This window comes from Astatotilapia calliptera, chromosome 6 (genome assembly GCF_900246225.1).
Source record: "Astatotilapia calliptera chromosome 6, fAstCal1.2, whole genome shotgun sequence".
NCBI lineage: Eukaryota > Metazoa > Chordata > Actinopteri > Cichliformes > Cichlidae > Astatotilapia > Astatotilapia calliptera.
In genome coordinates this window covers 38,276,033-38,564,390 of record NC_039307.1, presented here as the reverse complement: position 1 = coordinate 38,564,390, position 288,358 = coordinate 38,276,033, and the positions used below count along the sequence as shown (strand labels likewise).

The window sequence follows — 288,358 nt, the reverse complement described above, 5'->3', positions numbered from 1 at the left end:
TTCTTTTGGATAAGCTCACATCATTATGACCGTATCTGCCAATAATGCCTTGAGGAAATGTGTCCATCACAGCACACTTACACAGCCAAAATGGTTGTTGAGGTGTGACTTTTTCTCTCTGCCCCTGAGGACTTCTGCCAATCACACCACTGGCAAAAGACAATGGAAAATGTGTTTCTTTATTTTTATTTATTTCCATTTTCTCCAAAGAAGATAAGTGTCCACTGCCCCTAAGAATGTGTCAGTGGGATCAAGAAATGTCAAAACTAGTGCTGTCTCACATTTATACGACATTTACACACAAACACACACACACACACACACACACACACACACACACACACACACAGCAGCTCACTGGATACCTCTGGTCTTTGTCCAGGGATATTCTGACAGCACCTTGGGAACTAACTTTAGGGATCTGTGTGTGTGTGTGTGTGTGTGTGTGTGTGTGTGTGTGTGTGTGTGTGTGTGTGTGTGTGTGTGTGCACGCGCATCTTTGGATCCATTAGGAACCCATGGGAAAGATGTCAGTCTATGACAAGGGACTGGTCCATTCCCCAGAGGGGACAGCAGGGAAGGGGTAGTAATGGTGCTGACAGGTGAGCTCCACTCTGCTTTTTTCACTTTTTCTGGGCGTGTGTGTGTGTGTGTGTGTTAGATTTAATATTGTCAAGGAGGCCGATGATGTGGAGGACCGATGTTTGGGGGGTTTTACACTTATTTATAGTTAAATAAGAGAACGCTGCAAACAATAAACTTGGCTATGCTTTGATGCTATTTCTAGATTGTTATTTAGCCAAACCAGCATGATTGTGGAAGGCAGTCTGGCATCTGTGTATGCATTTATGGACCCGATCTGCTTTGTGTCAACAGCTAAGGCAACTATTGGCGGTGTCATGATGTGTGAAATATTTTCTTGGCACACACTGGGACCCTTAATAGCAATTTCTCATGGTTTGAATGCCACAGCCAGGCTGAGTAGTGAAAATCTGCATTACTATCACCATCTTCAAATGGTTGCGTTCAGCAGGACAATGCACCACTGTCATAAAGCACAGGTTGGCTAAAGTTGATTTGATGGACAACACAATGAACTTCACTGGCCTCCCCATTTACCAGTAACCAGTAGGATACCTTTACAATGTCGTATAACAGTATAAAGAATCCTATAGAATAGAATATTAAACATTTACATGACCTAAAGAGCAATTTTAGCTGCATTGCTGCATGAGAATTTCACTAAACTGAAATAAATCCCATCTTTTTTTTGCCAGTGGTCAGTGAATTACTTTTGCTTTTCTATTTTAAATGTGCCCCAGTCTACCACCCTGGAAGGCTCCGCTGACAGATGTAATCAGTTTCTGTCTTTTTTTGTAAACAAGGTTGAGTCCATCAGGTCAGCAATAGTACCTCCTACATATAATCCATCCACGTTTAGTTCCTGTTCAGCTGCCTTATACCAGTTTGAACCTATCTCAATTACACTTCTTAACAAGATGGTTAGGCAAATTAAACCTTGTGGTTCTCCTGTGGATGTTATCCCTGCATGGCTATTTAAAGAGGTTTTCCCTTCAATTGGAACCGCAGTCCTTGCTATTATAAATAGCAGTATTACTTCCAGTGTGATTCCTGATGGTATAAAATATGCAACTGTAAACCCTTTATTAAAAAAACCTGACCTTGACCCTTTAGTTTGCTCAAATTTTAGACCCATTTCAAAAGTTCCATTCCTCTCAAAGTTATTGGAAAAAATCGTTTTTACGCAACTGAATACGTTTTTAGATATTAATGGTATCATGGAAGTTTTTCAGTCTGGTTTTAAACATCTACACTCCTCTGAAACAGCAGTTTTATGTGTTTTTAATGATATCTTTTTAGCTAGTGATTGTGGAAGTCTTGTGATCCTTGTGCTTTTAGATCTTACTGCAGCATTTGATACTGTTGACCACAATATTCTTACCTCTTCTTTGGAACACCTAGTTGGCATCAAAGGTGCAGCACTGGATTGGCTTCATTCATATTTGAGTGGCAGAATGTTTAGTGTTGAAGTTGAAAATTTTGCTCAATCCTTGGCCCTTTTCTTTTTTCATTATACCTGCTCCCTTTGAGGTCTATTTTTAGAAAACACAAAATATCCTACGCAGACGACTGACAACTTTATTTGCCTTTAGAACCAAATTGCCCAGGCTCCATCCAAATCCTTTTGAACTACCTTGAAGATGTCAAAGCTGAGATAGCTCTGAACTTTTTGAGTTTCAATGAGAGTAAAATGAAGGTGTTTGTATTTAGACCTAATAATATTTCATGCAACCCGCTTGGGAATTGTGGATGGCTAGGGTCTTATATCAAACAGCATGTGACAAATTTGGAAGTCATTATGGACACAGATTTTAAATTGGACAAACATATTAGTTCTGTGTGGCAAAAAAGTTTTTCTCAGTTGAGGCAAAGAGCAAAGCTGAAGCCAGTTTCGTCAAGACATGACATGGAGAAGGTAATACATGGCTTGACTACTGTAATGCACTTTATGTTGGAGTCAGCCAATGGTCTCTTGCACATCTTCAGCTCATTCAAAATGCTGCTGGCCGCCTCGTAAAAGTCTCGAGACCAGTCCTGGTCTCGAGACTTTTACGTGGTCTTGGTCTTGTCTTGGTCTCGACGGACCTTGGCCTTGGTCTTGTCTTGGTCTCGGATCCCTCGGTCTTGTCTTGGTCTCGCTGTCGTGGTCTTGCTGTCTCAGATCGACATAGTGGTCGGGAGATTTGGAGTCAACAGTATCCGTGACACACAACGTAACGTTCGATAATGTGTCATGCGCAAAAGCATCAGCTCTAAGAGCCGTGCTTAGAGAGTGTTTGTAGTGAATCAGAAGAGTCGACTCCCATTGAGCGAGAGCCGGCTCCTCACTTAATTTCCTTTCGCTGCTCAGCTCTCACACAGTGACTCAGCTATGCCATCGCAAAAGCACATAAATATGCCTGACACCTGTAAACGAAGCAGCATCTGGCTGCAGTTTAAAGACTTTTTTGTCTCTATCTTGGTCTCGTCTCGACTATTTCTTAGTCTTGACTTGGTCTGTCTTGGTCTTGTCTTGGTCTCAATACCCTCTTGTCTTGGTATTGTCTTGGTCTTGGTTTAAGCAGTCTTGACTACAAGTCTAGCATGAACATGTAACACCTGTCCTGTCCTTTCTTCATCGGCTTCCTGTTCATGACAGAATTAACGCTGGTTTATAAATGCCTTAATGGTCTTGCTCCCCCATACCTTTCCGAGCTACTTCAGACTTATATTCCTTCGCATACCCTTAGATCAGCTGACCAGTTGCTGTTGGTTGTCCCAAAATCTGGGCTAAAACGTAGAGGAGAACGAGCCTTTTCAATTATGGCCCCCAAACTTTGGAATACGCTGCCTTTAAATATTAGACAGGCATCTTTGTTCCATTTTTAAGTCACTTTTGAAAACACACCTTTTTTCGATAGCGTTCAGACTGGTGTGAGTTGATATGTTTATTATGTGTATTATTATGTTTTTATGTGAGTGTCAGTGGTTTTATCTTGTGTTTTACTCCTTTGTTTCTGTACAGTACTGGGCAAACTTTCTGTTTTTAAATGTGCTATATAAATAAATTGGATTTGGATTTGGATTTTGGCATCAACCTTCCACTCAACATCCAGCTTCTCCAAATTCCAGGCTATCAGCATCTACTTACAGCTGCTAACAGAGTCAATATTGTCAGGGGATCTCTGAAAATATACTGTAACAATACCAAGTCTCCCTGTCTGTCTATCTGTACGTGTGTGTGTGCATGTGTCTATATGTGTGTGCATGCCTGTATGTGTTTCTGTGGCCCCAAAACAGTGATTGATCATTAATATTTTATTTTTCTGCCTTGGTGGAGTCTCTCATGAGAAAAACACATTATTATTCACAGACATTCACCCGTCTCACATATGCATCCACACACACAAGCAGATGAACACATGTGGCCTAAACCACACTAAACCACATGGAAACATAGACTATAAATAGAGCACAAACACACACACAGTCCAATTTGCCTCCGCAATGGTTGAGTTGTTTTGGACATGCGGTCTCAAGGGAACTACTATGTCCACACTGTGTCTGTGTGTGTGTCTACGTGTGTATATGATGGCCACAACCACACAAGTATAAAGTCAGTAAACCCACATACATGGTACACACTCACCCTGTAGTGAATGCACAAGGAGCAACTTGGGGTTGCATTTTGCCCAAGGCTTCTGCAACATACAGAATTGAAGAACTGGGGATCAAGTTATCAACCTTCTTATTAGCAGGCAACACGCTCTACCCCCTGAGTTACAGCCAATAGAAGTAACTTTGTAAAGTAGCCATTACAGATAACTTTCAACCATTAATGACACTTTCAGTACAGCAAATAAATATGTACCATGTTCACTCAATCGTGGTATTGAGTAGCGATCTGCTCTTCCATGGTTCCAACAGAAATCTTCTCCCTCTTTTCTGTATAACTCTCAGATTTGTTTACCCGTCTTTGTTAATCGCCTGTGAATACAACTAAAATCTTCAGAATTGTGGGGAAAATTGAAATATACCCCCGACATAATAAGTGAAAGCCCACCTTAGGGGGGTCACATTTCGCTGCAGGGCAACTTGCATGTGACAAATAAAGGCTTTCTTGACTTGACTTGACTTGACTTGACTTGGCTTCCTGCTTCTTGCCTTTTACTTGCAGCAGCAGTCTGGGTGGGTCCTCAGAAGTGGCAGTACTTGAGAAGTGGGAGTGGCTAAAGGCACAAAGATTCCTCCTTCAGTCTCTTTCAGTGGGCAGCTTTCATTTCCTCAGAATCACTTGTTAGGTTAGATTCTTAGATTGTTTTTTTCTTGCATCCTTCCCTTTCTTACAATAGTGATTATCAATCCCCTACACATCCATAATCCCTTAGTGTTCAATAAACCAATTGGAACATTGAACTCTGTGTGGAATCTCATTTGTTGTTAGCCTGAGTTGTTAACTAATTGGGGATGATCCCGGATTTAAATTGGTGCATTATTTGCATTCAATAGGTGTTCATTGTTGCTCTGTGTAATTTTTCTTTATTTTGTGGAGTCAGATATTTGTGTGCTTATGTTACTGTGTAGCACTTGTTAGCATAACCACAAAGGATTGTTGTACATCTAAAGAGCTGTATCGTTTTCACCTTAAGCGAAATTTATGGTCCCACAAATGTGTTTGCATGCACATTATTGGTCAGAAAATGACCAGAAACCCATTGCAGACGTGCTCTGGTTCAGTCTTCCAGAGTCCTAATTGCATGTCACAGGAAGTGGATGATATATGCATCTGACAAATGCTAACTGGTTGACAAGTGGTAGATAAGTTTGCATCCTTCAGATTGTCCACAAGGGTTTGGGACCTAGTAGCTTTTAGTTCTTGCTGTTTTGTTCAATTAAAAATGCTTTTAGTATTTTTGCTTGCAACAATTTTTGTTTTATGTAGTCATGCTAAGTAGAGTGAAATAACTCTTTTGGATATGTTCTTTATCTTAAAAATCTAGCCTAAGTTGTCTAAAAAGGATCCAGGCACTTTTTTTTCTGTTTCTTGAAAGGTTAACTAAGAGGGAGACAAAAACCAGACAGACCTTGCTCCTTATCGCGAGCCGTGGGTTTTTTTTTTCTTTCTCTCACCCTCTCTCTCGCACTTTTTTTCCGCTTCACTCCGCATGCGAGCCTTGTGTTTTGCGCTGGGAAGAGGGCGGTAGTTACACTCGCAGTAGCACAGGAACAGAGGGAGAGAGAGAGAGAAAGAGAGCCAGGGACAACAACGTCATATTAGAAAGGTATAGTAATCATCCACAACTATTTTCAGTTGCAGATGATAAAGGATTCAGAAAGTTTATTCATGCAGGTCCATATGACAGAGAATGCATGCATCTTCTTTTTGTTTTCATTTTTTAATTTATATTTAATTGTGTTGTGGTTTGCAGTGTTTTGTGTTGTTTCACTTTAAATTTGTTTAAAAGGTAAAAGCTGAAAATTTAATTAGTTAAAAGTTGAACTGTGAATAGTTGGTTTTTGTATTATATGATGTATTTATTTTTATGTGGAGTGAATGAATAAAAGTATATTTATGGCGGCCCCTACAGACAAAGCATGTACAAACTTCAAAACACATATGAACTCTGAAGCACGTACAAACCCTGAAGCACGTGAAAACTCCAAAACACGTAAAAACTCCAAAGCATGTACAAAACACAACAGAAGTGCTCCAGGATGCTAGGGGGCAGTGTTGAGCTTTTGTTACCCAGTGGCTACACAAGCCAGCAAGAACCAACGACCAGATTTGGTGTGTGGTAGTAACAGGTAAATGAACTTTTTTTTAAAATTATTTGAATATATATGAGTGCCTGTGTATAAATACACAAACCATACACATATGCTTTCAATTGTGTAATTTAAGTGATCTAGGTAGCTCTGTTTTGGAAGTTCAATTAACGCTAGAAATGTGTTTTGGAGTTTGTACGTGCTTTGTCTCTAGGGGCCACCATAAATATTTACATATAAACATATATAAATAAAACCACTTTTTTTTACATTACTAATTCCTTTTGTGCATAATTTTATATTACTGTTAATAATAAATTAATTAAAGCAACAAAAAAACCTGAAGAGCCGGTTCGGAGCCGAAAGAGCCAGCTCTTTTTAGTGAGCCAAGCCGAGAGAGCCGGTTCTCTAAAAAGAGCTGGAAATCCCATCACTATGTGGTTGTGAATTCAGCAGATGTCAGCATGCTTTTATTACAATATGCTGACATCAGCCTGCTTGTATAACAACACACTGATCTCTGATTTTTAACCTACGACCTTGAAGCATTGCATACTAAAATGGTCTATTTTATTATCTTTACCTATACGATTGGAGAAGAATTAGCTGATATCTGAAAACTTGACATTTTATGATATATTTATGTAGTGTGATTTTACAAAACTTTATGGCATCATTATGAAGTTTTAGGCCATTGTATTGACAAAAACAAAAAGTGTGTTGTACAGCTGTCTCTTTGCCCTTTCATATGATAAAATATACTAGATATGATTTCGTGAATTTTTTTTCAATGTCAACTCTGACCTTGGGAACTAACAATTAAGGTCAAGGTAAATGCTTAGCTAACCTATCTCCATGCTCCCTTTTTTTCTTTCTTTCCAAGGCCTGGTATGTTGTGAAGTCTGAGGACGATCCATGGGTAATATAAAGTCTTTACTGATTGTCCAATTTGATGTGACCTTTACCCTATTGTCACCAAAATTATTAGCTCCAGCTGTTATTGGTCACATGATCAGGCAAAATTTGAACATCTTGAAAAGTGTGGATGCTAGACTTATGAACAGACATACTGACAAACAAACAAGTGGAACTGTTTATATACACTTTCTCCTCGGAATGACAATTGCTAAGAATTCAGTGATTGTGATTCTATTATCATTATCATTTATTAACCAGGAGGGCCCCAAAGCCTTCGACAGGCCATCATTACTTTAAAAACAGCTAAGGCTGGCTGTTTTGAAGAATCTAAAATATAAAACATGTTTTGAGTTATTTCACACTTTCTTGTTTACTACATAATTCCATGTGTGTTTATTCATATTTCTGATGCCTTCAGTGAAAATAAAAGAAGAACCGATAAATGAGGCGTGGCCAAACTTATGATGAAGTCATTGGAAAAATAACTGCCCTGTGTTAAAGTCTGTAGTAAAAAGAAAAAGTTAAACAGCAAAAACAGATTTCTCTGCTTGTCCAAATGCAAAAGCTAATGATGCAGGTGCAGTAAAATGTTAGTCTAATCCGTTCCTGCCCGTCATGAATCTCCAAAGCTTCTGATGGAGATGATCCAGGATACAGGCCACATAAAAGTAAAAATATCTAGGAATATGGGTCCTTTAGAATCATTCATCTTGGCATCTGTATTGCTATTTTCCACAAAGATACGGAGCACTGTGCTACAGTACAGGGAAGGAGTGTAAATATGTTGACCTTCCTCTTCATCATCAAATTCAGGGGTGTTGGAGCCCAGCTACCATAGAGCAACAGCCAAGGTACTCCAGGTCACCAGCCTGTCACAGGACTAACCCACATCGTCGTCACGGACGTTAGAATGATTGACTTTTTAATCATTCTAACGTCCCCCCAGTTTACTTTTAAAAACTACAAGCAGTCTGAGAGAAAAATGCTCTAATGATATAGTACTACGAGGTCTTAAAGATCAGATTAGACCTGATTTTTCAAGACCTTGTATGTGAGGAAAAATGTCTTTAAACTTGATTCTGGGGACTAGTCAAAAGAAGCTAATTCAGGAGAAATGTACTCTCTCTTTCTAGTCCCTGTCAGTACTCTTGCTGCAGAATTTTGGATTAACTGAAGGCTTTTCAGGGAGTTTTTTTCTATTGAGAAGTCTTATTGAATTCTTATTTATTTATTTAAAAACTACCAGTTTATTTAATGTTATTGTGTCTTATCATATCTTTTTATTCGCTATTATGGCACCTAGTGCAGACATGAGAGTCACTGTTAGGGGAATATCTGATCATTGGAGTTCTCTCTTTAATTTTACAGGATTCATAACTGACACAATATAAATAAAATGAAAGTGAGATGAAATAAATAATATGTTTCTCAGCTGTGTTGATGGATTAAAATGATGAAAGCAGATACAGACTGTTACAAACTGCATTTTATTAATTTAAACATTTTCAGACTTTTTTTTACATAAATAAGAATAAGAAAGAAAGAAATTGCCAAAGATTTGTGGGGACACTGTGATGTTTGGGGGGGTTTCTCATTTTTTACCTTCTAATCAAAATCAAACCATTAAGCTAATGTGAGACCTAAAACCCTCCAAATGCTTCTATAAAGAAAGAAGCAGAAAGTTTTAGCTTGTACACAGTGTGACTGTAAGATTTATTTAATTTGGAAATAAAGCTTTATATTCTTTCTGCTATAAAGTGAGTAATTTAAGTGTTATACAAGCAATTTTAATTACATTAGCATTTATTAACAAGTTAAAAACATACACATTAAAAAACCAGAATGCAGGTGTGTTCAGCCTCTTAGAGCATGACAGGAAGGGCTCCAACTTTCTCCCTACAACACTGAAGTGGATAAGCAAAGATGAGTGGATGGATGCAGGGGTTAAAAAACAAACAACAGTCTGGACTGTATCAGTTTTGAAAAACAAGCTACTGTGGCGATGTCCTTTCTAGACCTTGAGGTTCCCGTTAGATAACACACCACTACATTCACTGACACTTAGAATCTCACCTCCTCTACTCACTGAATACTGAACAGCCAGTATTGAGTCTATCCAGCCATTTCATTTATACAAATGTTTTTAGCCTTCTGATTTTTTTTGTCAGCTTTTTCATTTTTATCATGTAAATTTTTTATGAAAGGAAAAAATATAACTGCCATCTGTTTAACAATGCAAAACCTCCTCTAGCTCGCATTCTCATTGTCAAAACATCTGGGTTTTAATTGATTCCTGTTTTGTGGTATTCACAGTTACTCAGCTTCCTACTTAGACCACATGCATATATACTCAAAGGTGAAGTCATACTAATGTGTGCGAGCGCAGCACTGTCACACTAATTGCTGGGCTCATATACGTGATAGGGTTACAAGCAGCGTGGAGCCAATTTTTTTTCCTCAGTTAAATAAAAGCTGCAGCCTATCTGCGTCCTTCCTCTGAGGGGCGCTGCTTATTGTTTAAACATCTGTCTTCCTATTGCCCCCGAGTATTCAGCAATTTGGCAGCAAGGCTGTGTGTGAGTATGCATGTGTATGCAGGCAAACTAGACGTGTGTAAATGTGGTTTGAGCAACTAAGTTTCTGAGGAAAAGAGGTTCTTGATATAACTGTTTCAAAAAGTGAAATATAGTTGCGCCTGTGCATGTGCACGAGTTGCCAAACATACATTATGCAATATGAAAGAGAAGAATTTAAGTATATCTATAAAGTGAGCTATTGGTTTTCCATCTTAATCGGAAATTTAATGACTTGACCCTTTTCTAAAAGAAAAAAACTACTTCCACATGTACACACGATTACAGTAAGCTTGCATACAACCAGTAAGTAGATGCACAATGTACGTGCTCACTCATGTTTCCTTTTTGCCTTTGTTTAAAATGCTAAAACACATCCTGGGTAGAAGCATGCTCTCCTCTGCAAAGGCTAATCATTCACAAGCCTAATTTTGCCTGATCAGTGAAGCAAAAAGGAACCCATCACTATTTTCTCCAGTAGTACCTTCTTGACAAGACATACTGCCACATGTAGGATCATAGAGATATGATGCGCTGTTTTCCCATTGTCTACTCGGTAGAAATGAAGACTTTTAAAAATAATAATAATAATAACTGCTTTAATTTGTTTGGTTTACAAAGCTAAGAAATCTCAGTTTGTAACAGAGTTCCTCAAACTTTTCCAGAAATAGTGACCTCTAAGAACAAAAAAGTTTCTGGCTTTGGAAGTAAACAGTGACAATTATTTTCCTGTAATGCTTTGCTTAACATAGTTACAACAGCACTGGCAATCCATGGTTTTCACATGAACTCAAAGCTACTGAACATGCCTACCTATTGATGAACAACATATACATAAATGTTTGGTGGTCAGATTCTGATGGCTCATCCCAGCTGTGAAGGGGATTAGAGCAGGACCCCCGGAGCCTAGACACTGGTGGTGGAGATGAAGCTCACTTGAATAGAGCTTGAGTGATGAGAGGTGTAGATGGGGAGGAAGTGGGTCGCACAAAGGCGTCTGCGAAGGAGAAAGACAGATGTGCAGTGAGATTTAAAGTAATGCTGATTGGCCTGGAGAAGGCCGGAAGCAGGTGATTGGACTAGACCAGTAATGACACAAACAGTTTGACAGCGTGGGAAAGTGGACGTGAAAGCTTTGATTCAGCCGACAGCATCTGGGAGCAGACAGATGTTACGCCATAGATCTTCCTTATTGAACCCATTAGATCAATTTTGTTGTTTTTCACCTCACTATTTTCCCCGTCATTCTGTCCTGTCTCTCTCCATCCTCACTAGAATTGTATTCTCTGGAAAATAACAAAAATATAATCTTATGATAATTATTATAAGAGCAGATCGGGGGATCCACAATTGATATCAGTACAGCACACTGGTTAGTTATGTGAAATTTGGACTACATCTCCACTCTTATTGTTTTGGGGGTTTTTTTGCTCTCTCCCTCTCTGCTTTTGACTTGCTGTCACTTGGATCTTGAACAAGTACAAATAAGCAGAAACTTTATAAGTCACACCAATGTCTCTGCATTATCAGAACAGTTTGAACTTTTGCTATACTTCAGTTAAAGTGTGTTTTAAATCTGCATCATCATCGTTGTGTCATGAAATTACCTCTTTATCATGTTTCTGCTGCAGCCTTATTGAAATAAGCCACACTGTTGAAGCAGCAAGACCTCTGCTAGTATACTGTAACCTGTTTTCATTCTGTCCTGTACTGTTGGCATAGACAAGTTAGGAAAATACAACATTTGAATACGATAAGCAGAAAATAATAATAAAATGCGTTATTATTACTGCTATTAATATTGTTATTTTTAGGGGTGCTCTGATGAAATTTGCTTAAACACTACCAAAAAGGGTCCAAACTCACATATGGCGTAGATTATGAGACTTACATGTGAGCACACACCTGCTAATCCAGGCTATCTGTGGCAGTTCATTTAAACTGAAAGAATGATTTACTTGACACATATACTTGGTCAATTTTACAATGACACAACATTAATGTGACAAATTAATGCTGCCTGAACTTTTTTGGTCCTGCACTGTACAGTTTTTGTCCAATTCAACAAAACGTAAGATCATTTACTTTTATTTGAACTATGAACACCTCCCACACAGCAGCATCATTCACTCATTTCGATTGAAAATACATGTAGCTGTCCTCACTAGCTTTCAGGGATTTACATAAAGCTCTGGGGCAAAATATGGATCACAAGTCCCCAAAATGTGTCGTTTCTCTTCTATCTTTATTTTTCCAGCATGGATAGATGTCCAAGTAGTCTTTGCTCGAGACAGGTGAAAAAATGTATCCTGCAATACTACCGGCTGTCTGCTATTGGCCATCATAATGGATTAATGTTTTTCCCACTGGGATCATACAGTTCATTTCTTGCGTACATTTGTAGGGTTGTATACTGATGAAACTATTTGTCTCACACTGGTGCCACAGTTTCTGACATGGGGGCTGGCTGGAGGGAAATTAAGAAATTACGGTGGCTAAGCTGATACTTTAAGGAGGTGGTGCACTTGACTGACCTAATGATGTGCTGATTACTTGAGTCTGATAAATGAAAGGCCAAGGCAAACTTTCCTTTTTTTTTAGCCAGTCTTATCTGGAAGCTTTTGCAATCACAACTGTGATCTGAATGTGATGTAGTGCACCACATTTGCTTTCCAAGATGAGCTTTATAAATTCTGTCCGTCCACACTTTAGAGGGTGGGGTAATTTTGGACGGATGTGTGTCTCTGTGCAGATTCTGTCTGTGTGTTTTTCCTTTATAAATGAACTGAGTTAGCTGGAACTACACTTCTATTTGAAGCTGTGGTTTTTAATATATTTTTTCTCTTATGAACCACTTTTTGTTGAGTTGTTTTTTTCCTTATTGCATGTTATTTAATAATCTGTCGAAAAACTCAGGGGCCATGTGACTAAGTTATGCATGAATCTATTGCAGGAGTTGATCTGAGTGTCTAACGTGATTTCTAAAGATAGGTCAAACCACTACAAGGTGTTGTATGTCATTTGAGTGTGCTTTGTTACAGGCGCAGCAGTTAAAGACCCAGCATTTTTGTTTTTTTCATCCTCGACTTCCCCCCACCCCCATTCTTTTTCGCTCTCTTTTTCTATTCCTCCACTTTCTTCTTCCATCCTTTGCCTTAACACCCTGTCCACTCCAGCGCAATATTCACACAGACAGTAATGTGAATAATAAAATAAAATAAATAAATAAAATAAAACCATTAACAAGACAAGCCTACAGAGAGTCTATGGTGATCCTCTTGGAAATCAAATATGTTTGGCACAACGAAGCATTCAGACCATTATTCTGCTTACTACAACTGCTGAACAGGGCCCTATTTCAGGAAGCCGGTTTAGTGCAAACTCTGAGTAAGTATACCCTAAGTTAACGGAAACTCTGGGTTTTCGGTTTCACAAAGCGAGTTTAGATTAATTCTGAGTGAGTTACTATGACGACACACTCCGTGAAGCTAACCTGCCCCCTAGCAGGTTTACTTCAACTAACCCTAACTTTCTCCGCCTCTTTGTCGGAAACCTGATTGTAGGAAGTGTCAGACATGGCATGTCCCTTCCTTGAAGAGCCAGTAGATGTTGAAGCCCAAATTCTCCGCAGAGCTCTCCGCTGGGAGAGAGTGATTAGAGCGCGTTTGGACATTTTATCATTTCCTGATGATTTCCTGTGTGAACGTTACCGTTTTTCAGCACAATCTACAATTTATTTGAATAACATCCTCAGGCCTAATATTGCTCATGTGACACATCGCCGACATCCTCTCAGTTCTGTACATATTATTTGTATCGCACTTCGGTTTTTTGCAAACGGGAGCTTTCTGTATAATATTGGTGACGCTGAGCACGTTTCCAAGGCTACCGTCTGTCGGGCAGTCAGGAATGTTACAGTTGCACTGAAACGTCTCCTGCACTCGTCTGTGGTGTTCCCCGGTCATAGACCCACAAGATTTATCAAAGAGGGATGCCACAAAATTGCAGGTAGCAGGATGAACAAAACTTAATTCATGATGTGGTGATACTTGAACTACTACTTAAATTTTACATTTATTTTCACGGTTCCCAGGCGTGATTGGCTGTATAGATGGCACTCACATTCCAATCATTGCTCCTTCAGTAAATGAAGGAGACTATGTGAACAGGAAGTCTTTCCACAGCATTAATGTACAGGTACATAGTTCCCTGTAGCATTTCAAACTAACAAATTATTTCATTATAGTAATGGATGCTAATTTGTGTTCTCTGCACTGTGAAGATCATATGTGATGCTGCCAACATTATCACAAATGTGGAAGCCAACTGCTCAGCCTCTGTGAGTGGTGGTGGTGGACGACCTCCACCTGTTTTTCGGGCCTCCGCTTTTTTTTCTGTTGGCTATAACGGGTCACATTTGAGCATACAGAGTAAGCAAATATGTACTTGTAATGTGCTCAGATAATTTCAATAAGTGCTTACAGAGGGGAAATTAATGTAGCTGTCACGATCTGGTACAGGGATTCAACGCAGAGCGGTAAGGTATCTCCAAGGTGTGGTTTATTTACAGTGCAGTGCAATAAATGTACAGTGAAGGGATCCAAAAACTCCGGGGGGAATCACAGGGTAACTCGCTCACGTCTTCTCCGCTCACACTCACACACTTTCCCGTAGCAGGGAGGTCGCAGGTCCGGGGGGGGGGGGGGGGGAGAGAGATCTGAAGCAGACGAGAAGGCAGGTCACCAACAAATCACAAGTCACGGATATGAAGCACAAGAGCTGTGAGAACACTAACGTTAGGGGTACAATCATCCAGCGACGAGAGGATCTGTGTTCCAGCCTAAAATAGTGCTCCCGGTGATGATGGGTGAGTGTTGTCAGGTGTGTGTGTGGGCCAAGGGCGGGAGCCCACAGTGAGCTCCGCCCAGGCAGAGAGGGAGAAAACAGCAACAGCAATTGTAGCCTTGTGGGGCCGACCGGGCAGGCACGGAGACCATGACAGTACCCCCCCCTCAACGGGACCATGACAGTACCCCCCCCTCAACGGGAGCCTCCCGGTGACCCACCAGGCTTACCTGGATGCCTGCGGTGGAAGTCCCGGAGCATGGCAACATCCAGGACAGCAGCTCGAGGCACCCAGGAGCGTTCCTCTATCCCGTAGCCCTCCCAGTCAACCAGGTACTGAAAACCCCGACCCTGGCGCCGGGAGTCCATGATGCAGGTGATATTGTAGACCAGCTGACCATCCACGAGCCGGGGGGGCGGCGGGGCCCTGGAGGGAGGGCACAACGGGCTGGAGAGCACCGGCTTGACCTGAGACACATGAAAGACATTGTGAATGCGCATGTTGCGCGGCAGCTTGAGGTGGACAGACACAGGGTTCACAATGGCCTCAACGGGAAAAGGGCCAATAAACTGAGGAGACAGCTTCTTCGACTCAGTCCGTAGCGGCACAAAACGGGTAGCCAGCCATACTTGTTGACCGATGGTGTACACGGGGGCCGGTGTCCGGCGACGGTCAGCGAGGGTCTTGTTCCGCTCCTTAGTACGGAGCAGGGCAGCCCGAGTCATCCGCCAGGCACGACGGCACCCGCGGAGGTGAGCCTGTACAGAAGGAACGGAGTGCTCACCTTCGATGGCCGGGAGCAAAGGTGGTTGATAGCCCAGGGACGCTTCGAAGGGAGACTTGCCCATGGCGGAGGATGTGTGGCTGTTGTGGGCGTATTCGATCCATGGAAGCTGTTCACTCCAGGTCGATTGGTTGTGCGAAGTGACACAGCGGAGGGCAGCTTCCAGCTCCTGGTTGGCCCGCTCCGATTGCCCGTTACTCTGTGGATGGAAACCGGAAGACAGACTGACCTTGGCCCCCAGTGCGGAGCAGAACTCCCTCCAAACACGGGACGTGAATTGCGGCCCCCTATCCGAGACGATGTCCTCGGGGATCCCGTGAAGACGGAACACATGGGAGGTGAGGAGCCGGGCCGTCTCCAAGGCCGAGGGGAGCTTCGGGAGGGCGACGAAGTGTGCAGCTTTGGAGAAACGATCGATAATGGTAAGTATGGCGGTGTTACCAGCGGAGGGCGGCAGGCCCGTGACAAAGTCCAAAGAAACATGGGACCATGGTCGAGCTGGTGTAGGGAGAGGCTGCAGAAGACCCGGTGGAGGGCGGTTCGAAAGCTTATTCCGGGCGCAGGTCGAACAGGCGGCTACATACTCCTTGGCATCCCTAGTCATAGCAGGACACCAGAAGTAACGTCGGAGGAACGAGCAGGTGCGGAGGACCCCAGGATGGCATGAAAAGCGGGCGGTGTGAGCCCACTGGAGAACCTGAGAGCGGATGGCTGAAGGAACAAAGAGGTGACCAGGTGGACCAGTGCCAGGATCCGGTTCGGTCTCCAGCGCCTCTTGGATGAGCCCCTCGATCTCCCAGGAGATGGCTCCAATTACGCAGGCGGCCGGGAGGACAGGCTCAGGGTCCGAGTCCTCCCCAGTGATGGAGAATTGCCTGGACAGGGCGTCTGGCTTTACGTTCCGTGTTCCTGGCCTGTAGGTGATAGTGAAGTCAAAACGAGCGAAAAACAGTGCCCACCTGGCTTGCCGGGAATTGAGACGTCTAGCCGAGCGCAGGTACTCCAGATTCTTGTGATCCGTCCAGACGATGAATGGTTGTGCTGCTCCCTCCAACCAATGTCTCCACTCCTCCAGGGCCAGCTTGACGGCCAGAAGCTCCCGGTCCCCGATGTCATAGTTACACTCTGCTGGGGAGAGACGGCGAGAATAAAAGGCACACGGGTGCAGCTTACCGTCCATCTGTTGAGACAGAACTGCCCCAACCCCGGAGTCCGACGCGTCCACTTCCACAACGAACTGCCGTGTAAGGTCCGGTTGCCGGAGTATGGGAGCGGTGGTGAACCTGTCCTTGAGCAGGGCGAAGGCTCGCTGAGCGGCAGAATCCCACTGGAAGGGAACCTTGGGAGAGGTGAGTTTAGTGAGAGGGAGAGCGATTCTGCTGAAATCACGAATGAACCGTCTGTAAAAGTTGGCGAATCCCAAAAAACGTTGCACTTGGCAGCGATCAGGAGGAGTAGGCCATTCCACCACAGCTCGCACTTTCTCCGGATCTGTCCGCAAGTCCCCCTTCTCGATAATGTGGCCCAGAAAACTCACAGACGACACGTGGAAGTCGCACTTCTCCCCCTTCACAAAGAGCCGGTTCTCCAGAAGGCGTAGCAGGACCTGCCAGACATGGAACTTGTGCACCTCGACCGTCTTAGAAAAGACCAAGATGTCATCTAAGTACACAAACACACAACGGTTAACAAAATCACGAAGGACATCATTAACCATCGCCTGAAACACCGCGGGGGCGTTAGTCAGCCCAAACGGCATCACGAGATACTCAAAGTGGCCCCGATGCGTATTGAACGCGGTCTTCCACTCATCCCCCTCCCTGATGCGCACCAGGTGGTAAGCGTTGCGCAGATCCAGCTTGGTAAAGACGGTCATGCCCTGAAGCAGTTCAAAGGCGGAGAAAAGCAACGGCAAAGGGTATTTGTTCTTAACAGTGATCTGATTAAGGCCCCGAAAGTCAATACACGGCCGCAGCGAACCATCCTTCTTATCCACAAAAAAAACCCCAGCCGCGACAGGGGAAGAGGAGGGGCGAATCAACCCCGCCGCCAGCGACTCCGAGATGTAGCGCTCCATAGCATCCCTCTCAGGCCGGGAGAGGCTGTACAGGCGGCTAGATGGCAGCGGAGCTCCAGGAAGAAGATCGACGGCACAATCGTACGGGCAGTGCGGGGGAAGGGACCGCGCCCGATCCTTACAAAAAACATCCCGCAGATCATGATAAACCCGCGGAACCATCGAGAGGTCCGGGGCGTCCGACGGCGAGGCCGTGGGTGGGAGCGAAACGGGGGAAGCCGCAGCCCGGAGGCAGTTCATATGGCAGGCCACACTCCAACCTAGTACGGCACCCGTCTCCCAGTCGATATGCGGGTTGTGGAGGACAAGCCAGGGGTGACCCAGAACCAGCGGAGTGAGAGGAGCCTTAAACGAAAAAAAACAAATCCTTTCCATGTGATAGCCAGAGAGAGATAATGAAAGGAATTCAGAAACATGAGTGATGTCAGGCAGGCGCTGGCCCGACAGTGCGTGAACGCGGAGGGGGCGTGACAGAGGCTCCAAGGCGATGTTCAGTTTGGCAGCGAGTGAGGTGTCAATAAAGTTCTGCTCAGCCCCAGAGTCAATGAGAACGGAGAGAGAATGAGAAACAGTCCGAACACGCAGAGTAGCCGGTAAAAGAAGTCTGGGGAGAGGGCTTTCACTCGACAGATCGCCCACCAGCACCCTCACGATCACTGGTGAGCGCGCCCTTTTGCCAGCGTTGGGCAGGAGGAGACAGAGTGGCCTTTACGGCTGCAGTAAACGCACTCACCGGAGGCAAGGCGGCGCTGGCGCTCCGCGGGCGACAGCCGCGAGCGCCCAAGCTGCATGGGCTCTTCCCCATCCCCGGCGTCGGCGTCACACAACCCATGGGCCGCAGTAGGGGTCCCACAAAAGTCCAGCGGGGCATGCCCCGAACGCGCGCGTGCGCTCCGATGTGCGCGCACCTGATCATCCACCCGCATACACAAAACCAAAAGCGCATCCAGGGAGGAAGGTAGTTCTCGGAGCATAAGTTCATTCCTCATTAATATTAGTGAGCAATGCACTTTTAAGGGCCTCTTCCCCCCATTTCGCCTGTTCAGCCAAGGTAGAAAAGTCAATAGAAAAATCAGCCATGCTGCGTTTACCTTGTTTAAGCGCAAGCAAGCGCTGGCCAGCGGTGGCAGTTGTGGCTTTCCTGTCAAACACACCTTTAAACTTAGTCAGAAAGTCAGAAAAGGTGATGTCCGGCTCCGCCTGAAGCGCAGCTTGAGCCCAGGTTAGAGCACGGTCCTGGAGTAACTGGACGATATAAGCGATTTTAGCACCATCAGTAGAAAAGGCTTGCGGTTGCTGGCGAAACTGAAGGGTACACTGAGTGAGAAAACCAGCACATTTATCAATCTCTCCCGTGAAAGCCCTGGGAGTAGGGAGGAATCTGTCAACGTGAACAGGTGAGGGAACAGGTGGCGCGACACTTACAGCTGGAACTGGCGCCTCCAACGGAGGAGCGGCGACCAGAGGAGCGGCCAGTAGCGGTGTTAGCTGAGCCACGGCCTGTGTGAGGTTCGCGAGCTCTGCTCGAAGGTGAATGAACATCTGCTCGTGGCGTGCCAGCATCGCGGCCAAAGTGGCGAGGTTGGGAGTCGAGACCGCTGGGTCTGCTGAATCCATTTCCGTGGCTGGATGATTCTGTCACGATCTGGTACAGGGATTCAACGCAGAGCTGTAAGGTATCTCCAAGGTGTGGTTTATTTACAGTGCAGTGCAATATATGTACAGTGAAGGGATCCAAAAACTCCGGGGGGAATCACAGGGTAACTCGCTCACGTCTTCTCCGCTCACACTCACACACTTTCCCGTAGCAGGGAGGTCGCAGGTCTGGGAGGGGGGGAGATCTGAAGCAGACGAGAAGGCAGGTCACCAACAAATCACAAGTCACTGATATGAAGCACAAGAGCTGTGAGAACACTAACGTTAGGGGTACAATCATCCAGCGACGAGAGGATCTGTGTTCCAGCCTAAAATAGTGCTCCCGGTGATGATGGGTGAGTGTTGTCAGGTGTGTGTGTGGGCCAAGGGCGGGAGCCCACAGTGAGCTCCGCCCAGGCAGAGAGGGAGAAAACAGCAACAGCAATTGTAGCCTTGTGCGGCCGACCGGGCAGGCACGGAGACCATGACAGTAGCCTCTAACTGCAATTGATTTTCATCGGACAAACAGACCAAGCACTATGGCTCATAATACAATTACACCTTACCTGTTTGGACTATATTTTTATATTTCATTTTTACTTGCTGCCAGGAACGTTTGGGGCCTGTTGGATTGCACCTGCGCTCACATCACAAAATAAAATGTATGAAATAAAAAATAAAATTAAATATAATAAAATAACGTGTTAAATGGGTGGAAATCCCTAGATCAATGTTTAAATTAACACTCACGCATTGACTCTGTCGGCTATGTTTTGCCATGCATGCTCCCTTTCTTTTGCAGCTGAGGCTGTGTTACTTTTTTTCTGCAAAATTTGCATGTTATCGGCATATACTGCCATCAGTATTTCGGCCTCAAGCGCTGTAAAATACATTGACCGCGCCTTCTTTCCCTCCGTCTCCATGGTGACTCGCTTAATCTGTGCTCCACTAATCAGGGCTTTGTGTATCCTCGTGCGTGCGCTTAACTTGGGTTTCAGGAAGCCGGTTTAGAAAACTCAGAGTGAAAAACGATACTCAGGGTTGAGTAACCCCGAACTGTCCAACTCGGAATATTCGGTTTCAGAAAGGCTGATAACAATTAGTTCAATCAACGCGGAGTTGCTTTAACCCCAAGTTAAGCGCACGCACGAGGATACATAAAGCCCTGATAAGCGGAGCACAGATTAAGCGAGTCACCATGGAGACGGAGGGAAAGAAGGCGCGGTCAATGTATTTTACAGCGCTTGAGGCCGAAATACTGATGGCAGTATATGCCGATAACATGCAAATTTTGCAGAAAAAAAGGTAACACAGCCTCAGCTGCAAAAGAAAGGGAGCATGCATGGCAAAACATAGCCGACAGAGTCAATGCGTGAGTGTTAATTTAAACATTGATCTAGGGATTTCCACCCATTTAACACGTTATTTTATCATATGTTATTTTATTTGTTATTTTATACATTTTATGTTGTGATGTGATGTGAGCGCAGGTGCAACCCAACAGGCCCCAAACGTGCCTGGCAGCAAGTAAAAATGAAATATAAAAATATAGTCCAAACAGGTAAGGTGTAATTGTATTATGAGCCATAGTGCTTGGTCTGTTTGTCCCATGTAAATCAATTGCAGTTAGAGGCTACATTAATTTTCTTTCTGTAAGCACTTATTGAAATTATCTGAGCACATTACAAGTACATATTTGCTTACTCTGTATGCTCAAATGTGACCCGTTATAGCCAACAGAAAAAAAGCGGAGGCCCGAAAAACAGGTGGGGGTCCTCCACCACCACCACTCACAGAGGCTGAGCAGTTGGCCCTCAGCCAAAACAGTGGGCGCCCTGTGGCCGAAGGCATCTCTGCGGGGACATCCTCTGAGTCAATAACCCCGCAAGACACAAGTGCCTACATAGGGGGTAAATTCAAAATAATACATGATGTGCATACATCCTTTCTTCACAGTCACCTTTGCAGTGCTGCTCATTCATTTGATAAACTCTTCACCATAATGAATTATTTTTTAGTGAAGTTATTTTCCTACTGATTTTGCCTTCCCTCAGTCTTGGTTGTCTTTGAGAGCATAATGACAATGAAGTGTAAGCTGAGTGCTATATGTTTGTTAATTGCCATTTGGTCCCTTGTAAGTTATAAGTGACCTGTGTAAACCTCATATTCTATCAGTTGATGGTGATGGTGTACTGCATCTGGTGCAGCCTCCTGTTGAGCCAGACCAACATGCAGTTGTGAGTACTCTTAATACTCCACAGATTATATGAGTTTACAGTAGAACAGCAATGTTGTTTATTTCTTTACTACAGGAAAATAATGAAGAAACATTGACAGCTGTTACAGAGGAGGAAGCAACAGAGACACTTTATGAGGTTTACATCTTTTAATACTTTGTGTACAGGAAATACAGGCGACCAATAAAGCCAGTTGAACAGAAAATCTGTTTATTCGTCTTTCAACATGTTGAGGTGATGGGTCAAAAGAAATGATTGTGACATATGGTGTCTCTGACTGCGCTTCCATCTTGTATGTCCGTGGGAGGGTCAGGATGTTCATGGTTTGGATCACTGCTGATGTTTGGTTCAGAAGGACAGTGTTCTCCTCTAATTGTGGCAATGTTGTGAAGAATCACACATGCCACAATAATGTCACATGCCCTTTCTGGGGTGACCCTGAGTCTTTGCAGGCACTGGAACCGGGCCTTAAGCATTCCGATAGTCATTTCAATTCTGGCTCTTGTCCTGCAATTAGCCAGATTATATCGCTGCTGTGGGCCCGGTTCAGGGTCAGGGTAAGGGGTAAGCAAATAGGGTAAACATGGATACCCCCTATCACCAAGCAAGTAGCCAGTGAACTCTCCTAAGACAGAAGGATACACTTCAGTTCAAATGTCCCTGTAGCAATTGGTCTTTATATATTTTAAAGTATTTTCAACTCACCATGTCCAAATTTTGTGCTCAGTGTACATTCACGGAATATTTGTGAGTCATGGACAGAGCCTGGCCACTTGGCTTCCACATTTGTGATAATGTTGGCAGCATCACATATGATCTTCACAGTGCAGAGAACACAAATTAGCATCCATTACTATAATGAAATAATTTGTTAGTTTGAAATGCTACAAGGAACTATGTACCTGTACATTAATGCTGTGGAAAGACTTCCTGTTCACATAGTCTCCTTCATTTACTGAAGGAGCAATGATTGGAATGTGAGTGCCATCTGTACAGCCAATCACGCCTGGGAACCCTGAAAATAAATGTAAAATTTAAGTAGTAGTTCAAGTATCACCACATCATATATTAAGTTTTGGTCATCCTGATACCTGCAATTTTGTGGGATCCCTCTTTGATAAATCTTGTGGGTCTATGACGGGCGTCAGGTGCCCAAGAACTGCCCGGCATCCGGCAGAGAGGGTGAGAGCAGGCGCACTCGCAATTCAAAATATTTCTTTTCATCGTGCACTTTCACTTTATTTCTAAAGCACTGCATAACAGCTGGCCCAAGTACTGTACCAAAATAAAAAAATAAGAGAACAAAAGAATAAATCAGTACAAGTACATACAAAGGGTAATAAGTTAAACACATATGACAACTCACACTGGGTTAGCCAAGGAGAAAAGGTGTGTTTGTGAACTAGTTTTAAAAACAGCGAGGGATGGAGCCTGCCTGACCTCCAGAGGCAGCTTATTCCACATTTTGGGAGCCAAAGGTGAAAAGGCTCAGTCCCCTCGGGATTTATAACATGTCAAAAGCACCTGGTTAGCTGATGTAAGAGCATGTGACAGCATGTAAGGGTGATGCAGCAGCAGTTAATGTTTGGCAGTTACCTCAACAGAAAGAAGGACTTAACAACAGTATTGACATGTTGGTCAAGTTTTAGGCTGGGATCCATTTTCACACCTAAATTAGTAAAGCTAATGTTAGTCCCACACATCATTTGGGAGGGAAATAAGCAGATGGACACAGTCTCAGACCAATAGACCAATTGTTTGAATGGACTTCAGTATCAATGAAGGAAATCCTTCAGCGATGCAAGGTTTTGTTCCCAATCTGAAAAAAATTCCTACAATGAGGCTCCTGGGCTGCAGGCTGCTTAATCATGACACCACAACACGGCTGCACTGAGTTAAGTGATCTATAGCTACAGTAACGCCTGTTTCTTATTTTCTCCTTTCACTCTCATTTTCCACTAATCTAACATACTTCTATACATAGAACAACTAATGTTGTTTAACCCTTTAAGACCTACCATAGAACCAAGTCCGCCGGAGCTTATATTATATTTTTACATGGTGTGGTGCCATTTTTGGGGGCATTTCAAGTTGCTATACATCAATACAACAATTATAGCCCAGATTTTAATAATATGTATTCATTAAGTGCATAGTAATTACATAAATTGCAAAAAAGTGCAATAAACTACAAAAAAATTGAAAATCGTTTTTGCTTTTTTAACATATATTTCTAGTTAGAGAAATTTAAGAGGCTTATCCCTCAAAACTGTAAATACAAAAAAGTTGCACAAAATAGTTTCCTACCACAGGAAATTTATTTTGAGTGTCTTCATAGTTTTATTTTTGAAATACACCAATTTTTACATACTGCAGGAAAAACAAAAATAAATATTATACTGCAAATTTGCAAAAAAGCAGCATATGCATCAAAATAAACTATTTCCAGCAGTGCAATATGAGTCCTAAGCATCCCAGAAAAGACACAGAAAGTCATAAAGTCAAAAATAACTTTTAAAAACACCAGTATAGGCCCTGAGGCCCTGATGGTAAAAAAAAAACTACATTTCCGGGAAAATGACGTCACTTCCAGTTTCGGGCAGGTAATGGCGGACATGCAAAAGTTCGTGCTGACGTCTATTCCAACGTAGGAAGTGTTATGAACAGCTGATCGGATCGGCAAAGCGTGTTTCTGGAATATTATGTTTTTGTTGCTGCAAGTGCTTTTTATGCAGTTTTTGCAAAGCTATATGTGGAAGGAAACTGTGACCTAAGACAAGCTGATGGCATAAGATGTAAGTACAATTCCTCCGGTTTCATATGCAAAAAAAATTATTGCGCTAGCTTACGTGGTTGCAGAGCTACCGGGATTTAAAAATAGTTACGCAAAACAGAGCGTGCCTGCTCCGACCGGCTCTAAAGGGTTAATCTGTTTTTTCCTGTTGATTTTAGGTCACTTCGAAATGGTTCTTGGTCACTGTCTTATTTCCCTTGTCACAATTCTGTTTACATTATACAGAATTGTACATTATACATTATATACCCGGTTACTGCGTTTACCAGATATCAACACGATTCCGATCCACTCCTCACGTGTTAACCTCATCGACATGTCAATGGCTGTGAACAAAGAGGAACTTGTAAATAACTCATGAAAGAATAAAGTTACGTTGAAACCAAGCACACCATTGTTTTTCTTGTGACATTACCAATAAGTTTGATGTGTCACATGGCCCTCTTCCTATTGAAAAAAACCAAAGTTGTATCCAAGATGGCCGACTTCTAAATGGCCACCATGGTCACCACCCATCTTGAGGAGTTTGCCCCCTCACATATACTAATGTGCCACAAACAGGACTTTAATATCACCAACCATTCCCATTTTATTACTGTGTATCCATATAAATGGCCCACCCTGTACATGCTTCCCTTAGGCAGTATCATACGATCCGGCCCCTAGACGGATCCTAGGCCCCTAGTGGACATGAGTGAAGCTCTCGCTCCCCCCCAAGACCCAAGCTGTGACAGGAAACAAATCAGTTCGTTACAATGTCATTTATTTACAATGTGATAAAAAAGGGAGTATCAACACTTCAGGGTGAACGAATCTACACACCCCTTACCAAAACAAAAGTCAAAAATAAAGACATAGTCTGACCTCCTTAACTTACTCAAAACAGGGGAAAATGGGTGATCAAAATAAACGGTAGCTCACCCCTACCCGCTCCACTTCCTCAACTGTCACAAAGTGACGGCAGCCAGTGGCTGTCACAGGCATACTGCTCGGACATGGGGAGAAACGCGAGAACCTCTCTCGCCACGGCACTCCAGCCTCCATTTAACAGGCAGGTCCTTCAGATGGAACCAGTCCCTCCGGAGCTGTGCACCAATCACAATAGGGCCCCGGCACAGCTGTATTAACATAACTAGATGTGTTGATTGCACAAAACAAACACATACAATGCAGAGTCGTAACAGCATAGCATACATTTTCACTGCTATGCAGATGACACCCAACTCTATCTACCCATGAAGTCAGATAACACACACCAAGTTAAACTGCAGGAATGTCTTAAAGACTGTCACGGCTGGGGCAGCAGTCGTGTGGTGAAGTAAAGGAGGACCCAAGTTGCAGACAGTGGCGGTGATGCAAGTGAGTTTATTTACAGTAAACGACAAATAACAAAGGCGAGGGCAGAACTAAACAAACCTAAACTGGGGGAAACTAATAATAAACAAGATCCAAAACCATAACTCACAAAGTCACATACAGGGAAAAACATAAGGAGGTTACGCAGGGGATGAAGAGCTGGGAATGGAGAGCAGAATGTGGAGCAGAGAGACGCGGAGATGAGCAAATAACACAGATGAACCAACCATGAGCACAGGTAGACACGCACTATAAATACACACGGAAGGGAATAAGGAATTGCCCAAACAGGAGGGAGACACAGCTGATGCTAATTGACATCATGAGACACGAGCCTCAGACGTTCAAAGTAAAACAGGAAATTCACAAACTGTTCTACACACTAACTTAGGGACACAAACAGAGCACAGAAGGGAGAACACTAAAACACTAAACACAAGAACCAAACCCTAAGAACTAATACAAAATAAGAATTAACACAAAACACAAGGTGATACCAAAATGAAACACAAAACGCTGGGTCAAACGAACCAGGACCATGACAAAGACATAAGGACCTGGATGGCCTCTAACTTTCTGCTTCTTCATTCAGATCAAACTGAGGTTATTGTACTCTTAGAAAATCTTAGAAATATGGTATCTAACCAGATTCTTACTCTGGATGGCATTATCTTGGCCTCCAGTAACACTGTGAGGAACCTTGGAGTGATTTTTGAACAGGATATACTCAGTGCAGTGACCCACAAGCTAGGCAAGTGTCTCCAGCAGATCTGAGGAACAACATCCAATATCTCTGTCCAGAAGAGTCCAGTCCTGGGAACAACAAAGATACTGGGCAGGACCCATAAGCTCCCAGACCTCTGGTAGAGGATCCGAGCTTGAAGGATAGACCGGCCGCAGGGGCGAGAGGGGAATTTTATGCAGCTTTTTATTGTGGAAAAAAGTTATGAGAAATAACATTTCTGGTTGCACACTGGCACAAAGTTTTACTAATAGCTACACTGTACTTTCACATAATATCTGGACATTTACTTGCAGTATCTTCTTGTGACAATTTAAAAGGAGGTTTGTCCCCTTTGGAAAACCTGTATTAGAAGATGTAGATGGGGGAGTCGCGCTGGTGCGCTGGTGAAACTACGTCGGCGAGGAGTCCGCACGGCACTCCCCTCCATTCACCTCGCGAATCTCCGCTCTCTTCCAAATAAAGTTGACGAATTACTGCTCTTAAACCGGACTAACAAGGACTTTGCACGCTCTGCTGCCCTCTGCTTCACTGAAACTTGGCTCAGTGAGCGAGTCCCAGACGCTGTCTTAAATCTGCCGGGCTTCCAACTTCCCCGTGCGGACCGCGAAACAGAGCTCTCAGGGAAAACAAAGGGTGGTGGAGTCTGCTTCTACATTAATGAAGGTTGGTGTACTGATGTCACAGTGTTACAGAAACACTGCAGCCCACACTCGGAAAGTTTTTTCATCAACTGTAAACGTTTTTATTCACCGCGGGAGTTTTCTTCCTTCATGCTAGTCGGAGTTTACATCCCTCCACAGGCCAACGCGAACAACGCACTATGCGAGCTGGCTGACCAGATTACTACCCTGGAGAGGAAATTCCCGGATTCCTTTACAATTATTCTTGGGGATTTTAACAGAGCAAACCTAAACTACGAACTCCCTAAATACAGACAGCATATAGACTGCCCCACCAGGGACAACATCATACTGGATCACTGCTACACTCTAAAAGATGCCTATCACTCTGTGCCCCGGGCAGCTTTGGGACATTCTGATCAATGCATGGTCCATCTTATTCCAGTTTATAGGCAAAAACTCAAACGTGCCAAGCCTGTAGTCAAAACTGTGAAGAAGTGGACTAACGCAGCAAAGCAGGAACTGCAGGACTGTTTTGACTCCACTGATTGGACTGTTTTTTAAAGCTGCATCTGAGAACCTAGATGAGCTCACGGACACTGTGACATCATACATCAGTTTCTGTGAAGACGTGTGTGTGCCAACAAAGAACTTTTGCACATACAACAACAATAAACCATGGTTCACTCCTAAACTCCAACATCTTCGTAAGGCCAAGGAGGATGCCTACAGAAGTGGTGACAGGGCCCTGTACAAGCAAGCCAGGAACACACTGACCAAGGAGATCAAAGCAGCTAAAAGCATCTACTCCCAGAAGCTGGAAGAACGGCTCTCAGCCAACGACCCTGCGTCAATGTGGAGGGGCCTGCAGGAAATCACCAGCTACAGACGCCCCCCACCCACTATTGAAGCAAACAAAGACCTGGCCAACGAGTTAAACACTTTCTATTGCAGGTTTGAGACGGACAGACTCCCACGCCCCACCCTCCCCTCCCCAGGGACATTGCTTCAGACATTGACCCCCAACACAGCTTCCACCTCTCCTCCCTTCACCCTCCCCCTCCCCAATCCAGTCTCAACGACCACCCCCACCCTCCCCAATCCAGACCTAACGACCACCACCACCCTCCCCAATCAAGACTCAACGACCACCCCCACCCTCCCCAATCCAGACTCAACGACCACTACCACCCTCTCCAATCCAGACTCAACGACCTCCACCACACCTCTCACCCCCCTTTCCTCCTCCCTGAAACTCAAAATACACACTCAGGATGTGAGCCGACTATTCCAGAAACAGAAGCCCAGGAAAGCCCCCGGACCAGACGGCGTCTCACCCTCCTGCCTCAAAACCTGTGCTGAACAGCTGGCTCCCATCTTTACTCGCATCTTCAACAGATCCCTGGAGCTGTGTGAAGTTCCCTCCTGCTTCAAACGCTCCACCATCATCCCTGTTCCCAAGAAACCCACCATCACATGACTGAATGACTACAGACCTGTCGCCTTGACGTCTGTGGTCATGAAATCCTTCGAACGACTGGTGTTAACCCATCTGAAAGACATTACAGGCCACCAGCTGGACCCTCTGCAGTTTGCCTACCGGGCAAACAGGTCGGTGGATGATGCAGTGAACATGGGGCTGCATTACATCCTGCAACACCTTGACCGCCCGGGAACTTATGCCAGGGTCCTGTTTGTGGACTTTAGTTCGGCTTTTAACACCATTGTGCCTGAACTTCTTTCCTCCAAACTCTCCCAGCTCAGCATGTCACCAGCTACCTGTCAGTGGATCACCAGCTTCCTGACGGACAGAAAGCAACAAGTGAGGCTGGGGGAGATCACCTCTGAAACTCGGTCCCTCAGTATTGGTGCCCCTCAAGGATGTGTCCTCTCACCACTACTGTTCTCCCTCTACACTAACGACTGCACCTCCAAGAACTCGGCTGTCAAACTCCTAAAGTTTGCAGATGACACCACTGTCATTGGCCTTATTCAAGATGGTGATGAGTCTACATACCGGCAGGAAGTTGAGCGGCTGGTACTCTGGTGCAGTCAGCACAATCTGGAGCTGAACACTCTTAAAACTGTAGAGATGACAGTGGACTTCAGGAGACATCCCTCAACTCTGCTCCCCCTCACCATATCAGACAGCCCTGTGTCAACTGTGAAGACCTTCAAGTTCCTGGGTACAACCATCTCCCAGGACCTGAAGTGGGAGACCAACATAAACGCCATCCTCAAAAAGACCCAGCAGAGGATGTACTTCCTGAGACAACTGGGGAAGTACAGTCTTCCACAGGAGCTGCTGATCCAGTTCTACACTGCGGTCATTGAGTCTGTCCTGTGCTCCTCCATCACAGTCTGGTATGGAGCAGCCACTAAACAGGACGCGCAGACTGCAGCGGACTGGACGGGCAGCAGAAAGGATCATCCCCCTGCCCTCCATCCAGGATCTGTACCTCTCAAGAACCAGGAAACGGGCAGATAAAATCATCGCAGACCCCTCACACCCTGCACACAGACTCTTTGATCTGCTGCCCTCTGGCAGACGGTACAGAAGCCTGCAGACCAGGACCACCCGACACAGGAACAGTTTCTTTCCCCTCGCCATCTCCCTTCTTAACAGTTGACCTGTCACACTGCTCCCACTGCCAGACTGCAGCTGCACCTTATGTACATTTTGTAGTATTCATTCCACCTCATTCATTTCTGTATTTTATGTATATAAGTTTAGATTCGTTATTTATAGTTGATTTACACAGCTTTGTGTATGTATGTGTATGCATGTGTAATGTATATATATAGACACGTGTGTGTGTGTGTGTGTGTGTGTGTGTGTGTGTGTGTGTGTGTGTGTGTGTGTGTGTGTGTGTGTGTGTGTGTGTGTGATTTACATTGCTGTGCTTGAGAGCCACCATCTACCGGAACCAAATTCCCTGTATGTGTCTGCACATATACTTGGCCAATAAACACGATTCTGATTCTGATTCTGATTCCAATCAGAACCACAGTGGAAATTGATAGCATATCGTGATTAAATACATAGTACTAATATCCTGTGAACAGTATGTCAGAGAATCTGAAAATGAAGTGCAATGGATAATAGCAAAAAGATAAAGATGCTGGGAAAGTGGATTAACTCAGTTTGTCCTTTTGAAGACAGCCTCTTGTTGAGCATTAAAGAAAAACCTTGGTTTGAGATCCTGAATGCTCTCATACATGCTGGGTCTCTGCATAGGAAACAACCGTGGTGTTATATTTTCATGTGACACTGTCAGCTGCCCAGATAAAAGACTAAACTTGTTAAGCATTACTGTGGGGAATTTCACAAGTCTGATTGACTGTGTGTCACTGCAGAAAACTTAACATGAGCTTCAAATGACTGTCTGTTAACTGGCTTTCTGCTTCTAAACTGCTTTTTTTTTTTTTTTTTTTACTCCTTTAAGATCTTATTAGACATCACATCAGAGACTCCAGACTTACTCAGCTGTGTCACTCCCACCAGGATAGCCACTTATCCTGTCAACCCCCCCTGCCCACTGGACATGGCAGGACCCTTATTAACAGGCAAAGCTCCAGTGGGTCATACCAAAACCCCCAAGGGGGGGTGGTGGTCATCAACACTGTGCTGCTGTGCTGGTGAGTGACAACTAAACGGCTTAAAATGTCACTTTGAATACAAAGCAGGCCACACACAAGGGCTCACATGTAGTGCACACAGGAATGCACACACACACACACACACACACACACACACACACACACACACACACACACACAATTTGTTTTGTCTGTCTGCTGTGCGTGGTTCCTGCGGGGTGTGCACTTGTCTTTGTTCAGCCATGGAGTTCATTATTAAGTATGTAAGCAAACCACAAAGTCAATGTAAAACTAAACAGCTCCGATAAAAGTTTAAATCTCACACATAAGAAGCAGCATTTTGCTGTTTCCATTCACATGTTTTGGTTCCATGCGCTTGAGCTCTACTCACCGAACTCCATGAAGTGAGACTTCCTCTGCTGCACATTCTAAAAAGTATCCTTACTTCTCCTTGTGTTATGGCACGGTTAACCAAAAACTGGTCTTCGTTTGTTTAGTGAGTCTTTTTTTTTTTCCTTTTTATGCCTTTTTTTCTCCCAGTATGAGTTCAAAAAGAAAAAGGAATATGAATGTTCCTTTTATTAGACAAAGAAACTGGAATGACAAGCAGATTTGACTGCAGAAGGAGAGGTTGAGGAGAGTAATTCAGGGAGCAGGGACGATTGGTACAGGTTATATGCATTCACTTTTCTGCGTAGTAGCTCTGGATTTTGTATGTATAAGAACAATTTATCAACAACAACACCTCTCTCAGCATGTTTATATTGTTTTAATTTAAGTAATGCAAAATAAAGCAGAAAAATATTTATAAACATGAACATTTATTATCACAAGCAGGATGCTAAATGATGTAAAATGTATTGTAAACAAGTTGCTAAAGTAGAAAAATAAATGCTTCACGGGTATAATTACTTCAATTTAAAAAAGTTGTGCTTGTTAGGATGCCTGGGTCGTTGACCCAGGGTTTTGAGTTTATTGTATTATTTATCATTTCTATTCTTTGGTTTCTTCATTAGAGTTATGTCTTATGGTTTGTCTCTGTGTAATCCTTAGTTGCTGTCTCCCCTGTCTGCTATATCCCCGTGTCCAGTCAGTGTCTGTGTCTGCCCTGGTCCCACGTCTCTGTTCCCTCTGTTGCAGTGCGTGCATGTTAGTCTGTGTCTTTAGTTCAGTCTGTGTCATGTTTCCTGTTTTATTTTGAAGGTCCTTGTCTGATGTTAATGTATCTGGTTTCGCTTCCCCTTGCCTGATTTGCCCCAGCTGTGTTTCCCTCCTGTTACCCATTCCCTGATTGCTCCGTCTGTGTATTTAAGCCCTGTGTTTCTCTGTGTCCGTGTCGTGATCTACTGTTTATCTAGCTGTGTGTTCTGTCAGTCTTCCGGTGTAAGTTTGTTTTGATATATCCAATTATGTTACATTTGAGTTTAGCATTAAAGCTGTTTTGAGTTCAAGTTTTGCCTCCGAGTGTCTGCACCTTGGGTCCTATTCCTGCCTGCACACAGCCGTCCCATAACAGAAGATCGCGACCAGAACATGGACCCAGCAGACGTTGAACTGCACGAGCGCCGGCAGGTAGCTCTCTCCCAGCTAGAGGAGGAGCTCCGGTGGAGGCCATGGCTCACCCCCGACTATGGGCACATTTTTCATGGGACTCGTTTAGCTCTGGGGGGTCCCCGGAGATGCCATGCGGCTTCACCTGCTGCTTCGCCTGCACTTGTGCTACCTACACTACAAGTGGGAGGTCTTCGTTTAACTTCGGACACGCATTCCTTGCTGGAGCCACAGTGTTATGATGATTTCTGATATGAGGTTCAGTTCTACGGTGGTGATCGCAGGGTGTGCACAGGTCAAGTGCCATTATGACCCTCCAGAAAATAACAAGGACAGGGGATGATCGTTCAGCTCTTTAATGGCAGATTTAGCGTGGGTGTGGATATGTGTGTATGTGTGTGGTTCTACAAACAGAATGGAAAAACAGAACACAAATTACAATCAAATTATAGACAACAATAATCACCATATAACATATTACAGCCACATACTTGTCTTATAGGCCCTACTACTAAGCTGGCAAACTTTACTTATAGCCTGAACCATATTTGGCAACAAAGAAAATAAACATCTTTCCATCACTTAACTCTTGTGCCCCACTCACTTATGATGCCAACTAAAGAAGGCAAATACACATAACAAATCACCAACTCAAACCGAACTCAGTATGGCCTAGGTGAACTTAGCTTAGCTTAGCCCGCTTATCTTAGCGATAACTTAGCTTATAGAAAATGTACAAACAGAGGATGTCCAGAGCGATAAAACATACAGGCTATCCTTCTTACACAAGAAATATCCTGTAACTCACCAGTCTTATGGACGCACACTCTCATTGAACCCACATAAACTGCTCCCGAGCATAACTTGTGATTCACACTGCCTTCATGAACACCATTTTCCATCCCAGTCAAAATATTACTCACAAAACGCCCGCGCCCTCTAGTGGCGAGGCAGAAAACTGCATCACAGGCTTGCCTTCAGAACACACAGCGTTGCTCCTCCTGAGGAAAGCGGCGCCAACGCCGCCGTCATATGGACAATTCTGAGCAACTTGTAGTGGTGAGTCGAAATGACAACATTTCCCACACTCCTGAGCCAATACACAGAAAGGTCTATAATCTCACCTCAGACACCTTCGGGATCTCTTTTCTCGATGATGATTTGGATTGGGAGGCCAGTTTTGGTTTAGCTCCTAACAAGCTAGGTAATGACAATATACATTCCTCTGAGATTTTTAGTCCTAATACTGTTCATCGTGGTGGAAATAAGCTAAAACCCACTTTTGCCAAGTCTGTTTTTTCTAAACCTGGCCATGTAAAGTCTGAGACTGTGAAAACTGTTAAATCAAAGACTGTTGAGACTGTTGAGACTGTTAAGACTGTTAGACGTGGTGGTGGTGGTAGGAAGCTAACAAACATTTTAGATGAGTCTGTGTTTGCTGAGCCTGCTCTTTCGCCCCGTTGTGTTCCTGCTCCCAGGGCAGCTCGGGCCCAGCATTACCATGCACCTGTTTCAGTGCTTCCGGTGAGGGAGGCTGAGGTCCAGCTCGTCCCTGCTCCGGTGTCCAGGCCGACTGAGGCTCTGCCTGTCGCTGCACCCGTACTAGCTCCTCGGGTGGGGACAGCAGCGGCCCAGCCGTTGACGGTGCCTTTCCCGGCTCCCAAGGTGAGGATGACCGGGAACCAGTTAGCTCCACCACCCATACCTGCACCTGTTTCTGACCTCGCTGGAGGCTCAGGTGAGCCCGTCCAGCAGTTTTCTTCAGGTTCTGGAGGCTCAGGGGAACTAGCTCAGCTTACTGCTAATCCACCACCTTACCCACCATTACTACCATCTTTACAACAGTCAATACATCTTAAACTTCTCTCCATAGCTCAGACTTTAGCTCACCTATCAGCTCAGTCACCTGCTCAGTTCTCACCTCAGTTGTTTACTCAGCCGCCTGTTCCGGCTGGGGGGTCCGAAGGGCCCGTCCAGCAACCTGCCTCCACTGGGGGGTCCGAGGGGCCCGTCCAGCAACCTGCGGCTCCCACGCCATCGCCGGCAGTGCCACCACCTGCGGCTCCCACGCCGTCGCCGGCAGCACCACCACCCTCGTCTGGTCCAGCCTCCGAGTCTTTACCCTCATCTGGTCCAGCCTCCGAGTCTTTACCCTCGTCTGGTCCAGCCTCCGAGTCTTTACCCTCGTCTGGTCCAGCCTCCGAGTCTTTACCCTCGTCTGGTCCAGCCTCCGAGTCTTCACCCTCGTCTGGTCCAGCCTCCGTGTCTTCAGCTTCGCCTGGTCCAGCCTCCGAGTCTTTACCCTCGTCTGGTCTAGCCTCCGAGTCTTTACCCTCGTATGGTCCAGCCTCCGAGTCTTCACCCTCGTCTGGTCCAGCTTCCGAGTCTTCAGCTTCGCCTGGTCCAGCTTCAGCCTCTGCGTCGCCTGGTCCAGCCTCCGTGTCTTCGCCTTCGGCGTCGCCTGGTCCTCCCTTGCTCCGTCTAGCTTCGTCTGCACCTGAGGTCTCCATGCCGTCTCGTCCTGCCCGTTCTGTCCAGCCTGCTCGTCCTGTCCGGCCTGCTCGTCCTGCACGTCCTGTCCAGCCACTTTCCAGGCCGATGACTGGACGTCATTGCCGTCATGGACGGCCCCCTGAACTACGTCGCCGCCGGTGCCTCCCGCCCGGCCGGCCTCCTGACCTGCTCCGTTGCCGCCGGTTGCTCCCGCCTGCCCGGCCCCCTGACCTGTTTTCTGGGCTCCTGGGCCGTCAGCCTCCGGGCCGGCCCCCTGAACCTTGGGTGAACTGTTTTTCCTGGCCGCCTGCGCCTGTCGTGAGCCTGTTTTTGTTCTGTTGCTTTCCGGGCTCCAGTGTTTGCAACTTTTTTTTGTTTCTGGCTCCTTGTGTTTGGTTTGTTTTGGTTTCGGCACAGATGTTCCTGTACACTATGTCGGCCACTTGGTTATGGCGTTCCATGTATGCCTTGCCTGCTAGCATCTTGCACCCTGCTGTTATGTGCTGGATTGTCTCTGGGGCATCTTTACACAGCCTGCACCTGGGGTCTTGCCTGGTGTGATAGACCTAAGCCTCTATGGATCTTGTACTCAGAGCTTGTTCTTGTGCTGCCATGATTAGTGCCTCTGTGCTGTCTTTCAGTCCGGCTTTGTCCAGCCACTGGTAGGATTTCTGGATATCAGCCACCTCCGCTATCTGCTGGTGGTACACACCGCCCCCTAGGGTGGTGGAGAATGACCGAGCTAAGATCCTGTGAGACTTCCAGATACAGACGGACAAAATGGTGGTGGCTAACCAAGCAGATATAGTGGATGGATAGATAGATAGATAGATAGATAGATAGATAGATAGATAGATAGATAGATAGATAGATAGATAGATAGATAGATAGATAGATAGATAGGATAAGATAAGATAAGATAACCTTTATTAGTCCCACACGTGGGAAATTTGTTTTGTCACAGCAGGAAGTGGACAGTGCAAAAGTTATGAGGCAAAAATTAGAATACAATAAGAATAAATACAGTACACAACTGTACAGATGTGATGGCTGCACTTACAGCCACACAGTGGTAATATCACCATGTTAGTGTAGAGGCTTATAAGTAATATTGCATTCACATTTCTTTCTTTAAATATAGGAATTTATTTACAGAACAATAAATAACTGGTTTTGGTTTAGAATTCATTCACATATCCACATAACGCTGCATTCTAAAATAAGTGCGCACATTTTAGTTTACACTGTTATGTATGATTAATCTTTTGTTTTCTGAGTTACCTTAGTTGCAGCTGTTCCAGTCCCTTGATTAAGGAGCCAAGAGGTGGAAAAGGGGCGGAGCGAGCTTTAAAGGAAGGCTACAAATTGGTTCACGCCATAACTCGGGACCATGGGGGGGAATTGGAGTTCATTATGTTTGGTTTAGTTAGGTTTTGTGTGTTTTACCCCTTTTCCTGTTTTTGTGGGCTGATCAGCCACTATTTAAGTTTCCCCTTTGTCTCATTAAGTTAGGTCAGTTTGTTTGAGTTATCAGTTGTGTTGTTAACTTTGAGTAGAGTTTTGTTAGTTTGACCTCTTTTATGGGCCCAAGATTTTGATTCTTTTTGCATGAGTTAACCAATTATGTTTTTTGGGTTAAATAAAAAAATCATTTTTTGGACTTTAACCTGTGCCTAAGTTTCCTTCACTGCTCGGTCCATCACAAGTGGTGTCAGGAGTGGGATCAGCAGTTGAAGGCACAGGATTTTTTTTTTCTCTTTTTTTCCTCTCTTCACTCATCAAGCCATGCACAGAATGGGAAGGAGTGGCAGAGGAGCAAAAGGAGATTGTCAAAACCAGCCAGTTGGAGTTGTAGAGCAAGTAGAAGGAGGAGAGGAAAATGGAGCCTCTGGAGGGGTGGATAGCACTGAGAGCCAAGGTAAGGAGCCGACAATGTCAGAACTGATTTCCATGCTTCGTTCTCATATGGGTCAGCAGGAGGCCCAGGAAGCAAGAAGAAGGGAGGAGTTTACCCGCCAGGAACATCGCTTTAGAGCACTGCAACATCAGTTTCAGCTGTTGCAGGTAGAAGTGCAAGCTCGTACCTCCCCGGTCCCTGAGCCTCAAATGGAGGTCTCTGAGCCTCAAATGGAGGAACCTGAACAACCAGAGGTAGAGTCCTTTGAAGAGGAGGATCCTCCCTGTGCTGGCTCCAGTAATGAGCAAATACATCCTCAGTCAGGTCAGTCTCGCTTTTATGAACCCAGGCTGGAAAAATTGACAGAGGAGGATGATATTGAACATTTTTTAACAACATTTGAACGCATGGCTGTAGTTTGCCGGTGGCAAAAAATGGACTGGGTTTTTCATCTGATTCCTTTACTCACTGGCAAAGCAAGAGGTGCGTATGTTCATATGGATATGGATGACTCTCTAGACTATGACAAAGTGAAAGCAGCTATCCTTCAAAAATATGACATTAATCCTGAGACATATAGACTGAGATTCCGTTCACTGGAGGTAAAACCTGATGAGAATCCAAAAGAACTATATGCAAGATTGAAAGAGTTATATGAGAAGTGGGTGAAGCCAAAAGGAAAAACGGTGCATGAGGTTAGTGAAATATTAATTTTAGAACAATACTTGAGAATGCTGTCTCCTGAGTTACAGATATGGATTAAAGAACGCAATCCAAACTCTGCAGTGGCGGCTGCAGAGCTAGCTGATGTGTTTGTGGCAGCACGGAGAAAAGGACAGCCATGGAGCCACACAGCATGGAAAATGAGAGATGGTTCAAAATCTGTCCCTCACTACCAGAAAGCAGGGGTGAGTAAACCTCCAAAGAGCCAGTCTGTCAATATGCCGTCAAGACCTCCACCCAAGACTGTGATTTGTTATTTGTGTGGGATGGAGGGCCACACAAAACCTATGTGCCCAAAGAATGCTACAAAAATAACGCAGATGTGTTTTGTGCCCCGACAAAGTGTGGAGCCTAAAGTGGAGTTTGAGAATGGTTTCAAAATGACCTTAGTTGAGGTTGATGGGAAACCATTAAAGGCCCTTGTTGACTCAGGAAGTACTCAGACTCTTGTGCACCGAGACTTTGTACCCTCAAATAAAGTTAATGTGGAGACAATCCCTGTTCGCTGCATTCATGGAGATGAGAGATCATATCCAACAGCAGATCTGTACATCAAGGTACAAGGACAAACGTATATTCTAAATATTGGTGTTGCAGAGAATCTGCCATTTCCAGTAGTGCTGGGTCGAGATCTGCCTGTGTTGTTTGACTTGCTGAATCCTAGTTATACATGCAATGTTGCAGTAACAAGAGCTCAAGCTAAGAAGAAAGAGGAGTCCCTACACCCACTCCGTGCCTTGCCCTTCTATGATGCGGACATAGAGACTGCACCCGGGAAGTCTCGTAAGTCACGTGGACAGAGAAGGCAAGAGAAGTTTCTACATACTGCTGTTCGAGAAGCTCCTAGCACAGAGCCTGAGTTACCTTTGGGTTTCAAAATCCCTGTTAATATTATTGAAATGCAACATGACGATCCATCTCTAACATCTCTGTTCCAGAAAGCTGCAGAGAGGAACCAAGGAACTAAACAAGATTTGAACAGCAGGGGGGAGTTTCTGCTGAAAGATGGCATTCTGTATCGTCAGCAGGGTTCAGCATTGCAGTTGGTGGTTCCTACAGCAGTCCAGAAGGTGGTGCTCTCCTTGGGACACTCCATTCCATGGGCTGGCCACTTGGGAAAGCACAAAACCATGGCCCGCATTAGAAAATATTTTTATTGGCCTGGTGTGCACTCGGATGTAACACTGTTCTCTAAAAGCTGCCCTCAGTGCCAGAAGTCTTCTCTTAAAATCCCCTCCAGAGCTCCTCTCCAGTCTCTACCAATTATCAGCACTCCATTTGAACGGCTAGGAATGGACATTGTTGGTCCTCTAGAAAGGAGCAAGGCAGGCAACCGTTACATGCTGGTTGTGACAGATTACGCTACAAAGTATCCAGAGGTCTTTCCTTTGAGATCAATAAAAGCCAAAGCAGTCGCCCTCTGTCTCATACAGTTCTTCTCAAGGGTTGGTTTTCCTCGTGAGATTCTTACTGACCGTGGCACTAACTTTATGTCCACTTTGTTGAAGCAGGTGTACCAGCTCCTTGGGATTAAGAGCCTGAGGACAACGCCATACCACCCTCAGACAGATGGCCTAACAGAGCGCTTCAATCAGACTCTGAAACAAATGTTACGCAAATTTGTCAATGAAACTGGTACAGACTGGGATCAGTGGCTGCCCTACCTCCTCTTTGCATATAGAGAAGTACCCCAGGCTTCTACAGGTTTTTCACCTTTCGAACTATTATATGGCCATGAGGTACGAGGCCCCTTGTCTCTTCTAAGGGAGACTTGGGAGGGTGACCAAGAAAGATCACAGGCTGTCAATGTTGTCTCTTATGTTGTCCAGATGCGGGAACGGTTGGAGAAGATGACGGAGCTGGCCCAAGCCCACAAAGCGGAAGCACAGCAGCACCAGAAGGCCTGGTACGACCAGTCAGCTCGGCAAAGATCCTTCAGTCCTGGTGAGAAGGTGCTGGTGCTTCTTCCAAGTGATGACAGTAAGCTGTTAGCAAAGTGGCAAGGGCCATATGAGGTCCAAAAGAAACTTGGACAAACAACCTATAAGGTCGCTATTCCAGATCAGCCCCGCTCCAGCAGAGTACTGCACATTAACCTGCTTAAGGAATGGGTGGAGAGACCAAAAGCAGATGTCTTTCTGATCCGGGAGGTTTCGGAGGAGGAGGAAGTGGATGATCAGTATCTGCCAAAACCCACTCCTCAGGACCTGGATCTAAACCATCTTCCTGAGGAAAGACAGGCTCAGGTGAGAAACCTGTGTAAATTAGATGTGTTCAGTGAAAATCCTGGTAGAACGGACATTGTGGAACATGACATTGTGTTGAAAGATGGAGCTTCTGTGAGGAGAATGAGTTACAGGATACCTGAGCGTCTACTGATCCCGTTGAAAGAGGAGATCGACCTGATGTTCTCACTAGGAATCATTGAAGCCTCGAAGAGCGAGTGGTGCCACCCGGTGGTCCTGGTGCCAAAGAAGGATGGCAGTATCCGTTTCTGCATAGACTTCAGGTACCTGAATGCAATATCACAATTTGATTCATATCCAACTCCCCGCATTGATGACATGGTTGAGCGTCTTGGGAAGGCCAGATACCTGACAACAATAGACCTCTGCAAGGGTTATTGGCAGGTACCACTGACTAAGCGCTCAAAAGAGCTGACTGCTTTCCGGACCCCGTGGGGCTTGTTCCAGTTTAAAGTCATGCCCTTTGGACTGCATGGTGCCCCGGCAACATTCCAGAGACTGATGGACCAGATACTGTCTGACATGTCTGATTTTGCTGCAGCCTACCTTGATGACATAGTGATTTTTAGTTCTACCTGGGAAGAACACCTGAAACACCTGGAGAAGGTATTGGGGCGTCTTCAGTCTGCAGGGTTGACTGTTAATCCAGCTAAGTGTGCCATTGCCAAGGCTGAAACTGAGTACCTTGGGTTTGTGATTGGAAATGGAGTAATAAAACCTCAAGTCAATAAGGTCACCGCCATAGAATCCTGTCCTTTGCCAGAGACCAGAAAACAGCTGAGATCATTTTTAGGTATGGCAGGATTCTATCATCGGTTTATCCCTCATTTCTCCGCCAGGGCAGCTCTTCTGACGGATCTGACTGGTGCCCGAAGTCCCAATAAGATCACCTGGACAGAGGAGGCTAAGATGGCTTTTCAGGACCTACGACAATCTCTGAGTAAGAGCCCAGTCTTGCACAGCCCTGATTTTGAGAGAAATTTCATTCTTCAGACTGATGCCTCAGAGAGAGGATTGGGAGCTGTTCTGTTACAGGGACCGCCTGGAGAGCGTCTTCCAGTGGCCTTCATCAGCCGAAAGCTGTTTCCGAGGGAAGTGCGATACTCAACCATCGAGAAGGAGGGACTTGCCATCAAATGGGCCCTGGACTCCTTTAGGTATTATCTTCTCGGACGGGAGTTCATATTGGAAACAGACCACAAGGCTCTTCAATGGATAGAGAGAATGAAGGACACAAATGGAAGGATGACGCGATGGTACCTTGCAATCCAGCCATTCCGGTTCACCATCAACCACATCCCCGGCAAGGATAACTGCACTGCAGACTGTCTCTCTCGCTGTCCCAGGGAGAGATCTGAAGAGGGGGAGTGTGTGATGGCTGCACTTACAGCCACACAGTGGTAATATCACCATGTTAGTGTAGAGGCTTATAAGTAATATTGCATTCACATTTCTTTCTTTAAATATAGGAATTTATTTACAGAACAATAAATAACTGGTTTTGGTTTAGAATTCATTCACATATCCACATAACGCTGCATTCTAAAATAAGTGCGCACATTTTAGTTTACACTGTTATGTATGATTAATCTTTTGTTTTCTGAGTTACCTTAGTTGCAGCTGTTCCAGTCCCTTGATTAAGGAGCCAAGAGGTGGAAAAGGGGCGGAGCGAGCTTTAAAGGAAGGCTACAAATTGGTTCACGCCATAACTCGGGACCATGGGGGGGGGATTGGAGTTCATTATGTTTAGTTAGGTTTTGTGTGTTTTACCCCTTTTCCTGTTTTTGTGGGCTGATCAGCCACTATTTAAGTTTCCCCTTTGTCTCATTAAGTTAGGTCAGTTTGTTTGAGTTATCAGTTGTGTTGTTAACTTTGAGTAGAGTTTTGTTAGTTTGACCTCTTTTATGGGCCCAAGATTTTGATTCTTTTTGCATGAGTTAACCAATTATGTTTTTTGGGTTAAATAAAAAAATCTTTTTTTGGACTTTAACCTGTGCCTAAGTTTCCTTCACTGCTCGGTCCATCACAACAGAATAGAATAAAATAAAATACTATATACAGTAGAATAAAATAAAATAAATATACAATAAGATAAAAATAGAATACAAATACAAATACTATATACAACTGAGTAAAAATACAACGATGACAGAAAGGATTATTGCACTTAGTATTATTGCATATGTATGGATGTGTGTGCTTGATCAGTTAAAGTCTTTATTATGGAGTCTGACAGCAGTGGGGAGGAAAGACCTGCGAAATCTCTCCGTCCCACACCGTGGGTGCCGCAGTCTCCCACTGAAGGAGCTGCTCAGCTGCTCAGATAGATAGATAGATAGATAGATAAACTGAAGAAGACAGCCATAGTGATAGATGTAGCGGTTCCGAATGACGGTATATCATGAAGAAGGAACATGAGAAGCTCGAGAAATACCAAGGGCTCAGAGAAGAGCTTGAGAAGATGTGGAGGGTGAAGGTAACAGTGGTCCCAGTGGTAATAGGAGCATTCGGTGCGGTGACTCCCAAGCTAGGCAAGTGGCTCCAGCAGATCCCAGGAACAACATCGGAGATCTCTGTCCAGAAGAGCGCAGTCCTAGAAACAGCTAAGATACTGCACAGGACCCTCAAGCTCGAGCTTGAAGGATTGACCACCAGCAGGGGAGAGCAGGGAATTTATAGACCTTGAATAAAATCACACATTTCAACAAAGCTTTAACAGAGGTATGCATTTTTAAGTAAATGATGGATTATTTTCATTACTATTTTTAAAAATCTTGGTTAATGGATGTTAAAACAGCTATGCATACACAAGGCTTTAAATAGCAGACCAAAAAATAGTATTTACAAATTTAGCTCACAAGCCAAATCTCACTTTGTTAATCTTCTCTTGATGTATTGGATTGGTGTATAAAAAAGGCCTATACCAACCATAGACTGTTTAATGACAAACATATATTAGCTAATACTTTATTGATGATAATAACAATAATGATAACAATATTAATAATAAAATCGGAAAGTAAGTTGACATTTACAATTTAAAAAGGTGAAGTGAAAAAAAACATTTATGATAACATCATATGACCCCCTATGAGCAAGCACTTTGGCGACAGTGGGAAGGAAAAACTCCCTTTTAACAGGAAGAAACCTCCGGCAGAACCAGGCTCAGGGAGGGGCGGCCATCTGCTGCGACTGGTTGGGGTGAGAGAAGGAAGAAGAAGTGAGTGAGAAAGGTGACTGAAGAAGAAATACTCAATCCATCATGGGAATCCCCCGGCAGCCTACATCTATTGCAGCATAACTAAGGGAGGATTCAGGGTCACCTGGTCCAGCCCTAACTATATGCTTTAGCAAAAAGGAAAGTTTTAAGCCTAATCTTAAAAGTAGAGATAGTGTCTGTCTCCTGAATCCAAACTGGAAGCTGGATCCGCAGAAGGTTCTTTAAAAAAACATTTTAAAGAACCTTTTCTGAGTGGTTCTTTAAAGAACCATTTTAAATCTTTCAAAAGAAAATGTATCAGAAATTGAATTTGAGTAGGGTAAAATAAATACGAGCACAGCATAGACATATATTAATGGTTATTGCCATTTCGTAATATACCAAAAGACAAAAAGGCATTTTAACCCTCAGCACAAATCACTACTAATACATGTCACATATTAGTCATTTAAACAATAATAATTAAATATTTTTACTACACTATAAATAAATATATATATATAAATTCTATATCTATAGATAACACAACAATTAATATATGTATTGTTAATTAATAAAACATCAGAAAGTGATAAAAACACATTAGAAGTATCAATAGCTTCATAACAGACCAATAAATCAACACATTTTCATCTGCAGAGGTTTGCATGTTCAGTAAAAATATTGAACTTCAGCCTTACATTATGTAAGATAAGTTTCATGTTGGACTCATGGTCCTTTGTTTGTCCAGTTTAGGACAATGTCTCTGACATATGTATCATATCAAATATATGTCATATCAAAACAACCCCACACCTGCCATTGTTTCAGTTTTTCACAGGTGTTTCCTGTCAGCTGGTCAACCTCACTCAGGTGGACATCCATATCAGCCAACCAAACGACAAGCTCCTCCATTTGTGCTTCAAACCCCTCCCACTCTGAGACAAGGAGCTGAGAGAGAGAAAAAAGAATCAATTATGAAGAAGAGAGAAAACTGAAACCCTCCTCACAGGGTCTGACTCGCATACCTGCAGTTGACCTGTGATGGACTCCGGTTTGGCGTTTACGTCATCCCAGCGGCGGTTGCACTCCCTCGCCAATGCCAGCAGCCGAGTCTGCAGGGTGCCCTGGAAGAGCCGAGTTAATGTTCGACTCCTCCTGGTCAGGCTCTCCAGCTGGTTGAGCCGAGGTCTCCCCTCTTGCCGCAACCTCTAAACACACAAACACAAATTGCATCTGAAGCAGGAGGTGCAGATTTTTTTTGCTATTCTTTTCTAAATCCAAGCTTGATCTTTTTTTTGGCCAGCGGCCAACTGTTGTCTTGCAGAAAGTCAAATCAAATACATATGATACACCATCAATTCACAAGAACACATAAAGAAAGTTCCGTTTTTGCCTCATTTCAAGTGAATTCTGCATCAAAACAGGGTGACAGAATTAAAAAGAGTATTTGCAGGGGAGTCCTGTGACGTAGGCGGTCAAGATGGCAGCTTGAATGGGGAAGCTCCGTCGCAGTGGCAGCTAATTTGCATTGGACTTAGAGCATTACGCTACACAGCACTTACAAAATATAACCTCAGGACAGTGGGAAGCTTGAAGACTCTTTGTGAAAGCTCAGAAATGCCGAGTCACCAACAAAAACTTATGCTTCGACGGCAAGAAGGTGCTAGCAAGGAAACCTCGGTGAAAGCTAATGTGCACCCGCCCTCACCTCCAATGTCGGATACTATTCAGACTGCTACAACTGAACAAATGGCCAAAGACATTGCAAGTATTTACGTGCTACTTAAGGAAACCTCCGAGACACAAGAGAGCAAGCTGAACGCTATCCAAACTGCTACGAGGGCAGGGGAGGCTAAGCTAGCGGATATGGCTACTCGAATAAGCAACACTGAGTCTCGTTTAGATTTCCATGAGGATGCTAGCAGAGCGCTAAAGGAAAATCCTCCTGCTACTAGTGACGAGGTGAACGCTCTACGACAGAAATTAGACGACATCGAAAACAGAGGACGGAGGAACAACCTGCGCTTCGCCGGCTTTCCAGAAGGCTGCGAGGGATCGGACGCTCTAGCATTCGTGCGCAACGCGATCCCACAACTCCTGAAGGTCGACTTCCCGGGCGGGCTGGAGATTGACCGCGCACACCGCAGCCTGGTGAGACGCAAACCTGACGGTCATCCCCCGAGGGTCATCATCGCCCGATTTCTGCGGTTCCAGGACAGGGAACAGATCATGGAAGCTGCGCGGAGGCTGGGACAGCTGAACTGGAACGGCCACCGCATTATGATCTTCCCTGACTACTCCAAACTTGTCACGGACAAACGAGCGGCATTTAATCCCTGTAACCGGCTGCTGCACGAAAGAAAGATAAAGTTCTCCCTACTGTTCCCAGCAGTGCTGGTGCTGAAAATGACGGAGGGCAGACGTGAGTTTACTGACCCCAAAAAAGCCCAGGACTACATTCTGTCTTTACCTTGAATTATTTACAGTCAGGGCTTGGATTTAAACACTACCCTTTTTTTTTTCTATTTCTTTTCGCCCTAGCGTTAATTAACACGCTATACACGCTATACTTTGCACCTCTTAACTGTTTAGTTTCAATATTATAGAGCTTCGCAGCTTTATTTGATTCATTCAGTTGTGCTACTTTTGAGAGTACAACACAATCTGCTTGGTAGAGAAGCTCACTAAGACTGTTAAATTCCTCTTTTAGTAATTCAGTTGTCATAAAGCCCTTTTCAGTTTGTCAGGGGACAGTTCTAACCAACCTGCATAGAGGTCTGTTCAGTTAGCTAAGTCCCAGAATGACTGTTTTCCTCATATTACGATGACTTAATATGCTGCTGCTGCTGGCGACGGGTCCTGTTTATGACTGTTCGACTGGTTAGAGTCACGGACCATAAAGTTTATGTTTTGCTTTCTGGGGCTCATAGCCCACCTGAGGGTGACTAGTGTTCTCGGTTGCCCCAGACGTATCTGTTTAAATGTTTATCAGTTGTTATTTTTATTTACTTCCAAACCCCCCCAATTTTTTTACAGCCAGCCTTCCAAATATTGTCCACTCGGTACTGAACTCCTGGTTCTAATAATAAGTTTCCCCACTGCTATGCGTCTGATACGTATTGCATGATGGCGAATAAGCAACAAAGGGCCCTTACTTTGATGACCTGGAATGTAAAGGGCCTTAACCATCCAATCAAAAAAAGGAAGATGATGACATTTATCAAATCAAAAAAAGTTGAAATTGTCTTTCTTCAAGAGACTCACTTGTCTCCCCAAGAGTCAGATAAACTTTGCCGTGATTGGGTGGGTCAGGTATTTTTTTCGTGTGGCAGCAGTCAGAGTAGGGGTGTCGCAATTTTAATTCATAAGCAGTTACAGTTTAAATGCTCCCGGATGGTTAAGGATGAAGATGGGCGGACATTGCTACTCTTGGCTGAGATTCAAGGCCATAGGATGATTTTAAGCAATGTCTATGCACCAAGACTACCCAATCCTGATAGCAGGGGACTTCAATTTGGTCATGGATGATATACTGGATCGAAGCACTCCCTCACAGCGACACTCTAGATCAGCTTCGGTCGCTATAAAAATGTGTAGGACCTTGGGTTTGGTGGACGTATGGAGAGTATTCAACCCATCCGCAAGAGATTACACCTTTTATTCTGCCCCCCACAACAGTCTGTCAAGAATAGATTATTTTCTTGTGTCAAATTCTATCATGCCCTCAGCAATGTCCTGCTCTATTGGTAGTATACACGTTTTTGACCACGCCCCGGTGCTCCTACATCTGAGCTCATTTGGTACCCCCCCCCCAAGTCTCCCAGATGGAGGCTAAACTCAAGCCTTTTACATGATCCCAACTTTTTCCACTCCTTGAGAGAGCAGATCAATTCTTATATAGAAATGAACCTCTCTACAGCTCCCAGTGCGGGTGTAGCATGGGAAGCTTTGAAAGCTTTTATTAGAGGGTTCATCATCCAGCATGCCTCATATAAGAAAAGAACTGCTCTGTCCAAGCAGATAGACCTGGAGAGGAAGATTGCTATAGCTGAAGCCGCTTTTAAGGCAGACATGAGCTCGGCAAATCTGACCCACCTAACTAGACTTAAATATGAGTTTAACTCAATTTTGACTCAGAAAATTGAGTTTTGTCTATTTCGGGCTAGGCAGAAATACTTCGAAGATGGAGATAAACCTGGCAAACTGCTTGCAAGATATATTAAACAAAAAGAAGCTCAGACTATCATAGCAGCAATTAGAGCACAGGATGGCACTATGGTGTCAAAACCCTCTGAAGTGAATGCAGCCTTCAGAGATTTCTATATGCAACTCTACTCCTCAGAAATACAAGCAAACTCTCAGGAAATTAACAGTTTTCTCTCCCCCCTCAACCTCCCAACTCTCTCTAGGACACAGGTGGACTCCCTGGACGCCCCAATTTCAAAGGATGAGATCTTAAGGGTAATCAAAAATCTCCCAATTGACAAGGCCCCTGGGTTGGATGGGTTTACAGCAGAGTTTTACAGGAACTTTGCAGAGGAGCTCTCCCCTTTACTCCTGCAAATGTTTGAGGAGGCCCTGGATAAGGGCAGCCTGCCACCAACACTGTCAGAGGCACTTATTTCCCTTGTCTTAAAGAAAAACAAAGACCCGCTTGACTGTAAGAGTTACAGGCCAATAAGCTTGATCAATTGTGATTGCAAAATTTTAGCCAAGTTACTAGCAACCAGATTAGATAAGGTCATGACTTACTTAATACACCCCGACCAAGTTGGTTTTATTCGGACTCGCTGCTCTGCCGATAATATTAGACGCCTAATTGATATTATGTGGGCAACCCAGAATAAATCCCCTACGGGGGACTTTTCTCCAGCTATAGCCCTCTCCCTAGATGCAGAGAAAGCATTCGACAGGGTAGAGTGGTGTTTTCTATTTTGTGTAATGGAAGCATTTGGCTTTGGCCCAAAATTCACAAGGTGGGTCAAACTTCTCTACAACAATCCAAGAGCATCAATACTTACAAACCGTATTATATCACAGTCCTTCGACCTCCACAGGGGTACAAGACAGGGCTGCCCACTGAGTCCTCTGCTTTTTGCTTTAGCTTTAGAGCCTCTGGCAGCGACAATACGTAGAGACCCTGATTTTCCAGGTATCCAGGTCCACAATAATAATCACAAATTGATGCTCTATGCTGATGACGCCCTGGTCCTAATATCACAGCCAGAACGATCTCTACCTGCTCTCTTAAGAATTATTAACCGGTTCTCTAATATATCAGGATATAGAGTAAATTGGTCAAAGTCTGAAGCGCTCCCTCTGACAGCCTTCTGCCCCAAAACCCTGTTTCAGCCAGGGGATTTCAGCTGTCCTCAGACTGGTATTAAATACTTGGGCATTACATTCCCCCGTTTGTTACACAACATAGTCCAGGCTAATTTTGAACCTCTATTGGACAAGTTCAGAACCGACATAATTAGATGGTCCCCTTTGTTCCTCACCCTTTGGGGTAAAGTTAACATCATCAAAATGAATTGTGCTCCAAAATTTAATTACCTACTACAAACACTCCCGCTAAAAATCCCATTAAAATATTTCCATCAATTTGACAGATTATGCAACCAATTCATATGGAATAACAGACGCCCTAGAATAAAGCTTAAAAAGCTACAGCAACCAGTGGAGTCGGGTGGCCTGGGGGTCCCAAATCTACTATTTTACCATTATGCTTTCAGTCTGAGACACATGGTTCACTGGGCTCTCCCTCCAGAATGAGCCCCCCCCCCATGGCTCAGTCTGGAGAGTACTTTGTGCTCACCACTCCCTCCGATGCACACTTTAACCACCAAGCTCCCACCAGATATACAAACCCACCCCATTCTTTCTTTCCTGCAGACGGTCTGGAAGAAGGTGGCCTTGCTACTAAATTTTGACTCCCACCTTCATACTGAGGCTTCCATATGGCTCAATCCCAAACTCTGCATTAATAAGTCGCCGTTTTTCTGGAGACTGTGGGTCCAGAGAGGGATACTTGTTCTCGGAGACCTGTATCAGGGGAGGATTCTCAAGTCCTTCAACGACCTTAAAGCACAGTTTCAGTTGCCACAAAGTCAGTTTTGGAGGTACTTGCAGCTCCGGCACTTTTTGCTCAAAACCTTTGGATCCTCCTTCACACCACCTCCAAATATTGAATATCTCAGCTACATCAAAAAAATCTTTGGGGGGGGGGGGGGTCATGAAGTCTCTAAATATTACTCAATGCTTGTTACGTGCACGAGTAAAGGACTACCCGCCCTCCGGTTAGCTTGGGAATCTGACCTTGGTGTGGCTTTTACAGATCAGGAATGGACTGCAATTTTGCAGAATAGTAAAAAGGTGTCCAGGGAACTTAGAATGAGACTAATCCAATTCAAATTACTACACCGAATTTACTGGTCGCCACACAGACTGTATAGGGCGAACCTCATTCGGTCCCCTGAATGCTGGAGATGTCAGACTGGGGTAGGCACATTGACCCATATGATTTGGAGCTGTCCTAAAACCCAAATCTTTTGGACTGAGATACATGACTTTATCAAATCAACCATACGATGGGATATTCCTTTTTCACCAAGACTATTTGTTTTGGGAGACCCATCACTCCTTAACTATGCTCCACCTAAGGCTGCTGAGTGGGTACAGACTGCATTGATGCTGGGGCGTAAACTCATTATTTCCCAGTGGAAGGCCCCTTCCACCCCACCTGTCTCTGTATGGCATATTCAACTAGGGAGACTTGCTGCACTAGAACAACTCTCATACAGGCTCCTGAATAAAGTGGAGAGTTTCCATCTGAAGTGGGATCCATATCTGTCCAGAATAAAACGAACAGATTAGACCTTAGAGTGGGATAGTCATTGGAATTCTGATGAAGCACTCTCAGGGATGTCAGAGTGTGGCATGCAGTAAGACCCACATAGTCAAAGGCTGGCTGTTTTTGTTTCTTTCGTGTGTTTTTTTTTGTTTGTTTTTTTGTTTGTTTTTTTTTGTTTGTTGTTGTTATTGTTGTGGTTGGTTTTTTTCCATGCTTTTGTTTATCTCTTGCTTTTTTTGCCCCCCCCCCCTCATTTTGGTTTGGTATTCTCTACTGTTCTGCTGCTATGCTGATGTTTTTTTATGTGATGTAATCTGTCTCCGCAGTGGACTGTAGTGTTCTAAAAGTACAATAAAATATTAATCACAAAAAAAAAGAGTATTTGCAGCAAATGTGAGCACAAAGCCTCACTTTGTAGAAGCCTGCTATTAAAGTTCTCCTCTATGCAGACGACTTTCCTGTTGTCAAGGCACAACTTGGCTCTATTGTACAAATCTTATGGATACACACTAAACGAAACAATAGTGTGCACAACTCCAGATTCTGATCCCTCATCCTACCAACATAGCAATAGCAATAAAGCAAATGTTGAGGCTTAAAAATACAAAGTCCATAAAGCAATGGCTGACATGGGTTTTATCATAAGGGTGATAAATGTACAACATATGGTCTTAAGACTAAAAGTATAATACAGATTTTAGTCTAAGAGATTTTATGTTCATTTACCTGCAAATTCACTATACGTGCCTGCTCTGTGATCTTGCACAACATTTTGCAAATCGCTATTTAATACAAGAAGTAGGTGAACTAAAACATGGTCATCTTTCTTTGTGAGAGGACAATATTAATTAAACAAATCTCAGTGACATCATAGAGATTCCTAAAGATTGTCCTGAGGAGGGGTATTAGGCCCCTTATTTCAAACAGAGTGATTTGTGGCCCCAATAACTTATTCGCCCCGCTGCCAATCACATAACAAGTGGGCGGCTCCCCTCGCACCCCGGCTAGCCAATCAGATACAGGTCCGATTTTTATGATCTCCCGCTGAGGTTAAGACTGGCACGGCGCTCCCACAAGACGTCTGACTTCAGCCACATCAACAACTGGCGCCGCTTAGGCTGCTTGTGAGCTCGCATAAGGACCGGCCGGTTTCAACAGCAACTGGCGCCTCTTGCCTCATGTGCATATCAATCGGTAAGTGTTAATCTTCCTTTCTAACTACATTTTGCACTTTCCTTTTTAACCATTCTCTCAAGCCTTTCATCTTAAAAAACCATGTAAATAGGGTTTTTGTCACACTTCGAATACACTTTTTAAAATATATATAAGCTCGAGTTTAACACTCGGAGTTAAAAGTGCTTTAGTATACTATACTGTAGCAGCAAATCATGGCCTCGTCAGGTACCTCATTTCTTACTCTTTGTTCATTTTAATGCTTTTATTTTTTACTGTTTTTCCATGTCTTTAAATACTCGTTAATTCTTTTTTCGACTCTGAAATAAGCGTGCTCAACTCAATTATCGGTGATTCTCTTTTGGCTCTCAGCGAAGGCGGTCGCACTTTTCTCCTCTCCTGCCCTTATCTTCCCTGCTTAGCTTCTTATGTCCTTGTCTTGTCTTGTGTTTTTACTTACTTTTCCCTGGAACACTCTCTCACAGTCTGTTCTCTAAAACCTAAAAGAGGAATTATGGATTTGAACAAATGGTCTCTGAATGCAATTGACACCCCTTCTCAACGAGAAGTCTGGGCTCGGGTGAGCCTGAGTGCTGAAGATATCTACCTATTCGGAACCATGATAACAGGGTTCTTGCTGATTGGAGCTGGCTTGGCCCTGGCTTATCGAAGAATTAAGGAAGCGGAACCGGCTGTTCAAACCCCCACAAGGCTGTCCGCTGGGATTGAAATGATGGGATGAGGCGTGAGTTTCTCAAAATGGGCTCATTGAGTGCAGCACGGAGAAGATCTTGGAGAACGCACGGCTGCCATGAATACTCAGAACAAGTCCTCTGAGTGAAAAACTGGATTACAGTGGGGCAAAAAAGTATTTAGTCAGCCACCGATTGTGCAAGTTCCCCCACCTAAAATGATGACAGAGGTCAGTAATTTGCACCAGAGGTACACTTCAACTGTGAGAGACAGAATGTGAAAAAAAAAATCCATGAATTCACATGGTAGGATTTGTATAGAATTTATTCGTAAATCAGGGTGGAAAATAAGTATTTGGTCAATAACAAAAATACAACTCAATACTTTGTAACATAACCTTTGTTGGCAATAACAGAGGTCAAACGTTTACTATAGGTCTTTACCAGGTTTGCACACAGTAGCTGGTATTTTGGCCCATTCCTCCATGCAGATCTTCTCGAGAGCAGTGATGTTTTGGGGCTGTCGCCGAGCAACACGGACTTTCAACTCCCGCCACAGATTTTCTATGGGGTTGAGGTCTGGAGACTGGCTAGGCCACTCCAGGACTTTCAAATGCTTCTTACGGAGCCACTCCTTTGTTGCCCGGGCGGTGTGTTTTGGATCATTGTCATGTTGGAAGACCCAGCCTCGTCTCATCTTCAAAGTTCTCACTGATGGAAGGAGGTTTTGGCTCAAAATCTCATGATACATGGCCCCATTCATTCTGTCCTTAACACGGATCAGTCGTCCTGTCCCCTTGGCAGAAAAACAGCCCCATAGCATGATGTTTCCACCCCCATGCTTCACAGTAGGTATGGTGTTCTTGGGATGCAACTCAGTATTCTTCTTCCTCCAAACACGACGAGTTGAGTTTATACCAAAAAGTTCTACTTTGGTTTCATCTGACCACATGACATTCTCCCAATCCTCTGCTGTATCATCCATGTGCTCTCTGGCAAACTTCAGACGGGCCTGGACATGCACTGGCTTCAGCAGCGGAACACGTCTGGCACTGCGGGATTTGATTCCCTGCCGTTGTAGTGTGTTACTGATGGTGACCTTTGTTACTCTGGTCCCAGCTCTCTGCAGGTCATTCACCAGGTCCCCCTGTGTGGTTCTGGGATCTTTGCTCACCGTTCTCATGATCATTTTGACCCCACGGGATGAGATCTTGCGTGGAGCCCCAGATCGAGGGAGATTATCAGTGGTCTTGTATGTCTTCCATTTTCTGATGATTGCTCCCACAGTTGATTTTTTCACACCAAGCTGCTTGCCTATTGTAGATTCACTCTTCCCAGTCTGGTGCAGGTCTACAATACTTTTCCTGGTGTCCTTCGAAAGCTCTTTGGTCTTGGCCATGGCGGAGTTTGGAGTCTGACTGTTTGAGGCTGTGGACAGGTGTCTTTTATACAGATGATGAGTTCAAACAGGTGCCATTCATACAGGTAACGAGTGGGGGACAGAAAAGCTTCTTACAGAAGACGTTACAGGTCTGTGAGAGCCAGAGATTTTCCTTGTTTGAGGTGACCAAATACTTATTTTCCACCCTAATTTACGAATAAATCCTTTACAAATCCTACTGTCGCGGGGTCCTCTTTTAACCCTCTCCCGGAAAACAAACACAGGCGTAGTCGGTAAGGTCTTTTAGTGTGGATAATTTATTTAGCCGGCCTCCCCAGTGCACAGAAAATTATTTACAGCAAATAGAATTGACTTGGGTCAGTGTCAACAAAACGTCTGTATACCCGACCCAGCCTGCATGTTACCCTCCTTGTAACAGCTCACTGGACTCTCTCCCAGCCCGTATGACCTGTCTCTTATATCCCGTAGCCCCTCCCCCTAGACGTAACAATCATTTCTTTATTATTACTTTAATCCTCACTGTCCCCCCTCAGCTTCTTTCCCACTGTAGTCTCACAACACACATGTATATACAGACTCTTAGGCAACTTCCAATCAGCCTACAATGTTTCACAAAACATTAAAACAATCCAAACAAAGGATGCAGTTCACGTGACCGTCCAAGCCCACGTGAACCCATTATTTAAATCCCGGAACACCATACCATCGGCTTGCATCATCCCGCATCATTGGAGATCACAGCGCGTCTCCTCGACCGACTTTATTAACAAGGTAAGGGGAAATAAGTTGGCCACCCTCTATGCTGCTCCAAATCCCCCCCCCCCCCCCTTCACCCCTTTTTGTTTATTGGTGTCTGTTAGAACTAATGGTGGCGGTGCGTATATGCGCCCCGATCAGCTGTCTGCGGCTGGGCGATGTAACTCCGTCACATCATCCCCTTCCACCCGGAGGTGGCCGATGTGCGGCAACCTGGAAAGATAATCTGCCACCACATTGAGCTTGCCTGGTCTATGACGGATGGTGAATCTGAAAGGCTGCAGTGACAGGTACCAGCGGGTGAGTCGACTGTTATGATCCACAGGAGCTACTGGTGCATGTTATGGCTTTTGCTAGACAGGTACAACCTGTCTATATAAGGATATTTTTTATTTGTTTTTACCCAGTTGGTCATGTTGGAAGGAAATGGGTTAAAAATGTCCATCTGCCGTGTGTCGGTATCACAGCGAGTGATCCCGATTATTGTCCCCAGTCTTTCTTAATGACAGCAGATGGCTGACAGAGAAATGCGGTGAAGTGCAGAACTGTCTGGGCACTTTGTAACCCTTTATAAGAAGAAATATTTTTAGGCAATAACACAGAATTAAAAACAAAAACTGCACATTTCAACGATGGCAGATTTTCCTTGTTGGGCACTTCTTTTTCATTCTACACGCGTCAATAACAATACACAAGCCTACACAATGGATTGAGGGCAAATTTAAAGGCAACATCAATCAGTTTCTACTACTGTAGGATAATATAGAAAATGAGAATTAAAATGAAAAATAGTTCGGTATGCGACAAAAAAAAAGTGGTTTCAAGACACTGACCTATGAAATCAGGGTGTCACACGTCACATGGAATTAACCACTGGTTGGTTGGTTGGAATCATAATAAATAAGATGGTATGTTTGGTTCGCAGCCATCCCTTCTTCATGTGAACAGTGTTTACACTCCATCATTAAAGAGGCTGTTTGCTTTCAACATAATTCAGTGGCTTCGCCAAGCAGCCGACCTTACACGCAGACAAAGAACTCAAAGATGGAAGAATAGTCTGTGCTAGAGGGGCTCTGAGGGGAAGTGAGATGAAAAACAAAGCACAACAGTAACACATTGATATGTCTTTGAGTTTCATGTCACTGCATTTGACTAGGCCTATGATCCTCTATCCAGCAGGTGCCCCTGTGTTAATCGGTTTTCTTCTCTTCAGGATCCTTCTCTCCAACGTCCTCATCCTCTTCTTCTGGGCCCTCCAGCGCCGCAGCACGTTGCCTCTCCTCCTCCTCCTCTTCCTCCTCCTCGTCAGTCAGGCCCTCTCTCTTCGGCGCATCTATGTCATCCGAACCAGATGCCATAGCACATCAGGCTAATTACGCCCAGCGGTAGGCCAAACAGGAAGCAGCCCAGCAGTGGAGAGACATGTGAATTCATGGATTTTTTCTTCACATTCTGTCTCTCACAGTTGAAGTGTACCTCTGGTGCAAATTACTGACCTCTGTCATCATTTTAAGTGGGGGAACTTGCACAATCGGTGGCTGACTAAATACTTTTTTGCCCCACTGTAGGAATCGTGGGAGCCAGCAGTATCTTTGTGAAACAGACCTGCACTAAATTGAGTTTTCAGACTTTCTTCTAAGTAATTTAAATATGTCTCTATTATAGCCCTATAGGGGTGAGTTGAGCTGGCTTGTGAAATCAGTCTGTCGCCCAATGTGACATCACATTGCAAGAAAATGGTGTTTAAAGGGTAATTTATAATTCCAACATTAGCGTCCGCTTCAATGTTGCTACCATCTAGGTTTGTTTTTTTCAACCTTAAACTCAGCAGTGTGTCATTTAAATCCAGGTAATGCAACCCGTTTCCAGGCACATAAAATTCCAGAGGTCCCCGATCAGTGAGGGCTGTTACTGGTAAAATTTCTGAATAACATTTGTCCTCGATCGAAAACTGAGTAAGTGGTGCTGTAAACAGATCCAATTCGCTTAAGGTGCATTCGCTTGATCTCTCGTGAAGTAAAGACATTGCTGTTTGTTTCTTAGTTGTTGTTTTTTAGAATATATCAGGTTTAGACTTGTGTCCTGTCCATCTGACGGTTTTCCCAGTCCGTCTCTTTTTGACCGTTTTCCTCCATTTTTTAAAGTCTGTCAGCCTCCGACCCGGAGGCGGTTTTAAGGGTCTGCGTGAAATTATGCTCAGCCCCGAGCCCTCTTGCTGTTCTGGTGTGTTCGAACGAGTCAAATTTGAAAGTGAGGAGGTGACAACATCTGAAGCAAAGCCTTTGACAGCTGCTTTCAAGTGAGGTTTTGCGATGCTCACACCCCGCTTTATGAACGGGGTTACAAATCTAAACAATTTTGAGAAAATAGATGCTATTCCTTGTCCGTAAATTACAGGCGCACCTAAAAATCAGCCTGGGTTTCGTAATACCGTATAAATCTATTATTATCCATTTTTTTATGAGTTATGCCAGATCCTTGACAAGCCAGAAATGTAGCTTTACTATTGTTTTACCGTAGGTAAAGTTTACAGGCTCGTTCTGATCGGTTTTGATTTCAATATGGATATTTTCTATGTGTTTGCGAGCCACAGAAATATAGTCTGGTTTGTTAAAGCACAGGGTGACGATATCTTTGTAATTACCCTCTATTTTGACAGTACGCAGCAGGGGCGAGTAGCTATCACCCACGAGCTGTAAGGCAGCTATATCCGAATAAAAGAAATAGTTGATAACACCTCACCTTTATATCTGCAGGATATGGGGCAAATTTGCGCTCGAATCGCTGCCAGACACCTGCTGGTACACCAAGCATATATGCAAGAGGCGGAAAAAACCTGAGTTGATAAATTCCCCCAGCTGTGAATTCAAACTTCTTAACAATTGGGTGATATTTTAGATAAATATCCTTTTTTTTTTTTTTTTTTTTTTTTTTTTTTAAATGACATCAGAAACAGCAGTATGCGACATTACGTGATGGCAGAGCTTCAGTTCATCCTTTGTCATTTTTTTTAACTGTAACCCATATCAACTACTCCCTGTCACATGACCCACGTCAGCTGATTTGAGGTCCCTCTTCTGATTGGCTCCTTCGACGTCGCGGCAACTCTGAAAACCGGCTGTGGAGGGATACTTCCGGGTTCGACTCCTGCTGTGGCTGTGAGCTTATGGCATTTAGAACGGTGTTGGAAAACAAAGCGTTTTCTCCCCTCAATTCATCTATAAACTCATTTCACCTCAGCGGTAAGTGTCCTTAATATCTTTCAACCTTTGATTGTCAGTAACCAGCCGATCGTTTTCGCGATTAAAAAATGACTTTGTGCGGCGGCGTTCCCACCACGAGCAGAACTCCAGTTCAAAAACCACTGTTTTTGAACACCTTTATTTACTTATTTATTTACCGGTAAACTGAATCGAACTTGATGTTCTAATGGACATTTTTCTGACCTACAGGTCAGGTTTTTTTCCCCCCTTTCAATTGATCTTCTTCATATTGAAGTGGTGAGCCGGTAGGACCATTCTTTGTTTTCCCCTCTTTTCCCCCACTTAGCCGTCTTTGGATTACGGACATATTTCCCCATTGCATGAAGCTGGACCCTAAGGAGGAATACCTTGAAAGTGAACTTTAAAAAGAAAAGGACCAAAAAGGACTCTTAGCAAAAGGACTCTTGCACAGAAAAATCACAGCATTGATTTATTATTTAATTGTGGGCATTTATGTGGTGTGTGGTATTAATTATTTTGTTCCATTTCCCCTGTCCCCTATTTATTCAATATATTTTCTCATCATTCACACCATCTAGGCTCTATAAAGGACTATTTCTTCTGCGCGTCAGTCAGTAAACTCATCCATTGAAATAAACTAGTCCTTAAATAACTTAGTGTTACACTAAGGGTTTTTTCAGGAGTTTTTCCCCTGTTTTCGAATATAAGGTTTTGGGTATATTCCCCAAGTTATTCTAGGGGTTTTTTTGTTGTGCGTTTTTGGAGAAAAGACGGAGGGTTTTTCAGAAGTTTTTTGCTGGGAGCCGCGGTGGGATCGCGAGAGTCTTTTGCGACTCGGACTTTGATTCTAAATCTCCTTGTTCGTATTAAACAAATGCATGTAAATTGAAATAAAATTTTGCCCCGAGGCATGCAACCTGTATGTCTCACCATACTGAACGTTACAAAAGCACAAGTTTAACTAAGCACTTTTACTATGGTTTAACACATTTTCACACACACAAGCACGGACCTCCGAGACACAGGCGCGTGCCCTGAGCGGGCACAGACACGCGGGCGCGCGCCCGTGCGCACTCACACGCTGACCCACCACCGGATGGCGTTTTTTAAGCATAAAAAGTAAAAGCTTTTTTAATGGCTTAAAAATAAAATAATGCTATTTGATATATAAAAAACTTTCTAAATAATCAATTAGTTCTTTCTTTGGGGGGGGGGGGGGGGAGCAATGAGCAATGAACTAGGATATTTTGGATGACTATCATATTTTTTGATGAATATCATATTTTTGTTACTGTGGTGGACCACTAGAGGGCTCCACTCACACCTAGTGTATAGGAAGTGTGTTCCTGTGTTTTGTGGCGCGATATGCGCAGTTGATGTTGGAGACAAATAAAGAAGGAGTGAGAACTGAGAGCTCTGTGTCGTTGATGCTTACCTCCACATTGGTGACCCCTGACTCGAGCATGCAACGGGCCGCAGATAACGCAGATTCCGCTATGGATGCATCAGCGGCCGCCGGACCTCCGCCTTCTGTTGCAGCTACGTTCGCTGTGGCGCTGAAACTGCTGGACTTTTGGCTCTATGACCCCCCGTCATGGTTTGTACACGTGGAGGCTCAGTTCGCCCTTCGTGGCATCTCGGCTGACGACACGAAGTATCACCATGTGGTGGCCTTGCTCGAACCGCTGGCCACCCGTCGCGTGATGGTGCTCCTCCAGGACCCACCCGCCCAAGGGAAATACGCCGCCCTCAAAGAGCTGCTTCTTCTGCGCTATGCCCTCTCCGACGCTGAACGAGCCGAAAAGCTCCTCAACCTGTCAGGCTTGGGTGGCGGTACCGCGCTCGAGCTCATGGAGAACATGCTATCGTTGCTCGGGCCGGATGATGGTGGTTTCTTCTTCACCCACCTCTTCTTCTGCCAACTACCGGCCGCCGTGGGAGCTGTCCTCGCAAACTCCCCGCTTCTGCCTGCGAAGGATTATCGCTCCCTGGCTGAAGAAGCGGATCGCATTCTCCTGGCTAGCCGCACTTTCGACATTCACGCCCTGGCTACGGACTCGCCGGCGAAACTGTCTGTCGCTCGGGAAGACTTTGCAGCCATGGAGCGCCTTGGCATTGTACAGCATTCGAACAGTGCATGGGCCTCTCCGCTTCACATGGTGCCCAAATCGGACGGTCGGTGGCGGCCATGCGGAGATTTCCGCCGTTTAAATAATGCCACGGAGAATTACCGTTACCCCATCCCCCACATTCAGGATTTTTCTGCCAATCTCGCCGGAACGTCGATTTTTTTTTCTAAAATTGACTTGGTGCGGGTGTATCACCAGGTTCCCGTGTGCGCCGAAAACGTTCCTAAAACCACTGTCATTTCCCCCTTCAGCTTGTTCGAGTTTTTGCGCATGCCATTTGGCCTGAAAGGTGCCGCCCAGACCTTTCAGGGGCTGATGGACTCCGTTTTGCGTGGGCTGCCGTTCGTTTTTGTTTATCTGGACGATATATTGGTGGCCAGCTGCTCAGCGAGCCAGAACGAGTCCCATCTGCGCCAGGTTTTCCAGCGTTTGGCAGCACACGGCCTGCTCATCAACCCTTCCAAGTGCCAGTTTGGGTTGCCTGTTCTGGATTTCCTCGGGCACCGCATTTCCGCTGAAGGTGTGGTTCCGTTGCTCGAAAGAGTCCAGGCTGTTTTGGCTTTTCCGCGTCCCACATCGGTTAAAGCGTTGCAGGAGTTCTTGGGGATGATAAATTTTTACAACCGCTTTCTCCCCAGAGCTGCCCACCTGCTACAGCCACTCTATGCTGCCTTATAAGGTAAAACTGCCAAAGATCCGGTTGACTGGCTGCCGGAACGCGTCCATGCGTTTTCAGCAGCCAAGTCTGCGCTGGCTGACGCCACCCTGCTGGCCCACGCCGCCCTGCTGGCCCACCTGCTTCCATCGGCGGAGATCGCGTTGACCACCAACGTGTCCGATGTGGCAGTGGGTGGGATGTTGGAACAGCGGGTTTCAGGTCTCTGGCAACCGCTCGCCTTTTTCAGTCGTACGCTCCGGGATGCTGAACGCAAGTACAGTGTTTTTGACAGGGAGTTGCTGGCCCTGCACCTCGCGAAACGACATTTTAGTTTTTTCCTCGAGGGTCGCAACTTTACTGCGTACGCTGACCACAAACCTTTGACGTTTGCGATGTCCAAGGTCTCTGATCCATGGAGCGCACACCAGCAGCACCAGTTGGCGGCCATTTCAGAGTTTACCACAGACATTCAGCATGTGGCTGGTAAGTCCAATCACGTCGCTGACTGTCTCTCACGTGTGTTGGTTTCTCCGATGTATGTCGGCGTCGACTATGCTGCCATGGCCGCTGAGCAACGTCCTTGCCCTTCAGTCAACAAAAACAGGCCTCGTGCTGGAGGACACCCCGGTGTGGGACGGCGGTCCGCACCTTCTTTGCGACGTTTCCACTGGCCGCCCCCACCCAGTGGTTCCCCTTTCGTGGCGTCGTCGTGTTTTTGACTCGGTGCATGCCCTCTCTCATCCTAGCGTCCGGGCCTCGGTCAAGCTGGTCAGTGCCAGGTTTGTTTGCCCGGGCCTTCGGAAGACGGTGAAAGAATGGGCGGCAGTTTGTATCCCATGCCAACGCTCGAAAATCCACCGGCACACACAGGCACCCCTCGAACCTTTCCGTGTCGGGTAGGCGTTTTCGATCACGTTCATGTGGACCTGGTTGGTCCCTTGCCGCAGTCACAGGGTTTCAAGCACCTTTTGACTGTGGTGGACCGCACGACCAGGTGGCCGGAGGCAGTACCCCTGGCGTCCACGACAGCGGTGACGGTGGCCAGGGCATTTTTGTCAACGTTTCACGTTTCAGCCCCCTTGCTGACATTACCTCGGACAGGGGCCCCCAGTTTGTTTCTGAGCTTTGGTCTGCTATGGCTGACGGCCTGGGAGTCAAGGTCCACCGCACCACAGCATACCCGCAAGCTAACGGGATGTGCGAACGGTTTCACCGGTCACTTAAGGCCGCGCTCCAGGCTTCCTTAACAAGTGGCGACTGGGTCAACCGTCTTCCGTGGTTTTTGCTGGGATTGCGTAGCACGGTTAAAGAAGACCTCGGGGTTTCCCCGGCTGAACTGGTCCTCGGCCAGCCTCTCCGGGTCCCCAGGGAATTCGTACCTGAGAGCCCTCCCCCATGTTTCGATACCTCTTTGTTGCCTTTTCGCCCCCCAAGAGACTCATTTCCTGTTCCTGGTCCTGTGCACCACTGCCTGCCTGACACATTTGTTCCGAGTTCGTTGGACTCTGCTCGTTTCGTTTTCGTCACGCACAATGTCCATAGGACTCCGCTGCGTCCACCATATGACAGGCCATACAGGGTTCTTAAACCAGGCAACAAACATTTCATTTTGGACTTTGGCGGTCGGCAGGAGGTTGTCTCTGTTGACAGACCTAAGCCTGCACATGTTATGCAAGAGGATCAGGTGGTCCCGGCCCAGGCCCCTCGCCGCGGCCGCCCACCTGCCACCGGGCTGATGGATTCTGTTTTTTCCCCCAGGAGCGACCCAAAATCAACGGAATCCGAGTTGTCTGCAGCTTTTTCTGACCGCCAGTGCCAGCCTCGCTCCCGGGCTGGGTTGCCCTCTGTCAGTTCCCCACCCCCCCCAGTTCAGCTGTTCCGGCCGTTTGCTTAAGCCCCGGGTCCTGGACTAGTTCTGCTGGGTGTTTGGGGGGGGGGGGGCATGTGTGGTGGACCACTAGAGGGCTCCACTCACACCCAGTGTATAGGAAGTGTGTCCCTGTGTTTTGTGGCGCGATATGCGCAGTTGATGTTGGAGACAAATAAAGAAGGAGTGAGAACTGAGAGCTCTGTGTCGTTGATGCTTACCTCCACATTTCTTCCTTTATTACTTCCTTTACTTCCTGAGCTCATGAATAAGTTCACAAATCACTCTGTTTGACATAAGGGGCTTAATATCTCTCCTGTCCTGCTGCTTCTCTTCCTCCTCATCCTAAGCTTCCTTCTCATCCTCAACTTCCATCCAATTGTAATTCAATCTAATTGTATCTCTCCCTCTCCTCTTCCTTATTTTGTTGGAGCTGTGAACAGAATTAGTGTGAATCTGAATTAATTTGTGCAAACAAGAAAAATCTACAGCTTTTCGGTCAGAGATGGTCTTGTGATTTCAGCCGGGTAGAGTAGATTTATGTGTTGATACCGCCTGCTTCAGCTCTACGACCGGCTGCTTTAACCACGTGCTGAACTTTGGCCCAGCATTGAATGAATGAATGAATGAATGAATGAATGAATGAATGAAGGCTTTATTGGCCACATGCAGGTTGCCCCGCAGTGGAATAGAAACCCAGAACCCCCCGACTTACACACACAACATAGACATCACATGGGAATACAGGTCGGAGAACGGCAGCGTTACAGAAAAACACTGAAAAAGTAAAAAGTACACAACAATGGGAATGTAGAAGAGGAAAACGAGACCTCTACTCATGCTGGGCTCCTATGGGAGGACAGCATGGGGACAGGAAACAAAAAAACTCCTCTGCACAGAGAGCACATAAATGTCCACAACACAACATTATAGAACATGTGACAAGCCACAGGTACGGTGTACATTTTAGGACATCGTCAGATCTCAGGAAAAAAGTTGTCAGGTCTCAGTCTCACACGAAAAAATGTCAGGTCTCAGAATCACATGAAAAAATGTCAGGTCTCAGTCTCACACGAAAAAATGTCAGGTCTCAGAATCACATGAAAAAAATGTCAGGTCTCAGACTCACATGAAAAAATGTCAGATCTCAGAATCACATGAAAAAATGTCAGGTCTCAGACTCACATGAAAAAATGTCAGGGCTCAGAATCACATGAAAAAGATGTCAGGTCTCAGTCACACACGAAAAAATGTCAGGTCTCAGAATCACATGAAAAAATATCAGGTCTCAGAACACGAGTAGTGTGTGTGAGAGGTAAAAGTTCAGTAGTGTTTGAGAGCGTTTCAGTAGTATGTGTGAGAGGTAAAATTTCAGTAGTGTGTGTGAGAGCGTTTCAGTAGTGTGTGTGAGAGCTAAAATTTCAGTAGTGTGTGTGAGAGCGTTTCAGTAGTGTGTGTGAGAGCTAAAATTTCAGTAGTGTGTGTGAGAGCTAAAATTTCAGTAGTGTGTGTGAGAGCGTTTCAGTAATAATGTCCCTTACGGCACCTCATAGTGTTTAAATGAGACACAGAGACAAGAATGTAACTCAAAAGAACCAGCCAACTTTAGTGAAATAAACCATAAGGTTGACAAGCACAGGTTAAAGACACTTTACAATGGTAGAAAGGAAACTTACAAAAATTAAAAGAAAAGTAACACACATAAACTACTAAAGCAATGACTTGGCCAAGTGTTACTTTTGGTTTTCAATGTTCGGGTTTCAATGTTTGGGTGCACCCTAGTAACTTGACTCCTTAACTCTTATAGAAACAGATTACACAAATCCAATGTACATTCAAATGAAAATCTCACACTCTTTTCACATGTGAAGAATGTTCTACACAACAGCTCATTATTTAAAGTCCCAAATAAAAAATGTCCAAGTGGTAAAGTCCAAAAAATTCCCAGGGTGTGAAAGAAAATAGGGGTGAGAGAATGTCAGTCAGTGGTCTTATGTATAACCAGCTGTGCGTGAAAGTGTAAGTGATACAGTCCTACCACACCGCAAGGTGCAGCAGATCATCAAGTGGAAAAGAAGCGACTCTCAGTCTCTCTAAGTCCAGGTGGGAAGGCTCGCCATCTATTTCACCGGAGGAATCCACCTCAGGAACAATTCAGCATACAAAAAAAACCTGACCTGTCAACAGACAGGGTCAGAAGAGCAATTCAAATATGAATTATGTTGTTCTAGCTATAATTCACAACTTGGGATTTTGTTGAAATCACATTCAACATCAATTTGCAATAAAAATACTCAAATTTGCAAAAATAAAACATTTCTCTTACACAAACTATGCATTAAACCAAGTAAAGTCAGTGCATATGCATATATGTCGCATAAGCGACAATTATTAATCAAACAATTGAGATTAATTCAGTTTGAAACAGTGTGAAACAGACGTGAACTAACTGAGACATACAACATGTGCTCACCGATCTCAGTGCATCACGGCTGAAGACAATGGCATGGTGTCTCTCGGTCGGAAAATGAGGGGCTCTAAATAACGTAGCAGGAAGTGTTGTTTTTCTCTTTAATAACCGTAATACGACGTGAAGGAAAATAAACATAAGTTGCGCTTCAAGTGTTACCTTACTTCTGGAAGCAGATTGAGATGAACTTTCAGGCCGGTGATAGCAACCAGAGCTAACAAAGGCTAACAGTTTAGCTCCACGCGGTACTTTCTAAAGTCACCAGAAAACTGCAGCATTTGCCTGTCTACTCACTGCGGCTACTTTTAACATGAAAGGTAGCTGATAACCAGTGAACTTATGTGCAGCACAGTTGGTTGCAACTTATATCTGTATACTTTATACTTTTTCCAGCTAAAAAACTTCAGTCTCTCTTTTCTCCTACCAGCACGTGACTACCTCCACACATAGCAGCGAACACAGAGCACGTGGGTGAGACATACAGCGGCAGGCTGCTCTCCCATTGGTCAAAGCATACTGGGACCTGTGCATTTTAATTGGTTGGGCAGGCTGTCCATCTCTCCTCATATCAGTCCTTAAAGTGGTACCCTCATTGTATGCAGTGTTGCCAACTTAGCGATTTTGTCGCTATATTTAGCGAGTTTTCAGACCCCCTTAGCGACTTTTTTTCTAAAAAGCGACTAGCGACAAACCTGGCGACTTTTTCTGGTGTTATTGGAGACTTATTTATGACGACTTTTTGACGTGAAAGGGCGTGTTGCTCTTACTCTCAGCAAGCAGCGGTTGCTGCCGTGAGCACCTCACCCGTGCTAAAGCGCTCATAGTCCTCCCCCAGCTGCAATCAGGGCAGGAGACGTTCACACCTGTGCGTCCAAACTGCAAATGAATCGCGCATGAGCGAAGCCGCTGCTCCCGCACTGACTGTAACGCAGTCAGTTCTTCTTTTACTGTTATGCTGTTTTGTGGATCACAAGGTTTAAAACTACTTATAAACAGACACACTCACACACAAAGTAACTCCACCGGAGTGCCTATTTCGGGCCACTTTTGCCGTTCGAAGCCCGGATAAAGGAGCAGGGTTGGAATTGTGACATTAAAAAACAATAATTGCTAAGAGAAATTAAATTTGTAGTTCTAAATAAATTCTAAATGTATTTAGGATGTTTTTTGCTGACTTTATGTCTCTTCCACGATGTTATTTCTCTCTCCAACAGCATAGGTTACAATTATATTAGCATGACCAATTATGCAAATTAGGTGATGATGTCATTTAGCGACTTCTAGCGACTTTTAGGACAGCCAATAGCGATTTTGCTTACTGAGGAGTTGGCAACACTGATTGTATGTGGGTTACATTTGTGTCTTGTAGCATCTCATATGCTCCTGCTCAAAATCATGTTCATGTCATTCCTGGTTATTCCCAGTTCAGGTTTTAGTTTTAGTTCTCACCCCCTGTTCACGTTGCTTTGTTTTTGTTTTCATGTTTTTCAGCCAAATAAATGGCTCGCTTTTTGTTAACCTTAGTTTGTTTTCCCCCATGTCTGCTTTTGGTTCCATTCCTTAAACACCAGCTGCGCAGCCGTGACACCCCGAGACTTGGGGCCAATCTGCATGCTCTAAATAACCCTTTACGGTGGGGACAGTGGGGGCTGACCTTGAGCACTTTGGTTCCCCAGGGTTTTGTCACTGGATGGGTTGTAGGAAATGAAGGTCCTTATTGAGAATGTTGGTTAGCTGGCTCAGTAAAAGGAGAAGAGAACTTCTTGGTCTTCTTCATAGGGCAATTCACGTGGCTTTGCTCATGTTGCATGTTGACTCACCTCTCCTTTTTAATTACACTAGTTATTGCAGGTTTTGGGGAGGAGGTGTGGATGAGCACTGTTGAACAGCAGTCTCACCTCACATCTGTTCCTCAGTTATAAAAGGAATCATGATTCACATAGTGATACTCATCAATTTGACCCCTCTGGCTACCTATTTGGTGTGTCCCAGAGATCCCATGGGTTATGTTGTCAGGGTCCTTTTGGCCTCGTGGTAGGGTCTCCCATAACAAATTGGTCCTGGGTCAGAGACCAGACAAAGAGCGATTAAGAAGACCCCTATGGGTACAACATCAAGGGAACAGTTTACCCTGCCCAGGATAGAGTTGTGGGGGCTAAGCATGCTGGAGCCAGGCCTGGGGAGGTTGCAAGTAGGGCAAGTGCCTGGTGGTCAGGCACAGCCCAAAAAAGGGACATGAGACCATCTTCCTGTAGACCCACTATCCGCAGGGGGTGCCATAGGGGTCGGGTGCAGTGTGTGCCGGGCAGGAGCCAAAGTAGACACCATGGTGGACCGATCCCTGGCTACCAAGGCTTACAATAGGGACATAGAACGTCACCTATCTGGTGGGGAAAGAGCTTGAGTTGGCGTGTGAGGTTGAGCAGTACGAGCTATATATATTTTGGGTGGGTATCCTGGTATCCCCCCAGCTTGCTGTGTGTTTTTAGCATTTTTCATGGTGGACAAAAGAGTTTGTTCCCTGCACCTTCAGGTCAGGGAATGGCTCATGACTAGAGTTGGGTATCAATTTTGATTTCTATAACTGATTCGATTCCATTTCACAAGGTCCTCACAAAATTCGATCCAAAATATAATTTAATTTATTTTAAACACTAACAAGAGGAGCCTATAGAGACATGTTAACTCAGAAAGCGGATACAAGAAGAGAATGAAAATGCTCTGTTTCCTGAGGAAGATGAAATCTTTCAACATCTGCAGTAAAATATTTGCTCTGCTACACACTGGATATTTTTGAAAGTGTAATAGAGACAAGTTCACTAAATAAACTGTTGTCTCATTATCTTTTTCTTATTTAGCTGGTCCTTTAGAGGTCACCACAGTAGATAATCTGCTTCTATCTCACCCTATCCCTAGCATCCTCCTCTGTCACACCAAGCCTCTGCATGTCCTCTTTCACCACATCCATGAAATTTCTTTGGGATCTTCCTTTTGTCCTACTGCCTGGGAGCTCCATATTCAACAATCTTTACTCCGTATATTCACTATCCCTTCTCTGCACATCTCCAAACAATTTCAACTTTGCATCTCTAATTTTGTTTCCAAAATGCACAAGCTGAGCTGTCCTTTTGATATGCTCATGTCTAATCCTGTCCATTCTGGTAACTTCCAATGAAATTCTGTGAACATCATAGTCCATGAGACTTCCACCTGATTTCATTTGTCAACCTGTCCATCACCATTGCAAACAAGAAAGGCTCAGAGCTGATGCTAGGTATTATCCAACCCTCCCTTGAACTAATGTGTCACTCTTACTGCACACCAACACCACTGTCCTGCTCTCCTCATTCCTGCATTACTGCCACATACTTCTCTTCCACTCCTGACTCCCTAAGACACACACACAGTTCTTCTTGGCAGCGTATCATCTGCTTTCTCTAGATCCACAAACACAGGGTGCAGGTCCTTCTGACCATTTCTATAGTACTCCATCAAACTGACCAAACTGTTATCAATCATGAATAATTCTGACCACTGTCTGAATGCAGGCAGCAGCACCTTCTCTAAGAGCATGATTCAGCTCCACTGCTCAAGGACAGAAGCAGTAAATATATCATAATACTTTTAATAATTGTCTATAATACAATTTATCTGTCTGGCAGAGCATCATCTGTCAGACAATAATTTATTTGTACTTTGAAAGTAAATATATATAAGCACAGTATACAAAGAAAAAGAAGAAGAAGAAACAGCTGAAGAAACAATAGAGAAATAATACATCATAAATAATCAATAATATTACATTATCATATTTATCCTTTCTTAAAGGTAGGACCTTATCAGGCATCCACAAGATAATCAATTACTAATGGCTTGAAAACACAGAAGTCCTCCTTTCTTTGTTTCTCCTTCTACTGCTTCCTGATAATACTAGTATTTTTGAAATGGTTGAGCTAAGTCCTTTGGCTAAGTGGATTGAATTTAACATCCTTGTCAGATGTGCTCTTTTTGTTTATTCAGGCACAGTCTTAGCTTTTCCATGGATATTTGGTTAGCTGGAAACTGTGTGCTGTCATGTTTTCAGAGGATGATCAGAAGGATGGTGATGAAATTAGAAAAAGCAGAAGAAAAAACTACTTGTGTTCCTGTCAAAAACCTCAAAGATTTACCACATGAGAAAAGAAAGAGACAAGGAGAGAGAGTGAAAAACAGGGCAGATAACTGTGAGCTTGAATGTCTGTGCAAAGAAGTGTGTCTTTGGGTGATTGGTAATGTAGGGGAACTAAATATTCTTGTGGTTATTCTCCCGTAGGAAAAAAGCAAGTCTGTGGAGTGTGTAAATGCTCAGTCTATGTGTGTGTGTGTGTGTGTGTGTGTGTGGTGTTGTGATTGACAGGCCATGACGAGGTGCCTCTCATTCCTATCTGCAAACTGAACCTTGTATCCGACAGTTATTTGGATCAATCAAAAACTTCCAGGATGGGAATGTTGAAGAAGCAGGCAAACATGACTTGCTTCCCTGGTTTTACACAAATCGAGCCAGACAGATTGAGCCAATCTTCTCCCCTCTTCTCCACAACATTAGACAACTGTTATGCCATGCTACCAAATTCTTTTTGCAGACATTCTTCTTGAAGCCCTTCCGAACACGTCATACATATTCAGTCTTTTACTAAATGTACTCTCATGATCCCTATAGAAGCAGTAAGGGTATAGTTAGTTTTACTGTAAAAGAAAGTTATTTTCACATGACTATCATCTTAAATTAAATTAGGGCTCCACCACACTTTAGCTTTCTACAGATTTGTACCACAGAGGTGTACCAAGTCAGTGTAACATCCAGTATGCTAACATTTAAGAAAGAGGATATATGATGGAGAGGCAGAGAAAGCACTGATACTAATGTGGAGGGATAGGTATTGAAGGTAGGTAGTGAACGACCTAAAGATTTGTCGTACAACCACCAGCACCAACTCCCACTAAGAAAGCATTCTCAGTTGCAAGTACGTGAAATGATAAGAGCAAACATTGGGAGGAGCGTTCCACTGGTGGTGATAGCTCACAGAATGCAAATAAATGATAGTAAGTCAGTAAGTAAAGGAATAATGATGCTAAGCTCAAAACTGTTAGCATTAATGTTTACTAATGTACTAAAGTGACACACTTTAGTTGATCTTCATGGGAAAGTGCTGTCAGTTATTCCCCAGGCACCTGGCGTCTGTGCTGTTCACAATTCCATTGCTGAACTTCCTCTCTGCGCCGTCGATTAGAGCTTGGCATGCTCCTTTCATCCTTCAGTTTCTGTTCCGACGCAGCTGAAGAATTAGGGTAGAGCAAGTCTTACACCCTAGTTGCCTTCCTCAACGTCAACGTCGAATCTCTTTCACTCCTTCTGGATGTTTGCTGTTCAAAGTCTCCTCTCGACGATCTTCTGGAAGCCCAGTGGCACAGCTCTCTGCTTTAGCTTCTCTAGATCAAGTGGCACAGTCCTCTGTGGGTTCTCAACTGTGCTGAAGGTGATCTCTGCTCCTCACTGATCCTCTTGAAGCCTCTCTCCTGGCCTCAGGTTCCATCTTGTGCATGATCTCCTGCAGTCGCTCCTTCTCATGGTACCTCACGACACCTGCAAATTAAAACTGAAACTCCTGTTTTGCCACATGGTCCATGCCATGCCAACTTCACATTTGCAAACAACTGCATCTCATAAGAGTAATAAAGTATTCAGCATCACAGAGATAAGTATTATTGCAGTTTTCACAAATCATTGAATGGGAGCTTTTTTGATCAGTCCTGACTTCTGACTTTTGGTGGCGCTGTCACTTGGTGTTCGCTCTCTCTGTGGTAGAGTATCAATTCCTGGTCCTGCTTAAACGCAGTGGTGTTTTTGAGTAGCTTATCTGCTTAGCAATTTAATTAAAAACTTTTAGATACCTTCTTTTTTCATAGTATAATCTTAACGTGCTTCATCCGAAGCACACTGTCTGTGTACTCACTACCTAACGTATAGCCAAAGTATTCACTCACTGTGTTTTTACTGTTTCGCGAGCTTAGCTTAGCTCGTAGTCAACTCGCTAGCAGCATGGCCTCTTCACCTGTCCCTTTTGCACTTTCCTGCTCATTGTGTCAGATGTTTAGTTACTCCTTGGCCTCCTTTAGCAGTAATGATACTTGTAACAAATGTAGTATATTTGGAGCTCTGGAGGCCAGGATTACTGAATTGGAGACTCGGCTTCGCACTCTTCATTCACCCGTAGCTAGCCAGGCCCCTGTAGCTGGTGCAGCCGAAGATAGCGTAGGCCCCGCTAGCTGTTCCCCGGCAGACCCCAAGCAGCTGGGGAAAGAGGGTGGCTGGGTGACAGTGAGGAGGAAGCATAGTGGTGTACCTGGGGCTTCTGTTTAAGACTAACCTGTTCATGTACCTAACCGTTGTTGCCCACTTTGCGACACACCCGCCGGGGGTCAAACTCTGGTAATTGGCGATTCTGTTCTCAGACATGTGAAGCTAGAGACACCGGCAACCATAGTCAATTGTCTTCCAGGGGTCAGAGCAGGCGACATTGAGGGAAATTTAAAACTGCTGGCTAAGGGTAAACGTAAATTCAGTAAAATCATAATTCACATCGGCAGTAATGACACCCTGTTATGCCAATCGGGGGTCACTAAAATCAATATTGAATCGGTGTGCAACTTTGCCAAAACAATGTTTTCTCTGGTCCCCTCCCCAATCAGACCAGGAGTGGCATGTTTAGCCGCATGTTCTCCTTAAATTGCTGGCTGTCTGAGTGGTGTCCAAAAAACGATGTGGGCTTCATAGATATTTGGCAAACCTTCTGGAGGAAACCTGGTCTTGTTAGGAGAGACGGCATCCATCCCACTTTGGATGGAGCAGCTCTCATTTCTAGAAATATGGACAAATTTATTAAACCCCCAAAATATGACTATCCAGAGGTGGGACCAGGAAGCAGAGTTGCAGTCTTACACGCCTCTCTGCAGCTTCTCTCCTCCTGCTACCCCCCCAAAAACCCATCTCCATAGAGACTGTGTTAGCTCCCAAACAGACAAAAAACAAACTAAAAACCAGCAACAAACAACTTAAACATAAAAAAATCACAAAGAAAGAACAATACAATATCCCCATCAGAACCAAAGAGTAAAACAGTGAAATGTGGATTATTAAATATTAGGTCTCTCTCCTCCAAGTCTCTGTTAGTACATGACTTAATAATTGATCAACATATCAATTTACTCTGCCTTACAGAAACCTGGTTACAGCAGGATGATTATGTTACTTTAAATGAATCAACACCCCCGAGTCATTCTAACTACCAGAAATCTCGAAGCATAGGCTGAGGGGGCGGTGTGGCAGCAATTTTTCACACCAGCCTATTAATCAACCAAAGACCCAGACAGACTTTTAATTCATTTCAAAGCCTGATGCTTAGCCTTGTCCATCCCAGCTGTGAAACTGTCACGGTCGGACGGCCCTTTCCGGACGACCCTGCTTGTGTTTAGGTTTTCTGTATGTGTGTTTGCTTCTCCCTCCCTGGCCCTCGGGGTTGTTTACGGAAGTGCGCGCCGTGGGAGAGGCGTGTCCTGGCGACTGTCGTCATTGGGAGTCCCTCTTCGCTGTTGCCGGCCCACCTGCAGCTGATTACCTGACCAGTGGTTGGTAATCATTCCTCCAGGCTAGAAAGGGGTATTTAACCTGGACTCGCGGCGACAGTCGACGTGGGATTATTACTCCGAACTGGTATAGTCTGTGCGAGCAGTGTGAGTATGTTATTCGGCTAGCGTGTGGCTAACGCTGGATTTTCCTTCTTCCTCCAGGAGGGGCGAGCGGAGAAGCGAGTTGGGGAGCACACACACTAAGGGAGTTACTACACGGAACGCACTGGGAGCAAGGGACGAGCACGATTGGAAAATTGCACTTTTGAATGGATTGTTGGACTTGTCTGTTTCACTGTAAAAAAACGCACTGTGTTTCTGTGAGCAAGAACCGCGCCTGGGTCCCTCTTTTCCGTGACAGAAACTCAGAAACCAGTCTTACTTGTTATCATCGATTATCCACCTGGGCCTTACACTGAGTTTCTGTCTGATTTCTCAGACTTTTTATCTGATTTAGTTCTCAGCTCAGATAAAATAATTATTGTGGGTGATTTTAACATTCATGTAGATGCTAAAAATGACACCCTCCACATGTTATTAGACTCAACTGGCTTCTCTCAAACTGTAAAAGAACCCACCCACCACTTTAATCACACTCTAGACCTTGTTTTAACATATGGCATAGAAACTGAACATTTAACAGTGTTTCCTGAAAACCCTCTCCTGTCTGATCATTTTCTGATAACAATTACATTTACAATAATTGATTACACAGCAGTGGGGAGTAGACTTCATCACAGTAGATTTCTTTCTGAAAGCGCTGTAACTAAGTTTAAGAATATATTCCACCCACTATTATCATCTTCAATGCCCTGTACCAACATAGAGCAGAGCAGCTACCTGAACGCTACTCAACAGAGGTCGATTATCTTGTTAATAATTTTACCTCCTCACTACGTACGACTCTGGATAATGTAGCTCCTGTGAAAACTAAGGTCTCTAATCAGAAGTACCTGACTCCGTGGTATAATTCCCAAACACGCAGCCTAAAGCAGATGACTCGTAAGCTGGAGAGGAAATGGCGTCTCACAAAGTTAGAGGATCATCATTTAACCTGGAGAAATAGTTTGTTGCTTTATAAGAAAGCCCTCCGCAAAGCCAGAACATCTTACTATTCATCACTGATTGAAGAAAATAAGAACAACCCCCAGGTTTCTCTTCAGCACAATAGAGCTCTGACAAAAAGTCAGAGCTCTATTGAGCCAATCATCCCTTTAACATTAACTAGTAATGACTTAATGAACGTCTTCACAAATAAAATTGTATTCATTAGAGAAACAAATACCAGTAATCATCCCACAGATGTAATATTATCTACAGCTACTCTTAGTACCATTGATGTTAAGTTAGACTCTTTTTCTCTAATTGATCTTTCTGAGTTAACTTCAATAATTACTTCCTCCAAACCATCAACGTGTCTTTTAGACCCCATTCCTACAAAACTGCTCAAAGAAGTCCTGCCATTAATTAATACTTCAATCTTAAATATGATCAACCTATCTCTAATGATTGGCTATGTACCACAGACCTTCAAGCTGGCTGTAGTTAAACCTTTACTCAAAAAGCATCTCTAGACCCAGCAGTCTTAGCTAATTATAGGCCAATCTCCAACCTTCCTTTCATATCAGAAATCCTTGAAAGAGTAGTTGTCAAACAGCTAACAGATCATCTGCAGAGGAATGGCTTATTTGAAGAGTTTCAGTCAGGTTTCAGAGCTCATCACAGCACAGAAACAGCTTTAGTGAAGGTTACAAATGATCTTCTTATGGCCTCTGACAGTGGACTCATCTCTGTGCTTGTCCTGCTAGACCTTAGTGCAGTGTTTGATACTGTTGACCATAATATTCTATTAGCGCAATTAGAGCACCCTGTAGGTATTACAGGTACTGTGCTGCAGTGGTTTGTATCATATCTATCTAATAGACAACAATTTGTGCATGTAAATGGAGAGTCCTCTTCACACACTAAGGTCAATTATGGTGTTCCACAGGGTTCAGTGTTAGGACCTATTCTATTCTTCCCTTAGGCAGCATCATTAGAAGACATAGCATACATTTTCACTGCTATGCAGATGACACCCTGCTCTATCTATCCATGAAGCCAGATAACACACACCAATTAGTTAAACTGCAGGAATGTCTTAAAGACATAAAGACCCTGATGGCCGCTAACATACATTTTCTCTTTGTGTGTGTTTCTCATTTTGTGATCCTGACTCAATTTTCCCACTTAAAGCAGTCATTTTCCTTTTTCCCAGGATTGCTAACCCAATTTTGATTTCCCACACTAAATAACAGCCATCCTCTGTGTTCTCACCTGCTCCTCTCACTCTGTTCTCCTCTCCGACTTTACAGTCCAATGGCAGTTGGTTCACTTTAGCTCTGTCCTGTGTTTTCCACTGTTACCATTTTACTCCAAACGTGGCACATGTCACTCAGACACTACCCTCAAAAGTCCTCTTCACACACAGTGAAGTTGCAGCTTGCTGGAAACGCATCTCCATTCATTCAATCAAGATGATGGATCTTCTCTTTGTCTTTCTGATGCCGTTTGCCCATAGCGTTGCTGGACCTGTCTGCTCAGGACTCTGCTGTTGTCTCTTGACCTGCTGTCAACAGTTGATGTTCATGCCTGTGCTTCTGGAACTGCACTCCTTGTCTTCAAGGATAGGTTAGCTTCCTTGGAGCTTGCTTTTTTAGGATGAGGAACACAGTGAAGCTGTAAACACAATTCAGCCAAAAACTCGGCCTGAGTGTTTCATAATGATGTTTAACCTATAATTTTCCTCCAACTGCTACATGTGGAAAATTGATCCAGGTCTGCTCTTCACCTGCAAGTGACACACTGAGACATTTTCATCATTCTCATCACTACTGACACAACACACATCTCCCCTCTCTGGTTTTTGAACTCTCCTTTCTTAAAAACAGAAAGTGAGATTGTAGTTGTTTTAGGCTGAGAAACACCAAACACTCTTCATATTATTGTTACTTCTTTCATCAACAACACAACTATTTTATTTATTTTGTGTCCACTGGGGTAGTTGGTGACCTGCAGAATCATCACTGCCCCAGCTGGAGACTGCTTCACACACACACCGTGACGTCAGACACATTCACACTCACTGTTCGATCTGCTTTGTGCACAAATTCTTCAACAATTCACATACTACGTGCTGCCCGGTGAATACTTTTCAGTGTATTCCATCCCCTTTCAATACAGTCTTACTCAGTTTATTCCCCATTACAAGACAACAATCAGCCACACACAAACCACATCTGGTCCACACTCACTAACACGCTCGTTCACACACAAAATAGGCCTATGATCTCCCTTAAAGCAGAGTCACCAGTGAGAGCTCTATCCTCCTTACATATTGGTGGAGAAAACAAACACTCAACGCCCTCAGCGGCAGAGAAAAAAAACGCCTTTCGGTAGCGAAACCATCCTTAATAATCCTTTAAAAAACTGGCGGAGAAACCAGGTAGCTTGCGTCTGCACGCACAGTCATGGTGATGCATAAGACCTTTTCTACTTACTGTTCGTGTTGCTTCTCGTTCACAGGAAGAGTCTCTGGATTCCGTCAATCGCCATCCAACTCGAGGGGAGTTCAGATGCTGTATAACTGGCTCGGCCACAAAATTAAGTACCGGGGCTTTCATCAGGCGTCCCGGACGTCCTGGCTGCTAGGAGACTTCGGTGTCTCGTCTCCCCCTCCTCAGTGGACGCGATGTGTTGGGCTCTGGCTCGGAGGGACAAAATAAATGTTGGGTCTGCACTTCCACAGGCCCTGCTGGTTTAGAAACTTATTCCCGTTAACAAAGCAAGGAAGCAAGACGAACAGCTTTAACCGGTTTTTACTTGCTAGCAAGGGAGGCTGGTCGGAACCAGGCTCTTGGAGCTGAACGCTCCTCACCTGTCTCCTAGCCAACTTCAAATAAACAGCCTTCCTTGAAGCCTTTTTATTGAATACAGTGAATACAAGCACCACCCTTTGTAAAAAAAAAAAACAACCCCTATGGTCACACAGGGTTAAAAAAATGCGTGTGTGTGTGTGTGCATGTATGCATGTGCGAGAATGTGTGTGTGTGTGTATGCATGTGAGTGTGTGTGTTTGTGTTTGGGGGTGCGTTTGTGTGACCTCCTGCCCACAAAAGGGTCATCTCCCCCACCCTGTATATGGCTTAACTTCTCTAACGGTCTCACCAAACACGAACACAGGTGAGATCATAAAGGCGGGAAGTAAAACATCCTCACTAAATAAGAAAACAGAACCCTCACATAGCATGTGCCTATAATAAAACACTGCAGCCTCCCCCACCAACAGGCTGGGGAGGTCAACAGAAACAGAAGAATGTCTTTGATCCTATAGTTTGAACCAAGACTTACAAATTTAAGTAACACAATAACAACATTTAACAATTTGACTCCAACAATAAGACATATTTCGAATTATTAAAAAATTTATTTGATGTCTTCAGTTTGTATCTACAATGTAGAAAATAGTAAAAATAAAGAAGACACATTAAATGAGAAGGTGTGTCTAAAACTTTGACTGGTAGTGTATGACAGAAACAGAGAGAGACATAGAATTATGTCTCTCTCTGTTTCTGTCTGGAGAGTTTATTTTATACTTCCAGCAACAAGTTATGTGAATGCTGGGAGGTGTTCAAGGTTGGAGGCCCTGGTGGTTTGATCCTGGGTTGAGGCTGGCTGTTGACTGCACATTAGGACATGGAATGCAAGTAAAGAGAGATACTGACTAAATATATCGATGCATGGCTTAATTGGTGGTTCGGTGAATACTTAGTTTTTCACCGGAGGGATGGCTCCAGTTATTGGGGGAATCACACTAGTCTCCCTGGGAAAAGACTGGGGAGTCTGTTCATTAGTTGAACCTGGATAGATTAAGTCTCTTGGCTGGCCAGGGTAGGCCTCACTGAAGGGGTGAAGGAGGCGGTTGTGGAGAGGGAGATCTGTGCTTCTTTAATTAGGCTCCTCCTCCTGTAACCCAGCCCTGAATCAGTGGCAAGAAATGGATGAATGGCTGATCATTTTAAAGACCAGAACAGAAAAAGGAATTAAGACAGTTTGGAACATTTCATAAATGTTTGTTGAATGGAAATGAAACTGAAGTGATGTGCGTTATTTGCTGATGCTGATTACATGTGACTGTTTCCATCACCGAACCACGAGAGCATCATAGACTCACCCTGCTGAAATGAGCCTACAGCAGCCACAAAAATAGCATAAAGCATAAATGAAAAGTTAATGCAGTACTTTTGTACATTAAAGCTGAATGTTAGCACTCGAATCGCTTGTTTGATTTAGAATAGACTGAGACTGTGTACTGAGACAGAATTACTACACTTGTGATATTGTCCAAGTGTTTATATAACTATCTGTATGTATAGTCAGTGTTTAATGGCAAGTTTAAAGAATCAAACTATAAGCAGGGTCCAGAGGTGGGAAATAATGAAGTACAAATACTTTATTACTGCACTTAGTAGATTTTTAGAGGGTAGAATTAATAAGTAGAATTTTCAGGTATCTGTACTTGAGGAGTTTTTTCTGACAACTTTTTACTTTTACTCCCTACATTTTTAAACAAATATCTATGCGTTCCTCCTCCTCCTTGTTACTTTCGGTTTAATGCATTTGAGGGGCGTTATTATTTCACGTCACTGCGAGCCTTCACACATCAAACTGATTTAAACCGAAACAGTAACACATGAAAGGCATATTAATCCACAGGAGAGACGAATCACCAAAAAGACATCCTTAAGTTGTGATTTTCATACAAGATGAGCAACCATAAAGGTGTAACATCTTGTGGCAGATAATTTTAAATGCAACCTTTCTATCAAGTTGACAAACATCACTGTTCGTGTGCAGTTTGTTGCACAGTGTGCTGCAGCTAAAGGTCCAGCTGCTGTATTTCACAGGGAGAGAAAAGAAAGAGAGCTAACTTCACTCAGAGATGGAAAGAGATAAGAAAGACAAGACAGGAAAGGAAGAAGAGAGCTTAGCTTTAAAAGGAAGGACTGCTCAGTGGGATTTGACTAACTGTGACTAACTGACTAACTGTGTTATTTAAAGTTATCAGCTGATGTAGATCAGCTGACCACAGCCTGTAAATTAAGAAAATCTATAGGAGCTCTCATTAGAAGTGATTGTGCATTATGATTCTTTTCTGCACGCTGAGCCACTTCATCTGATTTAAGGCGTCCTACAAGTGCTGAATAGCACTTTAACCTCTTGTGTACTCATTTTCTGTTTAAAGGCAAAGTCCCCCTCTACAGCAACAGAAAATAGAGATTTTTTTATTTTCCTTCTTTTTTCTCCTTGTGTTCTGCTTACCTGATTTAAGCTGAGAGTATCTGTTAGAATTAAAATTTAGACTAAAATAATTTTTGCATTCCCATCTGATAGGTGTGTGTGTATGTGTGTGTGTGTGATCTGTGTGAGGTCAAGATGTGACCCTGTGAAGAGTCTAGCGGGTCCATCTGAACAAAAGGCTCTTATACTTAAACAGATATACGTGTGTTTGCTATGCCATATATCAACAAGAGAAGTTACGGATCTATGCCAGAACACTCTGTAGAGGAGTGAACGCACCCCCCTCTTCATGCTGCACAGAGTTGTTACAGACCTCCTAGGATGAGACATTCTTTCAATCTACAAATGATTATACACCTCTAAGCATATATGGTTAAATATTTCTAAGCATAAATGACAATGAACAATACAAAACCTAACACCATCTATTAATATTGATTTATTTTTACATTAATATAGGAAGGTTCCGTTTGCTTTCCATAAAAATAGGAGGTTGAAACATCCCCCAAAGAGCTGTTTCTTACTTTCTTACTTTGAGTATTTCTTTGAATTTCACAGCAGGTACCTTTTCACTTTTACTTAATGATAAAGAAGTTGAATCAGTACTTCAACTTTTACTTGAATATTTTTAGCATTAGTATCTGTACTTCAAACTGAATATCTGAAAAGCAGTCTCTTAGAACTAACAGGGCATGCCTCACAGAAACATGCAGATGTTCAAATAGACTTTTGTGTAGTGAATCGTTCCACAATATGCCAGCTACCTTCTCTTCAAAAAACTCATTTGAGAGGATTGTTGAAGGTGGTTAAGACGACAGAAATGACTCTGACCTCTTAACACTCGATTAGACTGTGTGGAAATGAGAAAAGACATCAGCAATCAGTGATCTGTCAATATAGGAAGTGTTCTATGGTTATTTCCAACAATTCCAACAACTGAAGTACTGAATCTATTTACTTTTGCCACCTCTGGCAGGTCTATGTGTTTTTGTGCTGGTATTTAAAGGTAAAAAAAAAAAAATCAAATAAAGTTTCCTCCAGTCTGGTAAATTCATTGTATTGTCTTCTAGATGAACAGCTAGCCTTGCCATAATAATGCTTACTATCACTCTTTATCTTCTCTCTGCAAAACACTCAGTAGCATCCTCAGAATTAAAGCTTAAGGGATGTTCTGTTGCCATTTTTCTAGGGCCGCACAGGATGGTGTCTAGTAACTTAGATGAAAATTAGAGCTGCTTTTCAGACTAGAAAATGTTTGACTGTTACTTTATTGTACTTGTGTGTCTGCTAATGTAGCCAATATTAAAGGAATTTAGCTGATTCAATGATCCCCTCTCATGTGCCACTCACTCCCCATAGCTTAAAACAAACAGCAACAAATTTGACGCTACTAATTAACCCAGCAGGTCAGATAAAAAACTGCTAGTACAAACATAAAAACTGAGATACCACCTGCTGTTTAACAGAAAATACAGTCGCAGACATCCAGGTTCCCTCGCAGTGTATTAACTTTCATCAGTCAACCATAGAAGAGGTTAATGCTACCAAACAATGGTCTGAATCTAAAAAGCTCTTAGTCAGAAGACTCAGCCTTACAGAGCAGATATGGGCTGAAGGTTTTCCAAAATATTGTTATGACCATTTCTCAAATGTTGTTTTTTTCCTGAACAGCGCACTTTGTTATGGCAACTGTCTTAGCTCTGCATGTTATGGTAATTCAACGGTGCAGGGGCCCAGCTGCAATTGGTCCCCGGATGTACGGGCGCCACCGGGAGGGCCCAGTGGCGCCAGTGTCCGGCAGCCTTGCCTCTGTCAGTGCGCCCCAGGGTGGCTGTGGCTACAATGTAGCTTGCCATCACCAGTGTGTGAATGTGTGAGTGAATGGGTGGATGACTGGATATGTAAAGCGCTTTGGGGTCCTTAGGGACTAGTAAAGCGCTATATAAATACAGGCCATTTACCATTTACGGCTCCTGCATGACTGGTTCAAGCCTGAGGACATGCCTTATATATAAAGCTTGGAAGGCTGCCTGCCAGAGAGGTTCATGTGCTTCCTGTAACGCCTGATCACCCAAGCCTGGAGTAGGTAGGGGGGAGCTGCCATTACCTTTAACACATCCTTTTCTCCTGTTTTTGATTAGGACAAGGAGGTCAGACTCTGTCTTTGTTTTGGTTCTTTTCTCCATGAGGTCATTCGTATGGGCATCGGAGCTTAGCTTTGTTTTGTTTATTATTTTGGCCTCGGCTCACCCTGAAGTGTTAACACTCCTGTTCTGTTGATTTTTCCTCACTGCTTTATAATAAACCACATGTAATGACCAGTGATTGTTTCCTGTGGCTGCTTGGGTCTTGGGGGGGAGCAAGTGCATCATCCATGCTATGACCTGGCCCGTAGATGGGTTATAACAACATATTTAGCCCACAGCTTCCATGACATTATTACAAACTATAAAGAGTTGCTTCCCAATTTTCATTTAACTCATATAGATATCATATTAAACATGAACGCCTTCAGTGTTAAAGCCAGTAAGAATCCTTTTTTTTAAAATTAATATTTAAATGAATAAAACTGATGCTAAAAGTCTATGTTGCACTGAGTTTGATGACGACCACAAGCATGATCCTATCATTTTGTCATTTTTTATTCAGACCACGAGATGGCAGCATTGAGTTTTCCTTACTCAGTAGTTGCTGCACAACTGCTGGGAACAGTGCATCACAATAAAAACCACTGGTGCTCTGTGACAATTCAATTTGTTTCAGCATAAACATATGATATATAAATAAATATATAATATATTTTTGTTTAGCTCTGGCAAGTACTTCTTAACATCAGTAAATAGTAGTGTTAGGCTGGTAGGTGTACGCAATATTGAATGCAAATCAACTAATGTAATATTTGACCTTCAAGTATTAGAGTTAAATGACAGCATTTAGTTGTTTTTATTTTTGACTCCTTAGCTATTCATTTGACAGTGAAACCTGTCTTTCTTTTGGAAAGCCAGTCATTTCTGTTGGCCACAGTTTTGTTTGAGTAAGAGTTGTGATATTGAAGTATCTGGAAGTATTTTAGGCTTTGAGTTGTTCAGCCTTTGTTTTCTTGAGCGACAGTGTGTTGCTAAGCACCCTAAGCTGGGGCAGTTAGTTGTGATTTGGAACCTTTAAGTTATCGAACTCAGGAAATGTAGGGGCCCCACTGAGGGCTGACCAGACATGGAGGAGGTAAACACTGGTCGTGAAAACAAAGAATATTGTAATATGATCAGTTTTTATAGAACGTTTTTCTTTTTGCAGTACTGTATACTTACATTTTGTGAATCATGGGATTTCTTCAGAATGAAAAACAGTCTTGTAAAAAACAAAAAAGTTAGACAGTGGTGAGATAAATGCAGCCTCAACAGAACAACATATTACATATTACATACATATTAATTTTTTAACAAAAACTAAGTTATACAACTGCCAATGAAGGGGACAGTCCAGGAAATATAGCCCATGGTCAGAGAATGCAATGCAAAAAACAAAACAAAAAACCTACAGTCCTCGCCAAGTGTTAAAGTTCATGACAATATAATTAGAAAAAGACTAATTGACCTTTAAGTATTAGACTTAAATGATAGCTTGTTTGGAAGGATTTCCAATGAAGAGCTTCTTTTCTCTTAGAAACACATGGCAGCACAGTTTAGCTTTGCAAAGATGCATCTAAACAAAGTACAAGACTTTTGGCCAAGCCCTCTAGACAGAAAAAACCAAAGCTGACATTGTGGCCTTGACACACAGCACTATATTTGGAGGAAAATAAACACCAGGAATTTCGGATTTGACTTCTTTTATAGCCAGAGGATCTGAACATTTTGCAGCCATTGAGTCAACTGAGTGAACTCCTCTGCATATCAAAGTACTCTGGAGTCAAATATCAAGATAGCTGGAGTTTGGCCAAAACTGGGTTATATAAGTGGAAAATGATCCCTGGCACACCAGCAAATCTACAACAGAATGGCTGAAAAAGAAAAGAAAGTGTCAAGATAGTCCAGTCAAAGACCAGACCTCAACCCAATCGAAATACTATGGTGAGAGAGCTGTTCATCGAGCTGTTCAAACCTATTCAAACCTCACTGTAAAGAAGAGTGGATCAACTGGTACAACGTAAAGAAATTTCACAAATTTCACCACAGAGACTAATGAAGTCAAAGAGAAAATGATTACTTCAAGTTATTGCTTCTAAAGGTGGTTCGACAAGCTACTGAATCATGGGGTATGCATGTTTCTTAACAAGTTGCTTTTGAATTTTGGCGATTATTTTAATTTTGGCAGTTATTGAAAAGTATTATGTCATGTGTTCTTTGTTAAATTGAGGTTAAAAGGTATTTCTTTTTTTCTTGCGTGTCCCATTAGCAACTGTAGCAATCAGAATTTGTTAGGTGTCTCTAATAGGTTGATATAGTAGTATGAGGTGCCGTAAGGGACATTATTACTGAAACGCTCTCACACACACTACTGAAAAACCAAGGCATTTCAGTTGAACAGGAAGGCGTTTCAGTTGAACAGGAAGGCGTTTCAGTTGAACAGGAAGGCGTTTCAGTTAAACAGGAAGGCGTTTCAGTTGAACAGGAAGGCGTTTCAGTTGAACAGGAAGGCATTTCAGTTGAACAGGAAGTTAATTCTTGACAAGGAAACTGAAGGAAAAAGTGGTAGATTTCAAACAAACCACTACACAGATGTCTACTCAGCAACCTGCTAGTAGCCTAAGTGAAACAGCTGCATTACTTAACAATATGTTAGCCTCAGCATAAGTCGAAATTTAGAATAGCAGGAGACGGGCATTATCCTGTTGTTGTTGTTTTGTTTTTTTGCATATGTGCTTTATGTCTTTTTTAGCAAAGAAAAAAATATCTTAAAATCATCAATAAAACCAGGGAGAGAAGGCTCAGAGTTCCTCCATTTAGCACAATGGATATGATATTTACTCAAAAGTATGATAATGTTAATAATGTCTGAGACACCCAATGCTAGATGATCCATATAAAAAAAAATATATATGATGTAATTCAAATAGTGGCACATCATTAATATTTAGGGAAATCCATTTTTTTAAGTTGCACCAAATGCATTGTGTGATAGGGCATAGAAAAAAAAAGATGTTCTAGGGTTTCATTTTCATCAGTACAAAAAGAACACCGATCCACCTCAAAGCCAAATCTCTTTTTTTAGAAATTCTAATTTTTATTTTTTCTATTTTTTAGATATTATCAGCCCTATATATTTAACTTTAGATTCAACTCTAACCAAAGCTATTGAGGAGTCAGAGCTTGTATGAATCGGGAGAAGTTCACATTTTTTGATACTGAGAGATAAATGAGAAGCTTTAGAGAAAATTTAGTTTTCTCTGCCACGTATTTATCTTTCAAAAAAATAGATGTATCATCTGTGAATTGACTTATTTTGAAGTCCATCCATCCATCCATCCATCCATCCATTCGCTTCCGCTTATCCTTCTTTTTTCAGGGTCGCGGGGGGCACTGGAGCATATCCCAGCTGTCATAGGGCGAGAGGCGGGGTACACCCTGGACAGGTCGCCAGTCTGTCGCACGGCCAACACACAGGGACAGACAACCATTCGCACTCACATTCACTCGCACATTCACACCTAGTGGCAATTTGGATTATCCAATTAGCCTATCCCCACATTATTTTGAAGTCTTTATTAAAAATTGATATTCCTTGTATGTCGTTAGAATTTTTGATTAGCACTGTTAACAACTGAGTTGCCAATATAAAAAGCTTAGGGGAAACAGGACATACTTGCCGAATTCCCTGTTGCACCTTGAATCAATTCCTTGATTCAAGGAAGCTAAAATATTGTTAAGTAATGCGGCTGTTTCACTTAGGCTACAAGCACAGCTGTCCCCAACCCCCAGGTGAGTCTGTGGTACCGGGTCGCAAGAATTGAGGCTTGAGTTTGAAATTAATGGATTTCAGGGTATTTATCTTTTCTTTTCTTTTTATATCGTTTACGTGGTGTAAAAAAGGTTGGTGACCGCTGTACTAGCAGGTTGCTGAGTAGACATCCTTGTAGTGTTTTGAAATATACCACTTTTTCCATCAGTTTCCTTGTCAGGAAACGCCTTCCTGTTCAGCGGAAATGCCTCTGTTTTCAGTGGAGTGCGTGAGTGCATTTCAGTAGTGTGTGTGAGAGCGTTTCAGTAGTGTGTGTGAGAGCGTTTCAGTATTAATGTCCCTTATGGCACCTCATACTCACGTGCTCGTGCACATAGACACAGAGTTTGCAGCACACCATGGGGGGTTTATGATGGGGTCACTTCTATAAAGCTGGCTGTAACTAACAAAGAGGTGAAGATTTTGCAGAGGGGCACCGGCCTGGCAAGTCTTCCCTTCTAGAAGAATGCATGCTTAAATGAGGATAAATAAAGATGAGTAAAGATGAATAAAGACGAATAAAGTTTTTGTGAAAATGACCACTGTCTCTGGATGCTCGAGGAATAAAAAAGAACCGGGGTAAAACTGATTTTCCAACAAAACACACACGGGCTCGGGATTGCGGTGACTGCTGTTTTATTTACAGTGATATTTACAAGGTACGGGGCTATGTACAGTGATTGGGTAAACGTGCGAGGAGACGGAGCTTAGGGGATGGAACAGAGCCGAGATATGCGGGGGGATAGGTGGGCCCCGGTGCGACCTGAGGATGAGGGACAAACAGAGTTAGGGGATAGCGCCTAAAGTTGAGAGTTACATTTAGGTAAACGGGGAGAGTTGAAAAGCTTACTTGAAACACAGAAAATACAGGTGTGGGCAGTGTCACAGGCAGGCGTGAGGTAAATCTCTGTCACCGATCCGAAAAGACCAAGTCCAAACAAACAGGCAGGCGAGCAGGCGGTGAGACAGGCTAATGCAGAGGAAAAGCAGGCAGGGAGACGGATCTTGATCATAAAGCTCAGTAGCATTAATCTGGAGACTTGTTCTGCAAATCACGTTACCACTTGTGGAAGCGACAATACTCTGACACCAGACGTCCATCGCACAGCTCTTTAAATGCTCCCTCTGATGATGTCTGATGCACCACAGGTGTGCCGGAACGCCATCAACCACTGCCCCGCCTACCTGTGCCGAAAAGGGGACACAAAACCCAAGAGCACAACACACGTGCCCACCAGCTCCTAATAGTATCACTCTCCAATGAGGGCTACCAAAAGGAGGCCCTCCAAGGTTTGGAGGCCTATCTCCACCCACCACCACTTCCCCTGCCGGTGGCGGACTCCCTCAGGTGTCGGTGTGTTGGTGGTTCTTTGTGTCTGGGGGTGGGCGTCCGGGTACACACCGGCTCACTCCTTGGCGGCCGCTTGTCGGGGCCTGGGGCCTGGGGCTTGCTCGGGCCCCTTTGGAGGTGGGGTGCCCCCGGCCTCTCGGCCTAGGGCTCGGTCACTCAGGCGCAGCTGGGGGCCGGCGGAGCTCACGGGCGCGTCACTGCAACTCCCCCTGACTTCTGCTCCGCGGCTGCTGGGCGAGCCCTCATCTGGGACTCTCCTCAGCTCTTACTGGGACAGTGGCGCGGCTGCCCCTCTGTTGGTCTTCCATGGTCTCTTGTGTTCTGGGGGCCTCTGGATGTCTGGAGTTTTGATCTCCTCCATACCCGCTTCACACCCTGGAGGACGGGGCTGTGGCCCCCCCACACTCCCTAGCAGATCATTACATGGAGAAACCTTTGGAATGCAAGCATGCTGATCCACACAGGTATGCACACATGGGTATTCACAGACGCGGACTAAAGCTTTCTTGGCTGCTGCCTCAAAACACACTGTGCGCTGTCTATCTTGCGTGCTGCACAATATCGTTTATTACTTAGTAAATACTGATATCTATGACTAGCTAGTTTATTGTGATGGTGCTTTGTTTTCTCTATTATTATGTTGCTCTTTGTTGTTTGCTGTCTCCTCTGTTTGTTTTTGTTTGTTTTTTGTTTTTTGTTTTTTTCTCCATACAGGTGACCCAGGAGTTTTTTTTTTTTTTCTCTCTCTCTTCCCCCCCCTTCTCACCGTCTCTTCTCCCCTTTGGTTTTCTTTCTTTCTCTCCCCCTCTCTCTCTCATTCATTCCCCCTGTCCTATTTATAAAAAAAAAAAAAAAAAAAAAAAAAAAAAAAAGACAAAGGATGAACTGAAGCTCTGCCATCACGTAATGTCGCATACTGCTGTTTCTGATGTCATTTAGAAAAAAAAACAAAAAAAACAAAAAAAACAAAAGGAGCGTCTCAACAGGGAAACCGTACGACACACACCAGGGTGACAGGCGAAGCAAGACGTGTGCACCCAGTGCAGGACGTGTGCGCACATGGCAGACGGGGCAAACAGCCTGCCAGGTGGACCGGAACCAGGGTCTGGTTCATTCCATTATGCACGGCACACCAGGCTCTCGATTTCAAATAGACTATTGACTATCAATTATGATTCAATGCAGAGAGGTCTATTAACCAGAGTTGGGACTAACGCGTTATTAGGTAATGCGTTACAGTAACTACGTTATTATTGTGGTAATGAGCACGGTAACTAGTTATTATGCCAAAAACAGGAACGCGTTAATCGTTACTGGGATTTAGATAGGCTCCTTATTCATTACTTGGTGTGGTGGCTATCGCGGAGCTTTCACAGATTCAGTAACATTAGCAGGCGGTTTCATTCAAAGGCTTGGTCAGTCAAAACGCCTGGGCCGTTTTTTATTTTCCCAGTCCAGCCCTGTATGCAGCTCATCTGCAGTCTGGTGTTACCTACATCTTCCTATTCAGAAGGCAGAATTTCCGAGTTCTGAGTACAATCGAAAGCACCACGACTGCAGTTTTTGTGTTGAATGTAATAAGCGCACATGACGCTGTGACGTAGGTAGGCTAGAATCATGGCGGTGGTCAACGATGGTCCAGGCGTGGGATTTCTCTCGTGGAAATGTGCACATTATCTTTTCCTTTCTATTGGTAGGTGGCACAGTGCACTTGTGGCAAGTAAGCAAGCTAGAAGACTGGCAATCTTGCTGGGTATCCAGTTACGGAAGCAACACATTACAAAGAGAATTCAGAGTAAAAGCAAAGTTACTTTCCCCTAGTAACCAGTTACTTTGAAAGTAACGAGTAACTTGAAGTAACGGAGTTACTTTTGATAGAAGTAACTAGTAATGTAACTAAGTTACTATTTTAAAGTAACTTACCCAACACTACTATTAACACATAGTGAGTGAGAAAGGTGACTGGAAAGGAAAAACTCAGTGCATCATGGGAATCCCCCGGCAGCCTACGTCTATTGCAGCATAACTAAGGGAGGATTCAGGGTCACCTGGTCCAGCCCAACTATATGCTTTAGCAAAAAGGAAAGTTTTAAGCCTAATCTTGAAAGTAGAGATAGTCCAGTCCGCGAGATCTTCAACGCACACCTCCGGCAGAGCTTCAACAGCATTCCGAGGGAGACTGGGGACATCGAGTCCGAATGGACCATGTTCAGCGTCTCCATTGCCGAAGCTGCTGCATTGAGCTGCGGCCGCAAGGTGGTTGGTGCCTGCCGTGGTGGTAATCCCCGAACCAAATGGTGGACACCGGAGGTGAAGGGAGCCACCAGGCTGAAGAAGGAGTGGTTAGCCTGTGGGACTCCGGAGGCAGCCAACAGGTATCGACAGGCCAAGCAGAATGCGGCTCGGGCAGTGGCTAAAGCAAAAACTCGGGTGTGGGAGGAGTTCAGAGAGGCCATGGAAAAAGACTTTCGGACTGCCTCGAAGAGATTCTGGCAAACAGTCAGGTGTCTCAGGAGGGGAAAGCGGTGCTCTACCTGCACTGTGTATAGTGCTGGCAGAGCGCTGCTGACGTCGACTGAGAAAATTGTCAGGCGGTGGAAGGAATACTTTGAGGACCTCCTTAATCCCACTGACGCGTCTTCCGAGGAGGAAGCAGAGTCTGGGAATGAGGGGAATGACCCGCCAATTTCCGGGGGCGAGGTCACTGAGGCAGTTAAACAACTCCTTGGTGGCAGAGCCCCTGGTGTTGATGAGGTCCGCCCTGAGTTCCTGAAGGCTCTGGACGTTGTAGGGCTGTCCTGGTTGACACGCCTCTGCAATGTTGCGTGGAGATCAGGGGCAGTACCTGTGGACTGGCAGACCAGGGTGGTGGTCCCCATCTTTAAGAAGGGGGACCGGAGGGTGTGTTCCAACTACAGGGGAATCACACTCCTCAGCCTCCCTGGGAAAGTCTATGCCAGGGTGCTGGAAAGGAGAGTTCGTCCGCTAGTCGAACCTCGGATACAGGAGGAACAATGCGGTTTTTGTCCTGGTCGCGGAACACTGGACCAGCTCTTTATACTCTCGAGGATACTTGAGGGTGCATTGGAGTTTGCCCAACCAGTCTACATGTGTTTTGTGGACTTGGAGAAGGCATTCGACCGTGTCCCTCGGGGTGTCCTGTGGGAGGTGTTGCGGGAGTATGGGGTGTCTGGCCCATTGCTACGGGCCATTCGATCCCTATACAACCGTGCAAGAGCTTGGTTCGCATTACCGGCAATAAGTCGGACTCGTTCCTGGTGGGTGATGGGCTCCGCCAGGGCTGCCCTTTGTCTCCGGTTCTGTTCATAATTTTTATCGACAGGATTTCTAGGCGCAGCCAAGTGGCGGAGGGTTTTCGCTTTGGTGGCCTCAGAATCTCATCTCTGATTTTTGCAGATGATGTGGTTCTGTTGGCTTCATCGGGTGAGGGCCTCCAGCTCGCACTGGAACGGTTCGCAGCCGAGTGTGAAGCAGCAGGAATGAGGATCAGCACCTCCAAATCTGAGGCCATGGTTCTCAGCCGGAAAAGGGTGGAGTGCCCACTCCAGGTCGGGGATGAGTTCCTGCCCCAAGTGGAGGAGTTCAAGTATCTCGGGGTCTTGTTCGCGAGTGATGGGAGAAGGGAGCCAGAGATCGACAGACGGATTGAGGGTGCAGCTGCAGTAATGCAGACGCTGCACCGGTCCGTCGTGGTGAAGAGGGAGCTGAGTGTAAAAGCGAAGCTCTCAATTTACCGGTCGATCTACGTCCCTACCCTCACCTATGACCACGAGCTGTGGGTAGTGACCGAAAGAACGAGATCGCGGATACAAGCGGCAGAAATGAGCTTCCTCCGAAGGGTGGCTGGCCTCTCCCTTAGACATAGGGTGAGAAGTTCGGCCATCCAGGAGGGGCTCAGAGTAGAGCAGCTGCTGCTCCACATCGAAAGGAGCCAGTTGAGGTGGTTCGGGCATCTGACAAGGATGCCCCCTGGGCGCCTCCTGGGTGAGGTATGTGGTTCCTCACAGTGTTACTGAAGGCCAAGGTAATGCCACCCAGAGTAAGAATCTGGTTAGATACCATATTTCTAAGATTTTCAGGGCCGAGTACAATAACCTCAGTTTGATCTGAATTAAGAAGCAGAAAGTTAGCGGCCATCCAGGTCTTTATGTCTTTAAGACATTCCTGCAGTTTAACTAATTGGTGTGTGTTATCTGGCTTCATGGACAGATAGAGCTGGGTGTCATCAACATAGCAGTGAAAATGTATGCTATGTCTTCTAATGATGCTGCCTAAAGGAAGAATAGCATAGATCCTAACACTGAACCCTGTGGAACACCATAATTGACCTTAGTGTGTGAAGAGGACTCTCCATTTACATGAACAAATTGGAGTCTACTAGATAGATATGATACAAACCACTGCAGCGCAGTACCTGTAATACCTACAACGTGCTCTAATAGAATATTATGGTCAACAGTATCGAACGCTGCACTAAGGTCTAGCAGGACAAGCACAGAGATGAGTCCACTGTCAGAGGCCATAAGAAGATCATTTGTAACCTTCATTAAAGCTGTTTCTGTGTTGTGATGAGCTCTGAAACCTGACTGAAACTCTTCAAATAAACCATTCCTCTGCAGATGATCTGTTAGCTGTTTGACAACTACTCTTTCAAGGATTTTTGACATGAAAGGAAGGTTGGAGATTGGCCTATAATTAGCTACGACTGCTGAGTCTAGAGATGCTTTTGAGTAAAGGTTTAACTACAGCCAGCTTGAAGGCCTGTGGTACATAGCCAATTATTAGAGATAAGTTGATCATATTTAAGATTGAAGCATTAATTAATGGCAGGACTTCTTTGAGCAGTTTTGTAGGAATGGGGTCTAAAAGACACGTTGATGGTTTGGAGGAAGTAATTATTGAAGTTAACTCAGAAAGATCAATTGGAGAAAAAGAGTCTAAATGAATATCAATGGTACTAAAAGTAGCTGTAGATAATATTACATCTGTGGGATGATTATTGGTAATTGTTTCTCTAATGAATACAATTTTATTTGTGAAGACGTTCATGAAGTCATTACTAGTTAACGTTAAAGGGATTGTTGGCTCAAAAGAGCTCTGACTTTTTGTCAGCCTGGCTACAGAGCTGAAGAGAAACCTGGGGTTGTTCTTAATTTCTTCAGTCAGTGATGAATAGCAAGATGGTTCTGGCTTTGCGGAGGGCTTTCTTATAAAGCAACAAACTATTTCTCCAGGCTAAATGATGATCGTCTAAATTTGTGACACACCATTTCCTCTCCAGCTTACGAGTCATCTGCTTTAGGCTGTGTGTTTGAGAATTATACTACGGAGTCAGGTACTTCTGATTAGAGACCTTAGTTTTCACAGGAGCTACAGTATCCAGGGTCGTACGTAATGAGGAGGTAAAATTATTAACAAGATAATCAACCTCTGTTGGAGTAGCGTTCAGATAGCTGCTCTGCTCTACGTTGGTACAGGGCATTGAAGATGATAACAGTGGGTGGATTATATTCTTAAACTTAGTTACAGCACTTTCAGAAAGAAATCTACTGTGATGAAGTCTACTCTCCACCGCTGTGTAATCAATTATTGTAAATGTAAATGTTATCAGAAAATGATCAGACAGGAGAAGGTTTTCAGGAAACACTGTTAAATGTTCAGTTTCTATGCCATATGTTAAAACAAGATCTAGAGTGTGATTAAAGTGGTGGGTGGGTTCTTTTACAGTTTGAGAGAAGCCAATTGAGTGCCATGTTAAATGCCATGTTGAGGCTGTCATTTTTAGCATCTACATGGATGTTAAAATCACCCACAATAATTATTTTATCTGAGCTGAGCACTAAATCAGATAAAAAGTCTGAGAAATCAGACAGAAACTCTGGTGGACGATAGATGATAACAAGTAAGACGGGTTTCTGATTTTCACAGCTGGGGTGGACAAGGCTAAGCATCAGGCTTTCTTTTTTTTTTTTTTTTTTTTGTTTGTTTTTTTTGCGTGTCCCGTTTGGCTCTTTTGCCATCAGAATTGTCATCTAAAGACAAAGAAAGATGCCCAACGGATTTACTTTACCAAACTGACCATCCCAGCCTTGCCGTAATGGTCCATTTGATTCACCTTTTATTGTTTATTTTATTTTCACTTACTGAATACGGGACAGACTTGACTGGGGGAAAGAAGGGGAGAAAGAAAGAGGGAAAGAGAAACAGCTGAGAAGAGGGACGGGGGAGAAGGGCAAAAAACAAAAACCAACAGAACGGGCAGAAAAAAAAAAAGAAAAAAAATGCATATATCAATCACCTGGATCACCTGCTGAGAAAGAAAAAAGAAAACAAGCAGAAGAGAACAAGAGTAATAGAATAAACAACATCACAATGATATATGGGAATATGACAGTAAATACTAAATATTAAACATTATTGTGCAGCACATAAGATCAACAGAACACAGTGTGCTTTGAGGTAGGAGCCAAAAAGGGTGTAGTTTGTGGGTGTGATCACCCGTGTGTACACCTGTGAGCATGGACGCGCTTGTTTTTTTTTTAAAAGGTTCCTTCATGTAATGATCTGCTAGAGGGTGTGGGGGGGCCACAGCCCCGTCCTCCAGGGCATGAAGCAGGTATGGAGGAGATCAAAACTCCAGACATCCAGAGGCATCAGGCTTTCAAATGAATTAAAAGTCTGTCTGGGTCTTTGGTTGAGTAATAGGCTGGTGTGAAAAATTGCTGCCACATCCCCCCCTTGGCCTATGCTTCGAGATTTCTGGTAGTTAGAATGACTCGGGGGTTTTGATTCATTTAAAGTAACACAATCATCCTGCTGTAACCAGGTTTCTGTAAGGCAGAGTAAATTGATATGTTGATCAATTATTAAGTCATGTACTAACAGAGACTTGGAGGAGAGAGACCTAATATTTAATAATCCACATTTCACTGTTTTACTCTTTGGTTCAGATGTGGATACTGTATTGTTCTTTCTTTGTGATTTTTTTATATTTAAGTTGTTTATTGCTGGTTTTTAGTTTGTTTTTTGTCTGTTTGGGAGCTAACACAGTCTCTATGGAGATGGGTTTTTTGGGGGGTAACCGGAGGGGAGAAGCTGCAGAGAGGCGTGTAATGAGACTGGCTACCTCTCTCTCTTTCTCCCACTTGTGAAGGCGATTGTCGATATGAATGGCCAGGTTAACAAGGGCCTCAAAACTCTTGGGTGGCAAGCTCATATTTCATGCGCTCATTTAACCTGCTGATGAAAGCTCTGTGCAGTCACTTGGATGAGTGACAAAACGTTTCTCCGACAAATCGTTACGTCCAGATGAATAGAATCAACTTTTGGAGATTTACTTACCTGGATGATTAAGCATGTATCAAGACAACAAGTGACCTGCATTGAGGGGAGCAAGTTGTGGAGCCCACATTTGAAACCTTCGGTGAAGTTTAGTCACGAAACGGTAAGTTCAAACCTACATTGGTTGCATGTCCACTGATAGGTGAAGTAACTAATTTAATTATTGATAAGTTAGCAAGTTAACCAGCTAACATCGCCTGATGCTTTCATAGCTAATGTTAGCTATAAATTCACTGGAAATGTTAGCCAGCTAATTTAGGGCCACAAGTTTTTTGTTTTAAATCCGATTTCACCAGAGCAGCTCTGTAGTACACATGAAAATTGCATTAAAGAGTAATAATACAGTCTGGGATAATGCATAAAAAGATCAAACTATAGTCAGCTTATCTGAACCTGAACATGTTTTGCTTTTACATGTTTTAGGTGTGCCTGAAGTTCAGCAGTGTGGTTGGCAAGACCCTGACACAGAGGTTCTACGAGGCCCTTGACCATCACAGTCCTAGGCTCATGGAAAGGCAAAGAGGGATTTCACTGGGCCAGTGTTGGCTGACATGATGCAAAAAACAAAGGTGAGTTTATTTTCAATTCTATATTATATGACCCTGTTTGAAATGTGTGATCTTCTCTCTCCTCCTTCATTCCACCAGACTTCGGATGTGACCGAGGTCAGAAGCCTTGTCTTCAGGGGGGCTTCTTGTCATTCTCATCAACTTTGATTTTTCTTTACCTCATCTCATCCCCCCATTCCCTTCTTCCACCTGTTTACTGCCTCTCAACTTTTCCCTCGACCTCCCTTCCCCTCTCTCTACCATGCATATTATTTTTAGGTTTGGACATGTTAATAGTTACTTTTTTAATGTTATTGTTGTCATTGACTGTTCTGAGTGATTTTCTGTAGCGTTTGCCACCCTGGGCAGTGGGTGGACACCGGACAGGGAAGACAGTTCAGCTGTGTAAATATAGAGCCTGTTTGTACCACTGTGTTGTCATGTTGATGTGATCATCCTGTGTTCCTTTTTCAGGACATTGATGATGAGGAACATTTGTACAATGATGTGCCAGTGGGGATCCTCTGCCCCGAACAAGAAAACATTTCTTCATGATCGAAAATAAATGAGGCATCTCTGCTTCGTTATTTGATTCGAGCTGTTGAAAAGATGTGGGAATTTGTTTTTTGCGTGAAGTGGATCTGAGGTGGTTATCACCAGCTTGCACGAAAATTTTAAGCACAATATGGAGCCACCAAAAAAGTAAAAAATATCAGCAGTTGGGGAGCATTTTCACATGCTATTGCTCAATAATATCACAAGTCTTAAATCAATCTGAGAGCAAACGGATAATTAGGTGTGTGTGTGTGTGTGTGTGTGTGTGTGTGTGTGTGTGTGTGTGTGTGTGTGTGTGTGTGTGTGTGTGTGTGTGTTTACATTACACAGGACCTCATATGGATATTCTGCAACTGATATTTCATTAACTTTACATATCCATTGGGCATGCAGCCCACATGTATTATCAGAGCAGGGCTGCTCTACATCAGACCAGCAGATGTCAGTACTTCCTAATGAGCTGTTAAACGGGGCTGCATGTAATCTGCCTTTTGGAGAAGCAATCGGACAGAAAGATTCGACACATTCACAGAGCTTCATCACATCATCACTATTTAATACTAAATATGCAGAAAACAGGTAAAGTGAACTAGGCAGACTTTTGGAAGCACTACTACAGGAAGATTCTAAGCAGACAAGACACAAACCTAGAAGGAGCTTGCAACACTGAACAGAAGGAGACATAGACATTATATACACAAGAGGGAATCAGGGCAGAGAGGAAACACCAGGAAACACGGCTGGACATAATCTAACTGACGAGACAGGGAAGCAAAACTGAGCATGATGCACATAGGATGAGAGACAGTCAGAACAAAACAAGAAAGACGAAAAACTTTCTCTGTATGTAGACCGACTACATACAGAGAATGGCGGAGGTAGCGAGGGACACCGAGAGAGGGAGAGAACAGAGGAACCAGATAGACACACAGAGACATGACTGGGAAACAGAAAGGCAAATAAGCATGGAGATGGAGGAACTGAGTCCAGACAGAAAACAAGGAGCAGAATAATCCAGAGGAAACCATTTATAGGTCAGTGGCAGAGACAGAGCCGTTCTGAAGGGCATCTTAGCAGGTGGCCAACGCAGGTGGTGACAGAGACGGAGACCCTCAGACAGGTTGGGCGCAGTCTCAGGCTGCAGTTCAAGACCGGGTGCTAGACGAGGCAGTGGAGCAGTGACCTCTGGCAAAAGGTAAATGAAACTATAAAACCAAGAATCAACATAGAATTTTCAAACAGTATAAAGTCCAGAAATGTAAAACTCCTGGGTCAACAACCCAGGACCATGACAGATCTTAAACAGCTAACTGAAACATAGCAAAGTCTACTCTTTAAATGAAAGTCAATTAAGAACCTGCCCTGTTGTACAAACTGAATCATGAAGCCTTTGAAATAAAATGTCACAAACAACATTTTATTTTATTTGTGTTGTATCAAAAACAGCAATAAGATGAAAGTTAACTGATGACTTCTGTAAGAACTAATTCTGTGCTGTGATTGGATCTGGACCCTGATTTGTACTTGTGAAAACTGTAAGTTGAGAAGTATTCATTCAGTTACTTGTAAAGATTATTTTTCAAATATGTTCCCGAGGAATAAAAGATCACAAATAGGTCTGAAATTATTAATTTATACTGTATCTGTCGTGGTCTCTGAGAGTGTCTGGGAGGTTTTGTTGTTGTTCCTAGAGTATTTAAAAGTAGTATGGGAGGGAGAGCATTCATTTTTCAGGCCCCTCTTCTGTGGAACCAGTTTGGATTCAGGAGACAGACACTATCTCTACTTTCAAGATTAGGCTTAAAACTTTCCTTTTTGCTAAAGCATATAGTTAGGGCTGGACCAGGTGACCCTGAATCTGTCAGGGCTCTGTGTGCGGGCAGGCGGAGAGGAGGATCCAAGCCCACACAGAATTGTAAATCAAAACCTCAGCTTTATTGCTGACATGAAAACCAAACATGAAGTGCCATGAATACAGAACCCAAAAAACACACAGGCATAATCTGAGGGTACGACGCGACACTGGGTTGAGGACAACACAGGACTAATATACACAGGGTGATAATCAGGGAATGGGTAACAGAAGGGAGACACAGCTGGGGGAGATCAGGGCTAACGAGACGGGGGAGTTAAGCTGCACACACTAACATAAGACAAAGACTTTCACAATAAGACAGGAAACAAGAAACCACTAAACAAAGATGCAGACACGACACAGAGACAGACTAGACACTGAACAGAAACTGCAATACACATGAGAACCCAAAACCTAAGAACTGATACCTCACCAAGAATAACAGAAACAGATCTATAATGATAATAATAATAATAATAAACAAAGCACCAGAACATCAGAAAATAATCCATAATGCAAAAATAGACCAAAATATAAGAAACTCAAAATGCTGGGTCAACACTGACCCAGAACAGTGACAGAATCCTCCCTTAGTTATGCTGCAATAGGATGCTGGGGATTCCCATGATGCATTGAGTTTTTCCTTTCCAGTCACCTTTCTCGCTCACTATGTGTTAATAGACCTCTCTGCATTGAATCATATCTGTTATTAATCTCTGTCTCTCTTCCACAGCATGTCTTTCATCCTGTCTTCCTTCTCTCACCTAAACCAATCACAGCAGATGGCCCCGCCCATCCCTGAGGCTGGTTCTGCCGGAGGTTTCTTCCTGTTAAAAGGGAGTTTTTCCTTCCCACTGTCGCCAAAGTGCTTGCTCATAGGGGGTCATATGATTGTTGGGTTTTTCTCTGTACCTATGAAGCGCCTTGAGGCGACTTTTGTTGTGATTTGGCGCTATATAAATAAAGTTGAATTGAATTGAATTTTCCACCAGTGGCAGCTGGCCCTCGCCTTTTTGGGTGGAACCTCCAGCACATCACCTGCACTTCATCTGCAAGCAATCAGCAGGAGAGCTTTTAGACTCTCTGGAAATTCCCACAGACCTCCCCTCCTCAGAGCTTGCAAACCCAGACCTGCAAAGTAAGAAAATCACTCACCAGCAAATGTCTCTCAGGTTGCCTTTTACCCATGCAATAACTCCCTCTCCGTATGTTATAAAATCTCTCCCACACCGTGACCACTTCGGTGACCCAGTTTGCTAGGGTAATCCTTCCCTGCTCCAGTCGTCAATTCCCTGTGGCCCTTGCTATCCTGTATCTCAACCTGCTAAGCATTTTCTGTCACCAAAATAAACTTTCTTATAAATAGTCATTTTACGTGTGTTGGTGTCTTCATTTGGGTCCATTCCTTGGGTGAACCTTCAGTTCATGACAGTATCTGGGTTTTTTGGGGGGGTTTTTTCTTGAGTAGTGTCTATTGAATCTCTGTCGAATGCATTACCCTCTGGGGTCTAAGGTATAATCGTCTGTTTTTGACACTTTTGATTTGATTTCTATATTTCACCTTTAAAAACTGTTTATCTCGCCTTGTTTGGTATCATTATTGTCATCATAACCTCAATTGGAGTTATTTTTTCATTATGACATGTTGTTTTTTTGGAGCAACTGTGACATTTACTAGTATTACTAACACACAAAACAATGACTACACTACACACTAACTATAGCCTCCAAACATACTAAACATCAGTAATCTCTCACATGTGAAAACTTGCTCTCTCTCTTTCTTTCGCTCGCCCACCTTCTCTCACTTGCGTCACTCCTAAAACTTCCCCCTCTTCCCAAACAACCAAATGCCACATGTTGCAATATCATTTTTTGATTGGTTGACATGGCACAATTTAACACAAATAGGGAAGGGGTGTTTTTTCATTTTCTTTTTTCCCTTGCAGCAGAGAGTGTTTGCTAGTGCTGTCCTTAGAAAGTGCTGTTTTTACCATTTCTTCCCGCTGTAAACATCACTGTTTTATTCAGAAAAAAAAAATGCATGTATATTACAACACACAGTGGAGTATTTGTGTAGTGTCTGTATAGCCAGCTTCATTTAAAACATATAAACAATGTGTTATTTCATATTGTAATCTCCACCAATGTTCATGTGTCTAATTGTTTTTCCCCACTCAGATGTTTAGTTACTCTTCAGTCTTCTTTAGCAATAACACTACTTGTAATAAATGTAGCATGTTTGCAGCTCTTTAGGCCAGGATCACTGAACTGGAGACCCGGCTTTGCATCCTTACCTAGCCATGCCCCTGTAGCCAGTGTAGTCGAAGGTAACATTGGCCCTGTTAACTCTCCCCAGCAGCTTGTCCTGAGCAGCCAGGATGACTGGGTGATGAGGAGGAGGAAGCGTAGTCCTAAACAGAAGCAGCCAGTACACCAACAAACCCGTTCATGTGTCTAATCGTTTTTCCCTATTCAGCAAGACACTCACCCGGAGGAGGAAAAAAAAAGCTTGTAAATGGTAATTCTGTTTTGAGATATGTGATGCTAGAGACACTGGCAACCCTAGTCAATTGTCTTCCAATGGCGAGAGCAGGCGACATTGAGGGAAATTTAAAACTGCTAGACTGTCACGGTTCTGGGTCATTTTGACCCAGCATTTTGAGTTTCTTATGTTTTGGTTTATTTTTGAATTATGGATTATTTTCTGATTCTCTTGTTGTGTGTTGTTGATTATTATTATTAATCTATGTTTCAGTTATTCTTGTTAAGAGATTAGTTCTTAGGTTTTGTGTCTCATGTTTAGTGTAGATTTAGTTCAGTGTCTTGTCTGTGTCTTGTGAATTGTCTTTTGTTTCCTGTTTTACTTTGAAGGGTCACGTCTGATGTCAGGGTATTCTGTTTTGCTTCCCCTGTCTCGTCTTGTCTATTACTCCCAGCTGTGTTCCCCACCTGTTTGTAATCTCCCTGTGTTCTTCTGTGTATATTTAAATCGTGTGTACCTGTGTACTAGTTGCTGGTCTGTCTGTGAATCTACCGTGTTTCATCCATGTGTTCTCCCTGCTGTCTATGCCTCAGCTCACCCTTCATCATGTCCGTGTTCATGTTTAGTGGTTTAGTTGTTCTCAGTTTAGATTGTCTTAAGTTCCGTTTGCCGTTTTCACCTTGTCTTTTATTTTTCAATAAACCACCTTTGCATCTCAGCGAGTGCCTGCGCGTGGATCCTCATTTATTTCCTCCTCACGGCAAATGGAGTGAGCCGTGACATAGGCTATCAGCAAACGGAAATTCCGTAAAATTATAATTCACGTCAGCAGTAACACAGCAGTGACATCCAGTGACAACTGTTGACGTCAGTCGGAGGTCACTAAAATAAATACTGCCTCAGTGTGTAACTTTGCCAAAACAATGTTGGACTTTTAGTTTTCGACTGGACCAGAAAAAGAGAAAAGGAACCCAGTCAGACCAGAAGTGACACATTTAGCCGCATATTGTCCTTCATCGGGTGATTGCCTCCGGCTGCTTGGCGGGGCCTGGCACCCGTGGTTGGGCCCCTTCCAGGGGGCAGGGTGCCCTCAGACCTCAGGCCTCTGGGACCGGGGCTCGGTCCACTCTGGCGTGACTGGCTGCCAGCAGGGCCTGCGGGCTCATCACCGCAGCTCCCTGTGGCTTCTGCACTGTGGTTGCTGGGTGACCCCACGTCTGGGGGTTTCCTCAGGTCTTTCCGGGAAGGTGTCGTGGTTGCCTCTCTGGTGGTCCTCCTTAGGCTTTTGCACTCTAGGGGGGCTGTGAATGTCTCGGCCTGGGTCTCCTCCGTGTCTGCTTCATGCTCTGGGTGGCTCCCCACATCCTCTAGCAGATTGTTACATGGATAAACCTTTTGAATCCTCTTGTTGTTTGTTTTCTTTTTTTTTCTTTTAACAGGTGATCCAACGGATTGTCCCAGTGTCTTCTCTTACTGTCCCCCCTTCCCCTTTTTTTTTCTTTCTCCCTTTCTGTCTAATTGTCTGTCCAATTTGTAATAACTTAAAATAAAACAAATAAATAAGCAATACGAGCTGTGGGTAGTGACCGAAAGCACAAGATTGCGGATACAAGCGGCAGAAATTAGCTTCCTCTAAAAGGCGGCTGGCCTCTCCCTATAGAGACAGGGTAAGACAATGAGGACCTAATGCACTTACGCATCAGGAGCTGACATGCTAGAGAAGCAGTCTAGCTACTCTACAAAATATACACAAGTAATTATTAGTTAAGTTGCTGTAAAACTTGCATGCTATAACTACTCCAGTCACTTCCACTCAGGCTCAGGACTCGTGTGACGGTGTGACGTTAAAATGATTATTAATGTCACACCAACGACCTCCTTAACTTAAAAGCATACTAAGCTTTCCAGGGATACTGATTGGCTGTTTAAGCAGGTGTTATCTGCATTCATTCACTGATCCCTCTTAGATGACACAGAGTCTGCTCTGCAATCGCTGCATTGGAGCTTGGCACACTCTTGTTGGAGGAGGGCGCTCTTTTCACCCCTCACTCTCTCGTTCCAACGCAGCTTTATGGTTATTGCTGTGGTTCTGGAATCTTCTCATGATGACTAGTAGGGCTCCAAAACACACGGCCTTTGACCTCAACCACTGCCTAGGCTGTCAGCTATGCCAGGAATGATCCCTACTTCTTGCTGGGTCTCTGAAGACTTCTGATCAGCACCCAGTCTCAATCTCAGTCTGGAGATTCCACCCTTGGGATGATTTCTTCCAGCAATACTCTGGCTGCTGCACCCGTATCTCCTTACTAGAAGGAAAAACTTCTAACTATTTGGAAAACATGTCAACCATCATCAAACCACATTTTCCTTTCAGTTCAGTGAAGTTTACTTATAGGTCATCAGAACCTTATCTGAACATGGATTTACTCCCTGTAGAGGTTTAATACCTGTACATGAACTGTTAATCCCACAAATCACAGTAATAAGCCATGGAAAAAATCATCATGAAAAAACTCATGGAAAACATAGAAAGCATTGTTTCATGTTAAACCTGGAATCCCTCCTTTTGACACATGGTCTCGTCCATGAGTCAACTCAGAACTGGGAGAATAACAAAAGAAAAGGGTAGTTAGATCATTTCTCAGACAACATCAGGGCTTCTCCTCTGGAGTAATTTCGCTGTGTTAGAGAATAAAATCAGCATTAATGTCATGTTAAGTGGGTCTAACTCTTGGCTCTTCCTGGAGCCTGCATCCACACCACAATTACCTAGAAACCAAAATCAGTGAATAAATACACACTTCACATTTGCAAACAACTGTAGGGTCATAGGAGTAATAAGGTGTCAAAAGAAAATTGTACATAGTGTGATCAGCTACATGAAATGTGTCTTTTTATGGATCACTAAGCAATCCACATGTCTACGTGACTTTTCAAATAAACTCTTGTGTGATAAACTTATTTAGCAACTAATAGCTTCCTGTTTTCTAAGAACATACAGATTTAGAAAAGGGGAACCTCAGCTCTAAGTTCTTGGAATAACTTTGTTACCTTTGTACACACACAAGCTTGTATAAATAAAGAACGCAGACAGTGACAGAGCGCGAGTCCGTGAGTGTCTCCTGCGAGTACGAGCGCTCTGTGACCGTCCTCACGAGTAAAGACAACTGCAGTGTTTGTGTTTTCTAACTCAGGTGTCTCAGCTGAAGAATTGTGGGGAAATTCTTAGAAATCCCCTGTCATAAGGCATCCAACACCACAGACACAAGTGTGCCATGCACAGTTTATTTCCCCAAATCATGGATCATCCCATGTGTTTAATCAAAACTACTGTAACCAGTGACTTTTCTTAGGTAATGTCACTCACTTGTTTTCACACTATGAGGTCAACAGTGATGTGATAATGAGCCCAACACTAAGTTATTCTGTGTTCACTGCACATCCTGCTTCATCTTCACTCATGTCTGTATGTCTCTGTGCCGAATCCTCCGCAAAGACCCTCAGAGAAAAAAAAAAAACATTAGCAGTGGAATGTCTGGAAGTCAGGTCTGGATAAACAGATTCCAGAGGTGCTTCTGTAAATCATGTGGTCAAACCTCCTCTGTAAAAGGAGTGATACTGATTTTAACACAGTATGTGTTTCACATTGAATACACATTTCCCCACAGTAACATTTAACATTTTCCCAACAACACAGTGTGTTACTATAACCAACAAGCAGCCAGTAAACAGTTTCCTTCACACAAAATCAGTAACACAGAAAAGTAGCAGCTAAAGGGTTAAGTCTGCAAGGCCCGCCCAGACTCATGTGAACCTGCAGTCGTCTCCCCTCCTCTGATCTCTGTCATCCTCCTGCTCCTGCAAAAACAAGCAAACAAAAAACACATACATCAACTCAAATACAAAACTCCCCCCAAATCAAAAACAGCTCTCCATTGCAGATTCTTTTTCCATTTCTTTCCTCATAGTTCGTTAATTTCCTGCATGTGTGAGTCCCTGAAGGCTTCTCGCGGTTCCCCCTTTTGTGAAAACAAAAGAACGGTGTGACTGGGGCATTTTTCCCCCAGGATCGCCAGTCACCGCGTACCTACGATTCAGTGAAACTCACCTGAGGAATCCTGTTTGTTGTGCCAAATTGTTGTGTAAATTTTAACAATAACCCAGTGAGCTTGATTTGAAGTGGGTTTAATAAACACATTGCAACGTGGAGAGAGCATCCCAGTGAAACACCAGGATCATCTCTGAATTGTGGCCACCGCCCTTACATATTATTTACAGAGACACAGAGAAAGAACCTTCCCTCTCATTGAGGGGGGGGGGGGGTATACCTCCTCCCTCACAGAGAAAATTATGACCTTGTTTTCTGCTTAGCCATCACCTAAGGATTTACATCCCTGATAAGCAGAAGGAGTCCCACTATCTGTTTAACGTCTCCCATTACAATGGCCTCACTGTGTTAACATTCCACATGCATGCAAACTGGTGACAGGAGTGCTCTTACTATAGTAAAGTGAGAAAGTGATATTACTATAACTAATGTGATATGATTACATATGTGATTAATACATGAGAAAATAAATCTGCCTCCACACTCACTACAAACTTTAAGCCTGATTCTGCTAGAGGAAACATGGCTATACATTTTCTGGAAGTACAGGAGAGGTCTTCTCCAAGCACGATATCCCAATGTACTTCAGACCCAGCCACACACTCAGACAAAAACTTTATGGGCTCAAAACGTGGTCATAAATATTTTGTACTTGTAAATCAGTTTTGTATGTGTAAAAAGAATTTGTGTGTGTGTAAAAAAGATTTGTATGTGTAAAAAAGATTTGTATGTGTAAAAAAGATTTGTGTGTGCGTAAAAAAGATTTGTATGTGTAAAAAAGATTTGTGTGTTCAAATCAGTTCAAAAAAGCACCCCTCCGACAGCCAAACCCATCTGTTCTCTGATTGGATTGTTACATTTGTGATTGACATGACATTGACCAATCAGATGAAAGGAAGAAAAATACGGTCAAAATTCGTACTTGTAACTTGCAGGGTTTGTTTTGGCTAAGTCCACACACAAATCTTTTTTACGCACACACAAATCTTTTTTACGCACACTCAAATCTTTTTTACACATACAAATCTTTTTTGTGCACACACAAATTCTTTTTACACATACGAAACTGATTTACAAGTACAAAATATTTATGACCACATTTTGAGCCCATAAAACTTGTTCATCCCAAAGACAAAACTCTTAAACACAAACTTAACAACCTAGTATATGCTGTAGAGTGTAGCGAGGAATGCTCAGACCTCTACATTGGAGAGACCAAACAGGCACTTCATAAGCACATGGCACAGCATAGAGGAGCCACCTCCATGGGACAAGAGTCAGTGGTCCATCCTGTATGTAAAGGACAAAGGTCACTCTTTCGAGGATGCCAATGTTCATATTTTGGACAGAGAAGACAGATGGTTTGAAAGAGCAAAAGAAGCCATTTATGTCGACTGTGAATGACCATCTTTGAACAGAGGCGGTGGCTCAGAACACCAACTATCTGCCATCTATAATCCAGTTCTGTGATCCCTTGCCAGACGCCTTAATCAGAGGTGGGTAGTAACAAGTTACATTTACTCCATTACATTTACTTAAGTAAGTTTTTGAAAAAAATGTACTTTTAAAGTACCTTTTTTGCACAATACTTTTTACTTTTACTTGAGTACATTTGTGAAGAAGAAACGGTACTTTTACTCAGCTACATTTGCAAAATTCGACTCATCACTTTAAAAAAAAATAAAAATTAGCTTAACACATAGATAACATGCCGCCAGTGGAGTTTCCTGTAACTTTTTTACCAATGAGATGTGGCCATGCAGTCACATGACCAGTTTGAAACTGTGGCGGACAGAGCGGCCCAAGCGTTTCAAAGTAGCGGACACAGGGAAAGAAGAAACACGTGAAAACATGGCAGAGCCAGTCATCTACGCTAGAGCTGAAGAGGATGAACACCCTTGGCCTCACATACAAAGAATGTTTTGCTTAAAAGCAGTACAAAAGAGCAGCTATGTCTTCAGTGAGAGCCAAAACAAACCAACTTTTCAGCGTGAAACAACTCAACTTGTGTAACCTGAGGAAACGGTAAGTTTTCTGTAAATATCTTTTTAGCTGTGGTTAGCTGGATGTCAGTCTTATGTTACAGCAGCTGTGTCAAGCTCGAGCTGCGAGTCATATTTTCGACGCTACGCTAAGTTTGTGGGTGTTTTGTGCAGCTTCAGCTGTCCTTTTAACTGTTCGCTAGTTAGCTAGTGTGAGCTATAAGCTAACACCTAGCCTGGTTAATGACACTAGAGTTCCACGCACATGCAAACAGCTCGTCTCTACTGCTTTAACTGTTAAAACAGAACACAATACTGCGGGTGACAGGGTTTAATATGTGAAACAGCAGCTTGTTTAGTTTAAACAGTCTGCATTAAGCTGGGCAAACACTGTGCAATTTTTTTCAGTCACGTTATTCAGCTCCTGCTCAAACTGTACAATTAAATTGCAGAGGTTAGAAGTTCATAGGTCACGATGCAGGGTCTCACACTATACGGCCTGATGCTCTGATGCGACCTGAGTGCTCAAACTATGCATTCATAACATGAAGCTTATCATACAAAATCTGTCTCTTGCTCTCCCTCTTTGTGTCTTTCACTCACTCACACAGACACACACAGACCATCAACTTCGCTAAATTACTAATGAAAAACATTGACCAGGCAGCTGCAATTGAGCACCAATGTCCATCCAACTCTTTTCATGGTTGTTGTAGTCATGATAACTTTGTGAGGCCACATTGAAAAGCCTCGGAAGCCACACTGTCATAACACATGTCTTGGGGGTGGGCACGCTACACGGACTCCAAATTACCATCAGGGTGTACACCTCACCCCTGGCATCATTGCCCACCTCTCAATTTTAAATACATGTAGACATTGAGGGCTATCAGGAGGGGCTATGCACTTACCTGCTGCTCTCTGGCAGGTAGCTCCATGTCCTCCTGGGTTTTAAATGCACCTTAGAGCACACATGCATCAACACTACAATGAGCGGGCGGCGGGAGGTTTGGAGTCTTCTCACACCCCCGTTCTCTGCGGCCTGCTGGAGCGGGGGGGCTAGGAGGAGGAGTTGGCCGTCCGACTGGGGTCTGGAATGTGGGGCCTCCCTGCTGCTACGGAGTCTGGGTGGTCTGCATCTCCCCACCGCAGGGAAAAGGGTAACACCACCTGGGTCTGGGTGCAGTTTCCCCCTCCAGGGGCAAGGGTACCTAGACCCGGGGCTTAGAGTACGCTTGGGGAGTGTGATTGTGTGTACAGTGTCTCTTTATGTCTGTCTCCACGTTGGGTGAGTGTTGAGTAATTGCATATGAGAGCATGAGGGTGGGAATATGTCAGGTCGGGTATCAGACGCCACCTCTCTGGGGACATCTCAGGCCCTCCAAGGTATGGAGGCCTATCTCCCCCCACTACTTCCCCTGCCAGTAGCAGACGCCCTCAGACACCGGTGCGTTGGTGGTTCTTTGTGTCCGGGGATGGGCGTCCAGGTACACACCGGCTCACTCCTTGGTGGCTGCTTATCGGGGCCTGGAGCCTGGGGCTCGCTCGGGCCACTTCGGGGGTGGGGTGCCCTCGGCCTCTCGGCCTGGGGCTCGGTCACTCAGGCGCAGCTGGCTGCCGGCGGAGCTCCCGGGCACGTCACTGCAACTCCCCCTGCCTTATGCTCCGCTACTGCTGAGTGACCCCTCATCTTGGACTCTCTTCAGCTCTTTCTGGGATAGTGGCGCGGCTGCCCCTCTGTTGGTCTTCGTTAGTCTCTTGTGTTCTGAGGGCCTCTGGATGTCTGGAGTTTTGATCTCCTCCATACCTGCTTCATGCCCTGGTGGACGGGGCTGTGGCCCCCCACACCCTCTAACAGATCATTACATGTAGGAACCTTTTAAAAACAAGCGCGTCCATGCTCACAGGTGTACACACGGGTGCTCACACAAGAATTCTGATTGCTACAGTGCCAGACAGGACACAAAAAAAAAAAAAAAAGCCTCGGATATGGAAGCGTAGTACAGAAGCATAGAGCTGCCACCCAGGCAAAAGACAAATAGAGCTATATCACGTTATAACATGAAAAGTATATTATTGTTGTTCTAACAATATACTTTTCATGTTTGTACAATATACTATCATGTTCGTACAATATAACTTTCACGTTTGAACAATATAATATCACGTTATTACAATATACATAATTATCACATTCATACAATATAAATATTATATTGTACGAACGTGATATTATATTGTTCAAATGTGAAAGTTATATTGTACTAACATGATAGTATATTGCACGAACATGAAAAGTATATTGTTATGACAATAAACTTTTCACGTTCTAACATGTTATAGCTCTATTTTTCTTTTGCCTGGGTGGCAGCTCTACGCTTATGTACTCGGATGAGCTTGCCTCATCCTACAAGTTGTGCCTCCATCTCTTGTGTCCTGATCACACGCTGCACTGTCGTGCTGCTCCACCTTTTCACTTTCATTTCTGTGTTTGTGCCTGCGCAGTGTGAGAGGCTGCATTGAGGGGCGACAGGATTTCAAACAGGTTCGATTATCTTGCGACAATACGATTGATGATTGGAAGCTGGTCGTGAGGTGTTAACTGCTTTTCGTTTCCCCATGTATACTACACGACACACAAAACACGGACCGATCCCCAAAACGGTTGCACGACTGAAAAATCGGCTCAAAATGGGCCAAAAATTGCACAGTGTATGCCCAGCTTTTGGAGGCTAGCTCCAAACAAATATCCGCAGCTTGGCAGTGTATACAGCACTATAATAACCAGACCTAATTCTTTTGTAAACCATACATCTTTCCACAGGTCTCAACTTCATCAGACATCACCTAGACACAGAGCTGGATGAAGCCAGCACAAACAGCGGCCTAACCAACTAAGATGATGGATCCATGGGGTCAGGAAAGCCAGAAGCAGGGGAGCTGGAGAGATACCTTTCATGTCCATTCACTGGAGGTGTGGATCTATTGCATGGCGTTCCTCACATCAACAAGCTGTCAATCAAAATCAATACTGCTCTTCCTGCATCTGGAGCTTGTGAAGGACTTCTCAGTCATGCAGGACTCCTGTTCACTGCTGAACAGTTACAGCTTCTGTTGAGAATAGATTCCTTAATGTACATCAAAGTTAAAGAGAATATAGTTTGTGATTGCTTGCAACATTATAATATTGCGGTTAATGAGTGTAAGAATACAAAATAGAAAAAAAGGCCTGGGATGGGAACAAAGAACTGAGGTACAGGGCAGGAGGACAATCAACCCCCACCCCCAGGACAGTAGCAAGAGTTACTGAGGGCGAGGAGCAGACAAAGGGCAAACGGGCACTACCATAAAAGGAGATGGGGGTCAGGGTGTCAGCACCCTTGGACACTGTACTAGTGTATTTCCATTGTGGGGGTGTTTACTGTAGGGGGGAGGAGACCAGAGGTTATAACTGTAACTGTTGTGTGGAGTTCTTTAGATCAGCCTTTAGCATAGGACTGCATAGGAATGCAGTGTGCTGATCTCCAGATGCTTCTTTAAGAATAATGGGTAATAAAAGGATTGTGTAAAACATGGAAACATCTCAGCGTGATCTCTACCAGGACCAAAAGAATTGCAGAGACCGGCGTTCTCTCAACAATTTGGTGCCGTGACCCGGATCTTGGTAGTTGATCTCCATTTGGACCTTGGCTGAAGTTAAATGGGCACTGAGGGTATTGCCGGCAAAAAAAACAAGGTAAGCAGAACCTGTTTAATCGAATCTGCATATTGGAAATTAAGCTAAATTTCACCCAAAAGTGTCCTGAACGCAGAAGTCCGTAAATTTGGATAAGAGATATGTGTAGAAGAGAGCAGCTTTCTCTAAAAGTGAGGGGTTGGAGTCCCGGAAAGCAGGACTTTCTAAATTCCATTGTCCTTGGATGTGGCTGCCGCTCCTATGAGTTGACGAATTCATAGGCCCAGACGGTGTTTCTGGAGCTAGGTTTGAGGCCTGGGAAATTCAGATTGGTTAAATATTCCTCCCTAAATTCTACTTTGTTGTGAGTTTGTGTTGCAAGAAAACTTAGGTTTGCAAAGTGTGATTGTGGACATGTGCAGAGAGTAGCGTGTGGCTGAATCTGAAGAACAAAAGGTGTGTGTGTGGGTGGTGCTCCTTTGAGGACAAAGGAAAGGTCTGTAGGTGTGTGTACACTACCTGATGACCAAAATGGAGGAGGTGTGTGTGTGTTTTCTTTTGAGGGGCAAAAGGGGAGACAGAGCGGATTACAGGGGATTGTTGGTGAAACAATAATAGTAATAAAATAAGAGAAGATGAACTAAAATAAATAAATAAATAAAATAAACAGTGGATTAGTGATAAGTTAATGATAAATAAATAAATAAAATTAACTGAGATTTAAAGGTGATCAAATATGGATGGAGAATTTGATCAAGAACTACAGGGTGGGCCATTTATATGGATACACAGTAATAAAATGGGAATGGTTGGTGATATTAAAGTCCTGTTTGTGGCACATTAGTATAGGTGAGGGGGCAAACTCCTCAAGATGGGTGGTGACCATGGTGGCCATTTAGAAGTCGGCCATCTTGGATACAACTTTTGTTTTTTCAATAGGAAGAGGGCCATGTGACACATCAAACTTGTTGGTAATGTCACAAGAAAAACAGTGGTGTGCTTGGTTTCAACGTAACTTTATTCTTTCATGAGTTATTTACAAGTTTCTTTGTTCACAGCCATTGACATGTCGAAGAGGTTAACGCGTGAGGAGCGGATCAAAATTGTGTTGATATCTAGTGAACGCAGTAACCGGGTCATTGCAGCAGATTTCAATGCAAGACACCCTACGAGACCTCCCATCTCCCATGCTGCAGTTAGCAAACTACTTGCTAAGTTTCGTGATATTAGCTACTCACAAATGGCACCCTTACAAACTCCAGCTACTGCAGCATCTCAACAAGGATGACCCAGATCGGCGCACAGAATTTGCAGAATAGGCAAAACAAAATTTGGTCTGACACTAACCCACAATGGATGGATCCCTCCAAGACTGTTGGAACAACAAAAGTGATGGTTTGGTGTGGTATATGGGGTACAACGATAGTGGGTCCATTCTTCATTATGGAAACCTCAAGGCCACTGGATATTCGAAATTACTACATGATGTGTTTCCCTCTTTATGCACTGAAGCTGGCACGTTCCCTGAGTTCTTCCAGCAAGATGGTGCACCACCACATTATGGGTGCCAGGTCCAAGCATTCCTAGATGAACAGTTTCCTGGAAAGTGGATTGGTTGTCGTGGGCCAGTTGAATGGCCCCCAAGGTCTCCCGATCTGACCCCTTTAGACTTTCATCTTTGGGGTAATCTGAAGGCAATTGTCTATGGTGTGAAGATACGAGATGTGCAGCACCTGAAACTACGGATACTGGATGCCTGTGCTGGCATTTCTCCTGCGGTGTTGCTATAAGTGTGTGAAGAGTGGGAGAAGAGGTTTGCATTGACAATCCAACACAATGGGCAGCACATTGAACACATTTTATAAGTGGTCAGAAACTTGTAAATAACTCATGAAAGAATAAAGTTACGTTGAAACCAACAGGAACACACAGGGTGGGAACACAGACGACGCGACACAGACTAAATGAAACACAGAGGCTGTGTCCCAATTCAGGGTCTGCACGCTTTGAAGTACGCATTTTAAGTGCGATTACGTCACCGCCACGCAACGACGGCTGTCCCAATTCGAAGTGTACTTCAAATGCATACTCCAAATGCGCCGTCGAGTCCTCCAAATATCAAGCGTGGTCCAGTGCACGCTTCGTGGTCCAAAATATCCCACAATTCATAGCGCGGCGGTGGGTGTGGATAATTTTCCCGCAAAATACAGCAGAAGGGAGCGGCCGAAGACTGAACTGTCAAAAGTAAGTACTGAATATGATGTCAGTCATTTACGTCCGAATGTTTAATAATGAAGAACATTAAAACATTGCTGTTGGCCACATGTCGGCAAAGTTATGTGACATTAGTGATGTTTGTACTTTCAGCGTTAACTTGGTTTTAAAGCGTCTACTTCTAAATATATATATAGTCGACCTTAATCTTACAGAGAATGTGATGATTTTATGGATAATTAAAGTCAGTCATATATCCACAAACACAACAGGCTGAAAGTCAGTGATGCTGCTCGGTTTGCAGTCCTGAATATCACAGCACAAGCAGGATTCACTGCACTGTTAATGTTAATGTTAGCTATGTTATATTGCTGCCTCTGTTCGGTGGTGTCGAGCTGTCCTGCACTCTCTCTCTGTTTCTTTCTCTCTGATTGTGGAATAAAAGTATGAACATGTATTTATAAGTTACACTTGTGTTTGAATCCTGCAGCTGATCACACATTTGATTTCCATGTGTGACAACTGCAAGTGTCCAGAGTGAGGACAGACTGAGGGACCCACTGCTGCACATCATCTGTGAGGCTTTGCACCCCTGATGATCCACCAGGACAAACACAGCAGTGTGTGAGGAAGAGGAGGAGGAAGAGCCAGCAGCAGCTGACAGATGGAGAGAATAGACAGACTGTTCCCTGTTTGTGAAGGACTGCTAGAAAAGTTTAACATAACTAATTGTTTGTCCTGAATCAGTCTTATTAGGTAATGTTCAAATAATTTGATCATTCCAGTATTTTCAGTGTGGGAGAAAGTACTCTGGGCCTTCAAGTTACACACTATGAAAGGCAGCAACAAGATTAATATTCAGAAACCTAAAGTATGTATCAGCAGCAGAATGGAGCTAAAAATAAATGTTTGTTCCAGTTCTATGAAGCTTTGAGTATTTTGGATTAGTAGCACTGCTGTGTTTGTTGCATCATATTGCTGTAATTGTTTATATGCTTTATATATTCTGAGCTAAGTTGATCTATAGTGTTACATCATATTCTATAAGGATGTTATGTGTTTGTATACTTTCTGCCCAGTTTGACCCATTTAGCAGAAGTCAGCCTGTTTAAGGCTCTGATATCTATTCTGTATGACTTACAGCAGTTATGACATGGTCTGATTTTCACACCCAATAAAGAAATATTTCATATATCAATCTACTCTTCATTCTATCAGAAACAGTTTTCACAGGTCGTACATTTTGTTTTTACACACATATGTAAGCATTGAGCCAAATGTAATAATGCCAACATATTAAACGAACAAAATTTGTCTCTTCTGTATAATACATATATATACACTTTTGAGTGAAGATTTAAGGTGATAGGAATAATAAATAACTGCAACTTGAATCTTTGACCCAGAGTTCAAGCTCACTGCTGTAATATATATATATATATATATATATATATATATATATATATATATATATATATATATATATATATATATATATATCATGATAATCTGACAATACTATAATATTGTATTGTGTGTATTATATTTACATTACCACAGTGAGATGATTTTAGTCTCATGAACAACATTAGCTAATTGTTATTTACTAACTACTCTTGAAATGACTGTTCAGCACAGAAGTGAAGCCCAACAATCATGTTTTACAGTTCCGTGGTCTCAGCCTCAGATACTCAACTAATCAAAGTGATGTCATGACAAAAAAATTTTCTCCTTCATTTCTATCACACAAAGCTGCATGTAACGTTTCTCGCGGTTAGTATCATGGTTGCTAATCAACCTGAACAGCACGACGAAGGCTAGACCGTCCCATTTCACAAGCATCTCACTTCCGCGCTTCTCGTACTTATAGTACGCACCGTATGTAGTGCGTACATACGGTGCGTACATACGCTTGAAGTACGCAAGCTTGAAGTACGCAAGCTTGAAGTACGCTTGCGTACTTCAAGCGTGCAGACCCTGAATTGGGACACAGCCAACGACTAAATACACATAAGGGATGATCAAGGGAAGTGGAAACACATGAGGGGAACAGCTAATACACATGAACCTAATGACAGGACAGGGAAAGTGAAACTACATACACTGACATTAGACACAGACTTTCAAAGTAAAACAGGAAACATGGGGATTAGACGTGACCTGAACTGAACATAACTACACAGAACATAACTACACACTGCACAGTGTTGGGGAGTAATGGAATACATGTACTGCCGTTACATATTTAAAATACAAAATATGAGTAACTGTATTCCGTTACAGTTACCATTTAAAAAGGTGGTATTTAGAATACAGTTACTTTGTTGAAATAAATGGATTACACGGCAGTATTTTCCTGTTTCATATGGCGGGTAAGGACTGTTTGGGTTTTGTTTGATAGTTATGTTCTGTTGTTCCAGGCAGCAGCGTTACGGTTGCCATGGTGACGCGCTCTCTCTGCGACTGTGTGTTTCCTGGGTGAGAGAGCGCCTTTTTGTTGTTGTTGTTGTTGTGCTAAGCTGAATGCTACAGGCATAGCCCTAAAGAATGTAGCCTCATGGGCAGTGTAGTCCGTGCTGCAGGGAGAATGGACTGCCCCGCTATGTGTCTGTGAGTGCAAGGAGGGAGAAAAATGAAAGTGGAAAAGTACGAGTTGTCACCAAGCAGAAACGGGAGCTGGAAGCATGTAAATATAATAATAACCACTGCAGCCAAGAAGAGTGCCTGACGAGCCCAGTTGTAAGTACGCTATTAAGACTCGACTGTACACTGTGTTCGTGTTTTCCTCCGAAACAATAAGCTCCGTTGGAGCAGCCTTTCAATGCCTCTCTCCGTCTCTCGCTAGCAAAGTTGACCCAGACAACAAAGTAAAGCTAGTTTTCGACTACGAGCCCAACACGGAACCCGACGTATTAGCCAGAGGTCCCTTTACTATGGTTCGGAGCCGCTGACCTTCAGTAATAGTAATAAATCATACAGAAATAGTACATTCATGTAGTTGTAAAAAGCATGATAATATATTAAGTAATCCAAAGTATTCAGAATACGTTACTCTCGATGCAGGAGGAGACGGTAAGTGACGGACGTGACGGGTAAGGTAAGCGACCCATGTTGTAGGTGACGTCAGACGCCGGAGATTTGGCGGAAAAAAAGTGAATGGTAGCATAGAGTTTAACAAAGTTTTTTCAAGCTTCAGTATTACCAAATATACTAATCAATTGTCATATAACTAACAACATCTGTCCTATCATCTCTAACACCCTGGAGGACAACGGGGAGAGTTTAGACGCTCTCCAAGATTACATCGACCGCTGTTTTAGTAATGAAGAAGGCCCAGAGTGCATCTTCCCCGGCCAAAATTGAGACGCCGACATCAAAGAGATGTCGCCCGGCAGACTCCCCCGGTACAACATCGCCTGCCGGCAAAGACATCGCAGACATCCTGGAGTCAATCGACAAGCGATTGTCCAGTTTCGATGCGAGGCTGTCCCTGGTGGAGATTTTACACCGGGAATTTAAATCTCTGAGAGAATCCCTGGAATTCAGCCAGCAGCAGGTGGAAACGCTTGCCGCTGAAAATACCACGCTACGGGAGTCGGTCAAATCTCTCACCGATAACGTGACCCAGCTAAACATTGAAAATAAAAAATAAAAAAGAGTCCGTTATCGATCCACAAGCCCGTAGCATGAGAGATAATCTTGTGTTTTCTGGTATTCCAGAATCTGCCGGAGAGGACGCGGAGGCAACGGTGAAAAGCTTCATTAAAATCCACCTGAAGCTGCCGGAGGATACCTTAGAGAACATTGACTTCGATAGAGTGCATCGCTTGGGGGGCGTGAGGTCGCGGACCGGGAGACCACGGCCTGTTATGGCCAAATTCGGTCAATTCAAACAGAAGGAACAGGTGAAGAGTCGCGGCAGAGAACGGACTTCAGCGTGAACGACCAGTTCCCCAAAGAGACCCTGGAACGACGCAAGGTCCTGTTCCCAGTTCGACGTAGCTTCATCCAGAAAGGCTCCCGTGCTGTCATCGCTGTGGACCGGCTCTACGTGGACGGACAGCTCTACCGCAACCCCGGCACCACACCGTGGTTATATTGACTGCACTCCAGATAAGAACTCGCTACACTCTTTTCTTATTCATTCACACTTTCTCCTTTAACATGGGTTTAACCTGGTAATATCGATATGATGTCATAGCAGATATAACCGTCACCCTCCGTCATTACTTTAATTGGAATGTTTCCGTTTCGTTTCTTTTTTTTTTTTTGTCGCTCACAGTTCATGTGGTTTCTTTCTTTCTCTTGTCTTTCACTGCTGTGATCACCTACTTCCCCACTCACCTACAAACAACACCCTCTATTTCTCCATATTTTCACACCACAATCACGCAAACACATCCGCTCAACGGCAGCACATTCACAACAGCCTCACAGCACGCACAGACTTGCAGGACACATAAGCAAGCCGGCTTGTTCATATTAGTGAATATTCACACACATAATCAGACTTATGGAGCCTCTCACCACACTTTTTTTTCTCTTTCTATTTACAAACAAGTAATGTTTCCACATTCTCTCCACCTGTCTAAACGAAACACCCAGCGTACATCATTAGACATACACACGCAATTATGAGCATGCTGAGGTTTGTCACATGGAATGTAAATGGAGCTGGCTCCAGAGGAAAGAGGTTAAAGATATTTAACCAGCTTAAAAAACTACAGGCAGATGTTGTTTTATTACATGAAACTCACAGACCTGTCACAGGTTTAAATGAACTTAAAACACCTGAGTTTCCTAACGTGTTTGCAGCCTGTTGTAATTCTAGACAAAGGGGAGTAGCAATTTTAATACATAAAAATGTACATTTTACAGTATATGCCGGCTTGTACACATACACGAGAGACACGAGAGTTCTTCTTTACTGATGTTTACTGTGCTTCTCTTAACGTATAGGTACACCGTAGAACACTTTGGCCTGCAAGTAGACAAACCGGTGTAACTGGAACTTAGGGCTTATTTCTTCTTTCTTAGCTTGACTTTTACACGGCTAGACCGTCACCATGCGCAGCTTCTCTGACCTTACTTCCCAAAACAGGAAGTGACCTCTGCCCTTACCTTATACTTACAAAATTAACTAGTTACTTTCCATGTATCAAATTAACTGTACACCAATCCAGTAGGCAAAAAAGGAAAATGTTAACATGCTCAACACAAAAATAAAATGTGTTAGTTACATTATTATTACAAGAGCTCCGCCTAGTGGTCAAATACTAACATTTCACCAACTGTTACACTCCCACCATCACACTATCGCACCAGCATGTGTGATCCTAAAGGAATTTGACCTAACAATGAACTTAGCAAAGGTTAACCAATAAACATTATGTTGAGTCTTTACTCTGCTTCAAGTAAAAGTACAGTCTTATGTATGGGTCTCTCTAAAATCGTCTTAGTTGTGTGCTTCCCCATATTGTCTCTAGTAGAGTCACCGATGAGAAGCTTAACTTTTCTGACTCTGCCGTCAGCTCCTGGAGTGACTTCCACAACTTTGGCGAGTTTCCATTGATTTCTTGGAAGACATTCTTCTTGTAATAACACAATGTCATTTATTTTTGCATTTCTTCTGTTTTTATTCCATTTGCTTCTCTGTTGCAAGTTTAACAGATATTCCTTTCTCCACCTTGTCCAAAATACATTCGCCAAATATTGTACTCGTTTTCATCTTTTCTGGAGGTAGAGATCTTCTTTAGCGAATTCTCCAGGTGGTGGTGAGATCACTGCTGACTTCATCGTCAAAATATGGTTGGGTGTCAATGGCTCCAGTTCTACAGGGTCGTTGATAGACTCTACAGTTAGTGGTCGACTGTTTACTATTGCCATAGCTTCATACATGAACGTTCTCAATGATGAAGTGTCTAATCTTGAAGCTGACTGGTCAAGAATGGATTTCAGAACATTTCTTATTGTCCGAATCTGCCTTTCCCAGACTCCTCCCATGTGGCTAGAAGCAGGTGGGTTGAAAACGAAAGTTATTCCCAGCTCACCCTAGATGGTTCACCCTAGATAACACGGTGAGGAAGTCCTGCAGTTCATCTAAACAAAGAGCACTTAGACTAAAACAAACGTAACTACGTTAATCCTGCCATAAAACAATAAAACCAGGTACAAGCTCTCTCGTGCTCCCAGGACGTGGGGGTGCATTCCTGGGGTGCACCCCAAGCCTGCAGCCTGTTAGTGATCACACACAATTAATTATATGCCTCTAAGTATACATGGTTGAATATTTCCTAATACAAATAACTACATGCAGTATTCTACCATATGCAAACTTATATCACTAAAAGATTATACTGACTACTAAATACAATTTTCCATTGACAGTATCACTCCGCGAGGCTCCACCTACGATAGCCGTAATGCTCCAACAATCCATCAAGCGGTGCGGCTTCGTAGGCGTACTGAAACATCTGACAGATTTTCGAGCACCGTGTACATAAAATCGTTTCGAGGTCAGTAAACACAACCAGAATTCATACATAAGGCACACGGGATTTAAAGGGGCTCTGTCAACTTTCAGAAAAATCAAAGGATTGATTAGTGCTTTGTTGTGTATCTGACGGACGAAAAGCTAAACCAGTTCCACACCACTGAAGTCGCAGCATTTTTACAAACCAATTCTGGTTCATCGTTTCATTCAACGATCCACTTTCGCCCTTCTCGTTCTCCTGCTTTTTCCGCCATGCGCGTATGAAAACAAAGGCACTGCGCATGTGCGTTTTACCCATATTCTATCGCGATATTTCATTTTCTTATCGTTGCCCAACATTATACCAGTATTACTGTGAATGGTATGATATGGCCCAGCCCTACTTGTCGCCCTTACAGGGTGAAGAGAAATCTGCCAAAATCTGGAGGTTGCGTCTAGTAATGAAAACATTATGGCCCACTCAGTTTTGCAGTAATTTCCTCTGCAGTCAGGAGAATGTATCTCTCTTTCTTTACTGCTTTGTTTAAATTCTTCAAATCCACACAGATGCAAATCATTTTTCCGAGGAACCGGCACCATTAGTGCGCACCAGTCTGAAGGATCAATCACAAATTCAATAATACAATTCTCTTCCATTAGCTTTAATTCCTCTTTTACTTTTTGCAAAAGAGGCAAGGGGAACACATGAGCAGTGTGCACTCTGCATGGCTGAGCATTTTTTTTTTTACTAGATTTTAACAGGTTCTGTTTTAAGTGTTCACCAGCCCTGTCTTCATTGTTGTGTTTCTTCTGAGCACATTGTTTGTATTTTGGCCACTTCTGACATATACTAGAAATAACAACTTTTCTTTATATTTTATAAATATAAAGAAAGCCTGAAACTTACCTAAATAGACCAAATGACCACCCGGGCTGCACATTGTAACATTAGGCTTTATTTCCATCTTGGGAGTTAATTTATTAAGTGTCTCTTGTCCCATTATGTTTGCATCGACACCTGTGTCTATTTTGAATTTCACTTGTATTGCTCCAATTGTAAACTGTATTGCCCATTGTTCATCAAGCCCTATTTCTTTTTGTGGCTGCACCCAGGAAATAAGGTGTCTGTGCAGCAGTCTCCCTTGTCACTTCTGTAAATATTTTGCTGTGACGTTTCCGTTCTCAATTACCCACCTTTTAACACTTGTTGCATTTTGAATTCTTAGTGCCCCACTAAGAATTCAAAATGCAACAAGTGTTAAAAGGCACTTTTCTGTGCCTTTGTGCTGTATTTTTTCACATCCTCCACATTTTGAATCTCCATGCTCTTCTCTTTCTTTCCTTTTGGGTTTCCACTTGGCCTTTCCCCTGTTTGTTCTTTTCCTTGTACCCCTTGCACTGCGGTGTATGTCTCCCCCTGCTGGCACACATTGAGCATAACTTCACAGAGTTCACTATAGCTTATTATAAATTATAAATATCCAGAATATTATGATGAAACATATATATATATATATATGGCTTTTTACTTTAGCTTTATTTATGGTAAGAAGATGTGAAAAAGGATGTATAAATCTGAATGTGCTCCTGTGACTGGCCAGCACGTCATGGAGTGGGTGGGAGATATTGTCCAACATTGGCCTTATCTTGGACAACATCTCTCCAACACCACCTCTCTGGCACCACCTTGAGAGGGTGCAGCTCCATCCCCATAACATTACTGGCCTTGCGGATCAGTTAATTGAGTCTGTTGGCATCTGCAACCCTCAACCTGCTGCCCCAGGATGCATGGGTAGGTAGATGATGGTGTCCTCAGCTCCAAGGTGGGGCTGGTAACCTAACTGAAGGGGATCCTGATGTGGCCTTGCAATAGCTCGGAGATAGTCAAGCATGACTTTTTAAGCAGACTTGCCTGAGTGGAGTCTTCTAGTTTGTCTCTGAACCTGGTCATGACTGAGAGTGGTAGGTGGGGGAAGGATGTTAGGACTTTCATAGGTGCAATGTGGAGACAGAGGGAGAGCAGGCTGACTACAGGTGAGAGGTGAGAATTAACTGCAGTGCCAAATCTTTTGAAAATAAAAAAATCAACTCATTGACTCCTCTACTGTTGGATGGCCTGTATCCAGTCTGTATCCAGCACATTCTCTTTTGAGATTGGTGAGTAGTGTTTTAATTGTTCATTGTTTATCTGCACTTTTCATGAGTCCATTGTAGGCAAAGTGTTCTAGTGTTTATTGGGAAATTGTTTACAAACACTTTGTGGAAAACTTTATTCAATCTATTGGGGGAAAAAGCATTTGAAGCTGATGCACAGATTATTGTGTGTTTTACTGTTAATTTTCAATTTGTAACATGGGTAACGTTGCAAATAATACATTTTAGGTGATAGTGAACTGTGATTATATGAGAACTTAATATGTCCTATGACACTGTCGTTGACAGGTCAGGTTTTTTTTGTTTCCCTTTGTGTCTTCCTTTTGATGCATTGCAACAAATCCTGTAATCAATGGCGAGCCAAGCCCGTTGACGGACCAATTGACTTTGTTCTGTGCTGCACAGCAGAGTGTGGTAGGCCAGCTGCAACAAAAAAAAACAAACTTGCTGTTCCCCTTCTTCACACACACCCCCCTGGACTTGCGGACAGTTTATTTTAAGGACTTTTTATGGACTCTACACATCCCACAAACAGGAAGGGAAGTGGGTGTGAGCGGTTGAATCTATTTTTCCAGCTCAATGGTTGTTGCAATTTGTTAACAAAGTCTATAAAGTTGCAAATGAATGTTGCCCTTTGGATTTTGGTAATTGAGATTGTGGTTCATTTTGAACGTGAACTTTGTACATTTAGAAGGGTGCACCCAGGTAAGGTTTTTTTTAAAGTGATTACTGTGATTGAACCACAGAGTTGTCACTGAGGAAAATACTGGTACCAAAAAGAGATACTTTTATTTTATCGGGGCGACCATGGCTCAGGGGGTTGGGAAGCATATCTGTAACCGGAACGTCGCCGGTTCGATCCCCAGGCTCTCTGTCCTGGTCGTTGTGTCCTTGGGCAAGACACTTTACCCTACTACCTACTGGTGTTGGCCAGAGGGGCCGATGGCGCGATATGGCAACCTCGCTTCTGTCAGTCTGCCCCAGGGCAGCTGTGGCTACAACTGTATCTGCCTCCACCAGTGTGTGAATGTGAGAGTGAATGAATAGTGGCATTGTAAAGCGCTTTGGGTGCCTTGAAAAGCGCTATATAAATCCAATCCATTATTATTTGTAAAGTTTTTGTATGTTTGTCATTTTCTTTCTTTTGCTTTCTGGGTGAGTAAAATACAAAAGCCGGCATTTTCAAAAGTCACAGTTGCCTGAGTCTCATTCAGTTTGCCTCTCCTGTACGTAGTCAAACCTACTGGTCCAAAGCAGTAAGCTCTTTCACATCAAAATTGGGTGTAGTGCATTTTTTGCTCACTCAGTTTTAATTGTTGTATCAAATCACTTTCATCAGTGCTATTTGTAGATGACTACTATTACAGCTTTCTAATGGGCAGACAAAGACGGCATATTTCTTTATATTGCCTTATTTGGAAAATGACAAACATCTAGGGAGTTAGCCTTCTTTTTTTGTCTTTGCTGTGTCCCTTACACCTTTTCAGACCTTTTATTTAATCTTTCAGAATATCAGAATAAATAGGTGCACCATGCATCTCTTCATTATGATGTTTAGCATACATTTGGAAATGGTGCTGAAAGCTATATCACTCTATTACACACACAGTACTTTAATAAAGTGAATCAAGATGTCAGATATTTGATATGAAGACCTTTCTGAACCGAGACATTCTCCTGGGCTCCAATAGACCCATCTGAAAACATTCAATGATGTGAGAGGTGATCTGCCATAAATAAAGACCAGTTTTTATTAAATATTTCATGCTCCATGTGATTGACTGTTTCATTTCCATGTTTGGAAGTCAGATTAAATGACCTTATATAGAATAGTGTGGTTTTTTTTGTTTTTTTTTTAAGGATTTAATATTAGCTGGGCCAAGGATCTGCCAGTGCTGGCGGTTGCTGTGTTTTTATAACCAGAAGATTGGACTAGCAGTGCTGCCTCTTTGTTTTTGTCTCTCTGTCATATACACTCACTATACCCAGGAGGGCTTCAAATGTGTTACATAAAAAACATTTTGGCTGATAGGCACCCCATGTGATAAAAGCATGTTCAGGGTTAGTGGAAGGCCAGGTGGTGCAGAGGTTTCAGCGGTGTAACAGATTTAGATACACTTTATACTGAATTTTTACTGAAACTCCAACTGACCAAGCACATACCATACCTCACCTCCCTTTAACTTTGTACAAAAAATTGACTTGAAACGTTCCTTTTAAATATACTGTGGTTATGACTAGATCAGGCTGGATCTTGTTGAGAGGGTGTTTTTACTCCCCACTGTCACCAAGTGCTTGGTGAAAGGGCAAATCTAGTTGTTGGGCGTTTTCTCTGTGTTATTGTAGGATCTGTTAGGCCACATCAGCTACTTGCAGTTACCGGACTAAACCTCTTCACTGTAGAAACATTACATTTCCTGCATATTTAGTGTAAGTAATGTCATGGCTTGTTGTATGGTGCAGACCATTTAAGAAGTTTCTGCTTCTGTATTTGTGAGTTAAATTCTCCATTTCACCGATTCTCCGTCAGCAGTTTGTGCTCTACTTTTTGAAGATCACTAACACTCAGTGGTTAGTTAACAAGTGTTTGTGGACATTTATTCCAACTATGGGCAACTGCAGCAATCTGCTAGCAACCAAAGCAATCATCAGGAGGTTTTTTTGCAAGCAAGCAAAATGTTTAAATATGACAACAGTCATATAGATGGAAACTCCACAACAGTAACTATATTTTTCTTTTCCAGCTACCTAGGTCCGGATCAAATGATAGTAATTCATTTAGAATAGTAATTGTTCACACTTACTTCAAATCCGCTGAGTTATAAATGTGTTATTGACTGTTTAAGTTGTAAAATGTGAAGCGCTATAATATGATTGAGGGGTGTATGGTACTCATTTGGTTCAGTCGGGGAAATATAAGGGATATAAACTGAATTTATTTTATTTGGATTGTGCTATGACATTTGGTCATGCAGAAAATTGCTAAAGAATGTAGTTTGTTTCACTATTTGTGACATGTTGAATGTTAGACACGAATGTAAAGATTTTACAGAGTGACAGTACTTGTGGTAATTGTGGGTAATGCAACACTGACCGGTTGGGAAGGGGGACATAAGAGCTGTGTCCCACAACGTAGGCTGCATCCTTCGGAGGACCAGGCCTTCGTGGTCTACGTGGGCCGGGTCCTTCGAAGACCGAGAAGGCGGGAAGTGCGAGGCTGTGAAATGGGACGGTCTAGTCTTCAGATTTGCGTCACCGCTGTCTCGTGGAGTTAAAAAACTCAGCCGTCTGCTCCTTGCTATCTAAAATATAACAGGACACTGGCGTAAATTCTCGACCGTCTCACACTTCTGTTTAATCAGGGTTTTTTTTGGGGGTTTTTTTGTTTTTTTTTACGTTTATTCAGCTGTGTAAAAATCCTGGAGGAACCCACCCAATGGATTAATAAAGCTTTATTTAATCTAATCTAAACTAATAACTTTGATCTCAGCCAAACCGATTTACTCCGGAACAAATAAAACACCGAAAAAGCCAAACAATTACATTTTTAAGTTATCTGAGTGACTTATATATCATGTTTAACCTGAGTAGCGAAAGACAGCAGGATTCTGAAAACAATGAAGCCGGGAGTCCGCTGCTCTCGGTGGGTCGAGTGACCATTGAAACCCCCAGCTAGCTATCGAGCTGGTGGGTAACAGACGTCTCCGAAAACGTCGTAGCACTTTTGCAAATATGTGATGTCTTAATAAACTAAGGAGATATTTAAAGTTTTCACGGCTACTTTCTCGCCTGAAAATATGTTAAAAGTTTATTTTGTGACCCAGAAAGTTTAATAAGAGTAATATTAAAACTTAGTAGCAGCCGCCATTGTTGGAAACTGGAATTGGCTGGGCCGCGCTATGAATCCTGGGATATGGTGGGCCACGAAGGAAACACCCGACCCATCCTTCAAATTCGGGGAAATGAAGGACGCATTTGTCGGCTGCATTTGAAGGAGTCGATGAATTGGGACAGCCTTCGTCGCCTGGCTGTGACATAATTGGCCTTCAAATGTGCATGGGTGGATGACTGGATATGTAAAGCGCTTTGGGGTCTTTAGGGACTAGTAAAGCGCTATATAAATACAGGCCATTTACCAGGCCATTTACCAAATGTGGCCTCCGGAGGATGAAGCCTACGTTTTGGGACACAGCTTATGATAGTTAATAGTAAATAAGCTACCCACAGGGGGTGCTCAGGAATGAATAAGAATATGGAAGAAGACAGGAGGTCAAGAAAACAAATAGCTAGCACAAGGAGCAATTCTTGATGTTTTATCGTTTGATGAATAAGAACATTACAGTTACTCCATGCGCATCACACCAAAAACATAACAGTTTCTTACTGACGATGACTGGAAATCCTAACATCCATCAGCATGTCAGTAGGAAACAAAAAAAAAATCTTGTTACAGTCTCCTTTACTTTACATTTGCTTTTCCTCACTTCTAACATGAAGTAATCCAGTCAGTGAGATGATGTGAGGAAAAAACAAAAGAAAAGAGCCTTCGCACACATTGACCTACTTTCCCTGCAGATGTGCTGATGGGGTTCCCGTTTGTGCTTTGGTAAGAAACATAGTTATATTTGTTGTGTGATGTGCATCTAGTGGTTTGTTATGTTGTAAACTGTTTGGATTTGCTTGAGAATAATCATTGAATAAAATAGCACTGATTGCATCAACTCATTTCGCCGCTCAGTGCACTCAGCCAGAGGAGGAGAATCTGTTTCTGTCGGTCCAATGAACCACCTGTCACCTAGTTCAAACAGGCTCTCCTCCACACATTCCTCATTTATAAAGTGCCTTGCAAACATGAACATTTTGGCTAACGACTGGACTTTGAGTGCAGCTAGCTAAACAGTGACGAGCCACTTACTGCTAAAGGGACAGACAGTGAAAGTGGGCAGTATATCCTCGGTTCCTTAACATAAAGGTCATTGTTGCAGCACTAAAGTGATCCCATTAAACTGATTTTAAGTGTCGTTATTTTCCTCTGAGTTATCCATTATGTCACTAGTTAGCTGACATAAACTAATGTAAGTTTGTTAGCCACAACCAACCAAGCAAATGATGCCACATTCTGTACTGACAGAAGATGGCGCTAAACATGTTTTTAAAGCTTTAATTTTAAGCACTAATTTCTTAAATCCGGCCTCACAGTCAGTTACATCTCAAATTCAAATTCAAATTTTATTTGTCACACACACCATCATGCACAGTACAACATGTAGTAAAATGCTTATTGCTGTGCAATGTCCAAACATTATACTACAGTAAAGAAATTTACAGACTTTACAAATTTTTAATTTTAGAAGTTTACAATAAAAAATAAATTACAGTTCGAAAAATTAAAGAGAAAGAGGTAATAGTGGGTGGCTGTAGCTCAGGTGGCAGAGCAGGTCAGCCACTAATCAGAAGGTCTGTGGTTCGATCCCAGGCTGCATGCTAAATATCCTTGGGCAAGATACTAACCCCATGTTGCCTACTGGTGGTGGTCAGAGGGCCCGGTGGCGCCAGTGTCCGGCAGCCTCGCCTCTGTCAGTGCACCCCAGGGCAGCTGTGGCTACAATGTAGCTTGCCATTGCCTGTGTGTGAATGGGTGAATGACTGAATGTAGTGTTTGGGGGACCGCTTTGGGGTCCTTAGGGACTGAGTAAAGCGCTATACAAATGCAGGCCATTTACCATTAATAAGAGTTGCTTAATAGAAAAAAAAAAAGTCTAACAGATGTAAAGAATAAATAAAGAATTTAACCTAACAAGTAAAGACTAAACTAAGAGTTACAGGTAAATTATAAGATAAGAAAGTAGAATGTGCAAATAGAAAATTTAAGAAAGAAATCGTAAGAAGTGTGCAAATAAACAGTGTGCATGCGGTGAAGTGATGTATAAGAGTCCAGACTGCCCCTGGTTCAGGGCCCGAATAGCCTGGGGGAAGAAGCTCCTCCTCATTCTCTCTGTTTTTGCCTTAAGGGAGCGGAAGCACTTCCCAGACCTCAACAGTGAGAAGAGTCCATTGCTGGAATGGGAGAAGTCTATCATGATCTTCCTGGCTTCGGTCTTGCACTGTTTAGTGATGATTCAACAGCAGGTCAGGAAGCTCAGAGTGAATGACGCGTTCGGTGGAGTGCACCACTCTTTGAAGGGCAGATGGATGCCCCTAAGTCTTCTGAGGAAGAAGAGACGCTGGCGGGCTTTCTTGACCAGGGTGTTGATGTGACAAGACCATGACAGGTCCTGAGTGATGTGGACACCCAGGTACTGGAAGCTGTCCACTCTCCACTGGTGCATCGCTGATGCTTTGTACTTAAGTCCACGACCAGCTCCTTCGTCTTGCTGACGTTTAGGAAGAGGTTGTTCTTCTGGCACCAGTTCTCCAGGGAGGCCTTCTCGATATTGTCGGCGATTGGGCCCAGAACAACAGTGTCATCGGCAAACTTGACAATGGAGATGGTGTCTGTTGTGGCTACACAGTCATAAGTGTGAGTACAGCAGGGGGCTTAAGTGAGATGGAGGTACTGAGTGAGATGGAGGGAGAGACACGTTTTCCCACCCTCACTGATTGTAGTCTGTCTGTGAGGAAGTTGAGGATCCACTGGCATAGTGATGAGCTGAGTCCTAGATCCTACAACTTGGTGAAAAGCTTTGGAGGAATTATTGTGTTGAATACTGAACTGTAGTCCATGAACAGCATCCTAACATAATTGCCAGTGTCCAGGTGAACCATCGTCTGTGGAACGATTAGTCCGGTATGCAAACTGAAGTGGGTCAATGGTGGCAGGAAGTGAAGAAGTGATGTGGTCTCTCACCGGTCTCTCAAAACACTTTATCACTGTTGAAGTCAGTGCTACTGGGCGGTAATCACTGTCGCAAGCGGGTTGTTGTTTCTTAGGAACAAGAACAATGATGGACTGTTTGAAGCATGTGGGAACTGCTGCTTGGGCCAGGGAGAGGTTGAAGATCTCCGTGAACACTGGTGCTATCTGGTCAGCGCAGGCTCTCAGGACCCAACCAGGGATTGCATCTGTGTCATTTTTTTGAGAGCAGGGCTCAGTGGTTTAAATTAGCCTTTGTATGTGTAGCATTTCATGGCCCCTTTAAGTACATTCTCATGATTACCTACAGCAATCATGATTTAATTAAAGACTTGTGCACTTCAGTTGAGTTTGAGAGCTTACTACTCATGTGATACATAGCTAATAAGGAGAAAATTATTTTTGTTAAATGAATTTGTCACTAAATCACTCAATCACAACAGATGTGATCATGTCAAAGTTAGCATTAACTGCAAGTGGACAGGGTCTCCTCCTACATCACCTTCTTTGAGGAAAACATGATCCCCTCTAAAACTGTCACCATCTTCCCTAATAACAAACCCTGGGTAACAAAGGAGTTAAAGGGGAAAATAAATAATAATAAGAAGCATCTTCTTCTCTGACTCTGAGCTTTAAAAGGAGGTCAACAGAGATTCCAAGAGAGCCATTAAGCTCGCCAAGCTTAACTACAGAAACACCCAGTGGAACCACCAATCAGCTTGACCTCATTACATGCATCACTCCAGCATTTCTTCACCAGGTTTGAGACCAACATATTTACTTAAATAGCCAATCAAGCCTGGCTATTCTCCAATCAGATTCCAAACCAACGTCGTGGTGAGGGCCCTCAAGAGGACCAAAGCTAATAGTGCACCTGGTGCAGACAACATTAGTGGCCAGGTCCTCAGACACTGCACTGACCCAAGACCCTGTGGTCCTCACTTCCCTTGTGATGAAAGCCATAGAGAGAATCATGAAAGAACACATCTTCTCTTTTGCCAACTCACAGCTCAGCTGGCTCCAATTTGCATGTCGGACAGGTAGAGGTATCAATTAAGTCAAAGCCTTCATCATCGACACCTTTACCCTGGATGACTAGCTCATTCTCTGGAGCCTTGACTTTCTTACAGGCATCATAAAGAGAGTCTGGGTCAAACATGAAAATAGACTCTACTTAAAGGAGTTCAAGTACATGGAGACCATCTTCAACACCCACCTGGGGTTCTCCTCCAACGCTGAGGTGATCCTGAGAAAGTGCACCCAGGGGTTGTACCTCCTTAGAAAACTGCTTTCTCTGTCAGTAATAAAATTCTACTGACCTTCCACTACACTTTCATTGACAGTGTCATCACATTTTCTACTGTCTACTGGTGGATAAAAAAAAAAAAAAAAACTTACACAAGAATGTAAAGCTGTGTTCTAAGATTACTGGACTTCCTCCCCGATTCCTGGCATCTATTTAAGAGTAGCAGGTTTGCGGCCTGGCTGTCCCAATTCTCAAGGACTCCTCCCATGCTCCTTTTCCTTCATTTGAGCAGCTGCCATCTGGTTACAGAGTCCACTGTCCAGCCTCCTGGACCAAGAGGAGAAGAGTGACCTTTGTTCCTCTTTCTGAGAACAGAATGAGTTAAAGCTGTTCACAAGGGTCAATAACAATAAATGGGTGGTTTTAGTGTTGTAGCTGGACAAAGTGTGTGACTTTTTTATTACTTGCCACATCTGTCTCTACTTTATGATTTAAAGTTACTTTTGCAGTTTAATTTTGGATTAAATTTCTGTTTAAATGTGTTTGAATCTAGTTGGTATTTTGTAATGTCAAATATGTATTTGTTTCCATGAACTTATAAATCCATTTAAGTGAATGTTGTAAAAGATCAATAGTATAATCTTGTGGTTTTATTTTATGTTTGATCTGCTTTTTGAAATGGAACAACAGCAAAGAGTCCAGGCTCCATTGAAATTTTTGGTATATATGTTATGTAAGCATAAACTATAAGAGGTCATTCACTTTTAAAAGCGCATGTATATCATGGACATACATACTTGAAGTGTTTCATTCTATTGTTTATCTAAGCAACTGACACACCCAGTACCCCCATTTCCCTCTTACATGGTAGCACTCTCTCTCCCTGTCATTAACACACACTGACAAACACACAAATGTCATAAGTCAAAGAGGATTTTCAATGGCAGGAAGGGAGTGGGATTGTTAATACTGGACTTTACAGTAATATATGGTGTGAACAACTTTCTCTTCCACCAAGTACAGAAAGTCTAACTCCCCTCTACACACACACACAATCACAAATGCGCGCACACACACACACACACACACACACACACAAGCACACACACAGACATACACAATCACAAATGCTGTGTGCCAACATCTTATCGCTTCATCAGCAGACCTGGGTAGTTCCATTAGCTTCCTTCCCTATTATGCTATTATGGAGAGTCATGTTTACGTTTGTGTATGAGTTGTGTGCACTGCGCTGTTTGCTGGAGCCTCTACAATTGTCCCACCTTTACTTCCTGGAAACTACAACAAAAGCAAATTTATAAAGCAAAAATACCAGAATCTAATCCCTAAGATATCCAAAAGAAAAACATAACATATAGACCACTTTTCACGTTTTCATTTATTATTTAATTTATTCATTGCCCAGAAGGCACTTTGAGACCTGTTCATAGTTTGGTGGGACAAACGCACACACCTTTTTCACACCAAAATTAGTGGATCTGTGCAGGTGTTTTGAGCACTGGTTACTGCTTTATTTGCTGTTTGATTTGTGATCACTTTAGCTAAGGGCAGGTCATTTACTAATTGGAAGGTTGGTGGTTTAATCCCTGGATGCTCCAGTGTCCAGTCTGGATGCCTAAGTGTCTAAGTGATAGTGACTTCCAAGTTGCTCTCTGATGCTTTCATTAGAGTATAAATGCGTGTGAATGTTAGAAAAACCTTAGGTGTAGAAAAAAGTGCTTATATGAATGGGTGTGGATAAGGTACGTTGTATAAAGCACTTTGGGTACTCAAGTAGAAAAGTGCTATATAAGAAGCAGTCCATTTACCTTTTGATTTCACAAATTATCTGAAAAACAGGGTCTATCAATGAAAAAAAATAGCAGTGAGACCAGAACAATAGTAGTCATTAAGAGATATTTTCAAAATGTATTTTATTTAAATCTTTTCTAACTTGTGATGATGGAAGTAAGTATAATATACATAAACTCCTAATAATATTTGGGTTCTCTGTTTATGTCTGTTTTTTGACTAAGATTTGGCTGTAAATAGAGTTTTTTTTTTATTTTTAATTTATCTAATGTTTTAGTTGCATACAACAATTCTTGTTTGTGCAAGAAATACATCATTAGTACAAATACTTCACTATTGTACTTAAATAGAACTTTCAGGTATCTGTACTTTCCTTTAGTCTTTTTTTGTCTGACAACTTTTTACTTTTACTCCCTACATTTTTAAACAGTGTGTGCCATAGTCAGGGGTTAAAGTGGGCCGGTATTTTTGTTTTGTTTTTGTTTTTTTCTTTGGCACAACACCGGCACTGGACTCCAGGTTAAAGTTGCAGTTGCGGTACTTCAGCCTCTAGCCAGCCATATAGAAGATGAGCAAGCATAAAGGTGTAACATTCAATACAATCCACCCCTCACAACTCATCAGGAAACTGACAGACCTGGGTATCAGTTCCCTCATCTGCAAATGGTTACTGGACTTCCTGACCAACCGCCCCCAACATGTCCGGCTGGATAACCGCTGCTCATCTACCATCACAATGAACACCGGTGTACCACAAGGCTGTGTGATGAGCCCTTTCCTCTACTCCCTCTTCACCCACGACTGCAGACCTGCTGATGGTTCCAACACCATCATTAAGTTTGCAGATGACACCACGGTGATTGGCCTCATCAGTGACAACGATGAGGCCGCCTACAGGGAGGAGGTGGATCGTCTGGCTGAGTGGTGCGACAGAAACAACCTGCTGCTTAACACCGAGAAGACCAAGGAGCTCATCGTGGACTACAGGAGGAATGCTGACCCACATCCACCCATCCACATTAAGGGGACGGCTGTGGAGCGTGTGAGCAGCTTCAAGTTCCTGGGAGTCCACATCTCCGAGGATCTCACCTGGACGACCAACTGCTCCAAGCTGGTCAAGAAGGCTCACCAGCGCCTCTTCTTCTTGAGGACTCTGAGGAAGAACCACCTGTCCTCAGACATCCTGGTGAACTTCTATCGCTGCACCATCGAGAGCATCCTGACCAACTGTATAACAGTCTGGTACGGGAACTGCTCTGCCTCGGACCGGAAGGCGTTGCAGAGGGTCGTGAAAACTGCCCAGCGCATCGCCGGAGCACCACTTCCTGCCATAAAAGACATCTACAGGAAGCGGTGTCTGAAAAGGGCTGGGAAAATCATCAAAGACCCCAGTCACCCATCACATGGACTCTTCACCCTCCTGCCCTCTGGGAGGCGCCACAGGAGCCTCCGGACTAAGACCACCAGGTACCGGAACAGCTTCTTCCCCACAGCTGTCAGACTCCTGAACTCTGCCTCCTGACATCTGACCCACGTTAAACTCATGGACTGAACATACACACACCCACAATGGACAACTGTACCCTCAAACACAATAATAACATGGACTGAACCACCACTCACAACCACTAGCACTTTATATAGCCTCTGTAGAAACTATCTACACCCTCACTTATCTTAACTGCACTACTGTATAGCTCTGTGTAAATAATCATTCTGTACATTCAATAATCTTTAATCCTACAACTGTTTACAACTTGCATAGTTCCCATTTCTGTATAGCTGTATATCTCAGATTCTGTAAAGTTATTTATTTCATATTCTGTATAGTTTTTCATATTTATATCCTGTTCATATGCTGTACATAGCTTGTACTCACTACAGCCTGTACATACTTATAGTTATAGAATATTCACAACATACTTCATACCGTGTACATTATAACATACCATAATAGACCCATTTCTGTAATATACTCACATATCTATATTATTGCTAATATATATTGTAATATATCTATATCACTAAAGCACTTCTGGATGGATGCAAACTGCATTCCGTTGCCCTGTACCTGTGCATGTGCAATGACAATAAAGTTGAATTCTATTCTATTCTATTCTATGTTGTGGCAGATGATTTCAAATTTAAGGTTTTTATCAGGTCAACAAACATCAGCAAACACACAAACTGTCTGTGTGCAGTTTGATATACATTTTATTTAAATTTTATACATTGATTAATGACCTGCAGAATCTCATCATATTAAGTGATTCATAATTGTCACTTTATGCTTTCTCCATCTCTAAAGTGATGACATCCTTGCATTACATACTTTAGGTTCATTTTCTGCAGGCAGGTTTCTGACAGAGAACAGGCAGATTTACACTATAACATGCAGCGTTCTATAGATGGACACATAAAGAAATGAAAAATGACATGTATGTGCTAACTTTCTAAACACTTTGTTACATTTATGATAAAGTAGATTAAACACATTTATGTCGGCCTTGGCTCATAGTTCTTGTCTGTAAATTAACTTTGTCTGTGTGTGTTTCAGGTACTGCACTCTCAAAGACTGAATGAACCAGCATTGCAGCCTTGGGTCATGGTGAGCATCACAGGGAAGGTCGAAGCCGCCCACTGCACCTGTAAGGCCGGAGTCGCGGAGACCTGCATCCATGTCACTGCTCTTCTGTTTAATGTAGAAGCCGTGTAAATAATTTGCATTTACTGAATATGTACTGACTGAGTCCCACTGTTCAAAAGTTGAATAAAGAAACAAACAAATGTGTGCCTCTTTTTTTTTTTTTTTTTTTTTTTTTTTTATTAAAACAATTTTATAGAACATCACATCAGTTACAGTGTAGAATCCATGTCATTTATAGTTTACAAATGACAAAATGTTTACACAAAATCATGACAGTGTTTACATGATATCACCCACTACTAACATTTCATTGGCTGGTTTGCTGCAATAATGCCAAATAATTAGCAACTCTATAAATAGGAGGTAGTTCTGCAAAATCACTCAGTTTGTTCTAATTTGCTATGAGCTCAGAGCGCATCACAAATAAAACTAATAGGCTATAAAGAGTGATATGAACATATTTAGAACTTACCGGAATGAAAATGTCTGGAGCACCAACAGATATTTGGAGATGGAAGAGAACTGCACGTCAGCTCGTCTCACAGCTGCTATCCAGGCTAGACGCCTTCGTTTGGTAACATCGATACACGAGCTGCGTCATGTTGCTTCCAGGTTGGGAAAGAATGAAAAGACAAACCCTTTTCAAGCTTATTCTCTTGCTGGTCGTGCGATCGAACATTGCAGCCGACCACACAGCAAATACAAACCATGGCTGTTGCGTGTCTTCACTCCTTTTTCGCTTGCGCTTTGTTTAGACCCCCAAAATGGCGGATCGGGCCAAAATCCTTTCCACGCCCACCCCCGTGACATCACGCTCCAAAGCCCTATAATGTATGCAAATAGACCCTGTGCACGAGAAATTGCTAACTTCCTGGTTTGAGACCGGATGTGGGGTTGTACAGTTTCGGTAGCTTTACTTTGCGGTCAATCACTACTGCGAAGATATCCTCCAAAATCATGTCCAAAACTCGAAAACGGAAAGATCGCGTTAAGTTGCAAAGAGCAGAAGGTGGGAACACTCACCACTGTTGTGTCAAAAAATCTAATGATCAGTTTTGACGTTTAAAGCGTTTAGATCGATCAGTTGTTTACATCACTCAACACAAGCAGAACTGCATCACTGCAGCAGAAGACACATCGTCCACATTCAGAAGCACATCTCTGTGTAGTGACTGGTCTCATGATTTAAACAGGCAAATGTTCAGCGTTCAAACTACAGGTGAAGAATAGTCAAACCAGATGTTTCCCCCGTTATGTCGAGATCAGCTCGTCAAGTACACACCTACACAGCATGTTAACAAACCCTGAAAAAAAGCCACACAAAAAATGAATGATTGCTGGTAACGGTTTCTATACGTTAGTATTTACGAAGGCTATGTTGTGACTTACCTTCAAAATTACAGCGGTTCACCTTTCACCTCGCTGTTTCGCAGATTTTTTAGTGCAAGTTTGCATGCTTATTTTTTTTTACATCACATTGCGTCCTGCGTCCTGATCGCTGCAGACGATCTCCTCCGTGACGTCTCTCCTGTACAGTACAGAATCGCTGCATCGATCTCTGGCAGTGTGACTCTGAAGTGCAGTACTGTATGTCCACGATGTCCATGAAACGTTTTGCACCGTCAAAAAATAAAATTGGCTACTTGATTTCACCTATCACTGGTTGTTTTTAGGACATAACACCCGCGATACACGAGGGACAGCTGAGAAATATAACATTTGAATCCCTTTTCTCTTTTGCTCTGAGGCGCGGGGGAAAAAATATCGACAAGTCGATGAACATCATTTACAGAGATATTGGATAAATGCCCGAGACATCTATAGAAATGTAAATCACTGCTTGATTCATTCATTTGCTTAATTTGTTTTGGACCGTAAACAGGGCGCGAATAGGACACCGGAAACAAAGCTCCCCACAGGAGTTTCCGCACCGGAAGTAGCATATGCTAACGTGCACATAGTCTATACATGCGGGTCGAAATTCTCTCTCTCGCCATTACCATCAGATAGCTATCTGATGGTAATGGCATCCTCCACCGATTTGCTCTGTAAGCAAACTGTTGTGGGTTAGGGGAGGAGGGTAGATAGTCTCTGATGGTGCTGACACACTATCTGCTCAAGGTACTTCATGACTAAAGACATGAGGGCTATAGGTCTGTAGTCATCAAGGCTGTCTATGCCAGTCTTTTTGGGAATGATGGTGAAGGCCTTCAGAGAGGTGGAGACCGTCTTCTTCCCTGCCAGTTGGTTGCGAGTTTGAGGCTGCTGTTGGGGTTTGGGGGGTTCTATCCTTTGTAGTTAGTGAAAGTTTGGATACCTCTCCACACCTGGCGGGGGGTTGTTGTCAGTGAGGAGTCCCTCTGGCCTCCTTGGCCTGTTTGATGCTCTTACTCAGATTGGCTTTGGCAAAATGTTGTGCAGAGAACTTTTCCTCAGCCTGAAGGCTGAGTTGCGAGTTCTGATCACTGTCTGGACTTCACTCGTCATCCAAGGTTTTCGGTTAGGAAAAACCCAGATGGTTTTTGTCAGTGTTACATTTTCTACACAACACTTAATGTAGAAAAGGACAGACTGAGTGAATGTCTGCAGGTCCTGCTGTTCACAGACGGACCATTCTGTCAGATCGAAACAGTCCTGTAGTTGGAGGAGAGCATCATCTGGCCATCTTTTAATGACCCTGTTTCTTGGAGGATTTTGTTTCCTGAGGGAGATGTAGGCAGGGATGAGGAGCAGTGAGAGGTGGTCAGATTGTCCCAGGTTGGGGAGGAGTGTCTCTCTGAAGCGACCAACATGTCACTTAACATGTTGGTGGAATTTGGGGAGTACAGGTTTTAACCATACCTTAATATATCCCCTGGAACAATATGGATGCCCTCTGGGTGCTCTCTTTGCTGTTTGCTGATGATAAGTTGGAGGTGATTGAGTCAGGTGAGCTTAAGTCAGGTGAGCAGTGACTGTCTATATTTCTTCTATTATGGCACCAGTCCTGAAGCACATAAGCACAGAGCCTACCACCCCTTCCCTTACTGGTTTCTTTGTTGCAGTCCTGGCAGTGTAATGTCCAGCCCAGTAACTCCATTAATGGCCTGCGGATGTTTGGATGGATTTTGAATTTAGTTACAATCAGTAGACTTCGAGACAAAGCACAAAGCGGTTGTACTAAATCTCTAATTGTAGCTCCTCGTTTTGTTTGCGAGGGTTCTGGCGTCGGTGAGGAAGATGGAGGCAGGGATTTGTGCTGTTATTTTTGCAGCTGGATGCAATAGCCAGCTCTGCATCCTCACTTTTGTTTCCTCTTCCTGCACCATCTGCGCTGCTTGCTGTTCCCGACAATAACCCACAGAGCATTAGTTAAGAGTGCTGTGCAGCTGCATACATCCATACAGAACCAAAATATGTGTGCCAAGAGAGCTGAAATCGGGATACTGACAAGATGATGGGACAATATGAAGCATTGCCCTGGTTATTGAAAAGCAGATTGTCCTGGATGATGTCTGTGACTTTCAAACTGTATTTGCCCTTTTGTTTGGACTCATCTATGCACTTAATGTGGACTATCCAGAGGACTTTTGAAGTAATTCAAAGGGTGTTCATTGGTCTTGGTACCCATTGCTCTGCCTGGGTTAAGACGTTAAAGAATCATTTGCTGAAATAGCCTGTCAGCAAAGTGCTCATGATAACAAAGCCTGTTCTCATGCTGGATTTTTTTCTTTTCTTTTTGTTTTACTGACCAAGTGATATGATTTGACTGTGACTTGGTCAATAAAGTAATGATGAATTCTTAGTGCATACACTGCAGTTATTTATTCTATGTTCATTCTAGAATGGAAAAAAAGCAATATCTGACTAATATTTCAGAAATGTCCCATTTTGATATTGTAAAGATAAAACATATTGGTAATGGCATTTTTATTTGGTATCTTAGCAGTTCTTGTTGAGGTAATATCTTTTTAACTTTGTTGCAGAGCTTTTCATGTGCACTACACTGAAGGGTAAAATATTAAAGTTTTATTCAGGAATGGTCAGTCACGCTACCTGTGGTCTTTGAGCAACTTCGTTTTGTTGTCAAATCATCCAGGGTTAGGATACAGTTAGATGCGATAATATATACGACATACGATACCATTTCAATGGAATGTAGTTACTAGAGAACGAGTGTGAAATAAATCAGGAAGTCCAAAATAGTTACTGGGCCTGAATTATTATGTAATAAGTTGTTCATAATTGTCTCTTTCTTCTTAAATGTAATTCCAACACAGAAAAATACAGAAAAGTAACTGCTGACTTTGAAGTTATTATTGAAGTACTTATGAAAGATCCAACAACTAGGAGGAGGTTCCTAATTCATACCCCTTCTTTAGTAGATGTGTATTTGCTTATTGTAACATGCTAGCCGATATGTCTGGTTCTGCGTTCAGGATGTATTAGAATTTAATGTTGGGTTTTTTGTTGTTGTTTTGCTTTCATGTACTATCAAATAGGTGTTCTTAGGTTGTTGGGGTTTTTTTTATTCACTTTACATGGCAGAACTTTAGGGGTGACACAGGACTTTGTATTGCTAGAAAAACTCATTTTAAGGATGTATGTAGACCTAATAGAAATGGTATTTTTGGTTTACAGAAAAGTTTGCAAATTTTGATATTTAAAAGCCCATTGTGGAAAACTTTTCATGGTCCTTTTGTTTCAGCTTGTCCACAGCAAAACTGTATAGTTTCTAACTAAAAAATAAGGGCAACACAGCAAAAGATTTTTGAATATACTTAACTATCGAGCAGTGAAGCTAAACTAACAAAATACTTTAAGTTAAAAGTAATGTTCTCTTAACTAAAAATATGCAGTGCTGTTGTCGCATGTTGTCAATTTCTATACTATATATATATATATATATATATATATATATATATATATATAGTTCAGTCATAATGTTATGCCACATTTTTTATTTTTTAAACTTAAGTCGACACAACATTATAGCCCTTACTGGAGTGAACTCAAAAATCCTTTGTTGCTTTGCTTTTTTAACTTTATTCAAACTTGCTTCTACAGTGTTGTACAGTGTTGCTACAAAAGAATGGATCAGTGTTTAGGTTCGAGAGGTAGGCATTAAAGGTGTGAGATTACAAGGAAATAACTGGAGGCTTTGACAGTGTTTGTAACACTCACTATATTTTGCAATGCAGGAGCACAATAAACAACTTAGAAGACTACATTTACTGGGTAAAAATGAACGGTGATTCCAAACCAAATCAAATGTAAAAAAATTTTTAAATGCCACTACAAAGTAGGTATGGGTAGGATTTATACAAATAAAAACGTAATAACACAAGTTCTTTAAGTCTGTTCTCTCAAGTTCAAATTCGCTTCTTTACACTCAACTCCGGTCCAGTCAATACTTAGTCTGGCAACTTAGAAGAGGCCAGCATTGCGTTATTATCTTCTCCAAGATGCAGAGTATTCAGTATACCCAATGGTATTCGTCGTCAATGATGTGTAGGCTTCGTTTGCGTGGCCGGGGAGAGGGAGGTCTGGGCTTCTCTGCTTAGGGTGCTCCCGGAACCTAGCCCCGGATAAGGGGAAGAAGATGGATGGATGGATGGATGGATGGATGGATAAATAAAATTGAATTGACTTCAACATTTAATATGCTAACTGAGGTCTGCGTTTTTTTTTTTAATGTAACTCTTGGGTTTTTGGAAGTTCCTTTGCTAATAGTAAATAATTTATACTTTATTTTTAATCAAAGATAAAATAAAAGTTAAATGAAAAATGAACTGAGTAATGAAAAGTATCCTTTCTGGATTTCGTGTGCATAGACATGATCCAGCTTTGACCTAGGTAGATTAGTGTATGTGTAATGCTGCAAGAATATGAAAGATAAGACAAGAGAAATGGTATTAAGTGTCGCAATTGTTGAACATAGAACAATACTTCAAATGTGATTTTGCTCATAGTTAATTGATGCTTAGTTGCTTAATCTAGATCAGAGAATAACCAGGTATAGATTTAACAGATATAACAAAAAAGAGAAATACAGTAATGACTCTAGGATAGGCCTCACACTGAGTCTGTGTGAAGACGGCCTTGGAAGGATGGGCGGGGTGATTGAGCGACACCAAAGAGCCACTAATCTAAAACAATGTATGACTTTTTAAATGTATGTATTTTAATAAAAGAAATTGTATTGAGCATATTGTGATCAACAAACTCAGTTTCAAAGACAAGTAAAAGAAAGTATTGTTATATAACTAGATTAAAAGGAGATTATGTAGAAATCGATTTTCATGTGAGAATGAACTGAGGATAGATCTAATTGAAGATAAATTGTATGAGCTTAATGAAACATGAAGTAAAATATAATATTATGTGACTAAATGTTCAGATAACGGAATTTTCTATGTTAAGAAAAACATAGAAAAGAAGAAAATGTGATTATGTGATTTTAAAATGTAAACTTTGTTTTAAATTATGCATGCGGAAAAGTCAGATAGTCAGATTATAAGGTGTGGCTGGAAATCAGGTGATTAGATGTGATTGGATGTCATCATAGGTGAGGTGTCAACTCAGAGGATGTGACATCCAGTTAGAAAGCAGGGAGAAAAGATGACCAGGTATAAAACTTTGTGCAGAAGAGATAAGTGGTTCTTCCCTTCATTTTCTGTAAAATGAGCATTTCAGACGATTGGACCTAATATGTTGACAGTTTGAAATGAAAGCCGAGCCCCAGAGGCAATCCCTGCCCAAACTGTGAACCTGCAAATTGGCTTTTTCTCTGCTCATTTTTTATAGAATCAAGAGGATTTGGATTTCTAAATAACAGAAAAGACAGAGATAAGTGTGATCCTCCTCACAAGATCTACTCAGAGTACGTTGATTAGATACGGGCAGAATAAATGCCATTGCCAGAGTATACAGTTTACATTTCATTTCTGTATAAACGGCTCAAACAACTGCTCTGTAAAATATCTACATAATATCTATCAAACATGCCTTGCATCCTCAGAGTCACTAGCTGCAGCTATTGTAATTGGAAAAACATGGTTCTTGATCATAATGTCTGTGTTTAGACATTGTAACAATAACACAGCGCTGCCACTATGGTTTGCCAGAGAGCTTATTTGTGGAGTTTGAGTGTTCTCACTGGAACAGTGTGGACTTCTTCCGGGTATCCTCCCATAGGACATTCATGCTATGTAATTTAAAATTACCAGTTACTATGAACATTTAAGGCTGTCTGTCTGTTTGTGTTAGCCCAGCAATAAACTGGTGATCTGTTCTGCTGTGAAAGCTGAGATAACAGACTGGATAACAACCTAAATTAACAATATATAACATTCAGTATACTTTATTTCACATATATATTTTATATGATACAAAAATACTGATTGGTGTATTTTTATGAAAAATACAGAAATTGCAAGAAAGTTGAAAAATAACCTTTAATAAATTATATAATCAATATCTGACATAAGAATACTGCGACATAATTGATACAAAAACCCCTCAAATATTTTAAGAGAAATTACTTAGACAGTATCTTAGAAAAAGTGTCTTTCCTTCCAATGTTCATCTCAGATCAGTCTCCCATAAAAATATCTTTATATCAAAATCAGTGCATTTATCACCTTCAACTCATCAGTTTCCCATATCTTCATCCTAATCACTAAGGTTTCGCCACATTTTTTAGGGCCCACACACGTAGCTGCCCCCACATCTAATAGGGATACTTATGACCAGTAGATCTGAGGAGAATGGGTGATAAATAGTTTTTTTGTTTTTTAAGTTTAATATAATCTTGTTAATGTCCCATAGCATGGAGGTTAGTCTATCCTTCTCCAGTGGGATGGAACGCAGCGACATATTTCATCGCTGAAGAAGAAATCTGGTTCACACCTTCGCCTTCTTACTTCACAGGAAGGCCTGACGCAACTGCAATGAAAAAAAAAAAAAAGACAGGACAGGATTAGCTTCAAAACCACTAACAGTCCAGTGTAGGTCAGGATATGTATTGTACAGTTTTAGTTAGCTGTTTACATACACTCATAGGCATATATCATGCCTATATATACAGATACATATATATATAGATATATATATATATAGATAGATATATATATAGATATATGTATATATACACATATATACAACAGGGCTCGCAAAATCGCTAGCCCGACGTCCCGGGGCTAGCGATTTTTCCAGTCAGGCTACCAAAATCTATCTCTGCCCTGCCCGTCGGCCTATCATAGGAAGGAAAAATATATGTCAATGCTTTTGCATTCTTTCGGAAATGTAGCTGGGTAATTATGTCATTGGCATCGGTGAGCCACTGTCAATATGTGACATATTGAAATCGCGTTTGAATTTGCGCTTGTTTTTTGCTTTCACTTTGCAATCGCGCGAACTGTGTATAGAGAGCGACAGCACTGATCTGTGAGTGATGATAATTTGCGCACCAATTCCTCTGACATCGTCTTATCAATCGTTAGCTTACTATGCAAACATGACAAGTGAAATCTCCCGCAGCTTAAACATGTGAGAGGTTGATTGCGCAGAGAATCGCTGAGCATTATGTGAGTGCGTGTGTGTAAAAGCAGCAGCATATATATTTTAGTTCTGCTGAGCCAAATAAGACAGGTCAGGGTGAAGAAGTGACAGCCAAAGAAAAGCTTACCACAAAACGGAGAAGTTATGACAAATCAGACTATAAGGCAAAAAGAAAGTGCAGCTTTATGGTTTCATGGACAAAAGAATTTCTGTGGCTGCGATATGACGAGCTAAATAACCAGGGCTGCACATAAGTGGTCCACAGGTGCGCATTCGCTGTCAAAATAAAAAACGCGCACAAGATAAGAAGTTGCAACGCGTGTTTGCATACATAGGATTTTCTGGAGGAGGACAGACATTTGTTTAGAACTCTTAAAGATGTCGAAGAAGCTCCTTTAAGCAATTACTGTGATGTTCCTCCACCTCCAAAGAAATGTCAGGAGTCCGAACCACAAAAGAAGCGCGTATTCTCGGAAAAGTGGTTGCAGGAGGTGAGCTGGCTTCAAACAAATGATGAACGCACAGAGATTTGGTGCAGAATGTGCCCTGAAAATCCCACTCTAGCGGACAAAAACAGTGCTTTTTATATGGACGCAAACTCGCGTTGCAACTTCTTATCTGGTGCGCGTCTTTTATTTTGACAGCAAATGCGCACACGCGGACCACTTATGTGCACCCGTGTAAATAACATAATGTTCTGCCGAGTGTGTTGTTGGTTTTCCCTCGACTTCTCGATATTTCATTTTCTTATCGTTGCACAAAATTATACCGGTATTACCGTGAACTGTATGATATAGCCCAGCCCTACTGACTACGGATACTGACTACAGAATGGAGCAGTTGTCAGCCAGCTCCTCTACATGAATGACATCGAGCTGTATACCAAGAGTGAACATCGATTCAGTGATATAACCTACTAGGATCTACAGCAATAAAATTGGAATGTCGGACTGAAGAATTGTAGTCAGATGGTAACGAAGAGAGGGAACATAGTCTGAGGGGATTGCACTACCAGACTGAAGGATTGGAAACATCGAGGACAGCTACAAGTACCTGGGAATACCACAGGCAAATGGGAACCACAAAGAGGCTACTAAGAAAGCCACAACCACCAAGTACCTGCAGAGGGTTAGGCAAGTCCTGAGGAGTCAGTTGAATGGGAAGAAAAAGATCTGGGCAATCAACACCTGCGTCCTGCTGGTGATCAGGTACCCTGCTGGGATGATAGCCTGGCCGAAGGAGGAGATAGAAGCCACTGACATCAAGAGAAGGAAGTTCCTTACCACCCATGGAGAGTGTCACCCCATAAGAAATGGAAGGACTAGTGAGTCTCAGAACCACTGTTCAGGATGAGACAACAAACATCCATGAAGATCACCACAATCGGCTCTGTGCTTAGTAAATACCTCAGGCAGCAGAAACCTGAGAAATAAGAGAAGCAAGGAGAAGAACCATCATGGAAGGACAGGCCCTTGCACGGTATGTACCACCAGCTGATATAGGAAATAACTGACATCCAGAAATCCTACCAGTGGCTGAACAAAGCTGGACTGAAAGATAGCGCGTAGGGACTAACTATGGTAGAACAGGAACAAGCTCTGAGCACAAGATCCATCGACACTGGGATCCACCCAGCAGGGCGCAAGATGCTTGCAGGCAGGAAATACATGGAATGCCATAACCAAGTGGCTGGCATAACATCTGTGCCGAATACGGCCTGAAAGTCCCGAGGTCAAAATGGGAGACACCCCAACGGGTGGTTGAGAATGACCGTGCTAAGATCCTATGGGACTTCCAGATACAGATGGACAAAATGGTGATGGTTAACCAATCAGATGGGGAGATATGTGACACACATAGTGGGTAAAATTAAATAACTGTATGGCATGCTCAAAGTAACTAAATGAGCATGTCAACTTTTTTCTATTGACATGACATTTTTTCCTAATGTCAATAACAACCCATCCAATCCGCACATAACAAAATCAAACCATAGATGTCCATAAATTCAGATGCCCATAAATTATGTGTAATAATTAGAAATGACATAGGGAAAAGGTACTGAACACACAAAGAAAGGGAGGTGCAAAAAAGCACAGAAAATCATGGCACCGGCTGAAATTTATTATCAGAACTAAAATCAACTGGTTCTGTCTAATGGCCTCCAAATAATGGCCTATAAAAAGTGCCTCTTTACCAAGACACAAGAAACAGCTCATGATGGGTAAAATCAAGGCCATCTCTCAAGACCTTTTCAACCTTAGTTTTGCAAAGCATACTGATGGCAATGTTTACACAAGAATTTCTCTTTCCATAAAACTATTAAAAGAGCCATAATTCAGAAGTGGTAAGAACATCATTTTACTATAAACCGGCAACAACCAGGTACTCACTGCAAGATTTCAGACAAAGGGTTTAAAAGGAATTATCAGAAGAGTTGTCCAAGAACTAAGGATCACTTGTGGTGAGCAACATAAAATCCTGGAATCAGCAGGTACAATTGTTTCAAAGAAAACAATAAGTAATATGCTAGTTGCTATGGCCTGTATGCACGCTCACTATGCAAGGCTCCATTGCTAAAGAACAAAAGGGATGTGGAAGGGGGTTTAAATTTAGCGGAACAACATTTAGATAGGCCTGTGAAATACTGGGAGAATACAGTCTGGTAGGATGTGACCAAAGCTAAACTCTTTGGATGCCATAATACTCACCATGTTTGGAGTTCACAATATACTGCATATCTACAAATATACTTGGGCTCATACAGTCCCAATCAAAAGTTTAAGACCACTTGAAAAATGGCAAAAAAAATTATCATATTTTGCATGGTTGCATCTTAACAGTGTTTTAAGTAGAGCTTCTACATGCAACAAGAAGAAATGGGAGTGAGACAAAACATTTTTAACAACCCCCCCAAAACAGAAATCAAAGTTCCAAACATGACCTCAGTAATGAGTAGCTCCACCGTTATTGTTGATCTCTTCAAAAATTTGTTGCAGCATGCTTGATGCAAGCGTTTCCATGAGGTGAGTGGGGACATTTCTCCAAGTGGTGAAGACAGTCGCATGAAGGGCATTTACTGTCTGGAACTGTTGTCTATTTTTGCAAACTTCCATTGTCATCCATCCCCTAAGGTTCTCAATTGGATTTACATCAGGGGAACATGCAGAATGGTCCAAAGGAGTGATTATTCTCCTGGAAGAAGTCCCTTGTCCTGCAGGCATTGTGTACTGTAGCGTTGTCTTGTTTAAAAACCCAGTTGTTACCACACAGTCATGACGGATGCTCTCTGCAACATCTGCAACATCAGCAGCTGTTTGATGCTCCTGCACCTCCTGAAGCTCTATTGTTCCACTGAAAGAGAAAACACCTCCACTGTGGTGTGTGGAAAACATCTCAGGTGGGATCTGCATGTCATGCCAGTAACACTGGAAACCATCAGTACCATCAAGGTTACATTTTTTTCTCATCAGAGAATAAAACTTTCTTTCACCTTTCAGTGTCCCATCTTTGGTGCTCTCTTGCAAAGTCCAAACGGTCAGTTCAGTGGCACATTTTTGCACAGATTTGACATTTTAAAGGTATGTGGTCCTAAACTTTTGATCAGCTGTTAATCAGCCTGTTTCAGTTTAAGCGTTGTTTTCAATAAATTGCATGCTCAAAAAAATGTTTTGTCGCACTCCCATTTCTTCTTGTTGCAGGTTAAGATCCAACCATACGATTTTTTTTTTTTTGCCTTTTTTCAAGTGGTCTTAAACTTTTGATTGGGACTGTATATATCCCTGTACATATGTGTAATAAATGTTCTGTGTTCTGTGTCCCAGAAGCCTGCAAGTTCTCACTTCAGCCAACACGGCTTTAAGACAAACACTTTCCTGTATGTTAAAAAGGTCAAAGGTTACAAATAGTAGCCCAAACTACTCCCTTTAGAGTTACCAAATGATTTATAGCCAATGCCAGATTTACCAGAGCTTTCAACACAACAGAACAATGTGAATGTTTAAATTTCTTACTTTCCATCTTGATGCAATTAATCTTCTTTGAAATTATCTGGAGTTTTTCTTTAGCCTAATAAGAAAAAAGTCAAATAACTGACTACTTAGCTATTTTGGAAATAAAAAAAATGTTCATTTCTCAGTCATAATTGGCAACAGAAAAAGAGCTTACATATCTTAAAATGATATGTCCTAGCTCATGTTTGGTTGACTATAACCTAAAACGTAGGCCTCATTGTCCAAACAGACAGACAAGCCTTGTAGCCAAGGAAGTTTAAGGAACAAACAATGATTTAATCCTTTATTATACATACTTTATCATTATAAATTCTGCAATCGCCCATGCTTTTTCAGCTGCACAGGGTCTCACGTGGTGAATGACAGAATATTTAGTTGCTGTTACTTAATACGACCAATAAAGCCCCTTTGAAATACACAGATGAGTTCAAATGGACAAGCATAATTTCTTTTAGACGCATGTTCATAGTTACATATGCATAATGATCAGATCCCAGACACTAGATTCCTACTGTTATGTTCTACTCATAAATCACACTCAGACAGGGTCACAGTGGGTTGAAAGTGGACCAGATGGAAGGATGTGTGTGTATGTGTGCACGTTTCCTCCTGTGCCATAGAGGAAATGGTTAACTGACAGCTAGGAGAAGTCATTAGCACACTAGGGTCTTGTGTTACACACCGTTGTACTGCAACAAACCCCTACATACTGGTGTGGGATCAGTGCCTTACACAGTGCCACTAACATCCTGAAGGTTTGAGTGTGTGCATTTATGTGTAGCTGTAGAGATCTTTTCCATGAAAGTGAAAAAAATGAATTGCAAAGTACATCATTAGTTAAAAAATACTTGGTACATACAGTAAATTTGCTAAAATGTTTATACTAGCATGCTTCACCTACCAAGTCAGTAAGGTAAGGAGTGAGGAGTCACAAAACACTGACCAGAAAATAGAAAAGAAAGCTTTTATTATTGCATGTAGAGGGCTGGCCATACACTGTACAGCATACACTACATTGTTAAGTTTCTAAACACAAACTTAACAATGTAGACATAGAAGAGCCACCTCCACAGGACAAGACTCAGTCCATCTTCATCTAAAGGACAAAGGTCACTCTTTCGAGGATGCCAATATTCACATTTTGGACAGAGAGGACAGATGAGTTTGAAAGAGGAGTGAAAGAAGCCATTTACATCCACTGTGAACGACCATCTTCTCACCACATTCCCAAACCAGAAACCGTGGATGGACAGATCGATCCGCACTGCAGTAAACGCCAGGACCGCCTCCTACAACGCGGGTCTCGCCACTGGCGATATGAGCGCCTACAAAGCGGCCTCATACGGCGTGCGGCGCGCGGTGAGAGATGCCAAACGCCGGTACCGGGAACGTGTGGAGTCCCACTTCCACCAGGGCGACACACGGAGTATGTGGCATGGACTACGCACCATTACGGACTACAAAGCCAGGGACACTGCGCTGATCAACGCTGACTCTGCATTCACCAACGAGCTGAATCAGTTCTACGCCCGTTTCGAGGTTAGCCAGGCAGCTAATGCTATCTACCGCCTGACTACCGAGGACAGTGACGTCATCAGCGAGAGACCGGTGACCAGCATCGCGGAGCATGACGTCCGAGCGGCACTGAGGAGAGTGAACACAAGGAAAGCGGCGGGGCCAGACGGCATCACCGGCCGTCTGCTGCGCTGCTGTGCTGACCAGCTAGCAGGTGTGTTCACTTACATCTTCAACGAGTCCCTGGCGAAGTCTGTGGTCCCCACATGCTTCAAGAGATCCACCATCATCCCTGTGCCCAAGAACAGCAAACCCTCATCCCTGAACGATTACCGGCCAGTTGCACTGACCTCGGTAGTAATGAAGGTGTTTGAGAGGCTGCTGAAGAACATCATCTCCTCCTCCATCCCAGACACCACAGATCCGCTGCAGTTCGCCTACAGATCCAACAGATCCACAGAGGATGCCATCGCCCACGTCCTACACACCACTCTCAGCCATGTGGACAAGAAACAGGGTAACTATGTGCGAATGCTGTTTGTTGACTACAGTTCAGCGTTTAACACAATAGTGCCCTGCAGACTGTTCACAAAGCTGAGGGATCTGGGACTTAACAGCCGTCTGTGTGCATGGGTGTTGGACTTCCTCACTGGCAGAACTCAGGTGGTGAGGGTGGGCAGGTGCTTCTCCAACAGCATCACCATCAACACAGGAGCACCTCAGGGATGTGTCCTCTCGCCACTGCTCTACTCCCTCTACACTTCAGACTGTGTGGCCACCCATGGCTCCAACACCATTGTGAAGTTTGCTGACGACACAGTGGTGTTGGGTGCCATCTCCAACAACGATGAGACGGCCTACATGGATGAAGTGAAGAATCTGGCATCGTGGTGCCAGGACAACCACCTCCAGCTGAACGTCAGCAAGACCAAGGAGCTGGTGGTGGACTTCAGAAGGGGTCAGCACAGAGACTACAAGCCCATTATCATCAATGGAGCTCCAGTGGAGAGGGTGCAGTCCTTCAAGTATCTTGGTGTCCACATCTCCTCAGACCTGACATGGGCTGCCCACATTCAGGTCCAGACCAAAAAGGCTAGGCAGCGCCTGTATCACCTACGACAACTGAGGAAGTTCAGGGTCTCTCCAAAGATCCTCAGGATTTTCTATACAGGCGCTGTGGAGAGCATCCTCACACAGAACATGACATCGTGGTTTGGGAACAGCTGTGTGAAGGACCAAAAAGCTCTCCAGAGAGTGATCCGTACAGCAGAACGCTGCTGCAGGATTGCTCTCCCCCCGTTTCAGGACACCTACACCAGGAGATGCCGGACTAGAGCAGCGCAGATACTGAAGGACCCGTCCCATCCTGGCAACAAACTGTTCCAACTTCTGCAATCTGGTAGAAGGCTCCGCATCTTCCGGGGAAGGACAGAGAGACTCCTATCCCCAAGCCATCCGTGCCCTAAACACACACACCCGCCCTCTCACATCATCTATAATTGACTGAGTCAGGACTCTTCCAGACACTAAACCAAGGCACAATGTACATTTCAATTCCTTTAATTTTAAATATGTTTATATTGTCTATCCTGTAAAATAGTCAGATGTCTATTCATATTAATGTACAGAATTCACCTGCTTGCTGCTACTACTGCACATTCACCCAATGTATATACTACATATATATATATATATATATATATATATATATACTACATATATATACTACATATATATATATATATATATATAACAAAAAAAAAACACCCAGCACGCCCCTGCGGGCGGTTTATCCTTCAAGCTCGGGTCCTCTACCAGAGGCCTGGGAGCTTGAGGGTTCTGCGCAGTATCTTAGCTGTTCCCAGGACTGCGCTCTTCTGGACAGAGATCTCCGATGTTATTCCCGGGATCTGCTGGAGCCACTCGCCTAGCTTGGGAGTCACTGCACCTAGTGCTCCGATTACCACGGGGACCACCGTTACCTTCACCCTCCACATCCTCTCGATCTCTTCTCTGAGCCCTTGGTATTTCTCCAGCTTCTCGTGTTCCTTCTTCCTGATGTTGCTGTCATTCGGAACCGCTACATCGATCACTACGGCCGTCTTCTTCTGTTTGTCTACCACCACTATGTCCGGTTGGTTAGCCACCACCATTTTGTCGGTCTGTATCTGGAAGTCCCACAGGATCTTAGCTCGGTCATTCTCCACCACCCTTGGGGGCATCTCCCATTTTGACCTCGGGACTTCCAGGTTATACTCGGCACAGATGTTCCTGTACACTATGCCGGCCACTTGGTTATGGCGTTCCATGTATGCCTTGCCTGCTAGCATCTTGCACCCTGCTGTTATGTGCTGGATTGTCTCTGGGGCATCTTTACACAGCCTGCACCTGGGGTCTTGCCTGGTGTGATAGACCCCAGCCTCTATGGATCTTGTACTCAGAGCTTGTTCTTGTGCTGCCATGATTAGTGCCTCTGTGCTGTCTTTCAGTCCAGCTTTGTCCAGCCACTGGTAGGATTTCTGGATATCAGCCACCTCCTCTATCTGCCGGTGGTACATACCGTGCAGGGGCCTGTCCTTCCATGATGGTTCCTCGTCTCCCTCCTCTTTCTTGGGTTTCTGCTGCCTGAGGTATTCACTGAGCACTCGGTCAGTTGGGGCCATCTTCCCAATGTATTCTTGGATGTTCATTGTCTCATCCTGGACTGTGGTGCTGACACTCACCAGTCCCCGGCCCCCTTCCTTCCGCTTAGCGTACAGCCTCAGGGTGAAACCCTCCATGCATGGTAAGGAGCTTTCTTGTCTTTATGTCAGTGGCTTCTATCTCCTCCTTTGGCCAGCCTATTAATAATAATAAGAAGAAGAATGGATACTTTATTGATCCCGATGGGGAAATTACTTGTTTTTCTCTGCATTTGACCCATTCACTCAGTGAAGCAGTGGGCAGCCCACTAAGCAGGCGCCCGGGGAGCAGTGTGTAGGGACGGTACCTTGCTCAGGGGTACCTCAGGGTAGCCGTTAAGTGGATTCGAACCGCCGACCTTCCGATGATGGGGCGACCACTTTACCTACTGAGCTATCCCTGCCCAGCAGGGTACCTGATCACGGGCAGGGCGTACGTGTTGATGGCCCGGATCTTGTTCTTACCATTCAGCTGACTCCTCAGGACTTGCCTGACCCTCTGCAGGTACTTGGTGGTTGCAGCCTTTCTAGCGGCCTCTTCATGGTTCCCATTTGCCTGCGGGATCCCCAGGTACTTGTAACTGTCCTCTATGTCTGCAATGTTGCCTTCTGGTAGTTCAATCCCCTCAGTTCTGACTACCTTCCCTCTCTTTGTTACCATCCGACTACACTTCTCCAGTCCGAACGACATTTCAATGTCTGTGGCAACCTGCTTGAGACCAAGAAAATTGCAACTAGGTTTTCACTGCACTACCAGGAATTTCACACTAGTGACTGCCAGCAACCACTTGCCAAACACTTGCCAACCAGTTGGGGAATATAGATTTTTCCCTTGCAAAGTCCTTCTTTGTGAGGTTGAAAGAGCGGCAAAAAAAAAGAAAAAATGTTTGGACTTTCCTCAGAGGAACCTAATATTATTCTTTTTTAAACTTGCTCAGTCAATCCTATCTGAATCCATTATCACCATAGCTGTTATTGTTCCTGCTGTTTTGTTTTTCAGTGTTCCTACTCAAAAACTGTTCACACCTGGCCCTTTTATATATATATATATATATATATATATATATATATATATATATATATATATATATATATATATATATATATATATATATATATATATATACATATATATGGAACGCCATAACCAAGTGGCCGGCATAGTGTACAGGAACATCTGTGCCGAGTATAACCTGGAAGTCCCGAGGTCAAAATGGGAGATGCCCCCAAGGGTGGTGGAGAATGACCGAGCTAAGATCCTGTGGGACTTCCAGATACAGACGGACAAAATGGTGGTGGCTAACCAACCGGACATAGTGGTGGTAGACAAACAGAAGAAGACGGCCGTAGTGATCGATGTAGCGGTTCCGAATGACAGCAATATCAGGAAGAAGGAACACGAGAAGCTGGAGAAATACCAAGGGCTCAGAGAAGAGCTCGAGAGGATGTGGAGGGTGAAGGTAACGGTGGTCCCCGTGGTAATCGGAGCACTAGGTGCGGTGACTCCCAAGCTAGGCGAGTGGCTCCAGCAGATCCCGGGAATAACATCGGAGATCTCTGTCCAGAAGAGCGCAGTCCTGGGAACAGCTAAGATACTGCGCAGGACCCTCAAGCTCCCAGGCCTCTGGTAGAGGACCCGAGCTTGAAGGATAAACCGCCCGCAGGGGCGTGCTGGGTGTTTGTTTTTTGTTTTTTATATATATATATCTATATATATATATATATATATATATATATATATATATATATATATATATATATATATATATAATGTTTTTCCTCTACACCCCCCCAATTTTTTTGCACATGTCGAGGAGCGTGTCAGGCTACATTTCACTGTGTGTTATACTTGTATAACTATGCATGTGACAAATAAAGAACCTTGACCTTGACCTTTGGTGGTTTACAACACCAGCTTTCTGCCATCTATCCAGTTTTGAGATCCTTCTCAGATGCCTTAACGCCCACTCACATCCTGGGCCATCTGACCTCAGGAAATCACATGATAGGGTGGGGCTAGGTTTCACAATGAGCTCACCTGAAACCTTGGCTGACTGTGACCTACACTCGTTTTCACACCTTGGCTCATGTGATTAGGTAGAGGATCATTAGGGGGTCCTTTTGTCCCTCTCAGGGGGATTATCCCACAGGGCTTAAATCTGGGACTCCCCACCATTTGACCCTAGAACTGAAGAAGCTTCTCGGATGAGAGGTGAAACGTCTTCAAGCAACTTAAAGAAGTCCAGACGGTTTTCTTTCCAAGCTCCTCAGACAATAGGGTAACACAGCTGGGCCTAATCTGACATAACAAGACAGGGAAGAAGCAATACACTAACACAGGACACAGCTCTATCAAAATAAAACAGGAAACATGAGACAGAGGCTAAGACGCAAACTTTACACTGTGATCAGTGAAGAACAGACATGAGAACACAACTAACTTGACATGACACATGGAACACAGGGGAGGCACAGTAACAAAACTAACAAATATAACCGGGGCATAACTAAGGAACCTCGAAATACAAATGACCGTACCAAAAATGATACCAAATCAAAGATAATTCAAAATCAGAAACTGTCATAAACACTGGGTCCCCAGACTCAGGACCATGACACAGCCACTATAAAACTTATGATTTTATAAAATATGATGCAATGCTGTCGATTAAATCAAGTATTAAGTGCTTAAAATAAACTCAATCTAAACATCTGCAACAGTAATATTAATCCATATAACACTGATGGTAACACCTTGCTGCAAAATAATAAAGATAGAAAATAAGTACTTTTACTTTTGATCATTTATGGAAAATAAATTTATTGTAGCCATTATCTAACTCTCTGTGAATAGTACTCATGGTCATTGATCAATGGTCATATTAATAATAATGAAAGTGAGCTTGAAACTCATTGTTAGCTAGTGATCTGATCCTAGTTTTAGTCATTGTGCATCTGGACCATGTATAAATCCATGCATTTTTCCTACTGAAAATGCAAAAGATTTTTTGTGATTTGGCACTATATAAATAAAACTGAATCAAATTGAACTGAAAACACTGCATCCAGAACAACAAAAACAACTTTCTAGGAAACCCTTCCCTAGTTTATTGACCATGAATCAAAACTAATAAACTGATGTTTTCTTTGAAGTTATTTTGGTCCCTTTTGGTTTCTTCTTCAGTGTGCATCACCCGTCCCTGAAGCAATAAATCATTCCAACTTATACTGCTACCTCAAGCCTCGACCATAGGTACAATATCCTATTTTTGGACATCTGTGTTTGGTTTATGCCTCATGTAAAAGAGCTTTCTGTCATACTGTTAGGTTGTCTGAACATAAATCTTGTCCAAATGTATATAAAGTCTCTGAATGTTGATCTAGGAAAACCTGTAGGCTTATATTAACTTTACAAACCTTTCCAAAATGATCTATTTTCTATCTATTTTTGAATATTTTGCATCTGGTGATCTCTTTTAGTCAAATCTGTCATGATCCTGGGTCTTTTGACCCAGCATTTTGAGTTTTAGTTTATGTTTAAGCCCTTCAGGTTTTCTAAGTTCATTTTTCATCATGCCTAGGTTGTTATAGTTCTTTGTTATTAGATTCCCCTTGTGTCTTCCACCCATGTTAAGTCTCCCTTGCCCTTCATGTGTTTCATGTCTGTGTCTTACGTTGTCTAGTTCAGGTTGTCATGTCAGCGTCTTATGTTTCCTGTTTTATTTTGAAGAGGTCTGGTGTTCCTGTGTTCCACTGTGACGTCGTTATGTTCATGTGTGTCAGCCATGTGTTCCCACTTCTCTCATTAGCCTCCTGTGTGTATTTAGTCTGTGCGTTCTCATTCAGTCTTTGTCGGATCGTCTGTGTTGTTCCCATGCCAAGTCCTGCGTTCAGGTTTTCATATATATATGCCCGCCCAGCAGTCCTCCCTGTGTTCCAGAGGCTCAGGAGAGTTCAGTCCACAACCATCATCTCCACCATTACTACTGCATGCATTTCAGTCTATAGCTCAGTCATTAGCTCTGTTAGCAGCCCAGTCCATAGTTCATTTTCCTGTGTTTCCGTTAGCTCAGCCATCTCCCCAGTGTTCAGCTCCGTCATTTGTTCCACCACCCGCTCAGCCTTCTGTTCAGCCAGTGGTCTCTGCCCCTACTGGTCCTGCATCTGCGTCAGCTGGAGGGCCCGAGGAGCCTGTCTAGCCACCTGCAAGGCCCGAGGAGCCCGTCCAGCTACCTGCCACGCCACCTGCGGCTCCGTCGCCTGGTCCAGCTTCTGCACCGCCTGGTCCAGCTTCTGCACCTCGGAATCGCCAACCACTTTCCGGGCCACCAGCTGGACGTCGCTGCCGTCCGCACGGTCGGCTGCCAGAACTGTTTCCACACCGCTGCCATCCGCACGGTCGGCTGCCAGAACTGTTTAGACTCTGGTGCTGCTGTCCTCCGGGTTGGCCCACTGAACTGAGCTTTGGACTGTCCCCTGTGCTTCTGGTGGACATTTTGTTTTGGACTTTGTTTGGACTTTAGTCTGTGCGTTCTCATTCAGTCTTTGTCGGGTCGTCTGTGTTGTTCCCATGCCATGTCCTGTGTTCAGGTTTTCACATACATAAGCTCATCATCATTGCCATCTTTAGAGTTTTTTTTGTTTTTCTGTTTGCCAGGGTTTTTCATAGTTTGTGTTTCCTTTCTAGTTTACCCAGTTTAGGTTATTGCTTAGTTTGCATTGTTTTTGCCCTTTTATTTTGTACTGTTCTGTCTGCCTTAATAAACAGCTAATCATCAGTTAAGTTTGAGTTTTAGAATGTCTGTACCTGGGTCCACTCTTCACACTCCACGCAGTTTGCCTCGGCAAACTGTGACAAAATCTATGCGTCTAAAACTTTAAAAGACGTTGATTTAATGTGGCTGATAACAGTCTTTGGTGTATCTAATCGGTTATGTATAAGCTTAGATTTAATATTCACGCTGTTGATTGAAGACAAGGTTCTATCTATTCCAATCCCATTATTCTTGCCAACAATGTTATTTTAAATGAGTAAACGGCAGATGGAAGGTAGTGAACTTCTGACATCTTTCCTTACCTGCATGTGGCTTGGTGGAACCTCCTTCCTTTCAGGAAGCACTTATTTGGCGACTCATTGCATTCACAGGAGCACTTTGTCTTGTTGAGAGGCTGATGTCTTGGGCATGTCTTGCTGCATGTGCACTGACAGGTCTCCTTGTTGAATACATGGCAGGATAGGCTAGGTGGCAAGTTGCAAACACACTGGCAGGTATTGCGATTCAAGTGATGGTTAGGACCACAGTCTTGAGTTTGGTGGCACACACACTGACAACTTTCCACGTCCAGTTTCTTATTGGGGCCACATAAATCTGCTGAGAATATGTCTGTAGAGTTGGAAGAAAGAGAGACACTGATGAAGTTGGTTACTTAAACTTAGCATGAACTACATAGATCAGCACAAACTGATGGCCAAACATTCTACTTCAGGATTTTCTGGTACAGAGCAGAATTACTTTCTCACACAGATCCAGGTAGAATAGAATAGATTGAATAGAATTTTTTTTCCATTAATAGATTTCCATTAAATACACTGCAGGGTCCTGGCCTGACGAGGTAGCTCTTCTGTGTTGTGCCATCCGCTTCGCCAGAGGTTGTTTGGTTTCCCCGCTGTATAAATCCTGGCAATCCTCCTGGCAATTAACAGTGTACACTATATTACTCTGTTTGTGTCGGGGGACCCGATCCTTGGGGTGGACCAATTTTTGGCGCAGCGTGCTTTGGGGTTTAAAAGCCACAGAGACCTGGTGTTTAGAAAAAATGCGTCTCAACTGTTCCGATACTCCTGACACATACGGGATCACTACAGATTTTCTCTTAGGCAACGGTTGTCCATTTTTACAAGAAAAGGGAAAAGCCATCTCTGAATCGAGGAGGGGGCTTAAGGGTACATCTTTCTAGTGATGGGATTTCCGGCTCTTTTTAGAGAACCAGCTCTTTCGGCTCCGAACCGGCTCTTGAGGTTGTTTTGTTGCTTTAATTAATTTATTATTAACAATAATATAAAAATATGGAAAAGGAATTACTGATGTAAAAAAAAGTGGTTTTATTTATATATGCTTAAATATAAATATATGCAGTGGCCCGTAGAGACAAAGCACGTACAAACTCCAAAACACATTTCTAGCGTTAACTGAACTTCCAAAACAGAGCTACTATACAATTGAAAGCATATGTATATTGTTTGTGTATTTATACACAAGCACTCATATATATATTCAAATGATTTAAAAAAAAAATGTTAATTTACCTGTTACTACCACACACCAAATCCGGTCGTTGGTAGGTCCTGGCTTGTGTAGCCACTAGGTAACAAAAGCTCAACACTGCGCTCTAGCATCCTGGAGCACTTCTGTTGTCTTTTGTACATGTTTTGGAGTTTTTACGTGTTTTGACTCTAGGGTACCGTAAATATACTTTTATTTATTCACTCCACATAAAATGTAATAAAGAAATCATATAATACAAAAACCAACTAGTCACATTTCAGCTTTTAAATATTTAAATTTTCAGCTTTTTCCTTTTACAAATTTAAAGTGAAACAACACAAAACACTGCAAACCACAACACAATTAAATAGAAATTACAATATGAAAACAAAAAGAAGATGCACATTCTCTGTCATATGGGCCTGCATGAATAAACTTTCTGAATCCTTTATCATCTGCAACTGAAAATAGTTGTGGATGATTACTATACCTTTATAATGTGACGTTGTTGTCCCTGGCTCTCTTTCTCTCTCTCTCCCTCCTGCTCTGTTCCTGTGCTACTGCCAGTGTAACTACTGCCCCTCCCCCCTTTTCCCAGCGCAAAGCACAGGGCTTGCCTATGGAGTGAAGCGGAAAAAAAGTCCGAGAGAGAGGGTGAGAGAAAGAAAAAGCACTCCCAATAAGGAGCCGGCTCGCGCCGTTCACGTCAAAGATCCGGCTCTAAGAGCCATTTCGTTCGCGACCGACACATCACTATTCCTCACCCATACAAATCATTGAATTCAGATGTTCTAATCACTTACATGGCCACAGGTGCATAAAATCAAGCACCTAGGCATGTAGACTGCTTCTACAAACATCTTTGAAAGAATGGATCGCTCTCAGGAGCTCAGTGAATTCATGAGTTGTTTCGTGATAAGATGCCACCAGCAACATAAGTCCAGTCGTAAAACTTCTTTGCTACAAAACATTTCAGTCAATTGTTAGTGGTATTATAGCAAAGTGGAAGCAACTGCGAACAACAGCAACTCAGCCATGATGTGATAGGTTCGTTAAAATCACAGAGCGGGATGCTAAGGTGCTGGCCAATTTTCTTACACCAAATCATAACAGACCTCCAAACTTCATATGGCCTTCAAATTAGTTATAGAACAGTGCACTGAAAACTTCATGGAATGGGTTTCCATGGCCATGAAGCTGCATCTAACTCTTACCCAATGCAATGCAAAGCATCGGCTGCATGGCATGAAGCATGGCGACACCGTACTCTAGAGCAGTGTAGTGATGGATCACGCTTCCTTGTCTGGTTATCCAATGGATGAGTCTGGGTGTGGTAGTTGTTAGGTTTAATGTATGTGTTGTAGGTTTCCATTTAAAAAGCTAGAATGCTTCAGTTTGCTCTCTATGTAACCCACGCATATGAGTACGTGGATTATTATACCTTTCTAATGTGACGTTGTTGTCCCTGGCTCTCTTTCTCTCTCTCCCTCCCGCTCTGTTCCTGTGCTACTGTGAGTTTAACTACCGCCCCTCCCCCCTCTTCCCAGCGCAAAGCACAAGGCTCGCATGCAGAGTGAAGCGGAAAAAAAGTGCGAGAGGGAGGGTGAGAGAAAGAAAGAAAAAAAAACAACAACCCACGGCTCGCGATGAGGAGCTGGCTTGCGTCGTTCACGTCAAAGGTCCCGCTCTAAGAGCCATTTCGTTCGCGACCAACACATCACTACATCTTTCGCCATCTTACAATGCTGTGATTGCAGCCATTCTCCAACTCTCTGTGAATGGTACTCATGGCCATTGATCAGTGGTCTTTGATCAATGGTCATGAGAATTTGCATAATGATGAAGGAACTGACTTCCCAGCCCATTGTTCCTTCAGTGGTGCTAGTTTCAGTCATAATGCAAATGCACTGTTTACAAGGTTGGATGAAACCTGCAGTCAGCTGAGACTGAAGAAGTCACTTGGATGAGTGACGAAACGTTTCTCCCACTGAAAACGCTACGTTCAGATGAACAGAATCAACTTTTGGAGATTTACTTACCTGGATGATTGAGCATGCATCAAATAATAAATTGTGTTTAATGATGACTTAAATGTGATATATATGCAAAAAAAAAAAAAGAAGAAAGAAGACAAAAACTATCAAATCAGAAATGGGACAGAAGCTTTTACATCACATGGGACAACACAGTGAAGAGCAACTACCTGAACTGTGCTCCCATCGAGGTCGATTATTTTGTTAATAGTATTACATGTCATTGCGTATGACTCTGAATACTGTGACACCTCTTAAAAAAATCAAAAGTACTTGACTCTCTAGTATAACTCTCAAACATGCCCCTTAAAGCAGATGAACTATAAGCTAGAGAGGAAAGGGTGTCTCACTAATTTAGAAAATCTTCATTTAACCTGGAAAATGAGTTTGCTACTCCACAAGAAAAAAAGCTGCAGTAATTAAACCATTGCTTAAAAACCATCTAAGCTAATTATAGGTCAACATATAGACTCTAAAACAGCTAACTCATTATCTGCAGAAAAGTGGTTAATTTGCAGTTTCAGTAAGGTTTCAGTACTCATCACAGTACAGAGACAGCGTTAGTGAAAGTTACAAATGATCTGTTTATGGCCTCTATGAACTCATCTCTGTGCTTCACCTGACCTCAGTGCAGTGTTCTATACTGCTGACCATAATATTTTATTACAAAGATTAGAGCATACACTAGGAATTAAAGGTACTGAGCTGCAGTGGTTTGAATCACATCTATCCTAATAGACTCCAATTTGTTCATGTAAATGGTGAGTCCTCCTCACAGACTGAAGTTAATTATTTAACAAATTTAACATTCTGCTCCTCACATACAAGGTCTTAAAACAATCAGGCCCTTAACCTTGTACCATACCATCCTATTAGAGCACTTTACTATACAGTATAAAGCACCTTGAGATGACTGTTGTTGTGATTTAGCACCAGAGATGGGCAGTAATGCGTTACTGTAATCTGATTACTTTTTTCAAGTAACGCGTAAAGTAAGGGATTACTATTGCAAAAACGGTAATTAGATTACCGTTACTTTCCCGTAGGAACGCTGCGTTACTGCGTTACTAAAACCGTGATTTTTTTGCGAGAATGTCTCATGACAGTGACGTAAGCGAGTGCGACGTTGGTGACAACAGCTGTGTGCAGATCAACAATGGATCACATATCGATTGTGGGAGAGAGTATGAGCGTGCAGCGTTTAAAGCGCGGAAGTACTGACCTTACTTTGAGTTTGATTCCATAAAAAGTGACAAAAAATATTAGCGTCTGCTGTGCGTGGGAAGAAAACTTCTTTTTACAGCGAAAAAAAGCCCTAAACAAGAACAAAGTGCGCAACGACGTAATGGGAAATTCACAGAGAAACTTGCGGATTCTTCAACTGACCGCTGCGCACACCTGCACCAGGGCAAACCACTCTGCACACATACATAAAAAAAGACATCCTCATTATTATGAGTGAATAGTGTTATCATGTAAGGTTACTCTGAATTTCCTCTAATAGTTTTATCTAATCTAATTGAATCTCTCTACTCTAACCTTAAATACCAACAATAATATTTCACAGCCCAAAGGCTTCATTATAGTCATTAGATTTCTAAACAAGGCTACAATACAGTCAACTCACAATAACTTACATGACATGAAAGAGGTTGTATAGGAATTTTGGTGTTGTAGTTTACCTGCACTATAAAGCCTAGCTTTCTGCCATGAACCTGGCTGCAGATGAAAATGAAACTTGTCTTTTCGATTCTAGAACTTTGCAACTGGTCTCATAGAAACTGCTAATTTGTCCTTTTTTCAGTTTATTGACTTTGTTGAATTTTTTGGTCTCAGTTGAATTTGCTTGTGTTGTTGTACATGTAGTGTTTTGTCAGTGACACCACTTTTGTAATTTTGCTCCGTACCCTGTGTCCAATTATTATGTGATTAAAATACAAGCTTTCAATAGGTATTTTCAAAAGTACTGCATGAACTGTTTAGATATTACAGCTGTATTTAGGGCCCGAGCACTGACAGTGCGAAGGCCCTATTGTAATTGCTCTGTTTATTATTATTATTAGGGCCCGAGCACTGACAGTGCGAAGGCCCTATTGTAATTGCTCTGTTTATTATTATTATTAGGGCCCGAGCACTGACAGTGCGAAGGCCCTATTGTAATTGCTCTGTTATTATTATTATTATTATTATTATTATTTCGGCAAATGAATTGGCCGTTTGAGGGCCTAAACATGCTCGAAAACTCATGAAATTTTGCACACGCGTCAGGTCTGGTGAAAATTTACGTATTTTAATGTTCTCAGACATGGCCAGGGAAAATTAGCTCAGTAGCGCCACCTAGAAAAATGAAAAACGCGAGCCCCCGATATGGGTATGACCTACATGTTTGAAAGTCGGTACACCTATATAACGTTCAGAGTCGAACAAAAAAGTCTATTATGGCAATGTCCTAAACCCAACAGGAAGTCCGCCATTTTGGATTGAAGGTGACATTTTGGCTCTGATTTTACCGTTTCCATGCCTCGAACTTTAACGAACTCCTCCTTGGGGTTTGATTCATAACCTTCATATTTGGACAGTGTCAACTACACCCTTGTGCCATGTTAAATTGCGGAGCTTTTGAGTTTTCACAATACTATGAGGCCGTGGCGCCACGGCGAATTTCGATGACTCGCCATGAAAATCTTATTGCCTCTCATTCTGTCATACATTTTCTGACCTTGACCAAAGTGAACACATATGATAAGGCTCCACCCCTGAACATATTTCAACTGCCATATTTGACATCAAGGACAGCGCCACCTAGTGGGAACAGGAAATGTCATGTTTTACACTTTGGGGTACAGTATAGTGATGGGTGACATCTGCAGCCTCAAATTTCTCCAGGAAAGCCTTAAGGAGTTGGTCTTGGGTTACAGTGAAAACTGTGAGTTTTCGCGAAAGGGTGTGACCCCAGCAGCATGGCGAACTTTGATGTCTCGCCATGAAGAAACAAATTAGTATAACTCAATGAAATCCAGTCTGATCAGTACCAGACTTTACAGGCATGATGTCAGACCCGCCCTGAACAGATTGATGTGCCCATTGTCGGGAATACGGACAGCGCCACCTAGTGGCAACAGGACATGTCATGTCTTACACTTTGTTGTACTGATTTTCACAGGTTCATCGTGGCCACCTCAAAAGCGGTGAATATCACCATCAGTCCCTCGTGATGCTTCAGTGCAAAAATTGTGACTTTAAACTGAACGGCGCACCCTGGTGGCAACGCTGTTCACCATGAAAGATGAAGTGGCTTTTGAGGGGCTTGGAAAGTTTATAGAGGCTTTAAATTTGGCCCACACCTCCAATGTGATGAATGCTTTCTAGTTATGTGACCATTTTACTTGAATAGCGCAAAATGGCTCCACAGCGCCCCCTACAAATTTCAAAACATCAGCCCCAGCTCTGTGTTTTATCTATGAGTCTGAAACTTGGTAAGCTTATAGGAGATATCAAGATCTACAAAAAAGTCTCTTGGAGCAATATCCCAAATCCAACAGGAAGTCAGTCGTTTTAAAATTAATGTGTAATTTTGGCGACATTTTCTCCTCTTTCCAGGCACAGTTCTTTGACGAACTCCTCCAAGGGATCTCATCAGATTGATGCGATCTCCAGTGTGTGGAATCTAAAGACCTTTGTGATGTTAAATTGCGAACGTTTTTACGTTCAGGGAAACGGGGTTGGTCATGGCGGCACGTGGAGTTTCAATCACTCGCCAAAACGCAGTAATCTGCTGTCACTCAAAAAAACAATGTCCAATCTCTCCCAAAGGTCGCAGGTGTGATGAGACTCGAGCTCGGAAATGTTTGTTATGCCATTTGTACATAATGGTTTGAGCGCCACCTAGTGGAACGACTAGCTAATCATGAATGAATGAGTTGAAATGTTAGCTGGTGGTTAAATGCATGAATTTCATCAATGTGACATCAGATCGGAGGTGCTGGTTGTAGGTGTTGGGCGTGGCTCGACGCGCCGGGGGTGCGAGGGCCCTCATAACGCTGCTTGCAGCTTTAATTACATATTGTTCCCATTTTTAAAGGTTCAACAGTCACTGCACAACATATTGTTCAATGTAAGGATTGTTATTGATGCTTGGATGAAAATCTATTTCACTTATTGTTTGGCTGAAGTCTACAACCCTGTGCCATCACAAATGCAGTATCTCCTCCATTGAGACAATGCCAGGCCTTTGCAGTCTGCCATAGTGTCAAGTACTACCCAGTGGGGTCCAAACCCTTTTCTAGGTCTCCGCAAAATAAACTGGACAAGCTGAGAGCCAGGATTACAACACAATGAGAAATAAGAGAGCTCTAATTTTCACTGAGACCTGGCTTTCAGAAAAAGTTCCAAGACTGCCGTTCAGATACAAATTCACTCCGTAACTTAAGTACATGCCACACAGAAACAACTATTGTCACGGCTGTGGCAGCAGTCGTGTGGTGTAGTGAAGGAAGGACCCAAACTGCTGGCACTGGCTGTGATGCGAGTAAGCTTTATTGCAGAAGGTGAACACAACAAAAGCAAGGGCAAAACTAAAACATAACCTAAACTGGGAACAGCTAAAGAACAAACCTAAAATCATACAAACACGGGATGAAGAGCAGAAATGGCACAGAGGATGTTGGGCAGAGAGACACAGAAATTACACTAGGCTACACAGACGACTTGGCTGAGGTGTCCTGTGGGAGCAACACCAGAGCTGGTGATACCACAAAGTAAACAAACTGATCAGGAAGACTTTATTGTTGGCTGCAAACTGGAAACCTTTGGAGATGTTTCCAAAGGTTCTGGCTCTGTTTCCTCAAGGACAGATTCTTTTAGATCATGTTCAATAGTTTTTTACAATATATTTATCATATCTTCATCATATATATATCATACATATATCATATATATATGTTATATATCATATAACACTTTTGTTATTGTGACGAAAGAATTTCCCAAATATTTGATAAATGAATTATTTTCTATCTCATCTTAAAGTCCTGGCAGAGTATCTCAACGGGGGAGATACGCATTTATGATAGCACAGGGTTGTAGACTTCAGTCAAACAATGAATGAAAAAGATTTTCATCCAAGAATCGTGGCTCAGGGGGTTGGGAAGCGTATCTGTAACCGGAAGGTCGCCGGTTCGATCCCTGGACTTTCTGTCCTGGTCGTTGTGTCCTTGGGCAAGACACTTTACTCTACTGGCGTTGGCCAGAGGGGCCGATGGCGCAATATGGCAGCCTCGCCTCTGTCAGTCTGTCCCAGGGCAGCTGTGGCTACAACTGTAGCTGCCTCCACCAGTGTATGAATGCGAGAGTGAATGAATAGTGGCATTGTAAAGTGCTTTGGGTGCCTTGAAAAGCGCTATATAAATCCATTATTATTATTATTATTAAAAACCTTTAAAATGGGAACAATGTGTAAATAACTGTAATTCCTAAACAGTTCATGCTGTACTTTTGAAAATACCCTTAAGCCACTGTGGGCATGTAGCTCTTGTAGCCTTTTGAAAAAGGCTACATCAAGGCTAACAAGGCTTTATCTATCCATGATGCCAGATGACTCACAACAATTAGTTTTACTGTAGGTACATGTTAAAGACATAATGATAGGTTTGTAGCTTGAACCTATTCGCTGGAACGTTGAAGGCAATATAATTACACATCAAAAGAGGGTAGTCTCACCCTAGATAACACGGTGAGGAAGTCCAGCAGTTAAAGCACTTAGACTAGAACAGACGTAGCTACGTTAATCCTACCATAAAACAATAAGACAAGGTACGACCTCTCTCGTGCTCCCAGAGTGCTCTCTAATACACACAAAGTTTGCAGACTATCACTACACAATTGATTATACACCTCTAAGCATATATGGTTAAATATTTCTAAGCATAAATGACAATCAACAATACAAAACCTAACACATAAATTCTAAATTCAGATAAAAATTAGGTTATTGTACTTGGTACTAAACATTTTAAAAACATGGTATCTAACTAGATTCTTACTCTGGATGGCATTACGGTCTTTTTTGACCAGCATATGTCCTTCAATGTACACAACAAATATGCATATCTCTAAAATTAGAAACATTTTCTTCAGAGCCATAATGAAAAACTAGTTTATGCATTTATTACTTCTAGGCTGGACTGTTGAACAGTAGCTGATTTAATTAGAGTACTTTAATTTCACATGAATTCGGTGATGAGGTTTGATTTTAAGTAGTGCAACTACATGCAAAATTAAGAACCCCACAGTACCATTAACACTGCTTAGTACTGCAGATTTAACTTTGTGGAAGCAGATGATAATCTTATGCCTACTGCATGCCTGTCACCAGCTATAATTGTTGTTTTTCTTACTCTCTCTTTTTTTTTTTTTTTCAAAATTGCTTGGGTAAAATAACCAACTGTAACTTTGCAGTATTTTCTTAAAAAATGAAAAAAAAAGATACACTCACCAGTGTGCTGCTGGGAGGGCTTTGTAGGGAACACTAGTGGAGGAAGAGGATTGACATGCATACTGGCAGTGATACTGATGCACCTACATTGCCTGTTGCTCCAGGTTTGACCAAGAGGACACGTCCTGTTGGCTAATGGACACCTTCAATAGACGGAGACAAAAAAGATTGATAGTACTTAGTTAATCCACATGTTCTGACATTTTGTTTCCTTTTTTCTGTGTTAGGCAATATAGATGTGCTCACTGGTTCACTCAGAATGCAGCAAAATGCAGCATCAAAAGAAAAGCCCATCACACAAACCATTGTGCAAGGTCTTTCTGCACCTTTGTGCTAGCAATATGCAAGAAAATCCTGAATTTAATTTTCTTGAATATATTAAATGACTTAATTCAACCTTATGTATTTTATATGATCATCAGTGATGAGCAGTCCTAAAACATTTTTAATGAGAGTGCCTTTGTTTATTTGTTCTCCCAAGTCTGGGTAATTGGTCAAGAGGAAAATAATAATTTGGACACGCATTATGTGTATATATGGACAGAGAAGAGACAGATTATGATGGAAACGTCATGGATTTAATTATTATAACAAATACATTCCTCCTAATAGATGGTTTATGCTTTTTCAGTGCTGGGGAAAAGTATTTGTATATTTATCACTCTAATAAATGTGTAAGATCACCAAAAACATCTTACTATTAGATTGAGATAACCCAAGTAAATATGAAATACAGTTTGTAAATGATGAAATACACCTTGACTTGGTCCCTAATGCTCAATGTAGCTCCTCTGTCGTAATTCCACCCCCTTCTCACTTCCTCTCTGTTTTTCAACTTCTGTCTTTAATTGATATGCTGATCTCATCCACAAATCAAAGCCTTCTACCTGCCAGTTTGATCCTATCCCCACTGTCCTTGTCAAAGCCAGTTTACCCTCTCTCCTTCCCCTCATATCTGCTATTATTCACTCTTCACTCACCACTGGAACTGTTCCTGCTTCTTTCAAAGTTGCCGCCATTACCCCAATCCTGAAAAAAACAGGTCTAGATCCCAACAACTTTAACAATTTTTGTCCTATCTCCAATCTACCATTCCTCTCAAAATTCTTGAAAAAATAGTTGCTTCACAAGTCCATCTACACCTAACTGATAATAACCTTTACAAACAGTTCCAGTCTGGTTTCCGTCCTCTGCATAGCACCGAAACTGCTCTTATAAAAATAACAAATGATCTTCTTATGGCAGCTGATTCTGGTCTCCTCTCCATCCTTATTCTCCTTGATCTGAGTGAAGCCTTTGACACCATCTGTCATCCCATTCTTCTTAGCAGATTAGCTTCTATTGGTCTCTGTCATACTTCATTAGCCTGCTTTAAATCATACTTGTCTGACCGCACTCAGTTCATTCAATTAAAATCCTTCACTTCTCAGCCTTCTCCTCTATTTACTAGGGTGCCCCAGGGATCTGTCCTCGGGCCCCTCCTTTTCAACGTGGCAAAGACCAAGGAACTGATCGTGGACTTCAGGAAGACCAGGAAACACTTGACCCCTGTTTCAATCCAGGGGGACAGTGTTGACATTGTGGAGGACTATAAATACCTTGGAGTACACATTGACAATAAACTGGACTGGGCTAAAAACACCACAGCACTTTACAGGAAGGGCCAGAGTCGTCTCTATTTTTTGAGGCGACTGAGGTCCTTCAACATCTGCCAGAAAATGCTGAGGATTTTCTATGAGTCTGTGGTGGCCAGTGCGATCCTCTATGCTGTTGCATGCTGGGGGAGCAGGCTGAGGGTCGCAGATGCCAACAGACTTAATAAACTGATCCGTAAGGCCAGCAATGTTGTGGGGATGGAGCTGGACTCCCTCAAGGTGGTGTCGGAGAGGCGGATGCTGTCCAAGATAAAGACAATGTTGGATAACACCTCCCACCCACTCCATGACATGTTGGTCAGTCACAGGAGCTCGTTCAGTGAGAGACTGAGATTACCGAAAAGCACCACTGAACGACACAGGAAATCATTCCTGCCTGTGGCCATCTCCCTGTACAACGCATCCACTTAACACACTGTTTGCTGCTACAACTACACATGTTTCTTTTCCAAATATTTATTTATAAGTGACTTATGTATGTATGTATGTATATATATGTATATATTGTACTATTCTTAGTTAGCGTATTGTCTGTCTTGTCTTAATGTTGGTTTAAAATGGAGCACTGTAACAAAAAATAATTTCCCCCAGGGATCAATAAAGTATTCTGATTCTGATTCTGATTCTGATTCATCCTTTACCTTCTTCCACTCGGACACATTTTTCATAAGTATAACATTCAGTTCCACTGCTATGCCGATGACACCCAGATTTACCTCTCTAAGTTTCGCATCCATTTTAAAATAATCCTTTATACATTTAAGGCTATTCATTCTCTCTCTCCACCATACCTCTCTGATTTAGTACAGATGAACTTCACAGATGTGAAGTTCATCTGTACTAAAGAAGAGAAGATGAAGATGTGAGGCACCGGCCTCACATCTTCATCTTCTCTTTCTCTATCTGTTCCTTCCGCTCATCTGATTACAATGGGGAGCAGGGCTTTTAGTTGCTCTGCCCCTCGACTTTGGAATTCCTTACCCCCTGACCTCAGAAATATTAGTTCATTCCCTCTTTTTAAGTCCACCCTCAAAACTCATCTGTTTTAAATTGCTTATGTTTAAACCTCTGTATGCTCTTAACTTTTATCTGTTATTCTTATTATTGTGTATATTTCCAGTTTTTGTGTTTTTATTTGTTGTACAGTGTCCTTGGGTGCTTTGAAAGGTGCTATTTTTAAATAAAATGTATTATTATTATTGTTGTTGTTGTTGTTGTTGTTGTTGTTGTTGTTGTCGTTGTTGTTGTTGTTGTTGTTGTTGTTGTCGTTGTTGTTGTCGTTGTTGTGTGGATGCTTTAAGGCATCCACACTATTGAGTTCCTGTTTCTCTTTATTCTTTATCCTTTATTGTTCAAGTTGCTGCTTTCTTTGCCGCTTAACTACTCCCTCAGTTTTCAGCCGTTTTTCACCGTTCAAACTCTCAACTGTTCTGCTCTTTCTGCTAATGCTTGCTATGACTTTTGGTACTTATTACTATTATACTTTTTTAACTTTTTAACTTCCAAAATTCTGCTAAAACTTGCTTGATTTTGAAACTTAACTACATCCTCATACTTTCACGTAGAAACGCCATTCAAACTTTAAAACGTTCTCAAATTATTGGGCTATCCATGTACGATTCAGCTTTTTCATATCTGTTACCGTTTTAATTTAATGCCTCTTCAAGTTTTCAGTTGCAGCTTTGTGATTTTTCAGAAAATACATGCGTCGTTATGGTTGCTATGCAATTAACTTAGAGTGGACACTTGAGCTTTTTGAATTTTCTCTTCATGTCCGAACAACTTCTTGCTACTCGCTCAATTTCTACTCAAACCCCACAAATTATACATCAAAACGTAGGTATTTTTGCTGGCTTTCAGAAAATGTCACTATCATTGTTGTGGGAGTTACAGGTTTTTGCAAATCTCCTCAGAGCAACACAAAGTCTGAATATTCTCCATAGACGGTCAATGGAGAGCTTGTTCAAAATCAGCGCTGGAATTCTCTAATGAGACGCATTTTCAAATCGTCATATCTCCTTAACGAAGCAAAGTTAAGACATGAAGCTTGTCTTGTGCCAATATATCTTCAGACACTCCTGAAGACACTCACAATTCAAGAATTTTTCATTAACCTTTTATCATTTGGCCATGAACTCTCTCTGTGCCTGTGTGTGTGTAAAGGGCTGCACCAGGTGCAGCTGTTTAGGGGGGTAACAGGCAGCCTCTCTGATCAGTGGATTCAAATTGAGCAGCTCCAGGCTGTTTGACTGACCTGGAAACGTAGGTTGTGTCCAAATTCATGGGCTGCATCCTCCTGAGGACCCGGCCTTCGCGGTCTATGTGGGCCGGGTCCTCAGAAGGTCGGGTAGGCCGGAAGTAAATGGCTGGCGAAATTGGACGGTCTAGCCTTCTGATTAGCGTCACCGCTGTCTCGGCGGAGTTTAATAAACTCGGTCGTCTGCTCCTTGCTATCTAAAATATAACAGGACACTGGCGTAAATTCTCGACCGTCTCATACTTCTGTTTAATCAGTTTTCTGTTTGACGTTTAGTCAGCTGTGTGAAAACCAAGGAGGAACCCACCTAAAGTTTTATTTTATCTAATCTAATCTAATAACTTTAATCGCAGCCAAACCGATTTACTCACAAACAAACAAAACACTGAAAAAAGCCCAACAATAAATTTTTTAGGTTGTCTAAGTGACTTATATATTACGTTTAACCCGAGTAGCGAAAGTCTGCAGTGATCTGAAAATGATGTGCTGGGAGTTGTGCCGTTCTCGGCGGCTTCAGTGACTCTCGGGCTCCCGGCTAGCTATCGAGCTGGTGGGTAGCAGACATCTCCGAAAACGTCGAAGCACTTTTGCTAATATGCAATATCTTGATAAACCGAGCAGATATTTGATGTTTACACAGCTACTTTCTACCCTGAAAATATGTTAAAAGTTTATTTTGTGACCCAGAAATAGTAGTATGAGTAATTTTAAAACTTAGTAGTGACCACCATTGTTGGAAACTGGAGTTTGGCTCGGCCGCGCTATGAATTCTGGGATATGGTAGGCCACAAAGGACACACCCGACCATCCTTCAAATTCGGGGAAAAGGAGGACGCATTTGTCGGCTGCATTCGGAGGAGTCTACAAATTTGGACAGCCTTTGGCGCGTCGCTGTGACGTTGGTTTACAAATGCGGCCTCAGGAGGATGCAGCCCATGAATTTGGACACGACATTAGAAGAAACACTATTAACAACCCCTATTCACATCCTCTCTATCTCTCTGTGTTTGCGTGTGTGTGTGTGAGTATGAGAGTGAGAGAGAGAGAGACCGTTTTTAGGCCGCATCTCATTAGTGGATTCAAATTAAATATATTCAGACTGGTTGACTGGCATAGATCCTGTATGTGTGTGTGTCTCTCTGTACATGTATTTCCATATGTGCCCATTGCTCTAATTTTGCGTATCTGCTGGCTGTTTTTCTAAAGTTTGTGAAAATTTGTTTTAGTTAAACAATAAGTAGTTTTGAGGAAAATCCACCTTGTTAAGCTGGTAATATTTGTTTTCCAATATTTCTATTTAAGTTATTAATATTCTGCTAACTCATAGTATTTCTGCTATCACATAGTATTTCGGGTATTTTTTAGTATTTATGGTAAATCATAGTGTTTTTTCTAAATCATAGTATTTCTGCTAAATATAGTATTTCTAATAAATATAGTATTTCTGCCAAATCATAGTATTTCTGCCAAATTATAGTTTTTCTGTTAAAATATCATGTCTTTGTTAAGTCACAATATTTTTGCTAAGATGTTATGTTTGGGGGTTTTTTTTGGGGTTTTTTTTTTTTGGTTTATTTCTTGCCTGTCCCGTTTGGCTCTTTTGCCATCAGAATTATTGTCTAAAGGCAAAGAAAGATGCCCAACAGATTTACTTTACCAAATTGACCATCCCAGCCTTACTGTAATTGTCCCTTTGATTCACCTTTTATTGTTTATTTTATTTTCACTTACTGAATACGGGACAGACTTGACTGGGGGAAAGAAGGGGAGAAAGAAAGAGGGAAAGAGAAACAGCTGAGAAGAGGGACGGGGGAGAAGGGCAAAAGAACTAAGATGTTATGTTAATGCTCCATGTCAGAAATATTTTGCAGAAAGCCCATGTCTCTGTCTATGTTAGGAAGGGGTGCAGCTGTATTGACAGGAACAACTACACAGCCTGACAAAGCAGACAGAAGCAGCATCTCTGATTGGTGGATTCAAATTGGGCAGATCCAAGCTGTCATAGATACAGTTGAAAATATAAAGCTGAAAAAAGCTGATGTCAGTATTTGAAAAAGGTTTTGAACTTGTAATAACTTCACAGAAGCACTGTGTTTGTGTGTGTGTGTCAAAGTCAAAGTCAACTTTATTGTCAATTCTGCCACATGTACAGGACATACAGAGAATAGAAACTTCGTTACTCTCAATCCCTAGATAAAATAGAAAATGAACATTTAAATATAAGAGTGATTAAAAATGCAAGTAAAATATTTTAAAGTAAAAAAAATTAAATAATATAATACAATTTTACATATAACAAGAAAGCTATACAATATACAATATAAGGGTAAATGACATTGAGTGCAAACCAGGCAGAGTAGTGCAAATAGGCAAATAGTGCAAATGGAGATTTGGTAATGTACGGTATGAGATAGTGTAACACAAAGTTAATGTGTGTGTGTGTGTGTGTGTGTGTGTGTGTGTGTGTGTGTGAGAGAGAGAGAGAGAGAGAGAGAGAGAGAGAGAGAGAGAGAGAGAGAGAGAGAGAGAGAGAGAGAGAGACCCTTTCTTGGCAAAATCTCATTGTAGGATTCAAATTGAATATATTCAGACTGGGTGACTGGCAGAGATCCTGTGTGTGTGTGTGTGTGTGTGTGTGTGTGTGTGTGTGTGTGTGTGTGTGTGTGTGTGTGTGTGTGTGTGTGTGTCTCTGTGCACTTGCTTTTCCATATGTGTCCATATTTGTAATTGTGTGTATTTGTTGGCTGTTCTTTCTTGTTTTTGTTTTTTTGTTTTTTGTTTTTTTTCTGCTCATTTGTCACAGGTGAACAACAATTAGTTTTGAGGGAACTTAACCATGTTCAGCTTTTTTCAGCTGGTCATTTTGCTTTTCCAGTATTTCCAAGTGAGTTATTACTTTCTGCTAAATCATAGTATTTGTTCTAAATCATATTAATTCAGCTATATCATAGTATTTCTGCCAAATCATAGTGTTTCTACTAAATTATAGTTGTTGTTTTTTTTTTACTAAATATAGTATTTCTGCTAAATCATGGTATGTTATAATATTTGTACCAAATCATAGTTTGTCTGCCAAATTGCAGCATTTCGGCTAAATCACAGTATTTCTGCTGAATCAGAGTATTTCAGCTATATTGTAGTATTTTCCTAAATCATAGTATTTCTGTAATGTTTAAGTATTTTTGCTAAATATAGTATTTCTGTTATCTTATAGTATTTCTCCTAAATTCTTGTATTTCTGAGAAGTTACCATGTTCCTGCTAAGTTACAATATTTACAATATAACTTCTGCTCTTTTATTGAATATCTGCCAAGAATCATGTTTCTTTTAAGTTATTGCAGTTCTGCTAAGTAATTACATTTTTTGCAAAGTTCTTATGCTTCTGCAAAGTTTTTACACTTTTTGCAACTTTTCAGCTTTTTCAGCTAGTTTTAGCAAACAGCTTCAGCTTTACAGCATCTACACAGCATTTTCACAGGAAATGCCAATTTTTCTATTTTTTATTTCAATATTCTACACAGAATACTCCATAATGACAATGTGGAAAAAGCTTGCTTGAATTTCTTTCAAAGTTATTACAAATAAAAACAAAATATATCATAAATATTAGGGATAGTTGAGTTGGGACATGTGCAAAACAGTGGCATTACTGTACAGTATGTAGTGCATAATGTTGAAGTTCCAGTAGTGAAGGTGAGGTGTCTATGACGTGTTCAGCAGTCTGATGGCCTGGTGGTGGAAGAAGCTGTCTCTCAGTCTGCTGGTTCGGGACCGGATGCTGCAGAACCTGCTTCCCGAGGGAAGTAGTCTGAACAGTTTATGGCTGGGGTGACTGGAGTCCTTGATGATCCTCCCCGCTTTCCTCAGGCAGCGCTTCCTGTAGATGTCTTGGAGGGAGGGAAGCTCACCTCCAATTATCCGTTCAGAGCACCGCACTACTCGCTGGAGAGCTTTGCAGTTGTAGGCGGTGCTGTTGCCATACCAGGTGGTGATGCATCCAGTGAGGATGCTCTCAATGGCACAGTGATAGAAGGTCCTGAGGATGCGGGGGCTCATGCCAAATCTTTTCAGTCTCCTGAGAAAGAAGAGGCGCTACTGCGCCTTCTTCACTGTTTTGTTTATGTGTACTGACCACGTAAGATCCTCAGCCAGATGTACACCAAGGAACCGGAAGCTGCTCACTCTCTCCACAGCAGCGCCGTTGATGGTGATGGGGGTGTGTACTTCTCTCCACCTCCGGAAGTCCACTATCAACTCCTTTGTCTTTGCGACATTGAGGGTGAGATGGTTGTCTTGACACCAGTGGGTCAGGGCGCTGACCTCCTCCCTGTAGGCCGTCTCATCACCATTGGTGATAAGACCCACCACTGTAGTGTCGTCCGCAAACTTCACAATGATGTTGGAGTTGTTAGTGGCTGTGCAGTCGTAGGTGTAGAGTGAGTATAGGAGAGGGCTCAGTACACACCCCTGTGGAGCACCAGTGTTCAGTGTGACGGGGGATGAGGTGATGCTGCCCAGTCTGACCACTTGGCGTCTGTCAGACAGGAAGTTAAGGATCCAGCTGCAGAGGGAGCTGCTCAGTCCTAGATCCTGCAGTTTCCTGTCCAGCTTCAAGGGAACGATGGTATTGAATGCTGAGCTGTAATCTACGAACAGCATTCTCACATACGTGTCTCTCTTCTCCAGGTGTGACAGGGCAGTATGTAGTGTCAGGGCTATGGCATCATCAGTGGACCTGTTGTGGCGGTATGCAAACTGTAGAGGGTCCAGTGAGTCGGGTAGTGCAGAGCAGATGAAGTCCCTGACCAGCTTCTCGAAGCATTTGCTTACGATGGGGGTCAGGGCTACAGGTCGCCAGTCGTTCAATGAGGAGATGGTGGAGGATTTGGGTACAGGGAGGACGGTGGCTATTTTGAAGCAGGCTGGGACTACAGGCAGAGAGAGGGAAAGGTTGAAGATGTGCGTGAACACTCCAGCCAGCTGAGCCGCGCATGACTTGAGGACGCGGCCGGGAATCCCGTCCGGACCAGTAGCTTTGCGCGCGTTCACCTTCCTGAAGCACTTCCGCACATCATCCTCAGACACAGTGTGCGCACTGACGTCATCCGCGGTGCGCACACTGTCCGGTCTCATGGTGTTCGCTGTGTCGAATCTAGTGTAGAATACGTTTAGATCCTCACACAGAGAGGCCGTGGTCTGCGGTGTGCTGGTTTCCCCTCTAAAGTCTGCGATCGTGTTTAGTCCCTGCCACATCCTCCGAGGGTTGTCAAACTGTTGCTCCACCCTGTCCCTGTACTCACGTTTGGCTGCTTTGATCGTCTTCCGGAGTTGGTAATGTGCGTGTTTGTAGTCCGATGTGTTCGCGGAGGCAAAGGCGGTGCTCTGTGCCGCGCGAACATCTCCGTTAATCCAGGGTTTTTGATTTGGGAAGGATTTAACTGTTCTGGATGGGACGACATCTTCCACGCATTTCCTGATAAATCCGCAGACTCAGTCTGTGTACTCATCAATGTCCCTAGCAGCCACGTGAAACATTTCCCAGTCCGCGTGATCAAAACAGTCCCGCAGCGCAGACTCCGATTGGTCCGTCCAACGGTGCACCGCCCTACGGGTTGGAGCTTCCCGTTTCAGCTTCTGCCTGTAGGCGGGCAGGAGCAGGATGGAGCGGTGATCTGATTGGCCGAATGGGGCGCGGGGGAGGGCTTTGTACGCATCCCGGAAAGAGGTGTAGCAGTGGTCAAGTAGCCGGTCTCCACGAGTGTTAAAATGGATGTGTTGATGGAGTTTGGGTGAGACTTTCTTCAGGTTTCCCTTATTAAAGTCTCCGGCTGTGATAAACGCTGCCTCTGGGTGTGCGGTTTCCTCGCTGCTGATCGCGCTGTACAGTTCCCTGAGTGCACGGTCAGTGTCGGCTTGTGGGGGAATGTAAACAGCCGTAATAATCACTGCTGTAAATTCCCTCGGTAGCCAGAATGGCCGGCACTTAATCATCAGGTACTCCAGGTCCGGTGAGCAGAAGGATTTGACCGGGTGCACGTTCGCATAATCACACCAGCTGTTCTTGATCATGAAACATACACCACCGCCTCTGCTTTTCCCAGTAAGATCCTGTGACCTGTCCGCGCGGTGCACAGAGAACCCCGGCAGTTGTATTGCGGAGTCCGGTACCTTGTCCGATAGCCAGGTTTCTGTGAGGCAGATCACGCAGCAGTCCCGCATCTCTCACTGGAATGAGATCCATGCCCGAAGCTCACACAGCTTGTTCTCCAGAGACTGCACATTAGCCAGTAATAAACTGGGTAACGGTGGTCTGTAAGTGCGCCGTCTCAGTCGAACCAGAACGCCAGATCTTCTCCCTCTGCGTCGGCGTTTGCGGCCTCCAGGGACAGAGAACAAAGGCGTCTCAGGTGAGATGAATGGGGGGTCTGAAAATGGAGCGTCCGTGTTGCAAACCTTGAACTCCGGAAAGTTATAAGAAAGACCGTCTTTTATGTCCAGTAAGGTTTGTCGGTCGTACACAAGGAGACATGTGCTACTCGCGAAAAAATGAAGGAAAAGTAAAATTAAACACAGAAAAAAGCTGTTGCTTGGGGGAGCTCGTGACGAGGCTGCCATACTCGGCGCCATCTTAGATACCCATTTTATTTTATTTTATTTTATTGTTTACTCTATTTAATTAGTAAAATATGTGTACACACACACACACACACACACACACACACACGTAGAAACATATTTAGTATACACATCCAGAAATGCATATACTATTATATATTGTATATATATTTATTAGTTTCAGATGTAGCCATTCTTGTATTTTGCTTGTCTACGTTATTGTATTTTGCACAACTCTGTTGCTTGTGAAGCTCGCACACAAGAATTTCACTCACATGTACTGTACCAATGTACCTGCACATGTGATGTGACAATAAAAGTGATTTGATTTGATTTAAATAGGTAACAGTCTTTGCCATGACTCTCAAAATTGAGCATTATGTTTCCGCAGATCATCTACAACTTGATTTCAGTCTACCTGTGCTAAATTCAGTTAATTACACATGATTTGGAAAGGCACACACCTGTCTTTAAAAGGTCCCATAGTTGACAGTGGATGTCAGAGCATAACCCAAACCATCAAGCTCAAAGACTTGTCAAAATACAATCTGAGATAACATTTTATAAAGCTCTTCTTTCAGCCCTTGGTACTTCTCGAGCTTCTTACTTTCCTTTTTTCTCATGTTGCTTTCACTTGGTATAGCTACATCTATTACTGTGGCTATCTTCTTCTGCTTATCCAACACTAGGTTAGCCATCACCACTTTGCCCATGTGTATCTGGAAGTCCCACAGGATCTTAGCTCAGTCATTCTACACCACTCTGGGGGGCATGTCCCACCTTGGCCTTGGGACTTCCAGGCCATACTTGACATAAATGTTCCTGTATACTATGGCGGCCACTTGATTATGGCATTCCATGTATGCCCTGGTTGCTTGCACCTTACTGTTATCTGCTGGATTGTCTCAGAGGCATCTTTACACAATCTGCACCTTCATCTTATTATCCCATCTGATCACTGGGAGGGCGTAGGTGTTGATTGCCCAGATCTCATTCTTCCCGTTCAGCTGACTCTTCAGGACTTGCCTTACTCTTTGCAAGTATTTGGTGGTTGCAGCTTTCCTATCAGCCTTGCCATGGTTCTCATTTTCCTGTGGGATTCCCAGGTACTTGTAGCTGTCCCCGAAGTCGTACAATCCCCTAAGTTCTACTTTCCCTCTCTTTGTTACCAGTCGACTACACTTCAACAGTCTGAATGACATTCCAATGTCATTGCTATAGATCCTAGTGGTTTGAATCAGTGAATCAATGTCTCATCCACGACTGGCATAAAGTTTGAGGTCATCCATGTACAGGAGGTGGCTGACGCATGCTCAATTCCATAGTCGGTATCTGTAGCCAGTCTTGTCAATGATCTCACTTAAGGGGGTTCATCCCTATGCAGAACAGCAGTACGGACAGAACACCTCCTTGGTAAATCCAGCACTTGATGGTGACTTGTGCAGTTGGCTTGAAGTTGGCCTTGAGTGTTGTTCGCCACATCCCTATTGAGTTCTTGAGTAAGGTTCTTAACGTCCTGTTGATCTTGTGTAGTTCTAGGCATTCCAGGATCCATGGGTGGGGCATTGAGCCATAGGCCTTCTTCTAGTCAATCCAGGTGATGCACAGGTTGGTGAGCCTGGTCTTGCAGTCTTAGGCGACTGCTCTGTCTACCGGGAGCTGGTGGCCCCTTCTGGTATTCCTGCCAGTTCCTTTCTGTGGCCTGCTCATGTATTGAGCCATGTCCCTGTTCATCTTAGCTGCTATGATGCCTGATCATGTGGTACTGAGGCAGGTTATTGGCTGCTAGTGGGATGGGATCCTTGGGTATTAGGACTGTCTGGCCTTCAGTTAGCTATTCCAGGTGTGTCTCATCTACTAGCAGCTGTTCCATTTGGCACAGTCTGCCACTGTGATGGTTACTGAATCCTGTTCAGGGAGGTTGCTGTAGTCAGCTCTCAGAACCACTAGCCACTGAACACTGTTGTTATGGATTGCATCCTTGTCCCATATGCTCTTCCAGTATTGCTCTGTCTCCAGTCTTGCTAGGACTGATCTCACATTATTCCCCTGCCAATCCAGACTCCACCAGATTATCAGCTCACCTTGTGTGGTAAACAGGCCAGTTTGTTTGCTCTTTCCTTGCTACTTGTTCCCGTGTGATACCATACCTTTTTTTGTCTCCAGTGTTAACCCTGCCTGCCTCAGAAACTATTTCCATGTGCATTCACCAACCTCTGCTGGATGCCATTTATCTCCTGTTGCCTGGCATCCCAACTAAACTGTATGTTTAGTTAGGAGCCACTCCACACAGCCTTCCTGCTCTCACAGGAAGCCTGTGGAAAATGTTGCTAAACTCACCTCCCTCTCCTCCCTCCCAGATCTTGCCCAGCTTCTCACTGCCAGTTTCCATTTTCTCTCGTTCTAGTTAATGTAATCCTTGTGTTAAGTCAATCTCTGACTCTTGCCTAAGTAAAGGCTCATTCATGAGTTTTTGTTTGTTTGTTCATCTCTGTAAACATTTGTATCATTGTTTGTAAACATATCATGATTGAATAAAGTCTTTAACTGATTCGTGTGCCTAATTTTTTTGCCTGGGTTCTGCATTTGTTTGCAATACCACAGTAATAAACATTACCCTGTATCACAGTATTTCATCAAATTCAAAATAATAATTAAAATAAATTGTACTTCTTCTCAGTTTGACTGTTGGATATGTTTTCTGTGTTCTATTGTGAATAAAACATTTGTTCGTGACATTCAGAACTCTATGCATTCTGTTTTTATTTACATTTTAACACAGCATCCCAATTTCTTTGGGATTGGGGTTGTAAATTATTGTATAATAAGAGACTAAATGGCAAACAGATGCAGAGGCGTTAAGACTGGTGGCAAAACCCTTTTCTGGCTGTAAGGGAAGGTATCAATTTATAATGATGCTACTCCTACATATAATGTAGAACACTTGTAAGCCATTATGTTATAAGTAACTAAATATTGTTATTAATCTTTTAATATCTATGTAACTGAAAATAAACTGAACTGTGAATTACTCTGGAAATCAGATACCTAGTTTGGATTTTTAGAAAATGCCAACAAAAAAATATATTACCCTTGAAAACATTGTACATAGAAACACACATGATCAATTATAAACCACCTGAATGTAAAAATTGTTGATCTGAAATGCCATATTTAGGGGAACCATTGACTTAGACACAGAGATGGACAACAGTGTGTTTGCAGACAGGGAAATTGTTTGAAGTCGTGAAAGCGTCTGGCAGTGAAAAAAGACCCAACATGGTTTCAATTAGAGCTGCAGTGGTTTGGATGCACAAGCACACATACAAAGTATTAGAGGATGAAGTGGAAAGGGAAAGGAAAAGTTTAAGAGAGTGATAGAAAGAGAGAGATAGCTTTCTGGCGTGAGCAGAGGGGACTTCACCTAATGTGAAACATATCTGTGTGCTTCATGTTGATGCATGAGTTTTTGCAGCTATAACCTGTTTAACTTCACTGTCTGCGTTTGTGCACATATATGTGTCTCCATATTTGTACAGAAGAGTTACAACAACCTCCAGACATGAAAACAAATTCACCATCTACTGTTCAAATATTTATGGACTAAATGTAAAAAGTTGGTTAATGGGTTTGAAGTCTAAATATACGTGATTTATATTTTGTTAGTAGATCTTTGGGCAGATCATCATATTATACACTTACTACTTTTTACCTACAAACATAATCTTAACTGTCTTACTTTCCCGAATTTAAATCTAGTCTTGAGGTATAGGAGACATATAACTTCGCCTTCCATATCTGAGCAAGTCATTACTCTCCAATTTGTAGTGTATTAGTGTATTTCAAGCAGACTCACACCTGAAGAGGGCTTCTTCCATTTCCTATTTCGATCTCATTCTCACAAGTCCCAGGAAAACTGTTGGCCATCACAAAATGTGTACGCAAGCCAGTTCTGTTCCTATGACCTCATAAATATAAGTGAACAATAATCATTCTAATTCAAAAAATTGAAGGAAAAAAGAAAGAAAAAGAAACATTAAAGTTAAAGTGAAAGAAGAACAAGTTTTCAGACCATTAGAGCAAATATTAGAAAAACTGTGCCCTCCATTCATCTATCCATCCACCCAATCCAGGCTTGGGTTGGGATAGAGGTACCTAGACCTTTGCCACGCCTGCAGTTGTTCTGGAGGGATACTGAGGCACTCCCAAGCCAGCCAAGAGATTTAATCCCTCTTTCCTGGGTCTCCTCCTCCTCCAGAGCATATCTGAAACACTTCACCTACTAGGTGCTCAGGAGTAGTGATATGCGAATCATATCATTCAATACTCGAGAATCACTTTACTGACTCGTGAATCATGATTCACAAGCCCAAATGACTCATTCACTGACTCATCCCTGTTGCTGTTAGCAAACTAATTTCAATAGTAGAAATATATCTAGCTTGTAATTAAAATTGTGCGGAAAAAAACAACAGCCAGTTTCTTAACAGAAACATTTCTGCTCTGAACTGGAAGAAAAAACCCTGAGTAGAAAGTTCACATCAAGACAATAGCAGGATAGACGAGATCTGCAAAGGGTGGTGCACTCGGCAGAACGCATCATTCAATCAGAGCTCCCTGACCTGCTGTCCATCTACACCAAGCGGTGCAAGTCCAAAGCTAGGAAGATTATGATGGACCTCTCCCATCCCAACAATGGACTCTTCTCACTGTTGAGGTCTGGGAAGCGCTTCCGCTCCCTTAAGGCCAAAACAGAGAGAATGAAGAGGAGCTTCTTCCCCCAGGCTATTCGGGGCCTGAACCAGGTGTAGGACTGGACTCTCCCAAACACGTCACTATAAGACTGGACTCTCACACACGTCACCACACGCACCACCACACATTTCCTATAATCCTATAATTCCTATAATTTATAATCCTTATCTTTATAATCTCTTCTGCTATTTGCACATTCTTTACTGTAAATTCCTAAGTTAATTTGTAAATTTTTGTAGTAAATTGTAAATATTGTAGAACTTTTCTTCTGTCATTTAATGGTCGGGCATTGTACAGCTACAAGCATTTCACCCCCATGTCATACTGTGTATGGTTGTGTGTGTGTGACAAATAAAATTTGAATTTGAATTTGAATTAGCTCCTCAGTTCACAGTAGCATCGCTCTGCTAACAGCACATTTGAGTTACTCACCCCCTCCTTTCCTGTGCTGAATCGTAGCATGAAAGAATCACTCAGTCACTCACTCACTCCCCCCCCCCTTTCCTGTGCTGAATCGTAGAATGAACGAATCACTCACTCACTCACTCACCCACCCCCTCCTTTCCTGTGCTGAATCGTAGCATAAGCAAATCTCTCACTCACTCCCCCCCCCACCCCCTCCTTTGCTCACAGCTTCTTCTTCTTGGTTGTTAAGGTGCATTACCACCCCCTGGCTCACAGCTCAGTGGACATTTAGATGAGAAAATATATATTTGACACATTTGAGGAAAATACTAATAAAATAAAAATAAAAATAAATAAAATACATTTTCCCTGTAGAAATCTAAATTTTTTTGCTCTTTTTTGCTCTATAAAAATAGTTGTTTTTCTTTTTCAATCATCTTAGCAGTAGGATATACATGAAAAGAGAACCAAATTAAGTTTGAGTGAAAATGTAAATTTTTTGCACTCTCTGGGCAACTGACTCAGTGACTCAAGTGACTCAAAAAACACGATTCATTTTGGTGAGTGACTTATTCAAACTTGTTTCAGTAAAAAGAATCGAATTTATCATCACTACTCAGGAGGTCTCCAGGAGGTCTCAAATGCCTAAACCACCTCTACTGGCTCCTGTTTGACATTGAGGAGTAGCGGCTTTACTGAGTGTCTTTTCTTATTTTTTTTTTCAACAAAAATAAGCACATTATAACAAGAATCAGGCAAGACAAAGAAACAGTCAAGATAGTCATTTACCAGCTCATATTTTAAAAAGCCTCGTAAGGCTATGTTAATGCAATTGGGTGATTTTCTCTCATTTCTGCATTGTAATTTGGAATCAAATGGATTTAAGGAAATGGCATTTCTTTATTTCTAAGCCAGAGCTGCTGAAAGTTCATCAAATTTTTTTACGCCAATGGACCATTGTTTTTACAGCAATGGTGGATCATGGAGCTTAGCAATATTTTTTATAAGCCAAGCTTTCCGGTTGGCTGTCTTGAGCCAATCTCTCTTTCGGCTTTGTCATGTGACAAAGTAAAAATACAGATTCAAACGGATGAAGAAAGACACAGGTGAAATGACCATGGAATGTACCAAAAACTGATCCTACACTATCTTTTGGTCTTTAGATAGAGATAAACAATGGCTTAGGTTTTGTCTGAAAATATACCCCTAATTTCCTTCAGGATTAATAAAGTATTCTGATTCTGATTCTTTCTCCTGATTATGAGAGTGATCTTGTTTTTATGGGGTTGTAAAAGAAACAGTCCACCAATCTCCACTGTTTGGGCTGTTTGAATGGGTGCAAATACATTGAGATTTTTGCACATTACATGTAGCACATTAGAGCCTCTGTTGTGGTGGTTCATTGTCTTAGATTCTGGCATTAACACAATTACTATTTATTCCTTCTAAATAAACAAATTTGTAAGTATTGTTTTAGCACAGGAAATGTGGTTGCAGGATATGGAATTCAAGAGGCTAGAGTTCATATTTTGAGGCAGGAGGTAGTCAGTGGGGCAAACTTTTGTCCAAAGGCTTCCTAGCAGGTAAATTGTCATGCTGGTTTCTGTCATCTAGTCACTTCTATGACTAGAAGTGACTGTCTTTTAAAAAGCATACACATGACAATCATAGATACATTTTTCTGTTACCGTAGCATGATAAAGAATAAAAATGGTACAGTGTACAATAAATAAACGCCACATTCCAAGTGCTATAGGCCTTATACTATGACAATTTTTTCCTGAGTGATGAGTAAAAGGTAGGAGTGCAACCGAGCAGTGCAAATTGCATTAACACATAATATGTATACCATAAAGAAGAAACAACTGCAAAAGGGTATAATGCAGAAATACATGGGGGCAGGGATACCTCAGTAGGTAGAGTGGTCGCCCCATGATTGGAAAGTCGGGGGTTCGAATCCACTGAACGGCTACCCTGAGGGACCCCTGAGCAAGGTACCGTCCCTACATACTGCACCCTGGGTTCCTGCTTAGTGGCTGCCCACTGCTTCACTGAGTGAATGGGTCAAATGCAGAGAAAAACAAGTAATTTCCCCATGGGGATTAATAAAGTATACATTATTATTATTATTATTACATGTATGAAAAAGTATGTGTGAAAACATTTGCCTAACAGGTGTGTTCTGTCGGGCATACGTTTCTGTGGCATGCCTGTCACAGAAAGAAGAATTATGTTACAGCTTTACAGAGAATGGTGGGAATGATTTCCTGAGGTGTTCTTTTTAGTAGCAGGGTTAAATCACAAGTGGGAAGGATTTCTGATGGCTCAGTAGTGTTGAATGGAGTGGTTGAGATGAATTGTCCATGAGGGAGAGCAGTTTGTTCAGTGAACAATGATAGTTTGCATGTGACAGGACATATGCAGACTGCACAAGTAACTTACCCCACCTTTTAGTGGTCATAATTTTGGCTTATATGTGTGCATTTAGCCAATTTATTATATAATATAATATGTAAACAAATAACAACATGTAATGAACATTAAATAAAAAATTCTGATATAATGTTCTCTAGGAGAACTTTAAAATGATTTTGAGGGAGGCTGGGGACATTGAGTCCAAATGAACTATGTTCTGCACCTCTGTTTGAGGCTGCTGCGAAGGAGTTGGGGCTACAAGGTGGTTGGTGCCTGTCGTGGTGGTAATTCCTAAATGAGATGTGGACCAGCAGGCCAAGCGGAATGCAGCTAAAGTAATAGTTTAACCAAACCCCAGGTGAGGGAGGAGTTTGGTGAGACAAGGAAAAAGACTTTCAACCTGCCTCAAAACAATTTTGGGCAAACCATCAGGAGACTCACGATGGGAAAGAGGTGTTCTACTCACATGGTGTATAGTCAAGTCAAGTCAAGTCAAGTTTATTTATAGAGCACATTTAAAAACAACCAAGGCTGACCAAAGTGCTGTACAGTAAATACAGATAAAAATACAATAGAACACAATTTCGTAATAACACCTCGCTGATAAAAATAAAATAAAAATATATAAAACAAATAAATTAAACCTTTCTAAAAGCCAATGAAAAGAGGTGAGTTTTAAGAGCGGTTTTAAAAGTTTCTAGGCTTTTGGAGAGTCTGACGTGAGGAGGTAAACTGTATAGTGTAGGTGGGATGTTGCTGACTTCAACTGACAAGACAGTTGGGCGGTGGAAGGGAGTATGGGGATGAGGGGGAAGACTTGCCCATCACTAGGGCAAAATCATTGAGGCAGTTAAACAACTCATTGGTGTTTGGGTTTCTGGGGTGAATGAGGTTTCTGTCAATACAGTTTCTGAAGGCCCAGAATGTTGCAGGGTTGTCTTGGTTGACGCAACTCTACTCCATCATGTGGCACTCTGGAGTGGTTCCTCTGGATTATCAGACTGCTGTGGTGGTCACCATCTTTAGGATGGGGTATCGGAGGGTTAACTACAGGGAAATTATACTCTTCAGCCTCCCTGGGACGGTCTATGGCAGGGTACTGTAGAGGAATGTTAATCCATCTTTCGAACCTCAAATAAAGGGGGAACAATGCGATTTTTGTTCTCTGGTTGCTGAACATTTGATTAGTTCTTTATCCTCTCAAGGATATATAAGACTGTGTGTGAATTTGCCCAACCACTCTACATGTGTTTTGTTGATTTGGCGAAGGCACTCAATTTGGTCCCATGGAGTATCCTGTGGGAGGAGCATGGGAAGCATGGGGTGTCTGGCCTGTTGCTATTAGCCATTTGAGCTCTGTAATTGTTGCAGGAGCTTGGTCCACATTGTCAGCAATAACTCATTTCTGGTGGGTGTTGGACCGAGTGAGGGCTGCGCTTTGACACCAGTTCTGTTCATAGAGAATTTCTAGGCATATCCAGGTTGATGGCCAAGTGGCTTCAGAATATTGTCTTTAATTTTGCAGATAATGTGGTTCTGCTGGGTTCATCAGCTGGTGGCCTCCAGCTCGCACTGATTAAGGGGAGAAAGGAAGAGGAGATTGACAGGTGGATTGGGGCTACGGCTGCAGTGATGAGGACATTGCATCAGGTTATTGTAATTAAGGGAAGAGATGAGTGTAAAAAAGCAAAACCCTACCCTAGCCTAGCTTATTATCACAAGATCTGAGTACTGAGATCTGGTGAACACAATAAATGAGATCCTGGATACAAGCGGTGGTAAATAAGCTATCTCCGAAGGGTGGCTCTCCCTTAAAGAAGGTGAGGAATTCAGCCATCCAAGAGTGGTTTAGAGCAAATTCACAACTCCTACACATGGAAAGGTGCCAGTCAAGGTGGTTCAGGGATCTGACTAGAATCCCTCCTGGATGAGGTGCTTCGGGCATGCCCCACCAAAGGAGGCCATGGGACAGACCCACGACACGCTGAAGAGATTACCTTTCTCAGCTGGCCTGGGAATGCCTGGAGGTGTCTGGGGAGAGGGAGGTCCTTGCTTAGGCTGCTGCCCCCACGACCCAGCCCTGGATAAGCAGCAGAAAATAGATGGATGGATTGATGGAAGAAATCTTAGTTCTCACCGTCAATCGTTTCCAATATGAAAAGTACACCTCTGTTTCAGGTAATGCTCCACAGCGTAAGCCACTTTGTCTGCACCTAAGTAGATCACACTTGGCTGAACAAAGTAAAAAACATTTGTCACTGTAAATATGCGGATTTGTGTTAAATTATTTGCCATTTTATTCCATTCTATAACAGCAGTGTTTTCAGAGGACACAAACTGGCAAGAAGAACTTGCTAAGAGAATTCCAAGGGTCAGCTGGTCATAAATCCCAGCATGTATCATGCAGGTATAAGCACAGGAACATACAAATGCCATAGTTAACCTAGAAAAGGTTAAAGGTCTTAAATAATCAGGCCCCATCTTATCTTAATGACCTTGTAGTACCATATCACCCTATTAGAGCACTTCGCTCTCGCTCTGCAGGCCTACTTGTTGTTCCTAGAGTATTTAAAAGTAGAATGGGAGGCAGAGCCTTCAGTTTTCAGGCCCCTCTTCTGTGGAACCAGCTTCCAGTTTGGATTCAGGAGACAGACACTATCTCTACTTTCAAGATTAGGCTTAAAACTTTCCTTTTTGCTAAAGCATATAGCACTTTATATAGCCTCTGTAGAAATTATCCACATATCTCACTTATCTTAACTGCACTACTGTATAGCTCTGTAAATAATCATTCTGTACATACGATAATTTTTAACCCTACAACTGTTTACAACTTGCATAGTTCCCATTTCTGTATAACTGTATATCTCAGATTTCTGTAAAGTTATTTATTTCATATTCTGTATAGTTTTTCATATTTATATCCTGTTCATAGCTTGTACTCACTACAGCCTGTACATACCTATAGTTATAGAATATTCACAACATACTTCATACCGTGTACATTATAACATACCATAATAGACCCATTCTGTAATATACTTACATATCTATACTATTGCTAATATATATTGTAATATATCTATATCACTAAAGCACTTCTGGATGGATGCAAACTGCATTTCGTTGCCCTGTACCTGTGCATGTGCAATGACAATAAAGTTGAATTCTATTCTAATTCTATTCTATATAGTTAGGGCTGGACCAGGTGACCCTGAATCCTCCCTTAGTTATGCTGCAATAGACGTAGGCTGCCGGAGATTCCCATGATGCATTGAGTTTTTCCTTTCCCGTCACCTTTCTCACTCAGTATGTGTTAATAGACCTCTCTGCATTGAATCACATCTGTTATTAACCTCTGTTTCTCTTCCACAGCATGTCTTTCATCCTGTTTTCCTTCTCTCACCCCAACCGGTCGCAGCAGATGGCCCCGCCCCTCCCTGAGCCTGGTTCTGCCGGAGGTTTCTTCCTGTTATATAGGAGTTTTTCCTTCCCACTGTCGCCAAAGTGCTTGCTCATAAGGGGTCATATGATTGTTGAGTTTTTCTCTGTACCTATGAAGCTCCTTGAGGCGCCTTTTGTTGTGATTTGGCGCTATATAAATAAAGTTGAATTGAATTGAATTGAAAAATTTGCAATGTGTTGAATTGCAACACCTGCTGTAGATACACACAGTCCAGGAACCAACCATCGTCATAATAGAATGAAACCACCACTGGAAAAGCAAAGGCTGTTTTATTCCTTTTCACACACAAACACACACACACACATATGCGCGTGCGCCGGGTTATTAAGTCAGATCTTGTGATAATTAGCACATACAGCTAATCTGTGTATGTACATTGACAGAGACTTACTCAGGCAATGCTCTTCTGATGATGCTGTGAACTTGCTTGTAGATATCCAGTTTGGACAGACAGCTGCACTGGGTGTGGTTGGCTACACTGATGGTCACTGGTTTCGTCCCTTGGGTGATTGGCACTCTGATCTCAAACAGCTGCAAAGAGTTGTAAAGAAGCAACGTGAATTAAAAGAATGTATATTGATATGCACTGTAAAAATAGCAATGCACATCCTATCAATTTGTCAAAGAGAGTATCTCAAAAAAGTCAATACAATGGTACATTACAATGTGAAATAGCTACTATGGTAATGGTCTATACTCACTGAGAAGATAAGGGCCTTCTCTAAACAACTATTCAGGAATGGAAACATAGTCTAAGGCCTAAAACCTATTAGCTTTATTTTTCTTTTACTAGTTTGGGGATCACAATATAACTAGAGAATAACTAGCCCGTGTTACATATGGTTTATGTGTTTTGAAAATGAATTAAAAGAAAGAGAAAAAGTCTAAAGCCCCATACACTTATAAAATAATTTGCTTGCCAGACATCACTTGGTAGCTAGTGAACATTCAAGGCTCCAGTGGCGTAGGTAACCCTCAAATGGATTTACCACCCAGTCAAATGTCAATCAGTGTCATCCTTCACTCCCAAATATAGTCTGTTCAGCTGCTCCATCACACTTAAACTTGCACATCAAAGGTTCAGTGTGTAAAATATCACAGCTAGATCCTAGTAGGTTGCAGATCACAGTTAACTGAATTCTTTTTTCATACACCTCAGATTTCAAGTGCATTAATGCTGAGCACATTGGGCACTGTAAGACAAACACATTTCAGTCAGCCAAGAGAGATCAAGAACATTACATTTAGACTGTAACACCTGCGGTTGGCCACTTTGGATTTCCCTATAGCAGTGCTTCTACTGCTTCTACAAAGATCACCAAAAAAAATTTGGCTTCAATTCATTACCAGTACTTTGGTTTGGATCACTTTTTTCTCAGTATATAGTAGTATATCATATATATCATGTATCAAATCACAGAGTACAAATGAGTAGAACTGTCCAAACTTTGACTGGTACTGCATTTGCATCACCTTATCCCCAATCTCCTCTAAACTTCCTTTCATTGTGGCATTGTGTGATTCTGAGTGAGGCAGTTTAGCCAGCTTTACTTTGCTAAACAGTCAATCTGGTGAGCATTCTGGTACAGCATACCCAGTTACCAGTAAGTACTTTTCTACACTGCCAGTTGTAGTGTTGTAAAAAAAAATTTAAAAAAAAATATGATTCAGTGAATACAGTGAAGTATCTGTATAACATCTTTTGCCTGGTCAATGCACAAAGTTGCAATTTGACCGAGAGAAGACAACAGCAATAAAATGTTAGTTTTCACTGGCTGAAAGAGGGGCCAAGTGCAAATTATACTGGCATTTTAAAATAAGATTTGCTCTGATTATGCAGTATGAAAGCTCAATGTGTGGAGAAGGGCGTAGTGGACAATTTTAAGATACCAATTCCACAGCCACAATTTGTACAGCGGGAATGGCTTCTTAATTTTTTACAAGAGAGCAAAAAAGAGCAAAAAAATGTTTTCTGTAAAGGAAACATTTTGTTCTCTCAGCTTTTGAACAATGACATTTTTTATTAAATTGTGCCTTTTGTATCAAAACAGTGGATTTTAATCCAATCAAAGATGTGCAGATTCTGCAAACAAGTGCAGAATTTCAGCTTTAGTTCAAAGGTTTAACAAAGCATTTGCATTATTATAGAATTTTTTATACATCTTTAATCACAAAAAAAGTATTTTTGATTGCAGACTCTGACAATGTAGGCAAGGAATCTGAATTTGTGTTATTTCAGTTATTACATTATATATAGTATAATGTATATATATATATATATCTGATGATGTCTAAGGCAGGAGAAGGAGGGGAAAAGAGGGGTAGGGGTACAATAAAATGATAGAGTGCAAATAGAAATACACAATATATTGCCAACTGGTCCTGTAAGAAAAGAAAGCAAAGAAAGATAGAGCACCAGGACCACAGAAATTAGAAAATACACAGATACATAAATCAAGAGTCTTGTTGTAGTGTGAGTGGGAGAGAGTTTGTGTTAGAATGCCTGTCTTTGTCACAAATGTACTTAATAACAAGGGTGGGAAGCCTCAACAGTGCCCCCCGGAAGCCAGAGGCAGACAGACATGGAACCAGGACAACTGCACCATCCGCAGCCTCCAAGAGTACTGAAGACTCAAGGCCACACATCTTGGTGACAACCGCACACCCGTTCCAGCAGAAGAAGGAGGGAGGCCCCGATGGGCTTCCCACTGCCAAAGGGCGAGAATCCCAGAGAGTCAGGGGCAATGGGCATTCAACCCTGCTAGAGCCTAGCCACCCTGGTACGAGTCGGAAAGGACCACCCAGCACCCGGCAGCGTCAGAAGGTGATTTTTTTCAGGGGCTCCTCCATTGCGTTTCCCTGTGTAGACCTGCAAGTTACATGCATAAGATGAACCTGCATCACAGGCGCCCAAATCTTTATACCATGCTTGGCAGGCTTAGATGGTATATACTGGGCAGCAGCCCTGAAATGGCATCAGCTGCTCATCAATGATGACATTGGGGCCAGGGTTGTAAAACAGTTGAGACCGGCCGCTCATTTGCCCCACACCATCCTGATGGCAGCTAGCTTGTCTCTCTGCCGTCAAGCTGGTCTATGATCATGGTCATCAAAACGGATGGTCCTGGAAATTATTTTGAAAGTTTTCAGAGACATCCTGGTCCAAAAAAGATCTCTGCCAGTTTCTTCATCCTGCAGGGATTCTGTGGTCTCCCATTTGGACCTGAAAACACCAGCAAGGATAAGAACCCCAAAGTAAGCATCCAAATCGGTTTTGTCCAAGACTTTCCATGTCTTTCCAAAAACTCTGCTTCCTTTAAATTGGTGCAATCCAGGATGATTTTCTTGATAGGGTATTGCATGCAAAGGTCAAAAGAAGACTTGATGTTTTTTGCATGACTGCCCAGCGTGTAGGTTCTGGTATTATTCGAATCACATTGGTTCACATTGGTTCATTTCGTAAGCAGGAAGACCATTCAATTTTGCCATCTTTTACCATCCATACGGTGTTATTTGCAAGCTGCTGACAGTCTGCTCACTGGTCTTGGGGCTGGCTGCTCCCTGCTGGTCCTGAGGTTTGAAGCTTGCTAAACTTTAGAGCTGGCCGATGCTCATCGTCCTCTTCAACCCTCACATTCTTAAACTTTTTCCTCTGCATCGCCATCAAAACCCTCTGTCTCTTCCAATAGCAACTGTAAGGCAGTCTGAACAGAGAATCGCTTTGCCATCTTGATCAGGTGTGGAACCACAATGAGATATTTATAGTGTCAGGTCCCCAATATTCATTCCTGCAAGACAAAGGGTGAAACGTGTGGGAATGTGTGTGCAGACAGTGTTGGGTGCTCCAATTTTGCAACCTTGTGCGGGAACAGCACTGCTGGGTCACACCTGGGTCAATTCGCAATGCTTTACTTTCTCCTTCTCTCTCTCTCTCTCTCTCTTTCTCACACACACACACACACACACACACACACACACACACACACACACACACACACACACACACACACACACACACACACACAAGCCCAGAGAGGAGGAAGGAGAAATGAGGGTACACAGGACCTATGATTTCCACACTTCCACTAGCCACGGGTCCAGTGGACCTGAAGACCTTGCCTGTTTCTTTCTGACTGCCCAGACTCATTCATGGCCAATTTACAGTACCATGCATCAGCTGCACATGCTCGCAGGTGCTGGAGCTCAAGCAGATATCAAAGACGTTTAACAGGAACGACTACTCGGTCACTGAATCCCCAGGTGTCCGTGTCCATGTCTGAGTATAATCTAGGGTTAAGTGTTTTAAAGTATGTGTGCGCATATCTGATGCATCAGAAACTACAACACAGTTTCTCTATATGGTTAGTGGTAATGTCTTGAATGAGTTTTAAAAACCTGCCAGTGTAGATTCTGTGTCACATTTTAAATCAAATTATGTTTACAGGTTCTGAAAAAACAAGTCTTATTTGAAGCATAGGGATTCTTTGAAATATCTTCTAGTGATTTATGACAGCATTAAATTTAGCACACTGGCAGCACCGTGGCACGGTGGTTAGCACCGTTGCCTCAGAGCAACAAGGTCCTGACTTTGACTCCACCATCTGGCTGTGGCCTTTCTGCGTGGAGTTTGCATGTTTTCCTCGTGTTTTTGTGGGTTCTCTTTGGGTACTCTAGCTTTCTCCCACAGTCCAAAGACATGCAATTCAATCCATCAATCAGTCTTTATTAACAGACCTTATGTCCATAGTTAAAGCCATAATATACATAAAATTAATTTTGGTTTAATCAATTTAACCAAAAATCTATTTCAATATAACCTAACCCCAATTTAAAAAAAAAATGGGGTTAGGTTAAATGATGATTCTAAATTGCCCATAGATGTGAATGTGAGTGCAAACTGTTATTTGTTTCTATGTGCTAGACCTGTTCAGGGTGTACCCCCCTCCCTCTCGCCCTATGACAGCTGGGATAGGCTCCACCCCACTCCACCTCTCAGACCCTGATAAGTAAAAGCGGAAGAGAATGAATAAATTATTTATGTCAACATGAAATTTATCATACTTGCAGTGATAACAGAGAAGCAATTTACTTTCATATTTATGACAACTATTCATTCATCTGGGCTTAAAATAAACTAATGAAAAGTTGCATGAAAAAATGGCATACAATATACACCCAAATACAGTGAGCAACAGTTACATTCACATTCTTCTGTGGCATAGTTAACTTAGTTAACATAGTTAACTTAAATAGTTAACTTCCTGTGCTGAGTGAATCCACTAAAACAGTTCATCTGACTCAGAATGCTACCCCCCGTTCATTCAAGCAGTAATGAATAGGAAATGAATAACACAGCTGACTTAAAACTTAAAACTTAAAACAATAATAAACAAATAAACAAAATTACAACATCAGAAACATATTTATGCTATGCTTTTTTCAGTTTGCAAAGTGCAATTAATCAATGGACATTTAAGTATCATACAAAAGTCCAATTTTTGTTGTGATTAATTCAGTCCCAACGGAGGAACAACAGAAGTCCTAAATAAGTTGATTGAATACATCAGTTCGAATGATAAATACCATAAGTACCATTGTTTTTCTTGTGACATTACCAATAAGTGTGATGTGTCACATGGCCCTCTTCCTATTGAAAAAACAAAAGTTGTATCCAAGATGGCTGACTTCTAAATGGCCACCATGGTCACCACCCATCTTGAGGAGTTTGCCCCTCACATATACTAATGTGCCACAAACAGGACTTTAATATCACCAACCATTCCCATGTTATTACGGTGTATCCATATAAATGGCCCACCCTGTACAGTCTCATCATGTACTTAGCTGTGCATGTCCTCATGGTGTTCTAATGTTTTGCACTCTGCTCCTTGTCGAGCTGCTAGAGAACTACATACTGCATGATCTGCCTCTTCAGGAAATGTTTAAAGACAACATAATCTAATCTGTACAACTTCCACATTTTTGAAACACTGGCCTGGATCAGCAGCAAGCAGTAACATTTACTTTACTCCAAATGAAACATTATCATGTTATATGAGACATCAGCCTCGAACGACTGCTTGCATGCCTCGGCTCCTTGTGTGCATTCTCCATGCGAAACATCATTGTTATCTGTCACAGCTGTCTGTGTTCTGAGCAGTGTCAGTCAAGTTACTTGAAAATAGTAATTAGTTACTAATTACTGATTTCTTGTTTTCAAAAGTAACTAGTTACTTAGTTAGTTTTAAAAAGCATGATACAAAACCTGAATAGGTAATAAAGTAATAGACCTTTCAACCCAGTTCTATTTTTTCTGCATATTTGAGTATATAAAACTGAATCAAATGAAAAAGCCTCTTTAAAAAAAAAATGTTAATTTGAATCTTTTAACTTTATGCACATTGCATCAAGCAAAAAATAATTCATATGCAACAGTCTCTGACTTGAAGAAATGTGTTTAACATTTAAACCTATGTTCTGCATATTCCAGCATATAAAATAAAATAATGTTTTTTTGTTTACACTCACTCTTTCAAATAGATGCAAGTAAAACACAGCAAAAAAATAAATAAAATCAAAGACTCAGCGACACTGAGTCCTGTCACTCTTAAATCTATTGTCACCTGTTTAGCAGGAGTGGGGCCGGTGGGTGGAGGTTTGCCCTTTGCGGTCATGTCAGTGGGGGATCCGGGGGTTTCTCTGTGAACGTCACATTCCCGTGGCAGCGTGCAGGGTGCTCGCTCAGATTTGAAGTTTAATTTTTCACTTTGGAAACAAGTTTTATTCCCACGCAGAGTGTACAGCAGACACTAATGTTTTGTCACTTTTTACAGACTAAAACTCAGTAACCCGTTGCTGCCCATATCTGGTCCTGAGTGTCTTTTAATTTCAAATTCAAATTCAAATTTCAAATTTCAAATTCAAATTTTATTTGTCACGTACACAGTCATACACAGTACGATATGTAGTGAAATGCTTGGACAACTGCTCGTGACCTAAAGAAAACAAAAAAGGAAAAGGCTATGAATAAGATAGGAAATAAATATGAAAGATTAAAAAGGGTAAATTTAACTAGGAAGGAATAAAATATAAATTAAGGTTAAAAATGAAATAACTGTACAACACAAATTAGAATGAAGGGTAAATTTAACTGGGAGAATAAGATAAAATATATAAATTAAAGTTGAAAATAAAAAAACTGTACAACAAAATACACAATATAGAACTATATAAGAATGTATGAAGAAATATAAATAAATATATACACAATAACAGCAGCATATACACAATAACAGCAGCGTGATTTAAGTAATGAAGTGAAAACAATGTCCAGAAAGTCCAGTGTGTGTAAGAACCATATGTGTGGGTCAGTACTGTGTGGTGGTGTGATTGAGAGACCGTATCGCCTGCGGGAAGAAGCTCCTCCTCAGTCTCTCTGTGTTGGTCTTCAGGGAGTGGAATCGCTTTCCTGACCTCAACAGAGAGAACAGTCTGTTGTTGGGATGGCTGAGGTCCTTCACGATCTTCCTGGCCTTGGTCCAGCACCGCCTGCTGTAGATCGAGTGCAGGTCAGGGAGCTCGGAGCGGATGGTGCGCTCAGCTGACCGCACAACCCTCTGTAGAGCTCGTCTGTCCTGCATGGTGCTGTTCCCGAACCAGGTTAAGATGTTTCCCGCCAGGATGCTCTCTATGGTGCAGGAGTAAAAGTTCCTGAGCACCTTGGAGGGCAGTTGGAAGTCTCTCAAGCGTCTGAGGTGGTAGAGACGCTGACGGGCCTTTTTCACCACGGTGTTGATGTGACAGGACCATGACAGGTCCTGCGTGATGTGAACTCCGAGGTATTTGAAGCATGTCCACTCTCTCCACTGGGCACTCGTTGATGACGGGGGTCTGGTAGTTCCTCTCCTGCTTAGTGCTGAAGTCCACTATCAGCTCCTTTGTCTTACTAACGTTTAGAAGGAGGTTGTTCCTCTGGCACCAGTTCTCCAGATTCCTAATCTCCTTCAGGTAGGCCGTCTCGTTGTTATCAGAGATCAGGCCCACCACGACGGTGTCGTCAGCAAACTTGATGATGGTGGTGGAGCTGGTAGTGGCCACACAGTCATATGTGTACAAAGAGTACAGCAGGGGGCTCAGAACACACCCCTGGGGGGCTCCAGTGCTGAGAGTGGTGGAGGCTGAGACATGTCCGCCCATCCTTACTGCCTGTGGTCTGCCAGTTAGGAAGTTGGAGATCCACTGACACATAGATGAGCTGAGTCCCAGATGCTCCAGCTTGGTGGTGAGTGTGGAGGGAATTATGGTATTAAATGCAGAGCTGTAGTCTATGAAGAGCATTTTAACATAATTCCCCCTTCTAGTGTCCAAGTGAGTGAGTGATGTGTGGAGGAGATGAGAGATGGCATCGTCTGTGGAACGATTTGGACGGTAAGCGAACTGTAGTGGGTCCAGTGTGTCTGGTAGTGAAGAAATGATGAAGTCTCTGACCAGGCGTTCAAAGCACTTCATCACTACTGAGCTGAGGGCTACAGGGCGATAGTCATTGAGAGAAGCAGGGTGGGGTTTCTTCGGGACAGGAACAATGATGGACTCCTTGAAGCATGTGGGGATCACCGACTGAGATAAAGAGATGTTGAATATCTCAGTGAACACAGGAGCTAGCTGGTATGCGCAGTCTCTTAGGATACGACCTGGGATGCCGTCTGGTCCTGCTGCTTTCCTGGTGTTCACTCTCTTGAAGGCTCTCCTTACTTCATGCTCGGAGATGACGAGCACGTTTCCAGTGCTGGCAGTATCTTCTTGTCTGCAGCCGTTAGCGCCGCTAGCACTAGCATTGTTGGAGTCCTTAGCTGCAGCCTCGAAGCGAGCATAGAAAGTGTTTAGCTCGTCTGCCAGAGTCACGGCCGCGTTCGTCATACCGGTTGTTGGTGCTTTATAGTCCGTTATTGTCCTTAGTCCCCGCCACAGGCTCCTAGAGTCACTCTGTTGGAGTTGTGACTCTAGTTTCCTCCCGTAGCACTGCTTCGCCTCTTTCACCGCCCTCCGCACGTTATATGACGCGGCTTTGTACGGGTCCATGTCCCCCGTCGTGAGTCCCGTGTTGTAGGCAGCGGTGCGGGATCTCAGAGCGTCGCGGATGGTTTTATCCACCCACGGCTTCTGGTTGGGAAACGTTGTGATAGTCTTTGTCTCCACGGTATCATCCGCTAGTTTCCCGATGAATCCCACAACCGCTTCCGTAAACACGTTGACATCATCATCGGAGCTGTTTCTGAACATGTCCAGTCTGCGTCATCGAGTGCGTCCTGTAACGCGGCCACCGATTGATCCGTCCAGCGCGCGACCTTCCTCTGAACTGGAACTTCCGGAATTTAACAGTGGTACTGAATAATTAAGCAAGTCACTTTGTAAATGTCCCAAAAGGCTGGTTGACATCTTCCACCTACCCTACCATAATCAATGCATAATCGATTTCTATAATAATCAATAAGAACAGGTTAATCTGAGAAAATATCTTATGCTGACCCAAGCCACTCTGGATGTCATTCTAAGAAGATGGAAGAAATGAGATCCACAGGTTTAGTGCCCTCGATGGGGAAATGCAGAATAGAAAACATTTGTCTGCTACGCACAAGAGATAGAGAGAGAGATGCAACAGCTGGCTATGAAAGCTTGTTTCCTACGCGCTCCTGGCATATGCAATGAAAACAGTTCTCCAGTCTTTTTGAGGGACATTTGAAAGCTCTTCTTTGGATGTTGGCTGACTTTTGGTTTCGATCCCTGTCAGGATGATCCTGCACTGCTTAAATAACGTTAAGGTCCATCAATATGCTTTTAATGTATTGGCAGTATGTTTGGGATCACTGTCACGTTACAAAAGAACAAAAAAAACAAATCACACACTTTCCAGATGGAAGTGGATCCAAATATGACAATACTCAATTTTGACAAGATCCCCAACACTGCTGGCTGAAATGCAGCCCTAAACCACAAGTGAGTGGCTGGAATATTTTTCAGTCATTACTCCATACAACCTGCTGCCACTGATTTTAAGTCCAGTTCTTCTTTGGCATACCTCAGTTTCTTCTCCCTGTTGTTTTCCTGTAAATATGAGATTCTCGGTTTCAGATTCCCAGATTTCTCCGTTCCTATGTAAGGTTTTTGCTGGAATTTTTCCTTTTTACTAAGACCATGACTTTCAGATACTATTCATCTACTTTAGATATTTTTTAGGCCTACCACGTTTTTGCATTTTTTTCAATTTCCTCACTATTTTTAAATTCACACCTTATACCATGCTGGCAAGGTTTGGGGTAACAGCGCTTTGAATATGACTATTTTATGCCTATCAAGATGTGTTATGTTTTGCATTTTTCCTAGATTCAATTAAAGAAATGGGAACAAATGTGTTTTAGTGAGAGGCCTGTTAGGTTTTGTATTGTTGATTGTCATTTATGCTTATAAATATCTACTTATACATGCTTAGAGTTTTATAATTAGTTGTAGATTGGTAGAGGTTTGATCCTTGATAGTCTGCAAACTTTGTGTGCATTAGAGAGCACTCTGGGAGCATGGGAGAGGTCGTACCTTCTCTTATTGTTTTATGGTAGGATAAACGTAGCTATATCTGTTTTAGTCTAAGTGCCTTTTCTTTAGATGAACTGCTGGACTTCCAGACCAGCAGGTTTAGGGAAGTCTTTATGGGGTCACACTCTGACCACACACACACACACACACACACACACACACACACACACACACACACACACACACACACACACACGCACACACTAGTATTGTTCACATGTATACCTATGTAAGATGTTATATGTTAATGACCCTATGCATATTCATGTAACCACAATAAAAGGAGCGCTATGGGGAACCTGGCTGAGAGTCTGACGGAGGTCAAGTGGTGGAACAACACTTGGCTCCAGGCAGGTCTCCCTCATGCACGAGTAACACGAAGAACTTTGCCTACTTGGTGTTCAATGCTTTTGCTGCGTTTTTAAATTGTCTCGTTCCAGCGGTGGGCCTGTGCTAGACAGACCCAACATTAATTGGTCCTTCAAAGCCGGATCCCTAGAATTGACATTCACTGAGGGGAAAAGGAGACATGCCGAAAGACGTCAGCCAAGACGTATAGAAGTTCCTGTAGTAAAGTCCCGAGACATGAGAATTTGTCATCGGGCCGGTGGATTAGCTGTCTGTTTTTTCTCCTCGCTGGATGGTGATTGACGGGATTCGAGATTAATGCAAGAACAGCACCAAGTAAGTACTGTTCAAAGAAGAGCGCTGTAGCTGCGCGGGTTCACGCGGACCTGAGCCGTGCGGTTAATCGCAGGCTTATAAAGGAAAGAGAGCAACGCCTATGCCGTGCGGTTTCACGCAGGCAGGTGCAGCTCAGTGACTGCGCGGGTACACGCGAGTCCAGGAGCTCAACGGCCGTGCGGGTTCACGCAGGCTGGGGAAAGTTATAGGCCTGTTTGTGTTGTTTGTGTACGTCTGTGTCAGTTGTTAAAAGTCATCTGCATTAAGCTTAGGGTTGCTCAAATTCAGTACAATGACATATGAGGTGAAGTGATAGATGAAAAAATTGTGAATGTGTCTGACGTCACAGTGTCTTTGTGCACTGTGTAAAAGTAATTGCCTCCGATTGTGAGAGCGGTGATGTCTTAGTTTGTCACTTTCAGATGAAAAGCAGACCTGAATCAATTTTCCACATGCAGCGGTCGGAAGAAAGTTATAGTTTAACATCACTGGAAACGTTCAGGCCAAGTTTATTATTTACAGCTCCATGTGTCCCTCAACCTCACAAGCGAGCTCTCACTCCTCCCTGAAGACAAGGAATGCAGCTCCAAAGAGCAATAACATGGCAGATAAAGAGACAGCAGCAAAGTCCTGAGCAAAGAGACCCAGCAAGCAGCAGCAGTGTGGACAAACAGCATCAGAGAAGAAGGGCAAACCCACCATCCTGCCTGACTGGATGAATGGCACTGTGTTTCCAACAAGCTGCACCTTCACTGTGCATGTGACAAGAACATTTGAGGAGAACTGAGGAGACTGTTGGAGTTTGACATTTGCCACCTTTGGAGTAAAATGGCAAGAAGAGACAGTGGAGGGACTCATACCAGGTTCCCCCCCTCGATCTACACACAGCTTGGAGTGATCACACACCTGTTCCTGATAACCTTGCCTGGCTGCCACTACTTAAGGGATTCCACCATCTTTGGAGAATCATTGGAGAACTAACAGTTAGTGAGGCCCCCGTTCTGTCATCTGTGATCACTCTGGTCGTCTTTTTCTCTAGAATAAATACCCCTGTCTACCTGTGCACAGATTCCTGTGGCAAAAACTGTTAGTGAGAGTGGTGAGTGGATCTGTTTTTGTGAGAGAGATTCTGTGGAGAGACTGGACCCTTGGAGAACCTTGCCCTGTGGAATCAGGACCATCCCTGATATTGTTCTTGTGTTTTGGATTGTGCTTTACCTTCACCTTGTAAATAAACATTCTGCAATTGAGTCCTGTTGACCTAGTGGTCCGTTGATAGAACAAATCAGCAATTAACATCAGAATCTGAATCAGAATCAGAAAGGGTTTTATTGCCAAATGTTGAGCAGGTTTACAACATTAGGAAATTGCTGCGGTGCTTCAGTGCAAACATACTGTCATAAATTACGCTTAAATAGACATGAAAATAAAAATAAGAATAAGAATTAAAAGTGCTACGTAGATAGATAGATATATACATGATATATACATGAGTGCAGGTGGTGATCAGTGCCAAACATGGAATGATGCAGTGAACACAGCGTAGGGTCATGTGTTAGTGGTGGGAACAGTCATACGGTTATTGTTCATGTGTCCAACAGCAGAGGGGAAGAAACTGTTCTTATGGCGAGAGGTTCTGGTGCGAATGGACCGGAGCCTCCTGCCTGAGGGGAGCAGGTCAAACAGACTGTGTCCAGGGTGAGAAGGGTCAGCTGAGATCCGAGCTGCACGCCCCAGTGTCCTGGAGGTGTACAGGTCCTGCAGAGATGGAAGTCTGCAGCCAATCACCTTCTCAGCAGAGCGCACAACACGCTGCAGTCTGTTTGTCCCTGATAGTGGCTCCAGCGTACCACACGGTGATGGAGGAGGTGAGGATGGACTCGATGATTGCAGTGTAGAATTGCATCATCGTCCGTGTTGGCAGGTTGAATTTCTTCAGCTGCCTCAGGAAGTACATCCTCTGCTGGGCTTTCTTAATGACGGAGGTGATGGTGGGCTCCCACTTCAGGTCCTGGGTGATGGTGGTACCCAGGAAGCGGAATGAGTCCACAGAGGTGATGGGGGTGTCAGTCAGGATGATGGGGGGGAGTGGGGCTGTGTGCTTCCTGAAGTCCACAATAATCGCCACTGTCTTCTGGGCATTCAGCACCAGGTTGTTGTGGCTGCACCAGGACACCAGACGTTCAACCTCCCTCCTGTAGGCAGACTCATCCCCGTCCGAGATGAGTCCGATAACGGTGGTGTCATCTGCAAACTTGATTAGCTTGACAGACTGGTGGGTGGAGGTGCAGCATTTGGTGTACAGGGAGAAGAGCAGAGGAGAAAGAACACAGCCCTGAGGGGAGCCGGTGCTGATGGTCCGGGAGTCCGAGACATTCTTTCCCAGCCTCACATGCTGTTTCCTGTCGGTCAGGAAGTCAGTGATCCACCGGCAGATGGGATCAGGCACATTCATATGGGAAAGCTTGCCTCGGAGCTGGTCTGGAAGGATGGTGTTGAAGGCAGAGCTGAAGTCCACAAACAGGATCCTGGCGTAGGTTCCTGGGGAGTCCAGATGCTGCAGGATGAAGTGTAGGGCCATGTTGATGGCGTCATCTACAGACCTGTTGGCTCTGTATGCAAACTGCAGGGGGTCCAGGAGGGGGGCCGTGAGGGTCTTGAGATAGGAGAGAACCAGGCACTCAAATGACTTCATGACCACAGATGTCAGAGCCACGGGTCTGTAGTCATTTAGTCCAGTGATCCTTGGTTTCTTGGGGACAGGGATTATGGTAGAGGACTTGAAGCAGGCAGGCACATGACATGCCTGCAGTGAGGAGTTGAAAATGCCAGAAAACACTGGGGCCAGCTCGTTTGCACAGTGTCTGAGGGTGGCAGGAGACACACCGTCTGGGCCGGGAGCTTTTCGAGCATTCAGACTCTTAAACTGCTTCCTCACATCTGCTTCATGAATATGAAGAGTTGTGGTGGGAGGAGGTGGTGTGAAATCCTCTTTTGTGTGGGGTGAGGAGGGGGATGTTGTAGGTGAAGTGTTTGATGATGGTGATGGCTCTATGGAGGGGGGAGAGGTGGGGGAATGAGTGTCCAAAGTGTCTCTATTGTTGGGGCCGTTGGAGGTGTGAAGGCTGCCTGATGGCTCGTCAAAACGGCAGTAAAAGTCGTTAAGGGTGTTGGCCAAGAGCAAGTCATCAGTGGAGTGGGGGGTTTTAGGCTTGTAGTTGGTGATATTCCTAAAACTTTTCCACACAGAGGCAGAGTCATTCTCTGAGATCTGCTGCTGCATCTTCTCAGAGTCTTCATGTTTAGCAATGTCCACTTCTTTAGTGAACCTGTACTTGGCCTCTCTGTAGCAGTCCCTGTCTCCGCTTCTGAACGCCTTTCTCTTTTCCAGCCACAGCTTTTTGAGTTTAGGAGTAAACCAGGGTTTGTCATTATTATAACTCACCCTGGTGCATGATGGCACAATGCTGTCCTCACAGAAGTGGATATAGGAGGTGACGGTGTCCGTAAACTCGTCCAAGCTTTTAGAAGCAGCCTTCATTGTGTCCCAGTCTGTAGACTCCAAACACGTGCGAAGCTCCTCCTCAGCCTCGTTGCTCCACAGTTTTTTGGTCCTCACAACAGGTTTGGAGAGCTTCAGCCTCTGTCTGTACGCGGGGATTAGGTGGATCATGACGTGGTCAGAAAGTCCGAGTGAAGCGCGGGGCACCGCACGATAGGCCCCGCTGATCGTGCTGTAACAGTGGTCTAATGTCCTCTCCTCTCTGGTCGGGCATTTAATATACTGCTTGTATTTGGGAAGCTCATGGCTCAGATTGGCTTTGTTAAAGTCCCCAAGAGCAATAATGAGAGAGTCCGGGAATGTCCGCTCCATGTGCAGTATCTGCTCCGCGAGTGCGCACTGAGCTGCCTGCACATCCGCATCTGGCGGGATGTAAACAGCAGCCAAGATGAATGAAGCAAACTAGCGCGGAGAGTAAAACGGTTTGCAGTGAATAAAAAGGTATTCCAGAGAGGAAGAGCAACATGGAATCAGAGTTAGTTTGTAGGATCCTCTCAATTCACAAAGCTTAGCTCAGAAAACATGAAAATGCTCTGGAGAGCAGGGCACAATTGTTCAAAAGCTTGCCAAATTAAAAGATATGATGAAACCTCCAAATTTTGAACCAAATGTTAACCCTACTCCATCTTTGAGTTCCACACAGGTACTGCATTTGGAGCTTCCACAGAAGCCACTTTTTCTGGCGAGCTAGAAAATAGTGGTGGATATCTCACACAGTGTTTTTTAGCTTTTCGGGAACGCAGTAGAACTTTTTCCTCAGGCTGTGTAAAATTGCCTGCATGGTTGAGCTATTGCCTGCAAGTGTTTTGAGAGCTCAGGCAGAGTATAAATGCACTATATAAGAACCAGTTTATTTACCATTTACAAGCCCTGAGATGGGCTCAAGCTGTCCTCAAGTCTAATCGAAAACTCTTTTTTGAGCACTTCATCGCAGAGTATAAAATTTCTGACAAGGGATTGAACCCTGATCAAGGAGTCGAGGAGTGTGGTAAAAGGCAAATTAGCTACAAAGGATCTTAATGACTCACTTGATGCCTTACTTTCTGTGTAAATGTATCAGAATGGATGACCATATATGGGAGCATAGGAGAAGACACTGCAACTGCCATGGATCATCGGCCGAGCCATTTCTGGAACTGAAGGGGTTGCCCTGCAAAAGCTTGGCCATACAAGAAATGAGTCAGAGGAATTCTGTAACATTTCATTGATGCCTGACCTGTGCCACCAAAAAAGCAGAGCCTGTCAGTAACTGTAGGGATATTGGTGGGTAAAATAAACAAAGCTAACTGTCAACTCTCAGACCCACTCACTTGAAGCATTAGTTGACTCAGACACCGAACAGACTTTTATTGATCAGACTCTGGGTAATGATTCAGTCATTCCCCTGATCACACTTCCCAAAGGATTACAAATTTCTGCAATAAATGGCACGTGGCTCCCACAAATAACCCGTAAAACTCAACCTGTTTCTCTCTCTCTCTGTCTGGCAATCACCCAACACTGAGGCAGGCAACACTGCCCTGGTTCTCAGACACCCTTGGCTCAGCACACATAACCTGAACATTGATGGAACACAAACGGTATCTCCAGTTGGAGTCTCAGGTGTCATCAGTCCATTTAAGTAACTGGTATTGCCGTTTGGGACAATACCAGTTGTCTTTCAGACCCTAGTCAGTGATGTCCTGTGTGACTTCATCAATCACTTCTTTGTGTACCATAATAACGTTCTGATTTTTTTCTAAGTCAGTTACAGAACATGAATGTGATGTCTGCCTTCAGCAGCTTCTGGAGAGCCGCCTGTATGTAAAAGGTGAGAAATGTGAAATTCATGTCGAATCAGTGTCATTCCTTGGGTTTCATTGTTGAAAAATGCCAGTTAAAAGTAGATGCCGTGAAGGTGCAAGCAGTGATTGTGTGGCTAGTTCTCTTGAACAGGAAACGGTTTGGTTTTGCAAACTTTTAGCGCTGTTTCATTGGTGATTTCAGTAAAGTCACATTACCATTGAATCAGGTGAGCTCTATTTTTTACCAGATTCAACCTTATCTTAACCTATAGACCCAGTTCCCGTCATGTCAAGCACAAAGTCCTGTCCCGGAAATTCGACACCTTTGACAACTCCTGACAATGTTGCCATCCTCCTGTATCACTGGTTTGTTCACTTGGCAGACTGATCACTAATCTGAGCTAACACAAACGTAAAATTTACATGTCACCCTGAGAAAAACCGCACCATCTTTTTTCTGCAACATCTATTTGGAGGCCATTTCTTGCTAAACATGTCCAAGAATATATTTCTGCCTCTGTGTGTGCAGAAATAAATCCTCCAGCTCTCTTCCTGCAGGGCTGCTAAGACCCTTTCTCATGCATGATTGCCTGTGGTCATACATTATCCTGGACTTTGTTACCGGCGTTCCTCCATTTTCAACAACCCTAATACTGTTGTACTTACATAACTGATTGCTTTTTTTTTTTTTTTTTTTTTTTTTTGTGTCCCGTTTGGATCTTTAGCCATCAGAATTGTTGTCTTAAGGCCAAGAAAGATGCCAAGCGGACGGTGAGAAGGGGGGGAAGAAAGAAAAAAAAACAAAAACAAAACAAAACAAAACAAACAACACACCTGGGTCACCTGTATGGAGAAAAAAAAACAGAAGAGAAAGCAAACAACAAAGAGCAACATAATAAAAAAAAAAAACAGCACCATCACAATAAACTAGCTAGCAGTAGATATCAGTAGATACTAAATAATAAACGATATTGTGCAGCACGCAAGATAGAAAGTGCACAATGTGCTTTGAGGCAGCAGCCAAGAAAGCTGTAGTCCGCGTCTGTGAATACCCGTGCGTACACCTGTGTGCATACAGTACCTGTGTGGATCAGCATGCTTGCATTCCAAAGGTTTCTCCATGTAAAGATCTGCTAGGGAGTGTGGGGAGCCACAGCCCCGTCCTCCAGGGCATGAAGCAGGTATGGAGGAGATCAAAACTCCAGACATCCAGAGGCCCCCAGAACACAAGAGACCATGGAAGACCAACAGAGGGGCAGCCGCTCAGCAGCCACCGAGCAGAAGCCAGGGGGAGTTGCAGTGAGGCGCCCGTGAGCTCCGCCGGCAGCCAGCTGTGCCTGAGTGACCGAGCCCCAGGCCGAGAGGCCGGGGGCACCCCACCTCCGAAGTGGCCCGAGCGAGCCCCAGGCTCCAGGCCCCGATAAGCGGCCGCCAAGGAATGAGCCGGTGTGTACCCGGACGCCCACCCCCAGACACAAAGAACCACCAACGCACAGATGTCTGAGGGAGTCCGCCACCGGCAGGGGAAGTGGTGGTGGGTGGAGATAGGCCTCCAAACCTTGGAGGGCCTGAAATGTCCCCAGAGAGGTGGCGTCTGATACCCAACCTGACATATAGACACAGACATACAGGCACACACAGACACAAACATCCATTCCCACCCTCATGCTCTCATATGCACTTACTCCACACTCAACCAACGTGGAGACAGACATAAAGAGACGCTGTACACACGATCACACTCCCCAAGCGTACTCTACGAACCGGGTCTAGGTACCCTTGCCCCTGGAGGGGGGAACTGCACCCAGACCCAGGTAGTGTTACCCTTTTCCCTGCGGTGGGGAGAGGCAGACCGCCCCAACCCCGTAGCAGCAGGGAGGCCCCACACTCCAGACCGCAGTCGGACGGCCAACTCCTCCTAGCCCCCCCGCTCCAGCAGGCCACAGAGAACGGGGGTGAGAGAAGACTCCAAACCTCCCTCCACCCGCTCATTGTAGTGTTGATGCATGTGTGTTCTAAGGTGCATTTAAAACCCAGGAGGACATGGAGCTACCTGCCAGAGAGCAGCAGGTAAGCGCATAGTCCCTCCTGCTAGCCCTCAATGTCTACGTGTATTCAAAATTGAGAGGTGGGCAACGACGCCAGGGGTGAGGTGTACACCCTGATGGTAATTTGGACTCCGTGTATCGTGCCCACCCCCAAGATCCTATATGTATGTGTAATGAGAGTGTGAGTAATGTGAATGTCTAAGTTGTGGGATAAAATTGAGGCAGAGGCAGCCAGAAGGGGACAGAGGGGGGGGTAGCCTCCTCTGCACCCTGGTGACATACCCCTACACTGCATGTGTGGGTGGTTGTGGTGGAGCGGGAAGAGGGAGGCAGCTGGAGATGGGGAGGGAAGGAAGGGAGGGGCAGGTGACCCCTCCCTGAGGCCAGCTCCCCCGCTGACCCCAGTAGGCACTCCCATACTCCGCGACCCGCCAGGGAAAGGGGGCCCAGGCCCATCCACACCGGGGCCCAGTGTAGCAGCGCCCCCCGGCCCCACAGAGCCCGGGACAGTCCACCCAACCCCACCACAGAGAAAACTGCACCCACCCCACCATCCACTCATCTTCCAGACTACATGAGACAATAGACGCCCAGGCTGAGATCTTCCTCCACCTCTCCTGTATCTCCCCCTCCTGCAGAGAGTTCCTGAGGAGACGAAAGCTCCTGCAAGATGTGACAATCTCCCCCACTAGTTGAAGAGCCCCCCAGGTGGCTCGACGCACCGGCGGCACCCTGCGCCAGGGATGGGTTCCCATGCACCCACCCGCCCACAACCCCGGCAACACACCAACCAGGACCCAAGGCCCCGAGGCCCGGCCAGGGCCCCAGCCCAGAGACGGAGCGCCCCCAGAACCTCACGCCCATCCCGGACCCACCCAGGGGCAGCCAGGCTACCAGGTCAGTAACCCACGTCCGTCAGCACAGACCCTCCCCTAGCCCCGCTGCACGCAGCCACAAGGAAACAGTCACCCGAGAGCCAACAGAGCCCCCCAACCGGACATGACCGCTACCCCGGGTTGAGCCCCCCAAGGAAAATGCCTCCGGGGAACCCCCCGACGCCCTAAGCCTGTCCCTACCCCCACACCAATCACAACAATGAAGGCGGGACCAAACTATGACCCCCCACCCCCACTAGGTGATGGAGCTGATCAAAGGAGCCCAGACCAATTGATCTGATGTGGTGGTAGAGGCTGTATCAAGACTAATGTAATCTAATAGATAATTTCTATATTGGTTAGAATTAAGATTGTTTTTATTTTTCCAGTTCATGAGGACAGTTTTCTTGGCTATGCATAGGGCAGTGAAAACCATATGGGCTATATTATTTTCTGAAGTGACACACTAAGGGGGAAGTTGGAATGTTACATTTCAGACACTTTGATAAGTCTTCACATATCTCGCGCCAAAACTTCTGCACTGGTGGACAGAACCAAAGAGCGTGAATGTAATTGTCTGGTGTATTGCCTTGACAGTGTGAGCAGTTGTTGGAAGATGTAAAGCCCATCTTGAACATCCAATGACCTGTATAGTGCACTCTATGTATGGAAATTAATCATATTATTGTTTTGTAATATGTCAGGGTTATTCCAGATAGGTGTACGTTTGCATGGGATTAATGAAGACTCCGTTATTTTTAGAAACTCCCACCATGCTGTCAGAGAAAAGCTGATGTTGATACTTTTAAAGAATTCATGTCTTTTGATGTTTGAGCTAATAAATGGTAGGTCTGAAATCTCTAGATCCTTGCATAGTGCCTGTTCAACATCTAGCCAGGGCTCATCTAAGAAGGTATGTTTTAACCATTCTGAGATGAACTGAAGCCTGTTGGCTAAGAAGTATTGGTGAAAATTAAGCAGATCTAATCCTCCTCTATCCTTGGTTCTTTGTAGCATTTTTAAGCTGATACGCGGGGGTTTATCTTTCCAAAGGAATTTGGAAATATATGAATCCAGAGATCTGAACCAATCTTGTGATGGTTTGTTAGGGATAATCAAAAATAAGTAATTTATTTTTGGCAAGATCATCATTTTTATAGTGGCGACCCTTTCCATGAGTGATATGGGTAAAGATTTCCATCTAGTCAGATCGCCTTCTACTTTCTTTAGAAGTGGGATGTGGTTTAATTTAGTTAAGTCTGAAAGCTTAGGAGAAACATTAATACCTAAATATTTAATATTTCCGGATTGCAGTGGGGCAGAGGAAGAATTATGGAAGGAGCAGTTAATGGGGAGAACTGTAGATTTTGGCCAGTTAATTGAATAATCTGAAACTCTTGAAAACCAGTTTATTAGAGTAATTACCTCAGAGAGGTTGGTTTGTGTGTTTTGCAGAAAAAGCAACACATCATCCGTATAGAGACTAATTTTATGTTCTATGTTCTTACATTTTATGCCCTTAATTGTTGTAGCCTGTCTAAATGCTGCTGCTAGAGGTTCGATAAAAATTGCAAAAAGTGAAGGGGAGAGTGGGCATCCCTGTCTGGTGCCCCTCAGGAGACAGAAGCTGGAGGATGTCTGGTCATTTGTTCTGATACGAGCTGTTGGGGAATTGTATAATATTCTTATCCAGTTTATGAAAGAGTTTCCAAAACCAAATTTGTGTAAAGTTGCGAACAAAAATTTCCAGTTAACTCTGTCAAATGCTTTTTCTGCATCTAGATATAATATTATGGTTTCGATGTTTTTATTGTATGAGTAGTCTATTAAATTAAGTAATCTACGAGTGTTTGTTGAGGAGTGCCGACCTTTTATGAAACCAGTTTGGTCAGGATGAATTAAGAGGGGGGTTATTTTCTCTAATCTCTTTGAGAGAGCTTTGCAGATTATTTTAAGGTCTACATTTAAAAGAGAAATTGGACGATAGCTTGAGGGAAATAAAGGGTCATTGCCTGGTTTTAGCAGGAGACTAATGTTGGCAGAATTCATATTTGGTGGTAGTCTGCCATTTTCCTCGATTTCCTGCAACATGCCGTGGAATACTGGTGCCAAAATTGTCCAGAATTCTTTGTAGAATTCTGCAGGGAAGCTGTCTGGACCTGGAGCCTTATTATTGGGCATACTTATCAGGGCTTCCTGGAGTTCACTTGGCGTCAGTGGCGAATCCAGTTCCATTGCTTGACTCTCTAGTAATTTTGGAAGAGTTACGTTGTCAAGAAACAGATCAATTTCATTTTTAGATGGGTTTATTTGTGGTGAGTATAAAGTTTCATAGAAATCCCTAAAAATGTTGTTTATTCTTCCAGGGTTATATATTGTGTTCCCCGATAAATCTTTAGCAGCACATATAGTTGTTTTTTCTTTCTTTATTTTTAACTGGTTAGCTAGAAATCGACCTGATTTGTTACTGTGTTCAAAATTCTGCAAGCGAAGTCTTTGTATAAGGAATTGTGTTTTTTTTATTAATAGTTTCATTTAATTCTAGTTTTGTCTTGCGTATTTTGTTCAATGTTTCCTGATCTTGGTCGCACGCGTAGGCTTCTTCTAGTGATTTGGTGTTTTTTTCTAATTCCTGAATATTTTTGTTTTCTTCTTTCTTTTTGTGTGATGAGAAAGAAATTATTTTACCTCTCATCATTATCCTGGACTTTGTTACCGGCGTTCCTCCATTTTCAACAACCCTAATACTGTTGTACTTACATAACTGATTGCTTTTTGAAGGCTGCTCATTTTATTGCTCTTCCAAATCTTCTTTCTACTTTCAAGACTGTAAATAAGTAAGTAAAGTTTATTTATTAAGTGCTTTTCACAGACAGGCAGTCACAAAGCGCTGTACACAAAGATTAAAATAAAAAGTACAATCAATAGACATTATGCACAATGTAAAAGGTCAAATATAAGTTAAATAATGTGAAGAATATAAAATACGTAGATCAACAAAAGGCTTGTTTGAATAGAAAAGTTTTTAACTGCTTTTTAAAAGAATCCACAGAGTCAACCAAACGTAACTGGTGGTAGACTGTTCCACAGCCTTGGTGCAACAGACTGAAAGGTTCTATCCCCTTTTGTCTTCAGTCGTGTTCGGGGAACAACCAACAGACTCTGAGTCTGTGAGCGGGGACGACGAGCAGCAGTGTATTTTGTAAGAAGCTTGGATAAATAATCTGGGGCCGTTTAATGCTCTGTATGATAAAACAACGCTTGCTAGAACGAGTTAGTAGTCTGGCTGCTGCGTTTTGTATTGCCTGGAGGAGAGAGAGAGAGATGATTTATCCAAGCTGGTAAACAGGGAATTACAGTAATCTAAACGCGATGACACAAATGCATGAATGAGTTTTTCCAGTTCAGCTGACGAGACCATATGTCGCAGTTTAGAGATGTTTGTTAAGTGAAAGAAACACTGCCCACTTGCTCACTGATCATGTACTCTGGCTATACGACATCCCCTTGGACATAATCTTTGACTGTTGGCCCTGGTTCACCTCGCAGGTATAGAAACAACACTGTTCAGCAATTGCAGCCAGGTCAGTCTTTCATCCTCAGAGTAAGTGTCAAACTGAGTGAGTAAATCAGGAGCTGGAAGCCAGCTTTTGCTGTGTCACTTCGGCTACTGGACGGTCCCCATTTGAATCATCACTTGGGCATCATCTTCCACTATTCCCCACTACAAAAGGTGAGCTCTCTGTCCCTTCCATGCAGCACCACCTTCACCACAGTCGCACCTTCATATCCTCCAGGTCAGAAATTGGTTTTCTACCAAAAAATGTTTCATTGCATACTGAGTCAAAGAAATGATCTCTCAACTTCGTTGGATCTTTTGAAATTAAATCCATGACCAACCCAGTGTCTGCTCACCTGAAACTGCCTTGTAACTTGACGATTCATACATTTTTCCATGCCTCTCAGTAAAAACCACTCTGTTATGTCTAGGCCCCCCACGAGCCCAGTTCAATGACAGCCAGCCAGCCTTCCCTGTAACACGAATCCCAGACACTATGGGAGAGGCTTCCAATATGTGGTTGACTGGGAAGGTTATGGTCCAAAAGAACACTCCTGGGTGTCACAGATAGTCAGGGAATTCCACCGTAGGCATCCCAACAAGGTTGGAGTGTCGCCATGAGGCCCTGTGGAATCAGGACTTTTTCTATATTATTATTGTGTTTGAATTATTGGTTTATCTTCACTCTGTCCTCAGTAAACCTTTCGATTGAGTGCCTCCTGCCTAGTTACCCCTTGACAATACACAAACATAGAACATAGAAGCAGGTTAAGATGTACCTGATGTTAACACAGAAATGCCACCAAATAATGAACCAGTTAAAATTGGATTCACCAGGCTTTATTTCTTCATTATGAAAGCAGGTTTAAAGTAAAAAACTAAAAATGCAGCGACAAACTACAATACGGGATAATCTGTGATTTATTATAAAATTAGTATAATAAAACCTTAACTTTCAGTTATTTTTGTATCAAAGAAAACTGTCATTACACAAGCAGTTCAAAGGATTTGGGTTTTGTTTTTGTCTATTTCCACACTTGTACTTCCATATCTTTTTTGTTCTCCGCAGGCAGAGTCATGGCTGAAGCTGTCATCTCAGCCTGCCCTGTGACCGCACTGATGACTTTTGCACTTCTGCTGAATCTGAGTACAGTACTTTACTGGGTAGATGGCAGAATTCCATCAGATCATTTAACCTCCTTTGGCACTATGTGGATCCCAATGAAAACCTGTTATCACTTCACAGCTTTCCTTAACTCCTTGTTTCAGTCTGTTCCACAGCTCCTCGTTTCCTGAAATCAAGCTCATCTGCTGTTCTGATTTACCTGCTTGTCGGAAGAGCTCAGTAGCCATCATCAACCTCCCTCACCTGACTGCCCACTCTCTGGCACTACATGCTTTGCCATTCATCCATTCTCTTCTGCTTATCCTTGGGGGTGCTCTAGTCTATCACAGGGTGAGAGGCAGAGTAATCCACCAGCCAACCAGACTCCCCCATTGACTCAAACCTGGACCCCCCCCGAGGATAACTCCATTCCTTGTCCTCTGACAACATTTTCATTCCAACGTTGACCTTGAGTAATCTTGCCTCTTTTCTCTCACAGATAGCACTTCCATGCTGCCCACCGGTTCCCAAGGCCATTAACTTAGTGCTCAATAAAGCTTTTAAATCACTATCAGTGTCCTGAATCTGTCTATTGTGTCCAAACATTGTAGGTAAATGGCCTGTATTTGTATAGCACTTTACTTGGTCCATAAGGACCCCAAAGCGCTTTACACATTCAGTCATCCACCCATTCACACACACATTCACACACTGGTGATGGCAAGCTACATTGTAGCCACAGCTGCCCTGGGGCGGACTGACAAAGTGGTCTTAAGGTGTGCTGACTGGGGACTACTAATGCTTATCAATAATAATAATAGAAGGAAACATTTTAAAAGATATAAAACAATGTGCTTACATTTTTGCTGAGGTAACCAGTGGAGATATTCCTGCATTGTTTGTCCTCAGAGTGGCAGCATCCTCCACATCTGTAGACGGACACACATGGTGGCTTATAGAAGACGTTGGTAGGAGCACCAAACTCTCTCCCCACATCAATACACACTTCTCTGGGAGAACACTGAGTCTTCCTCCATTCTGACTCTATACCTGCACACAGAGAGACAGTCAGACCACTGTTACGGTGACTTGTTGTTCTTCCTAATGTAGTATTTATCATGTATATTGTGGAGAGAAAAGCAGACCTAATAACAATCATTTGAATAGATACATTTTGTTTTATTACAGTGGCTATGATTTCTGTGCAAGATGTCAAATCCTAGTTGACTCATTCAATCTCAAATGAGCATGGGCCTTGGATTAGATTTAGAACTGGATACATTCACTAAAGCTTAATTATAGTAATTCTAGATGATCCAAAATCAAAGAAGACTCACTCTCCTCTTTATGAAACTGAAAGAATTAAGAAGTAGAATTTGAAGAAAGAACATAATAAACAAAACATAAACATACTTTTCAGGATATCCAAGTTGAGGTAGACAGCAGCAAATGTTGGCTCTTCTGTATCACCCAGTGGCCTAAGCTGACGGACCTGTGACTGCTGGGAGAGTTTGGAGGATGAAGATGCAGCAGCAGAAAGTTTGGATTTACACTTCACAGCAGCCCAGTATGAAGGATAGATGAGACTCATCAGCTCATCTACACTGGAGGCTGAACGCAAACTCTGTTCCAAGTCTGGCGTTGGTGAAGTGTCCTAAAAGTGAAAACAGACACCTTTACTCAGAACACTGCTTTCACTGAGAATTATTACATATTTTATAATAGTCAAATGAAGAGGGCTAGAAACACTTTTCTACCTAAATGAATGATCGTAAAATTGTATTTTTGCAAGCTAGAAATTTCAATGAGGTAACAGTCAAGGCCAAAGACTGGTTTCAAGTTTGGATCAACACAATTCAAATCAATATTGGAGTTAAGGCAAACATCCCAAACTAATTCATTTCAAATTGTCCAAAGCATGCCCTAAAACTTAAAGGTTATTTTCTTAAACGCAAATAAAAATTTCCTACTTTTTAATGTCAATGTTAAATACCCCTAAATTCTTCACAACAAAGTCTTTAATCAGAGTCTCAGAAATATGACTCTGACAAGACTATCAGCCTAATGACTCAAAGCCTTTTCCTATGTAACCTATGTATACTGGGGACCTTTATTCATTTTGTAAATCACCTGTTTTTGTGGGAGCACTTTAAATGGCTTTGACTTTATGACTTTTATGAATATAGAAAAGGATTCTTCAGCATTCTTCAGCACTGCAGCTTTCTTACTGCTGCCAGTTGGAAGACTCGAGGGTGAAACCACAGGAACACTGGGAAAAAACACTTTTCTATTCTACTACAAAAGTATCTGAAGTAACAAGACATTTTTGTTGCATCAACAACAAATAAAGTTTGTGCAAGATCAGTGAGGCAGTTCATCTTATTGGTTTACCATGAGCAAACACTTGCTTTGGATATCACAAATGAAGAACACGTGCTAGTGGTTACTCACTGCCAAATGTCTGTCAGTATGACGAGGATCTTAACCAAAGGGCAGGAGGGTGGGAAGAATTACAGTATGCATCACTTATAAGGTTTCCAGTCTGATGGAGTTATTGAATAGATAAAGCAATTTACTGCTGTGAACGTAGGCAGCCATACAACATATTTAAAACACCTTAAAAAAGACCACTGAAAAAAGAAACAATACAAAACAAAATGCAAAAAAAAAATAATAATAATAATTAACGGAGAACTGGAACATCAATTCTACCTCAAATAACACTGGAGCTGCTAGTCCATTACTCCGTCAGTCAGTTTGTGCGTTTTGGGTGACTTTGACATATCAATGCATTAGTCCACAGGTGAGCCCATTTTAAATGGCTAAACTCCATTTAGCTTTTCAGAAGTGTTTGGTTAACTCATTCTTTTGGCTGCTTCTCCAAGCTTGGGTGTTTGTGCAGATCCCATCTTCTACTGCAGATAATATGCTGTTTATGGATGACATATTTTGATTTTTCATTTACTCTGTGGGGTACTAAAGACTTCCAGTCTATTGGTGGAAACAGACTGGAAACAGTCTTTAGTCTTTTTTTCTTTTTTTTTTTTGCCTGTCCCGTTTCGTTCTTTTGCCATCAGAATTGTTGTCTAAAGGCAAAGAAAGATGCCCAACGGATTTACTTTACCAAAATGGACCATCCCAGCCTTGCCGTATTGGTCTATTTGATTCACCTTTGCTTTTATTGTTTATTTTATTTTCATTTGCTGAACATGGGACAGACTTGACTGGGGAAAAGAAAAGGGAGAAAGAAAGAGGGAAAGAAAAAGAGAGGGGAAGAGGGACGGTGATAAAGGGCAAAAACCAAAAACCAACAAAACAAACAGACAAAAAATACAAATATCAATCACCTGGATCACCTGTTGAAAAAGAAAAAAGAGAAAACAAGCAAAAAAAGAGAGCAATATACAAAATAACATCATCGCAATGATCTATGTGAATATAACAGTAAATACTAAATATTAAACATTATTGTGCAGCACGTAAGATCGACAGCGCACAGTGTGCATTGAGGTAGAAGCCAAAAAGGGTGTACTTTGTGTCTGTGAGAACCCGTCTGTACACCTGTGAGCGTGAGCGAGCTTATATTTAAAAGGTTCCTTCATGTAATGATCTGCTAGAGGGTGTGGGGAGCCATAGCCCCGTCCTTCTGGGCATGAAGCAGTTATGGAGGAGATCAAGGCCATCAGAGGCCCCAAGAGCAAAGGAGACCAAGGAAGACCAACAGAGGGGCAACCGCGCCACTATCCCGGAAAGAGCTGAGGAAAGCCCCAGATGAGGGGTTGCTCAGCAGCTGCGGAGCAGAAGCCAGGGGGGGTTGCAGTGACGTGCCCGTGAGCTCCGCCGGCAGCCAGCTGTGCCAGAGTGACCGAGCCCCAGGCCGAGAGGCCGAGGGTACCCCACACCCGAAGGAGCCCGAGCGAGCCCCAGGCTCCAGGCCCCGACAAGCAGCCACCAGGAGTGAGACGGTGGGTACCTGGACGCCCGTACCCGGACACAAAGAACCACCAATGCACCGATGTCTGAGGGAGTCCGCCACTGGCAGGGGGAGTGGTGGGGGGAGATAGGCCTCCATACCATTGAGGGTCTGAGATGTCCCCAGAGAGGTGGCGTCTGATACCCAACCTGACATATAGACACAGGCATACAGGCACACACAGATACAAACATCGATTCCCACCATGCTCTCATATGCAATTACTCAGCACTCACCCAACGTGGAGACAGAAATAAATAGACACTGTACACTCAATCACACTCCCCAAGCGTACTCTATACCCCAGGTCTAGGTACCCTTGCCCCTGGAGGGGGAAACTGCACCAGACCCAGGTAGTGTTACCCTCTTCCCTGGGGTGGAGAGAAGCAGACGGCCCCGACTCCGCAGCAGCAGGGAGGCACCACACTCCAGACCCCAATTGGATGACCAACTCCTCCTCCCAGCCCCCCCACCCCAACAGGCAACAGAGAACGGGGGTCTGTGAAGACTCCAAACCTCCCTGTAGTGTTGATGCATGTGTGTCCTAAGGTGCATTTAAAAGCCAGGGGGGCATGGAGCTACCTGCCAGAGAGCAGCAGGTAAGCGCATAGCCCCTCCTGATAGCCCTCAATGTCTACATGTATTTAAAATTGAGAGGTGGGCAACGACGCCAGGGGTGAGGTTGTACACCTTGATGGTCTTCTGGACGACGTGTAGCATGCCCACCCCCAAGGTCCGATATGTATGTGTTATGAGAGTGTGAGTAATGTGAATGTCTAAGTTGTGGGATAAAATTAAGGCACAGGCAGCCAGAAGGGGACAGAGGGGGACATCCCCCCCAGATGTCCCCCTGCACCCTGGTGACACACCTTTGCCCTAAGGTCCTGCATGTGTGGGTGATTGTGGTGGAGCGGGAGAGGGAGGCAGGTGACCCCTCCCTGGGGCCAGCTCCCCCGCTGTCCCCAGTAGGGAAAGGGGGCCCAGGCCCATCCGGACCGGGGCCCAGTTCAGCAGCGCCGCCCGGCCCCACAGAGCCCGGGACAGCCCACCCGACCCCACCACAGAGAAAACTGCACCCACCCCATCATCCACTTATCTTCCAGACTACACAAGACCATAGACACCCAGGCTGAGTTCTTCCTCCACCTCTCCTATATCTCTCTCCACCTGCAGAGTCAGTTCTTGGAGAGAGGAGACCTCCTGCAAGATGTAACAGCCTCCCCCACTAGTTGAAGAGCCCACCAGGTGGCTCGATGCACCGGTGGCATCCTGCACCAGGGCTGAGCCCCCATACACCCACCCGCCCACAACCCCGGCGACACACCAACCAGGATCCAAGCTCCCAAGCCCCCGAGGCCCAGCCAGGGCCCCAGCCCGGAGACGGAGCATCCCCAGAACCTCCCACCTGCCCCGGACCCACCCAGGGACAGCCAGGCTCCCAGGTCAGTAACCCACGTCCGTCAGCACAGACCATCCCCTAGCCCCGCTGCACGCAGCCACGTGGAAACCATCACCTAAGAGCCAACAGAGCCCTTAACAGGCCATGACCACAACCCCGGGTTGAGCCCTCCAAGGAAGACGCCTCTGGGGAATCCCCCGACACCCCAAGCCTGTCCTCACCCTCACACCAATCACAACAGTGAAGGTGGGACCAAACTATGACCCCCTACCCCAATAGGTGATGGAGCTGATCAAAGGAGCCCAGAGCAATTGATCTGATGTGGTGGTAGAGGCTGTATCAAGACTAATGTAATCTATTAGATAATTTCTATATTGGTTAGAATTAAGATTATTTTTATTTTTCCAGTTCACGAGGACTGTTTTCTTGGCTATGCATAGGGCACTGAAAACCATATGGGCTATATTTTTTTCTGTAGTGACATAATCTAAGCTGCCCAACAAACACACTAAAGGGGAAGTTGGAACGTTACACTTCAGACACTTTGATAAGTCTTCACATATCTCGCGCCAAAACTTCTGAACTGGTGGACAGAACCAAAGAGCGTGGATATAATTGTCCGGTGTATTGGTTTGACAGTGTGAGCAGTTGTTGGTAGACGTAAAGCCCATCTTGAACATCCGATGACCTGTATAGTGTACTCTATGTAGTATTTTGTATTGAATTATTTTAAGACTGGGATTTCTAAATAAATGAAAGGTTTTTAAGCGTATCTGAGACCAGAAGTTTTGGTCTAAGTTAACTGATAAATCCGCTTCCCATTTTGCAATAGGAAGTGATACAGGGAGTGCAGAATTATTAGGCAAGTTGTATTTTTGAGGAATAATTTTATTATTGAACAACAACCATGTTCTCAATGAACCCAAAAAACTCATTAATATCAAAGCTGAATGTTTTTGGAAGTAGTTCTTAGTTTGTTTTTAGTTTTAGCTATTTTAGGGGGATATCTGTGTGTGCAGGTGACTATTACTGTGCATAATTATTAGGCAACTTAACAAAAAACAAATATATACCCATTTCAATTATTTATTTTTACCAGTGAAACCAATATAACATCTCCACATTCACAAATATACATTTCTGACATTCAAAAACAAAACAAAAACAAATCAGCGACCAATATAGCCACCTTTCTTTGCAAGGACACTCAAAAGCCTGCCATCCATGGATTCTGTCAGTGTTTTGATCTGTTCACCATCAACATTGCGTGCAGCAGCAACCACAGCCTCCCAGACACTGTTCAGAGAGGTGTACTGTTTTCCCTCCTTGTAAATCTCACAGTTGATGATGGACCACAGGTTCTCAATGGGGTTCAGATCAGGTGAACAAGGTGGCCATGTCATTAGTTTTTCTTCTTTTATACCCTTTCTTGCCAGCCACGCTGTGGAGTACTTGGACGCGTGTGATGGAACATTGTCCTGCATGAAAATCATGTTTTTCTTGAAGGATGCAGACTTCTTCCTGTACCACTGCTTGAAGAAGGTGTCTTCCAGAAACTGGCAGTAGGACTGGGAGTTGAGCTTGACTCCATCCTCAACCCGAAAAGGCCCCACAAGCTCATCTTTGATGATACCAGCCCAAACCAGTACTCCACCTCCACCTTGCTGGCGTCTGAGTCGGACTGGAGCTCTCTGCCCTTTACCAATCCAGCCATGGGCCCATCCATCTGGCCCATCAAGACTCACTCTCATTTCATCAGTCCATGAAACCTTAGAAAAACCAGTCTTGAGATATTTCTTGGCCCAGTCTTGACGTTTCAGCTTGTGTGTCTTGTTCAGTGGTGGTCGTCTTTCAGCCTTTCTTACCTTGGCCATGTCTCTGAGTATTGCACACCTTGTGCTTTTGGGCACTCCAGTGATGTTGCAGCTCTGAAATATGGCCAAACTGGTGGCAAGTGGCATCTTGGCAGCTGCACGCTTGACTTTTCTCAGTTCATGGGCAGTTATTTTGCGTCTTGGTTTTTCCACATGCTTCTTGCGACCCTGTTGACTATTTTGAATGAAACGCTTGATTGTTCGATGATCATGCTTCAGAAGCTTTGCAATTTTGAGACTGCTGCATCCCTCTGCAAGATATCTCACTATTTTTGACTTTTCTGAGCCTGTCAAGTCCTTCTTTTGACCCATTTTGCCAAAGGAAAAGACGTTACCTAATAATTATGCACACCTGATATAGGGTGTTGATGTCATTAGACCACACCCCTTCTCATTACAGAGATGCACATCACCTAATATGCTTAATTGTTAGTAGGCTTTCGAGCCTATACAGCTTGGAGTAAGACAACATGCATGAAGAGGATGATGTGGACAAAATACTCATTTGCCTAAAAATTCTGCACTCCCTGTATTGATTTATCTGTTTTAGAAAATATTCTGTATATTCTGGATAGTAATTTGGGGGTTTTAAGAGTAAGAAATTGTACCACACTTGATGGTGTTTGTAGTTCAGCTTGACCGGATTTAAATTTCTTTTTTACTATGGATTTAATTTGTTGATATTCTAAAAATCTTTCCTTTTTGATCCCATATTGTGTAACTAGTCTGTCAAATGGAATAAATTCTGTTCCTTCTAATATATGTTCTAAGTATTTGATTCCTTTACCACTCTAATCTGGAAAGTTTATCATATTATTGTTTTGGAATATGTTAGGGTTGTTCCAGATAGGTGTACATTTGCATGGGATTAATGAAGACTCCGTCAATTTTAGAAACTCCCACCATGCTGCCAGAGAAGAGCTGATGTTGACGCTTTGAAGCATTCATGTCGTTGGATGTTTGAGCTGATAAATGGTAGGTCTGAAATCTCTTAGATTAAAGTGCTTGTTCTACATCTAGTCAAGGTTCGTCTAAGAAGGTATGTTTTAACCATCCTGAGATAAATTGAAGCCTGTTGGCTAAGAAGTAGTGCTGAAAGTTAGGTAGTTCTAATCCTCCTTTATACTTGGTCTTTTGTAGTGTTTTTAAGCTTATACGTGGGGGTTTATCTTTCCAAAGAAATTTGGACATACATGAATCTAGAGATCTGAACCAATCTTGTGGTGGTTTAGTTGGGATCATTGAGAATAAATAATTTATTTTTGGTAAGACCATCATTTTTATAGTGGCAACCCTTCACATGAGTGATATGGGTAGACATTTCCATCTAGCCAGATCATCTTCTACTTTCTTTAAAAGCGGGATATGGTTTAATTTAGTTAGATCTGCAAGCTTGGGAGAAACATTAATACCTAAATATTTTATATTTCCCGATTGCAGTGGTGTAGAAGAAGAATTATGGAAGGAGCAATTAATCGGAAGGACTGTAGATTTTGACCAGTTAATTGAGTAATCTGATATTCTTGCAAAAGAGTTTATCAATGCAATTACCCCAGAGATATTGGTTTGTGAGTTTTGGAGAAAAAGTAACACATCATCCGCATAAAGGCTGATTTTATGTTCCACATTCTTGCGTTTTATGCCCTTAATTACTGTATTCTGTCTAATTGCTGCTTCTAGTGGCTCAATAAAAATTGCAAACAGTGAAGGGGAGAGTGGGCATCCCTGCCTGGTGCCCCTCAGGAGACAGAAGCTGGAGGATGTCTGGTCATTTGTTTTGACACAAGCTGTTGGGGAATTATATAATATTTTTAACCAGTTTATGAAAGAGGATCCAAAACCAAATTTGTGTAAAGTTGCAAATAGAAATGTCCAGTAACTCTGTCAAACGCTTTTTCTGCATCTAAAGAAAATATTGTAGTTTCGATGTTTTTACTGTATGAGTAGTCTATCAAATTAAGTAGTCTACGTGTATTTGTTGATGAGTGCCTACCTTTTATGAAACCAGTTTGGTCAGGATGAATTAAGAGGGGGGTTATTTTCTCCAGTCTCTTTGAGAGAGCTTTGCAGATTATTTTAAGGTCTACATTTATAAGGGATATTGGACGATAGCTTGAGGGTCTTTGCCTGGTTTTAGCAGTAGATTAATGTTTGCAGAAAGCATATTTGATGGAAGTCTGCCCTTTTCTTTGATTTCCAACAACGTTCTGTAAGAAATTGGGGCTAGAATCGTCCAGAATTCTTTGTAGAATTCTGCAGGAAAGCCATCTGGACCTCGAGCCTTATTATTGGGCATACTTATCAGGGCTTCCAGGAGTTTTATTCCTAATTTTAATAGTTTGCTGATGCGATGACAACAAATATGTAAAATCAGGCTCATATTTGACGGGAATCATAGGAATCAGAAAACATGAGGGTTCACAAATTCACTTCTACAATGTCTTAGACACATTGTACTGCATACATATTTCATTCAATTCAATTTCATTTATATAGCTTTAAATTACAACAGCAAGCTCTTTATATTATAAGGTAGAGATCATGCAATCACAGTACATATGTATGCATATATATGCAGGACATATGTATACATATGCATACATATGTATTAGTTGTGCAACAGATCAAAAATCTCACGGTTCAGATCAGATCACGGTTTTAAGTCACTGATTGGATCAATTTTCGGATCAGCAAAAATAGAAAAAAAAGACAAAAATTCGACTCGCCATTTCCTTATTTAAATATTTTTTGCCTATTAAAAAACATTCAACTGAAGACTCATTCCAGGCACTTATATAAAAACAAATTAAGGTGCAATATGGACATTATGGACCATGCTGGGCATCCTCTGCATCCTCTGCACACAGCCATAAACAACCAGAGGAGTCTGTTCAGTGAAAGGTTGCTTCTCCCAAAGTCAAGGACCAGTAGACTTAAAAAGTCCTTTGTCCCACATGCCAGCCATCAAACTGTTTAACTCCTCGCTGGAGGGGAAACAGGGACAAAGGAGGGGGGAACAAGTAAGCTGTAGTGCCTTTTCACTGTGCAATAGTTTTTGTTCATATCCAACAGTTTCAATACTTGAAATGTGCCATTCCCTTGTATTCTTATTCCTATTTATTCTATTTATCCCTTTTGTATTCTCTGTATTTATATTTGTGTATATATGGTATATTTCTGCTCACATTCTGCAACTTCTGTCGGTGCTGTGCTACTGGAAACTGAATTTCCCGGAGGAACCCACCCGAGGGATAAATAAAGTTTTATCTAATCTAATGTAATCTATAGGGCAGTACAGGGCTTTGTATCTACCACTACTTGTGAGTATTTATTATTTAATCTGCTCTTTCACGTGATTCAGTTTATTTTGAAAAGTCTCAACAGGATCTTGAGCTTTATTGTGAAAGGTTTATGTGGAACATAAACAAGCGGACACGCGATGGTGTTACCGTCGTTGTTGCTAACGACAACGCATAAAAGCAGGCGCTTGTCCGTCTGTAGTGTGGTTATATTAAATATAAGAGAAAGAGAGAACTTTAAGAAATTAATATAGCCACTACAGTGACCATCAAAACGATGAAAAAATATTGCCATAAACAGTTTATTTTGCGGCACCACAAAACAAACGATAGCATAAAATGAAACGATAGACTTTTTTATATTGTCAGCCGATATATATCATTATATCGAACAGCCCTACACCACTCTACATTTAATTATTAATTATTATGAATCTCCAGCTCTCTTCCACAACGTGTAGCTCCCCTGTTGCTCCAGGTGGGACACGGTAGGTGTCTGGTGATTCCCACCTATAATATACAGATATAATAGAGTCTCAGGTAGAGGACCTGAGCTTAAAGGATAGACTGCCCACAGGAGCAAGAGGGGTATTTTTCTGATGTGTGTGTGTGTGTGTGTTTAGAATAATATTTATGAATGATCACAATGTAAAGAATCAGACTGACAGTAACAATACAACTGTTTTGTGCAAGCAACACTGTACACACAGACATGCATGCATTTATACATGTTGTCATTTAATAATTAGAAGGAACACACAGCAGAAAGTGGAGCACACACTTTCCTACTAGAAAAATGTAGTAATGTTATCTTACATGTCTCTATATACTTACTGGAGTTTCTCCGTACAGATTTTTTTTCCTTTCTCCTAATGTTTATGTCTCCATATGTCTGACTATTGTTTTGTTTTTGTCTAAATCCCCAAACCACCCACCCTCTCCACACACACACAAACAGACACACACACACACTCTGACCCTTTACGTGGGAAAAACTTTTCCCAGCTGTCGCATGAATTCCATCCATCCATCTATTTTCCTACTTTTACCCAGTTCAGGGTTGCAGGACTGGAAGCCAAAACAATTGAGAACAAAATACTCCTAAATAAGACTTGTTTGTCACCTGATAAAGGGCACAGTTTCCTGCTCTGAAGTCAGAGCAGGAATCACAAAGCTGACTGGGAACTCAATAGAACTGACATCAAATCAGCCACCATTTTGGCCTTTCCTGCTATTTACTTTTTCTAGAAGATTTAAACATTTGATGGTTAGAAACTACTTTGGAAAATTAACACAGACACTGCCATATTCAGCCAAACATTTTAATATGGTTGGCATTATATTAAAGCACCCTATTGATCATTTTACTTGTGTTAGCCTATTAACTTCTAAATGTGCATGTAGTAAACTGCTGTAATTTTCCCGAGTGTGGAATACATTCTTAGACAGATATCAAAACACAATCATTCATATCTGACTGGATCCTTGAGGTTAATTATCCAGCAAAGTGAACAGCTCACAGCACGGATTTTTGTTACAGATAGGGGCTCTTTAGCTTTTACCAGCAAGCTTTTTCAAATTTTCTAAAAGTTCCAAATTTCTGTTACACCAGATGTCCTTGAAGTATCACACTCCACTTTGTTGACCTAAAGCTGAACCAAGAGTTCAATGCAGTTTCCAAGATTTTAAGCAAACCAACTACCCTGGGAAAAATAAGTAAAAGAACTTGTGTGATTGACTGTGTTTAGTACGCACATGTCTTATGAATAAGCTGTAGTTTTTCAAATTAATGACCTCGAAATGCATTTCAGTGTAGTTTATTCACAACAAGAGTTCATTCACAAGATCCAATTTATGGCAAAAGTCATCCCAAGGCAGAACAAGGAGACAATGTAGAAGAGAGCCAAAGACTAATAATACCTAACGATAATAACTGATAATAACTAGTAGAGAGTGTCTCTGTCTTCTGAATCCAAACTATTCGAGACTTGTTTGTGATGAGAATGATTTTAAATTCAATTTTGGTTCTCAACAAGGAGTCAATGGAGCCAATACAGGAGAAATACGCCCTTGCTAGTCTCTGTGAGTATTCTAAGGTAATGCCATCCAGAGTAAGAATCTGCTTAGATACCATATTTCTAAGATTTTCAGGGCCTTGTTCAATAACCTCAGTTTGATCTGAATTAAGAAGTTAGCGGCCATCCAGGTCTTTATGTCTTCAAGATATTCCTGCAGTTTAACTAATTGGTGTGTGTTATCTGGCTTCATGGATAGATAGAGCTGGGTGTCATCTGCATAGCAGTGAAAATGAATACTATGTCTTCTGATGATACTGCCTAAGGGAAGCATGTACAATGTAAACAGAATTGGTCCTAGCACCGAACCCTGTGGAACAGAAACAGAAGACAGCAGGAGTTTTGATACGAATAGAAACACAGAAGAATCAGTTGAGAAGCCAGAGGCCTGCATGCGTGTCAGAGACCTGAGGTAATATTTGTAATTATGAGACTTAGAGAATTCAGAGAATTGAAAACTGTACAATTAGAAATCCCAAATGAAATAACAAAATTTCTTTTTGTATATGCATTTAGTTGTGTCAAATATTCCAACTCAACAATCCCAAATAGACTTGAGTACATGTGCATGTAGTAAAACAAAGGACAGCAAGCTATGGAAACTAATTGATGATTTACTTAAACAAAAAAGTGCAAAGTTCACTTAAAATAAAGAAAGTCAGTTTATATTTTCTCATCCTCTGGTAAATATCATCATTTTATGGCCTTTCTTGGCCTCCTGTAACACTTTGAGTCATTTTTGATGAGAACATGTCCTAAAATGTGATTATTTAACAAATATGTAGGACTGCTTTCTTTCTTTCACACGGTGATTTGCATATGCACAATTTACCCAAAGAGAATACCTTTGGGTAAATTGTGCCATTGATTATGAAAGTAAAACTGTAGATTTTGATCTCAGAAACTGTCTAGCTATATAAAAGTTAGACAAAATCAACACAAAATTACTTAAGGTTTATTTAAAGTTATTTTACAACATCAAAGGCCAACTGTGTCACGTGAGCACATCAAAAGTCAATTTTCTTAAACAAGGCCTAGCACCACATGAACACATGTTCAGAACAAAATGAAATTCAAATGAAGACAAAATTAACTGGAATTCTCTTCACACATCTGGCCAGCTCCATAGCATCCCACTTGTTGATGCTACCCACTGCTCCCTTCTGGGTGTACTGCAAAGTTTTTGTGGTGTGGTTATTTTTTGTTTGTAAATGGTAAATGGACCGATTCTTATATAGCGCTTTTCCACTCTCCCAGAGTACTCAAAGCGCTGTATACAACATGCCACACTCACCCATTCACACCCACTTCTAAACACAAGTGCAAACTAATCTGCATTCACACTACGATGAACGTATCGGAGGGCAACTTGGGGTTAGTATCTTGCTCAAGGATATTTGACATGCAGAACGGGGAAGCCAACGATTGAACCACCAACCTTCCAATCAGTAGCTGATCTGCTCTACCACCTGAGCCACAGCCACCTATGTTTGTTTATTTTTTGTTTTGTTTTTTTTATGCACATCTTCTCTTGGGATGACTCCATCACTTTCTTTGAAAGTGAAAATGGGCTTTCCATTCACAAACCTATTACTACTTCACCTTAAAAACTTTGCACCAGTGTCGGCACCATCAACCTTCTCAACTAATCCAACGCGGTTGTAGGATTTGGTTTTGCCTGCAAAGTTCACAATGATAATCACAATTACTTTCAGATTTAGAAAAGTTGAAGCTCTACGCTCCAAGTACCCAATTTTGCTTCTCTGTGAACTATCTGCATTTTGATAACTGATAATGAGCATTTCCTGGGTAAATAATTATTAATGTTCTCTACTACTTTTTCTTAAATGCACACTTAACCCAACCTGATTTTGCCTCTGATATCTCTGCCAGCTGGATCAAAATATCATTTCTTTGTGCATACTCAAATACTGTGAACTGGCTTTTGAGAATGCACAAAGTAAAGAACACATAAAAGCTGCTAGTGCTTTTAAATGATCTGCCAGCGCTTTCTTCATATTTTTGTCAAAGACTTGATTGGCAAGTCCGGTTCTTTTAGTTCTGCTAGTTGGAAAAGAAATGAGGCTATATTCTTTTTAGTCTTATTTCTTTTCCAACTAGCTTTTTCTTCTCCATGTATCGTTTTAATGTCATCCTGAATATGTTCATTTTCCTTGCCACCTGATGAATGGACTTCCCCTTCTCCACCTCATTCACTGCTCTCCATGTGCTCTAAAGGAGTGGAAGCCCTGCCTGTCCTCCCAATTAAAACTCTGATCTATTTTTAGTTTCATTATTTTTCTTTTCATATCATTACATTAAAATGTGTTTAAAATATTCATAAGTTGGGGTGAGTTGTGCCACTGCCACACTTGCCTTACTCTGAAAGGCAAAAATCAGTTTTTGAACTTAAGTGTGCTTAATTCTCAAAGAGGCTCTCTTCTTTGCAGGATGAGTAAAGTGGCTGACTCTTCAAAAATGAGCGGTCACATGACCAATTTCTTCTTTGGTTCCCTAGAAATAGTGGGTGGCACTCCACTTTCCCCTACTGTCTTATGGATTACTGACTACGTAAGTCAGGTAGTACGTGAGACTTGGCAGTGCTCTGATTTGCTCTTGTGCAGTGTGTGGACTGTGCTGTCTCCATTCCTGTTCACCTTATAAGCCACAGACTTTTAGTATAACTCTGGGTCATGCCACTTACAAAAATGCTCTGATTCTGTAGGGCTTGGATGCATCAGTCACAGACAGGAGGAGGGGTACAGAGCATTGAGTGTATGATTTTTGTTGAGTGGATTGGGAAGGGAAAATTCTCAATATAAATAAGACCAGAGAGATGGTGATTGACTTCAGCCTGCGTCTATTCTGAGAAAGGATTCTCATGTGGTATGGGAATACGAGTAACTTGGCATCCTCAATGACAACAGGAGGACAAACACAGGGGATAAGCAGGCTTTATTTCTCTAGGAAGCCAGTATCCTTCAATTTGTGCAGCAAAAAGATGAAGATCTTTTCTCAGTCACTAATCCTGAGCACAAAGTACTTTGCTGTGGTGTGCCAGGGAGCAGCTTGGGAGCTGGTAACATCAACAGACTAAATAAATTGGGTAGGAAAGCTGGCTCACAGAAGGAGGCCACAGAACAAATTTCTGTCCAACATGGACAATCCTGACCACACACAACACTGAAATCTTAATAGTTTTTTCCCCACCCTGCACACTAAGACATGTTATTGCACTTTTTTGATATTCAGCAGGGGATCACTTCAAGTTAGACTTAAATTTACACACTTAAGTTTGTTCACTTTAATTTAGTAAGCCATTTTAAATTGTGTTTTTATACATTTAAGCTTTTATTTACACTATTTGTCTATTTATTCTTAAGTGTGCTTAATTCTCAAATTTATTCTTTGTGTTTAATTTAATTATTTAATTGTTTAATTTATCTTGAACAGCTGTAACAGAACAGTTTCCCTAATCTGGGATAAAGTACATCTCACTTTAACAATCATGTAATTTCTCTTCCCAAACGTAAAAAATATGTCACATTTAAAAGTCTGTCACACTATTTAAAAAAAATAAAAAATAAAAAAGATAAATCAGATAACATCTGCTTTCCAAAACTCATCAACCCACACAGTGGCTACAGATTGAGTATGCTGCTTTTCTGCTCAAGATTTTCTAGCTGAAAAAAGAAAAGAGAGAATACAACACAGCAGCCACAGTTTTAGTAAAGTATAGGTTAAATCTGAATATATCACAGGCAGTCAAAAAGAGCTCATCAGTGTTACTTTTAACTACATTTGCATTTGAATGTCATTAAAGTAGGGAGCGTGGGCTTTATGTGAACCTTCCAGTGACTGTAGAAATAAAGCAGGTGAGTGGCAGTTTATGTGGTGCTTTCTTAGCGGGTAGTAGCTGTGAAACAGCAGCAACAATGTGTGACACATGTAATGCTGAGCTGCTGAAAGCTGTACTCACAGGCAGACAAAGGCCTGTCTTAGTTTTTATGTGTATCAGAATGGATGACAACGTGCGGAAGCATAGAAGACGAAGAGACTGTAACTACCATGGATCATCAGGTCAAACCATTTTAAGAACTGAATGGGTTGCCCCCAGAGAACATGGCCTTAGAGGAAGTGAGTCAGAGGAATGCAACAAGCGGCTTATGCAGCACCAGCCTATCAACCTGTACTTGGAGGAAAAAGCTGCTGCCGGTGTGTTTTCTATAAAATTGCCTTACCATTGACCAACTTGTTTTTCATTGGAACAACTCTGCCTCCAAAAGCGTTTGACAGCTGCAAACTGTGTTTTGCCTCATTCAACTTGAACTGACGACGCTGTTCATAGGGGAGGTGGATGTCTCCGACTCCAGTTTGTTAAGATCTCTTGTGATGCCTAATCTTCGAAGTCCAGTAGCATTGTGTCTGCTGCCATTGCTTTATGTCTATCTGCCATTGCTTTATTAATTACTAATTTGCAGTCTCAAGAAACCTTGAAGCTGGAACTTTTACTGACAGAACAAGTTCCAGATACTTTTCAGGGAAAATCACCTAAGAATAATAATATTTATAATGCAGAGATCACAGAGAAGTTACTCTGGTATTCGGTTAGTAAAGACTTCTGTTGTTCCAGACAGTTATTCACAGTTATTCACTAAACCATGTCCAGCACACAATTCTGATATTGTTCAAGTTGTGTCAGATGTCATACACTCGTACACTTTCTGTACTATGAAACTCAAATAGCCACAGAGAGTTGCACGCAGCATGTTATATAGTACTAGAAAATGCCCTGACTGCATTCTTTAAGATAAGGCTGTTTTTTGAGTTGTTTTTTTTTTTCTTAATGTCACCAAATCCCATTGAAACACCAAAAGCAGTATCTAACAAATATTTTGTATAACTAACACCTGTTAACTTTCATCTGAAGGATCAACATTGTTATTGAGCACACATTTACTCTGGATAGTTTGTTGGTATGAAGAATATGAGCAATTTAATTCGATAATAATTATCTTCATGTCTACAATGATTGTCTAGTGACATTATGTTTTTTATGTTGTGTTAATGGGATTTTTCAGATGTTTAATTAATATGTGCTAAAAGTAAATACTAAAGAAAAGGGTTACAATCAAAACTTGCTTGCTTGATAGAAGTGTGTATACCTAAATATTCAGTGTTGGGAAGGTTACTTTTAAAATGTATTCCATTACAGAATACAGAATACATGCCCCAAAATTTATTCTGTGACGTATTCCGTTACGTTACTCAATGACAGTAACGTATTCTGAATACTTTGGATTACTTAATATATTATCGTGGTTTTTACAACAACGTGAATGTACTATTGCTGTGTGATTTATTACTATTACTGAAGGTCCGTGACTCCGAACTGTAGTAAAGGGACCTCTGACTAATATGGCGGGGTGCCTGTCAGCTCGTAGCCGAAAAATAGCTTTACTTTGTTGTGTGGGTCAACTTTTCTTGCGAAAGACAGAGGCAGGCGTTGAAAGGCTGCTCCAACAGAACTTATTGTTTCGGAGGAAAACACGAACACGGTGTACAGTCGAGTCTTAATAGCTTACTTACAACTGGGCTCGTCAGGCTCTCTTCTTGGCTGCAGTGGTTATTATTATATTTACATGCTTCCAGCTCCCGTTTTTCCTCGATGACAACTCGTACCTTTCCACTCTCCTTTTTCTCCCTCCTCGCGCTCACAGAACCATAACGTGTATGGCAGTCCATTCTCCCTGCAGCACGGACTACACTGCCCATGATGCTACATTCTTTAGAGCTATGCTTGTAGCATTCTGCCTGTTAGCTTAGCACAACAACAACAACAACAAAAAAGCGCTCTCTCACCCAGGAAACACACAGTCGCAGAGAGAGAGCGAGCGTCGCCCTGTAACCATGGCAACCGTAACGCTGCCGCCTGGAACAACAGAACGTAGCTGTCAAACAAAACCCAAACAGTCCTGACCCGCGACAAAATGAAACGGGAAAGTACCGCAGTGTAATCCATTTATTTCAACAAAGTAACTGTATTCTGAATACCACCTTTTTAAACTGTAACTGTAACGGAATACAGTTACTCATATTTTGTATTCTAAATACGTAACGGCGGTACATGTATTCCGTTACTCCCCAACACTGTAAATATTAGCCACGATTACGTCGACTATCAAAATCGTCGATGACTGATTTAATAGTTGACGCGTCATTTGAAGCTTTGTAAGATCCCAAAAGACGCAGGAATAAGTAGCAGGATTTAAGAGTGTAATAATGGACTGAAACAGAAGATGGCAGCACCGCATATACAAGGATGCCAGCTGCCGTTAAACCCCGAAGAAGAAGTAGCTCTGTCCCAGAATTCATAGCGCAGCCCTGCTTAGTTTCCAACAATGGCGGCAGCTAGTTAGTTTTAATATTACTCTTATTATTCTTTCTGGGTCACAAAATAAACGTTTAACATATTTTCAAGCGAGAATGTAGCTGTGTAAGCCTCAAATATCTGCTCAGTTTATCAAGACACCACATATTTTCAAAAGCGCTCCGATGTTTTTGGAGACGTCTGTTACCCACTAGCTCGATAGCTAGCCGGGGGCAAGGCTCACTAGAGCCGTGAGAACACCGGACTCCCGGCAAATCGTTTTTAAACCCACCGCCGTCTTTCGCTACTCAGGTTAAACATGATATATAAGTCACGTAGATAACTTAAAAATGTTACTGTTTGGCTTTTTGTAGTATTTTATTTGTTCCTGAGTAAATCTGCTTGGCTGAGATTAAAGTTATAGTTTTTACACAGCTGAATAAACATCAAGCAGACAGCTGATTATCAGAAGTGTGAGATGCTCGAGAATATACTCCGGTGTCCTGTTATATTTTAGATAGCAAGGAGTTTATTAAACTTCACCGAAACAATCTGCAAATTTTATTAAAATGTAATAAACTATCATCTTGTCTTTATTTTTAGTTAGCACATACCTTAAACACTTAAAATTGTAAGCTAATGATAGTTATATAAGAGCAGATGCAACTTTGTTAAGAGTTGACAGAAATCTCTTGTCGTGTTTTAACTCAAGGATACTCCTTGGCCACACTGGCATACCCTCCCCCTTTTAGCATTGATTTCTAACATGATGAACAACATAGGCTTACAGAGATCCACATTATGAGGCAGTCTCACAACCTTGATATGAATTTGCATGCTATCTAGGACCCCTTTTTTTTCTTTTTTCACTGCCTATCTTAGCTGGCATGGGTTAAGAAATGGTAAATGGTAAATGGCCTGCATTTGTATAGCGCTTTTCTAGTCCATAGGACCCCAAAGCGCTTTACACTACATTCAGTCATCCACCCATTCACACACACATTCACACACTGGCGATAGCAAGCTACATTGTAGCCACAGCTGCCCTGGGGCGCACTGACAGAGGCGAACTGTGCTTGGGGTAACTAGCTCAGTGTACTATGTAGTATAATGAAAGATGGACCCAGTGTGTCATAGCATGTGATAGTGTGACGTCCCTGAATGCTGCCTAGAGTCACTATGTGATATGGCGGGACAGAATGGGTGTCTTAAGAGTATTTGGTTTAGCATAATGCCTACTTCTTTTACACCATTGTTCTATGTGACATAGGACTGACATTTCAGCTGTTGTGATTTGGTGCTATATAAATTTTAAAAAAATGTATTCCCTCCATGAATCAAAACCTTGGTGGAGGGGTTTGTGTGCCCCAGGGTTCCCAGGAGCTATGTTGTCGGGGGGCTTTTGCACCCTGGTAGGGTCACCCATGGCAAACTGATCCTGGGTGAGGGACCAGACAAAGACTAATTCAAAATACCCCTATGAGTATGCATTGACGGAACTGTTCACGCTGCCAGGATAGAGTTATCAGGGCCTCGCCCTGGAGCCAGGACAGGAGAGGGTGCCAAAGGGTAAGCGTGTGGTGCTGGTGGGCACAGCCCTAAAGGGACATGGGTCCCATCCTGAAGGCCCACCACCCACAGGGGGTCAGGTGCAATGTTTGTTGAGCAGAGGCCCTGGCGAACATCCCTGACTACCAAAACTAGTGATTGGGACATGGTGAGTTGGATCAGGTGGTGTGGGAGGATGCTGGACAGACCTGGCACACCTAAGTATATAGTGACACTACTCTAGGAACGCCTGGCAGAGGCCCCAGTCCCCAAGATCTTTTCTAGGTGTAGAATTGGAAAGGAGGTTTACCCTAATTGGAGAAGTTTAAGTATCTCAAAGTATTGTTTATGACTACATCTGACTACAATGTCTTCTGGGTGTTTTTTTAAATCGACCACAGTCATTTTATTTTTTCACAGTGGTAAGGTTATGTATATTTTCAGCAGGCAGTACGTGGAACCAAAGGGTACATATCTCTGTACTGAGGCAGAGTAGTAAGCCTAAGCTGGATAAATCACAAAACATTCCTTCAAAATGGTTGTTAATTACACACTACATTCTTCTGCAGACTCCAGGGGTTTGTGAAATATGAGTGAGAGATACAGACAGACAGCAGTAGGGGGGAGATTGGTAGAGGCTAGACAGAAACTAAGAGATGAAAGAGAAACTTTGTGGTAACTGGTTCAAGATAAAAGCTTAAAATCTATCCTTAGTCCTATAAGATGAAGTAAGTGATGGACCAACATAAACCCACATACAGGATGATACTGAGACAGATTCAGTGAGAGAGTGAGGGAAATACACTGTTAATTCACCACATCTATTTCAGAATTTAGGGTCATTTACAGTTTCTATGTTACAGATCAGTGTAAACCATAAACTCATTTAAAAGATAACAGAAACAGCAATATTTGACTTGCTTTTTCATCCCTACTTCTATTCTCAATTTGTCAAGATTTCCTGGAGTGAAAATTAATACCAGAAACACAACTTGCACTGTTTCTGTTCAGTCAGATGGAAAATCTAGTGCTCAGCATGAACAAGTGTAGTAATATAAGCATGAGATGTTGTGTAATGACCTCTGCAGGAAACATACTCTAAACCCACTCCTGAGTAAGACCACTTTGTTATGTAAAAAACTGGCATGTTAACACAGCTTTAGACTTTGGTTGGAAAATTTAAATTTCAAAACCTCCACTCATCAGTCTATTGGTGAAGAAAATACTAATGAAAATAGCAGGATGTGCATTAGTGTTCATTTCAAGTTTTATACTTCTACCTAATTAACAGAAATGTTCACGTTTCATTATACAAACCAATTTTTAAACCATGTGTCAACTTTAATAATTCTTTTTCACTTACTGCAACCGATAAGTTACCACTTATTACCTCTAGTATAGACATCAAACAATTGGTCAACTGTCCACACAGAAGGTCAAAAATACATAATTAAAGAAAATGTTTCTTGAGCACATGAGGAGACAGAAGATAAACATTATTAATTGAAGACATCAGATTTAAAAACAGGCGTTATTGTGATGTGGACTTTTCAAAGCTCCACCATGCCAACATCTGAGGTCTAAAGAGGCAAAAACAGGCCAAGAAACGGAAAAATAAAGTTGTTCAAATTGGAAAGATAAGAACAGCATGGAAAAATTTGACAGCATATGCCAAAAATGCTCTGGCAAACATGTGCAAACATGTGCCAGTAGCAAATATAAGGCCAAATGCGGGGTGGTAGCTAAAATATGTTTTTTTGAATAAAACCCACACAGAATTCCCATTCTCAATCTCCTTTTCAGCTCAGCTCTACAGTGTTTCAGCATCTTTCAGCTCACTCCTTTTCACTTTTAACACAAACTAGAGATGGGACGATGGCATTTTTCTTATGTCCGATACCAATACCGATATCATAAATTTGGATATCTGCCGATACTGACATGAATCCGATATAGTGTATTTTTTAATCAATAAAAGTGTTTTTTTTTTATATCTTGCTGCATTTTGTATAAGTTCATACTCAAGTTTAAAAAAAAACAAAAAAGCAAACAAACACTAAAGCTATTCTGTTAAACCTGTATGCAAAAAATACACTGCACCCAAAATATTTCATAGTTCAGCAAGCAAGCTAGTTTGCATCTCTTTCGTCCACTTTTGTCTGTACGCAACGTTACTCTCCACCTCGCCTCTCTCTTGCACTGAACACAACTCCCCCTCCCCCATCGCTTCACCTGCAGGCAACGACAAGATGGACACGGCAGCTATCAAAGATTAGCTGGTCGGTAAAAAGAAAACATTTGGAGGTTACCATTTTAGTGCTGTTAGCATTAATCTTGTTAAAATGACGTTAATGCCATAATGCGGCGAATCACCGTTAACGAGTTACCACGGATCGCCCCGTGCCTGGGGCTGGATGGCGTCACTCGAGGCTGTCAGTTTCACAGTAGTCTTTGTTATTATGCTCAGCGTCTTTAGTTTACATTTCGACTGCACAATTGTGAGCTTTTTGTTATGCACAAAAACAACATTTTTATTTATTTATGGATCATTATTTTAATAAATGCTGATAATTTATTTCTGAGTAATCTTTCATGTACATCTACACTGTATGTTACTACAGAGATGTGTGAGATCTGGGACACAGCTTTGATAAGAACTCTCTTTTTGTTCTCACTTTATGGCTAAAAAAAAAATCGAGATATATATCGTATATCACCATCCAGCTAAAGAATATTGAGATATGAATTTTGGGCCATATCGCCCAGCCCTAATACGGAGCTAATAAACTTAAGCCCTACACCTTCCACCCTATTCTGGTATTTTAAAGAGTAAAGAAATATTAAACAACCTAACTAATAGGGTTGCCAACTCACAGCAAAAAAAAAAAATAGGGAACCACCCCCCGCCTCGTGATGCTTAATCGACGTAGTCAACTTTAATTTAATGCACGTGTAAAAAAAATTTAATAAATAAATAAATAAATAAAAATGCACAGAAATCAATTATTTTTCTACAATAATTACATAGATTCAACATCTTTCTTCAACAGAACTGCAGACTGCACAGATGGTTCCCAAAGGAAAAAGTACTCTAGCTGACTAGGGTATATTAGACTTAATAGTTACTATATACAGTAACGGACACACATTTTACATCAGATTAAAACTTTGGGTGTAAGATTCAGATAATTATTTATTAAAAGCTAGACATTTTAAATGAGAATAAGAAAGAAAAGTATTTCTTTGTGCCCCCCTTTTGCCCCCCTGGCAAAACTTTGCTAGATCCGCCCCTGCACAGTTACCAGCTATCAGCTACGTAGAAAAGGATCCTGGTGTAGAATTTATTTAATAGTACTTTCTAACAACAGCGTATCAAGCTTAAACGTGCTGCTGTTGTTTAGCCGCTGGCTTCCTCTTTCAGGCACAAAGTGGGCAATAAACAAACAAAAGAGACGGAGTCATGAAAAGCCGATCAGCTGATCAGTGATCAGTTTCATGATTGAAGTAGCAACAGGAGAGGGAGAGAGAGAGAGGCAGTCGCTCCATATATCAGTTGTTAAGCTTAACGCTGGAATGCTTTACAAACATTCAGAGATGAACTTACACACTTGCTTTACTTCTCTCTGGGATAATGGGATAACTTTCTCTGAGATGAAATGCCAGTTTGGTAGCGAGGCTCCAAAATGCTCAATTAGACACGTCTCACACGCCACAGCCGCTCTATCACTAACGCATACTGCTCCGACGTGCTAAGGTTATGAGCTGAGTTACACCATGTCTCAAGTTTTCTAAGGTGCTTTAGTGATATTTAATGGATCGGATTAATTTTTTTATTTCTCTCCTATATCAGATCCAGTAATTTAGGTCAGTATCGGACAGATACCAATACGTAATATTGGATCGGCCCATCTCTAACACAAACATATGACTTTGACACCCACAATGCCATTGTCTGGGCTCATCCTGTGGTTACTTTTTCAATATTTAACAAAAAAATATTTTTATTTATTGATATATTAGCCAAACTTGTCAGCATTCATAGTGGCAGTATGAATAGCCATTCATGTAAACTTACAACTACATTACTACAACATCTATGAAAACACTGATCTTTCCAACTTCAAGAGTTACGCACAATCTGTGGCCCTGCTCATAATAGTCAGCTCTTCGATGATGACTGACTTATACCTTAGCAATGCTGCCAAACCAGCGGTCTTTCACCTTCTTTCAAAACACAGAAATAAAGGAGAGGATCTTCAGACACCCACCAGATTTAGATTTAATGTGAATTCAAAAAAGGCAAACAAGCATGAGTGTGCCCACATGTCAAAGCCTTTTCAGTTAGAATGATTTGAATTACAAATCTCTTCACAAATGTAGCTCAACTTCTAACGACGTGATTAATTGTACATATGAATACAAAGCATTTTACTGTATCTTAAAAATCTCCGCATCTTAGTTTGGCTCTGATTTTTTGCTTACCTGTATTATTAAATCTTCACTGGAAGTTAACCTGTGGCTCTGACTGTCACACATGTCTGGGGTTGTCCCGTATTGTTGCTATAACAATGATATCACAATGACACTTAAAATAGTTTATCAGTATTATCGTGGACAATATGCTATAGTACAGCTCTAGCCTCTACCAGGCAGAGCAGCAACTATTCTAAGATGTTGGAACAGAGGTGGCAACTGACTGAAACTCTGTCTGATTTATGGTAACAATACCTAAACCTCAAGACAATCGAAGAGCTTTTGCCAGTTCCTCTGGTAGGATCCACTGAGTCTTTGAATGTGCCACTGTCTACTTGAGTGGTTAAAGTTGTAACAGTCTCTGGCCTGCCTCCTCTTATCAGAGGGCCTTTGAAGTCCACTGTGGCAGGGGTGGAGCAGTGGGTTCAGGGTGTGGTGTCAGGGGAGGCTAATACACATAGTTGACCTTTATCATCTGATCACATCTCCCCATTTGAGCATCTGCAACAGGTTTCCAGCTGTCTTCTCAGCTGCTGCAGAAACTGTTCAAAAATAAAAAAAAATAAAAAAAAAACCTCCACATGTAATAAAGGACCCATGTGTGCATGGGTAATTTATTGACACATTGGTGCCAAAACCCAAGCTGCAGTGTGGTGGACCTGCAATCAGCCAGCTGAGGCGCAGGCCCAGATGGTGGCCGAGCTGACATGCAGCAGGAGCAGGCTGCAGTGGTTTGCCACCAGTTTGAACAGCTGCAGGAGTATGAGCCCTGAACAAAGGTGTTGGACAGTCTGGTTGCTTAGGCTGGTCGCTGGCGCCACTGCAGTTCACACCGGGCCCACGAGTATGCCTCGGCTGAAGGAGATGACCTCCAAAAAATGAAAGTCAACACGTTCCGGACCTAATCACCGCCTCACTGACCAGTCAGAAAAATAATTGACAGATTAGTTGACTACCAAGTTAAACTTTAATTGCACCCTTACTTAATATAAAAGCAACTGAATGCCTTCTAGCCAGAACCACACAGTGAGAGTAGTTCCACTGAAAGTCTCAGTAAAAACTCATTTCAATGTGCTAACATTTAGCACGCTGTAAATTAATGCCCAGTATGCTGCCAGTAACAACAAATTTGGCCTTTAATGTGTTTGTTAAAAGTCCCTAGCACATGCAGTATTTCAATTTGTGGTTAAAAAAAAACAAACGAAAAACAAACGTTCATCTGTTATTCCAGGAGTGGGTTTGTGTAATGTGTTATTATTACCCTGCAACACTATTTATATTCTGAAATTGTTTTTGTGATCAGTAGGTTGATAGGGTTTAACTAAAAATATACATATAAAGCTATCAAGCAAAAAAAAATAAAGTTAAAATCTTGTGGGCCAATGAAAACGTGGAGGAGAGGTAAAAACAAAGAGGAGCTAACAGGAAACTGGTAAAGATAAATGACAACAAGATTCACTGGAGAGGCTGACTGGGAATCCTTCCTTCAAGACCAAGCCAAATGTAGTAAGTCAAATGAATCAGGGAAGGATGATACACAAGTGTGCATTATAATGTCTCACACACACACACACACACATGCACACGCACACACGCACATTCCTTGCAAGGAGTTAAACATGTTTTTTCTTCTAGATCACATATTAGAACACGTGTCAAACTTAAGGCCCACCAGCAAAATGTGGCCCGTCATGTTATTTTATGTGGCCCATGAGAGCATGTGCATGATTGTCTTAAAATAAGTTTACTATATGGTGTTTAAAAGCGCACACTGACTATAAACTACATCTCCCAAAATGCATTTGGATTGTTTGAACCCTAATGCCCCCGGTAGCAGGGGCAAGAGGGAGAACTTCTAGTTTGACGTGATGTACCGCCAGATCTGATTTTTAAAATACAGATGTGTATGGTATCCACAGAAACATCAGAATCTCAGCTAAAAGCTCATAAAGCCATTTCAACGACCACCAAACAGCAAAAACAGCAAACAATTAAAGAGCAGGTAAACAGATTCTGCAAAAAGATCTTACTTTGGCTGTCTTGCTGCCACCACGATAAAATTGCACTTCCTTCACGGCTCTACCTCTCAGGAAAGTTTATGTTTTTCACTTTCTACAACAGAAATCTGTTTGTTTTATGACTACAGCTAAAAAAGAACAATATCAACAAAAAAATTGAAAGTTTGAGCAATGACCTACCAGAATTTTAAGAGCTTTTTCTTTAACATGTAGAAAAACAGTTAAATAGGCCATTTGTTTACACTCACATAAGAGGAGTTTCACTTGTCTGGTCTGCTTAAGATCAAATCGGGCTGTATGTGGCCCACAGTGTACAATGAGTTTGACACCCCTGTCTTAGAAGAAAAGATACCTAGTAGGGAGCGCTCCAATAGAGGCTCCAATATTCATTACGCTTCATAGCTTAATATATAAATCCCATGGATGAGCTCCAAAGCAATGTGTAAAACTGTAGGAAACAACAGCAGTCCTTCTTCTATAGGCTCAGTGGGCACTGCAAAGTTGCACGTGAACATGAACTAGTTCTCCATCTGGTGAAGGTTCAACTTAAAGTAACCCATGGCAAGTTTCCAGAAAATAATAAGAAATAGCAGTGCCAGCTGCAGTCCAGCACTGTGGAGTTGGAGTTTGCCTCACTGACAACAGCTGAATGACTTTAAGGACTGCCACCCGAGCAGCATTGTCAGCCTCAAGGAAACAGAAGAAAGGAAGAGCTTGGGGTAATTTACTTGGACAACATTGCTCAGTTAAAGTCTGAGCAATCAAAAATCTGATTATGTTAAATTTGGTGCTTAGCAGCAACTAGCAAGGGAAAGAAAACGCAAGAAGCCAGTCTGTCTTGAAAAGGTTGACAGCAGGGATGACTTGGTGAAACTTCTCAGAGTAACAGCCAGAGCTACAAGAGAAACTCATCATTGCAGCTTACAATACCCTGAGATCACATGACTTCATGCCACTGCTCAGCATTTATCTCTGCCACCTCACCCTCATCAGACACAGTGAAAGGCCCCCCACCCAGACCCACACACACAAACACCCTTGACCCCTGTGACACCTGCCTCCATTGGCTCTTTTCTGTGGCTAATTTGAAAATACCTCTTCCTAATCCCTACTGCTACCCACCCCTGCTGCCCTGAAAAATGTTCCCTTCCTCTCCTCCAGTTCCTCTGTTCATTCAGTTCAATCTGTGTTGCTGGCAGCTTTTTGGTGGTGTATTAGTCCAACTATTGCTGTAACACTCAACAGGTATGTATGCATGATCAAGGGCGATCGTGGCTCAAGAGTTGGCAGTTCGTCTTATAATCGGAAAGTTGCCGGTTCGAGCCCCGGCTTGGACAGTTTCGATCGTTGTGTCCTTGGACAAGACACTTCACCTGCCGCCTAGTGGTGATGGTCAGAGGGGCCGATGGCGCGATATGGCAGCCTCGCTTCTGTCAGCCTGCCCCAGGGCAGCTGTGGCTACACCTGTAGCTGCCTCCACCAGTGTGTGAATGTGAGAGTGAATGAATAGTGGAATTGTAAATGCAATCCATTATTATTATAATAGCAATTTAACACAAGCCAGTTAAGATCCTCTATGTAAAAAAAAAAAAGATGCTGGTTCATGAACCAATGCTTGAAATCAAGTGTTTCTGTGTTCCTTGACCTGAGATGCGGGGAAAAAGTGTTGAATCAAGATGAAATGAACTATATACACTGATCACGCACATTATGACCACCTGCCTAATACTGTGTTGGTCCCCGTTTTGCTGGCAAAATCTCTCTGACCCATTAAGGTATGGACTCCACAAGACGTCTGAAGGTGTGCTGCGGTACCTGGGACCAAGATGTTAGCAACAGATCATTGAACTCCTGCCAGATGGGGCCCCCATTGATCGGACTTGTTTCTCCAGCACATCCCACGGATGCTCAATTAAATGTCTATGGGATCCAATCGATATCTGTGGAATCTGGGGAATTTTTGGTTTGTGGCAGGACACGCTATCCTGATGAAAGAGGCCATAGCCATCGGAAAATACTGTTTACATGAAAGGGTGTCCATGGTGTGGAACAATGTTTAGGTAGGTGGTACATTTCAAAGTAACAGCCACAAAACCCAAGATTTCTCAGCTGAACGTAGCCCAAAACATCACACTGCCTCCACTGTTGCTTTCGGTTGTGGACAGAGGTCAGCATGGGACCGGTCTGCCACTGTGCGGTCCCATGCGCAACAAACTACAATGCACTGGGTATTCTGACACCTTTCTATCAGAACCAGCATGAAGTTTGTCAAATCAATTGGACTGGCCCACGCAAGCCAGCCTTCACCCCCACATGAAATCAATGAGCCTTGTCCCTGTCACTGGTTCACTACTGTTTGCCACTGTCCCGGGGCAGGGATAGCTCAGTAGGTAAAGTGGTCGCCCCATGATTGGAAGGTCGGCGGTTCGAATCCACTTAACGGCTACCCTGAGGTACCCCTGAGCAAGGTACCGTCCCTACACACTGCTCCCCGGGCGCCTGCTTAGTGGGCTGCCCACTGCTTCACTGAGTGAATGGGTCAAATGCAGAGAAAAACAAGTAATTTCCCCATGGGGATCAATAAAGTATCCATTATTGTTATTATTATTATTAACATAGCCCACCCACAAATAGATGAAGAGATCATTTGTGTTTCAAAAAAACTTGAATATTCTTGTCCATTCAGTTACTTGTGCAAATAAATTCTCTGCAATATGCAAAGACTTCAACTTGATTTAAAAATAAAAGTGAACTTTTAGGCTAACAAACAATATCCCACATACCGTAGAAGAGAAGAAGCTACTTCTGGCTGCTCACAAGAGGTCACCACAGTGGGTTGCTCCCTGAGTTTGGGATTTGGCAGAAGTTTATGTTGGATATAGATAGTTGTCAACAGAAAAACAGCTGTACCAGCGTGAACAGCTGGGATAGTTAATATTGGTGTTAACTCTTATGATGAGCAGTTATTTCCTTTAAGAGACCAGTAAATAAAGTTACATGTGAGACTTACATTATTGACTCCTCTAAGCTTTCACTTTATTCTAGGTCTCTTAAATACTAATACTAAACTAGTCAAAGTCTGAATGGCTGCAAATCATAAACTTGCTTTTCTCCTGATTTTTGGTCCCAGAATCTTTAAGAAAACAGGGGCAAGAGAAGACAGAGAGAGATCACCAGTCCATCTTTCATCCATACTAACTTTCAGTTGGACAACAGCGGGATTATTTCATAGTCTTTAGAAGTCCACTCCCACCCTAGCTTAAAACACAGTTAAAGAATGCAACAACAAGGTTTTCTTTCTATATTCACTCTCGATTTTACTTTTTAGATATTGCTGTATTGTTCGGATACACATCTTCATGCATGAGTGACACTTGTGTAGAGTTCTGTCTATTCTAAACTAACAAAATGTCAGTGAAGACAACTGTCTGCATTCTTAAGCAACAGGAACCAGAGTCACATAGGGAACCCTGCACCTCATTCCTGATCCCTTCATGAACGCAAAATGAATGAGATATTCAGCTGATCACGTTAATCCCTAAATATCCACAGCGTGAACAAAGTTGATAATATACTGTGATTCAGTGGGAACGCCATCTCTGAGTCACTGGACGTCCTCAGTGACTGCATCAGCTGAAACTTTACTGTAAGCAGAGACGTGCGCTCCTTTCAAACAGCTTCACACTCACCGGCTCATCCAGCTGCTCCTGCTCGTAGTATTCATAATAGTCGTTGAGACTCAATGCGCTGCCGAGCGTGGTGTTGAGAAGGTATGCCAGTAAAAGAGAAAATCCTCGTAAGTGCATGTTTATATGAGCAACTCCTGAAGTGTTTATGATCCGAGAATCGTAAAAAATGTGGAATTAAAAAAAAAAAGAAAGCTCCCCAGTATCTGCGCTCCCCTCTTTCTGTCGCTGAAAACACACGCTCGCTCTCTCTCGCTCTCCTTTGTCTTCTTGGCAAGGTCCAGTACTTTCTCCTTGGAGGGCCAGTGTGTGTGTGTGTGTGTGTGTGTGTGTGTGTGTGTGTGTGTGTGTGTGTGTGTGTGTGTGTGTGTGTGGATGAAAGCCCGGTCACATGGAAACTGATAAATCCGGAGGGTCAACAGAGGCTGTCCCGGCAATTAAGAACGCCAAGGCGCACAATTACAGGAAAATAGGCTGCCTTCAAAATAAGAGCATACTAGTAACCACGTCTCTGAAAATACAGCTCAGAGGATGGCAACAGTAATCGATCATTTCTACTGACCTCTGTCACCAGGGCCCTATTTCAGGAAGCCGGTTTAGAGCAAAATCTGAGTAAGTATACCCTGAGTTAACGAAAACTCTGGGTTTTCGGTTTCACAAAGCGAGTTCAGCTGAAGCCTGAGTGAGTCACTATGACGACACACGCCGTGAAGCTAACCTGCCCCCTAGCAGGTTTACTACAACTAACCCTGACTGTCTCCGCCCCTTTGTCGGAAACCTGACTGTAGGAAGTGTCGGACATGGCGTGCCCCTTCCTTGAAGAGCCAGTAGATCGTGAAGCCCAAATCCTCCGCAGAGCTCTCCGCCGGGAGAGAGTGATCAGAGCTCGTTTGGACATTTTATCATTTCCTGATGATTTTCTGTGCGAACGTTACCGTTTCTCAGCACAATCTATAATTTATTTGAATAACATCCTCAGGCCATATATTACGCATGTGACACATCGCGGACATGCTCTCAGTTCATTGCATATTATTTGTATTGCACTTCGGTTTTTTGCAAACGGGAGCTTTCTGTATAATATTGGTGATGCTGAGCACGTTTCCAAGGCTACCGTCTGTCGGGCAGTCAGGAATGTTACAGTTGCACTGAAACATCTCCTGTACTCGTTTGTGGTGTTCCCTGGTCATAGACCCACAAGATTTATCAAAGAGGGATGCCACAAAATTGCAGGTATCAGGATGACCAAAACTTAATTCATGATGTGGTGATACTTGGACTACTACTTAAATTTTACATTTATTTTCAGGGTTCCCAGGCGTGATTGGCTGTATAGATGGCACTCACATTCCAATCATTGCTCCTTCAGTAAATGAAGGAGACTATGTGAACAGGAAGTCTTTCCACAGCATTAATGTACAGGTACATAGTTCCCTGTAGCATTTCAAAATAACACATTATTTCATTATAGTAATGGATGCTAATTTGTGTTCTCTGCACTGTGAAGATCATATATGATGCTGCCAACATTATCACAAATGTGGAAGCCAAGTGGCCAGGCTCTGTCCATGACTCACAAATATTCCGTGAATGTACACTGAGCACAAAATTTGGACATGGTGAGTTGAGAATACTTTAAAATATATAAAGACCAATTGCTTCAGGGACATTTGAACTGAAGTGTATCCTTCTGTCTTAGGAGAGTTCACTGGCTACTTGCTTGGTGATAGGGGGTATCCATGTTTACCCTATTTGCTTACCCCTTACCCTGACCCTGAACCGGGCCCACAGCAGCGATATAATCTGGCTAATTGCAGGACAAGAGCCAGAATTGAAATGACTATCGGAATGCTTAAGGCCCGGTTCCAGTGCCTGCAAAGACTCAGGGTCACCCCAGAAAGGGCATGTGACATTATTGTGGCATGTGTGATTCTTCACAACATTGCCACAATTAGAGGAGAACACTGTCCTTCTGAACCAAACATCAGCAGTGATCCAAACCATGAACATCCTGACCCTCCCACGGACATACAAGATGGAAGAGCAGTCAGAGACACCATATGTCACAATCATTTCCTTTGACCCATCACCTCAACATGTTGAAAGAAGAATAAACTGATTTTTTGTTCAACTGGCTTTATTGGTCGCCTGTATTTCCTGTACACAAAGTATTAAAAGATGTAAACCTCATAAAGTGTCTCTGTTGCTTCCTCCTCTGTAACAGCTGTCAATGTTTCTTCATTATTTTCCTGTAGTAAAGAAATAAACAACATTGCTGTTCTACTGTAAACTCATATAATCTGTGGAGTATTACTCACAACTGCATGTTGGTCTGGCTCAACAGGAGGCTGCACCAGATGCAGTACACCATCACCATCAACTGATAGAATATGAGGTTTATACAGGTCACTTATAACTTACAAGGGACCAAATGGCAATTAACAAACATACCAATCACCTTACACTTCATTGTCATTATGCTCTCAAAGACAACCAAGACTGAGGCAAGGCAAAATCAGTAGGAAAATAACTTCACTACAAAATAATCCATTATGGTAAAGAGTTTATCAAATGAATGAGCAGCACTGCAAAGGTGACTGTGAAGAAAGGATGTATGCACATCATGTATTATTTTGAATTCACCCCCTATGTAGGCACTTGTGTCTTGCGGGGTTATTGACTCAGAGGATGTCCCCGCAGAGATGCCTTCGGCCACAGGGCGCCCACTGTTTTGGCTGAGGGCCAACTGCTCAGCCTCTGTGAGTGGTGGTGGTGGAGGACCCCCACCTGTTTTTCGGGCCTCCGCTTTTTTTCTGTTGGCTATAACGGGTCACATTTGAGCATACAGAGTAAGCAAATATGTACTTGTAATGTGCTCAGATAATTTCAATAAGTGCTTACAGAAAGAAAATTAATGTAGCCTCTAACTGCAATTGATTTACATGGGACAAACAGACCAAGCACTATGGCTCATAATACAATTACACCTTACCTGTTTGGACTATATTTTTATATTTCATTTTTACTTGCTGCCAGGCACGTTTGGGGCCTGTTGGGTTGCACCTGCGCTCACATCACGTCACAAAATAAAATGTATAAAATAACAAATAAAATAACATATGATAAAATAACGTGTTAAATGGGTGGAAATCCCTAGATCAATGTTTAAATTAACACTCACGCACTGACTCTGTCGGCTATGTTTTGCCATGCATGCTCACTTTCTTTTGCAGCTGAGGCTGTGTTACTTTTTTTCCACGGAATTTGCATGTTATCGGCATATGCTGCCATCAGTATTTCGGCGTCAAGCGCTGTAAAATACATTGACCGCGCCTTCTTTCCCTCCGTCTCCATGGTGACTCGCTTAATCTGTGCTCCACTAATCAGGGCTTTATGTATCCTCGTGCGTGCGCTTAACTTGGGGTTAAAGCAACTCCGCGTTGACTGAACTAATTGTTATCAGCCTTTCTGAAACCGAATATTCCGAGTTGGACAGTTCGGGGTTACTCAACCCTGAGTATCGTTTTTCACTCTGAGTTTTCTAAACCGGCTTCCTGAAATAGGGCCCTGGGGCCCGTTCTTCGTACGTCGCTCACTACATCCAAGATCAAATGAAACATCCAAGACCAAACCATCGCGCTAACCGTGAGCTCGCTAATCCAGTTCCCCGAACACACCTGTTGTTGACGATTAGTACAGCTGGACGCAGTAATGTGACATCACTGGGTGTCGTAAAAGGGGCTACGCATCGATAGTAGAAACATTGATCGGCAACCCGCTGATTGGTCGGCGAAAATGTCGAAGGGGCGCGCTCGGTATTTTCTGGCAGCAGAGCAAGAACTCTTGATTGAGGGATTTCAGGAGTTTCAGAGTTTAATTAAAACGCAAGGGAACACTGCAAAGGCTGCAAAAGCAAGGAGAGAGGGCTGGCAGGAAGTTGCTGACAAATTAAACTCGTAAGTAATTCAATAATAACAATAATAATGGAGTGGATTTATATAGCGCTTTTCAAGGCACCCAAAGCGCATGACAATACCACTATTCAGTCACTTTATTATTTATTCATAGATTTATTATATTACACTATATTATCCAATATTATATTATATTATAATATGTTATATTATATCCCCTTTCACATTAGAGCCACAACAGGACCCACTAGAACATGGGAACAGGTAAAAGTGAAATATAAGAATATTCTACAGAATGGTAATATTTATCACTTTTATTGCTTTTCGTCTCTTGGAAAGAGACCCTGAAATAATCTGTTTGTTTATAACAGCAACCAAGAAAAGGGCAGAGCACAAAAAGACAGGTGGTGGTCCTGCACCCCCTCGTCAACAAGTTGGTTAAGTAAATAATACCCTCACGGGAATATCGATATCTCTCTATGAGCACACTGTCGCGCTGAGCTAAAGGATCCTGTCTATCCCGCAATATACGGTGAATTCTGAGGACTCTCCTTATCAATCTTGCACCTTCCGCAATGGGTTGCTCGCGTAAACGGACAGGACATGGCTGCGACAGGCTTCCCAAATCCACCTTCGCTTTTATAGCCGTGGTCTCTCATCTTGATTACACGAAGTAATTTACAATTACTACTCTGAAATATGAATTACATCTGTAATAATCACATACATGTAATAGAATGTTAATAGTACATTTCCCTTTTTTAGGAAATGACCTGTATGTATCTGTGGGACATCAATAAAAGGATCAAGTGCTGCATTATCTTTAGTTACATTGATGTTATTTATTTATGGTGAAACAGTGGAGAAATATCGCTGTTGCTTTCGTATGAATGAAGCGGACATACCTGCGTGGCCGCGATCTAATCCTGTTTACATAAAGTGAGCCTGCTCCCGAGCAGGTTTACGCTTACGGCTCTGTTGCTATGACAGCAAGTCCCGGATGAGTTTCGGGGAACCGAACGATCCAAGATCACGCGAAATCGTCAACAATCTAATCCGGCTAACCTACTTAGCGAGGTACGAAGAACGGGCCCCAGGTGACAGAAACTGCATCAACAGTTTGTTTTTGTTTTTGTTTGGTTTTTAGTTCTTTTGTAGAATGCTATATAATACAAATAAGTTATATGTGTAGAATAGTACTGAAGAACGGAAGAACAGCCCTTTATTGTTATTGTACGTGTACGACGAAATTATGGACAGAGTCACAGCTGAAACTCTTACTCCAAAAATAAAACATTAGCATATTCATTCTTTCATGGTTGTTGTGGTGCTATCACGGTTAAACTCAATTATGATTTGATGGGAAAAAGTTGTTTTGCAAGCTTTTGATAACTAATTTAGTCTCAAGATTTGACAATATTTACTATAATTTAAGCATGGGTTTCTGCAGTAATGCAGTATTTTGCAGTTGTTCGTGGGAAAATCAAAATGACACCAAAAAAGTAAGATGCATTTATGGTAATTTCACTGCATTCAATAACAGTGAGATAGCACAGGTTTGAATGTATTTTACAAGTTGGGTTTTGAATAACCTAACTTCAGCAATCAGGTATGTGGTCAACACAAAGTGGGAATGTTTCTATGGTATGTTTCTATCCCCAGTGGGGATATAAATAATTTAGCAGAGGCAGGGATCTAATTTTTTAATGTTTCATTTTCAGGGCTATTCATTTTTAATGCTCTTAACTTGTACTTTCTGCCTTGACCAAAAAATTTCCCACTTTCCAGGAGTTAATAAAGGTTTATCTTATCTCTTATTAACCATTTTGCCCTTAGATTGAAAGAAAACAAAGGAAAAATATCTGCCATAACTTATTAATGCTACAACACATTTTGATGAGGAACTGAAACTGAAGGTCACATAAACATTATATACTGTTGGACTGCAGGTCATTGACCCTGGTGGCCTGTCAAACTAACCAGCTACCTTTTAAACTGGCTCATTCATCATCACACTTTTTTCTTATTTTTTTCTAAATGACATATTACATTAATATGTCATTTATGCCATCAATTATGTTGATGCAATATATGTCTTCAATCCTACATCACCCACATCTGAACAAAACAGAGTATCATTGTTCCGGGCATTCTAGAGTGAATTCATGCATGCGTTGCATTTAATGAAGCCATTTACAATTGTACACCTCAGCATTCTGTTGGTACTTATGAAGATGCAATTATTATTCCTTGTGTGTGTTGAGCTTGGCAGAGCCTCAGTGCTATCACAGCTGCATGCAAAACCTACAAAATCATTCATCTGCAAACTTTTTAATAGTCTGTAGGTCCATGGTAAGACTACTGCCACAAAAACCTAGCAGGACAAAGACTTCTCTGCTTATTGTCAATGATGGACACCAAATGATTTAGGAAGCAAGTCGATATATCGTATATCATTTAATATTGTATAATGACTTCAAAAATGTGCCTTGAGTGGTCAACAGTCCCATTATATTAAACTAGTTGCTGGTGTTTATGCTGGTCTGTGGTCTCCTTTGCTGCTGTTGTGGTGTGGCTGGTGGCCCTTGAAGACTGGTTTTCTGTGTATCTTTAACTGTGTCTCTTTAACAATGCACTGGCCCCACCCCTGAGTGGGATCTTCTGTGGGTGTCATCCTTCCTACACCTGCTTCATATTTTCCTGCTTCCAGTCATTCAGTCAAGACTGTAAATGTTTGACTGAATCCAAACTTTGCACGCTCTCAAAGTAAGCACTCACCTGTTCCCTGACCTGCTCACTCTTACTCTGGATCATTCATAGATTTGTGTTCAGTCAAAAGCTGCACAAGGCCTCTCTCCATGCCTTTGTAAGCCAGCTATTTAAGAAAGACCAACTCAGTAAATTCCCCCCGCCTCTGTTTGCACCTTATCACCGCTGGATATTTGCTAACTCTCTGTGTCTTTTGGCAGAGCTCCTGTGCATCATTCTTTGGAGCTGTGGAATATCCCCTGTATCAGCCCACTAACTTTCAGCCAGCGCACAGTAAATAAACATTTAAAATCTATCCACTGCTTTCTGAGTCTGGTCACTGGGTGTGTAATTAGCTTCATTATAATAGATGCAGATCTACCTTTTAATAGATTGGTGCATTATCAATTTAGTGGTTGATATTTTTTCCTCATTTATGGCCACAAGCGGCGAGTAGCTATTTTCAAAGCGTTGATAATAAGATTCTCCTGAACGGTTTCTGGATTAAGGCTTAAAAAAAGCTCATAACAGAACCACTGCTCCTCAGGATCAAAAAGACCTAGCTGTGGTGGGTCAGGTGTCTGAATAGGGTGCCTCTTAGGTGAGTAGGTATTTAAAGTTTATGAGGCAAATAGAGCCAGGCATTGTAGTTTTGATGTACTGTTTTTCAAAAAGCACTTATCAACCAACTCAAACTCTTAAGGTGGCTGGGTCATTATGGAAAAAATAATTTATAACCCTAGTTGTTAGTTATGTTAAAAGTAATGCAATGAATTACTTGATTTAAAAAATAATTGATTATATCTGCAGAAGTGTAGAGTCCACAGTGAACAAAATGAGCTGCTTCAAATTTGGCGAATAGCATTGACAGATAGAGTGACACTTATTATACAGGCCTCAGGCTCTAGGCCCAAAAATGACATATACACAGAGACACAGAAGCACATATACACACATACTTAAAACTCTGGTGAAGGGTAAAGGCAGTACTGTGCAGGAGGTCTGTCTCCATGTTGAAGTCTAGCCAAGATTCTTTTATAGTGTGTGTGTGTGTGTGTGTGTGTGTGTGTGTGTGTGTGTGTGTGTGTGTGTGTGTGTGTGTGTGTGTGTGTGTGTGTGTGTGCGCGCGCGTGAGTGTGTGTGTGTGAGAGAGAGAGAGAGAGAGAGGGGCCACTCTACAGACATTTAGGGGATATGAAATACTTCAGCATGGCCAGCATTCCAAAGTATTGCGAGACACACCGCAGACTAGAGTCATACGAAGCAACAGTTAGCTGGGGTCAAGACTGAGACAGAAATACAGACTCCTGCATATGCATATTTATAAGTACGCTTTGTTTTAGATCAATGCATGCAAAACTTTCTCCACCGAGGTCCAGGGTCATGTTCCTTCTCACCAGGTGGACGTCTCACAGATACCGGGGTAAGCGAGGTGGGTGGGTAGTGAAACTAAAGGCCTGGTTGTCCCACTCTCCCAAAGATTCCCTGTCCCAAAAGGAATTGGTTTCTCACATCTGTCTCTGTGGACTCCTGGTTGGTACCTGTCATTGGCTTGGATAAAGGCCCACTACATGTGCGCCAGCAAGGAGCAAATCTCCCAAACCTGCAGCCTTTGACATTGTGACAGTGTGTGGTTTGTATCTCCCCATTTAAGTTGGATGCTGGAGCCTGATGGGAGAGCCGTGTGTTGTGAGGGGTTGATGAGGGCAGCTGAAAAGCTGGGCAAACTCGAAGTCCAAGCAACACTGTGAATAAAAAAACACGGCTTGCAACACTGTGCTTCTCTGGCTATTCCATTCTACATGCCAAATATTCTTGAGCAAGATGGTAACCCCAAATTGCTCTCTGCTGCATTCATTAGAGTATGAATGTGTGTGAATGTTAGATAGAGAGCACTTGCCAAGAAAAAAAAAAAGCTTGTATGACCGAGTGTGAATGGGTGAATGAAGCATGTGTGCTTAGGTAGCGTAGAAAGCACTATATACAGGGAGTGCAGAATTATTAGGCAAATGAGTATTTTGTCCACATCATCATCCTCGAAAGCCTACTACCAATTAAGCATATTAGGTGATGTGCATCTCTGTAATGAGAAGGGGTGTGGTCTAATGACATCAACACCCTATATCAGGTGTGCATAATTATTAGGCAACGTCCTTTCCTTTGGCAAAATGGGTCAAAAGAAGGACTTGACGGGCTCAGAAAAGTCAAAAATAGTGAGATATCTTGCAGAGGGATGCAGCAGTCTCAAAATTGCAAAGCTTCTGAAGCGTGATCGTCGAACAATCAAGCGTTTCATTCAAAATAGTCAACAGGGTCGCAAGAAGCGTGTGGAAAAACCAAGGCGCAAAATAACTGCCCATGAACTGAGAAAAGTCAAGCGTGCAGCTGCCAAGATGCCACTTGCCACCAGTTTGGCCATATTTCAGAGCTGCAACATCACTGGAGTGCCCAAAAGCACAAGGTGTGCAATACTCAGAGACATGGCCAAGGTAAGAAAGGCTGAAAGACGACCACCACTGAACAAGACACACAAGCTGAAACGTCAAGACTGGGCCAAGAAATATCTCAAGACTGGTTTTTCTAAGGTTTCATGGACTGATGAAATGAGAGTGAGTCTTGATGGGCCAGATGGATGGGCCCGTGGCTGGATTGGTAAAGGGCAGAGAGCTCCAGTCCCACTCAGACGCCAGCAAGGTGGAGGTGGAGTACTGGTTTGGGCTGGTATCATCAAAGATGAGCTTGTGGGGCCTTTTCGGGTTGAGGATGGAGTCAAGCTCAACTCCCAGTCCTACTGCCAGTTTCTGGAAGACACCTTCTTCAAGCAGTGGTACAGGAAGAAGTCTGCATCCTTCAAGAAAAACATGATTTTCATGCAGGACAATGCTCCATCACACGCGTCCAAGTACTCCACAGCGTGGCTGGCAAGAAAGGGTATAAAAGAAGAAAAACTAATGACATGGCCTCCTTGTTCACCTGATCTGAACCCCATTGAGAACCTGTGGTCCATCATCAAATGTGAGATTTACAAGGAGGGAAAACAGTACACCTCTCTGAACAGTGTCTGGGAGGCTGTGGTTGCTGCTGCACGCAATGTTGATGGTGAACAGATCAAAACACTGACAGAATCCATGGATGGCAGGCTTTTGAGTGTCCTTGCAAAGAAAGGTGGCTATATTGGTCGCTGATTTGTTTTTGTTTTGTTTTTGAATGTCAGAAATGTATATTTGTGAATGTGGAGATGTTATATTGGTTTCACTGGTAAAAATAAATAATTGAAATGGGTATATATTTGTTTTTTGTTAAGTTGCCTAATAATTATGCACAGTAATAGTCACCTGCACACACAGATATCCCCCTAAAATAGCTAAAACTAAAAACAAACTAAAAACTACTTCCAAAAACATTCAGCTTTGATATTAATGAGTTTTTTGGGTTCATTGAGAACATGGTTGTTGTTCAATAATAAAATTATTCCTCAAAAATACAACTTGCCTAATAATTCTGCACTCCCTATACACTGAACAAAATTATAAACACAACACTTTTGTTTTTGCTCCCATTTTTCATGAGCTGAACTTAAAGATCTGAAACATTATCTACATATACAAAGGACCCATTACTATCAAATATTGTTCACAAATCTGTCTAAATCTGTGTTAGTGAGAACTTCTCGTTTGCCGAGATAATCCATCCCACCTCACAGGTGTGGCATGTCAAGGTGCTGATTAGACAGCATGAATATTGCACAGGTGTGCCTTAGACTACCACAATAAAAGGCCACTCTGAAATATGTAGTTTGATCACACAGCACAATGCTATAGATGTCGCAGTTTTTGAGGGAGCGTGCAATTTGCTGTCTACCAGAGCTGTTGCCTGTGAAATGAATGTTCATTTCTCTGCCATAAGCCATCTTCAAAGGCGTTTCAGAGAATTTGGCAGTACATCCAACTGGCCTCACAATCGCAGACCACATGTAACCACACCAGCCCAAGACCGCCACATCCAGCATGTTCACCTCCAGGATGGTCGACCAGGTGGAGACCAGCCACCTGGACAACTGCAGCAACAATCAATTTGCATGGTAAATGGAATGGCCTGTACTAGTCCCTCCTAGGGACCCCAAAGCGCTTTACACACCCAGTCATCCACCCATTCACACACACATTCACACACTGGTGGAGGCAAGCTACAGTTGTAGCCACAGCTGTCCTGGGGCAGACTGACAGAAGCGAGGCTGCAATATTGTGCCATCGGCCCTTCTGGCCATCACCAGTAGGCGGTAGGTGAAGTGTCTTGTCCAAGGACACAACAACCTAGACTGTCCGAGCCGGGGCTTGAACCGGTAACCTTCCGATTACAAGGCCCATTGCACACCATTTGCCTCACAAGGTGCAACACATCTCCATCCTGGGTCACCAGGCTCATGTTGAAGGGGGGGTACTGTCATGGTCCCCATGTCTCTCCAGCTGGCTCACGTTGGGCCACAGTGTTGTTTTTGTTGTTTCTCCATACCTCTCTCTCCTCCTCTCTTTCCTTCACTCTTCTCTGTCTGCCTGGGCAGAACTCAGGTGATCTGCACCTGCCGTTAATTAGTTCCTGTTTTCCCTGGCCGCTATTTAAGGTCCTCTCCTACCTTATCGTGGTGGAGGGGTTTGTGTGTCCCAGGGATCCCAGGGGCTATGTTGTCAGGGGGCTTTTGCCCCCTGGTAGGGTCTCCAATGGCAAATTGGTCCTGGGTAAGGGACCAGACAAAGAGCGATTCAGAAGACCCTTATGAGGAAAACATCAAGGTAATAGTTTACCCTGCCTGGAATAGGGTTACCGGGGCCCTGCCCTGGAGACAGGCCCGTCGAGGGTGCCCGAGGGTGAGCGTCTGTTGGCCGGGCCTTAGTCCATGGGGCCCGGCCGGGCACAGCCCGAAAAGGGGACATCGGCCCATCCTCCCACAGGCCCACCACGCGCAGGAGGCGCTGTAGGGGTCGAGTGCATTGTGTGCTGGGCAGCGGCCAGGAGCGGAGGCCCTGGCAGACTGATCCCCGGCTACCAAGACTGGCAACTGCAACATGGAATGTCACCTCTCTCGTCGGGAAGGAGACCTGAGTTAGTGCGTGAGGTTGAGAGTGAGGTTGAGAGGTACCGGTTAGATATAGTCAGGTTCACCTCTACGTATGGCTTGGGCTCTGGAACCAGTCTCCTGGAGAGGGGCTGGACTTTTTCTCAGTCTGGAGTTGCCCCTGGTGACAGGCGGTGGGCTGGGGTGGGTATTCAAATATCCCCTCGGCTTGCTGCCTGTACTTTGGGGTTCTTCCTGGTGGATGAGAGGTGTTTTGTTATTGGACTTCTGTGCAAAATCACAGTTTGGCCATAACGTGCCACAGAGTGTCCATAAGTGCAGGTGGCACCAGGATGCTCTAGGCCACAGGCCGATGATCGATTTTGTAATCATATCACCGGACCTGCGACCATATGTTCTCGACACTCGGGTAAAGAGAGGGGCTGAGCTGTCAACTGATCACCACCTGGTGGTGAGTTGGATCAGGTGGCGGGGGAGGACGCTGGACAGACCCGGTGCACCTAAACGCGTAGTGAGGGTGTGCTGGGAATGCCTAGCAGAGGCCCCAGTCCATGAGATCTTCAATGCACACCTCCGGCAGAGCTTCAACAGCATTCCGAGGGAATGGACCATGTTCAGCATCTCCATTGCCGAAGCTGCTGCATTGAGCTGTGGCCGCAAGGTGGTTGGTGTCTGTCGTGGTGGTAATCCCCGAACCAAATGGTGGACACCAGAGGTGAAGGGAGCCACCAGGCTGAAGAAGGAATCCTATTGAGTTTGGTTAGCCTGTGGGACTTCGGAGGCAGCTGACAGGTACCAACAGGCCAAGCGGAATGCAGCTCGGGCAGTGGCTGAAGCGAAAACTCGGGTGTGGGAGGAGTTTGGAGAGGCCATGGAAAAAGACTTTTGGACTGCCTCGAAGAGATTCTGGTAAACCGTCAGGCGTCTCAGGAGGGGAAAGCGGTGCTCCGCCTGCACTGTGTATAGTGCAGATGGAGCACTGCTGACTATGACTGAGAAAATTGTCGGGTGGTGGAAGGAATACTTAGAGGACCTCCTTAATCCCACTGACACGTTTTCTGAGGAGGAAGCAGAGTCTGGGGATGAGGGGAATGACCAGCCAATTTCCGGGGGCGAGGTCACTGAGGCAGTTAAACAACTCCTTGGTGGCAGAGCCCTTGGTATGAATGAGGTCCACCCTGAGTTCCTGAAGGTTCTGGACGTTGTAGGGCTGTCCTGGTTGACACGCCGCGGTACCCCTGGTCTGGCAGACCGGGGTGGTGGTCCCTATCTTTAAGAAGGGGGAGCGGAGGGTGTGTTCCAACTACAGGGGGATTACACTCCTCAGCCTCCCTGGGAAAGTCTATGCCAGCGTGCTGGAAAGGAGAGTTCATCCGCTAGTCAAACCTCAGATACAGGAGGAACAATGCGGTTTTCGTCCTGGTTGCAGAACACTGGACCAGCTCTTTATCCTCTCAAGGATACTTGAGGGTGCATGGGAGTTTGCCCAACCAGTCTACATGTGTTTTGTGGACTTGGAGAAGGCATTCAACTGTGACACTCGGGGTGTCCTGTGGGAGGTGTTGCGGGAGTATGGGGTGTCTGGCTCATTGCTATGGGCCATTCGATCCCTATACAGTGGGGCAAAAAAGTATTTAGTCAGCCACCGATTGTGCAAGTTCCCCCACTTAAAATGATGACAGAGGTCAGTAATTTGCACCAGAGGTACACTTCAACTGTGAGAGACAGAATGTGAAAAAAAATCCATGAATCCACATGGTAGGATTTGTAAAGAATTTATTCGTAAATCAGGGTGGAAAATAAGTATTTGGTCACCTCAAACAAGGAAAATCTCTGGCTCTCACAGACCTGTAACGTCTTCTGTAAGAAGCTTTTCTGTCCCCCACTCGTTACCTGTATGAATGGCACCTGTTTGAACTCATCATCTGTATAAAAGACACCTGTCCACAGCCTCAAACAGTCAGACTCCAAACTCCGCCATGGCCAAGACCAAAGAGCTTTCGAAGGACACCAGGAAAAGTATTGTAGACCTGCACCAGACTGGGAAGAGTGAATCTACAATAGGCAAGCAGCTTGGTGTGAAGAAATCAACTGTGGGAGCAATCATCAGAAAATGGAAGACATACAAGACCACTGATAATCTCCCTTGATCTGGGGCTCCACGCAAGATCTCATCCCGTGGGGTCAAAATGATCATGAGAACGGTGAGCAAAGATCCCAGAACCACACGGGGGGACCTGGTGAATGACCTGCAGAGAGCTGGGACCAAAGTAACAAAGGTCACCATCAGTAACACACTACAACGGCAGGGAATCAAATCCCGCAGTGCCAGACGTGTTCCGCTGCTGAAGCCAGTGCATGTCCAGGCCCGTCTGAAGTTTGCCAGAGAGCACATGGATGATACAGCAGAGGATTGGGAGAATGTCATGTGGTCAGATGAAACCAAAGTAGAACTTTTTGCTATAAACTCAACTCGTCGTGTTTGGAGGAAGAAGAATACTGAGTTGCATCCCAAGAACACCATACCTACTGTGAAGCATGGGGGTGGAAACATCATGCTATGGGGACAGGACGACTGATCCGTGTTAAGGACAGAATGAATGGGGCCATGTATCGTGAGATTTTGAGCCAAAACCTCCTTCCATCAGTGAGAACTTTGAAGATGAAACGAGGCTGGGTCTTCCAACATGACAATGATCCAAAACACACCGCCCGGGCAACAAAGGAGTGGCTCCGTAAGAAGCATTTGAAAGTCCTGGAGTGGCCTAGCCAGTCTCCAGACTTCAACTCCATAGAAAATCTGTGGCGGGAGTTGAAAGTCCGTGTTGCTCGGCGACAGCCCCAAAACATCACTGCTCTCGAGAAGATCTGCATGGAGGAATGGGCCAAAATACCAGCTACTGTGTGTGCAAACCTGGTAAAGACCTATAGTAAACGTTTGACCTCTGTTATTGCCAACAAAGGTTATGTTACAAAGTATTGAGTTGTATTTTTGTTATTGACCAAATACTTATTTTCCACCCTGATTTACAAATAAATTCTTTACAAATCCTACCATGTGGATTCATGGATTTCTTTTCCACATTCTGTCTCTCACAGTTGAAGTGTACCTCTGGTGCAAATTACTGACCTCTGTCATCATTTTAAGTGGGGGAACTTGCACAATCGGTGGCTGACTAAATACTTTTTTGCCCCACTGTACAACCGTTGCATTGCCGGCAATAAGTCGGACTCATTCCCGGTGGGTGATGTGCTCCGCAAGGTCCGGTCCGTCGTGGTGAAGAGAGAGCTAAGTGTAAAAGCGAAGCTCTCAATTTACCGGTCGATCTACGTCCCTACCCTCACCTATGGCCACGAGCTGTGGGTAGTGACCGAAAGAACGAGATCACGGATACAAGCGGCAGAAATGAGCTTCCTCCGAAGGGTGGCTGGCCTCTCCCTTAGAGATAGGGTGAGAAGTTCGGCCATCCGGGAGGGGCTCAGAGTAGAGCCGCTGCTGCTCCACATCGAAAGGAGCCAGTTGAGGTGGTTCGGGCATCAGATAAGGATGCCTCCTGTGCGCCTCCTGGGTGAGGTGTCCCGGGCATGTCCCACCGCGAGAAGGCCTCGGGGCAGACCCAGGACATGCTGGAGAGATTATATCTCTCAGCTGGCCTGGGAATGCCTTGGTGTTCCCCCGGATAGGCTAGAGGAGGTGGCTGGGGAGAGGGAGGTCTGGGCTTCTCTGCTTAGGCTGCTGCCCCCGCGACCCGGCCCCGGATAAATCAGAAGAAAATGGATGGATGGATGGCTATCTAAGGTTACAGCTTGGAGCAGCTCATCAATGGAATGTTGAACCCCCTGAGTTCGTAAAGCCCGGCTAAGTGTAAGTTTCCTTTTGCGATTGCTTGGTGTAGTGTTAACACTCGCTTCTGTGCGTAGATTCCCTGGACCTGTTCGTGTTTCCTTCCCTGGACCCCTTGTGCAGTAATGTGGACTGGAGTGTGAGAGCTGAAAGGTGTGAGTGGCAGAAGAGGAGTGCTGTCTGAGGAGAGAGTTACGGAGCATGTCTGAGCGGAGAAGAGATTAGATCAGCAACTACTGAAGATTTGTGTGTGTGGATTTCCTTCCCCTTTCCTCCCCGGAGCCCTGGAACCCCACTTGTAAATATTCTTGCACCCGGATGATTGTGTAAATAAATTGTGAACTTTTGTTTTCCAAGCTGTGTCTGCACCTGAGTCCGTTCAGTCCTGTGTGACATAATATTTAGTAATTCAGACTGGACAGTTTTACTCTTTGGTGAAGCTGAGAATGCTTTACTGCTTTTTTTGTGAACTTTTGTTCCCTAATTATTTTTTGCAAATTTTTGGTTTCTTTGTTGGTGATTTGGGAGCAGACACAGTTCCTGAGGGCATGAGGTTTTAGGGGGGGAAATAAAAATAAAAAATAAGCTGGAAAATAAAAATAAAGTTGATATCAAGCAATGATGAGATGGTCCTGCTGTTCTGTTTAAACAAGAAAGGAAGAAACTGTGAGTCTGAGTTCATCTGAATCTCAGGAGAAGGCAGCAGCTGGTGGTTTGAGACAAGCTGTATCACCACCACTTTCATACATATTTTACGATGTCAGAGGGCACTTTGAACTCTTCTTGGAAGTGTTGGGACCACATCTGAGGACACAGAGAAATAATTTCAGAGCCCCACTGACCCAGAGCTGTGTCTAGCTGTGCATCTGAGGTATGTGTATTGAGTACTGGAGTGTGTTTTGAGCTACAAGTGCAAATGTTGCCAAATACAGCCGTCTGTGTAGTCAGATCTGTTTACACAGATCTGAAAAATCAGGCTAGGTTAAAAAATAAATAAATAAATGCCACATATTCATCCAGTGAAATCAAAGCTCCATTAAAAACAGTTGACTCTGAAAATTTTTTTTTAACACATGAAATATTTGCACAGATTTTAGGCTCCTGGTGTGCAAAGAATGGAAGCCTCCTTCCTGGTTCATCCATCCATCCAATCTCTTCCACTTATCATTGTCACATACTGGGGGATTTAATAAATTTGGCCAGATTTCTAGAAATGAATGCTGCTCTAGCTAAAAGTCAAGGTCAAGGTCAAGGTCAAATTTATTTATATAGCACATTTCAAACAGCCGATGCTGCACAAAGTGCTTAACAATATAAAAATGGTATTAAAAAGCAATAATGTAATACAATAATAACAATAAAAAACAATAAAAGGACAATAAAAGAATTAAAACAATAACTAAACTAATTCAAATAAGACCAAAATGCTTGGGTCATAGTGTGTTAAAAGTCAGGGCATAGAAATGTGTCTTTAGTAATGATTTAAATTGCTCAAGTGTTTGTGCAAATCTAATATTTAAGGGGAGACTATTCCAAAGTCTGGGACCTGCCACAGAGAAGGATCTATCACCACAAGATTTGAGATTAGTCCGTGGGATGGACAGCATTAGTCTTGAGCTAGACCTCGTGGTTTTTCCAAGAGCATAGGCAGAGAGGAGCTCAGACAGGTAAGGAGGGGCTCGAAGGGCATTAAGTGACTTAAAAACAAAAAGTAAAAGTTTAAATTGGATCCTGTAGGAAACAGGAAGCCAGTGTAAAGAAGCTAAAACTGGGGTTATATGCTCTCTCCATTTGGTACCAGTTAGCAGGCGAGCAGCTGCATTTTGAACCATCTGAAGACGATGGATGGTGGCCTGATCTAGACCATAATACAATGATTTGCAGTAGTCTAATCTGCAAGTAAGAAAAAGAGGTATGGCTTTACCTTGGCTAGCTGTCTTAACTGAAAAAACAGGACTGAACTACTGCACTCATCTGCTTATTCAATTTAAAAGAACCATCAATGTAGACACCGAGGTTTTTTACATGTGTTTTACAATACGAGGAAAGGGCGCCCAGAGTTGTGTCAATATGATTAAAGTTGCCAAAAATGACAACCTCAGTTTTATTTTCATTTAGCTTTAAAAAATTTAATGACAACAACTGTTTGACATCATCAAGGCAGCGTAATAGGAGCTGCGGATGGTCTGACCCTGCTTTTAAAGGTAGATAAATCTGCAAATCATCAGCAAAACAGTGAAATGAAATGCTGTACCGCGAGAAGATGGAGCCCAATGGCAACAAATAAAGTGCGAACAGGGCAGGACCCAAAATAGAGCCTTGAGGTACACCGTATTTAAGAGGGGCTATTTTGGAGTTGTGGGGGCCCATATTGACATGAAAAAACCTTTCTGACAAATAGGACCGAAACCACTGTAGGGCAGATCCTTTTAGGCCAGCATGAAATTCTAGCCGTGATAACAGGATGTCATGGTCAACCGTGTCAAAAGCTGCTCACAAGTCCAGCAATAAAAGGGCAGCAGGGCTGCCAGAGTCCAGAGTTAAAAGAATATCGTTAAAAATCCTTAAAAGTGCCATCTCAGTAGTATGTAGTGATTTAAAACCAGATTGAAATTTTTCAGAGATCATATTAAAATCAAGGTGGGCCTGCAACTGTAGGTAGACCACTTTCTCCAAGACTTTAGATAGAAAAGGAAGCTTTGAGATAGGCCTGTAGTTGGACAGATTAGTTGGGTCCAGGTTTTGTTTTTTAAGAAGAGCTAAACTATTGCTTGTTTAAAGCATGATGGGACGCAGCCTGTAGCATTAATTAATCTCAGGATGAAAGGCCCAACAGTATTAAAAGTGCTTTTAAGCTTCACTTCAAAAAAAAAAAAAAGTGCTTTTAAGCAAGCTCGGGGGGGAGACAATCAGAGGGGCAGTGTGATGATCTTAGGTTACTAACTACCCCGGTCAAGTCATTAAGTGAGACTGGATCAAACTGCTCTAAGACAGCTGAGCACACAGGAGAAAGACTCGGATCTGAGGCAGCAGACGACGAGACAAGAGCCCTAATTGATAGAATCTTGTCATTAAAAAATGCTAAAAAAATCATCGCACATACTTGGTGAAGAAATGACTCCAGCATTATCACGTGAACTAAGAAAGCGATTAAGAACATTAAAAAGTACCTGAGGCCTGTGACTGTTTACTGACACTAAGTTTGAGACAAACTGTGTCTTTGCAGTTTTTAAAGCTTCTTGGTAAGCAGAAAGACGAGTCCTTAAAATCTGTAGGGAAACATGCAATCTGTCCTTTTTCCATCTCCTTTCAGCACGTCTGTAGTCACGTCTGAGGGAGCGCGTATGTTCATTCAGCCATGGCTCTGATAAATGCTTAGCGCGCACAGTCCTGAGCAGCGCAATAGAGTCCAAAATATCAGTGCAGGTAGAATGAAGAATGTCCAAAAGGTCCTCAACACTTTTACATTTGGAGTTTATTATTCTAGAATCCATAAAGGCAGCAGAAAAAGCAGGCACTGTTAGAACATTAAGCGCTCGCTTTTTGCACGCTGGGACGTAAGGCTTATCTACCGAGCAGCACAGCGTTAGAGTGAACAACACAGGAAGATGATCGGAGATGCGCAACTCAGATATTTCCGTGATGCACACATCCAGCCTGGGGGAGAGCACCAAGTCCAGTGTGTGACCTTTTTCATGCGTGGGACCGGTAACCCACTGGGTCAAGTTAAAAGAGTCAATAATATTTAAAAAGTCCTTGACCAAAAGTTAAGAGTCACAGCAGACATGGATGTTAGAATCACCAAGGATTAAAAAACTGTTGAATTTAAGAACGATTCCAGCCATAAAACCTGAAAACTCTTTGATAAAATCCTTATTAAACTTGGGAGGGCGGTATATGAGGGCACACAGCAAAGGCGCAGCAGAGTTCAGGTGTAACTCAAACAGCTGGAGTTCAAAACTAGAAAATGAGTCGTGCTGTAATGTTTGATGGCAATGAAATCAAACGTTGAACACGGTGGCTAAGCCTCCCCCCCTACCAGAGGACCGAGGGAGACTGAAGAATGAGAAATTAGGAGGAACCAGTTCTAACAAAGCTACAGACTCACCGGGTTGAAGCCATGTTTCTGTCAGAAACAGAAAATCCAACTGTTGTGACTTTAGGAAGTCATTTAATACAAACATCTTGTTTGCTAATGATCTTACATTTAGTAGAGCCATTTGATGTGTGTAGATCCTAACATCAGATGTTCCAGCTCGGTTAAGTGTGCGAAGATTTCTGTGGTCCACACTGCATCCACGGGTCCGGGGCCGCTTAGGGAAATAGAATGCTGAGAGCGGGAGATCAAGTGTCGTGGGAGCTCCAGGGACAACAGGCAGGATCCATCTAAAGATGCACTCTGCTGGTCCAGTAGTTCCACGAGAAGCACGGAGAAGAGCTCGGACTTTAATGAGTGTACCAGCCCGCTTTCCTCGTTTCCTCGGGCGCTTCTTCCAGGAAGTGGTGTAGGAGTGTTGGCACAGATAAACCGGGATACAGGGCTCAAAAAGTGGTGGAGGAGGCCCATAATCATCTCCTGTCTCCGTTTGTTTAAGAGCCAGGTCATACGATGCTTTGATTTCTAAGAGTACAGTAACTGGCGATAGTACACACGCAGAGCGAGGGCATTTAATATAAAATAGAAAAGGATAAGGCTAGCAAAAGCCAAAGCAAAGCTAGTAGAGTTGACAGACGTGTCGCCGTGCATACTGCTGGCGCCATCTTCAGTGCCTGTTTTAAAGTGCGATGGATGCCATCTCTCCTAACATGACCACAATTTTGGTAGAAATTTTCTGAATTATCTGTAAAACACATATTTCCTTGGATACTACTGGTATAGCCAGCAATGTAAGGAGAACATGCAGCGATACATTTCACTATGAGTTAGGAGTGGGTTTCAATATTGATTTATTGATTAAAATAGATTTTAGCTTTAATAAGGTGATATCGATTCATTAAAATCCTGAATTGATTTTTAAATATACATGTATTTTCCCAGAAACACCAGAATCTCAATTTAAACGTCTCAAAAATATTTAAACAACCACCAACCACCAAACAGGTGGCTTAGAAACCACTACTTTAGAAGCCTCAGCTAATAGCTAAGGTTATAGCTATGCTAGCGAAGCACAGTGGAAGACATATCTTGTTCAAAAAATGCTCCAAGTGACTCACACTATTACTAAAGCTAAGGTAATTGTAGCCCGGGTATATTTTATGGGGCTAAGTTTTATTTCCAGTTGGATATATCTTTTTTTTTTTTTTTTTTTTTTTTTTTTGCCTGTCCCGTTTGGCTCTTTTACCATCAGAATTGTTGTCTAAAGGCAAACAAAGATGCCCAACGGATTTACTTTACCAAATTGACCATCCCAGCCTTGCCGTAATGGTCCATTTGATTCACCTTTTATTGTTTATTTTATTTTCACTTACTGAATACGGGACAGACTTGACTGGGGGAAAGAAGGGGAGAAAGAAAGAGGGAAAGAGAAACAGCTGAGAAGAGGGATGGGGAGAAGGGCAAAAGACAAAAACCAACAGAACGGGCAGAGAAAAAAAAATGCATATATCAATCACCTGGATCACCTGCTGAGAAAGAAAAAAGAAAACAAGCAGAAGAGAACAAGAGTAATAGAATAAACAGCATCACAATGATATATGGGAATATGACAGTAAATACTAAATATTAAACATTATTGTGCAGCACATAAGATCAACAGAACACAGTGTGCTTTGAGGTAGGAGCCAAAAAGGGTGTAGTTTGTGGGTGTGATCACCCGTGTGTACACCTGTGAGCATGGACGTGCTTGTTTTTTTTTTAAAAGGTTCCTTCATGTAATGATCTGCTAGAGGGTGTGGGGGGGCCACAGCCCCGTCCTCCAGGGCATGAAGCAGGTATGGAGGAGATCAAAACTCCAGACATCCAGAGGCCCCCAGAACACAAGAGACCAAGGAAGACCAACAGAGGGGCAGCCGCGCCACTGTCCCAGAAAGAGCTGAGGAGAGTCCCAGATGAGGGCTCACTCAGCAGCCGCGGAGCAGAAGCCAGGGGGAGTTGCAGTGACGCGCCCGTGAGCTCCGCCGGCAGCCAGCTGTGCCTGAGTGACCGAGCCCCAGGCCGAGAGGCCGGGGGCACCCCACCTCCGAAGTGGCCCGAGCGAGCCCCAGGCTCCAGGCCCCGATAAGAGGCCGCCAAGGAGTGAGCCGGTGTGTACCTGGACGCCCGTCCCCGGATACAAAGAACCACCAATGCACCGATGTCTGAGGGAGTCCGCCACTGGCAGGGGAAGTGGTGGTAGGGGGAGATAGGCCTCCAAACCTTGGAGGGCCTGAGATGTCCCCAGAGAGGTGGCGTCTGACACCCAACCTGACATATAGACACAGACATACAGGCACACACAGATACAAACATCCATTCCCACCCTCATGCTCTCATATGCACTTACTCCACACTCAACCAACGTGGAGACAGACATAAAGAGACGCTGTACACACGATCACACTCCCCAAGTGCACTCTACAAACCGGGTCTAGGTACCCTTGCCCCTGGAGGGGGGAACTGCAGACCCAGGTGGTGTTACCCTTTTCCCTGCGGTGGGGGGAGGCAGACCGCCCCGACTCCGCAGCAGCAGGAAGGCCCCACACTCCAGACCGCAGTCGGACGGCCAACTCCTCCTCCTAGCCCCCCCGCTCCAGCAGGTCGCAGAGAATGGGGGTGAGAGAAGATTCCAAACCTCCCTCCACCCGCTCATTATAGTGTTGATGCATGTGTGTTCTAAGGTGCATTTAAAACCCAGGAGGGCATGGAGCTACCTGCCAGAGAGCAGCAGGTAAGCGCATGGTCCCTCCTGCTAGCCCTCAATGTCTACGTGTATTTAAAATTGAGAGGTGGGCAACGACGCCAGGGGTGGGGTGTACACCCTGATGGTACTTTGGATTCCGTGTATCGTGCCCACCCCCAAGATCCTATATGTATGTGTAATGAGAGTGTGAGCTGGATATATCTGAATAGTTCTGTTGTTCGTTCTACTGTGTTGTAGTAGTAATAAGGAAGTGTGTTTAGGTGCTTTTACTTTGAAAGGGAGCGGGCGGAAGGAGAGAGGAGAGAGCGGAGCCAGCCACGAGAGAAGAGAGGAGAGAGAAAAGCGTGCGCGAGATGCGGCTAGGGTCTACAGAGACTTTTTTCCAATGGACAGTGAGGATAAATCATCCCACGGCTGAGTAACAGAGCGTGACTGTGAGGTGGTGCAGCCCGGACTGGTTTGCACTGTTGCCTCGAAATATCCCTAGTTAGCGGCGTGCTAACTTTGCTAATCGGAGTTAGCCATGAAGGCGGACTTCGCTGGATGTCACCTGACCTGCACAGAGTGGGAGGCTACTGACTGCCAAGGCGGGCCGATCAGGTTTGCTGCCTAAAAGGAGTAAGCGTGCAGCTCGGCGACCTAAGGGACGGACCTCTCGGCGTGCCGTGAGTGTATTGTGGACAAAAGACTAAGGTTTCCAGGTAGGAGCACCATTTTGTTTTCTTTTAGGACCGTTGGTTCCTACGCACCCTAGCATCGATCCAGGCCTGCACCGAGGGGACTTGGGAAACTGGGTGGTGTGAGAGTGTGTGTGTGTGTGGGGCCCATTACAGTAAAGAACTGTGTAACTGTTATTATTGTTATATTTTGTCATTGCAAGAGACTTCTTACTTTATTGATTTATTGGGTGTTTACCAGTTCCTTCAGTAAACCTGCTTGGTTTAAACATAAGAGCTTGTGTCTAGTACTGTTTCTTATCTATAGTTCAAAGTAAGGTAAAAGTGTATCTGTGTGTTATACGTGTGTAAATCAGGGGAACTTGCACTGAGGGCAACTAAGTAAGTTTAAGACAACTAGAACTCAGGGCGTACCCGGCTATAGTGGAGTAGACAGTCAGGGGCGCTACATAATGCTGTGTGAAGTAAGCATCTGGTTAGATATACTGCTTCTAAGATTTTTAGAGCTGAGTACTTCAACCTTGTTTTTATCTAAATTTAGAAACAGGAAAATAGAGGTCATTCCTGCAGTTTAAGTAACTGGTGTGAGTCCTCATGGGTATCATCTGCAAGTATCATTGAACGATACTTACTAAAGAAACTATGTATAAGCATGTATATAATGGTCCCAGCACAGAACTACTTAGAACGCCAGTATTAACTTTTATGTGTGAAGAAGACTACATATTTACATGAAAAAGTTGGAGTCTGTTAGACAAATGACATCACAAAATACTCTGATCTCTGAAATAAAATATTATGATAAAAAGTACTGAACATTGCACTTGGGTCATGCAGGACAAGCACAGAGTTGAGTACACTGTCCACCATTTGTAAGCTTCACTAACACTGTACTATGATGAATTCTGAAACACAACTTAAATTCCTTTTTTTTTTTTTTTTGTTTCTCCATGTAACAATCTGCTAGGGAGTGTGGGGAGCCATAGCCCCGTCCCCCAGGGCATGAAGCAGGTATGGAGGAGATCCAGGCCCCAGACATCCAGTGGCCCCAGAGTACGAGGACCCGAGGAGGACCACCAAAGGGGGGGGAACCGTGCCACCCTCCTGGGAAGAGCTGAGTAGAGCCTTAAACGAGAGGTCACCCAGCAACTACGGAGCAGAGGCCAGAGGGGGTTGCAGTGGCGTGCCCTGCCGGCAGCCAGCTGTGCCAGAGCTTCAGGCCCAGAGGCCAGAGGCCTGAGGGCATCCCACCCCCCGGAAGGAGCCCAGCCGGGCCACAGGCGCCAGGCCCTGCCAATCGGCCACCAGGAGTGAGCCGGTACATACATGAGCGCCCAGCCCCAGTCGACAAGAACCACCAACACACCAACGTCTGAGGGCATCAGCCACCGGCAGGGAGTGTGGTGAGGGGAGATAGGCCTCTGTACTTTGGAGGGCCTGAGATGTACCCAGAGAGGTTGAGTCTAAGACCCAACCTGACATATAGACACAGACGAACAGGCGCACGCGGACACAAACGTGCATTCCCACCCCCAAATACACAACCAAATACTCTGCACTCACCCAACGTGTAGACCAGGGGTCCCCAATTCCAGTCCACGACAGCCGGTGTCCCTGCAGGTTTTAGATCTCATCCTGGGTCAACACACCTGAATCACACGATTAGTTCATTACCAGGCTTCTGGAGAACTTCAAGACATGCTGAGAAGGTCATTTATCCGCACCTAGATGTAACCCTTCTCTCTGGGGTGGAGGCAAGCGGACCACCTCCTTATCTGCAGTAGCAAGGAGGCCCCGCATCCCAGACCCCAATCTGATGGCCAGCACCTCCTCCCAGCCCCCCAGCCCTGACGGCTAACAGAACCAGGGTGACCCCAAACCTCCCTACGCCCGCTCATATGTAGTGTTGCTGTGTGCTGTTCTAAAGTGCATTTAAAACACAGGAGAGCATGGTTCCTGCTTCCTATCAGAGAGCAGCACGGCTCCTCCCGAAAACCCTTAGTGTCTATATGCATTTAAAATTGAGGGTAGGGCACCAGCGCCAGAGGTGGGTTGGAGTACACCGACCCTCCTCTGGATGCTGTAAAACGTGCCCAGCCCCAAGGCCCTATATGTATGTGTTATGTGAGAGTGTGAGTAATGTGGATGTCTAGGTTGCAGAATAAAATTGAGGCACAGGCGGCCAGAAGGGGACAGAGGGGGAGTGCCTCCCCTGCACCCTGGTCACATACCTGGACCCCAAGCCCTGCATGTGTGGGTGGGTGTGGTAGAGCGGGAATAGGGAGGCAGCTGAGGATGGGGAGGGAAGAAGGGAGGGGCAAGTGGCCCCTCCCTGGGGCCAGCTCCCCCGCTGACCCCAGTAGGCACCCCCACACTCTGGAACCAGACATAACTTTAATTCTTAAAATACACCATTCCATTGGCTCAGTTAGCTGTCTTACAACTACTTTTTCAAGAATAACTGAACTTAATTAAAGTTTGTAGATTTGCTTATAATTAGCTAAAACAACTGGGTCAAGTGATGTTTGCCTACTGGTGTTGGCCAGAAGGGCCGATGGCGTGATATGGCAGCCTCGCTTCTGTCAGTCTGCCCAGGGCAGCTGTGGCTACAACTGTAGCTTGCCTCCACCAGTGTGTGAATGTGTGTGTGAATGGGTGGATGACTGGGTGTGTAAAGCATTTTGGAGTCCCTAGGGGGGGACTAGTAAAAGCGCTATACAAATACAGGCCATTTACCATTTAATGTTATTTTACCAATATGTTAATATAGGACAAGGTTCAGTTAGCTCTGCACAGAAACAGCTGGTAAAAAATGTCCTCCAAAGAGCTCATTTTTACTTTCGTACTTTGTGTACATTTCAGCACCTGTTGTCACGGTTTGGGGCAGCGGCCGTGTGAAGAGTGGAAGGAGGACTCAAATGCAGCACTTATTCAGATGTGAAGGGTGATTTTTTAACAATACCAGACATAAAATGGAAATGGCAAACAGAACTAAGGACGAACTAAACTGGGATAAACTACACAAAGGAGTGGCAAACCTGAACATGAAGGGAGAACAGCAGGGAGAGCACGCAGGGGATTTCACAGGGTATGAACACAGACGACGTGACGAGGAGCAGAGGAAATCACACACTATAAGTACACAAAGAGACACTGGGAAATCACACACAGGTGGGGGAAACAGCTGGACCTGATTAACCTGACGAGACAGGGGAACACTAACACCAGGGACCAACAGAGGGAGCACAAACCCAGAACCCAGTGTCTAAAATCCCAAACACAAACCATCCCAAAACAGCCATGAATAATAATGAAAGTAATAACAATAAAGAACATAAACATAAAGCCACTGAGTCATGGTCGCAGGACCATGACACCTGTACCTTTTTACTTTTACTTGAGTAAAGAAGTTGAATTAGTACTTCAACTTTTCCCAGTGTATCTGTACTTGCTCTTAGCTTAAGAATGTCTGTACTTTCTAAAAGAACCCAACATTAATATTGATAGTAGGGTTAGTAGTCAAGAGCATTTGAGTTAAGGTGCACAAGTGTGAGCAGTTTCAGGTCTGACTAGATGAGTAACTTTTATACGAGCAGCATTGTATAAGAAGCAGAAGGACCTCCATTACTTCTTTTTCCAACATATTTCCCACAAGTAACTATACAGAAATTCCCCTTATATGGACCCAAAGATGAGTGCAAAAGAAATAAACAAACCCTGATTTGTTTCTCATAGAGTAAGTCCAACTAACTTTGTCAAATGGGACAAGTAACGCAGTTTCTCTTTCTCTCTCTCACATGCACAGACATATACACACAGTGACCAGATGGAAGGCATAGGAAAGCATGTTAGCCATGAGATAAGCCTCCCTTGTTAGCTGATTGACACTTAGACGCCATTAATTAGACTGGGCCCAAGGAAAAAGGCCATTGACTTAACTAATAGCTGGTTCTTTTGTATCTCTCTGTGTGTTTGTGTGGTACAATCTCCTATTTCTCTAAATAACTCCAACTTGTAATTTTACTTTAGACATGGCATTCCAGCTCGCACTGGAACGGTTCGCAGCCGAGTGTGAAGCAGCGGGAATGAGGATCAGCACCTCCAAATCTGAGGCCATGGTTCTCAGCCGGAAAAGGGTGGAGTGCCCACTCCAGGTCGGGGATGAGTTCCTGCCCCAAGTGGAGGAGTTCAAGTATCTCGGGGTCTTGTGATGGGAGAAGGGAGCCAGAGATCGACAGACGGATTGGGGCTGCAGCTGCAGTAATGCGGACGCTGCACTGGTCCGTCGTGGTGAAGAGAGAGCTGAGTGTAAAAGCGAAGCTCTCAATTTACCGGTCGATCTACGTCCCTACCCTCACCTATGGCCACGAGCTGTGGGTAGTGACCGAAAGAACGAGATCGCGGATACAAGCGGCAGAAATGAGCTTCCTCCGAAGGGTGGCTGGCCTTTCCCTTAGAGATAGGGTGAGAAGTTCGGCCATCCGGGAGGGGCTCAGAGTAGAGGCGCCTCCCGGGGTGAGGTGTTCCGGGCATGTCCCACCGGGAGGAGGCCCCGGGGCAGACCCAGGACACGCTGGAGAGATTATATCTCTCGGCTGGCCTGGGAACGCCTTGGTGTTCCCCCGGATAAGCTGGAGGAGGTGGCTGGGGAGAGGGAGGTCTGGGCCTCTCTGCTTAGGCTGCTGCCCCCGCAACCCGGTCTCGGATAAAGCGGATGAAGATGGATGGATGGATGGACATGGCATTGTCTTCTTATCAGCTCTATCATCTATATATTTAACAGATATAGTGCTTTATTCCTTAAAATACATTAACAATTGGCACGTTACACTAATCAAACTTCATCCTTTAAGCTAGTTTTTTCCCACTGGAAAAACCTCCCAGTTCAGTCAATAACAATTTCAAACCTATAAAACCAAAATTAACAAGACTGTGTGTAAAACATGTTAGTAAATGTAGTAACATACACTACCGGTCAAAAGTTTTAGAACAATTATTGCATTTATTTATTGTAATTCAAGTCATTCAGATCCAATGAATAGCCTGAAATGGTACAAAGGTAAGTGGTGAACTGCCACAGGTTAAAAAAAAGGTAAGGTTACCCAAAACTGAAAAATCATTAAAAAAGGTCTTTTTCAGGGAACACAACATAGGTTAGACTAAGGAGCTTGGAAAGAAAAGCGTCTGGACTTCTTTGAGTTGCTTGAAGACGTTTCACCTCTCCTCCGAGAAGCTTCTTCAGTTCTAAGGGTCAATTAGTGGGGAGTCCCAGATTTAAACCCAGTGGGAGTTTCCCCCCAAGGAGGGACAAAGGACCCCCTGATGATCCTCTACCTAATCACATGAGCCAAGGAGTGAAAGCGGGTGGGGGTCCTAATCAGCCAGGGTTTTGGGTGAGCTCATTGTGAAACCTGGCCCCACCCTATCATGTGATTTCCTGAGGTCGGATGGCCCAGGATGTGAGTGGGCGTTAAGGCGTCTGGGAAGGGATCTCAAAACTGGATTATAGATGGCAGACAGTTGGTGTCGTAAACCACCGCCTCTGTTTAAAGATGGTCGCTCACAGTGGACGTAAATGGCTTCTTTCACTCCTCTTTCAAACCATCTGTCCTCTCTTTCCAAAATGTGAACATTGGCATCCTCAAAAGACTGACCTTTGTCCTTTAGATGCAGATGAACTGCTGAGTCTTGTCCTGTGGAGGTGGCTCTTCTATGTTGTGCCATGCGCTGGTGAAGTGGCTGTTTGGTCTCTCCGATGTAGAAGTCTGGGCATTCCTCGCTGCACTGTACAGCGTACACCACATTGTTAAGTTTGTGTTTAGGAGTTTTGTCTTTCGGGTGAACCAGTTTCTGTCTGAGTGTGTTACTGGGTCTGAAGTACACTCACTCACCCATGTCTTTGTGAACTTTGCTCTGTACATTGGTGTGCATCCATGATGGAACAGGAAGTGCCATCCCCAAAATGTTCCCACAAAGTTGGGAGCATAAAATTGTTCAAAATGTGTTGCTATGCTGAAGCATTTAGAGTTCCTTTTACTGGACTTAAGGGACTGAGTCCAACTCCTGAAAAACAATCCCGCATCTTAATCCCCCCACCACCAAACATTACAATTTGCACAGTGCAATCAGACAGGTCCCATTCTCCTGACAACTACTGTCAGAGTTTTACCCCTGATACTGCTGGATAAACAGAAACTCACTCAGGAACGAGGTCACACAGAGCTCAAGTTTTCACTCGCAAGAGGGAAGCAGTTGTCTCCAACCCACTTCAACTTGCTTTCCCCCTGCAGGTTGTTTTTATTGGTTACACACATGAATATTCATAAAGTTTGTTGCTGTATTACCTTTGAGAAATTGCTATATTTGGTTACAAAGTGTAATTGTGCAAGCATGGTTATACAACAGGATGTTGTAGGTATCTCGTCCCAGCCAGGTGGCTTCCTTCATTGAGTAGAATCTGTTCTTCTCAAGGCCGCTTGTTCCCCTTATCGAGGTCGTGCACGTACTCATATGTGTGGGTTACAAACAGAAGCATTCTAGCTTTTTAAATGGAAACCTACAACACATACATTAAACCTAACAACTACCACACCCAGACTCATCCATTGGATAACCAGACAAGGAAGCGTGATCCATCACTACACTGCTCTAGAGTACGGTGTCGCCATGCTTCACGCCATGCAGCCGATGCTTTGCATTGCATTGGGTAAGAGTTAGATGCAGCTTCATGGCCATGGAAACCCATTCCATGAAGTTTTCAGTGCACTGTTCTATAACTAATTTGAAGGCCATATGAAGTTTGGAGGTCTGTTATGATTTGGTGTAAGAAAATTGGCCAGCCCCTTGGCATCCCGCTCTGTGATTTTAACGAACCTACCACTTCATGGCTGAGTTGCTGTTGTTGGCAGTTGCTTCCACTTTGCTATAATACCACTAACAATTGACTGAAATGTTTTGTAGCAAAGAAGTTTTACGACTGGACTTATGTTGCTGGTGGCATCTTATCACGAAACAACTCATGAATTCACTGAGCTCCTGAGAGCGATCCATTCTTTCAAAGATGTTTGTAGAAGCAGTCTACATGCCTAGGTGCTTGATTTTATGCACCTGTGGCCATGTAAGTGATTAGAACATCTGAATTCAATGATTTGTATGGGTGAGGAATAGTGATGTGTCAGTCGCGAACGAAATGGCTCTTAGAGCCGGATCTTTGACGTGAATGGCGCGAGCCGTGGGGTGTTTTTTCTTTCTCTCACCCTCTCTCTCGGACTTTTTTTCCGCCTCACTCCACACGCAAGCCCTGTGCTTTGCGCTGGGAAAAGGGGGGAGGGGCGGTAGTTACACTGGCAGTAGCACAGGAACAGAGCAGGAGGGAGAGAGAGAGAAAGAGAGCCAGGGACAACAACGTCACATTAGAAAGGTATAGTAATCATCCACAACTATTTTCAGTTGCGGATGATAAAGGATTCAGAAAGTTTATTCATGCAGGTCCATATGACAGAGAATGTGCATCTTCTTTTTGTTTTCATATTGTAATTTCTATTTAATTGTGTTGTGGTTTGCAGTGTTTTGTGTTGTTTCACTTTAAATTTGTAAAAGGAAAAAGCTGAAAATTTAAATATTTAAAAGCTGAAATGTGAATAGTTGGTTTTTGTATTATATGATTTCTTTATTACATTTTATGTGGAGTGAATAAATAAAAGTATATTTATGGTGGCCCCTAGAGGCAGAGTACATACAAACTCCAAAACATGTACAAACTCCAAAACACGTACCAACTCCGAAGCACGTACAAAACACAACAGAAGTGCTCCAGGATGCTAGGAGCAGTGTTGAGCGTTTGTTACCTGGTGGCTACACAAGCCAGGAAGCACCAATGACTGGATTTGGTGTGTGGTAGTAACAGGTAAATGAACATTTTTTTTAAATTATTTGAATATATATGAGTGCTTGTGTATAAATACACAAACAATAAACATATGCTTTCAATTGTGTAATTTAAGTGATTTAGGTAGCTCTGTTTTGGAAGTTCAGTTAACGCTAGGAATTTGTTTTGGAATTTGTACGTGCTTTGTCTCTAGGGGCCACCGCATATATTTATATATAAACATATATAAATAAAACCACTTTTTTTACATTAGTAATTCCTTTTGTGCATAATTTTATATTATTGTTAATAATAAATTAATTGAAGCAACAAAACAACCTGAAGAGCCGGTTCGGAGCCGAAGGAGCCGGCTCTTCGGTTCGGCTCACTAAAAAGAGCCGAAAATCCCATCACTAGTGAGGAAATACTTTTGGCAATATAGTGTACTTGCAGTCCTCCAAACGAGGCCCCATTTTCTCTCACATAATGGGCAGTTGACCCTTTCCTGCTCTTGGACATGAAGGTGCTAGTTCCCATCTCAGACACTTTGCACTCTGCTGCAAACCTCCCCGGTGCAAGCTGGAGGTCATAGCTCGGTGCAAGCTGGAGGTCATAGCTCAGTGATGCCATTAGGACCGCATTATCCATGAAAACCAGACTTAAATGTGTGTATCTTTAGCAATATTATGTCTGGATAAACAAATGTAGTCAAGTCATCAGGGAAACATTTGCTATTATGATGCTGTTTTTTCCATTATGAGACTTGTAGGGCCCAGTGTTTTAATAACAATATATCGTGTTTTAATAGAGCACAACACTAAATCATACATTTTTAATATACAAAAAAATACACTTGTGGTAAATTCTAGTGACTGACTACAATCTTGTGGTAGACAAGAGAAACTTGTTTGAATAGCTCCAGGCACTCACAGATATTCTGGCTTTCTATTTTACAACCTTTACCACAGTTAGAGAAGAAGTTATCCATATGCTGTTTTCTCTCCCCGTGTCTTTCGAGCCCTCGGTAAAATAAACAGTAAATCCTTGGCTTACTATTGACCTCCTGGTTAAGCAGTTAGTAGTGCAGTGTTACACACATGCACACAGTACATCCAAACATTAAGAGCTCAGACCCCCCACATAGAATAGATCACGGTTGTATGCGCTGACAACCAATCTCTCTTTCCCTCTGAGTGTGTGTATTCATCCTCATCAGTGTTTGTGTGTGTTGCCTAATTGGAATGCTATGCTCTTTTTTTCATGTAATCACAGACGCCTGTGGAATTTGAGCTGATATGAAAGTAATTGTTTCACTTTGGCTGGGTCAGAAATTGTAACAAACTGTTTTGTTTTTTTCCACAGTCAGAAATGGAACATTATATGCTCCTGTGTTTTTACTGTGACTCTTAGAAGCTGCTGGAAGGAATAAGTTGTAAGAATCAGTTTTTTTCTGACCTAGATGCACTACACTTTAACTTGCAGCTAAAGTTTTTATTTGTGTCAGCCACAGTCTCTATTATTGCAGGACAAGTGTGTTATCTGTACATGGAACTGTTTATGTGTGTTTGTGGCTGGAGCCGTAAATCCTAATTGGCTCTTCAACGTAAACATCCTTCACTAACTCGTCAACAGATTAATACTAGGCAGAGCAGTCAAGGAGATTTTTATTTGTGCTATCTAAAACCTACTTTGAGTCTTGAAAACATCTTAAATCATAAACCATTGAAACTATATAATAAGTCTGAAATTTTCCTCTGAAAGGTCTTGTGCTTATCTGAAAAGATGTTTCCAACATTAATTCACAATAATGTGACAATAATTCACATTAATGTCATGTTCATATTATTGTGAATGTCACATTAATATAACATTCTTACACAAGAGACAGATGTTGAAATGTTGCAAATAAAAAAAAAAAAGAATGTCTGCCTCATTAGTCTAATGTCTTTAAAGTCTGGAATGTAAATGTGGGGTAGGGTACGTTATTTCATTGTGACATTTACTCTACCCGGAATGGTTTTTTGTTTGTTTTTTTAAAACCTTAGAATACTTCGATATACTAGATTTTTACCTAACAAAAAAACAAACAAAATAAAATGTTTCAGTCCAGTCACCATCAACCTATACAAGTCTTTGTTACGTGCAGGCAGGAGTGGTAGTAGGAGGACCCAATGTGCAGACACTCGGAGGCGGAACGTGAACTCAAAACAGCTTTAATGCTGAACTCAAAAGGGCAACAAAACTAGGAATACAAAATACACTTACGCAGGCAGAACACACAGCTAGACAAGGGCAGAACACAACACCAACAAACTGAAACACAGGGCTTAAATACATACAATCAGGGAATGAGTAACAAGAGGGAAACAAAGCTGGGGCAAATCAGGCCTAACGAAACAGGGGAAGAAAAACCAGATACATTAACATCAGACATGGACCTTCAAAATAAAACAGGAAACAACACAGACTGAACTAAAGACACAGATTCACACGCAGGCACTGCAACAGAGGGAACCGAGACGTAAACCACAAGACAGAACACAGGCAAAAACCAAAAACTAGAAATGATAAATAATATAATAAACTCACCCCCCCACCCCTCCCGCCAAAAGGGCTGGCCAAAACAAACTAAACATAAGGAGCCAGAAACAAAAAAAAGCGCAAACACTGGAGCCCGGAAAACAACAGAACAAAAACAGGCTCACGACAGGCACAGGCGGCCAGGAAAAACAGTTTCTACAAAGTTCAGGGGGCCGGCCCGGAGGTTGACAGCACAACAGTCCAAAACAGTTCAGGTCCGGAGGCCAGCCGCAACAACGGCAACGATGTCCAGCCAATGGCCTGTAAGGTGGCCGGACAGGGCGAGGACGTGCAGGCCGGACAGGGCGAGGGGAGGCAGAACTAGACGGCATGGAGACCTCAGGCGCAGATGAAGCAAGACGGGGTGAGGCAGGACCAGGCGACGCTGAAGGCGAAGACACGGAGGCTGGACTAGGTGATGCAGAGGCTGAAGCAGAGGCTGCTGCAGGCGAGGATGACGAGGCTGAAGCTGGACCAGGCGAAGCTGAAGCTGTAGCTGAAGCTGGACCAGGCAAAGCTGAAGACTCGGAGGCAGGACCAGGCGAAGCTGAAGACTCGGAGGCGGGACCAAGCGAAGCTGAAGACTTGGAGGCGGACCAGGCGAGGATGAAGACTCGGAGGCGGGACCAGACGAGGATGAAGACTCAGAGGCGGGACCAAACAAGGATGAAGACTCGGAGGCGGGACCAGACAAGGATGAAGACTCGCAGGCTGGACTAGACGAGGATGAAGACTCAGAGGCTGGACCAGACGAGGATGGCGCTGCAGGCGACGGTGTGGGAGCCGCAAGTGGTGGCGCTGCAGGCGAGGCAGGTTGCTGGACGGGCCCCTCGGACCCTCCAGCGGAGGAAGGAGGCTGGATGGGCCCCTCGGACCCTCCAGCGGAGGCGGAAGGCTGAAAGGGCCCCTCGGACCCTTCAGCGGAGACGAAAGGCTGTACAGGCTCCTCGGACCCTTCAGCGAGGACGGAGGATGGCTGGCGCGGTTCTCCAGAACCCCCCGCGGGAATAACAGACAGCAGGATGAGCCCGTCGGACTCTCCAGCGGGAACAGGCGGCTGAAGCGGTTCCTCGGACCCTCCCGCGGAGACAGAAGACGGCTGGAGCGGTTCTCCAGAACCCCCAGCAGGAACAACAGGTGGTAGAAAAGATGATTGAGGAGAGGAGTGACAGTGGCGTTGTTTCCTTCTGGATGAGGGAACAGGAACCGGTGGAGAAATAGAGACCTCCTCCTGATCCTCTGACCACATAGCCCTGTTGTTAATAATTTTAACAACACTACGTACGACTCTGGATACTGTAGCTCCTGTGAAAACTAAGGTCTCTAAACAGAAGTACCTGACTCTGTGGTATAATTCTCAAACACGTAGCCTAAAGCAGATGACTCGTAATCTGGAGAGGAAATGGCGTGTCACAAATTTAGAGGATCATCATTTAGCCTGGAGAAATAGTTTGTTGCTTTATAAGAAAGCCCTCCGCAAAGCCGGAACATCTTACTATTCGTCACTGATTGAAGAAAATAAGAACAACTCCAGGTTTCTCTTCAGCACTGTAGCCAGGCTGACAAAAGGTCAGAGCTCTTTTGAGCCAACCATCCCTTTAATGTTAACTAGTAATGACTTCATGAACTTCTTCACAAATAACATTTTTATCATTACAGAAAGAATTACCAATAATTATCTCACAGATGTAATATTATCTACAGCTACTCTTAGTACCATCGATGTTAAGTTAGACTCTTTTTCTCCAATTGATCTTTCTGAGTTAACGTCAATAATTACTTCCTCCAAACCATCAACGTGTCTTTTAGACCCCATTCCTACAAAACTGCTCAAAGAAGTCCTGCCATTAATTAATTCTTCGATCTTAAATATGATCAACCTATCTTTAATAATCGGCTATGTACCACAGGCCTTCAAGCTGGCTGTAGTTAAACCTTTACTCAAAAAGCCATCTCTAGACCCAGCAGTCTTAGCTAATTATAGGCCAATCTCCAACCTTCCTTTCATATCAGAAATCCTTGAAAGAGTAGTTGTCAAACAGCTAACAGATCATCTGCAGAGGAATGGCTTATTTGAAGAGTTTCAGTCAGGTTTCAGAGCTCATCACAGCACAGAAACAGCTTTAGTAAAGGTTACAAATGATCTCCTTATGGCCTCTGACAGTGGACTCATCTCTGTGCTTGTCCTGCTAGACCTCAGTGCAGCGTTCGATACTGTCGACCATAATATCCTATTAGAGCGATTAGAACATGCTGTAGGTATTACAGGTACTGCGCTGCAGTGGTTTGTATCACATCTATCTAATAGACTCCAGTTTGTGCATGTAAATGGAGAGTCCTCTTCACACACTGAGGTTAATTATGGAGTTCCACAGGGTTCAGTGCTAGGACCAATTCTGTTTATATTATACATGCTTCCCTTAGGCAGTATCATTAGAAGACATAGCATACATTTTCACTGCTATGCAGATGACACCAAGCTCTATCTATCCATGAAGCCAGATAACACACACCAATGAGTTAAACTGCAGGAATGTCTTAAAGACATAAAGACCTGGATGGCCGCTAACTTTCTTAATTCAGATCAAACTGAGGTTATTGTACTTGGCCCTGAAAAGCTTAGAAATATGGTATCTAAGCAGATTCTTACTCTGGATGGCATTACCTTGGCCTCCAGTAACACTGTGAGGAACCTTGGAGTCATTTTTGACCAGGACATGTCCTTCAACGCACATATTAAACAAATATGTAAGACTGCTTTCTTCCATTTGCGCAACATCTCTAAAATTAGAAATATCCTGTCTCAGAGTGACGCTGAAGAACTAATTCATGCATTTATTACTTCCAGGCTGGACGGCTGTAATTCATTATTATCAGGAAGTCCTAAAAACTCCCTGAAAAGCCTTCAGCTAATCCAAAATGCTGCAGCAAGAGTCCTGACAGGGACTAGAAAGAGAGAGCATATTTCTCCTGTTTTGGCTTCCCTTCATTGGCTTCCTGTTAAATCCAGAATTGAATTCAAAATCCTGCTCCTCACTACAAGGTCTTAAATAATCAGGCCCCATCGTATCTTAATGACCTTGTAGTACCATATCACCCTATTAGAGCACTTCGCTCTCGCTCTGCAGGCCTACTTGTTGTTCCTAGAGTATTTAAAAGTAGAATGGGAGGCAGAGCCTTCAGTTTTCAGGCCCCTCTTCTGTGGAACCAGCTTCCAGTTTGGATTCAGGAGACAGACACCAGTGGCGTCGTTAGGCCTATTTTAGGGGTGCTGAAGCCTCCCTAAAATATTCTTAAGCCCCCCTAAATAATTTGGTGGGGTTTTTTTTTTGTTTTTTTTGTTTTTTTAACTTATTCGATTTTTTTTTTACAGAACTTGCAGACAAATTCAATATAAAGATGCAGGAATATGAGTTTAAAGAAATAATAATATAAACCTGTCGCTATTCACACAAATATGATCATAACTCGGTTGGTCCCTTTCGCTTTACATTGTTAAGGTAGCGTCAGTGCTTCGTTATCCAATCCCTTCCAGTTGTTCACAGGGGACATCCACATGACTGAAAATCCAGTCCTCGTTTTCACTGCTACTTTACACTCCGCTCGTATACACCTGCAGAAACACTAGCGTACATGTGGCAAACGGCAAGAAATCATGGATATACGCAAGTTTTTCAAGAAAGTAAGTCTTCATCACTGGCTGGTAGTAACAATTAGTTAGCTCCAGCTAACAGCAGAGAGTCCCATGTAAATAATGAACCAGGTGCTCCCCATTTTGTAAATAAAAACCTGGCTAGCGCACTAAGTTAAATTGTTAGCATAATGTTAATTTCTGTCACTCGTTTTAGCTCTGAAAAATCCAGCTGAGCTCATTCAGGTATGGTTATCATCAGTGGAAATAATAATAATCACTCCATCCCCATTAACCTGTAGGAGTCAGGGCAGAGGAGCACAGAGAGGCAGAGGGGAGAGACGTCTGCTGGAGAGGTGAGTCAAAGGATGGAGTCATTTGTGATGGAGACAGTCTGATTAGAATTTTATGGGACTCAATATGGATATGAAATATGAAACATTTCAGTCACGGTACAACATATAAGACCTGTTTAACTTGAGCTTTTATTTAGGAGAGTCAAGGTTAGAAAGTGGAGAGAGCAAAGAGAGAGATATGTATATAAGTCAAATTAGCCTGACTCACATATTTTTGAGGGTTCTATTTTAATATTACTTCAATTCAAGTAATTTAGTAATATTTTTCAGGGCTTTAAATTGCAACCATTTTAGTCACATGCGTGCTCAAAATATAATGTTTGTAACTTCAAAATATTTGGGAGCAACAAATTACTGTGGAGCGGGAGCAGAAGTCATGATATTAGCAATTTACATTACAATTCAGTATGTTTTAATGTATCTTGAAGGGTGAGGCAGAAGGAGTGGCTGAGGGAGAAAAAGGTCAACAGGCAAGTTCAAGTCAGAGAGAGCAAGGAGAGACAGAGGAGCTGCAGCAAATGGATCGAGAGGCAGAAGAAGATCAAGTTATTACAGAGAGAGGAGAGCAAACAGGCCAAGAGAGGGAAAATGATGAAGCAGCTGCAGCAACTCATTCTACTACAGGGTTTGATTTAGGTGACAAAGACACAGGGCCCAGACAGGTGAAGCTGAAGAGCTATCCACATGATACTTTTGGTACACAGAAGCGAGCATTTAACCACAGCTGGTTTGAAAAGCACAACTGGTTAGAATATTCAGTCAACCAGAATGCAGCTTTCTGCTTCCCATGTAGAGTGTTTGGCAAAAACATCAAACATGATAGTTTGGTCAGTAACGGTTGCAAGAACTGGAAGAAAGCTTTAGTCATCTTTGGCAAGCATGAGATGGCACAAACACATAAGGACAGTGTTGTTACATGGAAAAGCTACCAGGGAACTAGCAAACAGGGAAACGTTGCACAGATGATAGCAACTGCAAATGTGAGTGAGATAGTCGAAAGAAGAGAGTATCTCAGACGAATTGTTGCAGTCACCTCTATGTTAGGGAGACAGGGACTCCCTTTTCGTGGTCATGATGAAGGTGAAGACAGCCCAAACAGAGGGAATTTTCTTGCGTGCATGGAGCTTTTGAAGGAGTTTGATGCTTTTCTTCAAAAACATAATCCCCCATCAAATGCACAGTATATCTCACCAACATCCCAGAATGACATGATTGACTGTTGTGCCCAGGAAGTTACTAGTGTCATTGTATCTGAAATGACAAAGTCTAAAGTCTATTCCATCATGGTGGATGAGGCAAGGGATAAAAAGGCAGAGCAGTTAGCTGTTTGTGTCAGGTACGTGTCAGAGGGGGCAGTGAAGGAGCGTTTCCTTGCACTTGCAGAGATAAAATCATTTGATGCCCAGTCCATTGCAAATGAGATTCAGCAGCAGATCCAAAACTATGGTCTTGCAGAGCTTAAGTGTGTAGCACAAACATATGATGGTGCAGCCGTTATGAGTGGCTCCACTGGAGGTGTACAAGCACATTTTAGAAGGCTCCATCCTGAGGCTATCTATGTGCATTGTTATGCTCATCAACTCAACCTGGTTTTGTGCAATACTTGCAAGGCTGTCCCAGAGGCTGTGGAGCTTTTCAGCTTGTTGGAGTGTGTGTATTCTTTCTTCAGCACCTCCCTAGTCAATCATCATAAGTTCATGGAGACTCAGGCAAAGCTTGGATTGACAAAAACTGAGCTTGTGCAACTTTCAAACACTCGCTGGGCATGTCAGTTGCGATCAATCAGTGCAGTTCTTGAGACATTGCCTGCCATTTTGGAGTGCCTATCTGCAATTGGATCCCCCATAGCTGTTGGTCTCAGAGCAAAGCTCTACAAGTTCTCAGCAGTCTATGCACTACTGATGTTTCAGTCGATTCTGTCTGTAACCGAAGGACTCCACAAATTCCTGCAGAAAGAGACTTTAGACCTGGCAGAAGCTTTTATCTGCAAACAAGCTGTGTGTGACACACTTAAGGGCAAACACTCAGATGCATTTGCTACAGAGCTGTATGAGAAAACCAAGGCCCTGTGTAACACTCACAGTATCCCTGAACCAGGTGCCAAGACAAGGCACAAACAGAGGAAAATGGAGGATTTAGTCCTGGAGGCAACTGTGGGTTCACGCACTGAATTGAACAACTCAGACACATTGAAAAGAGAGTTACTTTTCCCTTGTGTGGATCGGATGGTTGGCGAGCTTGATCAAAGATTTTGCAGTGTAGATGCAGGGCTGCTAAAAGGCGTCCAGGCATGCAGTCCTAAATCTGAGAACTTCTTGAGTGAACCACACTTGAATGAACTTGCAAAGCACTACAGACTTGACCTGAAAAAAGAGGAGGTTCTGGTGGCCAGAAACTTTCTTACCCGGAAAACAGAGGCTGGATGTCCACCCAAAAATATGTTGTCTGTGTACAACCTCCTTAATTCAGACATGTTTCCCTCTCTGAAGGCAACCATCCAAGTTGCCCTAACAGTGCCTGTCAGCAGCTGCTCGTGCGAACGGTCCTTTAGTGCACTGCGTCGGCTGCACTCCTGGCTGCGTCAAACAATGGGTCAGAAAAGACTTCACAGTCTTGCAGTCATGTCTATTGAAAAAGACACGCTTCAGCATCTGAGTCACAACAGAGTGATTGACCGATTTGCCACTCTTAAAAACAGACGTCATTCTTTGATGCTTCCACCCACCAAGTAACTGGTGATTGCAGCCAGAAAAATGTACTTTTTTATTTTCAGTTTTTTTCTTGTTATTGATGCAGCAAACACATTTCCTCTGTTTTTTTGTTGTACTGTATTATAAAGCAGACTGAAATAAAACAATAGATCTATTGGTGGCCTAGGATGTTTAATCTGTCCAAAAAAGTAGGAAAACAATTTCTCAGTCTTTGTTTTCTGTTTGTGAAATTTTGTGCTCATTCACTACGTTCGTTCATGTCGTGTGCATCTCTTGGGGGCTAAGCCCCCCCTGTCCTTAAAACCTAGTGACACCCCTGACAGACACTATCTCTACTTTTAAGATTAGGCTTCAAACTTTCCTTTTTGCTAAAGCATATAGTTAGGGCTGGACCAGGTGACCCTGAATCCTCCCTTAGTTATGTTGCAATAGACGTAGGCTGCCGGGGGATTCCCATGATGCATTGAGTTTTTCCTTTCCAGTCACCTTTCTCACTCACTATGTATTACAGTTTTTTACAGACGCTAGGACACATTTCTCAATACTTAGGTCACTTTTGCAAAACTCCTCACACAGTGAGCACAACAGAAGTCTATGTGGGCTAAACTGAGGATCAGTTATCATTGTTTTGGCACAAAATGCATTCAATGACTACATCTCTCAAATTTCATGAATTATCTTCTCACTCAGACACAACAACTGCCAAAAATCTTTGTACGTACAGGACATTTTGCATGTGCTTACATACTGTTTTCAAAACTGTTAAACTTATGGCCAAAACAATAACACAATGCAAAACTTAAAAAGACAGCAAAATCCAACAGCAATATTTTATTGAAACATATTTTAAATCTAAAAATGCAGTTTAACCAGCCACAGCTGATTCTCATTGTAGATGAACATCTGCACAGGTGTTACTCCTTCAATTTTTCAACTCCTTCAATTCTGGCAGCCAGAAGATTCTTTCCTAGGTGTGTTGCCCTAGATGACATAAGATGTGATGTGGATGAGAACCTGTGGCCAAATGGAGGAGACCGAGTAGATTAGCATTACTATTGTATGTGTATCAGTGGATGGTGTGTATACAAATTCTTGTATTTTGGGATTACTTAGTGCAAAAAAGATAAAAATACATAAACAAATATTAACGAATTCTGCATGATGTCTGATTCATTCCAGTAACATATATTGAAATTATAAACAGAGATGTGTCCTTGTTTTACACAAGTAAACACTGTGTAATGCTACATGTTGTTAGTGTTTTTTAGGTCATTGTTTTGTGGGTGACAAAGTGTGTTTGTCGGCTGTCAACCTTTGCTAGTGTTCTGGAAGAATGAGTTTATTTGAGACCTGAATGAAGTGTTTTGGTAGTTGTAGTGCATTTTGAATGTGAAATGAACTGCTTTGCCAAGGTGAGGGTCGGTTTGGAGAATTGTGTGAAGAGTTTTGCAAAAGTGACCTAAGTATTGAGAAATGTGTCCTAGCGTCTGTAAAAAACTGTAATAGACCTCTCTGCATTGAATCATATCTGTTATTAACCTCTGTCTCTCTTCCACAGCATGTCTTTATCCTGTCTTCCTTCTCTCACCCCAACCGGTCGCAGCAGATGGCCCCGCCCCTCCCTGAGCCTGGTTCTGCCGGAGGTTTCTTCCTGTTAAAAGAGAGTTTTTCCTTCCCACTGTCACCAAAGTGCTTGCTCATAGGGGGTCATATGATTGTTGGGTTTTTCTCTGTATCTATGAAGCGCCTTGAGGCGACTTTTGTTGTGATTTGGCGCTATATAAATAAAATTGAATTGAATTGAATTGAATTGAATTGAATTGAATAGCTGCCAGGAAAAGGCAGGCGAACGGACAGGTGAACAAGGTCCTGGCTGGCGTGTGGAAGGAGAGGAAGTCCGTGGCAGCGTAGAGGCAGGTGGGGAGTGTGTGTCTTGCTGAAGCAGCGATGGGGAAGATTTAGTGAGTGAGAGAGTAAGCTCACCAGCCCTGACTTGCTCTCTCCAGGCAGTTATGGTGTTCTCCAACTTAGTGTCCTTAGCAAACTGAGAAAGCTGAGGGTTATGCCGAATGATGGCATCTACTGCACTTAGCCCTACTGTAATCATTTTTCAGAAACAAAAAATAAATGTGAAGGATTTTTGTGAAACTTTACAAAATTGCTGAAATAGAGAAAAGCCAAATACTAGTGAAATTACACGAATCAGGAAAAGACAAAGAAAATACATACAGTCTGAGAACATAGCACCAACTACTGTATAGTCCAGTAAAGTCACGCGGCATACCTTCAGCAACCACTTTATTAGGTACACTTGTTCCACTGCAATGCAATGCTGGACAGTATTCAAGAAAGTGAGCGATCTAGAGCTGTGCCTGACAAACTGTTTGATGAGTTGTCAGTTTCAAGTGTGAAGTGCATCAATACAGTAACAAAATATCTTTAGTGGTGAAGCATGTGTAGAAACAGCAAAGGTGTGTGTGAAGACAATAAGAATCCTTGATGTGGGTGAGGAAATGTGTTATTGATTTGAGAACTGCATTAAGAGTCGTGAGAATGACTTTTCTGCTGTGAGCCAGTTGAGCCAAAGCGACATTACATGCTCAAAACAAAAGCACTGACTGAGGTGACAAGCTTCTCTGTGATGCTAATAATAAAGTATGACCTACAAGAGTTCTATTCCTATTTCTCTCAAACAATGTCTAAATGACCTTGATAGCCTGCATTCATTTTATTTTTGTACATTCCGGCTTTGTTGTGCAGTGTGCATGTAGAATTGACTGAGCAATTGTCATTTAGTGGGAACTGTGTTCAAGGTTTTCTTTGACTGCACAGATGAATTTTTATTTCAGTTATGATGTGTGCCAACTGTATTGTCCTGTGACACAATGGGAATAATTGTTTACACAGTGTTATTATAGGAAATATCATAGGACGCAGAGGTCGTATAAGACATATTGATGTTTCATTTGCCATCCACTTGGATTCAGACACAAGCACAATTCTGGTGAGGTGAGTCATGTATAGAGCCAACAATACCAGCTCAAGATGGTGGTTGTAGCTCAGGCGGTAGAGCAGGACATCTACTGATTGGAAGGTTGGCTTCCCCTACTGTGCATGCCAAATATCCTTGGGCAAGATACTAACCCCAAATTGCTCTTTGATGCATCCATCGGAGTATGAATGTGTGTGTGAATGTTAGTTAGAAAGCACTAAGAAAATGTGCTTGTGCGAATAGGGGTGAATGCACAAAGAGTGCTCAGAAGAGTAGAAAAGAACCAGTCTATTTCCCAAATATATTCATGTACACCTAGAAATGTGTGTCAAGTCAAAAGGTAGTCCTTTTTTGAGATATTTGAAACTTGGCATTCAGGAAGGTGCAAGGTTCTTTATTTGCCATTTGTGCATAAAACCAGCAGTCAAGGCACATTGGAATTCGTCTGCAGAGCTCCCTCAGTCATAGTAAGCATGTTAGAAAAATATAAAGAAATAAAGAAGACAAGACAATACTAATATAAATTGTAAATTATAAATTACACCCACCTTTACAAGAGGGGGCTCCGGAGGAGCTGGATGGAGTGAGTCCAGCAAACATCTCCCTATTTTATGCTGTATTTAAGTTTCCCTGCTGCCAAGGAATGCTTTGGAAAAGAACAAAAGCTTTTAACACAGTTCTTGGACCACGAGATTTGCTTAATCACAAAGTATCTTTTACTGACACTCTACACCTCATCAGTGAGTCATGTTGGCTCCCCTCCTTGTCAAATGATTTCAGAGTTTGACAGAAAGGTGTACCTGTAGTTGTAACATGTCAGTGTTTTTTTTTTTAAATAAAGTAAATATGGAAAAACAAATATCATATATAAGTTAAAGCATTTAATTTTGGTAAGAGGCTTAAAGCCTCTCTTAAATGTAATGTATTTTGTTTTCATAGCTCAGTCACATTAAAGAGTGTTGTAGTGCCACCCAGTGGTCTTACCTGTACTTACACCCTGTGCCAACTTCCTTTGTGCAGCTTACTGTGTGTTCATCAAGAGATATTTTTTATATTCTCAGCTGATGTTTTAGTATTAAAAACATAATAATAGTTGCAAAAAAGAACAGAATTATCTCCTAACCTTATTTTACTAAACAAGCAAACAAACAATGATGACAAAAGCCACAAGAGCTACAGTTCTCAAAACAAAAACAAGTATCCATTAAAGTGATATACACATTAATATATCAACAATTATGATAGCCAGTTTAATAATTTACATGACTCTGCACTGTGAGTATTTGTGCTTCTGCATATTAGATTTTAAAGCTTTTATACTGTGAGACCATTTAGAGCCAACCTGACTTCTACTTTTTACTTTAGAATTTAAACTGTAGTTTAATACAAAACCCACAGCAAAATACAACCCCACGTGTTACACACGAACATGTGGCTGTAGCTGGTCAAATTCAAACATAACCAGCGGATGTAGCAATTCTAACCTTCAAAATAAAATAGAAGAATACTTTGGACCACTTTCTTAACTTATTTAAACCTAACTATACAGTACAAATAAGGATACAATTCATACCATATCCATTTTATGACGGCATTCTTAATGGAACTATTATTACAGCAATGGAACAATAAAATAGCATTTTATAAAATGCTATCCCAAAGCTAGGTTATCAAATGGGATAAAATGTGGAACACTTGAATTCCTTAAACCTAAATCGCTAAGAGCCCCACAAGACTTATTCAATACCCCTGCTTTTAGTATTTATCTTTGAGAAGTTTGCACTAATTTACGTCCGTATGACTTCTCATTGTGTTCCAGTTCGTCGCAATGCTTTTAAACTGAAGGTACGTAACGGATACAGTGTCGCTCATTTCCCTGAAGTTAGCTTGCGTGGTTCTCCGGGAGACTTTTTGCAACGTGGTTCTGGAGCTCCACAAGTAATCAGGTAGTAATATCATTAAACTACTCGGTCCACTTTTTATAATATTTGTGTCGAATTTGCTGTGGGAAGTTTTCGTTCTTCATACTGGTTTTTGACTGTAGTACCTCTGTGGGAGTTAAACGGGGCTAACGAATAGCACGTTAGCTATGTTTAGCTTCTGCATGTAAACAGTACACGTGTTTACATAAACAATACACTTATTTACGTGTGCAAACGTGTGTTTGGCTTGGTGTGGCCTGGAGGTTACTTTTGACCGTTGGTCACCTTTGTACTCATGAAACTGACCAGAAACTGACCTGGTGTCATGGTTAGCGCTGTTGACTTTGAATCCAGCGATCCGAGTTCACGTCTCCTGAGACCTCGGCCTCCATAATGCCGTTGTACACGTGCAATGACAATGAAGGGCTGTGTTATATAAGTGGACGTAGTTTTGCAGATAGTTGTTGTTATTATTATGGGTTTTTTTTATACTTATCTGGGCAAACTAGTCACCTCATAGTGTGTCCGACTAGTTTTGCATTTGGCTAGGGTGTCAGTACTGGTAGCAGCAGGCAATACTTGGAACCTACACAGGTTTCACAGTCCAAATCCTCCATCATGGAACATCAATATGTGTCTTTGCTGTGTCCCCCGGTGAAGTCTCAAGAGCATGGAGGAAACTCCAGGAGACAGAGCTAGACAGGGCCGTAGAAAGTCCCTAACTAGTATCTGCTCCTTTGAGGAATGACGAATAATATGAGCACTGCCAGAGCAGTGACCTCCAGCAGGCCACTGGTGTGAATGTCTCTGACCAGATTGTCAGAAACCAGCCTCAAGAGGGTGGCCTCAGGGCCTGACATCCTCAAGTGGGTCCTGTGCTCAGTGTTTAGCACTGTGGAGCCCAGTTGGCATTTGCCATAGAATACAAAAAAAAGAATTTGCAGGTCCACTACTGGCACCCTGTGCTTTACCCCCAGCACACGTGACAGACATGAAAGGCTTTGGAGTAGTGATGTGCGATACCACTGATTTCCTTTCCGATCCGATACCAAGTAATATTCAGGGTGGTATCGACGATACTGATCCGATACGATACTTTGTACAAAAACGTATTTTATTTATTGTATCTCAAATTATAGCGTCATAATGATTACAGGACATAAGATTACTTGTTCTTATCACTTAATAATGCAGAGTTCATCATATAGAAATAAAAAAACTGAAGTTGTGGCTATTTGAACACCTTGCCTGCCTGCAGCACTAAAGGACTCTGTGAGAGACGTCTGTCCCTGTCCTCCTCTTCAGTTCGTCTCAACATACGCGCCTCATATTCTGTGATATGATTTACTTTGAGGTGTTTGACAAGGTTAGTGATGTTGCCACAACCATACATGCCAACCCTCCCGATTTTTCCGGGAGAACCCCGGAGCCACCATTCTCCCGAATTTCCACCTGGACAACAAAATTAAAAAACCATATCGCAGAATTCCAGTTTCCACCAATGGCGGCAGCTACTTAGTTTTAATATTACTCTTATTTCTCTTTCTGGGTCGCAAAAAAAAAACTTTTAACATATTTTCAGGTGAGAATGTAGCTGTGTAAACTTCAAATATCTGAGCCGACCGACACATCGTCTTCAAACCCCCGCGGTCTTTCACTACTCAGGTTAAACATGATGTATAAGTCACTTTGATAACTTAAAAATGTTATTGTTGGGCTTTTTCAGTGTTTTATTTGTTTGTGAGTAAATCGGTTTGGCTGAGATTAAAGTTATTAGATTAGATTAAATTAAATGTAACTTTATTAATCCCTTGGGTTGGTTCTTCTGGGGTTTTCACACAGCTGAATAAACGTCAAACAGAAAAAGTGTGAGACGGTCGAGAGTTTACGCCAGCGCCCGGGTTATATTTTAAATAGCAAGGAGCAGACGGCAGAGTTTCACTCCACCGAGGGAGCTCGTGACGTACTACCCGGCTTTCTTTAGACCGCGAAGGCCGGGTCCTCAGGTGGAAGCAGCCTCTGAATTTGGACACCCCCGCTGTTTCCGGGCCAGCAAATAATAACGGTGACATTTAACGTATTTTATCCGATAAATAAACCCTGTAAAATGTATTTATCACACCTGATTGAATAGTTTTCTTATCAGATAGAGAAATAAAATGAGTCGCAAAATGTAGAGGCAAAATTTCCCCACCTGGGCTGCCTTGCGCCTCCGTCTGTTTCAACGTGTGACCCCGCCCCTCCCTCGGACAGTCGGGGATGAGTGCGCTAACATACCTGTAGGTCGCTGTTTTAATGAGTGTTTGATGGAAAACAACAATGGCGGAGTTTGCGCTCTCCAGACGCATGACAGGTGAGTCCTAGTAAATAATTTTCCAGTACGTGTACTGTCAATAGAAAATTGTACTTAGTAGTCAGTATACCGTATTTTCACGACCATAAGACGCACTGTGCTAAAAGGCGCAGTCTCAGTTATGTGTGCCATTACTGTATTTAACACACACATAAGGCGCACTGGATCATAGGGCGCATACAAGTACCGTATGCGTATTTAAAAATAAAGCGGGAGCAAACCTGAGTTCGGTACCTTACTCACATTTTTATTACCAATAATCGTCATCATCAACAACACACAAGCATACAAGTGTGCGTATTTAAAAATAAAGCAGGAGCAAAACAAAGTTTGGTACTCACATTTTTATCATCAATCAAACCCATCGAAGTCCTCATCCTCTGTGTCTGAATTGAACAGCTGCGCTAAATCTCCATCAAACATGCCAGGTTCACTTTCTTCACTGTCAGAGTCACTTTCCGTGCCGTGCGGCTCCTCGGAAACGATGCCGGCTTTTGCGAAAGCTCGAACAACAGTGCCAGCAGACATGTTAGCCCAAGCATCTACAATCCATTCGCAAATTGTGGCGTAACTCGCCCGGCGCTGCCTTCCACTCTTGGTGAAACTGTGGTCCCCATCGGTCATCCATCGCTCCCAGGCCACTCGCAGCCTTACTTTGAACGGGCGGTTCACACCGATGTCCAGCGGTTCACACCGATGTCCAGCGGTTGGAGCTCCTTTGTGAGGCCTCCCGGAATGACAGCAAGCTCACAGTTCATTTGTTTCATTAGTTTTTTCACATCGGCTGTGAGATGGGCACGCATAGAGTCACAGATCAACAGCGATGGTGATGCGTGGAAAAAACCACCTGGTCTCCTTACATACACCTCCCTCAGCCAGTCTTTCATCATTTCCTCATCCATCCAGCCCTTTTCATTTGCCTTAATGATGATTTCTGCTGGAAACTTCTCTTTAGGCAAAGTCTTTCTCTTAAAAATCACCATAGGTGGCAGTTTCTGTCCATTAGCATGGCAGCCAAGCACAACAGTAAAAGAAGACTTTTCATACCCCGTTGTGCGTATCGCTACCGTGCTGGTCCCCTTCTTCTCCACAGTGTGACTCACCGGGATGTCAAAAGTGAGCGGGACCTCGTGCATGTTTGTGATGTGGCTGGGCTGGATGTTTTTGTCGCCGATGTGTTTGCTGCAGTAGGAGCGGAAGATGGCCAGCTTTTCCTTATAATCCGCTGGAAGTTGCTGCGCTACCGTAGTCCTGGTCCGGATGGAAAAATGGCACCGTTTCATAAAAAGTGAAAGTGAAACTGCTTTTAGCCGAATGGTGACCGTCGAAACGCTTCTCCCGCTCGTTCTTTGCTCGATGATCCACCGCTCGAGTCTTTCCTCCAACTCGGGCCACCTTGCCTTATGTCCGCGGAAACTCAGCTGCGTCTTCTTGACCTGCCGGAGCTTGTTTTCCAGCTTCCTCCATTTGCGAACCATCGATTCGTTAATCTTAAATTCTCTCGCCGCTGCTCGATTTCCATGTTCCTCCGCGTAGCTGATGGCCTTCAGTTTAAACTGTGCTTCATAAGCGTGTCTCGTTGCCATTTTCAGGGTTGCCCCCACACTTCACCCTTTAGCATTCTCATGGTGTTCTCTACTACGTCCTCCTTACAACACACAGGGCGCACTGCGCTATAGGGCGCGCCGTACTTTTTGAAGAAAATCTAAGACTT

At 43.1% G+C, this 288,358-nt stretch overlaps 4 protein-coding genes and 1 long non-coding RNA gene across 5 annotated transcripts in view; 4 read left to right on the top strand and 1 right to left on the bottom strand.

Moving 5' to 3' along the window:
• Positions 1–94,126: 94,126 nt before the first annotated feature.
• On the top strand, positions 94,127–96,816 carry LOC113024782 (uncharacterized). Its single transcript, XR_003272707.1, has 3 exons — positions 94,127–94,800; positions 96,453–96,598; positions 96,713–96,816. It is a non-coding gene; the product is annotated as an uncharacterized LOC113024782 (long non-coding RNA).
• Positions 96,817–138,525: 41,709 nt separating this feature from the next.
• vegfc (vascular endothelial growth factor c) lies at positions 138,526–239,644 on the bottom strand. Its single transcript, XM_026172105.1, has 7 exons — positions 239,140–239,644; positions 209,835–210,075; positions 209,281–209,471; positions 184,609–184,748; positions 162,649–162,791; positions 152,934–153,240; positions 138,526–139,032 (listed from the first exon to the last, which is right to left on the bottom strand). The coding sequence occupies exons 1-7, from the start codon at positions 239,254–239,256 to the stop codon at positions 138,924–138,926; spliced, it is 1,248 nt and encodes a 415-aa protein (XP_026027890.1). The 5' UTR covers positions 239,257–239,644; the 3' UTR covers positions 138,526–138,923.
• A 292-nt stretch (positions 239,645–239,936) lies between these two features.
• LOC113024556 (putative nuclease HARBI1) lies at positions 239,937–273,004 on the top strand. The gene is made up of 5 exons (XM_026171736.1): positions 239,937–240,369; positions 240,446–240,558; positions 240,644–240,755; positions 240,836–241,107; positions 272,816–273,004. The coding sequence occupies exons 1-5, from the start codon at positions 239,937–239,939 to the stop codon at positions 273,002–273,004; spliced, it is 1,119 nt and encodes a 372-aa protein (XP_026027521.1).
• Positions 273,005–276,307: 3,303 nt separating this feature from the next.
• LOC113024555 (zinc finger MYM-type protein 1-like) lies at positions 276,308–279,398 on the top strand. The gene is made up of 3 exons (XM_026171735.1): positions 276,308–276,361; positions 276,613–276,666; positions 277,095–279,398. The coding sequence occupies exons 1-3, from the start codon at positions 276,335–276,337 to the stop codon at positions 279,396–279,398; spliced, it is 2,385 nt and encodes a 794-aa protein (XP_026027520.1). The 5' UTR covers positions 276,308–276,334.
• A 4,817-nt stretch (positions 279,399–284,215) lies between these two features.
• Positions 284,216–288,358, top strand: part of naf1 (nuclear assembly factor 1 homolog (S. cerevisiae)) — a 19,762-nt gene continuing 15,619 nt past the window's right edge. Inside the window, exon 1 of the mRNA XM_026172104.1 lies at positions 284,216–284,315. The gene's annotated coding sequence lies outside the window, so the exon portion shown is untranslated. The remainder of the gene's footprint in view (positions 284,316–288,358) is intronic.

Coding starts and splice junctions, on each gene's coding strand:
- vegfc (XM_026172105.1), bottom strand. CDS start 239,256: ATGCACTTACGAGGATTTTCTCTTTTACTGGCATACCTTCTCAACACC. Junction 184,749..209,280: donor CTGGTTACCTCAGCAAAAAT/GTAAGCACATTG, acceptor AACTCTTTGCAG/CTGTTTGAGATCAGAGTGCC. Junction 162,792..184,608: donor ATCAGAAGAGCATTGCCTGA/GTAAGTCTCTGT, acceptor CGTCTATTGAAG/GTGTCCATTAGCCAACAGGA.
- LOC113024555 (XM_026171735.1), top strand. CDS start 276,335: ATGGATATACGCAAGTTTTTCAAGAAA. Junction 276,362..276,612: donor TACGCAAGTTTTTCAAGAAA/GTAAGTCTTCAT, acceptor ATTAACCTGTAG/GAGTCAGGGCAGAGGAGCAC. Junction 276,667..277,094: donor GAGAGACGTCTGCTGGAGAG/GTGAGTCAAAGG, acceptor TGTATCTTGAAG/GGTGAGGCAGAAGGAGTGGC.
- LOC113024556 (XM_026171736.1), top strand. CDS start 239,937: ATGGCGTGCCCCTTCCTTGAAGAGCCAGTAGATCGTGAAGCCCAAATC. Junction 240,559..240,643: donor TCCACAGCATTAATGTACAG/GTACATAGTTCC, acceptor TGCACTGTGAAG/ATCATATATGATGCTGCCAA. Junction 240,756..240,835: donor GAGCACAAAATTTGGACATG/GTGAGTTGAGAA, acceptor CTTCTGTCTTAG/GAGAGTTCACTGGCTACTTG.